The sequence below is a fragment of the Leptonotus elevatus genome, chromosome 14 (assembly GCF_054856555.1).
Source record: "Leptonotus elevatus isolate MCC_2025b chromosome 14, RoL_Lele_1.0, whole genome shotgun sequence".
Taxonomy (NCBI): Eukaryota; Metazoa; Chordata; class Actinopteri; order Syngnathiformes; family Syngnathidae; genus Leptonotus; species Leptonotus elevatus.
Window position 1 is genome coordinate 18,796,597 of NC_141252.1, and position 230,357 is coordinate 19,026,953.

The window sequence follows — 230,357 nt, forward strand, 5'->3', positions numbered from 1 at the left end:
ATTTTCAATCTAAAATGTTGCTCCGCCTGTTGCCGTTTTGGCTCATTACCTCTCCTCAAACTGCATGCAATTTAAAGGGTCAGCGAATCAGAACCGTGTCAGACCCATAGCGAACCATTCCAATAGACAAAAAAACAAACAAACTATAAAACGACATAACCCAACCTTGGCACGGAATGTTTTTATTCTAATGGACTTAAGTTGATTGTTCTCGTTAGTTGGTGTTTGTTAGCCTGACTGATGTATACCACATATATTATATTAGGGATAGATCGATTATCGGCCGGGCCGATTATTGATGCCAATATTTAGCATGTTGAAAAATATCAGCATCTGCCTTTTTAAGAATCTGAAGGCCGATAAAGCTGACATTTTTGACAAATTTAGGGTTTTCATCAGGATTTGTGAGATATTCACAGTTTATGTCGCAAAGAATTTTCAAACATATTCAGACCATTTTTCACTGTCTGCAAAGATCTTTTGAAACCTTTTACGAACCTTGACGAAAACTCCAAATGAGCTACATTCGCATGCATTTGTCACTGTGAGATAAACTTTTTATTTAAATTAATTTAAATTTCCTTTGAATAAGAAGTGATGCTGACACTGAGAACTCACTACACTCAATTTTTGTTATGATTTTTAAACAAAGCTGTCAATTATTTATATGTTTAAAATTAAAAGAAAAAGTTGTTGTTGTTTTTTGTTAGTTTTTTTTATTCTGCCGCTAATATTTTTTTCTTTTACTGCAAATGAATATCGGCTTGAAATATCGGTTAACGGTCTCCTTGACTACTAATAATCAGTATCGGCATCAGCCTTAAAAAAATACATATTGGTCTATCACTATATTATATATAATGTTTTGAAGTTTTAAAAAGGCTGGCTTGACTCGGCAAGTATAGAGAGCTAAGTCAAGCAAGTACTGTGCAGTGTAAAAGACACAATAGTTGACAAAGCTGATGTGACAATGAAAGCACTATATAAATAAAGCTGACTTGACTTTTGAGCTATTGTTTTATTTTGTTTATTTTTATCTAACAAAAAATAAAAACAACATACAGTACATGAAATATGGATGGCTAAAAAAGAGTTCTAATCAAGTATATGTTCCCTTCAAGATGATCTGACTTTGTGTCCCATAACTATTTGTCATTCAGACATGGATGCAGCGCATCACCGTCACTGGCCCGGGGTGCTGAAGGTGATCGCAGGTTGCCACATTTCGCTCTTCCAGATGCCTCTGCCGGAAGACGCTGTGCAGTTGGGTGGCTCAATGAGCCTCCATGGCAATCACATGACTCTAGCCTGCTTCCACGGGCCAAACTTCCGCTCCAAGTCGTGGGCGCTCTTCCACCTGGAAGAGCCCAATATTGCCTTCTGGACAGAGGCGCAGAAAATACTGGAAGATGGTGAGAGGAAGTTTTCATTGCAGCGACTTCTTCGTCCTGCCCGGACGGCACTCAAATCATATTTCTAAAACAGGTTCCAAGGATGATTCCACGTACATTGTGCAGACACTGGACTTCCATCTGGGTCATAACACAATGGTGACCAAACCATGTGGTGCGCTAGAAAGCCCGATGGCCACCATTACCAAGATAACCCGGCGGCGGCACGAAAACCCTCCACATGGAGTCGCCACGGTTAAAGAATGGTTTAACTATGTCACTGCCATGAGGAATGAAGGTGAATCTGGTTGTTCTTTTGCTAATTATCTCTCATATAATCTGATTACAATCATAAAATAAGATTATATTCAGTAACTGAATTTTAACGGGGTTGAATTGTTGGAACACTAATTTTACTAATGAAATGAATGCTGTCATGTAACTTTTTAGAATGTTTTTACTTTGCACAGTGCTGATGGTAATGATGCCACCCTAAAAGAGCGACTTTCAGTCTTTCTTAAAGCATACTATCTTTAATGCAAAATAGCTGAGATAGTGTTAAGAACAGTTTGACCTTAAGCTCAAAGGAGTTGCGACTTTCTTTTTATCGCTCACTTCAGAGTTGAACTTGCTACGGAATGTGGAAGCCAACAATCCAGAGAGTGGAGCCGCTGCCAAGAGCTCCAGTCTGCTGAGCAGCTTCCGCAGCAACTCCAGCTACAACCACGAGACTGAGACCATCTTTGCCCTTCCCAGAATGCAACTGGACTTCAAGTCCATCCATGTACAAGATCCCGATGAGCCTTCTCTCTCAGGTGGGATGCATTTTCAAGAAGACACCAAAACGCAAATGGCCCGGCGTCGGTTGGGTTTATTGTTTGATTTCATTCTTGATTGTATTATTTATTATTATTATTATTATGAAATCTTTTTTATTTATGTAATATTTATTTAAATTACATTTATTTAAATTTAATTTAAATAAATAAAATATATTATTTTTTATAATATGCATAATAATAATAATAATTATTATTATTATTATATAGTATTTTTTGATATACCAGTAATGAGAAATGTCCTCTTTTAATATTAATAGTAGTTTGATACACCTACTTGACTGTTAAGGATTTGAAAGTGTTGCCGGATTGTGGCAGATTATTTCTATTGCTGTTATAAAAAAATATATATAATCCAAATTGTGAGCAGCTCCAATTCTGGAACGGAGCTCCCGTTTCAAGCCCTCAGGTCACAATTGCCTGATTGCTGAGAAAGCTCCATTTGACTAAATGGATCTCGTCTTCCCAGATTCCAACAGCAAACCGAAGGTGGAGTGCAGCGTGGTGACAGAATTCACAGACCACATCTGTGTGACCATGGACGCCGAGCTCATCATGTTTCTTCACGACATGGTGTCTGCCTACCTGAAAGAGAAAGAGAAAGGTTTGTGCCCGTTTTGTTTCGTCAGTCAAATCCGCAGTAGCCACGAGTCAACAACTAAATGAAACGTTCCAGTGCTAATTGCCAATTGAAGGTTTCTTCTCTCCAGTAAAATGAGTCATTAAAGAACAATATGCAGCACCGCACATCTGCCTGCCTGTGTGTGTGTGCATTTGCGTGTGCGTGCGGGATGAGACGCAGTTAAGGGGGCTGCCAAGTGTTATTTTCTCACACAGCAGAACAGAGGAACATAGTCTACATTTTTGATTAGTTTGTATTTGTCACCAGGGATCAAATTCTGATCACTGTTAATTAACAGCAGTTAATTGTGACCATTGGTCATACAACTGCATTGTTCTCGTGATTCTGTAGCTGAAACCAAAAAAGTGTGCTGTATAACCTTTGCTTTGTGTCCATCCAGGCAAAAGTTAGACAGAACTTAAGTGTTTTATATTCAGGGAATAGAAAGAGAACATTTAGGTTAGGAGAGCGTGCAAAACACCACTCGTACATGTCTTCATCTTCACTGTGTCCTTAGCCCTTTTCGCCCCACGGATGTTTGCGGCTCGGCCAGGCCAGAAGAGCCCCACGGCCGTGCACGATGATGGATCCGCCGACAAGGACAAAGACGAAAGCATCAACTACACCACAGTGGACTGGCGGGAGTTCATGTGCAACACCTGGCACTTGGAGCCAACTCTCAGGTCAGACGGGATTCATCTCCTATATACGCTTTCTCACTCCTCTCTTTCTCTCGCTCTTGCTCTCATTCACAAATATATTTGTATTAGATGTTACACCAATCTGATCGACCGCCTCAACATCGGAGGATATTTCACATTTTATGCAAAATAGGTGATAGACTGTAATGTCATAATTTGCGTGATCGATCAGTGACACCATTGACCGACGAGGGATGGGAATTGATACGATTTTTACCATTCCATTTTCGATTATTTGGGGGGGGGGGGGGGTGCCAATAAACATAGATTAGCATCCACTTTTTTATGTCTTAGTTGTATCTGTAAACAAGAGACGTGTTTAAAAGTAGCATGGCCTTACAGACCCAACAGTGAAGTTTTAAGAGGTCCACATTCGAGGACTCCTCTCAATGGGGTGCCATGGCGTCCCCAGAAAAAAAAAAGAAAGAAAGTAAAAAGATTTGAAAATAACCACACACAAAAAAAAAGTTTAATCATCTTCTGTAGAAATTTTAAAAAATACAATCGATAGATTATTTTGTGACAATAATGTCCAACTCCAGTAACATTTCAACACTCATATGATTCTGGGGTTGTTCTGTACTGCCATAGTGTATACTGTTGTGAGCCCATAAGCTAATCTTTTAGCCTTGTCACGTTTGGTGTGAGCAGAAAACCTTAGTGCTGAGAGGCCAGATGTTCCGCCTCGGCCCCGTGCCCTTGACCTTCCAATCACAAAGTGATAGCGTTTATGCTGTTTGTTTGTTTTTTAACTAAAAGATTACAAAACCATTTTACCACCGGGACTTGTACAAAACAGTCAGCTTCCAAAAAGGAGCAGAATGTGGAGCCAGGAAGTTGGCGTAGCTGTTAAGTGTATGACTTGTTTACAGCTGTTGAACCAAGATAGCAATAGTATTTAGCATTAGCCAAATGTTTGTCAGCATTTTTGCATATTTTGGGTGTTTAAATTATTTTTCCCCAATGGGCTTCAGTTATATGTGGATTTTCACTATTGCGGTGGTTTACTCTTGAATATATATAGAAATTGTTTAAATAGATATGTTGCGCCATCTTCTGATCAAATCGGTGATTGAGTATCAATTTTTGCCGGGAAGCAATTTTGCAATTGCCGAACTCTGGGCAAGAGAATAATATGCTTTCCAGAACTGCAAAGCCTAGCTGTCAAATGTCTTTCTTAATTAGACCTGAAGCGAAGTAGAAAAAGGAAAAATTGCAACAATGGTCCACTGTGTTGTGTGACGTCCCGATGGGAGGCACCAGACCAACAATGCAGATAACCTGAATGCTAGAAGTATTTCTATCTATATAAGAGTTCACTTTATGGAATGAGCGACTAAAATATTTAACTTTTTCATTTTATTCCAATTTTTGGGGACATGCCTGTACTGTGAGCAACGGAGATGCTATAGATTACTCCCAAAACTCAAATGGTCAACCTGAATTGAAATACTCTTTCAGACAGAGATGATCAGCAGTTGGTGCTTGTGTGTGGTCAAGGCAGACCGTTCAATTGCATCCATTATGTGTATTGTAACTATCAAAGGGACCAAAGGATGTTGTTTTCTGCATGCGGAAAAAACCAAAAACTCCTGTTTTATTGCATGGGGTCTTCGGTTTATGAGTTACGTCAATGACACAATAGCAAAGTCATAACTAGACAAAGTGCAATTTCTGCAGAAATTGCATGGGAATGCTGAAAAGCTAATTGCTAAGATTTGAATGCATGTGCTTATGAAGTAAATTGAAGGATGAATTGTGTGAAAATTACACACATGAATAAAAAGAAAACTTGAACTGCAATCTGTCTACGGTGCGATTTAATTATTTCAGATCATGGCTAATGGCGCATTTATTTAAAAAAGTGTCATCTGATGCTGAAAGCTAACATGTATTTAACCATTTTGGTGAAATTATGGTGGTAGGCAATTGCTCTAACCACTGAGCTAACTTGACTTGTTCATAATCATGGCTAATGGCGTATTTATATTGAATTTTTTTGTACAAAGCTGAAAGCTGCAAATACAAGCTGAATGCTAATACCTGAATGCTTATGAAGTAAATTGAAAGATAAATTGTGTGAAAATTACTCATCGTTTATTGTAGTTGAAAGATAAATGGGGGAAAAAAAGAATTTGAGCTGCAACCAATCTCTACTTCAGCGTTTCCACAATTACAGTGTCTAATGTCAAGTGCATTATAACTGTCTAAAATCTATGATTATTTGTAGTATTATAGTAAATATTTGTATCAATGTAAACACGTCCTGCAGGCTCATCTCCTGGACGGGACGCAAGATCGATCCAGTGGGAGTGGACTACATCTTGCAAAAACTGGGTTTCCACCACGCCAGGACTACCATTCCCAAGTGGCTCCAGAGGGGTGTGATGGACCCGCTGGACAAGGTGCTGTCGGTGCTCATCAAGAAGCTGGGCACCGCCCTGCAAGATGAGAAGGACAAGAAAAACAGAGAGAAGGAGGAGCACTAGACTGGGCGCCAACACTGGATGTTTGTTTCCCGCTCTTTTCCAACTCGCCCGCTCCACCTCGTGGATTTCAGTTTACACTCACCGCGCTGACTGAGGCTTTTTTGGGGGGGGTAAATCGGTTGTGGACACGGTTTGGGGAATGAGCAGCAATTAGTATCGCGTATTTTGGTTGCTTGAATGGTTCCAACCCTGCCTCTTTTACATGTTGTAAATGACCTCATTTGAACCTTTTTTCAAGGCTTTCCAGTATTTAATGAGAAATGATTTCTTAAAACATTGCCTTTTCTTTGTTTCCCATGGAACACATGGTAAATGATGCTTTATTTTATGTATGTTATGTTGTATTTAATAGTTTGGATATTTGTTTTCCCCTGATGTGAACAAATGAGCACTGGGAGATTCTGCCATGTTCTGTCAGGAATCTGTTATGATGATTATTATTTATGGTTATGTGAAATTGAAATCTTGTAACATGAATTAGCTTGAGGGGTCAAGCTTGTTTTTCTTTTGTCGGTGTATATAATTAAATTTCGTAAATGTGTTGGTTTCCTAACTTAATAAAATAATGCCACTGGATTTTATATCAATGTCCTGCATTTTATCTTTGAAAGGCTTTGTATTCATTTGAATTACAAGTGTCTTGTTGTGAAAGCGTCACAGCCTGTTTAAGCAAAATGTCTCCTGTGATTTGAAGCAGCCTGTCATCACCCAAAAAGTTGAAACTCATTTGACTTCTGTGCTTTAAAACATGCGGACGAAAACCCAAGATTGAAGTTAATAGAACAAAATGAGAACATTTGACAGCTATACTGTCATGTTTAGTTACTTTGACAGTGCACTGACGAGCCACAACATTTCGACTGCTTGTGACACCCAATAGTAAAGCTGTATTGAATATTCCACCTTTGCCAGGAATACTCACAAGAGGCAATAAACAATGTTATTTTTTTAGGTTGTTATTTTGAGCAGTTTGAATTTCACTCATCATACTTGAGAGCTTTGTGTCATATTTTTGACACTAATGTAACGAAGTGATGCACTGAATTAGACAGCAATCACATGAATCATGTCGCACGTCATTTACAAAGTCCATCCATCTATGCGTTATCTGAACCGCTTAACGAGACTCAGTAACGAGTCAATAAAAACAGAAAATTATGACTTTTGCAATACTCAGATTGGAACTCATTGTAGGCTACTTGTTTCATATTGTGTTAAAACTTAACTGCCCACCTTCCCAAATAACATGGATATTTAACATCTATAGCAGTCAATAGCAGTGAAATTGTTTAAATGAAATTTACAAAAGAGGAGAACTGGAAGACTATGGGACTCGCAAAATATTTTTATCAACCCGATAGAGTCCAACTATGTTTTTATTCCTGAAAATTAACATCCTCCTTCAAAAGAAACTTGATTTTTTTTTTTCAGATTATCAAAATAGACCGGCATTAAAGTAACTATGACTAGCGGGCAGTAGTAATGGACAAATGAAGCTTCGTGAAGCACTTGTGGATATTTTTGAGTTCTCTAGATGGTGCTCTTAGTTTATATATGAAGGCTAGTGCAATAAAAATTGAATCAATGTCCATTGCGTCTTGAAACCAAGAGTGTCTTCGAGAGGAGTCAAAAATATAAGTGCTTCACGAAGCTTCAATCCATTTCCATTGCACTCGCCTTCATATTTAAACCAAGAGCAACCATCTATCCATCCATCCATTTTCTTAACCGCTAGTCCTCACAAGGGACGCGGGGGGCGCTGGAGCCTATCCCAGCTGGCTTCGGGCAGTAGGCGGGGTACACCCTGAACTGGTTGCCAGCCAATCACAGGGCACACAGAGATGAACAACCATCCACACTTACAATCACACCTATGGACAACTTGGAGAGTTCAATTTACCTGACATGCATGTCTTTGGAATGTGGGAGGAAACCGGAGTACCCGGAGAAAACCCACGCAAGCACGGGGAGAACATGCAAACTCCACCCAGGAAGGCCAAAGCCCGGGCTCGATCTCACGTCCTCTGCACTGGGAGGCGGACGTGCTAACCAGGAACCATCTAGTGGAGTAAAAAAATAATAATTGCACGTGCTTCATGAAGTTTTATTTTTCCATCAATCTTAATTGGTTAACCTGACCGCGAGTGCCAAAGCACGCAATCTTTTTCTTTCAATCATGTCATCCAACAGCAAAGTTATCAAATTTGCTTTTACTAACCACTGAGAAATTGCCTTAGCCACATCTTCATAAAAACAACAACAAACATAAAGCAACCTGTAGATTCTGTAAGAAGACAATTTTGGACACCACGGTCGTACCTCGTTCGACACAAAAAGAGGTAAGCAGCCGCCCTCCGGTATTCTTTCTTTAAGAGGCAAATTTCTCTAATTTTGTGATCGTAAATATAGTATTTTTACGTCTCAATGTTTACTCTTGATCTCATCTGGACTTGGACTTGAGCTCAGACCTTGTGAACTCGACTTAACTTGACTTGGATTCAGTAAAGGTGGACTTGAGAGGGAGAGTGAAAGCACAAAAATACAAAAAGTACTACTTTAAATATTCATCAATGAATTTAGAAAGAAACAGTACACTCTGGACTTAATACAGAAAATAAAATTCTGAAATGTGAAAATGCAGTTTTAGTAAGTAGTTTATCCTTTTCTTTTATTAGTTTAATTAATGTCTTGTTTGTTTTTTAAACGGTCAGCTCAGCTCGTAAGGGCACAGAACATCTATTAACAATGCTTATCTAATCATTTCTTCTAGACAACTACTAGTTTCATGTTTTTGTTTGGGGGTGCATGTACCCCTGGGGGTACGGGAGATATAAAAAAAAATATTCAAAAGTATATGCAAATATTTCAGAAAAATATTATTTCATAAAATTGATTTTATATTCACTAGGGTATTCAATTTCAGTGTCCTAAAATCCCTGCATCTCCCCCTTACCAGAAAATGGTTCGACCCAACTTGTCATATGCCACCTAGAATCACCTGTCAGTCACTTGAAAACTTTATTTAAAATTCACTTAATACTATTTCTTTTTGAGAGCTTTACTTTTAGCACAAAGGAAGACACTTAATGTTGATCACTTTTATGTGCAGAAAATGTAATTGTTCTTTCTTCTTCTTCTTTTTAAAGTTATATCTTTTTAATTCCAAATAGTTAAACAGATCACATAAATACATGGCACAGCACTCGGTTTTAAGTCTTTTTGTTTTGTTTTCAATCAGAAATGCTTCGCGCTGGTTAGGGGGTACTTGGCTAGAAAAAAATGTTTCACAGGGGGTACACTGAAAAAAGGTTGAGAACCACTGCTCTAACTTTGTGGACTATGTAAACGTTGGGTGTAATTCCACTGTTGGCCACGAGATGTCGGCACACAATTGTTTGACACAAAATTTGAAAGAAGATTCAAAGCAGGAGGCTAACAATATTTGACAATGCTGTAAATCATGTTACTCCTCTACCATCTGTAATTTGTCTTTCTTCCACCGACATACAGCATTGCAACACTCCTGTTTAGTTGCGTGATGTCAAAGGAAATGTCCTCGTGAGGGTTGTGCCAAATTCCCAAATAGGCGAAAAGAGGCTTGCGTTGGCACCCAAATTATGATGTGACAGCTTTTATGCTCGAGTGCAGCTTCCGTCAGCAAATATAGGGCCCGAAGTTTGAAACCGTCACAGTCGCTATTGCTAGTCTCCTTTTGTTATTTTGATAAATTCAGCCAGACTTGCGCTTGAGTTAAATGCATCTTGAGGCAAAAAATGAACTTTAGTATGTCTGCCATCATTCTCCCTGCCCAGTGACCCACAATTATTCAGATTTATGTAAACAAGATGGGAGCTTTTTCTTTGACTATTTGCATGAGATGCCGTTTGCCTTGACAGTCTTGTTTCGGATTCAGGCTGTACAGATAGAAAACAAACATTGGGGCTTTATTTTATAATGGGGATTTTTCACCTTTTACTGATATTGTATATTTTGCAGTGAAGATTGAGAGAGAGAGAGAGAAAAATGGATGGAAACCATTTCGCCTACTGAGTTTGAAAATGGAATATTAGTAAAAGTAAAAGCCCAACTTTTATAAGGTCTTGTAGCTTTTATCGATACAAGCTGTTGACAATGACAAATGCAGTCTGCATGACTGCCCACGCTGCATCAGCCCGCCTGTCACTCAACATAAAGGAACTTTTCCGAGCTCTTGTGAGGGTAAAGATCAAGACCAGAACACACCATCTGCTAAAAGCAAACATCTTCCAAGTATTCTCTCCACCAAAGTGTTGTAACTGGCTCCTTGGATGGATTCAGGGGCGATCCCTGGGATTTGGGGCCCCATGAAACAAAAAGAAAAAAATCACTTTAATGCCACAAATAGAAAATAGAAGTCAGTCTTTTTTCTGCCCTTTATGGCACCTCCAGTTAAAATTATTATATTATCAAATACATCACTATTCATATTGTTTGTTTTTCGGGGTGCTAAGATTATTGTTAGTAAGATGTACTGAAGTAACAAAAATGTGTAACTAAAATGAACATTGAAAAATATTTTTAACAAAATAAAATGAAAAAAATGAGAAAAACATAATTAAAACTACATTTTACATTCATAAAAGTAACTAAAATATTACGCTTGTGGAATATGAATTAAGCAGCAAAATCCACCTGATTGTATCCATCTCAGGGGGCGGCCATTTTGCCTCTTGCTGTCAACTGAAAATGACATCACAGTTGCTCAGGTAACGACCAATCACGGCTCATCTTCAGAAAACAGGTGAGCCATAATGAGCTCATTCTTAATTAGCATGATTAAAGCTGCTCTCTATAACAATTTGCCCCAAAATATCTTTACAATAGCCTTTTAATTTGAGCATTTATGACGGAAACATCTTCTAAATAGTAGATTAACACTTTAGCTGTTCACAATGGGTACTCCTGCAAGCTTCTGGCTGGATTTGGGTTCGAATTTCCCGCCCTCTGCTGCAGATGTGACGTCATGAACACGTTTATGTGAAGACGGGTGTGTGCAGTTTCATTTTTCGTCAACAGGTGGCAGTAGCAATTCGAAATTTATTTTTTTTGCGTTCAAGGGACATATTATGGATTATACTATTATGCACTTAATGTCACGTGGCGTGCCAAATTAGGACCCATACAAATATCCAGTACATAAACTCCTATCAGTTAATGCACCACCGGAAGCGAAACCTCCAAACTGAGGCAGACATGTTGACCACGGTAAATAAGGTAACAAACATCTCTCAAACGATCTGGTCGGATGTCTCTGATGTTTCCACGGCCAAGCGGCACATTTGCATGGTTTGAGGAACTGCTTTGAAGTGCTGCATTGGAAATTAATTTAAGTCACTTTTCGCCATTTGAGCTCAGTGACATACTTTTGGAGCATTCAAATGGAAGGAATTACAATCTCTGCAGTCGCACTGTTTCTGAAAATGTCAAGAAGTGATGCATTATGAGGACGATCAAAATACAGCAAGTCCGAGTCAATCAATATCAGCTTTGAAAACTGCACACAGTCTTTATGTTTCTCCATTTCACGTAACTTTAGCCACGCTTGGCATTGAATTTTATTTTATTTTTTTAAGAATTCGATTACGTTGTGGCTGTGCTGTTTTATAATACTGGGCTCAGAGTCTAATTGGAAAAAAGATTAACAGTTGCTATCTTTAAGACTATTTGTTATAGAAGCTAATCCCGTCATAGATTTGAGTTTGTATAGCTTAAATGTGAAAATAAGAAAGTTTATCAAATTAGTTATGCATGTCCAGAAGGAATTTCTTTTTCTCTAAACAACAACCTGCAGTGGTTCAATTTTCCAGCAGAAGTGAAGCGTCTGCCACGAAAATGATTTCCTTGAAAAATGTCTGCAAAGCCGCAAATCAAATTAGGCATCGTACCTTACCAGCATGAATAAACCTGCCAAGCCTCTTGTGCAAACTCTTGTATCCAAATGTACACATTGAGAAATCCAAATCATCTGAGACACCTTTCCAAAGTGCAATCAGAGGGTTATTGATTTGTTTTGTACCTTTTAGTCATCAAGGCAAGATCTGAGGGCTTCCATATCATATCCTTTAGGGTGACCATATTTTCATTTGCATAAAAGAGAACACCCGCCCCGGCCTCGGAGATACTTAAATAAATGATGCTCAAAGATGCCATACATTAAAACTATTTCGTATGCCTCCTCTGTAGGAGAAAATAATAAAACAAAAAAACTAACTTTTTTGAAGTCTTATTTGACAAATGAATATATTGTAAGCTAAACTTTTTTGCTCCTGCGATCAATTGGGAGCCGGATCGAACACACCATACGGTTTGGCAGCGCAGAGCTCTACCGGTGAGCTGAAGTTCTGAGCCACTGACACTGCTCGAGAACTTATTTGAACACTCAGGAAGTGACGTATGTAAAATACTGAACTTTTTGCTTTAAAAAAAAAAATTTTTAAAACAAAAAAGATAACAACACACGCACACAAAACCTGCCTGCCTTTTTTCCCTGCACCCTTGATATCGACTACAGAGCAGTTCGCGGTCTGCCGGTCGCATTAACATGGTGCACAATGCCTCACATTTGTTGCGCAATGAAAACTGGACATGAATTTGTATTAAAAAGTTAAATAAAAAAAATTAGGGGTGTCAGGCGATTACAATTTTTAATCGTAAATAATTGCATGACTTCAATAGTTAACTCGCGATTTATCTGTTCTAAATATACAATAAAATATACAATAAAATTTAGTATCTAAGTTTTCATACTCTTGTTAACATAAGTGTAAAAAAACAAACAAAGTTCAACTAATGGAAATATGGCTGCATCTTTTAGCAGTAATTTCTTAATAATTCATAAAATTTTGTTAAAATTAAAAAGATGTACTGTACGGTAAAAAACGAGTGTGATATTGATTTGTGTTGATGTCATTTTTCTGCCACAATATTGCATAATTGCATTTGTAAGACATTCCCAGTGCATTTTTCATTTCTGGCTTCATGACTAGACGAGGTTCCCATTATGATTGCTTGAGAAACGCTTGCCTGCTTACAGAGCACTCCTAAACATAAAAAGGATGGTACAATGTTGTTCAATATTTAAAGGTGCATTCCAGGATCTTTTGTCGCTGTGTCTTCCGGGTGGATCATTTTAGCGATTGTTTCTCGATCCCGTCAATCAATCTGCCGTAACGATGTCATGCGTGCTCGTTAATAGCTGCGTATGCACACGTAGAATGTTCGTAGCATGTAGCCGCTGAGCTTAGGACTCAGACATTCATCGTTGTAGCTCCACCGATCTCACCTCATATTTTGAAAATGGCTGAGAGCCACAAGAGGACATCCGTCTATGAAGTGAGGCCAGCTGCAGCGACTGATGAAGATTAAGATGATCCCACACGTTTTCAGCATTTGATAGGCGTTTCCCCCGACGAGCAGGAGAGCTGGTAGGATGGTCTTTTGCATGCGCAGTTTTTAGAAAGTGACAATTTGGCTTCTACTTTTTGAGAAGAACCTGGAATCCACCTTTAATCACAATTTTAAGCTATGAACATGAGCAGCAGCTTAACAGCATCGTCCTCTTGTCTCCATCTTCAGCCAATTCTGTCGTTTATGTCACCATAGGCAGTATTTAGCATTAGCATCTTTCTCCCCCTTTGCCTGCATTCCTAAATGTGTTTCTTCTTTAAAATGATCCCCTCAAGGGATAATTGCACTTAGTCTTGGACACGACACAGAGAAGCAGATCACGCTCGTGGGGAGATGTCAACGTCAAGCTTTTAAGCTAGCTGAAATGCTAAAGACACCTCAGCTAACAGACAAGCGTCTCTCCACAACTATTCTGAGCAACACTTGCTTTTGCTTTCATTTTTATGAGCTGAACTCAAAGACCAAAGACATTCTATGTACACAAAAGGACAATTTATCTCATTTATTGCATCCGCAAGCATAAAAATGAATTTCATGACTGATATCATAGCTATGTAAAGACAAGCTATTTGAATTTTATCCGAATGATTTTTACAATATGCTTTTAGACAGATATTTTGAAACGTGAATAGAACTTGATAAAAAGAATAACAAGACTACAAGAAAGTCTGAGGAATCTCACTGTGTTCATGTCTACTGGGCATTTCTGTCTGATGAGTTTCCAAAGTGTTGTGAGCACGCAATTCCACATAATTACAAGCTGAAACACTTTTCAGCAACATTCTTGATGCCCAAGCAATTTTGGCAGTCCTACAAAGGTTTCCCAAGGGCCGTGGGTTTTTCCAAATAACATCCTTTCTTTGTCCGGCCTATTTCTCCGATAACTGAACTCACTTGAAGAGCAATATAAGTTTGGAACCATCTTGTCAATCCTCATAAGCTCATGAGAAATGCGCTCTTTGCTTGTCTCAGCTCCATTCTAATTGAAGTGCTCTCTTCTCTCCTCACTGTTTACTCCTCTGAAGACAATCATGAGGAGTAAGAGTTGGATCTTAATTGTCTTGAGTCAATGCATTTTGGACAAAGGATTTGCTTGTTTTGTTCTTCGTTCAATTCATCTCAAAGTGAAAAAGATTCGAGATTCCAGTGAGACGAAGAAATGAGGACCGCCGCAACGTTTCCCTCTGGGAGGGCCACTGTAAGTTCCATCATTACTTCATTGGAATGCTTGTAGACAAAACAAAACAGTCTGAAAAATATTGTTGAAAGGGTCAACTGCAACTTGGAGATGGTCATAGACATTCAGGAAGTTTCAGAGTTTATTGGCAACTAGGGGTGTCAGGTGATTACATTTTTTTTTAACCATAATTAACTGCATGACTCCAATAGTTAACTCACAATTAATCACAAATCTTATATCTGTTCTAAATGTACAATAAAAAAATGTATTTTATGTTTTCATACTCTTGTTAACATAAAAGTGGAAAAATAAAATAGTAGAATAATGGCTGCATGTTTTAGTCATTGATACAGTAATTTCATAATAATTCATAAAATTGAGTTAAAATTAAAAAGATGTACTGCACTGTAAAAACCCCCCAAAAAAACGCATGTGATATTGATTTGTGTTAAGGTAATTTTTCTGCCACTAGATGGCATATTTGCATTTGTAAGACGTTAGTGACAGCTCAGTGCATTTTTCTTTTCATATAAAGAGCGACCTAATCTTTAACATAAAATAATATAATACAACTTGACCCCAGTCTGCACACATACAAGCATTATTATTAAATGTATTACAACAAAATAATGACTGCGTTGTGACTAGAATTCCAGGCTTTCCCAGTAAGGGATGGTCATTAATCACGTGCTAAGAAAAAAAATGGTGGCGTTAAAGAAACTTTAAATTAACTCAAAATTAATGCACCAATTTTGACACCCCTATGGACTATATGCCACGGAGGAGGCGGGACTTCCGACTTCCGTTTTTTCACCCATCAACTTTGTTTTCGTTTCTGGTTTGCGACGTGTGGGCGGCATCCTAGTACTTGCGCTTCCGCCTTTGTGCCCCTCGGTTGCGCGTCAACGGGTGGGAGGCTGCGAGTGTGTAGTGTCTGTCTCAGTGTCCAAAGCATTTCAGGTAACCCTTCCGCCAATGAGCAGGAGCGCGCGGTTGGGGGTCGCAGGGGTGGGGGTGCGAGTGTTGAAATGCGGCCAGCAGTGGCTAGAAACGGCGCTGATGTGTAAAACCCGGAAGTCGGAAGTCCGTGGCATCTACCCCATACAGGTGAAAGACTTGCAAGACACGTAGGGGAGACCGGGGCTAGTTGTATCACGGGTAAGTTGTCACATGGCATTTTTATTGTCCACCAGAGGGCGCAACAAAAAGGTGGAATATTAGTTTTCCTCATATAAATAGTCAGAGGTTGTGAGAAGAGAATAGCACTTTGTGAGCTGAGTGGCAGTTATCTGTTTTACACAACCCAAAGTAAAAATGTTCAACTTCATATATTTTGAAACAGGCGTCGTACATAGACAAATTCTAGCAGCAAATCATGTGTACTCGTTAGAGGAGAGATTCAGGAATCTTGTCAGGCCTCAGTCACTGCTCAGTTTTAAGATACCTTTAAACTAGAGCAAGTATTAGCCAACATGGTAGTTTGGGGCAACATGTCTCAATAATTTTGGGGTTTGTTGTCACATATGCAAAGAATGGGCCAATGAAAAATGCACCTCTGGCAACTCTGATTACGTATGCCAGAATTGTTCTTCAGATGAAGAGTGAGGAAATTAGTTTGCTAGGTTTTGTTTCATTGTTTAAAAATGTTTTTTTAATTTCTTGGAATTACAATATGCCCACGTCAGGACTGGTATAAGTTTCATGATGAACCATCCATCAGTCCATTAACCGAAATGCTTTATTTTTTTAAACTCAATTTAATCTCAAATTTCCAGTTTAAGGGAAGCTAAACTGGCATTTGAGGCGGAGAGCTACAACCAACATGCCAGCAGTTCCTAAGGACTTTAATCTATTTTATAATATTTTATGTTAGTTTGCGCAATGACTATGATGAATTTAAAAATAATAATAATAAATGATTTCTCTGGCTGTAAAACCCCCCAAAACAAAACAAAAACAGGAGAACAAGGATAATTGTGTCCTTTTTTTATTAGTTGGAAAATCCAGTGTGACATCTTACCCCATATAGTGTGACAATTTACCCATTGTTGGGGCAACATGTCACATGTTCACTCCTTCTGTTTGATGACTTGTAACTCTGCACTGACACAAGGTATGAAAATGACATGAATACAACAAATATACCTGAGACTTTGGTCTTTCATCTGGTGTACATTTTGTTCATATATAATGTATTGATTCCAAGAAATATATAAAAGTATAAAAAGTGATACAACTAGCCCCGGTCTCCCTACACAATCACAAACAGTTGTGCCACTGTTTGTGTCCGGCAACAGTACAAGCTTCAGAGCAGGGACGTATACGACGTACTGGGCCTGAAATTCAGCTCAAGAAATTTGAGGCCCCAATGTGTGTCCGGCCTTCGGTCTGACATTTTTTGAGGCCCCAAATACTAACCAATGAGTAGGTCTAATCATTTTTGTAATCTATTGTACAGTGCATGAAACAACTCTACAGTATGGCAGCCTGACACAAATCTCTCTACCGGTCTGCTTATTGCTGCTTCCTTTTTGCTCCATTCACTTCTTTTCCTCCAATAACAACATCAAACAACAGCTGCGGTGCTTCTATTGCATTCAGTTGATTATTAGATTGTGTAATTGTACTTGATGTTTTGACTGGACATTGTAGTGTAGCAAAACATGAGGTTTATTTGTACTCAGCATTCCTTTTATTTTTTCACGTTATGTTATGATTGTTGCTTCCAGTTGACATATCTCAGCGGTGCCTCGTGAAACTTGTAATGTATGTGAAAGTGAAGTTTAGGTTCACCTGAATTGAACCTGATCAGATATTAAGCAGTGTAATTTCCTGTCAGAATATTTTAATTTCAAAGCTTTCCACCTCATGTCACACTGCGCAGTAGCTTTTGATTATTGTAACCATCTCAGATGAATACAAAGCGCTTAGCCAGAACGTTAAAAAAACATCACAAGCCTGCAATCATTTAAAGTGCCATCTCTCAGAGACTTGGAGTCAGAGTCTATTTATAACTTCTATCACTCCTGACAGGCAGGTTATTGGAGGCAGCATCATCTTGTGTAGTGTAAACCTGTTGTGTTCCAAGCCAAATGAATCGTGATGCGTTTAACTGCAACATGCCATCCCTCAGATCAGATTTGAGGGTTGACTAGTGTAATATCAAATAAGAAACGGAGTAACTGAGATGTTGTAAACAGTAGTGATGGGAAAATGAAGCTTCATGAAGCACTTGTAATATTTTTTGACGCCTCTAGATGCCACTCTTGGTTGATAAATGCAGTGGAAATGTAATCAATTTCCTTTGCACTCGCCTTTTATATTTAAACCAAGAGCACCATCTAGGGGAGTCAAAAAATATCACAAGTGCTTCATGAAGCTTCATTTTCCCATCACTAGTAAACAGGCTGTTGGTGAAGGCGCACACAACAACAAGCAAGAATGTGTCAACAGAAACTGGTAATCGAATGACAACAGGCTAATGAAACAATGAGGCAAACCTGGATAAGGCGCGAGTGGATGGAGTGGTTGAAACCTGCGGAATAGGACTGATGAGATCAAGTGGTCGCTATATGACACAGACTGAATGACCAAACAAAAAAGGCACTAACATGAAGCCCAGAAAAGCGAGCCGGAATTAAATAACAATATAGGAAGGCAGTGTAAAACCAGAAGACTTAAAAGAAACTAAAACCAGCTACACAGCACTTATAAGTGCATTAGCAGCCACCCTGATTTCAAATGCCATTGCACTTATACCCCATAATGGGCCGTGTTTATTCACCCTTTTCAGAGCCATAATCATTTCCGTCTGAACATTTTGTTCACTTCTTTTCCAGGTCCAAACTTCAGATGACATTCTTCAACCAAAGTTAGTCTCAAAGTGTGGTATGGGGCTCCCATGTGGTATAGCTGAAAATAAATAAATAAACAAACATACAAACAAACATCAGTTGTGTTTTAAGTTCAATATTTTCTTTTAATCTTTATTTTTTTTTACAATTTGAAATGTACTTCTTAGGAATAGAAAAAAAATACTCACCTTATTTTTATGAACACTTACGCCTACTAACTTTATTTATTTTTACTGTTATGACGGTACGTGGTAGCCTACCTATTTTTGAAGTGGTACCACACCATGTAACTGTTTGAGGACAACTAGTGTCTCAAATGTAATCGTTGAGAACATTACTCTTGGAATTTATGAGCAGCAGTTAACTTTTGTTTGTAAAACCCTTTTGGGAAAAAAGGATACGTTTCAACGAGACGACAGCGTGTTGGAAGAAACGTACAGTACGTCACGTGTGACGCAGCGTGCGGAGAAATGCAATGCAGACAGAGAAGCGGCAGTCTGCGAGCAGGTGGCGTTGAACCCAACAACGAATTGTGGCTTCGGAGGAGCACGGTTGGAGCTCGGATGTGATTTGTGCTTGGGACGATGTGGTTGAAGAGGACGCCGCTTGGCGAAGCTGCCGCTCGGCCGCGGCAGACGTGACTGAAGAAAGTCCGCTGAAGTGAGCAGGAGGATCGAGCGGCTCTGGGAGATGAACTTGCATCCCCGGTCGATCGAGCGACCCGCCAGCCTTTTGCTTCACTGCACTTCGGTAAGTCAACTTTTAACATGTATTTTTTTTGTTGTTGTAATATCATTGGTGAACTCCATTTTACCTTCCTGCCAAGACGCGTTATGCGGGCGCGGGGGCTTGCTGCTGTCATCAGACTGCATGTTATTTTTTGAAATAACAAGACAAAACACAGTCAATTACTATTACATTCGGTAGATAATCTTAGTTTGATTACAAATGAATATTCCGAAATATTTCAAACTTAAAATGATGCCATGTCCACTTCTGTCTGACCTGCAGGAATATTGCGAGCATGCATGCAGACTCACCCAAGTTATGTTTTTCAAAGAGATTCCCATCTTTTAGATGTTCACATTTCTCTCCCCTTTCTCTTCAAAAAGAGTTGTTTTCAAGAAAAGCGGATAGGTCGGCTTTCAGGTGAATTAAATATGCAGTTTAATTCTGTTCTCTGAGCTCACTTATCAAGCTTTCATTTCCCAGCAACTGATGATTTGATGCAAATGAAGCTGTAGGTATCTTTCATTCCAGATGGTATTTATTAGGGATGTTTGATACTCAAATATTTAGTACTCACCGATACCAAGTGCCGATACATGTATACTCATTGATACATAAAATAAAAAAATAAAAAACAATGACATATTTTTTTAATGACATACAGCAAATTTCCTTAAAATTGAATGAAATTAATGGCAATTATGTTTTTTCAATTTTCTCGTAAAAGTCATTTTGCATAGAGCACACAGTAAAATGAAAAAAAAAAGAAGATAAATAAAATTAAACAAATAATCCAGTGTCCAGGGATAAAAAGTCCCAATCAAAATATGTGGTTGTACAACTTATTTTTAAAGATGCATGACACAAGAGTGTTAAAATAACCATTATTTTTTTTACTCACACATGCTTTATTTTATTTTTTATAACGAACAGGAGGCCCTATTGTGGCACAATGGCTCTAGCCCCTATTTTCCTGTAGAGTCAAATAATGATTACGGTTTCGGGACAGAAACTTAAGGTTTCTCCTTGAGCTTGACGTCAGGTGCGTGCACTCTCTTGCTCCGCGGTAGCGCTGGGAAGGCGGAAGTGTTTGGGAGTGTGTGGACGAGACCATGGAAAAATACAAGTGTGTGCAACAGCGGTGTCAAAATAATAATAAACAAGACAGCAGTGCAACCCTCCGCCTCCCGGCGGCTCCTTTTGTTCAGCCATCGGGCCGAAAGTTTCGCGACATGCAGCGGGAGTTGTCCCCGAAGGTGACCCTGCATGCGTCTCCCGACCATGGTCAGGATAGCGATCAGGAAAGAATGACACCTGTCAAGTGTGACAAAAAGTGCAAAACTGAAGTCGCACAAGCGTCACGGGAGGACGTGGATCAATATTGGAGCAGCGTTAATATTGGAGCAGGTGGAAAGACCTAAGAGGATGAAACGGGACCCACAGCTTGCTTTCTTATTGCTAAAAAGGTAAGACCTCGACACGACTTATGATAAGCAATGCACAATAAAACTACCACTAACTAACGTCTCGGCACGCTGGGTGCGTGCACATCGCTGGCTTCCATTCAGTTTTTCACCAGAGGGGTCGCATATCTGAAAAAAATCGGTAACTTGCCTTCAGCTCCTTTAAGGAATAGAGTGAAGTGCAAAGAATTCCATTCAATACAAAAGTGTTTCAAGTCATTTAATAATATCTAACATGTTACAAATTCCTCAAGCTGTTTAGTGTGTGATGTTTAATTATATCTTAATCCATGCTTTTAATTTGGGAGGCTGCTCTGTATAGGAATTAGTATACATAAAACTCAAAAAGAAACGAAAAAGCCACATTATAAATATACTGTAGTGTGTATAAGAGAAAGAGCTATAAATAGCGTCTGCAAGGGCCGTGACGTCACCGTTCTATAGCACCGCAGCTCCGATGACATTAATAGGCAATTAAGAGCGCACAGACGTGTGTGTTTTTATAATCAGGAACCCGGCTGCTGCCAGCGGGATCGAGCGGATTCGCCTCCGATGGGCACCAGGGGTTGATATTCGGATTCACGGCATGCCAGTGGGTTAATTCTGTGGGTGCTGTCCCCCCTGGCTGGGCGTGGGCGGGTCTGCCCCTCTGTTGGCTGCTGGGTGGCGGCTGCGTCTTGGCCGTTCCCTGGGTCTCTTGGGGGGTGCTGCGTTGCGGGGCTTTCCCTGGTGTCTGGGGCGGCGCCGTTCCGGCGTGGTCCGTCGCTCTGGGCCCGGCGACGCGGTTCGAGGCCTGTGGGCCGCCGGGGTGCCCGGTGGTTCCCTCTCCCCTCCCCCTTCCTCCCCCTTGCTGCCTCTCCCTCCTCGCCTCTCCCCGCCCATCCTCCGCCTCCCTGTCCCTTTTCCCTCGTCACCCTTCCTCCTCCTCTCCCCCTCTCTCTGCGGCCCTGCCGCTGCCCCCTGCCCTTCTTGTCGTCTCCTTCCCCCCTCCCTTCCCCCTCCCCGGTACGCCTTCCTTCCCCTCCCCTGGGCCGGGGGCTCCATCCATGGCCCGGGTCTCGGTGCTCCAGGGGCCGGCGGGGGTGGCTGGGGCTTGATGTCGTGCCCGTCCCGCTCCGGTGGGCGTCCTGGCACCTCGGGCGGGACCCAGTATCCGGGGGGCGAGCCCTATCGCCCCGCCGGGCTGGTCCCATATGCCCGCCGGGGTCCCGGTGGGGTGGGCGGGGGCTTGGTTCGGCGGGTGCGCCTCCTGCCCCCGCCCGGTTGGGGAGGGCCCCGCTGGTCGCTCCTCTTAACTCACTACACTAGGTTTGCACAATACACTTTTATAGACATATAGGACACATAACACACTTTGGGGGGTGGGGTAGGGTGGAAACACCGTCATTTTCCGGATTTTCCAACTCCCCTCCAATTTTAATGCACCACACAACTGGGGGGGGGGGGCTTGTGGGGGTGCCATCGGTTGGGGACCGCGGTATAGAGCAGTGCTGCGGTCCCCTGTCCGTGTCCCCGCACCCCCCCCCCCCCACCCCCTATCTATTTTTTTTAATGCACCACATACACTCAGTAACATGCTTGGGAGGCGGGTGGATCGGAGCGTGGGAATATCATTTCCCTCGGCTCCGGTTCACCTGCTCCTAATTTTAATGCACCCCACACACACACACTTGTATATACACTGGGTGGGGTCACATTCACGGTTTAGGGGTAGAGTTCGCCAGTCGGCGAGCTGGCGGACTCAGTAACAGGGGTTAACTTCCACAAAGAACGCTGGGGTGACGACCGGGGCCTTCCCCCGCTGGGCCTGGGGTTCGGGGGTGTCGGCCGTCCTCCAGTGCTCCCATCTCCCCTTCTGCCCCCGGTGTTCCGTCCCTCCACGCGGCGGGGGGTGGGGTGGGCGCGGCTGCCCTCTCCGCTCCGCTGTCCGACCCCTCGTCGGCGCCGGTGCCTGGGTGCGGGTGGTCCCCGGGGGCTGGGGGTCGGGGGTCGTGGGGGGTGCGGGGGTTGGGGGCCGGTGGGGTGCCTGGCGGGCCTGCGGTGCCCCGTCCTGCTGCGTTGGGTCGGGGGCGCGGGCCGTGTTGGGGTGGGGGGCGCTCCTGCTCCTGGGTTTGCTCTCCGGCCGGTGGCCCTGGCGGGGCCCGGGGGTCGTCCTTTGGCGCTGCCGCGGCCTGGGGGGCCCTGAGGTGTTGCACTTGCTCTGTCCTGGCGGTGGTCGACGGCTCCCCTCTTTGGTGGAGATTTTCATGCATGCCAGATCCACCACACCAGCATCTACCGAAACTCAGACACAATCTGCTTCCTCCTCAGGTCATTGAATCGGTGGAGGCTGGTGTCTGTGGATCTCACTCGGCTTCGTCTGTCCTTCCTTCCTTCCCTCAGTCTCTCCTTCGGTCTCTTGAGGTCTCCCTGATTTTTAATTTTTTGGGGGATTTGTTGGAATTTAGATGTTTCTTGGGTTGGGGAAGAATTCTGGTAGGTGGCCCGGTGGGTGGTGTCTGGTCGGTGCTGGACTTCACCTTCCTTGGTTTTCTTTGGTCCCCTCGGGTCTCCTGACGGCGGTGTTCGGTTTCGGTGAACGGTATGGGATTTTTTCTAATAGGTTTTTGGTGAGCTAACAAATACACGCACGCACGCACGCACGCACACACGCACGCACGCACATACACATACTCACCCACATACAATTTTATATATATATATATATTTATATATATATATATGTATGTATATATATATGTATATATATATATATATATATATATATATATATATATATATATATATATATATATATATATAAATAAATAAATAAATAAATAAATAAATAAATAAAGAGCAATGATGATGACATTTCCGAATGAACAATACTGAGCTCTTTATAAAAAAAAAAAAAAGAAAAAGAAAAAAGGAAAAAAAAAAAAAAGAGCGCACAAACGTTAACGAGGCAGTTCAACGCGGCGAAGTTATGTGAGCTACAAACATATATGAACCACAGATATAGGTGATATTACTCACAACAAGAGTACTTACTTATTGTCAGTAATGCACGCCGAAATGGCGCTGCATGCCGGAAGTAATGAAATGAACAAGTGTTACCTCATAAGGAGACACACAGGAAACGAATGAAACAGAACAAGACTTTCGTTCCCCTGACAAAAGCGGGGGTCAATACCAGTATCGATTCCGTCGCGAGTAGCGATACCACGGAATTGGCCTGGTATCGGCCCGATACCTGGTATCGGTACTTGCCCATCCCTAGTATTTATGGTAATTAAATCCACAAATAAAATGAAACAGACTTACATTTACTCTCCAGTCAACCATCTAGCAAATGTAGGGATGGAAAATAATATTAGTAAATTATCAAATTAATAATAGACAAAATATTAACATCCATCGTTTTTTTTTTTACTGCTGAAAAGGGGGTGGGGGAGACACCCTTGGCCACCACGTGCCTCCGCCATTGCCTCTGACTACTGTAGGCTACTTGCGTGTAAGTGACGTGAGTGCGTCCAGCCCAGCAGAGCCAACTTAATTGGAATCAATCCACCTGTGGTTTATTCAATTTATTCTGCAGCAATCCACCAATCTTTTAAGCTCGTATCTCGCTGAGCGGCAGGCTTCGTTCAATGTTGCAAAATGTTGCAATGACACTTGCCACACACTCCCAAACCGTTTTTCTTGTCACAGAGAAATTTTGAACATGTTCAAAATTTTATGATGCAGAACATTGGTAGCGTCGAGGAAGTGGTGATTGCACTCTTTAAAACATCTTGATACATTATGTAAATTTATACTTGTCATCTTCTGTGACCTAATAAAGAAATACTGAACATGGAGACACGCAAAACCGCCATTGCACGCTATATTGCTCAGGCGTTGCCTCCATTTCCGCTCCAGTCGCCAATGCTGTGACTGCCTTGTTAAGTTCAGAAAGCGTCTGATGCTATATGAGATCTTTCCTGGGAAGGATGCAGCCGAGTGAGACGCACTCTGAAAACACATCAGCCAAGAAATGACATATTCTGCCATTGGTTTGTCAGTCCTCTTTGAAGGAACCTGAACTTGTGCACTTAATCGATGCTTATTCGCCTTTTCTGACTTGGGACACATCCACTGAACGTAAACTGTGAATGAATACAGAAACAACAAAGAGTCATGATTCATTGACAGTGCAGGCCAGGCTGCCTGCAAACCCTGGAACAGGTTTTTTTGTTTTGTTTTTTTCACTTTTCCTGAATCTTGTGAACGTCATTGAAATATGTGCAAAAGATAAAGCACACTTTACATGCTTCATGTAACTGATGCAGGGTAGAATGGAGGGAGACCATCACTGTGGAAATTTGGCATATTCCAAGGCTATACAATGCTAGCATACAGCTAGCCGGCCCCCTTCATTACCCTACAAAACCTGAACTATGAAATATATGAGACAACATTCTGATTCTTTGTAAATAGAGTATTTATTGGTCATTTTAAACAAACAAAAATATATTTTTTTAAATCAACTTCTGCATACGACTTTTGATTTGTGTCATATTTGATACATACGGTCACAATGCTTTAAATTAATACATTTATATCTGTAAAATATCATAATAAACAAACATATCAATATTTCCAAAAATCTCAAAGAACATTTCCCACTATTAATAAGTATAGTTGTCTCTCCTTTCTCAATTGGGGCAATCTTGCAAGGTCGCTGGAAGTCATCAGCTGGGTGATACTGCCCTCTAATGGATTATCCGTGCAATGCATGTGTCAAATCATATACGTCAGGGTTTTAATGGGAAAAAATATATTCATGAAATAGACGGCTCAAAATGTCTTGCATGCCATTTAATATGATACGTTTGGCATTATAAAATCTTAAAATCTGGTAGGCATATACACAATTCCGACAACATTTACTTGATTTGGATGTAAAAATACCCTCAAATTAAATCTGAAAGTCTGCAGTTAAAGCACATTTTGTTCGTTTCATTTCATTTCACATCCATTGTGGTGTGCTCATGTCCCATGAATGAAGAGATGAAGAACTTACTTTATGCATGAGCTGAGCTCATTCATCTATAAAGATCCAATAATACACATAATACTCACTCCTCTATCACCATTGAATAGGAATTATAAAACATCTCAGTCCATGTGCACCTTTTAAGACTTATTTTAAAACTCAAGTTTTCATTTAGGAGAGTAATGATTAGATCAGTGTTTTCCAACCTTTGTGGAGCCAATATATATACATATATATTTATTTATATATATATAAAACAAGAGAAAGAAATAAAAACTACTCAAAGACATTAAAAATCATATAAAATAAAATCATAACCTATATAAATGTTCGAAAAAAAAGAGTAGAAAGAAGTAATCACTTTTTAACTATATAACTTTTTAACTATATAACTCAAACATTCTCAAACAATAAGACTAATTTTAAACATAATTCAAAACACAGTCATGTACGTTCACATAAAGTCACATAAAAATACAACAAAACAAAGCAAAAAATCCCTGCACGGACACCAAAGCACCTTAATATTTTACATTTTGTCTGTGGCACTATAGGCATTAATGATTTTAGATTTTAGATTTTTCTTAAACCGCGATAAGAAAGTACATAGCTTCAGCTCATCATCAAGACTATTCCACAATTTCACATCCAAAACTGAGACACATCTGTATTTTACATTATTCCTCACTTTATGTATTCCAAACATAATTAAACCCCTTAATTTGGAGATCCCTTTTCTTAGTTTACTTTTTTTTTTTTTTTATACAAAGAAGTAAGATAATATTTACTACACGAAAAAGTTTCCCCTTGTTATGAAGTTCACAATATCCATAAATTTCAAGATACCCGATTCGAAATGATTGACACATGCTTTAGTCACACCTTGACTCTGAAAGGCTATTTTTGTTGCAGTGAGTTTTTGTAACAAGTAGAGACAAAAGTTAGAACCAGAGAAGGACAATTTTTCAACAGATCTTTTTAATAATATTTTACTGTCAGGTCATACGGACAGTTTTAATATATCTAAAAACGGCAAACTCTCCTTTAATGCAATAATATATAAAAAAAGTGTACGCTTGCCACTTATGCTTTTGTTTTGAAAATAAAACTGGATGGAACCATTTTCAGGGCAAGCAATGTTGTAATAATGATTGCCATGATCATTTTAGTGGCAGTTAATAGTGTTTCACTTTTTCATCACCACCAACCACAACCGATTTTAAACAGCCGGCACAGCTGTTTCCAAAGTGAACAAGACACCAAGGACACTCCAAACTCACATCATTACAAATGGGATTAACTATGGACCAATGCAATACAATTATCAGGCGATCACACCCAGGCTTTTTCCTTTCAAAATAAATAACAAGTGACATGCATGTCATATAGAATTAGCAAACCCTGCGGTCACACGCCTGAGTTTGTCTTTTGGCAGTGACTGCAGAAGGATTATTATTATCTCAGCGGACTGCAAACAGTATTGCTTTTGTAATCTGAACAAAAATAATCCTGGATATTTTCCTGGACCAATGTGAATAATTGGAAAGAATGCAAGAACACTTATCGTAGCTAAACTTAATAGTCAGATGGAAATGGAACATTAAGGTTCTTTCTATCCTGAAATATGGATTACATGTTGCTGCCATCAGCAGTGACAGGCTCTCTTATAAAAACAGTGATTTAATGACCTTAGTACAGGAATTACATATGTACCTGAATCATGCAAAAATATGTGTACTATTCATGAGGAAAATATCATTGTAGAATAAGTCGATTTAATGCTGGCTCACTTTATTCATATAAATAAGTATCAGCATTTAAACTATTGACAGGAACCTTGAGAAATGAAAACGGGGTCTCCGAAATGAAGACTCCAGTTTTAATCTAATAAATAATCCCTTGAGGAAGATCAAAGATACATTCATAATCAGATGACTGCAAAACCAGGGACTAATTAAAACCATATTTTGATGCTGTTTAAAACATTTAACTGTCAGGAGATTGTGTCATAAACCCCTGATTCAAGTTTCAATGTCAGATATTCCGATTTTCTTTTTCTTTATATGTTTGCTTAGCAAATAAAGAAAATGGCTCCTCTGCATTATTGATACCCATGGTGTTTCATTAGCTTTTTTAAATTTCCACCCAAGGCAGGAAATGTATGCATTTTAATGTCCCCTTCAGTTCCCATTGAAAGAGGGAGATCATATATATTTTTTTACCACCATGTCCTTTTTGTAGCTGATACTACCTGCCCAAAAAGTTAGTATTTTTTTAGACTAGTATTTTTTATATCAATAGATGTGTAAATCTGAGTGGATGTGATGTGTTGAAATCATTGTCATATGTCACTTGTTCTTAAAAAAAAAAGATCCTGGTTTGATATAACAGACATTATATACATCTCTACAAGGATTTTCATTTCATTTCAGTATGTTTGAGTGCAACAAAGGACCACATTATCCACAAGATCACCCTCTGCAGTTGCCTGTAGATCAATGGTGTTAAATTGACGGCCTGCGGGCCGGATCAGGTTTGCAAAGGGGTTTAATCCAGCCCACGAGAATATCTTGTAAAGTAAAAAAAATGAGTTCGGCCAAAATCAAAACATATGAATTTGTAATTTCACAAGCGATCCTCAGATGAGCAACTTGTACACAGAATTGACTTGGATGTCATTATTTTAACGTTTACGCACAATATAAAGTTATTATTTATTTATTTATGTAAATAAATAAATAAATAAATGAATAAATATAAATATAGACCAACATAAATCAAACCTTAACGTGCTGAATAAGACAAACATTCAGCTACTGGTAACACAAACACATATTACATGGATTAATGTCCTATAACTTAATTAACTGTGCCACACAATGCATTGTGGGGACAATATATATGCAAAACAGATAGATATGACACGCCCGGAACTCATATGGGCAAAGTGTTGCTGCGTTCCATTTGCTTATATTTACAGTTGAGCCCCGCTGTTTAGCGCTGGCCTGCAAATCTGTGTTTAACTGATACCAATAGTTTTTAAGTTATATACTATGATTATACTGGTCCGGCCCACTTGGTAAAATATTTTCATCCATTTGGCCCCTGGGCTAATATGAGTTTGACACCCCTGCTGTAGATTATAGCAATTGAAACATATATTCATAGCCTATAGAAGTATGTTAGCGGAGAGGGAATTTATTAAAATTGTGCACTTTGTGACAAGTTTTTGCAATTTGGTATGGTGTTTGTTAAATTTGTGGGCGCAAGGTTTTCAAAAAAACACTGCATCCAAGTTGGGGTTGTCCCCTGGTGGCCGATATGTACAAATTTAAAAATGGCCGCCAATGAAGATTAGAATGTTGGCATATGTTGGCACCAGATCCTTGTGCAACGCTTTTTCTATGGCCTTTGTGTGAGGAATCCATTTATGAACTTATTTGTCAATTTAAAGGTCATTTTCAAGGACAAAGGCTATTTTCATTGTTAACATTTCTTCAAGCTGTGCACGAGTGGTTAATTCGGACATTCATTCGAGTGGGCGTGGCAAATTAAAAATCTGCAGACTCATTTCAGATGGTGTGATGTCACCCCTGTGTTGTCTATATGGTAACTGTGGTACCCGTGAGTGCACTTTCTATGAGAGTTACAGATTCACCCTGTGGGAACGCAAATCGACGCATATTAAAAGAGAATGCATGTGTTTGGAGTCCATACACATGAAATCAAACCTGATCTTCTGCTCTTTTGACCATACTCTGAATCTTTTCATGGCACGCTGCAAACCTTCTCTGGTGATTTCACGCATTGCAAACACAAATGCGCGTGGTGATCATGGAACACTGACACTGATCCAGAGACATTGATTTATTTCCATTCCATTCATTGTTATGTTTGTAGTTTGCAGTAATGTTAAACTAACCAAAGCATCATATTGCAAAGTGGCTGTGAAATTTGATGTTGGTGATACACTTTTGCAACATAGTTTTGATACCGTCCCTGTGGTACTATTGTGCATGTTACTGGCAGGTGAGTTCATTCTGTGTTTGGCCTGATGGCAAGAAGAAATGATGATCGATGTGACATCAGCTCTGTCAGTGAGCTCGTTCTGTCTCGAGGCGTTGCTTGTGTGTTTGTGTTTGTTTGACAGTTGTGTAGCTTTTCAAGGTTATCAGTGCCTGGAAAGTTTTCTGTTGCCAGAGCCAATGTGAACTTAAAGGGAGAATGTTTTGAAGGAAAGAGAAAGGCGCCTGGTTTCTTGACATAGGTAGAGAATGTGAGAACTCTACTCTAAATGCATTTATTTGTTTCGGATGATAATCTTGTTTTAATCAATGTAACTGTAGTATGTACCACATTTGAGAGGCCAATATATATTAGGGCCCGACGATTAATCGGCCGCCGATTATAATTGTCCGATTATTGCTTTTCAAACATTGGCCCTTAAAACATTATCGAAGAAACCAGAAGTTTCCAACGCTTGTGTAGCAGTAGCAACTAGCAAGAGTGTAGCGTATGTTATTCTGGTTATTCTGTTGTACTTTGAGCTGTTAAATGGCACCTCAGTTGGAGTTAACTGCAAAACTAAACACACAAAGTTAAGAATTACATCCACTGTATATTTAAATACAAAACATGCTTTGTTTTTAAAACATTGATAGCCTAGCGCTATTGCTAAACGCGAAGAGAGGATCCCATTCAACTGCTAACAGGAAGTTAGCATCGACTGTTTTTCCTTCAAATAACGAATATCCACACACAAATTCTGTGGGAACACATACCCACAGGTAAGATAACACTACGCAAAGGCACAAATTATTTCCAATGTGTGAAAAACTAGTTATTTTAATATAATTCAATCACAACTTTCTTTTGTACTCACTTTAAGTGTGAATGCCATGGATGCACGGCAAAACTGCCTCCAAGAGGGCAAAAGGTACAGAAATTGTCGGTATTTGTTCTTACTGTTTTTTCAGTTGCTATTATTTTAGTTTATTCTATTCTTATTTCACTTTCTTATTGTTTTATTTTGTCATTGTCCTTTCAACTTATATTTAAAGTTGATATTTCAAGGATTCAAAGACTTTCTTTCCTCAAACATCCAAGGATTTTTGTGTGTGTGTCTTAACTCACATATCCACATGACATGACACGAAATACAATCCCTGAGGTTCCAGGTTAGCCCAGTAAGTCCCAAGACTTGTGAAAATAATATAAGATAAATATATAATAGAAATGGTTAATGCTTTACACAGTTGTAAACAAGTAAGAATGGTTTTATTATTGACACATAAATCTATACAATAACCTTGTATACTTCATGAATTTTTTTGATAAGTTCATAATTTATGGACTTCTCATTCCAAGCAAAGAATCTTAACAGCGAAAATTTGTAATTTTATGCATTGTATATATTTTAAAATAATCGGCAGATTAATCAGTAATCTTTTTTTTTTGTGCCAAAAATCGGTATCGGCCTAAAAAAATGCATATCGGTCGGGCCCTAATATACTGTATATTTTATGTGTCTTCTAAAACACAATTTTGACCAGTCAACATGATAAATATGATAGGCTGACTCTAGATGTGAACGGCATTGACAGCAATCCAAATACTGTACATGCACAGCTGAGTGCAGTGAATGTGACTGATCTAAAAAGTATCTTCCAGAGTAACTCCTTGAATTAGCAGTCTCACATTTAATCATTGATAAGATGGCTGCCTAAAAAGAATGTTTAAGTTAGAAGCGCCACGCAGACTCCTCCACACGCTGGAGGCTGTAGTAAGTCTAGCGCCTTTTAAAGGTGAAACATCATCCTGCATGTTTTGGTTCCGTTAAGTGTTCCACGTTCCGCTGGCGACGGCCAGATGGCAGCACTGCTGCTGTCTTAGAGTTTGTCTACCACTCACACCAACTACAGTCAATGTAATGGTAGCGATGGTGAGTTTTGAATCATTTGATTTTATTTGATCTATTGTCCGCATGTGTGGTGTGATGCGTTGCTAAGCAACACTTACACAATGGCTGCCTCACTCGCTTTTCTACTAATGCTATGGCTAATGCTTTGGCTCGGTATTTTGTGCCAGTGCAGTTACACCTAAAAATAAAAATAATTATCCCCTTAGGAAAAAAAGAAAAAGCAAGTACTGTATTTACTCGCGTTCGGCAGTTGACTAGGTGATGGTTGGGGTGTATTCAATGACCATTCACACAGTAGGACATCTCAAAGCATAGAAATACTTGTTCAGTGCACTAACCTTGTCAGCAAGCTGAATTCTCGCAGTATTTGTTCGCAAATACTATGAGAATCCATCTTGTACTGTTCCCGCTGATCCGTTTGCAACCAACCTTTATTACGCTGGACCAATCAGGTGTTGTTTAGTGCGGGACATGCAGCTGTGACGAAACCAGGAATCGCCGACGCGGGGGGAAACAAACAAACCTAACATAGATGAATGGACACTGCAATTAATTCTGTTCTTGTTGAATGTTGAACAGAGAGAGAGAGTGTGTTTTTTTCTAAGATGAGACCGAAGAAGACATTTTCAGCCGTTGCCGTGATTGGTCAAAGCAAACGTGCACAAGATGCCACATCGTCCAATCAGCTTGAAGTATTGTACAGAATGTACTTCCTTTCCCGAGCAAATCACCGTGGAGCAGTCCCAGATTGATATTGTGGAGAAATCCCTTGAGGGAATCACAATTATCAATCTGGCTATTGCCAGGTTATCAATGCATCATACAGCAATGACTAGTACATGAGCACATTGCAGAGGGTACGTGAAAACATTTGATAGTTTATTTGAAAATCAGAGTTGCATGTAAGCTGAAGTTGCTGGGGCAGCGGATACAAACTTTTTTTTAGGATTAACTACATTGCCACATACGACGGCGTATTAGGGCCATGTATAAATATATTTTGAGGGCGGGGGCAATACTCAGAGAAAAAACTTGCAAATTTGCCACTTTATAAATAAAAGGGCAAATTTGCCCTTTTATAAAGTCGCAAATTTGCGACTTTATATAGGGGCAGATTTGGGAGAAAAAAACCTCCATAATTTACGAGAAATACACGTAGCGTCTGACTCTAAAATTTGAAGATTTGTTGGTGGTCAATGGAACACTGTTTATAAAATGAAAAGGCAGGATGGAGACGGATTAATTCTTAAATTAAAACTTTACTCGTCATTCACCGCAGCCAAAGAGCGACAACCCTTCCTGATCCACTATCAGATGACTAACACTAACCAATCAGAAGCTAGGGGAATCTAGCATCTAGCATACCATAGGTAAATGCAAGTGAATGATGGAGAGCAGCAGATTTGAAACATCAACTTAGATACTTGTACAAAAAAATACTAAAATGTATCCATCCATCCATCCATTTTCTTAACCGCTTATTCCTCACAAGGGTCGCGGGGGCGCTGGAGCTTATCCCAGCTGGCTTCGGGCAGTAGGCAGGGTACACCCTGAACTGGTTGTACTAAAATGTATGAATGTGTAAATAATAATTCTGGTAACATAAATGTACAAGTAAATATACATTTTAACAAATTAACTTAATTGCTTGATCGTCCGGGTGTGGACCTTCGCAAAGCAAAGGCGTCTTTGTTGCTGACAGTACCCAACGCTTGATATGATATGGTTAATCTCTGCTAAAGCAATTACTATCTCCTTATTTGGAAACCCGACCGAAAAGTATTGGCACAAACAGTCGAGTAGTACGCTACGTGTATTTCTCGTAAGTTGAGTTTTTTTCCCGCAAATCTGCCACTATATGAACTCGCAAATTTGTCACTTTATAAAGTGGCAAATTTGCGAGTTAATAAAGTGGCAAATTTGCGAGTTAATAAAGTGGTAAATTTGCACGTTTTTTTCTCTGAATATTGCCCCTGCCCTCTAAAAAATATATATATTTATACGTGGCCCTAATATGCCGTTGTAGCCAAAACACGGATCAAGCAAAAACGCTTGTATAATGATGAGTGCTTTGATTGTTTAGGAGCGGCAAAAACTAAGTTAAAAAAACACACTCTAAATATGTTTAGAACTACAAATGAACTCTCTTCTGTTTTTTGTTTTTTTAAATTTTGCCTTTGAAATAGGCCAACGCTTCTCAAAATAACTTTAATGACTTACATGCTTTGTCTACCAGAAAATGTCACTAAATTCGTTGCTAGACGCTTTTGACACAGAAAGGCGGCAAGAGGCTTTGAAAAGTTGCCAAATTTAGCAAGAAAGTTGTCAAATTGGCAACACTGGGCTAATGAGCAAAGTTAGCTAGCACACGCTTGCCTAGTCATCACATCAACAACATGCGGTATGCCTAAACAAGTTCATGATGAAATGAAGATCCTTGATGTTTTGACTTTCTGGAGTAGTATAAATGAATGTAACCTACCCTAACAGGTTGGATCAATGAGCTTTTGAATGGTAATATTTATGGCACTTCATCCTCTCAAGGAACAGTCTTTTATGCCAATGTATGAAAACAATTCCTGTAAATACACCCACGGTTGTGAGTTGAGGGTCCATTTACTGTATATGTACATCTATGGTACAATTCCAAAACTCAGTAAAACGTTTTTTAATGTACCTTAGTTACTTTTGTAATTTTATTGTAGCAAAGTTTGCTACATTTCTCTCGTGGGTAGTGTTGACATTCTGCTGTTTCAATTTAATTATAACTGTTTGATTTTAGTTATAACTGTTTACATTTAGTCATAACTGCTTTAATTTCCTCAGCAAAGCTTGATGAGTGTAATAATGTGACGGAACATCTTCCTTCCTTTTCCCATGTCTATTAGCCATCTGTTTTGGGGGAGAAAATGTGTTAAAAAGTATTCCTTTGTAAAATTGTGTTTGCTTTAAGGGAGCCAGGTTGTCTGGCATACTGTATTGATAATTTTTTAACAGTAGCCATAGTGGAGGGAAGCTTGAATTAATGTAGAACATTTTTAGCTTAGTTCACTGAATTTTCCGACTGCCCACCAACTGCCAGTAAAGGTCTGTCTAAAAAATAGCAACAGCCCACATGTAAATGTGTAAGCTAATTTTTACAAAGAAAATGCTGCCTAAACAGTACAAACCTAAAATGTAAATTCTGACTTTAATGCACTCACAAAACTATCAAATAAACTCCAACATTGCCTGCAGTTTGTCTTGGAAACAGGAATGAGGTGGAAGTGGGGCATGAGCCAAAGAGGTGATCTGACTGTCCTCTTGACTGACAGCAAGTAAAAAAAAAACAGGCATCAGTACACACAGGACAACCCTTCTGCTTTGTGCTCCATGGTTTCAGGCGTTACGTCAGCGGAAAAAATCTAATTTGGATTTCATTTTTTAGTAACCAGTAGGGGAAATGCATCAGAGTAAAAGCATGCATTTTACTTTGGTAATCGAGTGGAGTAAAAGTGAGAGAAGACAGAAATGGCAATAACAAAGTTAAGTACAGATGGCTGCCTGTATGTGAAATAATTTCCCAAGAAGTATTTGTACTCCATCAAATGATTTGTCCAGAGTGACTCTAAAGAGGACACACTGAAATGTAATTGATTGATTGTGTAAAAAAAACAAAAAAACGCCTCCTTGAATTAGTGGTGGGCGGATTGATCCAACTATCGATATTATCAATACCAAGTCAGTGTAGATATCGGATCGATACTGGCACTATAATATCAATCTAGTATTTGTATGTTGTTTTATGTTTTATATTTGCTGCATGATAATTTCTAACATCTTGTTTATTTAGGTTGAAAAAAAAATCCACAAAAAAGTGCTATTAAGGCAGAATTTCTTTCTTTTTTTGTAGTTTCTGAACAGTACATGATAAAGAATGTGTTTACATTTGTTTTCCTATGATCACCTTGTGCAATTTTGTTAAATAAAGTAAAAAATATATATTTTGTTATGGTTGTAATGTTTCTGGGAAAAAAACATTGATAAAGTAATTTCTATTTATCAACAAACTTTGTCCTAATTTTGTCCTTTGTTTAGAAAGGGAACAACACAAAAACACTTTAAGGTTGAAAGTCTAACATGTACAAATACATGTAAACATTGTCTAAAGCACCATGAAGCTGAATGTTATTGATATCTCTGTTTCAAAGACAACCAGTAACTCATTTTGAGTTTGTCAAAACAAAACAGTCACGTTTTAAAAATGCAACAAAAAAACTGCGAGGGTAACTTTTTGGGGAGACACAGTAAAGAAAGCCCACACTGGCGACTGCCATGTCGCCATGATGGATCTTCTGTCAACACAAGGTTGCGCGCATTATGACGTCACAAATATGCGACACTGCCATAGGAGAGGGGAGGGGTTGCGGACTTGTGCACAACTTGAGCCACAACCATAACAGATGGACCAACGAGGCATGTCTATTATTATCAGCGGATTTCTTTATTATCTGGTTTATCTGTATGACGTCTAATTGGTCGATAATTGCCGATAATTATTGGCCACCGATATTATCGTGCATCCCTAATATATACCATCATTTTCTAAAAGTATCGCTATCGATATCGGTATCAGCCATACTGGCCCTGTATTTACTTGGTATATCGATACCAAAATTTGCAGTATCGAACACCACTACCTTGAATGTTAAATCAAGTATTAAGTTAACGTTTTGATGTCAGGAACAGATTGAATAACTTCTATAATATTTCTGATGTATGGGAAGTTATTGGAGGTTAGCTAGACAAGAGAGATGAGAAACCACACCGTTGCATTGCCCGTCATGTGACTTTCATCACTGCCTAACTTAAAATAAGTCTATTTATGAGAGACAAAGACAAGACGCACAGTTGGGACATTAAAATTTCAGGGCTCAAGTTGTGGGAGGTATGAAATGGTGCACTCTTTTATTCACTGATATATTTAGCTACGATTGTGGTCTTATGATCCAGAAGCTATCATTTATGCCGTCTATCGTGACAAACCAACTCACCCAAAGCTAGACATGCGACCACTGACTAAATTCAAAAAGAGGCTTAAACATTCATTGTGCACTTAATTACTCTACAAAATGTCAATGCACTTCTCATTTCCAACAGCCGAAATCCGGAATTGCTTTGCTCTACAATGAGGAGACCAACAATTCCTATGACGTCTGCCTGAAACTGAGCAAAGAGGAATTAACCGTACAAAAGCTGGATGTGGTTTGCACCAGAGGAAGCGAATCCCAAGTAAATGTAAGTGCCCCTGCATGGGGGCTTCAGATGTATTTTCATTCATGCCGCATAAACTCATCATCACTTGTCACATTCACACATCGTTTTGCCAATAAGAAACTCACACTTTCTAAAGCACAGAACTGTAGTTCTCCGAAGACAAGAAACTGGCGGTCTGGGCTTGAGCATCAAAGTAAGCGCTTTGATTATAAAAACATTGAAGAAGAAATGAAAAGTGCTTTGTCTAGCAAAGGTGACTGTTTGAGGTCGCCGATTTCATCTGTCTCTCTCCTGCTTTCAGGGTGGTGCCGAGAATAATGTGCCGGTGGTTATTTCCAAGATTTCTAAAGATCAAGTAGGTAAGAATGTAGTTTATCCCACTTGAAAGTGCACCTCTTAAAGTCTTTGATCAAGGTAACAAGAACATTTTCACAACTTGAGAAAATATTATTGCACTTGGTTGACCTTGCAAGGATAATTTATTTTCAATTACAATGCAAAGATAAGTCTTGGCACGTAGTGTACATGAAAATAAAAGAAATGTAAGCCTTTATAAATAAGTATGTACTGGGGGTGTCAGGCAATTACATTTTTTAACCGTTATTAATTGCATGACTTCAATAGTTAACTCACAATTAATCGCAAATGTTATATCTGTTCTATATGTTCAATAAAGCATTTTTCCTACTCTTGTTAACATAAAAGTGGAAAAAAATTTAAACTTATAGAAATATGACCGCATCTTTTAGTCATTGACACAGTAATTCATAATACTGAGTTAAAATTAAAAATATGTACTGTACTGTAACAAACAAGTGTGATATTGATTTGTGTTAAGGTCGTTTTTCTGCCACTAAATGGCATTATTGCATTTGTAAGACTTTTGTGACAGCTCAGTGCATTTTTCTTGTCATATTAAGAGCTATCTAATCTTTAACATGAAGTAACTTGTGAAATTGTGCACATTTTAAAAATTGTAAAATACAACTTGACCGCAGTCTCCACAAATATGGACAATATTATTAAATATATTCATGCTAAATTTTGACGTGGACGTGTCTGTTTCGATGCGACTGGAATTCCCCAAGTACATGCTTTCCAAGTAAGTGGCGGTCAGTAATCACGCGTTTAAAAAATCAGTGTCGTTAAAATAATTTTAAATTATTTCAAAATTAGCGCACTAATTTTAACACCCCTAGTATGTACACATGATAAAGATATACATGTTTCGTATATTTTATCCAGTGGAATAAAGACAAGGCTCAGCATTGATCGCACCCAATGCAATGAATAAACACTAGTTAATTAATTTAAAGTCATTGCCATATACTGACCTTGGTATGTCTTTTACTTTTGCATACACGTCCCTGATATGTCACCAAAAGAGGTACTAAGATAAGAGATAAGATAAGAGATTGCAATTATTTGTATTTAAATAGATTGTGCTTTTAGTATACTGCACTTAAAACTATGACCATCAATGGGTCATTTGAATTGCAAAAGATTTACAGCAATTTCTTCTAAACAATAATAATGTACAAATTAGAATGTGATGTGATGTCTCTTATACAGTGCCATTACAGTTTATAAGCGTGTATAATAGTGACGGACGGTTATGATCCTGTGACACATTAGTTAATTATTTTTTGTCTATGCAAACTATTGATTCTAAATCACAATAAATCAAAATTCAACCATTGTCCTGGAATCACACGTGCCCATGTTTGGTCTTAGATATTTTACCCAAGGTTAAGTGTTTCATGGTCACCCCGTGTCTCTTAAAAATACTTCCTGATTATTTTCAGATTTCAGATTTCATGCTTCATGTTCTTTTTCTAACCATTAAAGCTACCCAAGATGAGCCAGGTGGAGACACTGATTGCTATTTCCACTACATTAGGGCATATGAAATGAACAATTAGTTTCTAATGTTTTCATTAACCTCTAATGCTTCTCTGTTGATGATCGCAGCCGATCAGACAGGAAAGCTGTTCGTTGGTGATGCTGTGTTGGAGGTGAGTACATCAGTGGGATTAAGGGGTCACTACCAAGGGATTTGCGTCCTATTTTTGACACTCTTCTATTTTGCAGCGTGGCATTTTATTTTGGAACTGTAAAATATCCCTTTTTTATAGTTGACTCAATTTTTTTTGTGCCAAAACAAAGTCCAAATAATCAAGTTCTGATCAGCTCTAACTCAAACTCACAATGAAAGAACATAATACTGTTAATATTCAATGTGAGAACACACAAGAGGAACTCAAGAAACCAACTGGCACCTGAAGCGAGGGAGGGTGTGAGTATATACAGAGGAGAAATGATAATTGAATACACGTATGAAGTACATTCTACAAAATAAGGCAGACTTAACATAACTGCCTGGAGCTTATGGCCCAAATACATACTCATGACCACATGGACCACACCAACCGAGCCCAAGACATTATCGAGACTGAGTCAAGACCAAGACTGTATACATATTTCAAAGAAAAATCACCCGACAAATAAAGACTACTAGACCAGTATCTATTATCTGAGTACCGGTATAAGTATGTATACTGTACATTTTACAATATGTAGGCTATAATATGGCAAACCCATATTCATTCAGTGCTATTGACTTTGTACTAGTTAGCAGCAGAGTGTAGCTTTCAGGCTCATTGCTGAACCAAGCGATCTACTTTCTGCAGCCGAAGTGGAAGCACCAACAGAGGATGCTGCTGTAGACTAGAAATATGTCCCGTTAGTCACGTCTAAAGCTCAATCCATTTACTGGTGTAATGAATAACGTTTCCATCACATAAGAACTAATACCAAACGTGGTCATTGTTTTTCTTTTACTGTTACCGTGCTTTTGACAATGCTACGCAAGATAACTTTGGCTGTAATATTGGCCACGATCATCAATACGCTCTACAATGAGATTGCGAACGTTCACAGAGGCAGAGTGCGCTCTGCTCATATTAATTTCCAAACACATCACTGTGTTTTAGCAAGACCACTACTTGTGTTTTCTTTATAACTCGATTCATTAGTAATCAACCTGCTAACCCACACAGCTAGCTAACGTCAACATTAGCTAGCCAACATCCACCACATTAAGAAAAGCCAGACCAAGCGGCACTTAAACTGCAAACGTACACACCAAAAATTCATAACGTACCTATTTTTACCAGTACTTTTACGTCTACTTACTGTAAGTACAGTAAGTAAGCCGCTGCCTCTGATCATCATTAACATTGAAGATGCATTGGTTATTATTGCTTACGTCAAGACTGAGACGTCAAACTATTGTATGGATTTGCGTACTAAGAAATAGGTAGTTTCAAAATCACTACTGAAATACCCTTCTACTTTCTTTTGGTTTCTTTAGGTCAATGGCATAAACGTGGAGCATTGTACTCATGAGCAAGTTGTGAGTATATAATGGAATGTGTCCTTACAACATCTCTCTGCCACAATATGGACAATAACAGTTGTATGATTATGCCATTGCAGGGCTCCAGACTAATTTATTTATTTATTTATTATTATTATAATTTTTTTATTTGCAGTGCAAGTATTATCAGCAAATTTCGCACGCTGTGCATGTTCGCGGGCAGGGGCGTCACTAGGTTTCATGATTTTCAGTAATAAGGAAGTTCAATATATATATATATTTTTATATATTTAAAACCCCCCACAACCAATTAATTTAGGGAGGGCTTAAGAACATTTTAGGTAGGCTTGAGCCCCATAAAATTGGTCTAACGACGCCATTGTTTGTGGGTATCGACAAAATAATTTGCAGTCTGTCTATTCAGCTCTCACTCCAAATAAATGTGAGAGTAAATGGTGTTTGTCTATATACAGTACGTGCTCTGCAACTGACTGCCAACCAGTCCAGGATATGCCCCCCTCTGGCACACAAGCGAGGTTTAGTGGGGAGAAAAGACTTATGCAATGTCTGACATTGAACCCTATTTGTTTCATGTATTCATGATGTAAAATGAAAAAAACTTAAAGAATGTAAGGAGCTACTACATCTAATTTATGGTACAATGTGTGCGTTTCACCTATTCTAAATTATGCTGCTGGGGTGTTAAATGCTGTGTGGGTGTATTGTACATAGATTTGTTCTGACCTTAGCGATTCAAGGAGATATGGGTTGGGTCCCTGGTTCTATCCAACGGAAATGGGAAATGTTACGTTTATGCAATCTATTGGTTTGTAATGGCACAGGTTAAAATGCATTGGAATGTGTTTCAGTGGAACAAATCACATGAGTCTCCTTAGTAAAAAATAAATAAAATCTCTTGTCAATTTTGGAAGAAGTTGCTATGCAATATATTTAAAAGAATAACAAGCATTGTAATATTAATTCTGTTAAAAACAAGCTTCTCTTTAAGTTTGAAGATCCTGGTTTCAAGGTATTTTGTTAAAACCAAAAATTGATAAGATCTAGGAAAGGTTTACTCATGAACAATATGTCTGATCTCGACTCTCTAGAAATCCAAGATCCGTGTGTGCTCAGTTGAGGTCAAGTATTCTCCTTTTAGCCGTTGAAACTGGTTGATTTATTAATATGCCTAAAGATAAGAGATTGTGTGAATTTATGGCTTGAATGTTGGGGAAAGGGAATTTCACTGCACATACATCAATATTAATGTGGACATATGTACATATTAAATCTATAAAAGTTTGTATTGCTTTTATTGCACTGATTTTAAGTGTTTGTTTGTGAATTTGTTTCTCCATCTTTTTAATATTTCTCTTTCATTCCTGTCAGGTTCACATCTTGCGCACCGCCGGAGATGAAGTCATCATCACTGTGCGGTATCTGCGAGAAGTTCCATCCTTTCTTAAACTGCCTCTAGGTAAGAGCCCTGAATTGTATATGTTTTTAAAGGTTACAATAACAAACATTTTGGTTTGGAATATTCTGAGGAGTGAGGAGTAAATATTGATGGCCATACTACAAACAAAATCATTACAATAAAATGTAGAACAGTTGAAGTCAACATCAACGTGAAAATTCCATGGTCCGAATGGCATTTTAGTTCTTCAGTTTCAGATGTCCAGCGTGCAAATGCGCTGGAAGGGGGGTCCGAGGTTTAATGCTAATGAATTGACAGACCATTGCAATAGAGCAATTGTGGACAAAAAAAATCATCAGGAATCGTGATACATACCCAAACTTGTAGAAATGCTCACTAATTAGAGATTAAAATGTTGAATCTGTCATTCAATCATAGTCATTTTTTAATACAAAGATATTTTTTGTCTGTTCACAAATAGCAACTGGCTTTCTGAACCACTTATTTTTTATCTGCTGGTGAGCAAAGTATAACACTAATGAGGAGGGCAAATATTCAAACTGTCAGAACAAAAACTTGGTTTAGTCCTTCAACCAACTCTGCAAAACAAATATAAAAACCAGATGCAATAGTTCACATTCTTTGTGGGTCTTTTCCAAGACTTAAATTTACAGCTAGTGCAGGTTTCAGTCAGGGGCGTGCAGAGGGCGGGGCCAACGGGGTGGTGGCCCCAGGTATCCAGCTGCTTTGTCTTGTTTCCCAAAGCATGTAACATGGGGACACTGCATTTCTTTTGACCTCCTTTTCTTCCATTTTGTTTACTGTAGAACTATACCAAAATGTCTTGCTGTTGTCACGCTGAACTCACTCCACTATTATCACTTGTCCTATTTAATGTGCTGTCTGTCATCCCAGCAAATAAATAAATATGTTTCAGTTGGGGTGGAGTGGTGCCATGCACAAGCTTTACACATAGGCTCCAGTTACGCTTTAGGCCAGAGGTGGCAGTCATGAGTAAAATAGTGACAAACTCCATAATACACCTTTAATGTTACCTAACTAATGGTAGCCAATATATATTATAGTTCATAGCTAATGTTATGGCAAGGTGGACATAACTGGTTTTCCACTGGTCAAACCTGTCCAAAAAATACACAATACAATTGGAAATGTTGACTCAAATGTCAGACCACAGGACACTTTTCCACTTCATGTCACTGTGAACCCTGGAATTGTATGGCCTGCTCGACCTGATGTTTGGAAACACTGACACTTGCCCTTTCACTGCTTGGTTTTAAAATTAATGGATATAAACTCTAACTGAACATTGTATTAACAAATTCTGCAGTCTTCATATGATTGTTAGATTTCAACAAATGAATGTTAAAGTCACCACAAACAAAAATCATCTTATCATTACGTTTTTCATATAATTCAGAAATCTTATTATTAAATTGATCAATGCAGGACAATTGTTCTATAAATACAACTAATTAACAACTTGTCACAAATCCAACGTCCAATCCACTTCATCTGTACTGCATCCTCCTTGGCTGACATTGACAGCAATGCTGATGCAACTGGCAAGAGCGTCCGGTTCCTGTTGACGGTTGTCAGTGTCACTGTGAAAAAGTTTGAAACCTGTGATGGTTTTGATGAGAACTGTTTGATTTCATGATGGTGTAAATTTGCGAGTGTAACGGAGTAAATAAGACCCCAATCCACGCAAACAAACACAACCACAGACCCAAGAAACTGAAACTGTCATTATATTAGGCTATGGCTTTGCCCCTCAATTTTTGTTTTGTTTTGTTGAGAGAGCTCAGTATTGTTCATTCTATAATTTTACCGATTCGACGATGTTATCATCATTGCTCTCTGTCTTTTTTTAAATGAATTTTTTAATTATTATTATTATAATTTTTTATTTTGTATGTGCGTGAGTATGTGCATGTGCGTGTGTATGTGTGTGTGCATGTGTGCGTGCGTGTGAGTGTGTACTCATTAATTCACCTAAAACCTATTAAAAATCCCATACCGTTCACTTAAACCGAATACTTCAGAATCCAGCTAGAGTCGTGAGGTTGTCAGGAGACCCGAGGAAGGATCAAAGAAAAGAAAGGAAAGTGAAATCCAGCGCCGACCAGACATCACCTACTACCCACCGGGTTACCAACCAGAGTCTTTCACCAACCCCAGAAACATCTAAATTCCAACAAATTAGGGAGACCTCAAGAGACCAAAGGAGAGATTGAGGAAAGGAAGGAAGGATAGATGAAGCAGAGTGAGATCCACAGCCATCAGCTTCCACCAATTCAACGACCAAAGGAAGAAGCAGATTGTGTTTGAATTTCGATAGATGCTGGTGTGGTGGATCTGGCATGCATGAAAACCTCCACCAAAAAGGGGAGCCGTCGACCCCGGCCAGGACAGAGCAAGCACAACCCCCCAGGGCCCCCCCAGGCCACGGTAGCGCCAAGGCTCAACCCCCGGGCCCCACAGGGGCCACTGGCCGGAGAGCAAACCCAGGAGCGCCCCCCACCCCGACATGGCCCGCGCCCCCAGCAGCAGAACGGGGCACGGCAGGCCCGCCAGGCACCCCACAGCCCCCACTCTCCTCTTTTATCAGTATACGAAAGTAACTTATATATTTTTGAGAGTTTTTTTGTTGTTGTCGGAGAAAACTTGGTAATATCTTTAGCTAAAACAGGCGGTTGGAGCGTACCCGGAAGTGTTGGAATTTGTTTCTTTATCATACTTTTAACTTGCAGATAATGTCAGTTTTTTATTTTTTATTTTTGGAGCAAGGATGTACATAATATAAACATATTATCTGAGAAAAGATGGTGGAGATGTGTAATTCCTTTCTGCTCCCACACACCTAAATAAAGGTTGTTAAGTTGAAAGTCGAGGTTATGCCATGGGGAGAAAGCCTGCAGGGCTCCACTTGGGCTATTGTAATTTCTAGTGCCTTCCACCAGGCAATGAGGGTGGTGGAAATCATTGGGTTTTTAAAACAATTGTGTCACTTAATCGATGTAAATCTAAATGTCTGAGGTTATTACAATCCTTCTGTTCTAGTTCCAGCCAACAGTTAATATCTCTGTTGGGTTGTGCCCATAGAATGATATATTGTATCTCCTCTCCTTATTTCTCCCAAAAATCCTATTTCCAATTTTAAAGCAACACCAAGGAGATTTCATTTTTTGTTGATTATTGCGGCACCATGTGGACAAAAGTGGTAGTGTATTGCCTGTAAGAAGACCAAATTTCCTTCCCACGAGGACCAGCACATAGCGTCGTCTTTGAGCTCACGCCAGCGAGTGAAAGCTGGGCCAATGCTGATCCTTGACTGTCCTTTTATCTGGGTAGCCTCCCATCTTTTTTGTCTCCTCAGACAAAACCTTTCGGTTGTTTTGCAGCTTCTACCATGACAGCCGCATTCGCATAGATGTTTGAATCGTCTTTGTAACGAATGCGGAAAGGGGCAAGTGACGTTTTGAAGGCTGCAAAGTTCCTAAGTATTGCTTTTAGTGATTTTTTTAGCCTCTTCAATAGAAAGACAAGGCAACAAACAATGGTCCTCATTAAAAAAAAACTCTTACACACAAACTTTGGCTTAAATCGTGCCTACGAACATTTGACGCACATATCTGTGATTTGTTCTTACTTGAATTTCTTCTCTCATACTCAATATTTAGAACCTCTTCAAACAATGCATATGCATAAATAATATAGAATTAGCATTTGAGAAAACGTTAACTTAAACATCTACAAAAAACATATTAATAAGGGAAACCGCAAATTTGCAAATTAGTTGACTAAAATGGCCTAAAAAGATCTCACTGCCATTTCTATTAACTGAGTTACACTCAATCATTGCAAGATATTAAGCGTTCCAAACAGAAAGAAATAGAGAATTAACTGTCAGTGATGGATGAATATATCATCACTTTCACCCTTCTTCCATTCATATACACCAGAGATGGCAGTTTCCTATTTTAGCAGCCAATCACTCCCACTGGAGTGAGGTCATGTGGGCCTTATTCTCCTCCTCCAGTTTCCTTCTTTTGTCTTTGGTCCAATATTCTTTTCTTTCACTTTAATATCAAATCACTTTTTCATCACCTGAGTGACGATGCAGTGGCAACGTCTGTGATCTTTAGTTTTGTCAGATCTCGCTTACTTCGCCGACTCTCCGTTCAATGGGTTAAAGCTCCCCTTTATTTCTACCTGCTGTAACGCGGCCAAAGTTGAGGAATTGACGGGAGCGCTTCAAGTCGGCTTCAAGAAGGATTTGTTTAGGTTCTCACCGCCCCGGTTTTAGAGCGTCAGCCTGGTCTTGCTTCAAACCCTTATTGAGTAACCAATAAAATCTAAACACGCTCTTTTTACAGCGGCTCCTCCTCTTATGATCGGTTGCACTTGTTAAGACCTAAATAAGTTTAGCTGGTTTGATTAAACAAGCTCGGGCTTGTTATCCTAATCTAAAATAATTTTAAAGGTTCAGGGATTCGCAGTTACTGATGGTAAGGTATAGTTATTCGTTCGTTAAAAGACCTAAGTGGTTGTTAGAAGTATGACTGAAATAGAACTTAAAGTTAGAGAAAGGTTAGAAGTAATAAGCTGAATTGGGTTACTTTGCTTGCTCTTACTGTTTACTTAATTTACCTAAAAATAATAGTAAAAGGAGTATTAATACCTCAGCGTATCTCTTACTACACTAATCCACAAAATAATTGTAATAATCATGTTTGAATTAAATTCAAGAACTAAGTAACACATTACTTATTAGTGAAAATATCTAAAATATAGATAAAATCTTATATTTTAGAAACTTAGATGATATAGAGTTATGTCTATCAAAGCCAAATGAACTCCAACTGACTAAGAAATATATTAAGTTACGCAAGTAATTCTTAATTCAAGCGCTAGGTTCCTGTATAAATGGGTCGAAATACTTTAGCCTAGGTAATCCTAACTCCAGATAGAGTCTTCAATTGACACTGTTAATAGTCATCCCTCTAACTATAAACAGTCAAATTAATCAAAATAACCTATACCTTCAGCAGCGGAATAATATAAAGATTGGTTAGAATTTTCAGAAGTTTATTACAATTTAATAATAATACAGGTAATCAAACAAATGAGATGGATAAATAACAATATAGTGCTTAATTAAAGTTCAGAAATAAAAAATAAAATACAATTACAGTCAAAAGTTTCAAAACTAAAAGTAAAATAAATTCCAAATCATAATAATCAGAAATAAAAATACAGTAAAATAAAAGTCAAAAGTTGTTTTTCTTTTTCAGAAAAAAATAAAATAAATTAACAAACAAAAGATTCAGAAACAAAAGTAAAATAAAACAACATTACAATCAAAAGATTTTAAAAAAAGTAAAATAAATTCAAAATCAAAAGAATCAAAATTGAAAATAAAGTAAAACAAAAATCTGAATTAAATATAAAGTAAAACAAAAATCAAAATGTTTTTAGTAAAAAATAATAAAATAAAATAAAACAAATTAATAAATCAAAAGATTCAGAAACAAAAGTGGAATAAAACAAAATTAAAATGAAAAGATTCAAAAATAAAAGTAAAATTTATTCAAAATCAAAATATTCTAAATTAAAAATAAGATATAAAGTCAAACAGCAGTACTCCCAAAGTTGAAAAATAATAAAAATAATTGTATCTGTTAGAAAGTAAAACCCAGATAAATGACAGAAATGTTGGAGAAGGACCCCTTTTTAGTAATAAATAGTCAAACAGACTTAAGTAGTTTTGGCCCAATAGGAGAAATAGGTTCAAAATAATGACTTTTCCTTAGCTATCCTAGACTTACTCCTATCTACTCAAGTCTAATTTGGAATTTCCAAAATAAGGCATAGTTCAGCTAACTTTTCCACACTTAAAAACAGCCACGAAAAACAGCCAATATTACCATGCCTTTTCTTACCTTACGAGTAGCATAAGCCATCTCCCCAAAGGTTGTTGGAAAACCCCCCAAAATTAGCCCGTCTCCACCTTATATACCCGAGATCCTCCTACTAAGGGAGTTAGTATGAGGGTTTCACCCACAGATGGCGCCCTTTTTCCATCTTACGCGTCGCAAGATATTTTTATAGCTAGCGCAGCTGCAAGCAATCCCACGCTTTAGGTCAAGCTAACCGGTTACCTCCTTCCATTCCCATCCTGTAGCGGATGTTAACCATTACAATATACGGGGGTCCTTCTCAAGATTTCTCATAGCCACCAACTTCCAAAGCTAGGCTACATCCAAATATTCCGACCAAAATATATAAAATTTCTGTGCTTTTGTAAGTGCTTATATGTCGTTACATCTGATTACAATCATGTTATCACTAACGAACAGACCTTGCGTAATTGACAGGTCCGTAGGCCTAACGTTAATATGAGTAGACATTGTTTTGTTTTTTGTTCTTTCCATTCCTCTCACATCAAAGGTTCCCAAGTCTAGCTCTGCAAATCTACACACATACGCTACTGAGCAACCTCTACGATCAAATCAACATCCTGCCTTATAACATCTGCCACAATTAGCCTTCCCAGAGGCCTCACTGTGTCACTCCCTACTTGTTGACTCAAAACAACTTCCCTCCTGGGTCACGCTGACCTCTCACGGCTACTCAATGCGGCGCCTTTCCTTTCCTTTCCAAGCAGATATGTGTCAAATATGTATAATTTTAATACTAAAACTGGATTATCATTCTTATTATTATATAAATGAATTCATACAACATAAATATATTATATTATATAAATGAATTTTAAATAGGGGTTAAATCTACCACAGGCATGGCGATCTATAAGCAAATCTAGCAAATTTAGTTATTGATTTCGAGGCCAATTAAGGTATTGTAGTTATCTATAACCATGATTTAGTTAACGCTAATTTTCAACCTACATCCTTCTTACATCACCATCCCCCCGTAACATGATTCATTAAAACATCTACTTGTGACACTCACCATAATAACACCCTTCTTTAAATGGTGGCACAATGTTTTGACCTTTCAAGCAACCTAATTAGGTCACATAATCATGCATGTTACCCAACAGTTTGTCATTGACATTCCAATGGAAATGCTTTGGAAAAGTGTTGTTTATCTTGCTTGCACCTGTGACACGATATCCTGAATTTTTGCAGTTGTGAAATTTCTTCTTTTTATTTTTGGGGCCATCTCTCATTAGCAGGGGGTGAGAGGGAGACAGTCTTGACAGCCACCGCGTGGGTTGGGACTTCAGGCTGGCGTGGCCGCTTTACGCCTCGTCAGCTGTGAGTCCGCGCATGTCACAGAGAGAATGCAAACCCAGAGAGAGCCAACGTGTGGACAGGGGCTTCGCGCTGGTGTCACACATAAAACTATAGGAAATAATTCTGCTGCTGTCTGTTTCGTAGTGGAAATTTTCCCTTCCCTGCTACTTGCTTTGGTTTAACACGTTTTTTTTTTTTTTTTTAATCAGAACACACAGATCACAAAATATTACTCCAGGGTAGACTATAAAGTTTTGCTATTGGTCCATCAATTTTCTGAATGGTTTAGGGTCTGAATATATTAAGCAAAGGCTAATGGAATATTTCAAATGTAGCTTGTAGCAGATGTGCGTGATGTCTTGCATGCTGTGATCATGACGTCTCTGATCAACTGTTGAAAGGAGACTGAATCTCTCCTCTTTCATCTATAACCGCTTCAATTATCAAAGCGTATGTAAGAATGGAAAAAAGATTTGTTATGACTGTATTGTTAATGTTTTATGTTATGTTTTGTGTTTCCATAAAACACTTTGTGACGGCTACGTCCGTTTGGAAGCGCTATATAAATAAAGATGACTTGACTTGACAATATGACTGAGATCTGCAGACTGAAGTCAATTAGTGGAGCTCAGAGTTAAAAGCAAACATGGTGAAGCAGCATTTACTTAGTATGGTGCATACTAGGGGTGTCAGGCAATCAAAATGTTTAATCATAATTAATTGCATGACTTCAATAGTTAACTCACAATTCATCGCACATTTTATCTGTTCTAAATGTACAATAAAATGTACAATAAAATATTTAAAAAATGTTTAAGTTATAGAACTATGGCTGCATCTTTTAGTCACTGATACAGTATTTTTTTTTAAATAATTCCTAAAAGTGAGTTAAAATTAAAAAGATGTACTGTACTGAAACAAGTGTAATATTGATTTGTGTTGAGGTCCTTTTTCTGCCACTAGATGGCATAATTGCATTTGTAAGATGTTGGTGACAGTCCAGTGTATTTTTCTTTTCATATAATCGCTATCTAATCTTTAACATGAAGTAACTTGTGAAATTCTGCACATTTTTAAAATTGTAAGATACAACTTCACTCCAGACTCCACAAATATATGCATTATTATTAAATGAATTACTGCTACATTCTGACGTGGACCTGTCTGCTCCATTGCACCTGGAATTCCCCAGTAAAGGCTTCCCAAGTAAGGGGCGGTCATTAATCGCGTGTTTAAAAAAAAAAGAGTGGCGTTAAAGGAACTTTAAATGAACTCAAAATTAAAGCACTAATTTTGACACCCCTAGTGCATACACATGGACTTAATGTTGTATGTTAAATGCTGTACTTTTAATTATGTGAAGCACATTGATGTGTATGAAATGCCCCACAGTATATAGATAAAGCTGTCTTGCCTGAACAGTCTTTCAACAGTTTGTGTAGCAGACTGTTCACTGCTCATTATCTGTCACTGCAAATCTGAAAGTTGCTCCTCTGTTCTCTGCCTCATAATATAATAGATTATTTTCAGGTGAATAATTAGTGATGTACCTCTACCGCTTTGTTTGAATTCTCAAACTGAAGGTTGATTGATAAACCTTCAGTTGGTTAATTATGTCAGCATTGGTCAGCTTTGTTCTTATTTTGGTCCCAAGAACAATCAATCAATATTTGTGTAGCACTTTTCATACATAAACTGCAACTCAAAGTGTTTTGCATGAATCAACCCCTTCCATAACACACTCACACACACATTTATACTAGTTCAAAATGACCTAGTAACCCTGAGGCTGGGAAAAGAGCATCCAGGTGAGGAAAGACCATCTCAAAGAGCCATCTGCACCTTGACCAGACCATGTCCGCGTAGCTGTAGATGTTCACTCCGTGCAGCAAAGAGGGCACACATATAAGATGAACAATAAAGGACTTCAAATTGAACCTTGAGGCACACCACATCTTACGTCATAGACTTTCGAGAATAATGTGGCTTAACGTCTCTGACTGAGGGAGGATAAAAAAACAAACGTTTGTAGCCTATAAGCAACCTGATTCCATAAGAGGACAACGAGATATTTTAGTTTCACAACTGTTAGTAATGCTTGTTCCATCTTGAACTGTTTAACACAGTTTTTGCCTGTGTATTTCACACAAAATAACAAAAAGAAAACAAATTGTTTTTCTTGACTTTTCCAACAACTGACATCCATGCACACTAGCTTGAGCTGCCTTGCGGTGATAGATAACTGCGACTGCATCGTGCACAGTAGAAATAACTTCCTTTGTGGCGTTTAAGACGTTAACTTGATTACAATAGAATCAACATTTTGGTGTGCTTTTAGTGAATTAAGACGAAAATGATTATATTTGCTTGAAATTGAAAACTTTTAATGAGTTTATGTGAGACATTGGGGGTGAGGCTTGGAAATGTCAAGGGCCCAGGCAATTGCCTGATTTGACCTAATTTACCTAAAAGCCCACCCCTGGTGGCAAGCAAAAGACAAATGCAAAATACATAGCTGGCTGTCTGCTCGGCTAGCTGTTACTGAACTCTTGGTGGGGCATAAAACCGTGTCTATAAAACACAACTGAAGTCAATAAATGAACAGGGGTCTTGCACTTCTTGCATGTCACATTCAGTGTGATGATTGCATATAATGGCAGAATCCATGATGAATGGTCTGGCATTGAATTTGCGGGATGGTGACAAATGTTTCGATGACCCTGTGATGGAATTGAACGTTTGACTTGAGGAACATTGTGATGAAGGCGTCTCCTCTTCTCAGGTTCTCCTGGGCCGTCTGGTGATCACAGTGGTGAATCCTCCTCCCTCTTCGACTGCAGCTCACAGTTAAATGGCGGCACAGTAAGACAGGAGCCTGTCATTTCCTATGTGCAATATTTCTCACATTCTGTATTTCTAGTGTCCAAATATTTCCACAAATGTTATTTACAGTTACCAGACCTGCAGGTTAGCAGGTGGTTATTATACTACAGCACAATGGCACTCTTACACTATGGTAAAGATCCTTTTACTGACAACAGAAACATCTTATACCCCATAATAGGGCTGTGCAATTAATAAAAATTATTATTATTATTATTACCAAAATAATCGTGATTAATATTTTCTTCATAATCGAGCAGCCCTACCCCATAATGGCCACGTCAGTTAGCTGATCTCAACCAATAGTCCTTGAAGGCTTTTCAGATTGAATTTACTTTCTTGAATAACCAAAATTAATTTGTAAGTGCTTTGAGTGTGCGAAAGCAAAAAGAAAAAGCACCAAATAAACCTAACGCAGTATTATTATTATTATTATTATATATTCCTTAATTTGTAGATGTTTTATTTTCTGAGCTCAATGGTGGTGTAACATGGTTACTTTGTGTGTGTGTGTGTGTGTGGGTTTGTGTGGCTTTTCGACTCAATTTTGTGTCATGTATGTAATAAATATCCCATATCCGTATCATAGGCAAAGAAAGTGGATGAGGACAAATTATGCAAATTCTGGTTGTTTTTCTCTCTCTAAAGCCAATACTTCTGAGTTAAAAGATAAAACCGCAGCCTCTAAACTTCATATTAATATCATGAGTAGTATGAAAGCTGTTAAGATTACAGTATCTCTTTGGCCTTCAGACATTTCAATGCAATCACCAGTGGGAGATACATATGCTAATCTTTATGCAAGGGCCTTTGTCAATGTTAGGGCGTAGTGGTGGTTGCGGAACCAAACGCAGGGAAGCAGGGCAAGGAGGCAGAGGTGATGTAAAAAAAAAAAAGAAGAAGAATTTAATTATACAAAACAAAAGCGAACTCCAAATGGCAAGTGAAACAAAACGTGGGGAGGACAACAAGGCAAAAAACTGGCAGCATGACGAGAGGAAAACGACAATGAATCGACGGAGACAGGAGACTAAATACACGCACACACTAATGACACAACAAGACACACCTGGGGCAAAACACAAGTGGCTGAGAGCACTAATTAGTTGACACGATGAAGGGCAGGATTACACTTAACAAGACCAAGGGAGACACACAAGGAAAAACACAGCCGGGGCGGGGACTTGAGGCTGCCGTGGAGCCGGGGCAGGGACTTGAAGCTGCCGTGAAGCCGGGGCGGGAACTAGAGGCTGCCGTGGAGCCGGGGCAGGGACTTGAGGCTGCCTTTGAGCCGGGACGGGGACTAGAGGCTGCCGTGGAGCAGGGACGGAGACTAGAGCCTGCCGTGGAGCCGGGACGGGGACCACATCAGCCTGCCGCCATTGGGGTGGGGCACGAAGAACCCGAGACACGAGGTCTCGGCAGGAACAGACACGCGCGTTTTGGGACACGCAGTGTGGTTGTGAGTCCTTGCGTGATGCTTTGGGGCGCGCGTTGTGGCTCAAGTCCAGGGCTCAACGAAGGAAGCCACGTGGTCGCTCTCAGCGTGTTCGGCGACCACGTCTCTTGTGATGGTTAGGAGAAGTTCATGGGGCAGGAAGAGCGAAGAAGAAGGGGAAGTTCCTTCGCGCACTGGCTTTTAAGCTTGTGCCCCGGGGGAGGTCCCGCCTCTTCCGTGCGCTTGAAGCAAACTTTGTCAACTGAGACCAAGCTTTTGGGATAGCATTTGATAATTTTTTGATCAGAATTGACAAGCCAGATGCTTCATTTATCCTTCTGAACACATTTCAAACATTACCGCGATCATAAAGTTATTGAATCCGCTAAGCTTACTAATTAGGTAAACTTAGGTAGCTACAGATGTTACACACATCATTAATTTGAGATAGACATACAAGTTGTTTACAAGGATAAACAACAGAAGTCACTTGATGTCATAGAGTCCATTTATGTCCCGAATTATGTGGACTTCAAATTAATTACGAGCCTCAGGATTCTTGAGGATAATACCGATAGTGGCCGCTGAAGGGCACTGTTGTACCGTATAACTTCCAAGGGGCGTTGTTTCCAAAAACATATGGCTGATTCCTGTAGATAGACCAGACCATAAAAGTGGTCTGGGGACTGATAAGCAGTCTTATCGCTAGTTTGCTTGCTAAACAGGCTTTTAGGTCTCGGTAGGCGCTGAGGTATGTGTTTCCTGTGGGTTGTAAAAACGAAATCCAGTCCTTGCTGGAGGGAAATTCAAATACTTTTTCCTTTTTGAACTGTCTCTGGTTGTTTTAATAACTACCATCGCCTTAGGCCACCTCTTCATGTCAGAAGCTGCATCAAAGCCTTCTGTATGCTCTTGCATAAAAGAAACATTAAAAAACGTGTAAATACGTTTTGGGGAGTGAAGGACAAAGTATTAAAAAATACATGTTTACACATTTTTGGGGTTGAATGAGTTAACAACGATAAGTTGACTTTTCACTGCCCTGGTGTATCGTTCTCAGTAATCTGTCAGTCCATAGCTGTGGCTCGCTATGTTAGCAGGTGCTACCTTAGTTTCAACATCACTTCTGGTTGGCGTGGCTCAGTGGTAGAGTGGTTGTCTTGCAACCCTAAGTGTGAGTTCAATCCCAGCCTAGCCATGTCAAAATATCTTTGAGCAAAACACTGAACCCCTGATGCTGCGTCATTAGTAGGCGAATGAGTCGTCAAAATGTTAAGCGATTTGAGGGCCTAGTAAGATGAAAACGCGTCATATAAATGAAGTACCGTTTATTGTTGTACACCTCCGGGTTATTTTTATTGTATTATTTATTTTATTTTTGCATATTTTGTAGTTCCCTGATGATTATGTTGAGCTCTTTTAAATTCAGGGATGGCAGGCAATGTTGTTGTTTTGTGATGAGCACTACTTGTACCCATTATGATAGTGACTGACGTTTGTAGGCATTGTGGGATTTTATGGAAGTAGATAATCTTTAGCTTCTGGAATAATTCCTCGGTTTGATGTTAATGCATCATTCATTTGATCCCTTAGCTTCTATCTCATTAGATAAAGTGCTGTTCGCCATTAAGTGTGCATGATTTGCATATAAATGCCACATATTTCTTGTCATCAAAGCATTTTCAAATTTATTGTGCATTGGAACTTTTGAACTTTTTTGCACTAGCGGCAATCTCACATTTACTTTTGGAAGCATTTGGTGTTTTGTGTCAGCGTGTTTGTCTGATATCAATTCTAATAAGAAGATGGTGTTACCATAAATTATCGAGAAAAAAAACTAATTTTTTGTTGCTTAAGAAAATTCTACTGGGATGAGGGGAAAATTTTTAATTTGTCATATTGTCTAGCCATTTACCAGTACTAGGGATTTTTAAAAGGTGTACAGGTATTTAATGTCGAATGTTACAAATTTATATATACATGCAGTAATGTGACAGTTCTGACATAATTCCTGGAAGGACCGCTTAGTATGTTCCAGATGTGTGTTTTTGGCATCTGTTTTTGGCTTCTGGGTAGGCCTGTCACCATAAAAAAAAAATTCAGGGCAGTAATTTTCCTCAAAAACTATCACAATTAAATGATAATATAAATTTTTTATGCCACTGATATTGTGATGATGTTACAGCAAAAATAATTAAAGTACATTTTAAGAGCAATTATCTGGAACAATAAAAAAATTCGGACAAAAAACCTTGAAAAAGTGACTCAGGGCCTGATTAAAAAAAAGCACTTCAACAAATATTAACTCGGTGCATACAGCCACTTACTATCTGTATTGGCAGAATAAAATAAAATGTATTTTTTTGTCCTTTAGAATGTCCTCATTCATTTGGTTATTTGAGGATGGAATAGCTGTTTGTTACAAGCAATTTATTTGTACTGCCTATTTAGTCTGCAGTTAGGTTAAAAGTCAAAGAACAATCACAGGATATACTGTATGTTAACAGCATTCCTGTATTAATATAATCATTGATATTGCTTGCTGTGTATTTTTGAAATAAATTGAATTTAGTTAATTAATTACACTGTATTAATCAATTAGAAATATATTTTTCTATATATACACCAATCGTGTATAGCGACAGTTGCCATTCATTAAACAGAATAAGTCATATAGCTCCCTGCAAATATATCAGCTTTGTGTTCAATTAAACAAGTCCAGGTTTCACACTGAGTATGAATATTCATGACTAAATTGAGACAAGACCATTATATCATCATTCATACTTTTTATTTTTATTTGGCGGTTATTCATGAGATTTCTTTAATGTACGATATGTACCTTGGCTCTACAAAGGTTGTTTTCCAACTGATCTAATATTTACTCATGTAATTAAAAGCTCATTGTATTAAATATGTCTTATATGATGTACATACACTGTTGTGCTTTTATGAATAATTACAAGCTTGCTGTAGTCTCTCCATTGCAAGATCTCTGGTAGTACAAAAAGGGCACCGAATAGGACAGCTGTCAGTGGTGGTTGCTAATGCGGGATCGAACTCACACCGTGACCACGTCTCCGGTTTAAGAGCGCTACCAGTGAAGTTCTGGGCCGCCGTTACAGTACAGCACCTTATTTGAACTTCCATGGTGTTGGTGAAAGTCAGATGGATGAACGAGATGTCATATTGCTTGCGTAAGGCCTCGGGGACGACCCAAGACAGGCTAGAGAGACTATGTATTTCGGCTGGCCCAGGAACGCCTTGGATCCCGTCGGAGGAGCTGGTTGAAGTGGCTGGGGAGAAGGAAGTCTGGGCTTCCCTCCTAAAGCTGTTGCCTCCGCATCCCGACCCCAGATAAGCAGAAGCAAACAGTTTTCTACGGCACTCCCGCATTATAACAAAACATTCAAGGCTTGTAGCTGTCCTCACCCCCATCGCTTGCCTTCTTTTCCTGGTCCACTTGTATTCACGCCAAACAGGTCGTAGATTAAATTAAATACGGCAGTAACAACACGGCGCACACCGACTCCAATTTGTCGTGCAAAGCGTCAGTCAAATTCAACACATGCTCATTGGACCCGTGAAAAACAATGACTGGTCTGACTAAGCTCCATTATACTTGGAATACAATGCACACAGGATCTGGCATACACCTGAGTATTTTCACCACACGTGCACCTGCGCGCTGCTTATGTGCACCCCTGACTATAGCGCTTCTTGGCTACCATTAGCGCTACTGTACACTTCTTTGCCTCATTAACTCATTCACTCAAGATGGCAAGAAGTACCGGTATTTTTCAAGTAAGACTCCCTAGGCATGTTTTTACAATATTTGTGGTCATTTAGTTTTTAAAATGCTATTAACACACTTCAAATAACACAAACACACTCAAAAACATGTAATGTATTGAGAGACAACAACAAAAAATATTGTTCAAACAGTGTAACAATGTAAATGTTTACAGTAAACCTATTTTCCCCCTCAAACTAGCAAATTTAACTTATCGTCTCATAATACACATCAATAATCATGCCCAACCAAATTCACTTTCATTTAATAATTTATTTATATTTATATGATATGATATTATTATATCCCTATCCCACCAAGTTGTCAGTACATTTGCGTTCGTGGCTATGACTGTGTTCTAGACTCACTAAAATCAAGGCATTGCAATTGCACAAATTAATATTAGAATCAATTCATTGTCCTCAAGGCAAGATAGCGGTTGGCATTGTGTTAGTCAGCTGCCTTTCCGATAATCAAAGAATTCTGCATTTCTGTTTGTATAGTATAAAAAGTGCATTACTAAGTAATAAATCTTACCTTTTAAACAAACACTGTTGATGAGATTGGATCTGCCTATTTTTGAAAGTCCATCTTTTCCTTGACGAATGTTTATTCTTCTCGCCCTGATTCAGAATTGTTGCCATTAAACAGTGAGATGAGACTTTGTCCCTCCCACCTGTATTGTTGCAACCAAATAACACACAAGTCACCGTTTTTAACGATGGCTATTAAATGTATCTATTCAAAGCACACAGTAAGCACCTGTACAAAACAATGTATATACATTATACATTTCTTGACTTGTAACTTTTTGTACGCAATTCATAGTTTAAAAGCACAAGTTCTATAAAGCGCCGTTGCCAGGGCTTAAAGAACCTCATTGTTTATGTATTTCTTCCAGGCTTCATCACCTCCTTCACTCTCAGCTATTGAACCAAAGTATGAGAAGCGCTGGCTGGATGCCATTTCCATGCCCTTGCTGATGGCCAGAGTCTTCAGATGCAAATCTGGCACGGATAAATTAAGGTAAGGGTAATCCAGCGTGATATAAATCACCTTTGACGGGCATAGTTGAGCCAGTGCTGTTGTTGGCTTGGCAAGCACTTTTGTTAATGCCAATATCTATGCACAGACATAAACAGCTTAAAAGGTCAGCACAGCTGAGGCTCCGACTTAGAAGGTGTGACAGAGAACATGCACTTGACTTTAATGCTCTTCCCTCTATGTATATTCTTTTAAGTTAATTTTAACTGCTCCAAGCATCTATCCTATTGTTTGGGAGTACAATCGCCGAGTCAAAAAGACACGCAAGAATGATATGCAATTCCACCCCATAACTTGCTGAATATGTACTATGCTTGTCATTTTATATTTTGGAATTTTCTTTTTCTTTCTCTAAAATTATGATATCTCTCCAAATCAGTCTTCTATCAGGGGTCTAAAACTCCAGACAACTTAGCTCCTTGGAACATTGGGACACACTAATGCCTCCTTATCTTATGTCTTTATCTTTATCATGACACCACTTATCATTTACAGAACACCAAGTTTCCTACCTTTAGACATACTGTTGTTAAAACCAAGCAAAAATATTATGCAAGCACCCAGGACACTTGAGAGTTAATTCAATCCACGTGAAGCACTGTGCGTAACCCACTGCTCTGCCCCATCGAATGCTTCTGTCAACTCTCCCACAGTTAACAAGTCTCTTGATCATAAAACAGAGTTTTACCGGCTGTCTTTTCGGGCTTGTGTGGATGATTCACTCCTGTACAATCTCTTGCATTGCAGTAGTACCTTTATGAAGCCTCTTTGTCCCACTCTAGTCTAGACTTGTTAGCGATTACAAATTTGCTTTTTCCTGCCCACCAAGGTGTTTTTTTAGGTTCCGGGCAGGAGTGCTGATTTAAAATTAGGTCGCTTTTGCAATAACATGCAACATACTCCACAATCTGGAAGATTTAGAAGTTGCAGTGTCCTGTTCCCTAGAACAAAAATTCTGTGTCCCCCAGTGTGCACAATTGCCGTTAATGTAACTATTGAAAGAAATCGACAGAAAGAAACAAAATGTCTTATCCTGGATCTCTTTTGAGAGGGAGCATGTGTGCCTAATTAAATGACCAGCACGAGTAGAAATTGCTTGTTAGCGTAACCTTGGAATGCAGATGGACCCGTGAGAATACATGTATAAGATCTTCAAATATCTTACCAAGCTTCAACCTTTGAATCAAATATCTTTGAGGTGAGGTTGGCCTCGAGGTGTAAGGAAACAACGATGGTCCTTGAAAAGATTAGCATGGAACAGCTGTAGCAGCAATTTTTTCATAAAAAGAGCAAACAACTCCCTACTCAATTTACTTGCATCTTTATGATATAGCTTTCATAACCTTCAAGTTTGGCTCTGACCATGTTCACTATTTTATATGATACTGTTGTAGCAATTATTGCTAGACCTCTTCCATTTTTTTTGCTGTTGGAATGTTGTATTCCCATTTCAAAAAGCAAGGTAACTGAAACCAGAGAAAAAGCGATAACTCTAGCCTGTTTCATAAAAAGGTCATTTAAGCTCTCGTCAGTTACTGTAGTAACAGTGTCTATGAACCTAACGTGGTCGGTAGCAGGTTTTTCACAATGAACCTTGAGTTTTTCCCTGTACCCGCCTTCTTTCAGCCACCCACAACCTTTCTTTTCTTCATTAATTTAGTCCGCTGCGGTGACTTTTTGCGTAACGCCTATAGTCTAGAGCGTAAAGTTTACTTTTGTCACGAACATGGCATGTCCTTTTGACAATGACCCTATTGATGAAGGTGCCGCATTATTGCACAGGGAATTAAATATTCGTCGTGAGATTTCTATCAGACCGCGCATAGATATGCTGGCATTTATGGCCAGTTATCTTTTTGAGCGGTACCGTTTCACATCACAGTCCCATCACCTACATGCACAACTTAATTTGTCCTTACATTTGCAACATTACCAGCCGTACGTTGTCATGCGCTCACATCGCAGCATATATATATATTTTTTTCTTATAACCGTTTGAATAATGTTTTTTTCCCAACTTCTTTTATTACATTTTTGAGTGAATACAATAGTATCAGAAACATTTACAAAGTTCACATTTTCTTATGAAAAAAAACCCAGTGGTCATCACATTAATATAACAAATCAAGAAATGTATGAGGAGCAACCACAAATAAAGAAAAAAAGGGAAAAACAACAACAACAACAATAATCAAACACTAACACCAACAGGCAGATCAGTTAAGTCAAAATAATCAATACAGAAAGCAATTGGCATCTCAAATCAAAGTAGTAGCAATAGCAATGACCCCACCGCCATCACAGAAAATAATAAAATATTTTTTTTTAATATACAAAGCATCTCAGTCAGATCGCAGTTGCAAATCAGACTTCTTGACAAATGCCAGAAATGGACCCCATAAGCTCCCAAACTCAATAGAGCGGCCGATTAAGGACAGTCAGATTTTCTCTAACTTAAGAAAGTAAAGGATCTCTCTGATCCAGCGGGTATGACAAGGCGGCGACTGAGATTTCCAGTTAATTACAATTAATCTCCTGACTAGCAGAGTGGCCAAAGCTCGCACATCCTTTTTAGATTTAGGCAAGGAAGGCAAATGGGGGCAACCCGAAACAATGCACTCAAAGCATTTGGTTACATTTTTTTACCAACCACAACCGATAAAGTATAAAAAATATGCATCTAATATTTGTTTAAGGACAGACAAAACCAGAGTCTATGAATTAAGTTTGCAGGGGACCGTTGGCATCTATCACAGGTTGGGGTTACGTTGTCATAAATCTTAGTGTAATAGATAGGGTGTACAATTTTACATTGAATAAGACTGTGCCTTGCACAGATAGAGGATTGATGTACCCGTCTTAAAATCTCTGACCACTAACCTCAGCAATTGTCAGACCCAGGTCCTTCTCCCAGAGTGACTTAATTATGCTCAGCGACTCTAAACGCAAACAAAAAAAATCATATTATAGATACGCGAAATAGAGCCTTTAAAAGTAGGAAAAACCCATCCAAAGCAGTTGTCAGGAGGTAAATGAAGAAAATTAGGAAAAGTATTGCAGACAAAGCTGCGGACTTGTAAGTGTCTAAAAAAATTATGTTTTGGGAGTGATAATTTGTCTGAAAGTTGCTGAAAAGAAGCAAAAATATTATTAATGTACAAATCTCTGAAAGTACTAATACCAAAGCGTGTCCACTCAAGGAAAGTATTATCTAAAAGGGAGGAAGAAAAAACATGGTTAGCTGCCACTGGAGCATGGATGGAAGTAGTCTGTAAGCCAAAGTAGCGCTTAAACTGAACCCAAATTCTAAGCGTAGCCATGACAAACACATTCTTAGTATAGAGTGCCGTAGAGGAATGGATAGGAGAGTGCATTAAAGCTTTCAAGGTCACTGGGTGTGTGGAGCTCACCTCTATTGCCATCCGTGCCGGAAGAAAATCAACATTCTCATATTGAAGCCAATATTTAAGAACCCTAATGTTAGAGGCCCAGTAATAGAACCTAAAGTTCAGTAGAGCCAGCCCCCCAAGTGGTTTTGGCTTTTGTGGATATTCTTTGCGCATTCTAGGGACCTTCTTGTTCCATATGAAAGATTAAATCAAACTATCTAATTTATGGGAAAATGACTGAGGAAGAAAGAGTGGTACGCACTGAAACAAATAGGAGAACCTTGGGAGTATATTCATCTTAACCGCAGTGACACGAGCAGCTAAAGATAAATTAAGCAGAGACCACCGTTCAAAGTCGTCTTGTATTCGAGTCAACAGGGGAGCAAAATTAGCTTTATAAAGGTCCCCAAATTTAAGTGTAACATGAATTCCAAGATAAACAAAACTGTAAGGCACCTTTAAAGGGAAATCTTTGTAGGGGAAAAGTCTTAGCAGCAGCATTTATAGGAAATATCTCACTTTTGCTTAAATTTAATTTATACCCAGATATTTTGCCAAATGAATTCAATGTGGCAAGGGTTGAATTGAAATGGACAAGTTAGAGACATATAAAAGAAGGTCATCTGCATAAAGAGAAACTTTCAACTGAATACCATATCTGACTATTCCTGTGTTAAGGTGGTTGGACCGAAGGGCTATAGAAAGTGGTTCAATGGCAATGGCAGACAATAACGGACTCAAGGTACAACCTTGTCTCGTAGATCGATGGAGAAGGAAATATTTTGTTTGTCCTAACTGAGGCTTGCGGAGCAGAATAAAGCAATTTAATCCATGTGACAAAATTGTCTTTAAAACTAAATCTTCCCAGGACATAAAAGAGGTAATCCCACTCCACCCTGTCAAACGCCTTTTCGGCATCCAGTGCTATCACTGCTTCATGGGTGTTATAAGAGGAAACATTATAAAGCACGTCGAATAAACACCTCAGATTGGAGAAAGAATGTCTGTTCCGAATAAATCCTGTTTGGTATAATAGAGTGTAAGGTAGATTCTAAGTGTAATGCCAGTAATTTAGACAGCAATTTAAAGTCAACATTCAATAAACTAATTGGACAATATGAAGTGCACACCAATGGGTCCTTGCCTCTTTTTTTTAACAAAAGAGAAATTGATGCTTGATTCAGAGTTTGAGGAAGGTGGCCAGATGCAAATGATTCGGTAAACATATCCAATAATAAGGGGGCAAGTTTAGACCAGAACTTTTTGTAGAACTCACAGCCAAAACAATCTGGCCGTGGACTCCTCCCAGATTGAAGCGATGACACTGCAATATCAAGTTCAACAATAGTTATAGGCGCCTCCATCCTTTCTGCAGCCAAATGATCCAGCAAAGGAATGTCAATTTTTTTTTTAACTTGTCAAAATCAGGATTGCCTAGTTGACCAGATGAATAGAGAGACACATAAAATTCCTTAAACATATTGATTTCTCTGGATTTTGTAGTGGGAATCTCGGAATTTGTTTGGATTTGGGGAATCTGATAAAATGTTGAAGTCTGATGTAATGGATGTGCTAATAATTTACTGGCTTTATCCCCATGCTCAAAGAATTTAAACCTGGTTTGGAGGAGTTCAGTAGTACGGTGCATCATCAAAGCATCAAATTCGGCTTGTAGACAGAGACGTTCTTAATAGAGCTCTGGGGTTTTCCTAGTGGCGTACAACTCATCCACTTCAGATATACGCCGTGTCAAACAAGTCAGCTTCTCCTTTCTATGTTTGTTCTCATATGCTGTGTATGAAATAATCTCACTCATGCTTTCAAGGTCTCCCATAGTACTGAAGCTAACATGTCAGGTGTTTTGTTAACGTCCCCCAAAAAAGTCAATTCGTTGTAAAATAAAGTTAACAAAGTCCTCATTTAGAAGAAAACGTGTATTAAGACGCCATGGCGCACGCATAAAAGTAACATTTTTAAAACAAATATCCATAGAGATGGGAGCATGGTCCAAAATAACAAAGGCATCATATTTACAAGCATGCAGCGATGAGAGTAATCTATCATCGACCAAAAAATAATCGATGCGAGTAAAAGTGTGGTGAACATGAGAGAAAAATAAATATTTCTCTTTTAGATCGGTTAAGAAAGCGCCAGGCATCAGTAACAGCAAATTATTTCATAAAAGACTGGAATATCTTAGCAGACTTAGAGGGAAGACAGGCCCTATGAGAAGAGCGGTCCAGCAGAGGATTAAGCCAACAATTGAAGTCACCACCTAATATCAAGTGGTGAGGTGACAGATTAGGAACATTTTGAAAAAGGCGTTTAAAAAAAAACATCATCATCATCACAATTAGGACCATAAATATTAGCCAAAACCACCCGAGTGTTTTGAATTTGGCCAGCAATTATAATAAACCTACCATAAGGGTCGGATAGAGTGCTGAAATGAACAAAGGGCAAAGATTTATGCAGTAAAATAGCCACACCCCGTGATTTGCCTTGAAATGAGGAGTGATAAGTCTGACCTATCCATCCCCTCCTCAATTTAGGATGGTCTTTTAATTTGAGATGAATCTCTTGCAAGAAGATCACCTAGGCACCAAGATGGTGGAGATGGTGCAGTATTTTACTTCGTTTATTTGGGTTACTAAGACCATTAAAATTGAAGCTAATTAATTTAATAGAACATCCGCTAGACGCCATTGACGCGGTCATTGTCAGATAACAGCAATAAGATGCAAAAGAGAAAGCCTGGTTCCAAGATTTAAAAAAAAGAAACTTGACTGATCTGCAACAAGTAAAAAAAACAAGAAAAAAAAACACTTTACCCCCCAAAAACCCACCCTCCCACATAAACTCTACCAGAAGCATCCCCCTCATTGGATGCACGCAATACACCCCCCTAAAGCAAACAACACCTCTTATAGCTAAAGAGCGCCTAAGTAACCCCAAACACCAACTTACCATTACTTAGGCGTTGGAATTGTGACAAAAATTTAAATCTCTGACATCAAACCATAACATATGCACTATTAACTAAAACACAAAAATTAAACATCAATCTTTGTTTTTTTAAAATTATATAATTTATACAAGTAAAGAAAAAAGAAGAAAGAAAAAAGAAGAAAGAAAAAAAAACAGCATCCCACAATGAAATATTTTACAATGGTATGGCACTTGCAGTGATAACAATCTTGGTCTGAGGTGTTCGTCTAGACAAATCGCTGCAGGCTGTTAGTTAAAAACAAACAAGGCAAAAACAAAAAGCGACAAAAAAAAAGAAGCAAACAAGATAAGAATCAACGTAGACGCACTACTCATTTGTAGAATAATAATGAGGCATTCAAAGTGAATGGGAATAGTAGTCCTTAACATTGGCAACGATCTTTGGTAACCATGCCTGCTATATAGAATCAGGATTTACCCCTTTTTTAATAATTTTTCTCACAAAGCTCAGTGCCAATGCTGGATCCTCACATCTATGGTAAAGTGATGCGTAGTCGCTAGGTAAAGAAGACCAAATTTGACGTTCGGGCAGGAATGGAACTCCTTCTTTACCGTAGCGAAAGTGGCTCGTTTTTTAGCCACCGTTGGGGTAAAGTCTGGTTAGCTCGAGATTTTTCTGCCCATATAACTTAAAGGAGACGCTTCCCCTGCGCGACGGAGGATTGGGTTTCGAACTTGGAATGGAGTCACCCAAACCACTAGTGGACGAGAAGGTTCACCATCCTTTGGCCTAGCACATAGGGTGCAATGAGCCCGAACCAGCACCGGTTTATCCTCAAGTCCAAGTAAGTCTTGTAGAAGCTGGACAATAAACTCAGTGGGACGAGGACCCTCCACGCCTTCAGGTAGGCCCACGAGACAAATGTTACTCCATCTAGACCGGCCCTCCAGGTCCTCGCATTTCTTCGATAGAGAATCAACTTCGGTAGTTAGCTTGCTAACGTTAGCCCGGAGATCAGACACCTCCGCGTCATTCGCGTTAGCCGAGCGCTCGAGGTCAGCGATCGTCTTGCCATATGCCGTGAACCTGTTCTCAAAGACTCCAAAGCTGCCAGAATCTCTCTTTTCACAGCCGCCGAGATAGTAGACTCAAACTTACCGAGGATGTCGGTATGCATTTCGTCCATCATCTCTCGCATGCTCGCCAACAGGCTAGCATTAGCATCGGTCTGCTCCGATGAATGCGGCTCAGGCGACGCTCGGTGCTTTCCGCGGCCTGGTTTAGCTGTCAACTTTTCCTCGAGTAGCAATCAAAAAGTGCCCGAAAACAGAAAAATATTACCCAATGTGGGATGCTGCAGTACAAAGGCTGCGTAGAAAAAGAGATTGAGAAAAAATGTAGTGATAAAGTATCAAATAGTCACATTTCAATGGAGCCACTGCCAACACGTCTTGCCCAACAGCGCGCCCCTCTGAATAATGTTTTTATATTTCAACTTAAGTCAAGTGCGCTTCTTCCCCGCAAGATAGCACCTAAATGAATAGAATTAATGAACCACCATTCAAGAGGTTTCCCTTGTAATATTGTATTATTGTGATCGCAAATGGCTACATTTAAATTTCTGCATTGACCCGAGCAGCAACGTTCTCCCACGCCGCCTTCCTCTATGGGGAGTTGCTGCGATGTTGCACTTTTTTTCTAAATACATGTTCAAATTCGCCATATTATGGCATTAAGATTTTAATTTGAGAGGGGTAAAAAAAATAAAACGCGGAAGCAGAGGGCGGCGCCACGCTCTGCTTCCCCGTTGCCATGGTGACTCCACGAATTGGGGCTCCATTGATGTGGTCTTTTTAGTGTAGTGGTAACTTCAGGTGAATCTGCTCTGCGTTGATAAAACTACCTCAAATCAGCTGCCCTGGAACCAAAAACGCAGTTTCCTCTCTCAGTGTATGTCAATTCGCTGTTTAGGGTTAGTCTCGGTGTTTGTTGAACGTGCTTTGTGAAATGAACCCCTGGAGTTCCAGACGCTGTGATTGGATTAAAAGTTTTTGAAAAGCCAAACAAGAACTCCCAGACCCCAGGGTTCTAACACCTTATCACACCTCCCATTGAGATCTGAAGCTTTTTCTCAGACAAAATGGCTCCCAGACCTCATAATTAGATTTGCTGAAATCAGATGGTCTTCAAACACATTCCATGGAAGTACATGTGACAAGAGTTACCCCAAGCGGTCACAATCGGAATTACCCCCATGGACATTGCACCACTTAAAGCACGCTTATAATTCTATTCAATTCTACACAACATTGACAAAATTGACTCCGTATGTGTGCTGAATGACACCAAGTGATTTATGTTATGTTTTCTTTGTGTATAAATGTGAAACTTATGTGTCTACCGCAAATGAAGATGGATGTAACTTCTAAAGCTGTTTAGTTCAGCTGAATAGAGTATATGCCACGGAGGAGGCGGGACTTCCGACTTCCGGGTTTTCACCCATCATCTTTATTTCCGTTTCCGGTTTGCGACGTGTGGGCCGTGTCCCAGTACTTGCACTTCCGCCTTTGTGCCCGGCGGTTGCGCGTTCCCGTTGACGGGTGTGAGTGTGTAGTGTGTCTGTCTCAGTTGTCCGAAGCATTTCAGATAGCTGAAATGCCCTGCTCATCGCCGGGAGCGCACGGTTGGGGGGCGCAGGGGTGGGGGTGCGAGTGTTGGAACGCGGCTTGCAGTGGCCGGAAACGGCTCTGATGTGTAAAACCCTGAAGTCTGAAGTGCATGGCATCTACCCCATTGGGAAGTTTAGCAAACTGAGTAATTGCATGTTGTTATGGTTCGCTTTTAAAACGTGCTAAGAATTAGATGTAGTTTATGGAGACACCTGACTTGTCGAGCAATGTGAAACGCGTATAAAGAAAGCAAGGTAAGCCTCGTAGCGTTCCTAAAGAAACAATATGCGATCGAGAGACAGTAACCCTCCCCCACGCCGTGCTCTCGTCATTCACCAGACACATTCAAGAGTTTTGATCGTCTGTCCTGTCAGCTGAGATATGTAATAGAAAATAGATTTTCTATCTATTGATTGATATGTGTATGTAATTTGTGGGCGAGTGTCCACATCTCTTGTGATTTTCCTTGCTGTGGGATCAATAAATTCATCATATTTTATTTCCTGTTGTATTGAGATGCAAAAGATTGCTAGATATTAAAAACTGGGAGTCAAACCAACATTTTGTAATGCATCACTTTTCGATGATTCGCCATCTGATGTAAAGTGACAGAAGTAACAACCTGTCTTTGCATCTCTCTAACAGTACTGCTTTCAGTCTTCTCCAGCGCTGCTCTTTTGTTCTGACCCCTGTGTTTCACCAGGTCGAACTGTTTTGAAGTCTCAGCCTTGAATGCAGCCAGGCCCAATATTCTTCAATTTTGCAGTGCAGCAGAAACCACAGACTGGCTCCAAGCAATATCGACAAAGATCAGTGACTTGACCCTGGAGAATGTAAGTATTTTTATACATTGAAGAACCTTTATCTCTTATTTTCTCTATAAAAAATTAAAATGAACAGACAAACCCAAGGTATGAGAATTAGTACAAGAGGTGATCTTCAGTAATAAAGATGATTTACATTAACAATCTCGCCGTTGACAGAAAGTTGTCAAAGGTGATTTATTTATTTTTCATCATATAGCTGACAACCAAGCCATTTGACGTCGTTTTGCTAAGTCTTCCCTCTATCTGTCTTCACCATATTTCGATTTGGCCAGCTAAATATGACAAGTCGGGAAACACCGTGACAGAGCACGTCTTGTGTTGTAGTCCCGTTGCCGCCACAATGGCAGGTACATTGATGACGGTGCCGATGGTCATGCGTAGGGATGTAACGATATCCAAACATTACGATACGATATCACGATACGAAGGTCACGATACGATAATTATCATGACATTGTGGGGAGGTTGGCGATATAAAAAAAAAGGTCACAATATTGTAAAAAAAAAAAGCTAAAAAAAGCACAACATTGTGCTTTTGTACATAACAGCAATGCATATAAACAACTTACAATTTCTAATAAGACTTAATATTAAGACACTTACTTGTTAATGCACGGATACATTGAGTTCATCTACATGTTGACTCTGACTGTTCAGAAGCCTATTATGTTCCCCTTCATCTGACTATTAACATAGATTTTAAACATAGAGGGCCAAAACATTCCCTTTTTTTCCTTTTCTTTTTTTTCCCTTTTTTTCTGGAGAGCTCAGTATTGTTCATTCGGTAATTTTACCGATTTGACATGTCATCATCATTGCTCTCCTTTTTTTTTTATTATTAATTTTTATTTTGTATGTGGATGAGTGTGTGCGTGTGTGTGTGCATTCATTAGTTCACCTAAAACCTATTAAAAATCCCATACCGTTCACTTAAACCGAATACTTCAGAATCCAGCTTGAGTCGTGAGGTTGTCAGGAGACCAGAGGAAGGATCAAAGAAAAGAAAGGAAAGTGAAATCAAGCACCGACCAGACATTACCTACTACCCACCGGGTTACCAACCAGGGTCTTTCACCAACCCCAGAAACATCTAAATACATGTTACTCCCCAAAATGTTTCTTGGATCCGCCAATCACATGAAGTGTTACACCCAACTCCCTACTTCTCAGCTTTTCCATATGTCAATTGTATTAAAAAAACAGATTAATATGTTTTTGGGTTTGAATGAGTTAAGAGTCTACTGAAGGCCCATGCCTGAAAATTCAATTACACGCTGAACCTGAGATTTGTTGATATTTGTTAAAAATATTTTTTAGTTAGCAGAAATGAAGTCAGCCATTAGCTCTTGAATGTCCACTTATGAGTGACAGCATCTATGAATGGAGGTAACTACTGTACATGTGTGTCTTCCATTTTCATCGAATAACATTTTTACCTTTTAGATGGAATCAATAGCAGTGTTGTATTTCACCAGGATTAATGGCTCCAAAAACACTCTCGTCATTTCTTTTTTGTTTTTTTCCTCTCTTGAGAAAGCTCAGTATTGTTCATTCGGTAATCTTGTCTTGTTTTTGACTCTTGTCATTTCTAAACCCCGATCATGCATCTTACTTTGTGTTCTGGTCCATGCCAATAGCTATTGTTTGATAATGTCATCTGTAAGTGAATGTGTGTTGTTGTTTTTTTGTCATTTAATTAATCGGCAATAATCTTCCTTTGGCCTTCTATAAGCAGCCCCTCAGTTTATATAAAAATAAATAATGTTTTCCACACGATTGCGGTCTATAGGCTGCGAAAACCTGGTTGGAACAGTACTCATTGATGACACTGATAAGCACTCAGTGAGTTACAATGGCAGCTCAGCCCCTGTGCTGCCATAATGGAGAGTCTTTGTACCTAATTAATGGCTGTTAAATAGTCATTCAACATGCACACTCCTAGCTGATTTCCTCTTATTTGACTTTGATTATCACACTGATGTGATGACGCATTGATGTAAGAATGTGGACATATGTGGTCACATGCTGATTGCGCAGCTGCCTTTTTATTAAACAGGCAATTAATTCACGCCCTTGTCACCTAATTGTGACAGTGGAATGTGATTGCTAAACGGCCAATCAGGATGTAATTGTGTGGAGGCTTTGGAGGAGCTGATCTTTTGTTTGAATGACCTTCTATTTTGAAAAAGCCAGGAGTTTTCCCTCGGTCCCTCACGCGTTACTTCTGTGGGTGACATCGGGCATGATGGAAGCTGCCTGCTGTTGTTGTTCTCTAATGTTCTTTTGAAAAGTCTTAAGAGAAAGCAGTTGTGATGGCTGTGTGCGGTGCATTAAAATTTGCCTTTACATGTCTACACTCTGCTGATCAGGGATGTGGACAGACATTTTGAGGGGCAGGGTGTCAACTAAGAAAAAGAGCACTTCTTGTAAGTTAATCATAAATAAACAATAGGACCACTTTGACTTATTTATTAGAGTACCCTTAAACTCACTGAACTGTTGAATGTTCAACAGATTTCTACAACTAATTTGGCCACACAAGGAATTTTTTTCCTAAAGTATTCACTGGGTTTATCAAAAAGGTTAGCAAGAAAAAAGAAGCTGTGACACCGTGGGCCCTAATTTCATAGAGAAGCGCACATGCTCAGCATAAAAGCTGCTCATCTTCATTTTCCTGCAGTGGAAGTCTGGGGGTATTTGATCGACTGAGACCGTTTTCTATAACACGCTGCTGGCACACCTGACAATTTGGTGACAGAAAGTAGACTAGAATTTAGACTAGCTAAAAGCTGAGGCACAGGTGGTCTAACGCAATTTTGTTCGATTTGATTGAAGCCCACGGAGACAGATCCTGCACTCCTCTGATAAGTGTGGCGGATGTCATCATATTTTATTCATAAATATGACAATAGCATGCATCAAACTATTAAAATACATCTAACGGCATTCCCACATAGTGTCCCAGCCTTAGCTAAACCAAACACATCCACTAGTGACATATCTCATATGTACACATTGGCATGACAAGCTAACTTTTTCAAGTGTAAAATCATCATAAACAAAAGCAGCTACATGTCTCTGCTTCTGTGATCGCAGCCTTGCACACTGTTGGAGAAGAGACAGGGCATGGGTGGGGGAGCAGCTTACAGTGTCATCTCTCGACCAGCTATTTTCAGTTTTGTTTTTACAAATGTGCCAAAACAGAAATGTAAATGTGTAGAAAAAAAGAAAAAAATCATTAAGAAAAAGAAAAAAAAAGAAGTATCACTTGTTTTTTAGGAAGAAAAACGGCAGGGGCTAAACCTCATTTGGTGTCTATTGTGTGCCTGTACCTATTGCTTATGATGATTAGATTTAAACATTGCGCTATTGTTTGTTGAAAAAAATCTTTTTATCCTTGTGGAATTTTTTGGGTGCATTGTATAAACAAACTTATACATAATTGGTTGCAATTTACGGTGCATTGAGTATTAAGGTTCTGTGAGAATTTGGCAAGACAAAACTACAATGAAATTATGTACTCTAATAATCATAATAAATAATAATAATTGGGGATGGACCAATACCATTTTTTTCCAGACTGAGTCCAAGTACAAGGCATTGCAACTATTGATACTCGATCATACCATTACATCTTGCCATGTTGATGAAAATGTGTTTAATTATAATTAAATGTTAAAAAAAATACAAACCTTTATTGAATATTGCTGTCGTCGGGCTGAAACCTCTTATAAGAACATATAAAATTTCATTTTCAGAGTTCATAAGTCTCATTAAAAATGTATATACAGAGTTCCGTATAACAGCTTTCAATGTGAGTACATTATTCTGCACAAACATCTGACTGGCCCTTGTCCACCGAGGGACCTTCAACAGGAGCCTCAGAGAATCATTGTATGCAACTTGCAGCTTTCTCAATTTAAACTGTATATACCAGCGTCATAGGGGGGCAGTGTAGAGTGGTGTGCAATAGGCATTAAACAAAGCTATTTTCACTTTCGTACCAGCATATCAGCCTGTGCATACAATTTACAATACTGCTTTTGAATGTCATCATTATCAGAAAGATCACTCCTAATGATGTGACCAAGATATTTTACTTTCTCCACCACAGAAAGTACTCCACCAGATGGATCAAACACAGTAGTTTTGTCTTATGTTGCTCTCTTAGACCTCACAACCATTACTATACTTTTTTTAATTGGTCACCATATTCCGAACACACCTTAAGTAACTGCTGAAGGCTTGCAGAATAAGGTGACATGATGACTAGATCATCTGCATATAATAGGTGGTTTAAAAGCCTTTCCGTCACCATACAGCCAGTCTTACAATGTTTTAACCTTTGAGACAGATCGTCCATATACAGGTTAAAAAGCATGGGTGACCCTGTCTTACCCCATTAGTCACATTGAAAGAATCCGATATTACAGTTCCCCATTTAACCTGCACTGTTTGATGCGAGTGCCAGAACTGTAAAACACAGAATAGGTAAAGAGGAACTCCTCGTAGCAATTTTGCAAAAAGCTTACCATGATTAATGCGGTCAAATGTCTTTGAGGCATCTAAGGAGCACAGGAACATAGTGGAGTTCTGGTCCCTGTATTTACTCACTGCCTCCTTCAGGGCATAGATACACATATTAGTTCCACGTTTCCTTTTAAAGCCAAGCTGCTCATCAGCGATGACAACGTGTTGTTAAAATCTCTCCAGCATAATTATATCCAAAACCTTAGATATTACATTGGCCAATGCAATAGGTCTACAGTTGTCCATACTGGATATCTTCCCTGTTTTATCCTTGACTACAGGTACAAGAAAAACAGACAGCATAGAGCTGGGCAGACCAGTACCATGCATTAACATTGCGGTGAAACATAAGGCAATTATATTCCCAAGGCTAATTTCTGTTAAATATTGATAGTACTGCAAATCACACTCTGTGAGCTTAGACCATTCCACTTTTTTTTAAATCTCATGTATGGTTGTTGTCATTAAGTGTTAGAGCAGGTAGATTCTCTACATAAATGATAAACAAATTGTTATTGTAGGCAACTTTAGGCAATGGTGGAGTGCTCACTCTCACAGATTTAAACTGGTTTGTGAACAATATTTGAGAGAAATGGTAATATTGGGTATGTGGAAGAAGTTTTAGATCTTTAAGTTCATCTCATACAATGTGGGAGCAAAAACAAAAGTGATGCATTTATATTTTTGTTGAGTGTACAAAAAGGCAAATCTCAGGCAGTCCAGTAAGTGTGATGTTTCTCTCTTTGTAATGTTAAGTGAACTATACTCACTGACTTAGCAACTGCAGGCTTTGTTCTGTAAAAAAAAAAAAAAAAGATTTAATAAATTAATAAGACAACACTTGTGAGATTACTTGTGAATCATTTCAATTCCCTAATTAGAAACAATGGGGATACATTTGGCATCATCTGTGCCATTTATTATGACTAAATGTAAGTGTCACAAACGTGGCTGTTCTGTTCTGGTAATAACAAAAAACTAAATAGAAAGAAAGAAAGAAAGAAAGAAAGAAAGAAAGAAAGAAAGAAAGAAAGAAAGAAAGAAATAGCAACAGGCAAAATATCATCTTTAAAATGTATTTTTTTAAATACTGTATGTTGGTTTCTTTGACATTTGCGACGTTTCTTATAATCTTTAAGAGCCTATAATATGTAAAACATATCAAGAGGAGCACATTATAAATCATCATTATTACTTTATTGCATGTTTCCCATCTGTTGTGTTTAATGAGAGCTCCACTCAGGTATGTTAAAAAAATATTTTGAAATATAGTTCAGTATTGTTTTATGGGTTTGTAATGTTCATCATAGCTTTAATTAAGAATGTCAAATGCGGATTTCTCTCTCTCACAAATGATCATTCTCTTTTTGTGACAGATTAAGCTGGCTAACAAGTACAGCTCTTCAGATGATCAGGTATGCAACCGCTGGCCTACCACAAATGAATAGTGAAATTGTTGCATTCACATTGGATGGTAAACAGGCATAAGCTTGCTCACTTTTGGTGAAAACTCGTTATTTACTCATGTTAAACGTAGCACTTGTACATACATGTTGTTTGTTGCATATATATATATATATATATATATATATATATATATATATATATATACATATATATATATATATATAGTGTTATCTTGCACTAACAAAGTTTGCTCTCAATAATGCTGTATAAAATAGTGTCCCAGTTTGTCAACAAGCACTGACAATATGAAATAAATAGAATGTCCAATTTTCAACTTCTCCCCCCAAAATTATTGCTTCTTTGAGGTAGCTATAATTGTGGGGATACTGAACAGTACTTAGTACTTCAGTAATTTATCTTTCAATTTACTTCATAAGCACATGCATTCAACTCTTAGCTTTCAGATAATAGCATTCAGCTTTTCAGTATTCCCACGCAATTTCTGCATAAATTGCACTTTGTCTAGTTATTTCCTATTTACATCAAGTGGTATGTTTGGTTTGATATACCCTAACATAGTTTGTGTTTCAACAGCTCGTGTGTAAAACGTCAAATTATAGCAAGATTACATGTAACATGAAACACAAATATATTTTAAAGCATTTATATTATTAGCCTATATATTTGAAAGCCTTTCTATTTAATTTCCATTCAGAAATGTCTCCAAGAAGCCCACAAAGGTGGAGATTATCCTGTTTAGACAAACCAAAATAAACAATTAACTTACAAATACATAAAGCATGAAACAAACAAAATTGTGCAGGTTTAGCAATTGTAAAATTTAAGTGATGTAGAATTTGTGCCACTCGCACTGTTGCACTATTGGCAGGAACCAAGATAAATGAACACCCAAATAGAAAATGCTGAGCCAAACGTTCCATCCCGTTTATAACATAATTTAGAAATAACAATTCTCTATCAACCAATCAACAGCTGTGTGTCCTGATTTTACAATATCATAAGCAATTGTTTAAAAAGGCCTCCTCTTAATAATTGTCTAATGCTCTAAGGTTGAGTAAATAAGTAGTTTGTTCTCCTCTTCATCGACAGATTGTTCACATGGGCTGGGCTTGTGCAAAATCCGAGGGCCGGGATGCTTTTCCAAAAACAACTTTCAAGTTCCTGGCACTGAGAGGGCAATATTTTCATATCTACAGAAGTCCACCGGTAATCAATATTTAATCATTTTTGCTTTTTTGATAAACACTTCGCGAACAGTTAATATGGAACTGAAGTGCATGCTTACATTTTTATACTACCTTTATAAGGTCTGAAATTTTCAACTAACAGTAAGTAAGATATGCATGCATTTGTTTTGCATTTCCATAACATGTAAAGTGTGAAAAAAAAAATACAACCTGTGCCATCACACTGCTACTTGTTAAGGTGTGTGCTGGAGCTGTTTTAATCTGCTGCTTAGTGATCTGTGATTGGCTCTGACTGCGCTGCTTGACTGCACCACAATGATCACAGAGAATGCATACATGGCTAGGACAGTTCAATGCTGTTGAGAGGATTTACCATTTACTGTATTTTTCTGTACTGTACACTCAGTTGACACCGTACTATTAACCTAAATGTTGATTTTTTTCATTTTTTAACTTAGCGATGCTTTGGTGGTAGTTGTTTAGAATTGCATATCTATTGCTTATTTTTAATCCTCTGTGTAGCACTACTTGCTTTGTAGTGTGTTACACAAGACTATCACAGTTAAGTTTGTGGCTTACTTTGTGAGACTTTCATGTCTGACTTTGGTTTGTTGGTTTGTAGTAGGTTGGTGGTACATTTTCAGTTGATGTAAGGCCTGCCAATGAGTTCCAACTCACATTATTTCCACAAATTTAAACAGGACATTAGTCTACAATTAGTAGTTTTCTTCTTGTGCGTAATGACATTTGGATTAGGAGGTCACATTTTGTCAATACAAAGAGCAGTACTTCATCAATTACGAACCAGATGCCCAAGCCACCTCAACTGGCTCCTCTCAACACGGAGGAGTAGCGGCTCGACCCTGAGTCCCTCCCGGATGATCGAGCTTCTCACGCTATCTCTAAGGGAGAGCCCGGACACCCTGCGGAGGAAAATCATTTTGGCTGCTTGTATCCGGGATCTTGTTCGTTCGGTTATGACTCACGGCTCGTGACCATAGGTGAGGGTGGAAACGTAGATTGACCGGTAAATCGAGAGCTTCGCCTTTTGGCTCAGCTCCTCCTTCATCACAACAGACCGATACAGAGACCGCATCACTGACGTAGCACCGATCCGCCTGTCGATCTCCTGCTCCATTCTCACTCGTGAACAAGACCCCAAGATACTTGAACTCCTCCACTTGGGGTAGGACCTCATCCCTGACCCGGAGAGGGCGCGCCACCCTTTTCCGACTGAGGACCATGGTCTCAGATTTGGAAGTGCTGATCCTCATCCCAACCGCTTCACACTCGGCTGCAAACCGAGTGAGAGTTGGAGATCGCAGCTTGATGAAGCCAACAGCACCACATCATCTGTAAAAAGCAGAGATACAATACTGAGGCCACCAAACCGGAACCCCTCAACGCTTCGGCTGCGCCTAGAAATTCTATCCATAAAAGTTATGAACAGAATCGGTGACAAAAGGGCAGCCTTGGCGGAGTCCAACCCTCACTGGGAACGAATCCGACTTACTGCCGGCAATGCGGACCAAACTCTGACAACAGCCGTACAGGGACAGAACAGCCCGTATCAGGGGGCTCGGTACCCCGTATCCCCAAAGCACCCCCCACAGGACTCCCCGAGGGACACGGTCGAACGCCTTCTCCAAATCCACAAAACACATGTAGACTGGTTGGACGAACTCCCATGCATCTCCCATGACCTCGAGGATCCTGCCGAGGGTGTAGAGCTGGTCTACTGTTCCACGGCCGGGACGAAAACCACACTCAGGTCTCACTGTCATTACCCACGTGAGTGTTGAATTCCCCCAGCAGAAGGAGGGAGTCCATAGGGGGAGCGCTCTCCAGCACACCCTTTAGGGACTGTTTGGTGCATATGCGCAGACAACAGTCAGGAGCCGTCCCCCCACCTGAAGGCGGAGGGAGGTTACCCTCTCGTTCACCGGGGTAAACCCCAACGTACAGGCGCGAAGCTGGAGGGCAATAAGTATGCTCTGCGCCTCTTACCGTGGGCAACTCCAAAGTGGAAGAAAGTCCAATCCCTCTCGAGAGGATTGGTACCAGAGCCCAAGCTGTGTGTGGAGGAGAGTCCAACTATATCTAGTCAGAATTGCTCTGCCTCACACACCAGCTCGGGCTCCTTCCCCGCAAGAGAGGCGACATTCCATGTCCCAAGAGCTAGCAGCTGTAGTCGAGGATTGGACCGCCAAGGTCCCCGCCCTTGGCTGCCGCCCAGCCCATTATGCACACGACCCCTTTGACCTCTCCCACCGGTGGTGAGCCCATGGGAAGGGGGACCCACGTTTCCTCTTCGGGCTGTGCCCAGCTGGGCCCCATGGGTGCAGGGACGGCCACCAGGCGCTCGTCAACGAGCCCCACCTCTAGGCCTGGCTACAGAGTGGGGCCCTCGTGATCTGCGTCTGGGCAAGGGAAAAGTCTGTCCATTTATATTACTCGTCATAAAGGATCAATGAGCCGTGCTTTGTCTGGCCCCTCACCTAGGACCTGTTTGCGATGGGTGACCCTGCCAGGGGCATAAGGCCCCAGACAACATAGCTCCTAGGATCAGTGGGACACACAAACTCCTCCACCACAAAAAAGAGTCGGCTCACGGAGGAGAATAACATAATATAATAATTATAATTGTTCATTACACAGTAAAACATCCAAAATCATTACCGACTGATAGCCAGTAATTGTAAAGATAGGATGGAACCGCTTTGCTTGCTTCAGTATTAATGAGCTGTTACTAGGGTAAAGAAAAATAATTTCCCATAACTTGAGACATTTTTCCATGTGCAGATGTCAAAGAAAATGTTGCTGTTGATGCCACTAGAATTATTAAATTAAATTATGGGGGGTGGCATGGCTCAGTGGTCATCTCACCACCCTGAGGTTATGGATTCGATCCCAGGCCATTGTGACCATCTCAATGTATCTTTGAGCAAGATACTGAACCCCCAGTTGCTCCTGATGCTTATCCATTAGTAGGTGAATGAGTAGTCAATAGGTAAAACAATTTCAAGGCCTTGTAAGGTGGAAAAGCGCAATATAAGTGAAGTACCTTTTACCATTAAATACAGTATCCAATGCAAGGAAACACAACATATCTTATTTTATAGAGTATTTTATTTACTATACGAATTTATAGTACTTGTAAATTTGATGTACTTTGTAATCATGCAAAGTGGCTTTCTTTCTGACTGGTAGTCATGTGACAATAACAATAGTTAAGCCATTAGCAGCTCACCACATAGTTACTTTATTTAACAAATAGAAGCTGCTAAAAAGGGCCAAACGCTTTTGTTAACGCTCTTATGTTCGTATTTTCTCACACTCATTTTTTTTTCTCAGCTCAGTGCTGCTGAATGGGGTCAAGCAGAAACGACATACAACCTCTATGAGGTGCTTTTCAAGGTTCACAAGGTATGTTTTTTGATGTGAAACATTATTGAAAAGCAAAACAAAAAACTCGAAAGTCACATTCGGATTAAGTACTGTAATACAGTTTTCCTTCATAGTAGTGTAAAATAATGTAAGTGCTCCTAGAATTGACTTTTTCTTTCATTTTTTGGTTGCGGTTATTGCCCAGACTTACTTATATACCATATATTACTAAATATTTCTATAATAACTTTACAACAAAGGAATTTTACCTCTATTTCTTCAAGTCCAAATTATCAGTAATCAATTACAAATGGTCAGAATTTTGGTTTCTCATTGGTAAAGTAATTGGCAAATTGGCTATCATAAGCCAACACTAGTAAAAACTAAATGTGTCTTAACCTTAATGTTGATGATTAAGTATTGGAAGGTGGAGCAAGAGGTTGGATGGAAGGTCATATTAGTTGAACATTTAAAACCTTGCATTCTTAAGTTAATTTGACTCAGCTCACAAACTACACTGCTCTCCCAAGTGGCTATCAATTTTTGTTTATATAGGCTTTATTTGTTTAATAAACAAATAAAGGTATATTGATAAAGACACAAAAAAGCCAAAGACATGCAAGAAAAAAACTTGTGGAATTAATCTTTTAGATGATGACTGAACTATGTTCTCTTTCTGTCTCTTTTTGTATGACTTTAGGTAACATCCAGTAATTTTCTAAAAATGAAAAAATTATGGTCGATTGTTCAATTTTAACCCATCTATTGTGTTCTCAGCAGTGGTTCAAATAATAACATCTGGCCCAAACTGAAAGTTTTTAATTGTTGTGTTTCCAGCTGTGGATGACAGAAGACTGCTGGCTTCAGGCAAGACTTCACTTGGGTCTGGAGCCTTCACTTGAGCAGCAGGACAATGAATCTCTGTGCTTCAGCATTCTAATCGGCCATGGACAGAGCCACACCTTCAGAATGGAGCTGGCCTCTGACCTGGCTGTCTGGGAGAAGTCCTTCCAAAGAGCTGTCTTCTTGGAAGTGCAGCGAATCCGAGTGAGTACCGGATTTTAACTACTTCTGTCAATCAAGGGGGCTGTGAATCAGCCTGTCACGACAAGTGACATATGACAGTGATATATCTTCTCAGAAACCAATGTGATAGATGATCTGTGGTGTTTTTTATGCCATTAATATAGGGCTTTATTCTGGTAGACTGGTGACCGTGCGCTCACTATGAAAACAGGCGCAAATCCATTTTGGTATATAGTAGATATTAGTTTCGCCAGGTATGTCTATTGGTGCAAGTGGTGCAACGTGATTTTGATGGATTTAATTGAGGCGCAGGCAGATTCGGCACTCCACAGACGTGTGTGGTTGATGTCATCTATTTAATTCATAAAGACCACAACATGGGACAATCCCTCTGAATCAATTCATTGAACTAATTATTCATAATTCATCTTAACAGCACCGCCCTGACAACATGACACAACTGTTGCGTGGCTGGGGGGGTGTCACACACTAATGCACGTCTGTGAGTCTCCACTTGCCCACATCACATGTGCGGCCGACTTCCTCATCCACAAGGGGAGGTCTTGCAGTTTGCCTGCCAATTTCATGCACTGATCCCAACAAGTCAAATTCTGTTTTTGCAATGTCAAGCTTGCGTGCACTCCAACCGCCCTGATTTTATTGCAAAAGAGGAATGCCGCTACGATTGGCTGGGAAAAGGCTCCGTTTAGTGCTGTCACTATCGAATATTTTTTAGAATCGATTAATCTATCAATTAATCAATCGATGAATAGACTAATCAGATACATTTTTGCCTGATTACGGTTTATTAACCAGTGATTGGTATTTATTTCGTACTTTGTGTTCGTATAGTGATTTTAAAAAAAGCTACCTGTGCAAATTCTACAAAAAAAATAAGTAAAGAAAACTCCACCCATGCACACAGTTATACTGTGCTTTGTGCTTGACTTGAGAATGAAAATAGGGCCCCTAATTATATTGAAGGATAATGAGTACAACACAAATCTTAATAAAATGGTCAATTTAAGTTTCTTTATGGGGAAAATAGTGTTTGAATTTTTGTCTCAAAATGAAAAAACAAGCAAGTTCACACTATTGAAAAATGTCCCTGCAGGACCATATTGTGCTTAATATTTCAGTCAGATGGTTGTGGGTTTGAATCCTGGCTTAGACTTCTTTGTGAGGCCTTTACCTGTTCTCCGGTTTCATGATTTGTTATGGTTTCCCACAGTCCTGAAATATGCACATACGGTCAGTTGAAGAATAATGGAATAATGGTTTTATTCTGACAACAATTAAGTGCATACAGTTGAACCTCCAAAATCAATCAAAATAACGTTTGTGAGGCTTGGCAAATTCAAAGTAAAAAAAAAAAAATGCCAATTAGAATGTTCAACACATGCACTCAATTCACTTTGCAGAGTACATTCTTTCCTTTTGTTATTATTACTGTTGACTGTCATGTTCTACAAAATAAACAAACTGACTGCATGCCTCGATTTGCTACTTAACTGTTAACTGTCGTTTATTGTTTTGTATGATGGCTTTTCCCCTTATATGGATTATGGACTGTGATTGGTTGGTGACCTGTCCAGCGTCAATCGCAATGAGGACAAGTATGGATGGATGCATTATGGCATAACTACTAGTTGGGATTCGTTTTCCCATGTTAGAGACCACTACATAACGATTATGTTGTTTTACGAAAAAAGAACTTCCCACCCCTAATTCTCACTGCGCCTTTTGATAAATGGCATGAGGTTGACGAGCACCAACTCATCCCATTTGACTGTGAGGCTAATTTCAAACAGTTTAAATTGCCGTTGAGACCTAACAATTTTATCTGACAATCTGTCACAGTCATGGAATGGGAGCTCTTAGCCAGCAGAGGTCAGCGGAATGGTTCATTTCAGTCTAATAAGCTACCGAGAGCAGAAAGTATTTAGCAGCTTATTACCCGTCCCGAATTACTTGCAACAGACACTCACATAAATGTTTTATAGCATGTCCCTCTCGTGCTTATACTTAGGTCAGACTCTGCTAAGGAGATTTTCAGTAAGAAATATTTCATGCTGGTAATTCCCACTGAAGAATCCTTTCCAATTAGTGATGTGCTCATGCTTACCATGAGTCTAATTTGGGGTGACAGCATGAACCTAAAGGCTGCCATGCCTTTCTTATCCCTTTCACAGCTGGAAGCGCTTTTATAAATGGGACCTGTGACATGTCCCAGGTCATATTCACTGCACTCAAATACACTCAAGAAATAACTAGGGATATGTGACACAAATGGAAAATCTCTATTTTCTGGGTATTCCAAATGAGTGTGTGAAGAACATTGGGATGAAGTCTTGTGACACACAAAGAAACATTATACAAAAGTACTTAGAATTTTTATTTAATACATTTTTTTAGGGAAGTGGGGTGCTTTTTTGTGTTACATGATGTGCAGAAAAATCCATTATTTAGACTGTCACCTAACATTCGGATGGGTGTTAAACAACGCCGGTCCTTGAGGGCTCGAGAAGCCGATAACGTAATATCAGCCCCATAATGTAATAACAACCCGTAAGGTAATATATTTGCCCTTAAACATTTTTTTTATTATTATTAATCAATAACTGAACAATAACGTAATTAGGGGGTGTCAAAATTAGTGTTAATTATGAGTTAATTTAAAGTCCTTTAATTCCACAGATTTTTTAACGCGCAATTAATGACCGCCCCTTACTTGGAAAGCCGGTACTGGGGGAATTCCAGTCGAAACGCAGCAGACATCCACGTCAAAATTTTGCAGTAATACATTTAATAATATATTTGTGGAGACTGGGGTCAAGTTGTGTTTTACAATTTTAGAAATTTGCTGAATTTTCACAAATTACTACATGTTAAAGATTAGATAGCTCTTAAGATGAAAAGAAAAATGCACTCACCAACATCTTACAAATGCAATTATGCCATCGAGTGGCAGAAAAACTTCCCACTCATTTGTTTTACAGTATATATTTTTTATTTTAACTCAATTTTATGAATTATTATAAAATTACCGTATCAATGATTAAAAGATGCAGCCATGCTTCGATTAGTTTAACATTCTTATGCTAACAGTATGAAGACTGAGAAAAAATATTTTATTGTACATTTTATTGTACATTTAGAAGAGATATACATTTTTTGATTAATCGCGAGTTTACTCTTGAAGTCATGTTACAAATTTTAATTGCCTGACACCCCTAAACATAATAAAAGTCCTGAACCTATAGCGTTTACTTACACAGGAAGCTATATGCCATTATAAGCCATGATCCAAGAAGTAAGTTTAAAAAATATATATATTTATATATATATCTGCAAGTGAGTTACAGTACATACACGCCAGGCATTTCATGTATGTTTCATACACCATTGTCTTGTAAATGTGCTTCCACTATATTTTGAGAGCAGCAGACGGGACTAGAGATAAGGCTAACCATCAAGGTCAATTGATACATACTGTACATTGATAGACAAAGAATTTTACAATTACTGTATATCCAAAAATAAGAAGTTTAATAAAGTAACATTACATTATGGGCTCAGTTATTTCATTTGCAAAGATGTTTTTGTTTGCCAGGCCAAAAACATAATAATCACCTAATAATGTAATAACTTATTACATTATTGGCCAAAAGTTATTATTTTATAGGTTCAGAACTTGTATTGGTCAATTATTAAAGTTATGGGCCTATATTACTTTTTTTTTTTTAAAGGACACATTTATTACGTTATGGGTCGTTATTACGTTTTGGGCTGTTATTACGTTATCGGCTTCTACAGGGTCTCTATCCTGCATGTTTTAGATGACTCCAACACACTTGATTAAAATGATTGCCTCATAACGATAACTATCATTTTAACACATTCACTCCCAGCCATTTTTACTGAAGCTCTCCCCTTTGCAAAGACTGGCCTAGTTTCATCATCTATATTTCTTCTGTATGATTTGCGAGTATCAGAATGTTAATCACTGTCTTATCTTCTTTCCCACCAGACAAAAAGATACATGTGCAGCAACCATGGGAATACACTGTGCTTCACCATAGATTTAGATTCAGGCTTTACATGTTTGGACGAATCCTCAAATGTAAGTAAGGACTGATTTGATGTTATTCCGGTTCTGTGTGAATTATTCATCATCACATGTATTATATACAAAACAATCCGCTCTGTGACATTATATGTTCAGATTCCAAAATTAATATCCCCATAAGCAATCATGGAACTTGAATGTATCTGTTTAAACTTGTAACTTGTAAATTGTAACTGTTGAAATTTGTAAACAAACAACTGTACAGACAGTCAAAGATTTGACATCCTTGACAGCAATATATGTGCAAAATTCCTAATTCCTAAATTAACCACAAAACAATAAAACACCCTGGATTGGCTGGCAACCAGTTCAGGGTGTACCCCGTCTACTGCCCGAAGCCAGCTGGGATAGGCTCCAGCAACCCTGCGTCTTTGTGAGGACTAAGCGGTTAAGAAAATGGATGGATGGACAATAAAACACTATTTAGGAAAAAAAAAGTGTTTTAAAGGAACATAATCACATCACATATATCATTATTAAACTAAATTAGTAGGCTACTAGCTGCTAATGCTAGTAGTTGATTCAAGTGCCTGGACTTTCCCTTTCTTCTGTCTCCATCTTTACTCATTGCTCCTTCTTCACATTAATCCTCGAGGCTCTCGGTGCTCAACTCCTGGCCCAGTGTCGTATTTTTTCCGACTGGTGTGGCAATGAAATATAACTAATTCCACTGGGACATCCTGGAGTCTTACAGCTTTGAATGCAAGTTTTCTTTTGTACATTCTTCTCAACACGTTGACGCTGCTTCTTCTTTTGAGTATGTGCAGCAAAAACAAAAACAACAACAAAGAAAAACAAAACATGCTAGAGGGAGTTTATCCAATATGAATGCAAGCTAAACTTGACTCTAGTGAGGTTCGCAAGTTTTGCTGACATTGGCTTGAGGTTAAACATGATGATGATCAGAAGTGGCAAATCCAGGTCAAGAACCCTGCCGCAGTTTGGCTTTAGCCCCTAGTGCTAGCTAACTAGCAACGGAGGCTAAAGCCAAATTGTGGCAGGATTTTTACTTTCTGGACCTGTATTTGGCACCTGTGATGATGACGAAGATTCATTCTCATGGAGTTTTTATGAGACTTTTTATCATCATATGTCCCATATGATTGAATATTGAATGATTAGTTTCCAGTATCTATAAAATGAGGTGTTCAAATTTGGAGGTTGTACTGTATCTATCTTATTACAGTTTCACCGACAATTCCTCGTCCTTGAACAGCCAGTTCACTCCATACAAAAGTTATTGGTGCTTATTGTTGGAATGCATGTGCTGAATTTTGTTAATCCTTTTGTTCTCTTATAGATGCTACTATGGAGATATAAATTCTCCCAACTTAAAGGCTCCTCAGATGATGGAAAACACAGGGTAAAACTTCTTTTCAAGAATGCTGAAAGCAAGCAAATAGACATGAAGGTATTAACATGGTTTGCATGCGGAAAGGTGTACGCATGGAACGATAACATTTGAGCAGTAAAGTGTTGGAATATTGTAGTTTAGCTTTGGATGTTATTTTATTTACAAACTGATCCATATCTCTGTCCTTGACCTTTTTCTAGGAACTGGAGTGTGCTAATCTAACTGCGGTCCTGCACTGTATACACTCTTTTATTGCTGCCAAAGTGGCCTCCATGGACCCTCTCTTTACATGCAATCAAAGCTTGGCTGGAAATGACATGAACATATCAAAGGACATGGCTGAATCATAGTAGTTTGTGCACAATTTCAACACTCTGTAAGAACATCTCCCTTGGCATTGCTATTCTTCATCGACACCGGGAAAAGAAAATGCAAAACGTTCAAAACGTTTTCTTTTGTTAACAACTATGGGCCAAATCCACTAAGAATGCAGTGCATCCGCTGACAACGTCATAAATTGTGCGCTTCATTTGCATGCACATGTTTGTGCTATTCACCAAGGGTATTGCTCTAATTCTATGCCGGCGCAAACACGCCCACAAGGTTTGACAGCTGAGTGCAGTTTGCACCTGATTTACCACACATGGTAATGCTGGATTTGCGCCAAGAATACCAGCTTAATGGACCATTAGCAAAAGCCCCGCCCCCTCATTTGATACTTCTGGGTCCGACATCCTTCTGGATATTTACAATGGAAATGAATGTGTCAGTTAATGTTTTTGGAGCAATACAAGCGCGATATCGTCCCGATTGAGGCAAAAGGGTCTACAGTATGCAATGGAAGGATATATTCATAATATTAAAATATGCAAAAAAAGCGGTCTTCACAACTATCGGGGCTAAAGCATATAGGTTTCAAGATAAGTGTGAGGTAAACAACAACGGTGTCTCAGTGTGGAAATTGTAATCCCACAAAATAATTCTGTTTTGCATAAGGCTGCCATGGACAGACTTCCACTGATAGCGCCAAGTTTTCACCATCTTCCAGTAGACATTATTTGTGTCACTCAAATAACGTGTGGCAATTAGCGCTAGTGTTAGTTAGTGAATTAGATGCTGTTTATCAATGAGTCTCATATGCATATGGGTGGCCAATTTATCTGCCAAATATATGCATATGACCTCATTTAAATACACGCAAAACCACCGGCACATTGGGGCGCAATTTGGTTGGCACTGCAGTAAGGAATGAATTTTCCCATCTGCACGTGCTTTGTGCAGTAGACACTCACGGATTGCTCCATTTATACAGATTAGCGCCACGCAAAAGCCACGCAAACCTTGAGTGGACTCGGCCCTATGTCCTTCTGTCTCTTTATTGATTTATTTGTTTATTTTACTATACATTATGCACACATATCTGACTAGAGCCACACCAATGATGTCGTTTATTATACTGTATTGACGGAAAAAAAAAAGTCTATTTGGTAACATCCATCCATTTTCTTAACCGCTTGTCCTCATAAGGGTCACGGGGGGCCCTGGAGCCTATCCCAACTGGCTTCGGGCACACCCTGAACTGGTTGCCAGCCAATCGCAGGGCACACAGAGACGAACAACCATCCACACTCACAATCACACCTATGGACAATTTGGAGTGTTCAATTAACCTGACATACATGTCTTTGGAATGTCGGAGGAACCCGGAGTACCCGGAGAAAATCCACGCAAGCATGGGGAGAACATGCAAACTCCACCCAGAAAGGCCGAAACCCGGACTCGATCTCACGTCCTCTGCACTGGGAAGCGAACGTGCTAACCAGTCAACCACCGTGCCGCCCTATTTGGTAACAAAAATGGAAAAAAAATAAATCACAAGGGACAAAGTGTTCTGTGTTTGTGGGCGTCATCTACATTTATGTTTCTATGTTGCGGATATGCCGTGCCCCGTTCTGCTGCGTTAGGCTGGGGGCGCGGGCCGTGTTGGGGTGGGTGCTCCTGGCTCCTGGCTCCTGGGTTTGCTCTCCGGCCGGTGGCCCCTGCGGGGCCTGGGGGTAGTGCCTTTGCGCTGCCGTGGCCTAGGGGGTCCTGGAGGGTTTTGCTCTGTCCTGGCCGGGGTCAACGGCTCCCCTCTTTGGTGAAGGTTTTCATGCATGCCAGACCCACCACCCCAGCATCTATTGAAATTCAAACAAAATCTGCTTCTTCCTCTGGTCATTGAATCGGTAGAGGCTGATGTCTGTGGATCTTACTCTGCTTCATCTATCCTTCCTTCCTTTCCTCAGTCTCTCCTTTGGTCTCTTAAGGTCTCCCTAATTTGTTGGAATTTAGATGTTTCTGGGGTTGGTGAAAGACTCTGGTTAGTAACCCGGTGGGTAGTTGGTGATGTCTGGTCGGTGCTGGATTTCACTTTCCTTTCATTTCTTTGATCCTTCCTCGGGTCTCCTGACAACCTCACGACTTTAGCTGGATTCTGAAGTATTCGGTTTAGGTGAACGGTATGGGATTTTTAATAGGTTTTAGGTGAATTAATGAGTACACACGCACGCACACATGCACTCACATACCCGCACAAGCACATACTCACGCAGATACAAAATATATATATATTTTTTTTTAATTAAAAAAAAAAAGGGAGAGAGAGAGCAATGATGATGACATGTCGAATCGGTAAAATTACCGAATGAACAATACTGAGCTCTCTCAAGAACAAAAACAAACTGGTGCCGTGGCCACGAAGACTGTGTGTGTGTGTATGTTTTTTAAGCGGCACATCAAAGGGCGTTATAAGTACGTAGAGCTGGGTTATTATATGATCAAGAATCTTGGTATTACGGTGACCAGCTGTGAGCACTTGATCAGATGTGGCAGAAAGAAATGTGTATGATAGTAGCCAATCAGAGTGGACATTTACTTTCGCTACTTTGTTTTGCAAATTGAAGTAAAAAGAAAGTAATAATAACAAACTACTACTAAACTATGACCGAACATGCAGCTAAATGCCCATCTGTTGTGCGACCATAACTTGGCGTTATCTGCCGAAGTGGAGTAAATGAAACGTTTGCGCAAGCCATGCCCTCAAAAATGCATAACAAAAGAAACATGCTGACATATTTGTTAGGAAAGGCCACAAAACAACTGTTCATGACATTAGCAATAACCTCAATGGGCAGGAGTGAAGATCATGAACATACAAGTACAGGTGCTACTCTTGAAGTTGCAAACATACGACAAGTACCTGGAAAAAACTTGGGGAGAAAGATCTTTTCAAGGGTAAGATGGAAAGAAAGAATCTACATCCCTCAAAAAGAAGTCCAGTGATGTTATTAAACCCCAGTTGAGGATAACCATAAAACTAGACACACAAAACGAAGAAAATTACACATAGTAAGCGCGCGAATGCAAAACACATTTAGTTTAGCTTTTCTACCGAACGCAGTTAGCTCGAGGCTAATGCACAGGGGAATACGTCATTAACCCGCTAACACTAATTAGCACGCTATTCGCGACACTTTCATCAGTCGAAGAACAGCTATTCCATCAAAAACACAGCAGGAATATACACAGACAAACATCCCAACAATACTTACAGGCATATGCTCTTCCTACGCTACGCTACATATCTATGTAACTACAAGAATGTATCAACAAGCGCAGACCCACACTGCCGCCCACTGGTCAAATGTGCGGAATATAAACAGTGCTTGAAACTAAGGCGCAATACAGTCTCACTGTTCCAATTCTTATGGAGTGGAGTGTGAATACAACTGGGCCTTACCTAAGGAAGAAAAAGTGAAGTAATTTAACCAGGCCACTGAGTAAACAGCTGGCTGCAGACACAAGCGGCTTCATGAAGTTGCATCAGCAGAGTTCAAGGGGGAATTTCAAGTACAATGCTCAACTGTCAGCAGGTCATGATGGTCACGCTCGACTCCACTGGAGCCTGAACGCAAACTGCAGTATTGGTGATAAGATGCATCCAGGGCCACTTGAAGGGCTCGTGTTACGCACACAGAGAGCAACACGATGCAAGTTTTAAACCAACACCACGTCACTTTTAAATGGGCTTGGATGCCTGCGACTGTACAGAGCTGATAATATTTTCACAAAGATAACAAGGTACCAACAGCTGTTTTTAGTCAGATTTATCCTCGACCTTCAGGACTTATAAATTTGACAGGACAGAAGAGACACTTAAGGGCTATGAAAGTCTGAACATTTGACACTTTCAAAGTTATTTGTACGTTTTTATAGTCCTGACATAAAATGGTAAGGAAAAAAAGGCAATCTTTGGGAAGAAAAAAGGACCATGAACCAATCAAACAATACAAATGTTTTTATGATGTCCTCAAAATGAAAAGTTTTAGCGTAGAACTTGAACTGGATGTCAGAATAAGGCTACGTCCTTCTGATCGGTTAGACTAAAACCATTAAGTTCCACTCCAACCATGTAAATAACTTAAGCAGGGTACACACGTATCGACAATCGGATCAAGCATTTTCTCAGGCTTCTGATCAAAGTCAACAAAGATTAAGGCATGGTAAGAATTTTTCAGAGCTATTGCAGTGGTTTTCAAACTTATTGTTCAGATATTGTTCAGTTATTGTAAGCAATGCAAGAAATGGTGTAACATTATGCAGTTTCATCATAAACATTACTCTGAGAGTAGTTTTCATGTTTTCTAAGAATATAATACAACTGCAAAACTTTGATCCAATCTGAGTCTGGATTCATACTGACAACCACTGTGAGGCGGATGAACCCCCCCCAACTTATTTCCCTCAAATAGAATGTGTTGGTACTGTGTACTCACGCTACTGGCCTATTACAAGCAAAGGCTGAAACAGTTTATTCTGATTTCTAACGATTCAGTGTGAGACATTTATACCTTTTAAATAATAACAGACTGGTTCTTAAGTAATGCCTCTGATTAAAAATAAATAAACAATGAAATAAATAAATAAGGGTTTTGACAGTATTTACCAGAACTTGAGTCACAAATTATTTTTAAAATCCATCCATCCATTTCCTTAACTGCTTATCCTCACTAATCCTTCATGGAAAAAAATAAATAAATAATTGAATTGTGTTTTCTATTAAATGATTGAAGAACATAAGAAAACAGAATCAGGTCGCCTGATGTTTGAGAAGCCATGCAGATGCATACAAGGCATAAATAATTTGTTATTGGACACTTTGACAATGTCAAGTGTTATCCTTATCAGTATAGTTGCTTCCACAATATATCGGTATGTTTCCAAATGTGATATGTTTGCGTCTTGTCAGATTAAAGAGAACATCGTGATTTAAGATGCTCAACCCCAACCAAAGAAGACGAGATTGAATCTCTGAGTCACTCTAGTCTAGTGTGGGATTGTTTATTTAAGCTTAGGATTCGGATTCAGCCACGCGCATGGGGAGGTTATGAAGTATACACACCAAACTTAAACTAAAGCGGAACAGCAAAAGGGCAGCAAGTTTTATTGTTGACTTAAACCCACACAGAATGGCTTGTTATACGAGGTTATATTTTGCCGTGGTCGTCATTTTCTGCATTATTTCAACAATTACGTCAACGGATAAAGTCAACTTGCTCAACAGTAAGTCTTTTTTTTTTGTACCAGTACATTCATATCCTTTATTGTTTATTTATTGTGATGAATTATTATTTTTATTTATCTTTCAGCAGCACACTAACTGAACATAGCATGGCACCCATTTTTTGCTTGTGGTTTGTTTACTGCATTGAAATGTGATCCTGCTGTGGTCAAAAATGGGCACAAGTTGATTAGAAAATATACACACCTCTCATAAATGCTCTGTTTGTGTTTTGTGAAGTAGTTCCTGGAGGCTTTGCTTTGTAACCACATTTTTGGGGGGTGTTTGTAGGTGCATGTTTTAAATTATGCTTTATACCTTTTTAATTAAATAAATACTGTTACTTCCTTTTTTTTCCAGATAAATTCTACTTATGCAAATGTATGTACCTGGAGGGCTAGCCTGCTAGCTCCTCCATGCTAACAAGCAGTCCGGATAATTTTGACAGCTCACGTTTCGTGGTAGATGTTTTTTCAAATAAATGAATAAGTCTTCCAATAAATACAATACAAAACCATTCATTCCACTTTTAATCAATGGGATTTCCAAACCATCATCTTAAATAACTAATTTATCATTCCAGACGGGTACATTTCCAAACCAAATCAAAATTCCACTGTACAAAACTGACAGCAAATACCATTTTACAAACTATAGAACAGTTTCATTACTTTCACAATTCTCAATTATTTTTTTTTTTAGAAAAACGGGTCAACAATAGATTAGATTAATTTTTAATAAAGTGCAATTTACTCTTAGAAAGTCAACATAAAGTCAGAGGTAATAAATCAACACACCATGCAATAACAGTATCAAGCAAAGAGACAATAAAAACATCTAGTTGAGATATTCATTGATTAAAAAAAACATTCAACACTATTCATCTTAACATATTATTATATCAAATTGGTATTGAATTGACAAACATTGCAAATCATTCTCGAATATTACTTGCGGTGTCCTCCAGGGGTCAGTATTGTCGCCCAAAGTATTCACTATAACAAATCAATGACAATTATAATGTGCTAGAAATAATGAATGAGGTACTTTTTGCAGATGGCACAATCATTTCTATTCAGGTGATGATCGAAGTCACTTTCAGCAAACAATAGACAAAGAGTTGAACATGCTTCATATGTGGTTTGATCTGAGCAAACGATCATTAAATGTAGACCAGTGGTTCTTAACCTTGTTGGAGGTACTGAAACCCAACAGTTTCCTATACACATTCACTGTTAATTGAAAAATAAAATGTGATTTTTATTTATATTATTTAATTTTTTCAAATTCAAGACATATTAGTGAACAAAGTGAACAGGGAACGCAGGCTTTTCGTTGAAGATGGATGGATAAATTATTATTATATTGCTAAGGTAAAGCTAGGTGTAGGATCTAAACAAGTTTGACTTCTATTTACTCCTTTTCGGACTAGCGATTAATGTTGTTTTCATTTAGAATATTTTATATTGTAGCTTTTTTTCTCTTCACAACAACTGCATGTTCGATATAAACTTTCAGGTTCAAACTTTACATTTTGAAACTGACCACTTTTTAAGACATGTTCATGTGTCATTTAATCGTTGGCCAATAAAAAAATAACTTGCGTGGAACAAACAGTGGCGGTCCATTGAGTTATAATGTGAGCAGTTGTCCATTTAACTCTGGGAAAGCTTGTGCAGGCATGACAGGCGTCCTTGTTTTTTATATTGTTTGTTTGTGCTGTTTGCAAACATGAAATGTTGTGACCCTTTGCCCTAACTAGTTTAGCCTTAAGGTAGTCACACAGCTCAAAGGAACATTTCATTAGCTATCGATTCATATCATATGGTTGCATCTTCAAAAAAAAACATTAGCAGTCATTCATTCACATGCCATAATACTGCCTTCACCATGTTTATTGCATGATGTGGTATGCTTTGGATTATGACCTATTCCTTTTATTGTCTCATTATTTCATCTGTCTAAAGAGACTGAATCAGAACATGGGAGGTTTTTTTACATGTCTCCTGACAAATTAATTTACTATACAAAAATAAGTTTTGCCTTCCCTACAGCGACATCCATTCAAAAATTGATAATGTCATCGTATCAAGAACATCTTCAAACGCTTGATGAAAAGGCCTCTCAAACCAGACAAAGGTAACAACAAGCCAAATGAATCCTATCGTGTTTCACAATTTCTATGTGAAAACAATACCTGCCCCTTTGAGAATGACACATTTCATTTTCTTTTCATTTGTATGCATAGACGAAGTTCACCCGCGTCCTCGGTTCGTGGTTTTACATTTCGTCGACAAACTGAGACGGAGACCTTCGAGATCGGTCGTGCTGCTGAGCTTTTTCAATCAACTCTGGAAGGCCTTCACAAAAAACTGAAGATGAGGTATCAAAGGGATAGCACAGCAACAGGTAGGCTCACTTTTCATAGTAAAAAGACACTTGAGGTGCGACAATATTTCATCTTTGGACTTCCTCTGTGCTGATTTTTCTGCAAAGGTTTGATTTCGTGGGAGCATGTGGAGCTGATGGCAGAGCTGTCAGGATGTCCACCTCCAACACATGCAGCTATCTGCCAATATAGTTATCTCAGCAAGTATCGCTCCATAAATGGCATGTGCAACAACAGGTACTCTACATTGCTTTGACCCACAAAATTTTGACCAATTACGCATTAACTCCCAGCCATTTTCACTGAAGCAACCCCCTTCGCTCCCGGCTGTTTTACTAAATTTTGACTGATTCTGCAAGGCTCAACGAATATTGTGTTCTATTGCTATAAAAACATGGAACCTACCAAAAGAAAGATTAGAATCTCTTCTTTCATCAGGAAAAAAGTTTATTTCTTATTTTATGTTTCCTTTTGGAGCAATTAGCATTAGAATATAGTTAAGTTACATCGATTTTCACATTCCTGTTGAAAACACTGTCAAAAAGAACTTGTTGCAACTTGGCCGTGGCTGATCTTTTATGCTCTGCTGCCACCTTCCGGATGTTTTTTGTAATAGCTACCACTGCTTTAAGCCACCGCTTCATGTCAGAAACTGCATCAAAGCCTTTTGTATGCTCTTGCATAAAAACAAAAAAACATTTAAACAAACCCGTATATATATATTTTCGGGAGTGAAGGACAAAGTATTCAAAAACATATTTACACGTGTTTGGGTTTGAACGAGGCAGATTGGGCATACTTGCTGTTGTGCATCACAAATCAATCTTCACGTTTGTTTGTTTTTTGCCAGGCACAATCATCTGTGGGGAGCAGCCTACATCCCTTTGGTAAGGTGGCTTCCACCTCAATATGAAGACGGAGTGCGACAACCCAAAGGCTGGAACACAGGAAGGCTCTATAATGGATTTGAGCTTCCCATGGTAATCTGAAGAAAAAAAATACTTTAATTTTTAGTATTTCAATCAAATAGAATTTTATTAATGTAGCACTTTTCATACATTAAAATGTAACTCAAATTCTAATTGTGCGTAACCTGCAGTTTCAAAGCAGCATCATTTTGTGTGACAGGTCCTGATTGTTTGAATAGGTCTGTGCATTCAAAGGCATCTAGTATATTTATCTTGAAAAAATTTTGTTGCACGAGTGAATAGCTATTATTTCTTTCTCGTTGAATGTCAGTTTTAATGTGTACACTCATCACGCAGTCCAATTGTCATTTCTCCAGTAGCATTTTTACTATGTTCAAGTCTTAACTGGCATAGAAGATCATTCATTAATTTTTGCAAGTTACTTATGGTTGAATGCTTTGCATTTTATTTTGCATGTTGTTATTAATATTTTTAAATTACATGATGTGTTTATAGCTGCTCTCCACTAGGTGAAATGAGACATTTGGAACAAGGAACTTTCTGGAACATAACATAAGATCATTCTTATTCTTATTATTTACCATTTAATCTAGTTATTAAATTTGCAACAATTTGCACCAACAAAGAATACACTCTTGTCTAACAGTAATGGAAGAGTGAGGCCAGTCCCTTCCTTTTTGCTGTAGCCTGAAAACATTTGGCTTTTCACAACAAACAGATGGACATGAGACATGAGAGCAACATTTCAGCTTTTAGTTCAATGAAGGTTTGGTTCAATGCAGAGGTCAAAGCTTTGGTTTGGACCTGCGGTGGTATCTGTTTTTCTAGCACCTCTTTAAATTCTTTGATGTTAATAGAACATGTTAGTTCATAGAAAAAGACAGCTGACTGAATCTGGGAAGAGGAACATGAACGTCAATATTGAATGCGCTTCAGAATTGACCACATCAATACAAAAAAAGAGGGCTAAATGTAGCCCTTTTTGCCAACCAAACGTGGTGCTGTTGCACCTTCAGGTTTAAGGCCGAAGAAGCATGGCTTAACACTGGCTCTGTCTTACTGTATGTTCATCTTTGATATAAAAATGTTATATTTTAGCCTCACTGTTTCAATCGTACATACATACATAGCATAGCATTAATCTCTGTTCTCAATGTGAAATTTGACCAGCCAAAGGAAGTCAGCAAAAAGATCATGGAGAGCTCGATCAAGTGTGGAGATGATGCCTACTCTCATATGCTTGTGGAGTGGGGCCAATACATTGACCACGACATAACCTTGACCCCTCAAAGCCCCGGGAAACCTGGAGATGACTGCCTCAACTCCTGTAAAAATGTGCATCCCTGCTTCCCAATCCAGGTAAACTGCAAGACTACAAACATTCTCCCGCACTTGCCTTCCAAATAATTACTGACTAAAGTTGTAGCAATTTTCAGTAGATGTTTTTGCCAAACTGTGGCAGGGTTTTTACTTTCTGGACCTGGATTTGCCATCTCTGCTGTTTGCACTCTTGTCTAAAAAGTGAGATTAATCTGAACAGGTTTTGATTATTAGCTCTGACATGAGACTAATTGAAGGGAATTTAAATTGCATACAAGCAAGTCATATTTTTATGTATATATGGATTGTTTAATTTAAAGGATCATGAAAAGGTCCAATGTCTTGGAATGGAGTGAAATCACAAAGCGTGGAGTTTATAATTCACCATTTCAACTACAGTAATTGTTATGCAAGTCAGATAGCAGCTCAACGAGGCAATTGTTTAATTTGAAAGGATGAGAGATTTAAGGTTACGTCAAATAAGGGATCCTATATTAACACGCAACTTGATCGACACAGATGCTTTTAGTTAACCATTGAATTATTTAGCCTTTTCAAATTATCGCTGTAATGAAAGAAACATGATGTATTTATTACACAGTTCTTTACAACCTATTTGATTATTTTTTTTAAACTGACGTGCTTAGTAAAATAAACAAATTCATCTTTGGTAGTATTGATTTTTAAAATGGTTATTTTAGAACCTAATGTAAATACTGATTCCATATTGTACTCAGTGTAAATCACATTGACTATTTGGGGGAATGACTAAAAACAGCATTAGCCTCATAATCTGGAACACGGTATAGCTACTGTGTATCATGTTTCATCATATACTTTATTGCCTCTCTTGTTCAGCATTAAATTTGAGTTCCTGATATCACTGAGTGTATACTGAAGAAGGCAAATATTAAGTTAAATGCAATTTTCTGGCTATCCTAACTTGTAAACGCATGCTGACAAGATCACATCATTTAAAGTTGATTTCCACTGTAGGGTTTTAATCTGTTGACATAATTCATACTTCATTATTAGCCTCCAAAAGTCCCTTACAAGGGTGAATACTGAATAGTTAACTTATTATTGTCACTGCCCAAACTCAGAGGTGGGCACATCAATACATTTTGAGTGTGTCCGTCATTTGTAAATCATCAACATTTGGGACACAGCACATTCATCAATCTGTCAATATTTCAAGCCAAATCGCATTGTAATCGGCAATCCGTCATTTGTCATTCCTCAGCGAAATGCACGTCCGTCAAAGTTTCCGTCATTTGTCAGCAAATTAGGTAGTCCGTCATTGACGGATTGAGGATTAGATTGACAAAAACCCACTCCTGGCAATGCTTGGTCCATCAACTTTTCAGTTTGCTATCATTCATCAATCGTCACCAAAACGGCCAGCCGTCATTGATGGGCCTTCTGTCAATATTGACGGAATGCCTGCTTCTGTCTGAATTGTTGCTTTTGTTTGCAGTTAATTTTCCCAAATAGAGAAAAGGTACAGATGCTGCACTTTCCTAAAAAGAAAAGAACAGTTTTGAGTTGTAGATGGTTCATCAAGTCAACTCCATTAACATTTCTTTCTATAAGATGTTCTACGCAGCCCCATTAGTCTAAATACGGTATTCTGGTCAATAATGCGTTAGAGGAATATGAGTTCAGCATCAAAATCCAGCAGCTTTTATCCATATCAGAAGGCGGCCATTTTGCCACTTGCTGTTGAGTGAAAATGACATCACAGTTGCTGAGGTCTCAGGTAACAAGCAATCACAGCTCAGTTTCAGAAAACAGGTGAGCTGCAATTGGTCATTGCTTGAACAACTGTGACGTCATCTTCAGTCGTCAACAAGTGGCAAAATGGCTGCCCCCTGAGAAAAGAAGATTAGAGTCTGTTCATCAGGAAAAAAAGTATATTTGTATCTGTTTCCATTTTGCAACAATTAGGATCAGAAAATAGCTAAGTTTCATCATTATTCACAATCACAAACCTGTTGAAAACACTGGGAAAAAGAGCTTGTGGCAACATGGCCCTGGCTGATCTCTTATACTCTGCTGCCACCTGCTGGCCATTTTTTTAAATAACTACCATTGCTTTAAGCGACCTCTTCATGTCAGAAGCTGTATCAAAGCATTCTGTATGCTCTTGCATAAAATAAAATAAACATTAAAAACGTATAAGTACGGTTTTGGGAGTGCAGGACAAAGTATTATACGTTTTTGGGTTTGAATAAGTTAAGATACATATTGGAAAGTGTTTTTTGGCATACTGTTACCCTCCTAGTGACATATGCATGTGGTTTCACCGTTAAAACCCGCCACCATAGGTACGAAGAGGATGAAACAAGTTTGATATGCCAGGTGCAGTGGTTCATTCGCCTAACTTCTGCATCACAGTGAGAAATGCAAACTCTAGCATTGAACCCAACACATTCCCGCTGAAAATCAAAAGTCCGAACTACTCCAATGTTACCGCCCACCTCCCAAAAAACATATCCTATAATTTCATTCTTTTGTACAGGCACATGACAACGACTCAGGTACACCAAGCTGCATGCCTTTCAACCGTTCTTTACCAGCCTGTTTCAACGGCTTTGGGCCTGACATCTCGCAAGCCTTGCAGCAACAGCAGATGAATGCCATCACATCCTTCATTGACGCTTCAGTCGTGTATGGCTCGAGTCCAAAAGTCAACAACTTTCTGCGAGACCTCTGCGGGTTCAATGGGAAACTCGCTGTTAATGAGTACTTAAAGGACCCCAAAGGAAGACCCTTCCTACCTTTTGAAGAATCTCTGCAATCAGTCTGTCTCCATGGGGAGGAAAATTTGGCATGTTTCCGTGCTGGAGACAGTCGCGTCAACGAGGGTCTGCCTCTGACCAGTTTGCATATGCTGTGGCTGAGGCAACACAATCTGATAGCAGAGACACTTCAACTCCTCAATGGTCACTGGAACGCCGAGACCATATATGAAGAAACACGCAAGATCATTGGGGCTCAGCACCAGGTACAGTCAATTAATGCACATATTGCAAAATATTGGTGTTGAGAATTAACTGTCCTGACATGGCGTCATTTTGACACTGGTTTTCATTCATTAACTGCTAAATTTGAGTGTATTTTAACACTAGCACTACTAGAATTCTAAAACAACTAGATCTCCCAGAGCAGGCGTTTTGACTGTTTGCGCTCTTGCACTCACGTAATCGCCTAATATGGTTATTACTTGCTATTTTGAGTAACTAATAAAGCCCCTCTCTTGCTTTTCTGTGGGAAATGGGTGTATTGATTTTGATTATCAGGCTTGTACTGCCAAAAATGTCATGACTCCATCACATCTAGGAGCCCACTTTTTACTATAAGCTTTTACTCTACCTTGAGCTGCGTCGCCACTTCCAGTGGAGCGGTACACGGCTTCTTTTAGCGGGGGTGGGCTGGTCTTGTTTGGACTTGCTGTCTGAAACTGCCGAGCGAGCCAGCAACCACTCATCGTGATTCGTCAGACTCTCTGTCAGCTTCTCAGAATGTAGCTGTGTAAAGTCTCCTCTCTAGTATAGTTTTTTTTTTCAACATGGTGATCTCGCTTGTATCCAAAGTCAAATGCCTCCGCGCTGAATGGTAGTTGCTACGGAAGCCCAACGGTGCCAACCATGGAAGCCCAGCAGCAACCCCCTCGGGTCTCAGGCTCAGCAACGCGAAAGATGTACAATGAAATGAATAGAGCAGTCAAATTGACGGTCGTGGAGTTAAAGTAGTAATTACTGCTAAATATTTTTCGATTTTTAATACAATAAAATGGCAGGGCAGTAATGATATACAAACCCAATTCCCAAAAAGTTGGGACACTATACAAATTGTGAATAAAAACTGAATGCAATAATGTGGAAGTGCCAAGTTTCAATATTTTATTCAGAATAGAACATAGATGACAGGTCAAAAGTTTAAACTGAGAAAATGGATAATTTTAAGGGAAAAATATGTTTGCCAATAAATCTAAAAAAAGTTGGGACAGGTAGCAATAAGAGGCTGGAAAAGTCAATTGCACAGCTAGAAGACCAGTTACCCCTAATGAGGTCCATTGGCAACTTGATTGGAGTATAAAAAGAGCTTCTCGGAGTGGCAGTGTCTCTTAAAAGCGAAGATGGGTAGTGAACCACCAATTCCTCCAATGTTGCGCAGAAAGATAGTGGAGAAATATCAGAAACGTGTTTACTAGCGAAAAATTGCAAAAAGGTTGACGTAATCATCATCTACAGTGCATAACATCATCCAAAGATTCTGAGAATCTGGAACAATCTCTGTGTGTAAGGGTCAAGGCCGAAAAATCATACTGGATGCCCATGATATTTGGGCCTTTAAACGGCACTGCACCGCAAACAGGAATGTTTACTGTAAGGGAAATCACAGAAAGGGCTCAGCAATACTTCCAGAAAACATTGTGGGTGAACACAATCCACTGTGCCAGCCGCCGTTGCCAGATGAAACTCTACAGTACAAAGAAGAAGCTATTTCTAAAGGAGACCAAGAAGCGCAGGCGTTTCTCTGGGCCAGGCGTTATTTAAAATGGAGTGTGGCAAAGTAGAAACCTGTGTTGTGGTCAGACAAATCACAATGCGAAGTTCTTTGTCGAAAACTGGGGCGCTATATCATATTGACTAAAGAGGACAAGGACAACCCAAGTTGTTATCAGCACTCAGTTTGTAAGCCTTCATCTGTGATCGTATAGGGTTGCATGAGTGCGTGTGGCATGGGCAGCTTCCACATCTGGAAAGGCCTTGTCAATGCAGAAAGGTATATTCAGATTCGAGAACAACATATGCTCCCATCCAGGCATCATCACTTTCAGAGAGGATCTTGCATTTCTTAACACGATAATGCCAGACCACAGGCAGCACCAATTACAACATCATGGCTGCGTAGGAAAAAGATCCGAGGTATTGAAATGGCCAACCTGCAGTCGACTTCTTTCACTTATAGAGCACATTTGGCGCATCATAAAGGGGAAGGTGCAACAAAGAAAGCCCAATACAGTTGAACAGTTAGAGAGACAAGAATGGGACAGCATTCCTATTTCTAAACTTGAGAAACTTGTTGTTTTGTGGAAAACACTACGTTACCTTTATATTTTTTTGCAGGATCGTGAGTGGTCGGCGGCAACAATGAATACACAGAGACTTGATATACTTTTGCTAGAATAACTGTGTCTTTTATTCCCCGCATATAGCAATCAACATTTATACTGTGCTAGGATAATCGTACGTTTTATCCCCCGCAAACAGTAATCAACACCTGCGCTGTGCTAGAATGATTATACCTTTCATTCCCCGCAAACAGCAACAATCACAACTCGATTTGCTAGAATGATTATACCTTACATTCCCCGCAAACAGCAACAATCACGACTCGATTTGCTAGAATAATTGTACACTTTATTCCCCGCAAACAGCAATCAATACACTACAACGTTAAGCAGCATAATATGATCATCATCAGCGCTTACCTTGACACTAGACCGGGGAGCCCACGGTCCGGGTGAAGCAAGCTGCAACAACGGCTGGGCAATCGTACGTGTTCCACAGCTGACTCCGTCCGGACCGTGTGCCGCTCCGTTTTTTATTCGTTAGCAAAAAGTTGTGAGCGTGAGAAACCGGGCTGTCCAATCCCTCTCCCAGACACTCTCGAAAACATGTTTGCGAAGCAGGGAAGGCTGTAGTATAAACAAGGAAGTTCCCAGGCTGATCCCGCCCTTTATTTACAAATTGTTGGGCACCTGGATTTGTACAACAGTTCAGGACAACAACATATCCTTATATAAGAGGTTTCATGAGGACATATCAAACCATGGTTATTTTTCCCTTCACTTGTCTCCAGACGTTTGCAGGCTGTTGTAAGAAGAAGAGGGGATGCCTCACAGTGGTGAAAGTGGCCGTGTCCCAACTTTTTTGAGATTTGTTGACACTGGAATTTAAAATGAACATAGTTTTCCCTTAAAATGATACATTTTCTCAGTTTAAACTTTTGACCTGTTCTCTATGTTCTATCCTGAATCAAATATAAAAAAATGTCACTTCCACATAATTGCATTCAGTTTTTATTCACAATTTGTATAGTGTCCCAACTTTTTGGGAATTGGGTTTGTACATACAGAGAGAGGAAAAGTCAAAAGGCCAGGAACATCATTGATCTATGTAAACAGAGTAACAACAAATAAAATAAAAATTTGGATTAAGGAATACTTGACTCATTGAGCCATTTTCAGCAGTAAAAAGTTATTATTTTGTCCAGAATGAATTTGATAACTTCATTATTTTTCATGTACAATTAATGCTTTTAAAAACACATTTTGCCACTTGCTGTCCACTGAAGATGACATCTCCTGTGCTTAAGAAATAGGTAACACAGCTCACCTGTTTTCTGGGTTTGGTCAGCAAACTGAGCCATGATTGGTCGTTACCTGTTTCCTCAGCACAGGTGATGTCATCTTTAGTTGACAGCAAGTGGAAAAAATAGTTTTTAAAGGTATTAATTCTACATGAAAAATAATGAAGTTATCAAATTAATTCTGGACAAAATATTAACTTTTTACTGCTGAAAATAAGTATCACTTTAATGACAAAATGAAGACATCACAGTACTCACACAAGTGCAAGAAAACAGACACTTGATTAATTTGTCCTTTTAAAAATCTAATCGTTGAAAACGTGTTAAATTGTGAAATCGAGGTGCATAGAAATGAATACACTCTTGTCTTCTTCTGGATTATTAAAAGCGGTTGTTCTTAAATTCTGTTATTCCAAACGATATTGTGAGTTGTAATTTTGCACAAGTGGCAGAATGCGTGATGAATTTTTAGGCCATACGATGTAATGCACAGTTTCCATTAAAGCAACACTAAGGAACTTTCAGTTTATGTTGATTATGGCAGCGCCATATGGCCAAAAACGGTAATATTATGCTTGAAGGAAGACCACATTTCCCATTAATGTATTGTGTCGTTTTTGAGCTCATACCAGCGAGTGAAAGCCTGGCCAATGTTGATCCTTGACTATCAGCGAGCGAAAACCTGGCCAATGTTGATCATTGACTGTCTTTTTATCCAGGTAGCTTCCCTTTTTCCAGAGGTGGCAAATCCAGGTCCAAGTCAAGTCATCTTGAAAGTAAAAACCCTGCCACAGTTTGGCTTTAGCCCCAGGTACTAGCTAGTTAGCTCCCGCGCTAGTTCCCATGGTACTTGTTTACCTGCTAGGGAGCTAGCTAGCTAGCAGGGGCTAAAGCCAAACTGTGGCAGGGTTTTTACTTTCTAGACCTGGATTTGCCACCTCTGCCTTTTTTCTTCTTCTTTTTTTTCCTCCTTTCTGTTGTTTTGCAGCTTTTGTCAGGATAGCAGTAATCATGCATCGACATTCAAATTGACATCTGTCGTAACGAATGGGGAAAGGGGGAAGTGACGTATGCCATAAAGCAGTCAGCACATTTGTAATTTTTGGTGTGGCAGTGTTCCTACCATCCTCCTCACAGTTACTTAGTGCCAGTAAAAATAATACAGACATGGCAAAGGTACAATTCAACTAGTTTTAATTCGATGTTTCATCAGAAGAGAGACGAAAATATTTTATTAAGGTTGAGAAGTTCTTTAGTGGCGGCATGGTGGGGACTGGTTAGCATGTTCGCCTCCCAGTGCAGAGGACGTGAGATCGAGTCCGGGCTTCGGCCTTCCTGGGTGGAGTTTTAATGTTCTGCCCGTGCTTGTGTGGGTTTTCTCCAAGTACTCCGGTTTCCTCCCACATTCCAAAGACACGCATGTCAGGTTAATTGAACACTCCAAATTGTCCATAGGTGTGATTGTGAGTGTGGATGGTTGTTCGTCTCTGTGTGCCCTGTGATTGGCTGGCAACCAGTTCAGGGTGTACCCCACCTATTGCCCAAAGCCAGCTGGGATAGGCTTCAGCGCCCCCGTGGCCCTTGGGGAGGACAAGCGGTTAAGAAAATGGATGGAAGGTCCTTAGTGCTTCTTTAAGCCTCCGGAATGAAACTGAAGAGTGGTGTAATGCATGATGATGTTTTCACGCTTTCATGAAGTCTGTTGTAAGACAAGGCAATTGTGAGCAGATGAGTTGTCATGGTGAAGCAGCCACAATTAGTTCTTGTTTGGGTTTTGAATTGCATCTTTTGTGACACCAGTTCTGTCAAACTGTAATACTAATGAATAATAAAGAAGATGAAGATTTTCACTCTCACACACTTTTGAATTTGTGGAACTGAAATAAGTTGAGTAAGTATTTGATTTTTGTTGTTGTTGCTGGTCTGGCAGAGTCGAGTCTAAATATCCTGTGGCGAGGGCAGATCAGCCTCAGTCCTCACGACCTCTGCAAGGCCTTTGCGGTTCAAAACAGAGCAAGAAGTAATATGATTAAGTGGATGTGGTCCTGGAGATGATGTGGTTATTCTGAAAGATTAGGGTTAGGTTTAAGGTTACAAGCCCCAAAGGGAGGATCTACAATAATCAATAAAATGGTGACAAGGAAGGTGACGAGTGGAGCTGTGGTGTTATTGATTAGGCTCATCTACCAACATTTTCAAGTCTAAAGCTTTAAATGCAAGGTGGTTAAATTAGGGATTTTTCTAATCAGCTTGATGCCGCCAATACATTTACTGAGTCTTGTCACATGTGACCAATGAAACTGTCCAAGGTCACGCTCATAGGGAATCGTCATATCAGTCATTTGCATAGTTCAGTGGGAGACTCGGATGATGTTGAATGATCAGACATCTTCTACCAAAAATGTCCGCATGCGAGCAAAGAGCAACTCTTGCTCAAGTTTGCCAATGGATCCCGACAAATGTGGAGTCATGTCAAAGAATCAACTATTACCTCGAAAGGTTTTCACTGCCGCGTGATGAAGAGAACTGCACAAGCTTGTGTATGCTTATGCACATTCCTAGCAACATACAGTTACGTTTGGCCGGAGGTGATTCTAGGGTCTGTTGGGACCGCCACTAATGTATGTACCAGTGGTGGGGGACCAATGGTGTAAAGTGACTTTAACACTATAAAGCCTGAACCATGAAATGTATCGGCGAAAATTCACATTCTTTGTAAATAGAGTATTTATTGGTCCTTTTGAACAAACAATAATTTTTTTCTTTTTAAATCAACTTCCACATATGAGTCATATTTGATACATTCGGTCACAATGATTTAAATTTTAAAACAACTCATAAATATTGGTCAGATTCTTTAGTTGGGTCAAAAAAAGTGGTCATTTTGTATAAAACAACCCAGAAAGTTGGGTCAAATTGACCCATAAAAATTGACCCATAAAGTGGATCGGGCCATTTTTTATCCATAATTGGGTGACCCAACTGTTTTTAGAGTGTAGGGATGTAACAATAATGGCAATATCATGATATTGCGATATTAAAACTGCCACAATATCGTCATTGTCATGTCACAATATTAAAAGCAGCACATCTGTTAAAAAGGCCAGGTTGATTTCCATTTGTGCAGTTCTAGCACCCTCTGATGGCTAGTTTTTTAGTGCAGTTTAATTTTCACAAATTAGTTTTGTCCCTGCTATGTTTGAAATACACGCTAATTGTCAGATCAAGGGGAACTTGTGTAGCAAGTGCCTCAATATTAAGTGTTATTAGAGTTGTTATGTACAAAAGCACAATATTGTGTTTTTTATAGTATGAGCTCATTTCTATTTTTTTTCACAATATTGTGACCTTTTTTTATATCGCCAACCTCCCCACAATATTGTGATAATTATCGTATCGTGACCTTCATATCGTGATAATATCGTATCATGATGTTTGGATATCGTTACATCCCTAGGCTATACTGCCCTCAAGTGGATTATCTGTGCAATGCATGTGTCAGATCATATATGTCAGGGTTTAAATGAGGGGAAAAAAATATACTCATGAAATAGAGGGCTCAAAATGTCTTGTATTTAATATGATACGTTTGGCATACGTTTGGCATTATAGGGTTAAAAACATAACAACCCAAAAAATTATGAATGACCTGTAGACATTTGCACTAATCCCAAAAGATAAAGTGGTTGTTTCGATTGTACATGGTTCAAAATGGTGAGTGATCCCTCAGCAAACCTGAAAATATTTCTTGCGAATGTTTGTCGCATACAGCATCTCTTTTCCACTTATTTTCAGTCCCTTTCTGTAAGGGATTTCTACCCAATTGTAGTGGTACTTAAATAATTTTCTTCTAAACGTCTATGTCCAATGTTGTGGCAGCTGTAGCTGTATTAGTATGTGTAAGGATTTTGGCTTTTTGAGTTGGAGGGTTGCGGTTCGAGTCCCGCTGCGGACAAATGTAAAAATGGCAACAAGCTGTGTGAGAGATGCTTGTTTGTTTCCTGGCAACTGCCGAGGTCCCACCTCCCCTCCCACCCACCGTGGAGAACAGCAGCACTCTTTGCAGGCCCCTTTCACTCTTACATACGCATAGTGTACATGCGTGTAATATAATCTGGCTCAATGTGTGGTGTACAATACAAATAAACAGTAGAGAGATGAATTGTTTAGTACAACTCAACAAGTGAGCGGATGTGTGTCAACAAGTTGCTAATGTCAAAACCCATTCTAATTATTTCACAAAATCTGTGCTCAGTCTTACTACTGAACTGCTCTCACTTTAGTTTTCTGTTTATTCTGTAAATGAAGTAAATATAATCAGGATAAAGTTGAGGTACCTGAGGACAGATTTAATTCTCTGCTCTGCACATGCTTACTCTATATGTCTATACGGGGGCTAATAGTAAATCTACGGTGGCCCTGAAGTGCAAAACGCAAAGACAAAAAAGTGACCACGACTGCAAATAATAAAAAAACATACCGAATAAAAAACACAAAAACAATAGTGAAACACGACAGCAATTTTTTTTAAATCACAAAAACAAAAAAGTACTCGCAAACACAGAAACGTAATCGCAAACACAAATAAAAAAAACACAAAAAATGAAACAAAACAACAAAACGTAATCGCAAACAAAACAAAAAACACAAACATAAAATATGAAACAAAACAACAAAAAGTAATTGCAAACACAAATCAAAAAACACAAACACAAAATATGAAACAAAAAACAAAGTAATCGCAAACACACAAAAAAAAACAACACAAAAAGGTAAGCGCGCAAACACAAAACTCCAAAACACATGAACAAATAATGACACACAACAACATTTCGCTAACGTAAGTGGTGTTAACGTGGAAGGAGGGCAGGGGGGATCCGAGGAATGTGATTAGACGAAAGTACTACCCTACTAACAGCACAGTTAAGCGCAGTTTACATGTGCTTAAAATATTTAGAAATAATATATAATACATGTAATAGTAGCGTGAGCCATTTAATTTAGTGAGATAGTTGGAGAGAAAACGAACATCATCTGGCACAAATGTACTAGAAATCCTAAAATGGTATGGGATTTATAGGGTGGCTGAATGGCGGAAGTTCAGTGTAGTGGTAAAGCATACAGCTTTCTGACCAATGTTCATTTTGCGAGTGGGTTTGAGCCTCGCTTTTGGTAACCAAATGTTCTCTTTTTATTTACCTTAACCACACATTTTAAAACAACTCTTCGTTTTACAAATTACTTATTATCCAAATATAAAAATCATATACAGTTTTTTACGATTGCTTAAGCACGAAATTCAAAACAGGGCTGGGATTTTTAAAACCCTACACACAATTAGCACAACCATGCACACGAGATGCAGAACATCTCAGATCCTGTGCAAAAGGAATCCCTCTTGTCAAAACTCTAAACACATGTATAAAAACCATCTTATGTTACCATATGATATACACACCATAAGGTTGATCTCTGTTTAAACTAGTTACACACTGCAATGTTTTACTTAATCAACTTTTAGCAGTTACTGTAAGCGAAGTACACAAAGAAAGTGCAAATACACAATATGGTATATTAGTGAAACACAAGATCAATGCTACACACTATTGAAAATAGAATTAATTTATCTTCATATAACCAAAATCAGTCTAGATAGACAAATCACAACAAAATGTCTCCCAACACTGTAAGCCCAGAAAATAGACAAATAAAAATACTGTACTCTTAAAATAAAAAATAAATAAAAATAAATTCAATAAATCGCCAAGTTCAGGGGTAGGCAACCCTTTTTTTTGGGATTTTTTTTTTAAACTCATTGTCTTGTTGGAAGGCCTCCCTCAGCATCAACCAATGTTTGATGACATTATCAAATAGTTTTGGATGACAAAGTTGCATTTGACAAATTTGGTCCTCTTCTTCTTTGAGGACATCTTCTATTTCAGTTCTTCCTCAACCTCTATCTCCTGCTTGTCTTCCAAAGATTCCCCCTCTCACCCTCACTTTTCTTCCTCTGACTTCTTCCATTTTGTTTGAAAACAGGTGAACTTACCTGCTGCATTTTTATACTGCTCAAATTTGATCGGTTTGTCTACAATAAAGCACGTGTTGAAACAGCTAATGTGCATATGTTTAATCAACTGGCTTATGCGTGTGGTGATTTGTCAGTCAGTGCTTTGGAATTGCCCGGAAGTGACATTATGACATATCTCTGTGTCTAATGCATAAAAATGTGTTCAGTATTTCGCAAATCAGAGTATTGTTCTGAAAAAAATGTGAGGCTGACTTTGTGTTTATAGTGGTGAAAATCTGGTCAAATGTTTTTCTCCTTCAGTGTTGATAATTATGGAATTCTTTTGTTTTTAGTGTTTATGTAATCGTAAAAAAACTGTAAGTGCCAGGAAGGATTTTGTCAAAAGCGAGGCTCAAACCCACTCGCAAAATGAACATTGGTCAGAAACCCATATGCTTTACCACTACACTGAACTTCCGCTGTTCCAACCACCATGTAAATGCTATGCCATCTGAGGATTTCTAGTACATTTGCCAGACGACGTTTGTTTTCTCCAACTATCTCATTAAATTAAATGGCTAACGCTACTATAAGACTGTTAAAAAAAACAAAAACGTTTTTTTTTGTTTCATATTTTGTGTTTGTGTTTTTGTGATTATGTTTTGTTGTTTAGTTGTTTTGTTTCGTATTTTGTGTTTTTTTTTTATTTGTGTTTGCGATTACTTTTTTGTTTCATTTTTTGTGTTTGTGTTTTTTGATTTGGGTTTGTGATTAAGTTTTTGTGTTTGCGATTACCTTTTTGTTTTTGTGATTTTTTATTTTTTATTTGCTGTCGTGTTTCATTTTTGTTTTTGTGTTTTTTATCCGGTTTGTGTTTTTTAGTTTGCAGTTGTGTTCACTTTTTTGTTTTTGCGTTTTGCACTTCAGGGCCACTGTAAAAATCCTACTGAATTAGCATTCATATCACACAATTTTTTATTATTATTATTTGTTGTAATAATTTCAGAGCAGGGTACCAATGGTACACTCTCATTGGGCTTTAAGTGTGATATTTGACATTGTTTCTTCTTTTTCTTAGATTATAACTATGAGAGATTATCTTCCAAAAATAATTGGTAAGGAGTTTTTTGACAATTACATCGGACCATATGGAAGATATGACCCAACTGTGGACCCGTCTGCCGCAAATGTTTTTGCCACGGCGGCATTCCGGTTTGGACATGCGACTATCTCGGCGGTCGTCAGGCGACTCAATGAGAGCTACCAGGAAGATGAATCTTTCCCCAGCTTAAAGCTGCACGACACCTTCTTCAGTCCATGGAGAATCATCAAAGAAGGTAAGAGTAATTTCTCCATAAAATTGGTCACAGTTATGTTGCTTTTCATTTATGCAATTGTCACCATCACCACCACCACCATAAGATATGTGCCCTAATGGATCACTTAGCCATGGCAATTGTAATTGTAATTGTAATGAATGGCCATGCAGAAAATGTGGTTATTTGGCAGAACAAACAACTATGTTTTTCTGCATACAGTATCATTTGTAGTTATACTTAAAGGAGAATATTATCAGTTGACAACAGTTATTTGAGCACATAAAGGTGAAATGCTTTGGAGTCAACTCTAAAATGAATCCGAAATATTTCTGTTGACATAGATATAACCTTAAAAAACAAAACAAAACAACACAAATGCTACCCCCCCCCCCCAAGTTTTTGAGGAAAAAACAACAAAATGTTTTTATGAAAATCACCTAACCAATTCTGTCATATATTGTCCATGGATAGTTTCTTCCTGTATCTGTTTAAGGAGATGCAAAAACTCCCCACTATAGTTACTGTTCATAAGTTTGTTGCTTTTTCATATATCTTCACAGGTTAGAGAAAGTTGCTTATTTTTTATTTATATTTTTAGGTGGGATTGACCCAATCTTGAGAGGTGCTATTGGAACGGAAGCTGCAGCCGTCCATTCTGACAAACTGTTGGCAGATGAGTTGACAGGGAGGCTAATTGTTTTAGCTATCTCACAAGACATGGACCTGGCTTCGTTGAACTTGCAGCGAGGACGAGATCATGGTCTCCCAGGTTGGTCTCATTCTTCAGTCTCGTGGACCATCAATAATTGTAACCTGTAATATTGTCTGCTCATGTTGCTCGAAATTATCATTGCATTTCTACATACACACAAGACACAACTGTGGATGATGATGGCTTCAGGAAATCTTGTGATAATAATGTGAATGTTCAAAACATTCACATTATTATGGTTGTTAAGACAATTAGGTTGACACACTCCAAGACTGCTCATTTGATGCACATTTGTCAAGAGTTTATATTCTTGTCAGTACTGTTCGAAAAATAAAGCTTTATGATCTTGTGATATTCTTTTATTCCTCTAGAACAGGGGTGGGCCCACTCGGCCCTCGAGGGCTGGAGTCCTGCAGGTTTTGGATGCTTCCCTTCTCCAACACAGCTGATATATGATCAGCCAGAAGAGCTTGGTAACGATCCTGTTGATTGGAATCAGCTGCGTTGCAGCAGGGAAACCTCCAAAACCTGCAGGACGCCGGCGCTTGAGGACCGAGTTTGCCCACCAGTGCTCTTGGTTTAAAAGATAAAGGCTAGTACAATGGAAAAGGATTACATTTCCACTGCATCATTAAACCAAGAGCACTATGTAGAGGAGTAACGTTTTTTTTTTATCGCAATTGGTTCATGAAGCTTCATTTTCCCTCACTTGTCTGTCATTGTGTCTAATCACAAAAATTTCAATTTTCCTTAGAACTTGTCGAATCCTGTGAGAGGCTGCTCCTAAGACCAAATACCAAAGAAAGAAATTTACTGTGGGGTATAATTGTGGTTAATACATACCATAATGTTATAACATATGATATTTCTGATACCATTTAATGTGAACCCTAGATGCTGTGATCCATATTAAGGGTGGCATATGATACCATCCTGCTTTTAGCCATTATGTTATTCTAACTTAAGTGCATAATAAGTTTTCACACATCCATATATGTTTCCAATTGTTAAAGTATGTTTGTATTTTCAAAGGTAAATAACTCTTTGAGGTGAGTCGTTCAAACAAAAGCGTGTAACTTGAATACGTGAACTTGACTTAATGTGCTAAGTTTAAAAGTAGAAGCCCAATGTTGTAGCCACAAAGCCTTATTAATACGGCACACATATAGTTACTTTTGTTATATACAGAATATTACATGGCTGCTGGAGTAAATCAAATCTTTTACAAACACTCTGTCATCCTACAAGGTAAAAAAAAAATGCTATCAAGTAACCTTAATCTGAACAAAGGTGTGGTGATTTAGCAGGAGAACGCACCAGATCAGTCTGCTATCTACTGCTAATTGCAAGGTGGAACTGTCACCTGTGTGGCCAGAAGTCATCTGTTATGTTGGATCTTTTTATGTTTATAATTTATGGACAATTTTAACTTTGTTGCTTCATTTGATTACACATACAATGGTGTATTCAAATAATTTAGTGAATCATGGTGAATTTTCAACAAAAACTCTTATGTTAATGGTCTATTTTATTTTATTACAATAAATGATGACAATGATTTACAATGCAATCACATAATAACTAGTGCTGTCAGGCGATTAAAAATGTTAATCTAGTTAATTACAGGATTTTTTATTAATTATTCTAATTAATCTATTTTAATCTCATATCTGATAAAGGTCCCCAAATAAAGAATTTGAATTCCAGGACATTACAAAATTGTAGAGCATGACTAATCAATTGAATACACCAAGAAGAGAAGAGTGCTTCAAAAGTGCTTCATAAATGAAATTCTAAAGAAAATGTTTAAGCACATCAACAAATCAATAAACCCATACATTATTTTAAATGATAATCTAAACTTCAATTTTGTTCCCTCCACAAGCTGTGGTATGTATGTATGTATGTATGTATGGCATGAGATGAACTGATAATAAATAGCTGTGGTGGTTTTTGAGCTAAACTAACAAACTGGTAATCAGGAAAAGTTAGAGGTTAGAAGGAGAGGTTAACTAAAATATAAAGCTGCAATATCTGGGTTATAACAACTCAAACCCAAAAGAGGAACTGGGGCTACAGTATCAACTCTTTAAATCAAAAACCCACCGCAAGCTAGGTTACAGGATCTAACAACAGACAACTAACGCAATGTGTCCTTGAGCCAGATGCTCAAACAAGCTTGTTTACATTGAGAGTCTTAAATGATGAGTCAGGCTGCTGCTTTTTCCTTTTTACAAAAAGTACAACTCACTGTGTTCTTGTTAATAGTCCCGGCTTTGTTCTTTTTATAAATAAACTTGCGTTTAACCACTAGCACTACCAGAATTTTAAGACAACTAGATCTCCCAGAGCGAAGGCGGAAGGGTGGTAGACATTTATTGATTTCGATTATCAGGCTTGTACTACCAAAAATGTCATGACTCCATCACTTCTAGCAGCCTTTTTTTTTTTTTTTTTTTAACTATAAGCCTTTACTATACCTTGAAATGATCGGTCTCGTGGAGGTCTTTGGGCGGCCGTATCTCCCGAACCATACGTCTTACCGGGGTACCTAAGGGCATCCCCGGACTCGTCTCGACGACAGATTTCCAACGATGTTGGTGCCATCGCTCCACAACATTGCGTTCCGCCATGGTGATCTAGCTTGTAGCCTCCGTGATGAATGGCAGTTGCGGCAGCGGCAGCAACTACGGAAGCCCAGCAGCGCAACCCCGGGGTGAAAAGAATAGAACCGTCAAACTAACGGCTCTGGGAGATATAGGTCCAAATAAGGTTTGCCTCGCTTTCCTGGCTGTGCTGCACTCGCGTCCATGTCTGCTGTTGTCAATGCTCGTAGTGGGTAGTAGTGCTACCCTGTAGTGGCGCGCCTCTACCGCCTACGGGTACCTCGATGGGCCAAATTGCGCATTAACTTGCCACTCGCGATCAATTGCGTTATTTTTTTTAACGCACTAATTTGCGTGTAATTAATTAATCTAGATTAAAGCGTTAAAGTGACAGCCTTAATAATAACACATGAGCACAGAAAAGACGGGAGCTACTGGAAAGGAGGGGATGCAAGATGAGTTATCTCAGGCAATAAAAAGTCGACTTCTTGCTCTTATGAGAGATGGAGGGACGAGCCGGCGCTGAATATTTTTGCTCAACCATATACTGAAAGACAAGTTCAGTGTAGTGGAATTTCATTTGAATACAATATCACCTGCAAACATACCAGAACCAGGGCGAAGGAATTCCATTTTTCCTGTCGAGGCCGCAGGAAAGTTCTCGGGCCTCATCTAGGAATTCTTTACAGAGTTTACATAGCGTTGGGGATGAAAACTGCTCTTTTGTGCCAGGAAAAAACAATTGATTGTATGGTATGCTTAAATATAAAATACAAGAAAAATAAATATAAGAAGGTAAGTTGGAGCTGCTGCAACCAGCTTTTGAATCTTTGATCATCCAAGGGACTCGTTGGTGGATGAATTTGATGTGGAAGAACATGACCCAATAACACCAGACCACCCATGAGTCAGGTCGTTGACTACATCTGTCAGTGTAGTGTACAAGCATGCAGAGTCCGGGTTAATGAAGTCCTCCCATTAGTTAGTTGATTCAATTATGTGTTAATTATGTGTGTGGCTGGTGCCTTGGCTCAGGCGGTATGGTTAGGATTTTAAATATCAGTCCCCGACCCATACCAGCCCACATGGCCAACTGGAAGTATTCTTGTGTTATATTGAACCACCACTAGATTCCGATGCTGTACCATGTGTAGGTGAATGAGGAGACTATATTAGTACATTGACGATAAAATTGATGAACGAAAGCTCATTTACCATTTATTTTACAGGGTACAATGATTGGAGAGATTTTTGTGGACTGAAGCGCATCAGGACACTCAAAGATTTTCAACAGGTTGTAAGTGATGCCAGTGTTGCTGAGAGGATACTTCAACTGTACAAACACCCTGACAACATTGACGTATGGCTCGGAGGACTTGTTGAGACGTTTCTACCAGGCTCAAGGACTGGTCCTTTGTTTGCATGCCTGATTGCAAAGCAGATGAAAGCACTTCGTGACGGCGACAGGTGAGAGCTGTACTGGAAATTTGCAATACATTTTGCACCATCCAATATTTAAATGCATGGTCCAAAGTTTCAAAACTGACGCTCGAGGAAACAGAAAACCAGGAACGAGTGTGAAAGCACACAAATCAGGAACGCGCGTTCGCTCAGCTGAATTGAATGCATATATGTTTCTTGGGAGTCCCAAGATGGCAGCCCCGTGGCTTCAAAATTCTCTGGCTGCATGATGTCACTCGCGCGGCAGCACAGACGGACTTACATACAAATGTTATATAATCCAGGTGTTTAAAAACCACGGTTTATCGTAAAACCGGTGAATAGCTGCACCCCTTTTCCTTGGCAGGGTCCTCAAGGGTGCTTGGGAGTTCGCCCAACCAACATGTGCAGGTTTATTTGTATCTGTTGTTCATGTTTTAGAGATTTTTGTTCCATGTCAATCATTTACAGTCTATTTGACACAATGTCATATCATTCCACAATTGAATTTGTTTCAACACTTAACAGGGAAGGTATTGCTCTAAATACTGAGTTTTCAAAGTTACCATTTATTTTTTTCAAGGTTTTGGTGGGAGGCAGACGGCATGTTCAGCCAACAGCAGAAGGATGAACTTCTAAAAGTTTCACTGTCTAAGATCATCTGTGACAATACTGATATCACCGAGGTCCCACCAGATGCCTTCGTATTTGGGAAGTACCCCTCAGGTTACGTCTCTTGTAACAATTTACCTGCAATGAATTTGGAGGCGTGGAAAGAGGAAGAAAGCGAAGGTATGCAGTATGCACTACATCTGACTGCTGCTTATTATCAAGCGAATGAACTGTTAGCATTCTATTAGTTTTTATGAGAAATAGCACCTGACTGATTTTTAGGTCGCTAAACTGTTGTATGTTAGCATCACAATGTTAGCATTTGTGACTAGAATAGTTACCTACTACGACGGCATATTAGGGCCACGTAAACATTTTTTTTCAAAGCGGGCGTAATATTCAGAGAGAGAAAAAACCTTGCAAATTTGCCACTTAATGAACTCACAAATGTGTGAGTTTATAAAGTGGCAAACTTGCAACTTGATAATGTGGCAAATTTGCGAGTTTTTTAAGTGGCAAATTTGTGACAAAACAGTGTCCCATTAAGCACCAACGAATCCTCACATTAGACTATAGCAACACAGTCATGCAGTCGTTCCTGATTACAGGACAAGATGTAAAATTGTAATTGATCTTAGTGCTTTTTCAGTTTATATTACTATCTAGATGGTATGCCTTCATACCAACTGCTATGATGTTAGCATTTTAGGTGTTCTCATTCAAAATCATACCTGAAACTGTTATCATGTTGGTTTTTTAGCAAGCAATCGTCAACCTAGCTCAATACTCCCTAGTTAAAAGCTTACAGCTGAGCAACAGGCAGCAGATCCATTTAAAATATAAAATGTTTTAGTTAAAATTGTGTCAATCAACCATGCCATTTCTAGTGTACTGTGTATTAACATGATAATTTATCCTCCACCCCCAGATTCAAGACGTTGTGGCTCTCCCGGACAGATAGACAATGGTGATTACGTACTGTTCTTGTTAGCTGGCAAATTGGTGGCCTTGTATTCCTGTTACCACGGCTTTAAATTAACGGGTGATGCCTTGATCACTTGTGAAGGAAATCAGTGGAGCGACAAACTTCCACATTGTGAAGATTCGTGCGATATTTAGTGAAATGTAAGTGCTGAATATCACATACTGTATTTTCAATAGCTTTCTAGCAAGTTATTTTCACACCAGACATGACAAAAGCAAATCTCTGTCCTTGGAAACTATGTCTATGTTGAACTCTGACTGGAGCGTTACTATGGAGGACTAAAACTGCCAAAATTCAAAATAAATAAATGACTCAATAAATAAATAAATGAATAAAATAATGAGGCCTGTCCTCCAAACTTTGTGGATACTTATGTTGCGCGTCCTTGTAAGAAGGGCGGCGGTGTTACCCTTATTTCCGAATCTGTACTTAATCTTATTTCGCGCTCTGGTATTGCCTTTAAACATTTGAAGTTCTCGTTATGCGATCTACAACCTTACTACCGTTTTATCTCGTGGTTATTTATCGTCCCTCTGGACCTTACTCTGGCTTTCTCGATGAATTTTCTGAACTTGTGACTGACTGGGTAACTTACACATATTACTAATTATGGGTGACTTTAATATTCATATGAATTCTCCGTTAGCATTTCAGACAATAATTTATACTTTTGGTTTTACGCAGATAATAAATGTAGCGACCCATAAAAATGGTAATACCTTAGATTTGGTATTAACTCGGAGTTTAATAACCTCAAATATAATGGTGTTGCTGTATAGTACGGCTATATCTGACCATTACTTTATTACGTTTTGGCTCATTGCCAACGTCACAACCATAACCAAAGATACAGTTCTTCAACTACTTCTGCGCTACCCCCGGCAACTGCGTCCTTTCCTTCTTATACTGGTTTAATAGATAATCTTACTAAAAATTTTAATGCTGTTTTGTTAAATGCTGTTGCGCCATTAAGAATTAAAACTTGTCCTAAAAGGCTTACTCCGTGGTTTACAGATGTAACTAAAACACAATCATGTAGACAGCTTGATCGCAAATGGCGTGCAACAAAACTTGAGGTCTTTCGTCAAGCATGGTGCGATTGCTTGCATAAATATAAAGAAGTTCTTGCTTTAGCAGAAACTAATTATCTCTCTAAATACTTATTTGCTACAGTAGCAATGTTAACACAATAGCAGTTCCCCCATATTGCCAGGTCGAAATGTTATTCAAATGAGGGGAAGTCTCGCCGGCTTGCATTGGAGAGCTCCAGCAATGGACTATCAAGTCGTAAATTGTGGTGACAGTGGACAAGATAGTCATCCATTGCTGGAGCTCTCAACACAAGCCGGCGAGACTTCCTTGTTCGCCGAGCCGCTCACTCGACCAATGAAAGGCAGTTTACAACGGCGGAGTCCAACCCAAGACACACTTAGGACCGCCCCCTCATTTGAATAACATTTTGTCCTGGCAGTATGGACCAAAACTGCCAAAATTCTAAATAAATAAATGACTAACTAAATAAATTAATAATGACTAACTAACTAAATAAATGAAAATAAAAACGGATATAATATATATATATATATATATATATATTTTATATTTTATATATATATATATATATTTATTTATTTATTTATTTAGTCATTTATTTATTTTGAATTTTGGCAGTTTTGGTCCTCCATACGTTAAACCCATCTACTGGTACAAATAAAGAAGTATAAAGTGCTAAACTACTGTACATCCCACATCTTGACTTATCCTTGAAAGCTTACAAAATAATTACACGAACCAGCTTGGCTAGCAGTAACTATGTCTTTTCATTTCCTCAAGAAATTCCTTTGAAGGTGGAGAGACAATGGAGCAGGCAATGCTGCGATCCTCCTTTGGTTCCAAGAAGAAGAAGAAGACATGTTTAAGTGACTTTCTATGACTACATTTGGTGTGTAGTTTTTAATTTAATTTAATTAGTTTTTTGTGTGTCTTGTTTGCAGTATAACTAGCCAGCAGGAAAGTTAGGCAAAGAAAGCAAAATAAAATATTATCTGTGGAAAAAATACTGCTGTTATCCACAGTATGTCATATTTGTTTGCTGAGCAGATGCAGCCTTAATGTTTGTTTCTCACAACTAGTAATATTCCATGTTTTCCATTTTCGACATTTGTTGTGTGTGCAGTGCAGTTGGATATTGTAGAGATGTTCATTTTAGGATGAAATATAAGATTCACGGAGCATGCCAGATGGTAATGATAAAACATGTTTAATGGATAAAATGATTGTCTGACAAGTGTCTGTAGCTTGTTAAGGCCCACAACTGACATATGCCAAAGAAATGTTTTGAGTTTGCTGCATTGACATTGGACAATGTGAGATTTGCTCTCACAGGACACCAACTCCCTGAGTCCACGTGTACCAAATGTGTCTTGCATGTCGGGAAAAGTAAATAAACATGCTTATTCTGTTACTTTCATTCTGTACGGAATTGTGATTTGAACGTCTGTATCACGTCTCTGTCTCACAGTCAAGAGGTCTAGTTTACAATCTTGTTGATTATCTATGTGTGGAGTTTGCTTCTCCTCTCTGTTGTTGTGCTGTTTATGTTTGTTTGTTTTACAGCTATAGTCACAGTCAGCTGGGATAGACTCCAGTTGAGTTACCCTTGGGGACAGGTGGTATGCAATGGAAGGATGTTGTGGAATGGGGAAGGGGAATTTATTGCAAACAGCCTGTTACATTTAAGTCGTTCTCTTCAATCTTGGTTATTTGTTGCAAGGACAAAATATTCTGCAAGCTAAGGTAATATCTAATAATAAACATTCATGTGTTTTCTACATTGCTCTTTGCTGGGTACTGGAGCTGGCTTTGTGGGAAAATTGAACCCTTTACTGGTGGCCAGTCAATCACAAGGCACATATAGTGGAGGGGAAAAAAATTAGAATCACAATCACTGTGTCAGTCGGTGGGAATTGTGACCCACACACACTGCCTGCACCAGAGTCAGGCAACACCAGGTGTCACTAAACTCTTGGGAACAGATCAATTTTGTAAGTACTGAAAAAGACTACCAGTTTGAAATTGCTATTAAAAAAAAGTTCAAATTCCCTTTAATACGTTATTATTTACAAATAAATGATATCCATCTATGATATTGATCTCATTTGTGAAGACACTGATCATGTAAAAAAATAAAATAATCACAATGCTTGTATAGATTTATAATGTTCTAACAAAGGTTTGTAACAGACAAATATATCAATAACATTTTCAAATTATTACTTTGGCACATTGCGAGGAAATCACAATGTCCCACCACTGTTGAGCTATTTTTAGACCAAGCCCACTCATGTTGATGACTTCTATTAGGGCCGTGCCCAAAAAAATCGATTCTCATAAGAATCGCGATTCTCATTTAGTACGATTCAGAATCGAATTTTAATGTCCCAAATAAAATTTTATTTGAATTATTTTATACTGTCTTGCCCTTGTTTGTATGTGCCTTTATTGGGAGCAGTGTTCATGTTGTACACGATTTGGCCACTTAGGGTCAGTGTGGTTCTGTGCGTTCTGATACAATGTTAAGTTGTAGCCACATTAGAGAGTAGAAGGAGAAAGTCATGATCAAGTTATGCCAATAAAAGTAGTATTTTTGCAGCGTAGGGAGTGCATATGCCGATGAGTAATGTTAAGATGTTTCTCTGTATACATTCCTGAAGTATTTTGTATGAATAGCCGTTCTTTTGAGTGATTAAAGTGCAGCAAGTAGCGTGCTAATTAGCATTTGCGAGTCAGACTAGAGTAGAACATGACCATTCTTTGCACATCTATTAATTGAAGCAGAAATCATTGTCAATCAAATCATTTAGAATCAAAAATCATTCTGAATCAAAAATCGATTCTGAATCGTATCGCAGACCCAAAAATCGGAATCGAATTGAATCGTTAAACAGTCGAAGATTCTCAACCCTAACTTTTATCCTAAACCTCAACTTTAACAGCAAATATGTTGGAAGCATTCTTGTTTGTTTGTGTTTTTTTGCTGTTGTGGGGTCAATATACAATAAATTCATAGATCTATATTCCAATCGAATATTCCAATAGATATGAAATCATCTAGCAGTTTGTCAAGGAAATTATTGAAATCATTTTTATTCATGATTGAGGGTTGATTGATTTTACAAGTACAGTTGTTGATTTAATAATGCAGTAGTAGTTCAGATTACACTGGAAAAAACATTTTAGTACAAATATGATTAAAAACAAACAATAACTGGAGGCTTTGACCTGGCATTATCAAGTACAATCTGTTATATACCCTTTTATGTGAAGGCATTCTCCCACTGTTCTTCTTTTTAGTAACAATCACAATGCACCTTTGTTTTCTTCACACCCATCTTCAGGTACACATTGAAAGTTGCATCCACTAAAATATAGAGATACACAATTAGACAGTGTTAAGGCATCTTGCAGCATGGCACATGTTGTTTCATACCTCAGATTCAGGAAGTGTCAGAGTCATTCCATCAGAAAAACGTTTAAAGATTTCTAATGGAGAAAAATAAAAAGTTGTTGTTAAAGTTGAGAATACAATTTGTGAGAATCTGATGCACAATATATCACATGCATTGACAGGAATCCAAATGTACTTACCAACATGATGAGCTCTCATTTTAATATATATGTACATGTCACACCTGCTTTAAGTAGCAGGGTTGGCCAAACTACACTCAACAAAAATATAAACGCAACACTTTGTTTTCGCTCCCATTTTTTATGAGATCAACTCAAAGATCTATAACTTTATCCTTATACACAATAATCACAACTTCTCTCAAATATTGTTCACAAACCAGTCTAAATCTGTGATAGTGAGCACTTCTCTTTTGCCGAAATAATCCACCTCACATGTGTGACATATCAAGATGCTGATTAGACACCATAATTGGTGCACAGGTGTGCCTTAGACTGCCCACAATAAAAGGCCATTCTGTACTTTTGTGGGCGGAAAACCAGAAATAACTGGCCAAAAATTTGCTAGCTAATTCTTGTAAAATCTCATTTAATTACTGTGAAAATCTATTACAATATATTACTGTATTTTTTTTAACTGTATATAAATTACAGTTAACTTACTGTATGTACTTTTTTTTCTTCTTTTTTTTAAAGAAAACAGCCATTCACTGAAATGTAGTTTACAACAGTTTCTTGTATTCTAATTTACAGGAATTTACTGTATAATACTGGAACTCCTGTATACCTAAATAATACAATATGTCGTAAAATACATCCATCCATTTTCTTAATCGCTTATACCTCAAAAAGGTCGCTGGAGCCTATCCTAGCTGACTTCAGGTTAGTAGGCGGGCATACACCCTGAACTGGTTGCAAGCAAATCGCAGGTCACACAGAGATGAACAACCATCCAAACTCACAATCACTCCTAGGGACAATTCACAGCGCTCAATTAACTGGCCATGCATGTTTTTGGAATGTGGGAGGAGACCGGAGCACACAGAGAAAACCCACGCAGGCACGGGGAGAACATGCAAACTCCACCCTGGCAGGCCAACCCCAGACACAATCTCACGCCCTCAGCACTGGGAGGTGGACGTGCTAATCAGTTAGCCACCGTGCCGTCCTCGTTGTAAAATCATTCCTCGTTCTGCAGCAGAGTGCATAATGTTAGCTGTCATGTTGCCTGTTTATCTGAGAAATGCCATGTGAAGATGATGCAGACTGTTCTCGCGCTAAAATCCACATATATACATGCCAAAACATAGTTGCTGTACAAATTGACAGTATTTGACCACTATTTATACAGAATATTACTGTACTTTGTTTTTACCCATAATATAGTTAACTACTGTAAAATTAAAAAACAAGAAAATGCTGTAATTTTTTACTGTAGATTTTACAGAAATTTGTTACAGTGTACAGTTTCTGAGTCCGCAGACCGCCCCCGGACCCCCCTCCCCCAATAAAACTGCACCTTTCAGAGTGGCCTTTTATTGTGGGCAGTACTAGGCACACCTGTGCACTAATCATGGTGTCTAATCAGCATCTTGATATGGCACACCTGTGAGGTAGGATGGATTATCTCGGCAAAGGAGAAGTGATATTGTGTATGTGGAAGAAGTTTTAGATCTTTGAGGTTATCTCATAAAAAATGGGAGCAAAAGCAAGTGTTGTGGTTTATATTTTTGTTGAGTGTATATATATATATATATATATATATAAAAGTGTGACTTATAGCCTGAAAAGTACGATAGCTGTGTCTACCAAAACTTATCAGAATTATGATTGTAAGGGTAAAATATTTGTATGTAGCACACGCATTGGCTCTTGTGAGAGTGACCAGAACTAAGTAACTTCCACAGAAAGGTTAATTGCTGGATAGTAAAACATTAGATGACATCAACATAAACAATTCCAAATTATAATGCATGTAGTATTTAAGTTAAATAAACATTTAAGCTACCAGTATGTTGTTTTTACTGTCTATTTAGAACACTAACATACATTTTGGATAGGTTTGATCCTTAGTTTTCTATAAGAACGTTACACATTTAAGCAATCATATTTTTTAACAAAATGGAGGGAAAGACGATGCTGCAGTTGAAAAGCGTGTAATGACCTCCAAAAGGAATGAAAAAACACGACATTTCAGGAAAACTTGAGGGAGATTGTAGAACTGTAAAATGTTTGTTCAGATAAAGGCCTCTTAAGGAAAGCATCTGTCAGGCAAACGCTTCATGTTAAAGGAACAAACCTCACGTAGAGGATACAAAATTTATTCACTGCAAATTGTATGGACCATTTAGGAAAATGAACAAAAACAGCATACAGCATGTGTAACAGAATCCACCCACTTTTCATACAGACAAGGCGAAGCGCTAGAGTGATGAAGTTCTCCATTGTTACATTTCCAGAGGAAGTCCCATAGCGCACAGCCAACACCTTCAACATGTAATCACTGACCATTATTCCTGAGAACACGCACAAAAGAAAAGTCATTGAATATTAAGACTCATAATGGAAACATGAGGGGCATATTCTTCTGTTAGCGCTGAAGTCAATTTCTTATGTGCCTGGCTTGTGCATTTTCAAGGTTTGCCGAGTCGTGAGAGGCGTGATTTGGTGAAGTCTGAGGGTGGCCCGGATTTCCAGATCGTGGCGTTTAATTGAATCAAAACGTGCAATATGATGTTTCATCATTTACTCATTCAAACCCAAAAAACGTATAAGTACGTTGTTTAATACTTTTTCCTTCACTCCCAAAAACATATTTATACATGGTGTTTTTTTTGTTTTGTTTTGGTTTTGTTTGTTTGTTTGTTTGTTTGTTTGTTTTGGGGGGGGGGGGTATGCTAGAACATACAGAAGGCTTTGATGCAGCTTCTGACCTGAAGAGGTCACTTAAAGCAATTACAAAAATGGCCAGCAGGTGGCAGCACAGTATAAGAGATCAGTCAGGGCCATGTTGCAACAAGCTCTTTTTCCCAGTGTTGTCAACAGGTTTGTGAATAATGATGAAACTTAGCTATATTCTAATGCTAATTGCTACAAAGCGGAAACAGATACAAATAGCAATAGAATACAATATTCTGTGGGCCTTTCAAAATCCAGTAAAACAGCCGGGAAGGGCGAAGGGGGATGCTTCAGGGAAAATGGCTGGGAGTGAAAGAGTTAAAAGGCGCTAGACTTACTGTAGCCTCCTGAGCATGGAAGTGAAAAGATTCTTAAGTCTGTGGGAGAATGTGCCCTCTGCCAGATTTGACAGTGAACACCCACATTTCAGGGACGCTTTGCCCAAAGTGTGTACACTCCATGAAGGTAGGTAAGTGACTTGTGCAGCACAGCAAAAAAAAATGCACAGCAGCGCGCCTTTTCTGACTTATGCACATGGGAGAATATGCCCTTAATTAAATGAATAACGACAGGCAGGTCATCGATAAATCCATTTTATCAATGAAATACTCTACTTACTATACCTAAAGTAACAACCGCGTTCCTCAGCTCACTGAGTGAAAGTGTTCCATTTGTTGACACATCAGTACTCAGGAAAACATCCTGGAGAAAGAGACATGCAGCTAAAGTTAAATTGATTAATAACTACTTAACTGTACATTATAGTGAAATAAATGGTCTATAATGATGAACATTTTACTTATATTTACCTTGAACGTGACAACCTTCTTCCATAAACTATAAAGTTCCCCAGCATTCAGTTTGCTGTTGGCAGTTGTCTTGTCAAATTAACATCAAGGTGGAAGCATAGCACATGTTGAATAATACAACTTAATTTCTGGAATGCACTTTACAATTAGAAGCCACGTGCAGCCATCTTTTTTTCACCGTCATGCCATTTTGGGCAAGTTACTTCCAAAAGGAAAGACATAAACTATTACTAGTTGCCATCATCCCACCATTCATTTTCATCTACCGCTTGGATGAAACCCATCCCAGCCAATTTTGGCCAAGAGGCTGGGTACATTTGGGTCAATTACCAGTCAATCAATTGTCATTCACATCTATCGGTAGTTTAGTCTAACCTGAAATGCATGATTTTGGAATGTGGGTTAGCAAACTCTCCACAGAGAGGCCTGAGCCCATTCAAATCTCATTTATTTTTGTCAAGTTTGCCAAATGCTGTTCACTTGCTGTATTTTCAAATACAAATGTACTCCCTTACCTCCAAAATCAACGGTGGTGCTCCCGGGAGAGGAGCTACATTACATAATTTACATTAAAAGATGCTCACAACAGAATTTTAATAAACCAAATACCTTTACGAGCTACTCCAACAGTATACGTGGCGATGACGTCATTGACTATTGAGGAACAAAACTGCCAAAATTAAAAATAATTAAGTAAATAAATGACTAAAAGTGAAAATAAAAACAGATATAAAAAAATCTTTCAGGTGACTATATATATATATATATATATATATATATATATATATATATATATATAGTTGCGACTTGAGTTGCTCGACAACAAGTCTTGGTGACAGTGGACAAGATAGTTGTCCATTGCTGGAGCTCTCTTTGCAAGACTTCCTTGTTTGCTGACCCGCTCACTCGATCGTTGAAAGGCAGTTTGCAACAGCGGAGCCCAACCCAAGTCACGCTTAGGACCGCCCCCTCATTTGAATAACATTTCGACCTGACCGAGCGTCTGCAGCATGAAATAAATAAATGTGAGCAGAGCGTTTTTATTTATTATTGATTGATATTTAATTAAATACATTAATTAATTAAATGATAAAAATGTTATTCATATATTTATTTTTGTATTTATTTAGACACTTATTTTTATTTTTTGAATCTTGTTTTTTATTTTTTTATTTTTTAAACTTTTATTTATATAGATTTTGTTGTTTTTATTTCCATTTATATTTATTTTTTGTATTTAATTTTTTAATTATATTCTTTATATCCGTTTTTATTTTCACTTTAAGTCATGTATTTATTTATTTATTAATGTATTTATCCATTTAATATTTTTTTATTTTGGCAGTTTGGGTCCTCCATTATTGCCAGGACACAAGCCGCCAAAATGTCGACTTTGGGCCCTATTCTTTTTAAGTGGGTTTGTGGTTTTAGGGTTGGGTCACATCACATCAACAATGCACTCCGCTAAAGTCTCCGCCACACCAGAAATTTCAGTGCATTATGACACCGAATGTGGAAGTGCTGCGTGCATATACTCCATATTCTGTAGTCCATAGTATAGATTAGTGGAAAAAATATTTAATTTACCAAATTGTGACATAGGAAGTTTTGGCCAAATGACAACTTTTTACTATTATGTCATTGTTATTATTATTATTATTATTATGGTCCCAATGATGTTGCCTGACTTATGGGTTTAGTGGCCTTTGATAGACTGATGACCAGTCCTCGGTGTAGTCGGCTTTGCACCAGCTGGGATAGGTTTTATCTCGCCCGTGACCCTCAATAGGATAATGGACAAAGGTGGATGGATCACATTAATGTGAACTGGAATGTATGACACACTTTTGAGTTACTTTAACTAAACAGCTGTAGAATCATCAAGTAATAAATTGGTTTGCAACAATTTTCAATGCCCTCATTTTATCAATTCTAGCAGGTCCATAAATACATTCCTTGATCATCATCTCCAGTATATCCGGTTCTGAACCAAAATAATAATAATCATTGGGCTGGTGTACCCCATGACGTGGGGAGTAAATATGTATGTATGTATGTATTTATTTATTTATTGTGCTGCCTGATTTAGAAAACAAACTACAAAGGATACGCTTATCATAACAACCATGCTGCGGCATGCATCCATACTGAAGCCCCCAGTTTTCAAGTCTCCTACAAAAAAACATCAACAAAAAAACAGCACATCAGAACCTGAATTCCTTTGATAGCATTTGTGAAAATTATCCTACTGTTACCTTTCAAGACTTTATCATTGAGGAGCTCCTGAAGCAGTTCGGCATCCACTTCCTCATACTGAAATGAAATAAGATTATGTAATTAACTTTCTGAGATAAAAAAAATCTGATGCAAATGTCGGTGGGGGTAGCTATATATATATATATATATATATATATATTACATTTTCAGGAACTGTTCAAATATCAGTGGAAAGTCAATTCCAAGATCCGAGATTTGAACCCTTGAAAAATGTAGGAAGTTTGACCTCAATAGATGAAATCACCTGCAACTTTGAAGATCACATTAAGCTTACAATTCATCTTCTGGGGCATCATCACACATAGTTTGGTTCTTTTATTGTTGCTACAATGTTACAATTGAATAATGTTGTGTGAATAAAAAGATTGTTTGCCATTTGGTGTGGTCTGTGACAAGTTTATTGATAATTTATCATGGACGATATGCCTCAAATGCGTTTGGTCACGTAAAAAAAAATGAAAATGTGATTATGGTTCAATTGGGGTTTTTGTTTGCTGAACTCTTTCCCTGCTGAACAGTTTTTTTGCCTACTTGCCGGCAAACCCCAAATCCTGGCAATCCTTCTACATCTCGGATCCCAAAATCAAACCAGTGGTACATGCAACTTTGCAGACCAGATAACCACATTGTACAAATGATTGCTTCCAATTGGGTTGAGTGGTCATAACGGCCCCATGTTTGCCTCATTAGAGAAATTTCATTACCTCTGTCAAGATCGTTCCTCTTTAGTTGATTTTTCATATCTTTGTTTATTTTAACCATTTACTTTCTCACTTGCTCCTATTTCCTATCACAGTAGTTAGAGTTTTGCCTTTTAAGTTCCCAAGTAGATTAGAAAATAAACAAGCACATAATCAAAACCTGATTGTGTACTGTGTGTGTTTTAACAATTTATACTAACTTCTACGGTGAAAAAACAAACAAAAAAATTATTAAAATGTAGCATCCTTCATTTTAATGACTGATTTAACGAGGTTATCATCAGTTATACTGATAAAATTATCTAAAAACTGATGTGGCGCTCCAAAAAGTTAATCTAATTATTAAACTAACTTGAGTCTCTTCCAATCCGTTAAATGAAACGCTTATCCTCACAAAGGTCACATTTAACAATTAACTGTCTTGATTTATGCAACACTCCATTTAAACATTATTGGCTTTGGTTAGTGCCATTTAGCACACTATGGTGCCAAATTGGTGTGTATTGCATGAGGATCGAATGCACGTCACGCTTTTAACAAAAGTCTATCGGTGATCTGTGCGCCAAACCACTACGCCAAAGGATAAGAGAGACCATTGAATACCTTTTCTTCATCAAAACCTGTACACTCTTTATCCTGATGGCTTGCCACTGATGATTGTAAAACAAATGCAGTTCAAAAAGTTATGATCACTACTTCTTTCAGAGTTGCAATTATGTTCACACGAAAGGCAATGGTGTGCCAACTGTAAATAACAATCAAAATGAATCATCACGCCAACAAGTGACTCATTCAGCAGAGCAATGCCAACACACCTGTCAAAAGTGGGCGGACTTTTTCTGCTTAAATACATAGGCCTTTATCTGTAATCAACATTTACTTCACACCTGTCAGTTCAAGTAAAAATGTGTGTTGCTCCACTAGAACGTACCTTGTCAAATAATTGCCGGAACAAGATTCTCCTATCATCGTCAGTTTCAGTGGTCTGCGAAAAAATTTACCAATTAAATCTACATGAAAGATTTGATTTTTGTTTCAAATAATTTTGTAATGCAACCTCTACCTCTGAATCTTTACGTCCAAAGGTATGACCGCCAGAAGTCTCACTGTGGGGAGATATTTTGTAAAGGTTAAAACATTTTGTAGGAACTTTATTTGTATGTACACCGCCATCGTTTTTTACATCACAATGCATTCAGTACGTAGTGAATGGCGGCTGGCTCTCTGCCAAGCAATGCGAAACGGGTATAAAGAAAGCGAGATAAGTCCCGTAGCGTTCCGAAAGAAACAACACACGATGGGGAGAGTCACCCTCCCCACGCCGTGCTCTCAAGACCTCTCCCAATCGTAAGTTGTTTCTTTAGGAACGCTTCACATTGCTCGGCAGAGAGCCAGCCACCATTCTACATCACTATGCACTGAATGCATTGCGACGTAAACAACAATTGCGGCATACGTACAATTAAAGTTTCTACAAATGTATTAAACTGGAAAAAAAAATTTTTTAAATGAATCTCATAGTTATGTCAGAAAAAAACAAATAAATCATATGGAGCAAACTTGTCATTACAGTCAGGTTCCGTTTAAAAGCTAGATTGGAATGTAAGCACATACTGTATTTTAGGCGCAACTACTGAGAGACTTACTGGATATGGGCCTCTGCCTTGGAGATGATGGTCAGGATGAAGGAGGCGGTCTCATTGGGCTTGAAAGTTGCTGGTACAATCAGGTATTCCCCGGGCCGCAACATGACCAGCTCCATCACCTCACGAGCGTTTATGTAGTTTTTAGTCTGCACAACCGGTTTGTTGGTCCTGAAGAACGATGCTGGAAACATCTCCCTCTGTGCTTTCAACTGAAATTCAGTTTAACGCACATGACATTTATAGTAAATCTCCGTCGCAACGTAAAATGGATGATACTGATGGAAGTATACTCACTTCTTGTGGTAACTGCGATTTGAAGAAAATTAGTTCATGTTGGGGACAAAAAAAGACAGTTATTTATCACTATTTTTCTGTGAAATGAAATAAAATACGAATATATAGAAATGCTGTCTGACTTTCAATTTGTTTAAATAATCTTTAAATAAATAATCTAATAAAAAATTTAATCTAATTATTTCAAATAAATAATCAGAATCCCATGCACATAAACCCAGCTAATTTCTTTACAATTGCTACATCCGTGGCATTGCATTAGGCAGCCAGCTCAGAGATAACCTTGCCAGCAAGATGAATTCTCGCGGTATTTGTGTGTTCACAAACTCCGGAGAATACATCTTGTACCGCTCCCGCTGATACGTTTGCAGCCGATCTTTTTTCGATTGGACCAATCAGGTGTTGTTTATGCAGGGCGAAACCAATAAGCGTTGATGGCGGTGGGAAACAAACAAACCTAACAGACGAATGGATGCTGCAATTACTTATGTTCTCGCAGAATTACTCAGTTTCCTTGTTGAATACAAAGAAAGACAAGATTTTCATCCGTTGCCTTGATTGTTCAAAACAAAATGTGCAAAGATGCTGCATCGTCCAATCAGCTCGAAGTATTGTACAGCAAGCCCCGCCTTTCCCGAACGGGTCTGCCTAGTGAAGTACCAGATTGATAATGTGATGAACTCCCTCGAGTGAATCACAATTATCAATCTGGCTGGCGAGATTAGTCAGAGATGCCTTCATTAATTGACCATGTGTATTTTGCATGATGCGGGTATTGTATACAACAGGGATCAGTGCCCAGGGCCAAACTTTTTCCAAACACACACGCACATTGGGTCTATTTCTACATCTCATTGACAACATTTCCTAGCCCCTTACCCTAACCTTAAAGGTATTAGAGAGGATTTTATTAGAAATTAAGTCGTCTGGTTCACTTAAAAATCGCTTTATCAACCTGTAACAGACTTGTACTTATAGTTAACACACACACATATATATATATATATATATATATATATATATATATATATATATATATATATATATATATATATTCAGGACGTGGCGGGGAATGTTACAATATAGCCAATTAATAAAGTGCTTCATTATTGATTGGCTCCTGGCTTGTCAATCACACTTCTTGTGTATGTGCCCCGACCGAGTACGTAGCTTGCGTAGCTCTCTAGCGTAACAGTGTTTACCACTTAGCGGCTTAGCTTCTTGCTACTATAGCTAGCTCCTCGCGTGTGTGTTCAAAGTTAACCAACAATGGTAGAGAAGGATACAGGACCACCGAGCCATAAAAGAAAGAGGTTGCTGAACAAGGACTGAAAGAGCAAAGCCAAACAAAAGGCATTTTGGGCGAGTCTTTTCAGCGATGGCGTGCGTAGCCTATGTCGTGTAGTTTATGTAGGAACAGTGGCGTAGTACAACCACTGGTTGTAAACAAATACAGAGAAGGCGTTTCCTGCGTAAAAAGCAGGGAGGAGGGGGGGGGGGGGGTTTACACATGCGCACTATTGAGAAAACCACAACCAGCCGTTGGGCTACTCGTTCGCCGTAGAATCCTCTCTAATACCTTTAACCATCACAACTGATTGCCTAATCCTTACCCTAATCCCAACCAAAATCCAATTCAAACCTAAACTCTAAAGCCAAGTATTGATCCTCAAAAACAGGTCTGAACTTGTAGGGCCCACCAAAATATCTCCACGAGGACAAGTCCGTCCCCAAAATGGTAGTTAAACCGGGGGAAAACTGAGTATAGGCCTCAATAAAGTAGCGAAGACAAAGCCACAGTGCACACAGACACAACAAAACAAAACAGCTAAAAGCTAATTTTTGAGCAGATTTTGAGGCACATTTTGGTTGAATTTACAACTAAACAATATTTTAATTATTGCATTTTTTGAGGGCACACTGTAGCATTTCTTATACCAATAAGTCAACGAAACTGAGCTATTTTATTAATTTATAATTTTTTGAATTATATATTAGGAACTATTTTGTTCATTTGACATTTTGGCTTGTTAGCACTATTTCAATATAATGATGACAGCATTAGCATTAAACATGCTGCTATTGACCTCAAATACTGAGAATCCAATGTGGAGAGTTTTGACCAGGGCTCTGTTTCTTTTGTCCGGCTTTTGCATGAGGGACACCAGCATGTTTTTTCCCCCTTGTTTGGAATCACATTCACTGTGCACTTGGTCAATCCGGACTCGATACTGTGGATTAGTCCAGAAGCTCTGCTCTGTAATGTAAACAAACAATTTGTCAGTTTGTCCAATAGCCTTCTGATGTTTTTGATTACTAAAAACCAGAGCTAGGCAAAACCATCGTTACATCAGCCCGTCATTGATGGATGTCCACTTTTCGGCGAGTGCTTTATGACGTGAAGCCTCGTAAAAATACACGGACTGAGAAAGAACCGTCTGTGCTGACTCGGATTTACAGACGTAAACATACTTCAGTCGATGAAGTATGTTTCATGTTTCAGTTCATGTATTTTTTTTTCCCGAGGCTTTGCGTCATAAAACATTTGTCGAAAGGTGGGCATCCATCAATAATGAGCGGATAATTGTATAATGATGGTTTTGCCCACTTATACTAACGTGCCTATTCTATTGCATCAATTTCCTGTTTTTTGTAAAATTCTGAACATGTACGACGGCATATTAGGGCCACGTATAAATATATATTTTTTAGAGGGCAGGACAACATTCAGAGAAAAAAACTCGCAAATTTGCCACTTTATAAAATCGCAAATTTGCGAGTTTATAAAGTAGCAAATTTGGCACTTTATAGTGGCAGATTTGCAAGAAAAAAGCTCAGAAACTTACGGGAAATACTTGTAGCGTAGCTAAAGTCTAATCATGTAAGGATTCGTTGGTGGTTAATGGGACACTTTATAAAATGAAAAAGCAGGATGGAGCTATAGCTACAACACTTCCTGATCCCCTATTAGCTGACTAACACTAACCAATTAGAAGCTAGCATACTTCAGGTAAATGCAAGTCAATGACTGAGAACAGCAGATTTGACATAAATGTACAAGTAAATATTTATTTTAACAAATTAACTTAAATGCTTGATCCTCAGGGTGTGGACCTTCGCAAAGTGAGGCGTCTTTGTCGCTGGCCAGTGGCCGAACCCAACGCTTCAAAGTGTGTACGCTTTACATGATATGGTTAATCTCTGCTAAAGCAATTACTATCTCCTTATTTGGAAACCCGACCGAAAAGTATTGGCACAAACAGTCGAGTGGTACGCTACGTGTACTTTTCTTAGTACTTTACTTAGTACTTTACTTAGTACTTTACTTAGTACTTTACTTAGTACTTTACTTAGTACTTTACTTAGTTTTTTTCTCGCAAATCTGCCACTTTATAAAGTCGCAAATTTGGGAGTTTGTTTCTTGGAGTACTGCCCTGGCCCTCTAAAAAATGGATTTATACGTGGCCCTAATACGCTGTCATAGTACCAGAATACTATAAATTTCATTGTAGCCTAAAACAGTTCCGCAACAAAGACAAGTTAGGATAAAACCTATAGATATGTAGTTGTAGGTAGGTTGTTAGCTAGTTACTGAATTAAGTCCAGCTATTCCAAAAGTACCAAGCTACCATTCATGCATCCTCCAGCTGTTTTCCCAGCAAGCCATCTGCCCTCATAGAAGGACGTCTTCCAATGGCAGGATGAGTTTTCATCAAGGAAGTCAGGACACAAACAGCAGATGTCGAGATCATCATAAAATCGACAAAATTCTTCCAGGCTCATCCTGTGGAAATCATTGTTTAGTGAGAATCATCGATGAGTATTATCACTTTCATTTTGCGGTGCTTACCAAAACTCCCCATTGTCAACCACAGAAAGACACAGAGCTCGATCTTGTGGGCTCACAGTTTCCCACAAAGGTGACCTGGCAATTTGGAGAAGAAGCATCACTCTTCAACAGATAATCTCCAGCACACATTTACGAAATACCAGGGTCATAATGGTAACATGGGAAATGGTATTTCAACCTGTGTAGCGCTTCACACCAACTTTGCATTGACCTACTGATGGTGCAACATTAGGAGCAACTGGGGCTTCTGTAAATAATATTTTTGATTTGTAACACGCTTTACCTCTACAAGATCTGTATCTTGCTCAAGGATAGTCACATAGTCACAGGGGGCAGGGATCAAACCCACAATCTAGGGCTTGGGAAACAACCACTGAGCCACGTCAAATCATACAGGTCTGCTCTCTGTTTCATATAAGGAAGAATTATATGTTCTTATAGTCCCATGTAGAGCCTATTATCAAATATACCAAATTCCTGATCAATACACTTTTGGGATCCTTTATGTTATTGCACCGGTATAGGATCCTTAAACATGAAGCAAAGCACACTGCAGTCAGTTGGTTGGCCTACACAGAATTAGATAGAAAATGAAATGAGGACACAAACCACACCTTTCCTCATACACTGGTCACTTCCTGTAATAATGTCAAGTTTATTACGGAACAAGATTTGGAATGTCGTGCATTAACTCATTCACTCCTAGCTTTTTCACTTCGCTCCCGGCTGTTTTACTGGGTTGTGAATGATTTTATAAGGCCCACAGAATATTGTGTTCTATTGCTATAAAAACATGGAACCTCCCAAAAGAAAGATGAGAGTCTCCTCTTTCATCAGGAAAAAAATATATCTATCTGTTTCCATTTTGCAGCAATTAGCATTAGAATATAGCTAAGTTTCATCATTATTCACAAATCTGTTTAAAACTGTGGGGAAAACAGCTTTTTGCAACATGGCCCTGGTGGATCTCTTATACTCTGCTCCCACCTGCTGGCCATTTTTGTAATAACTATCATTGCCTCAACCATTCTCTTCAGTTGAGAGACTGTATCAAAGCCTTCTGTATGCTTTAGAATAGAGAGAAAAAAAACGTATAAATGAGTTTTTGGGACACAGGAAATATTTAAAATAGAACGTATTTATACGTTTTTTGGAGCAAATTAGTTAATGTTCCTATTCTGGTGAATTAATTTAGTGTTGGAATTTTGAAAACATTTGAAATTCCAAGCAGAATTTGCCTTTTTAAAAACATTCAGTCAAATGTTTTTCGAGCATATGGCTCAATATGTGTATGGCAGCTATAATACATGTTTATTGGTTGTTATCTGTTACACATTATCATCACTTCCTACTTTCTTATTTACATTTCCAGTGAAAATAAAGCATTCACAAAATAAAACTTTATATACATCAACTCTGAGTTTGGCTGAAACTAATCCTTTTGACCTTTACAATATGTGCTGCAGTAGATGAGGATTATACAGCTAATGAAAGAGCTTCTGACATTTTTAAGTATAATTAAGAATATTTAGTCATTTGTTTTACCGCTCTTTTGTATGGCTACGAACCGATCCTGATCGTATTTGATTGACCTACCGATCACTCCAGTCTCCATTCCACTCCCCCTTGCCCCAGGGGTTTAACAAACGCACCAGATGTACTGGTTGGCCGCGACTCATCATCTGTTCCATAAAGACAACAGAGAACACCAGATGAGTTTACATCCTCTAAACACACTCTACTCCTACCCCTGAATGAAACACTTACGTAGTGCTGTCACTATCAAATATTTTTTAGAATGGATTAATCTATCGATTATTTAATTGATTAATCAACCAATTGGATTATTTTATTTTGCATTCAACTGTATTACAAAAGCATTTTAATCTGATTACTGTTTATTAACCAGTGATTGATGTTTATTTCGTACGTCGTATTCGTAAAGTGATTAAAATATTTTGACTGGTTTGGTCATTGATTTCCAAAGTAAAAACAGATGTTTGCAAATGTCTTATTTTGATTAAACAGAGAAGATAATCAGTCTTCCTTCATGAAGGACTACAGAAATCATTGAAAAATTACTGTTGGTATGCTGAAATCAGACAATTTGGACAATTTAAAAAAATGGCTCCAAATGATTACTTGATTATTAAAATAGTTGTCGATTAATTTGATAATTGATTACTCATCGATTAATTGCTTAATTTTGACAGCTCTACACTATTGAAACAAACTACCAAAAAAAATTTTTACACTACAACTTTCATGTTCATTATAACAGAAGTCGCAATCGTTCACCTGTTTGACCCCTGTGACTGTGTAGGCGTGGCCTTGGACCAATCCATTTGGCAAAACAGTGTTGGCTGATGTCTCCTGCAAGTCACAGCAAGCATGTTTTAGGTAATCACATAACAAACACCGTGACAGAACAGGAAAAAAAAGCATGTTATTTGGCTCCTTACTTCCTCATTTTTGACAAGATGTGAAGTGACAGAGCTTGCCTCCGTGGGCACTTACAACAATACTTTAATCTTACTCTAAGCTTTTCTTTTATGTGCAAGCTTGTTCTCACAGCGTGAATGAAACTGACTTGTACAATCTTGAAATGCCCTGATATAAAGAATCTGAATATAAATGCCATCCAAAGTTTGTACTCAACATAGTGAACTTTTGGCCATGCTTTGCATGGTAACTCACCGAGAGCCTGTTTGCCATGGGTGACCCTGCCAGACAGCTAAGCTACTAGGATCACTTGGGAACCCAAAATTCTCCACTACTGTAAGGTGATGGCTCAAGGAGGGGTCAAGGTGCTTTCATGAAATGATAATAATATCCTTGAATAGGGATCCTGGCGTCACGTGACTTTCTCTAAACACGCCCCCCCCCTGTGGCAGGAAAAGTAGCGGCGCAGCATTAATGGACTCGAACAGTGAGGAAGGCTAAGAGCTAGCATTTATCCGTCAACTTTCTGCCCATGAGCATTGACAGACACTTTGATGAAAAGGACATGATATACATGCGCAAGGTGGACATTGCTGATGAAGTGTCAGGAGTGCTTTTTTTTTTTTTACTTGGCGACCCTGGAATTACCTCCTTTGTTGCCGGTGAGTGCTTTCAAATCTGATCATACAAAGGCTTGACAAGTTTGTACAATCCGGATTTATTTTCCCTTTATGTGTGGTCAAAATGCCATCAAAATGACGCAAGTGTTGCAGTGTTATTTAATATGTATGTACGTTAGCAACTTAGCAGCAGCTAAATCTGCCATTTATGCTGTAAAAAGTCTTCTTTATGGTGTTGGTCAGTTATTAAATCCAACTGTGTGATATCTATTAAACCGTAGCAGCAAAAATTAACAAAACAGATTTTGCGTGTGGTAACAGTTAGCATCTGCTGATTTAGCCACCATGTACAAGGTGCAACATTGGCTTACGCATTGGTTCCTTTTTTGGTAGCCTGGAGTATGCTCAATCCTTTTTTCTTTCTTTTTTTGCCTCTTCTTGTTGTGGCACCTGGTCCACAACAACTGTCAATCATTGTTAAAGTGTGGCGTTTGTTGTTTACTCAAAGTGGCAGACGCGTTTTCTATGCTGCCAAAATGGTTACGGCCATTTTGGGATGCGTGACGTCAACATCAGGATCTCTATTGTCTCGCGTGGTAGAGTTGTGCTTACCCCTTGAGGAGTGCCACATCCCATCAGTGACATGGATTGTCCAGCTCTGCACATTAGCTCCCAAAGGTCTTGGGGAGGATCTGACAGGTTGACGCAAATGTGAGCGCCACCTGTGAAGTCCACCAACGCCTCGTTGGGTGTTCCAGAAGTCATGTCTGAATAGGAGCCGCACACTCTGACACAAGTACATGGGAATTACATGCAAAGACTACAAAACTAACCAGATTTTTTTTTTTAATAGAAATTATTTCCAGAGACATGTCCATACTTAGCATAAGCTTTCTCCAACAAAGCAGGCCAAAATTCTGTTGGGTCTTTGGAGCGGACAAAAAGGAGGTTGCCATTGATTGTCGGGAGCTTGTCATCAATGATAACATCTACCCATCTGCCAAATCTCCAGAACTGAAATGTGAGAGATGAAGTCATCAATACAGTAGCCTACTACTGTTTAGTTTTCAGCAATGTCATGTTTAAATCACAGTTTATTGTATTTTCCTTTACAGAGGTCTTTGTTACAGACGTTAGCAAGACTGGGTATAAACAACTTTGTGTTCTGTTGCCGCCGTAAAAACAGAACTATGTTTCAAACCAAGGGCCTTCTGTCTTGAGTGTGGGGGTGTGTGTGCGTGTGTGTGTATATATATATATATATATATATATATATATATATATATATATATATATATATATATATATATATATATATATATATATATATACATATATATGTGTATATATATATATATATATATTCTATTAAATTAATGGTCTATGAATAAAAAGACGCATTGAACTGCTTTTATGAACCCCGTTACTGAAACACATACACACTATGACAGCATGTAATGAAAATCCAAAAGACGACCAAAATTAAAATTCCTTCCTTTTCACTGAATTGAAATGTCATGTCTCTGTGTGTTTACCCGAAAGTGAAACAGTCCACAGTAGTCCTGAACAAAGTTTTGCTCAAGGGGAACAACATGCTTGAAGATAGTGCTTTGGAATGTCAGTGCACCCAGGGAAGCAAGAAACCAGCAGTTTCCTATGAGAACACATATTTAGTGAGTGGTTAGGAAGGTGAAGGTGGGGATAAACACAATGAAAAACTATTTTTGAACGGCTATGAATTAGGTCATTTTCTTACCAACTAAGCCTTGACCGAAGTCAAACCTCGAAATTCCATCAACAACAAATGATGGATTGGGAACCAGTTTCTGAAATAGACATGGTGAATGAATTGTGTTACAACACTATGTTGGACCATTCATGAATGAAATTAAGAGTTGTGACTATGCATTTGCATTTAAGCAATCTGTGTGTAGTACCTGCAGGCTACACTTGTAATGAACTGTTCAATTTTTGAGGGTCCACTTTATTTTGATTATACTAACTTTAAATGAGCTGTTTTGGGATGCGTATGACCACAGGAATTTGTCATTTAAAAAAAGAAAAGAAAATAAGCTTACCCCTGGTCTGTGCCATTGTACTTTATTTAAGTCAGAGGGCGACAGTAGGCCATTGCCAATGGATCTTATGTCTGGGGGGAACATATCATCGATGTATCGTAGTTGTCGGTTGACACAGTACTCCTTCAAACGTTGATAGTCTTGATTGAAGAAGGCTTCGGGGTTGTTGACGGTCCCATAACCATCTTTGTTATGACGTGCATTCAAGAGGCTCATACACACGCCTGCAGAAGGCATTTCTGTCGGGACTTAGCTCTGTTAAGGAATGGGAGTTTTAAATAATTATGCCAAACTTGCCTTCCTTACCGTTATTACTATTTATTAGACGAGCATGACATCAACTCCCCACCAAGTAACTGTGGAGTTGAAGAGAAGATACAAGCTGATAGATGCGGTCACAGTTAAAAAGTCAAGGCTTTTTGTACTCATCTGGGCATTGGTGGAGCATGCCTGACGTACAAAAGGCTTTAACATTAATATTTTAAACTCCACAATGCATCTTTAATAAGCTGCATAGAAATGAGCCAGATTCGATTAAAAGGCTTCTCTGCCTGTTCATTTTGTTCACCAGTAAACCCTAATACCTATGTCTTGAATTTGAAAATAAATAATATGCATATATATATATATATATATAAAATGTCTAATATGCAGCGCAAGTATTGGGACACGGTTGATATGACGCAACAGTTACCGGAAACAGCGTAGTTGTGTGATTTACGGAAGTCGGAAGTGCGTGGCATCTACCCCATTAAATATGTAAACACTTTAGCTTACAAAGACAACTGAGAACGATTGAACACAAATGCCCCCCCAAAAGAAAATCATATTCTACAAGCTGCAAGTAATGAACCTTCATTATATTAGTGTATCTTACGCCCATTCAGCCTGTTCGCTATTTTTTTTTTTTATTAATGTTATAACTTGCCTTCCAAGATGACATAATGTCTGTTTTTGGTCAAGTAGTTAGTAGAATAAATTAACGGCTAAAATATGTGACTTGTATGTATGGTTTTTTTCTACCTAATTATGCATTTTTGGCCTAGTGCGACTTAGAGTCCGGAAAATAAAGTATGTTCAACTTTCCATTATATTCTGTAAAACAACAGTTAGCATTTCAAAAGTATAAGGGATTATTTTATTTTTTTATTGTGTCAAGACAAAATATTTACATAGATGACCCTTCTTCAGTTCTGTAATAACTCAGGTATACTGAAAGTAGATTTCTCATTACAACAATGTAGGAGCATGGTGAATCACAAAGATCACATTTTAAGCATGGAGGTTGGTAAAACTTGAATCCTGAGTCATTGACACAAGTTTTGCACATCAGTGTGTTCTTTTTATGCCTTTGAAAAAAGCACACACATTAAACTGTCAATAACACATTATGCCAAGATGAATCATGTTAACAAAGTGATTGAGCCGGTTTTACAGCTCCAAGATCATTGAGCAGATCTTAGGGTTATGTCAGGTAAATAAACAATGTTGGTCTCAAATTTGACATTTGGATGCATATTTGTCACTCATGATGACAACACCCCTTGCTAACCATTTTATAGTTGTGAAATACATCCAAGTACTGTATATGGTGGTTTTTGCTGCAAAGTAGTATGGGTGCTGAGGCTAGCTCAAAGTTGCTCAATTTAACAATTTGCTTCTTCGCACTTTTAGGCAACTGACATTCATTGCATGCATTACATTTGCTTCAGATTGTAACTTTACACATACCATACATACTGTATTTGTATACAAAGTAATATGCAATATTAACAATGATGACACGGTCGATGAAAGTCGAGTGCATCAACAAAGAACCGAATAACATTTTAAAATTAAGGTAAAAAAAAAAGAAGCATATTATATATCACATACTAAAATCCTAGAATACTAGAGTATTAACTGAACTCACCAGGGCAGACAGGTTGTGTGTGTTGTGTCCAAGTGGATCAGTATGTGTGAGAAGGCTTGGTTTGTTGTATAATAGCAGCACATCCCTGAGGCTGTACAGCAGTGAATATGTTAATGAGCCACCTACGTCACCATAAAAAAAAAAAAAAACTATAAAAAATGCAATCGGCTTTTATTTGATAGCATGTTGTTGCATGGTAAAATATGCTAACTGACCTGGCTTGTTGAAGGTTTCGCAATAGTTTGGTCCTTAAACATAGAGCCACACAAACATACATAAAATCAATTAGGTACAGCAAATTATGCGAATGACACAGAAACACCACAATATTTTTTATACTGTAAATTCTACAAACAATATGTCATAACATATTTATTGTGTCAACATTATAAAATCAATTTCAATGGTCAAATTTTGCACTCACTGGAGGTCAATTCCTGGCCAGTGACCAGGCCATGGTCAGTCCCAAGCCTGGGCAAAAAAAAAAAAGGATGCGACACTGCGTTGGGACGGGCATCCTGATGTAAAAACAATGTTTAACAAATCATGCCAGTGATTCGCTGTGGCGAGCCCTGATAGGGCAAACTGAGAGTCGCAACAACTGCTCACATTGGGCCTCATTCACTAATAAATACATAGAAATGTTTGTATACGCACACAAGTTGAGCGTGTATGCAAAGTCATCGTTGGATTCATGACACGTGCATACCAGCCAGGTTTCTTTGCAGCATTGCGCGTTTGTTGAGGAAGAATTCACCTGTGGTGCTATAATTTGCAAAAGACCTGCCCAAATTTCCCTATACAAGCTCATCCGTCTGATGGATTCTCAGCAAATCTGTGGAGGACTTACTCAAAGGTGTAAGAGATAGCATACTTCTTCTTTTTTTTTAACTATAGACTTGCCAAATGTCAAATGTCTGTTTACGAATATGCTGTGGGCCACTTAAAACTGATATTGGGCCACAATTAGCCCCCCGGGCCATAGTTTAGACACCTCCATTTTAGATTAGCCAGGAAATGTGAGTGGTTCGATGGATTTTCTGAGTGCGTAATCAGCATACTCACAATCTGCTCATTGAGTAGGAATGTATCACACATTTAGTCCATTCACGGTTATTTAGGATGTTAGTCAACTCATTAGCAAATGGTCAATTTAAGTTATTATCAGTTAACTTTTATTGTTACTGTTTTTATTAGAGATGGGCGAGTACCAATGCCAGGTATCAGTATTGGGCCAATACCAGGCCTTATTTCAAGGTATCGGAGCTCGCAAAGGAAGACAATACCAGTATCTGTCCTGATAAGGGTTGCGTGGATGTGGGTGAATCCAAATGCGAGGTGAAACAGGGAGGCTGGAATTGTGAACAAAGAGAGAATCTTTATTGAAACAAAAGGGGACAGGGGAGTTGACGAGGACTGGAGAAGACGAGGGCAGATGGGCCGCCATGACTGAACTGGGTGAGAGATGACTGGCTGCCATTACTGGACTGAACAAGTGGAGACTGGTTGCCTGTGACCAGGGCTGGCTTGACTGTGGGCAACTCGGCGGCACTTGGGAAACTTGGCGGAACTTGGGAAGCTTGGCGGAACTTTGTACAACATGGAGACAGGAAGGAGGCGTGGCCAACTTTGTAGAATCTGAGTGTTGAAGGAAACTAGGACTACTGGACTGAGATGAAGATGACATGGGAATGCTACGTAGGGACATATAGGTCTTTCTTTAAAATGATCTGCCATTGTTTTTTTTGAGCGAGAAATTTTATACACCAAAAGTACTAATGGTATCAGTACTTGGTATCATATTGGTATCAGTCTAAAAACAGTGGTATTGAACATCCCTAGTTTTAGTTTTAGTTTAGTTTCAATATTTTGTGCATCTTGGGTAAAAGCTGTGTGTTTGCCGTTTTTTAAACTGAATGAAATGAGTGCCTGAGGCTCACTGTGTTTTCTTATAAAATTAGTGTCATATCAAGTACTTATAATATAGACATGTTTCATGTATACCTTGAATTTATTACAAATTCCGGAGTTTGTTGTCTTAAGTATACATGGAAATGTACAACCACTGGGGAGAAAGAGCGAGAGAAAACCGTGTTACTAAAAACATTCATACTTGATAATAATAATAATAATAATAATAATAATAAAACGCAGTTAAAATGTTTATCCCAAATTTGTAGTGTTTTACCTCTGACTTTTGAAGATACATCGTGTTTCCATCAGACAATTTTTGGAAGATTTCTGTTAAAAGATGCAGAGAACATGTCACTTTGACTTGAATGTGCAGGACTCTCCTTGTGTGTGTACTTCACACACTGTTCATGCATTCCAGGCGAAGGATCAGACAGATGAAGCTCTCCAGAGTCATGTGTCCGGACGAAGCACCATAACGCAGAGCCATCAAATTTAGCATGTCGTCTCCCACTTTCATCCCTAAACACAAAACACCTTTGTTAGATTTGTTTTCCCAGATAGGGAGTAAACAAAGCAAGTGTTTGGGAGCAGTTGTAACATAAATATGTCCTAATCCTTTTTGGATTACATCAGAGTGTGAGTTGAATTAGTAAAAAATGGGGTGAAAAACAGCAACTCTATGTAAATAAATTAGGGCTGTCAAAATTAAAGCATTAATTCTGGAGATGAATTTAGATTCTTTAAATGTGCATTGTGCAATTCAAAAAGGCAACTCTGTCAGCAAAGTGGGAGTGAGCCTCGTCGTGCGGAGGCTTTTTGGGTACAAGAGGTCAGATATAGTGCAAAAAATACAATTGTTTCCAAATTGTGCAGGACAACTGTTGCAGTTAAGGTTAAGAGGATGAGCAAGCATGCGAGGAGGACATGGAAAGAAACAGCTTGTGTTGTTTGGCGTGAACAAAAAAAAGTTTATTACTGGAGCACTCATGATTAGACGCACTCCTTATGAAAAAAAAACAGACAGTGGTTGGATAATACTGAAGCGGTCGCGTATTGTTTGGCCAAGATAAACGATCCGCGGTGATTATTTTACCGTGAGTCGTGACCGTTAACTTGCCTCATAGTTGACGTGACTTTGTTATGCTAACTGGCCGCTAAGCTAACGTGCTCTCAACTAGTGATGGGAAAATGAAGCTTCATGAAGCACTTGTGATATTTTTTGACTCCCCTAGATGGTGCTCTTGGTTTAAATATAAAGGCTAGTGCAAAGGAAATTGATTACATTTCCACTGCATCTTTCAACCAAGAGTGGCATCTAGAGGCGTCAAAAAATATTACAAGTGCTTCATGAAGCTTCATTTTCCCATCACGACTCTCAACGAGACGGCGTGTGCGTTGCTGTTGTGCAGCAGCATAAACATGCACATTTGCGTTGTTCACACCCGCTAGGTTTGTTTTTGCGATTGGTTGAGAGATTAGTATCTGAATGTTTTATTCTTGCAAGATGTTGCACAATGTTTTGTGGACTACCTGAAGCCCTGATCGCATTCCTAAGCTCACTCAGTGACAGTTTTCCAGTTTGTGAAACATCAGTCTGGTAGAAAATGTCCTGAGGAAAGCCAGAAAAACAAATACTATGACCAGAAAAATCCTCCTTGGATATACAAAGTCTGTCAGAAAGGTTTCAGGACTTGTGTCCCAAAAGATGGAATGTATTTCAAATCCAAACTATAAACTACAAGTGTTGTTCCCAGCCTTCTGTGACATGCCTGTGTGCACTCCTGGAAAATGTTTGCAGGATTCACCACAATTCAATCATCACAGCCATTTTGATGTGATCCCCATCTTCTAAATGGCTCCCCTTGATGACCTCTTGAATTTGGAATGAAGAAAAAAAATCACAGGATACAGAGTAGCTGAGTTGGGAGGTTGGACGGCCTGGCGATGTCCTTCGGGGACAGGAATTGTCTGATGCTCAGCGCTCTCTGGCCAAAATGCTCACCTCTTGTCACTCACTGAACAAACTAAATGCTGCAGGATGTTTTTGTAGACGGTCAACACTGAAGAAGAGACAAACTTGTAGTTTGTAGTTTATGATTGAAATATATATTTTTGGGACACAAGTCAAAGAGATTTTCTGACCTCATTTAGTATCTTTCAAAATAGGTGCATAAAAGGAGGTACCTGTCTGGAATTGAATTACGTTACCTTGTATGTGACCACTTTCTTCCACAGTCGAACAAATTCCTCACTGTTCAGTCTCCCAGTGATGGATGTCTTTGTATGTCCACAAATTAAAGAATGAAAGCAATTTATCAGTCCTATCAATCAAGAGAGCTGTAAATAACCTCAATCATACACACGAAACATTCCAATAGGATACATCCATCAGTGCGACCATACTGTGACAAGCATCAATGCTGAAACCTCCAAATTTCAAGTCCCCTACACAAAAAGAATTCAAAGCAAAACTGTGAAGAAAAGTACAATTCATTACCCCCCCCCCCCCCCCCAAAAAAAAATATCCCTAAAACCTTTGAGGATGTTCTCGTTAAGAAGTATCTGGAGCTGCTCAGCATCCACTTCTTCATACTATAAAGATGATGAAAACAATTGCAGAAATTAGTCAAAACCTACTTCTGCTTTTCGCATCCGATGGCTTGGATGCTGAATCACACAAATTTAGTCCATAATATCAACTGCCGGACACAGTGATCACACAGTAATCAATTGATACAGTGAACAGTGAGTGATGGTAAAATAATAATAATATTAATGATAATAACAATAATAATAATAATAAAAAACATCGAAAATGAGAATTGTATTTGCGCAATTATTAATACTCATTTATATCACTAGGGATGAGCAAGTACCAACAATACCAGGTATTGGTTATTGGTGACGATACCAGCCTTATTTTAAGGTATCGGTACTCGTGACGGTGGCCAATACCAGTATCGGCCGCACTCTAGTGGCCGTTTTACAATCAGGAACTAGAAATGAGAAATTAGAGGAATAGAAAATTGCAATTAATTTCATGCAATTTAGAAAAAAATACTATATTATGATTTAAAGGTCTTTCTTTAAAATTATCTGTCTTTTGAGGGGGGGGATTTATGTATTAGTGGTATCGATATCAGTGACTACTCAAGAGTTGAGTATCATATCGGTCTGAAAAAAGTGGTATGGAATATCCCTAATTATCACCTTCAACTTCAGTTGACAACTGAGTGGAGAGTACAGAGGTAGTGATGGAAAAATTAAGTTTCATGAAACTTTTTAAAAACTTTTTTTTTACTACACTGCTTCATGAAGCTTCATATTCCCATCACTAGGCTAAGGGAGTGGGATTATCCAGTAGGGGGGGAGGGGGGGTACACCATATGTATTTAATATTTATTTAGATATAATATTTACATTAAAGCGTTAACTCTGGAGATTAATTTAAATTATTTAAAGTGTTAAAAAAAATCTGTTTTATGTACTTCTTTTTACGGCCTATAACCTGCAGCCAAACTTAACCACGTGATATGGAACATAGGTAGTTTGACTTTCCGTTTTACTTAAGGCTTATTGGAGAAATCCCAAGTAATTTGTGTACTTTACAAAGCCAAATTCAAATAACACATTAGTTGTACATCTTTGGCGTATCATCTCAGTGGGAAGTTCTGAGAATTTTTTTCTATGAGAAAAAGATGGTCTTGTAAAGCTGAGTCCATTTTGATCATTTTGTTTTAACTGTTCTGTATTTTACAGAATAATTCTATTCAAGGATCAAAGAAAGCTATTAAAAGAGTCTTTGATTCTAAATATACTTTCTATTTGATGATTTTACATTAATTCCAAAATTTTACTCAAGTAAATCTGTAACAAGCTTTGAAGAAAAAAGTGGAAGCAAAAGTAGAAGCAGAAGTAGAAAATTTTGAAAATGGTGTGGTTAATTACTTAAAACATTTTAATTGCTTGACAGCAGTAATATTCAGTAATATTTTTAGCTACTGTATATAATATTTATTGAAATATTTAGTATTTCACTCAGTGAATGAGAGTGTGACTCCACCACGTAACTCGTTATAGGAATACACACAAATAAACTACAGCCAACTATTTTAAACTTTTACCATTTACTGTAATTTCCATAATTTATAGACCGCATCCATTAGATTGAAAAAAAAACAAAAAAACATCTGTAATTAAATATATAAAGCATTCATATATATATATAACTTTGTTCTTAGCGGAGCAGTTTTGATAAACAACGTCATTGGGGAGCGACTTGGGGAGCTGCTCATGCATTCCTTACACACAGGATGAGAGACTACACACCCTACTTTTATACACAGCCTGGCATGGGCCGATAATGACTCAAATTGTACTCGCACGAAATAAGCAATGTTTTCTGATGATGTGAATGCAAAAGCCACAAGTTTTATGTACCTTGTCGGAGAACTGTCGAAAAAACAATTTCTTGTGTTCATGGTCTTGTATATTTGGGACCTTTATGACCTGGGGATAAAAAATGTAGCAGGACATTTAATGGGAATTGTTCAAGCATAAAATACAATACTTGACAAACTAGCATTTATGATCAATTATGGTTAATAATTAAACACTGAATATCCTGAAATTTGGGCTACCTTTTTATGTGGCTCATAGTTGTGCTCCTGTGAATTTTCACTGTGAAGAGAGACGAGAAGTTACACAGAATCAAACACATATGAATATATGTGATTGACCTTTCCTTTCAAATTTGTGGACTCCCAACGATGTGAAAAGTAAAGCAAGCAGAAGACGAGTGAGTGTGCATACTAGCCGAAGATCTCCATTTTGGAGTAGATGGTCAGGATGAAGGAGGCTGTCTCGTTAGGATTGAAGGTGGAAGGCACGATGACGTATTCAGCAGGTTTCAGCAAGATGAACTCCATGACCTCACGTCCATTCAAATGCATTTTACTTTGGACAACAGCTGCCTGACTACTGAAGAATGCAGCTGGGAACTTTCCCCTGTGTTGCTTGTACTGAAAATAGTCATTTTTGAACTTCATGAACCGCACATGTTTATAATAATGCATATTTATGAGAGGAGTGGAATACTCACGTTTTCAGTCACCTTATAGGGAAGCATGGATATCCATTCATGTTGACAGCAACGACAACAAACAATATTTGTTATTAAAATTAATATTATCGCTTGACTTACAAAGCAAACCTAAACTTTAACCTGAGCGATCTCTAAAGCTGTGGAATTTTAGTTTACAGTTGCTAATAGAGAGCCACCATGGCAGTGGAAAATGGTGGTCTGGCTGTACAAGCTCTTCACACTAAACAAATACAGTAGTAATTATTAGTAGTTTATTATGTTGCAGTTTCTCTTTGTACTCGCAAAGTCTAAGTCATGCGTCGCGCTTACTGTAGAAATTAATATTAACTAATTTGCTCCCAAAAATGTATAAAAATGCTGTTTTTTAAATACTGCCATGGTCCCCCAAATTTTTTTTGTGTGTGTTTTTTATGCCAGAGCATACGGAAGGCTTTGATGCAGCCTCTGATCTGAAGAGGTCACTTAAAGCAATGGTAGTTATTACAAAAAACGGCCAGAAGGTGGCAGCAGAGTATAAGAGATCGGCCAGGGCCATGTTGCAAAAAGCTCTTTTTGCCAGTGTTTTCAACGGGTTTGTGAATAATGATTAAACTATATTCTAATACTAATTGCTGCAAAACAGAAACAGATTTTTTTTTTTTATCCCTGATGAAAGAAAAGACTCTAATTTTTCTTTTGGTAGGTTCCACATTTTATAGCAATAGAACAGAATATTCTGTGGACCTTGCAAAATCAGTCAAAATCCAATAAAAAAGCCGGGAGCGAAGGGTGTTGCTTCAGGAAAAATGGCTGGGAGTGAATGAGTTAATTTAAGTCACCGCCTATGGGCATAATAACGATTGAAGTTGGAAAAAAACAGATTTTTTTTCTCTACAGTACTTTTAAACAAAATTATTTTTTAGTATTATTCTGGAGCTCGATTGCTGACTCTGAACGTTTCCGTATATGAATGAATGAATCAGGCAATTAAATCAATAAATTAAAGAAGGTGGCTGAAACGCACCCTATTCCTAATTAAAAGGCACACAACATGCATATCTGGACATTATGGAACACATTGAACAAAGAGGAATTACATATAATAGTTGCAACCTGAACCGTGAGGAATTCTGGGATGCCGTCAACTTCGGCAGAGGCACAAAAAAGAAAGAAGGGGAAAGAAAGATTTGCATTTTGGAAATACAATCACTATTTTATTTGTTTCAGCTAAAGATGAAAATATTAAGATTCATCAACTCGCTCTCATCACTTCACTGACTTTAGAGTCCGAATAAGAGGTAGCTCTCTTGTTATTTCAGCAGCTTAATTAAACCTCGACCATGGCGTCACCCCCTGGTGGTTGGCTGACTACTTGTTGACAAAGTGCTTGATTAGATGCGCAGCAAAGTCCAAATTTTAAATGCAAAATTCACTGACGATAAGGGTCATTTAATCTTAGCAGACAAAATGGTGATCACGATTAAAATTTGATTAATTGTGAAGCCCTAATTTATATTGAGTGAAGTCTAGAAAGACAGTCATTATCTTGTTTATTTATCTTTAATAAAAACAAGTAGCCTGTTTGTGGTATGTGAAATCCAGAAAGACTGTTTTTTTTGTATAGTAAAATATTTATATATATATATTAGGATAATATAATCGCTCTTGAGTTTGTTTTGATTTAAACTTTATTCTTTAAAAAAAAAAATCCTGTTAAAAAGGCACTTCCAATAAAGTATTGACAAAACCAGTGTCATTTTATGTGAAGCGTGGTTGTCATCAGATGGTGAATGTATTTATTATCTTCTTATTATTCAAGGCAACTGCTGCATCACTGCTAAACTATAAAATAAACTATGGGTATTTGTCGATTGGAGTGTAATAGAAACAATAAATGCCAATGTTGTCGGTACCTCAAATATATTGAACCCGATGTGAAAATTCTTGACCAAGCGTCTGTATCTTTTGTCCGCCTTTTGAATGAGAGATACCACTACATTATTTTGTCCAGTTTTCGTAGAATTCTCATCAGTGATCTTGATCCGGTATTGTGGATTAGTCCAGAAACTCTCTAAAGGGGCGTAAGAAAGCAAAATGTCATCTTGCATTCATTAAGTGATGTGCAATTGTGTCTTGCTGATGATGATAATGTAGACTTGTCATGATTCCAAAGTCTCCACTTAAAATGTTGTAAGGCGTTATTGTCTGTACTGGTAAATACAAAGTGAATGTTAAGTTATTGTAATTGATTATTATTGAAATATCCTGGCATCACCTCTACTATTCATGCAGCCTCCCGCAGTGGTTCCTGCAACCCATCTGCCTTCATAGGATGAGATCGTCCACTGGTCAACACTGCTCCCATCGAGAAAGTTGGGAAAGGGCGAACATATATCCAGATCCGCAAAGAATTTACAAAAATCTTCAAGGGTCATCCTGTTTGTGAGGAACAAAAATTGCCTTCAATATGAAAATACTGTCTCTTAAGAAATAAAATTACAAAAGTACTCTTTGACTATTAAAAAGTATACCATATGTGGATGTATAATATATGAGTACCGGTACTCTGAATTTTACTTTAGAAAGGCTGTTCTTTGCCTTGCTATAACTTGACACTCCTTTAAATTTGTAAAGGTTGTCCACATGACCAGCTTTGGGCTAAACAGGGATTTGTTTGAAAAGTAAGAGCTTACCAAAACTCTCCATCGTCACGGGCTGAAAGGGTCATTTGGTGATCGGTATCGCTCACTGTGTGCCACAAATAAGACCTGAGGGCAGATGGTCAAGTGCGGGTGTCAAGGTAATAGAACCTTCATACACTAAAACACATAGGTAAACAGACATGGAGTCAAAACCATTTTTTGACTTCACCACCACCTTCCCAAACCTTTAGTTTTTACTTGTATGGTCTTAGTTACTAAAACCAGCCATCTTGTGTTTCATACATTAGCTATTTATTGTTTTTTTAGGAAATATTTGAAATACCATTTTTTGGTAATGTCAAGCGTGGTGTGTAATTGTGAGGACCACAAACTAGATCATCTCAACTTCAATTTGGGTTAACCCGCTGTAACTGAACATACAGTGAATATTTCTTACCGATCACTCCAATCTCCATTCCATTCCACTTTGCCCCAAGGGTTCCAAAGTCGCACCAACCTTACAATTTGACCAGAACTAATCATCTGTTCAGGAAATAGTGACATTCTTAATAAATGACACAAAAAAAAAGTGACAAAATGCACATTTCTTTCTTTAATTGTCACCTCTTTGACACCTGTTACAGTGTAGGCATGGCCTTGGACCAATCCATTTTTGGAAACATAATTGTCTGGGTTTTCCTAAAAAGCAGAAAGAAGGTAGGCGAATAGCTGATACATTCATGATTCCGGAAGCTTTCTGTGTGCCACACAAACTGACCAATTGTGAATCTTATGAGGCTTAAATATTGAAAGGACAGGACGTTGTTCGATATGACGTTTAATGCTTACCCCTTGCCGTGTACCACAACCCATGAGGGTTTTTGAATTTCCAGCTCTGCACATCAACTCCCACAGGTTAGCTGGAGCTTGGGACAATTGGATACACATATGAAGCCCACCTGTGAAGTCCATCATAGCTTCCGAAGGAGTTCCAGCTCTCATGTCTGCATAGGAACCACATACCCTGATAGAGTACGTCAAATATTATTCCCTTGGCTATTAAACAGAAGAGAAACATCGATCTAATCTAATCTTTGTTGTTATAAAAGGAACAATGCAAGTGTCTTGTACTTGGCATAGGCTTTTTCCAACAAAGCAGGCCAGAACTCATTTTGTTTTTCGGAATGAACAAAGATTAGTCTGCCATCGATGGTTGGTAGTTTGTCGTCGATGACGATATCCACCCATGTTCCAAATCTCCAGAACTAGGTTTTGAAAACAGAAAATAGATAGATTGTGTTTTAAAGCACTATTGTGTGTCAAATGTGAGCTAAAATACAGTACAGTACAGTATTTGCAGTCGTTTGCAATTGGCTGTCAATCCCAAATGGATGGTAAATCCTAAATTTTCGCAAAACTTCAATTAAAGTTTCAAGTCTACTTTTGGAGCCGCATTGCTTTGTTTGAGATATTTTATGTCTGACAATCATGTGTTCAATGTTATTCTTGTAAACCTATTGTATACACAATGGATATTTGGAATGATTACGCCCCATTTGGGTATGGCAGGCTCATTGAAGTCACGTATTACGTACACATAAGTGGGTGTTTAAACTGACATGCAACGTGGAAGCCAAATGTTTTTTGCTGCACACATAGACGAGGTAGTCAGACAGTTTTGTGGTCACTTTCGACATTTACAAACATAAGAAGTCAGAAGGTATTTTTTTTTGGTATCTTTTGTAAATGTGAATCCGTTTTGGAAATCTTTGGGATCACAATAAACACCATTTGGAACCAGTGACTGATGGACTGTTGGAAAGTGCCTCTGAAAACCTTTACCACAATTTGGACATGACGTCTACACATAAATCGCACATTCGTTGATTTTTAATCAATTGCACGAGGGTAAATTACTGTGTCTCGATGTTAGTGGATCTAAACGTAGTCTACAAAGTAATTAACCGGCAGTAAACAAAATAAAAGAAGAAGTAGTTTTTACCCTTTTCCATGAAATTACTTAGTAATTGCACCTCTTGAAGCCTGATTAGTGAACTTTATAGGAAACAATGTATTCTGTCAAACCATCAAAACTTGATGCTCATTCATATTACTTTACTAATGAATAGAGAACAGTATTTATTCACCCTGAAGTGGAACATTCCACAGTAGTCCTCGTCGAATGTTTGCTGAAGGGGAACAACTTTCTCGAGGATGTCGTTCCGGAATGTCAGGGCCCCGATTGATGCAAGAAACCAACAGTTTCCTGATGCAAAACGTGACATTCATCATTAAAAAGACAGCGAGGCACAGTAGTAAAATATTGCTAATGATGAGATTCTCCTACCAAGCATTCCTTGGCCAAAATCAAATCTGGATACCCCACTTATTATGAAGAATGGATTATGAGAAATTTTCTGAAACACACACAGCCTTAAATGTTAGATGAAAATATATGTTAAATATTGAATTTTAGGAAAAAGAAGAGAGTAGTAGTAGAGAGAAAGTATTTACTGGCACACAAAGTCTTTAATCATCTACTCACATCGACAATGTGAGGCAGAGAAGACATAAGTCAACAGTTGAGCTTTACAGAATAAAATTTGATCATCCTAGTAATTCTGCACTGTGTATGTCGTGCTATAAACACAAGTAAAGTAAATGTAAAATGTTCCAGATGAATTAAATTGACTGGATGTGGTGGCGGCCGTGGCTAAGGGTGTAGAGACGGTCGTTTAGTAACCAGAAGGCCGGCTTTTCGATCCCTGCTCTTCCCAAGTCATATGTTGTTGTGTCCTTGGGCAAGGCACTTCACACACATTGCCTTTAGTGCTACTCACACTAGTGTATGGAAGGTGTGAATGTTTTTATTAAAACTGCCATCCACTTGCCGAGTAACTCATTTACATCCAAAAACGTATAAATATGTTCTATTTTAAATATTGCCATGGTCCCAAAAACATATTTTTTAATGCTAGAGCATACTGAAGGCTTTGATGCGGCCTCTGACCTGAAGAGGTTGCTTAAAGCAATGGTAGTTATTACAAAAAACGGTCAGCAGGTGGCAGCAGAGCATAAGAGATCAACCAGGGCCATGTTGCAACAAGCTCTTTTCCCCAGTGTTTTGAACAGGTTTGTAAATAATGATGAAACTTAGCTATATTTTAATGCTAATTGCTGCAAAATGGAAACAGATACAAATATACTTTTTTTCCTAATGAAAGAAGAGACTCTTATCTCTCTTTTGGTAAATTCCATGTTTTTATAGCAATAGAACACAATATTGCTTAATTACTTACAAAATCAGTCAAAATCCAGTAAAACCGCCGGGAACGAAGGGGGTTGCTTCAATGAAAATGGCTGTGAGTGAATGAGTTAAGTGTATGTCAGAACACAGACTAAGCATAATATCAAAGGAAAGTACAGATCTGGGGGCGAGTACAGAAATATTTTGACTATCTATCGCACAAGAACCTGTATAAATGGCAATACAACTCTATTCTATTTTCTATTCTACTGCTTGGAAGGTGTTTATGAGCATGGCTTGACTCCATCATCTCTAAATGGAATAAGTTTGGAATCACCAAGACTCGTTCTAAAGCTGGCCACCGACTGAGCAATTTAGAAAGAAGGGCTTTAGTCAGGGAGGTGACCAAGAACCTGTGATCAAGAATCTTCCAGGTGGACAATCACGTTTGTTCAAAGGCACCTGAAGGACTTTCCAACCTTAGACTCGAGGCAAAATTCTCTCTGATAAGACAAAGATTAAACTTACAAGGGGATGTTTTTCAACAGCAATAACTGGAAGACTAGTCGACATTGAGATACTGTACTGCACTGTACTTTGAAATCACTCACCGCTGGTCTGAGCCACACCACTCTGTCCAAGTCAGAAGGACGAAGTGAACCCTCGCCAATGGAGTTCCTGTCAGGAGGAAACTTATCATCTATGTACCTTACTTTTTGAACTAAACAGTACTGTTTTAGCTGTAGGAAGTTTTGGCTCAACAAACTCTGGTCAAAACTCCCATAACCATCTTGTTTGTGACGAGCCTCCATTATGTTGAGGCACACACCTGGAGCAGGCATTGCTGAAGTGATGAATATCTGGAGTAGGAGATACAGAGCAAGGTTCTCAGTGGCGATTTTTTGCATGCAACGCTGCAGTGACAGTTACATTTCAAATGTCTAGCCAGAAAAGATGGTTATTTTCAATTTCATTCATGTTCACTACCGTTTTTGTCTATTTAAATAGCCATTACAAGTCACTCGTTAAACACTCACTGCACTAACCTGTGTGCCGTAGAATTAGTTATTTTCCTTACCTCGGTTTGACAGAGAACGTATTCTACAGAGAGCGACTGAATCAGCAGGTAAGAGAAGCGAATGTCGGATAATGATAAGGTTCTTAACGCTCTTTGCTCTTCCTTGCATTGGCCAACTGACTGGCAAGGTGGACTGCTGCTGTGCATGCAAATGATCTTTGAACGCCTCCCCAAATCACCTGTCATATTAAAGAGTGTTTCAGTGTTTACCACCTTGTGAAGTCTGTGAATTTGTGTTTGTAGAACAACCCCAGCCATCATAAGTACTTTGTAAGAAAAATAGGATATATAAAAATGATATTTGAGCCAAGTCTTGGGGTTTCTCTTTCACACACATGTACCACTGAATAGAGATCATTGTGTGTGACTGAATGATTCACTTCAAAGTATGAGGTCAACCATCATAAACCCATATACACAAGTTAAAGGCAAGATTTATGGCAGCATAATCAATAAATGGGCACAAAAAAATATTATATGCATAATGATACCAGATGATACCAGATATCATTTACAACAATGTTTGAACAACCGCTCAACGAAGAGTTGAGAACAGCAAACAACATTCATGTATTGTGATCATGTCTACTGTTTTGTTTGCATAATGATTCATCCAAAGTTCCTCAAAGGCTTCATCTTTCTTATAAAAGTACATTATTGCGCATTAGAGTCCATGCATTTGTCTATTAAATGAATCATAGCATTTTATTCCTATCCAGGTGTTGCGTTTTATCCTCCTTTCCACAATATTCCTACAATTTGAAAGACATCATGTGGGTGGGTATGCGTTTGCTATTTTGTATGAGTTGGCCTGTGACACAATTACAAAGTGCAAACAAAGAAAGTCCAAAGCTCAACCTTGTGAAAATGCAAAACAGTTGTATTTAATTTATTAGCCCTGATAAGGGAAAGCGTGACTCAAGGTGGAGTACTTCCAATAGAGCATGCTGTGAATCTGCCATTGAAATACATATTTTGTGTGTACTGTTAAGTCACACATCACTGCTCTCAAGAAACAACAGCGTGTCGTTGTTGTCATTTGCTAACAGGTGAACACATTTGACTTTTTCTTTGTTTGTTTTAAACCTGACACAGAAACTTATTTTGGAACTGGAATAAGCGGTTCAGGAAATGGATGGATAGATGGATAAAAATGATTCTAGAACATATTATTATTGTGCTGGATATGCTATCAGCAAAAGGTAAAAAAAAAAAAAAAAAAAAAGCATGAAGAATGTTTCTCTCTTTTCACTGACCTTGCTAGTAGGCGTGTCTGGCTGGAATTCCTGCCATTGTAGTTGACCATCCGCTGAGTTTAAACAAACACAGGAACTGGTGTGATTCAGTGTTCGGACCACCGAAACCCAGCGTCAGCAGTAAACTTGCAGTGAAGAAAATATTTTGTTAACGTGCTACTGTCATACTCAAATGGTACCTTTGTTATATAGATGCTTAACCTTGTTGGAGGTACTGAAAACCATCAGTTTCCAATGCACATAAACCGAACCCTTCTTTATTGAAAAATAAAATGCTTTTTTTCTCTCAAATTCAAGGGGGGAACTGAACTTCAAAATGAACAGGGAGAGTAGCCTTTTCATGAAATCTGTCTCTCTTTACTTTGAATTCAGCTAGCCTTGCATTCCCCATCTCCACACTGAAAAAAAAATCACTGTGAGTTCACTATAAATAATTGGATACGTTTTGCACGACTTTCACAGGAAGGATTACAGCAATATACTGTGAATTCGGAAGTGTAAATTTAACTCCCATAGTGTTAAATTGAACACTTACCCTGAGTTTATATTATAGTTCTCACCAGTTCTGAGTTAAATGTACACTTCCAAAAGTGTAAAAATTTAACTCTTTGGTAGAGTGGAATTACAACATACATAGTGTTATTATTTGACACATAAAAGTGAACTTTTCAGACTTTAAAATGTTATCTACGTTCACATATCAGTGTTATTTTTCACATTGTCAGTGTTATTTCTTAATACCTACAAGTTTTTGTGTTAATTTCCCACAGTTTTGTTGTTACTTTTAACCACAAAGTATTATTTTCATTCCGTTTTCGGTGTTAAATTCTCACAGTTTTAGTGTTACTTCTTGACAAGCTTTTTATGTCTAACCCAAATGGAGACAGTGGGACTTGAACCGAGTACCTAGCATTTGGTGGGCAACACCAACAAGTATGCCACAAGATAGTACATGTTCATTGCTGCAAAATTCTTTCTTACCGCACGACTCAGAATGAATACGAATTGACGGTACGGCAAAATATCCACTTTGTTTTTAGTTTTACAGAAAAATAATTGAACATAAATGACACTACTCATTAAAATCCAGAAACTGTTTGTTTTATGTCTCACACACTTTTTCTATGTTAACTCGTGAACAAAATAATTCAAGAACTGTATAATTTCATCCTTACCATATAAAACTGAATAATCCAGACCCAGAGTTGGCTTTAAAATTCAGGATAAAACGCAGCTGCCTTGTAGTAGAAAAGAGCCTGGATGTATAAGGTAACTCAGCCCGAAGTCAATAAATTTGACTCGCTGAAATTACACCAAGTCAAGTCAAGTCATCTTTATTCATATAGCGCTTTCAACCCGTAGAGCTTTTTCTTCACTGTGCGTGTTCAAACCAACACTCACATTAACACCCAATAACTCAAAAATAATTAACACTAGATTTTTTACTTATTTTAACACTACATAATTTGCTGTGTGTAGCAATTTGCTATCATTTTAAAATACATTATTGTAAAAGCACAACTATATACTGTAACTTTACAGCGGCAATGGCAAAACATTTACTGTGATATTACAGTACATTACTGGGGAATTACAACCCTTTGGTGTGCACTGCAAATTTGTTTTACAAAGCCTCACATTCATACACCAGTGGTCGGCTATCAGGTGCACTGGGAGCAAATTAGGGTTCACTGTCTTGCTTCAAGGACACGCCAACATGGTCACAAGGGCTGAGGATCGAACCCACAACCTCTCAGTTGGGAGACAACCACTCTACCACTGAGCCAAAATTTAATAAAAATAAATAAATATAAATGGAAATAAAAACAACTATATATATATATATATATATATATATATATATATATATATATATCCCTAAATAAATAAAAGTAAAAATAAATACAAAAATGTGTATATATATAAATGTCTAAATAAATACAAAAATAAATATATAATAGAATAAAATTCCTTGTTCGCCGACCAGCTCACTGTAGACAGTTTGCAACAGCAGAGCCCAACCCAAGACACGCTGAGGACCGCCCCCTCATTTGAATAACATTTCGACCTGACGTCTGCAGCATGAAATAAATAAATGTGAGAGCAGAACGTTTTTTATTTATTGATTGATATTTAATTCTATTCATATATTTATTTTTGTATTTATTCTGACATTTATTTTTTACATTTATTTTTATTTTTAGAATCTCCTTCTTTATTTCTTTATTATTTATTTAGGGATATATATATATATATATATATATATATATATATATATATATATATATATATATATATATATATATTTCCATTTATGTTTATTTTTTGGTATTTAATTTTGGAATCGTATTTTTTATATCCTTTTTCATTTTGACTTTTATTGATTAATTTATTGATTAATTTTTTTTTTTTTTAATTTGGGCAGTTTTGGTCCTCCATATTATCCATCCCCACTTTCCAATTGTCATGTCACATCATCCCTGAGGTTATATGACCCCTGCGTGTTCATGTATTGTAAGGCACTACAATAAAGGGGGTCAACTTAAAAGTCTCAAGTCTACAGGGGCCGGAGACATCTGGAGAAGCAGTCAAAACACAACTGCGGACTGCACCATTGTTTTTCAGCTCAAAACGGAACTTCTCAGCAGAAGAGAAAGAAAGGGCCCTTAACTGCTGCTAAACATGGTTTCCGCCTTTAGTTGTCCCAAACAGGATACAGTGGCAGGAACGTTACTTTCAGAGCCACTCCACTTTGCTCCATTTCATGTGAAAACTCGCAAGGGGTATTGTGAAGCGCAACTATGCCACTGATCTTTCTGTTACTGCTTTTCATCACCAACTTTGGAGGATTGAATGGACATGAAACAATGTGCACATCCAATGCCTGCTTCACTGTCCACATGGAGAAGGTGAGCTATGACAAGGCCAGTCAGAGCTGCTTCCACAATGGAGGCTACCTGATGACAGTAAGAGACAAAGAAGAAGAAGACATTCTGCACTCTCTCCTGTCATTGATTCAGAAAGACAAGCAGCAACAATTTTGGATTGGATTAAAGCTGCACAGAGGGGACTGCGTGTTGGCCGACAAGCCCCTCAGAGGCTTCAAGTGGATGTCTGGGGAGAAAGACTCCCGATACTCCAACTGGAATAAAGAGCCTGTGGACACATGCACAGAGAGATGCGTACGGGCTAGTTACGGCCAGCTGAAATGGACTGCTGGCGCTTGCAAAGGTCCTTTGCTTTATGTGTGTGAGTTTTACTTTCAAGGAATGTGCAGTGCTCTGCATGCGTCGGGCTCGGGCCACATATCATACACGCCGCCTTTCTCTGAGGATCCACTCCAAAATCAGATGAAATCCTTGCCGCTCGGAACGTATGCGAAAGTCACGTGCAGTGACCAGCAGTCATACTTTTCTGTGTGCATCCGGGGGGATGACAAATATCAGTGGACTGTGCCAGGTCCATTTTGCCAACATGGAACATGTGCACGCAACAAAGGCGGATGCCAACATATCTGCCAGCAGGACTCGGATCAGGTGAAATGTCTCTGTAACCACGGTTACGTTCTGGAGGACGACGGACTCTCGTGTAAGATACGAGATGTGTGCAGCGTGGACACCTGTGAGTATGAGTGCGTCGTGGGAGAGTCCGGACACATCTGCAAGTGTCCCGACGGGTTCGAATTGGCAGCAAACCAGCGCAACTGTTCTGACCTGGATGAGTGCCAACAGTCACACTCATGCGGCCATGTTTGTGTTAACACGGCAGGCAGTTACATGTGCGCATGCCAGGATGGCTTTGAAATGATCGACGGCGACTGTCATGATCTGGATGAATGTCTGCATTACAAATGTACCCATGGCTGTTTAAACACTGCTGGATCATTCTCTTGCGACTGTAAAGAAGGCTATACGTTATCCGAGGACGGCTATTCATGCGTGGACGTCAACGAATGTGCTACTGAGCGCTGTCACTTCAAATGTGTCAATACTGAAGGAAGTTTCATCTGTGTATGCCCAGAGGGCTTTCATGTGCATGCCAATGGAGCAAATTGCACTCCAGATGTGACAAATGTAGCATTAAATGTTGGTCAGGAAACACAAGTAAACATCAATGAGATGGTATCCATGACGACAGCCGGGCCCCCGGGACCGCCCACACCCGCGGATACTCTTCTCCCACAAATGGTGACCATCACCCCAAGCAATGCATCCCTGCTTGCAAGTGCCATGGCGGTCAACTCCAGAGTGCTCATCTGCGTACTCGGCTCAGTCATCCCTTTGCTGCTTATAGTCGCCGTCACGTTAACAATTGCCATCGTGCGATGGCGTCGATCGCGCAAGGAAGCAAAGAAAAGTGCAACAGACAGTTATTGTTGGGTTTCCTCTGGTTTCGATCCGCGCTTGGAAAAGCTCTATGAATCCATCTTGACTGATGACCTATGACCCGATGGAGACGATTGCCTTCATTGTGTGTACAGTGTAATTTATTTTCAAGTGTATTTATGTAATTTATGTTTATGTAATTCTACTTTTCAATTGTAAACATGACACCCACGCAGCCCTTGTCTCTCTTGCTTTCTTTCTCATTGCTTTCACGCCAACGCACACACAAATTGGTTTTTGAAAGGCCATGTAAACGCACGCAAAAAAACAGGATATGCCTCTTATTTGGGTTTTAAAAATATAAAAATAAATACCCCTGGGTTACCCCTTTTCTAAGTGATCGGATCGGGGCCTAACACTTTTAGAGTGATGAGTTGGCCTACTACTTTATTAGTGGTCTGTGTGTAGTAGGTGGTTTCTGGTCGGTGCTGGATTTCACTTTTCTCTCTTTTCTTTGATCACTCCTCGGGTCTTCTGACAACTTCACGGGATTCTGAAGTATTCGGTTTAGGTGAAGGGTATGGGATTTTTAATAGGTTTCAGGTGAAACAAACTCACACGCACACACATGTACGCAGGCACACACACACACACACACACACACGCACATTCTCATGCACAAACAAAAAGAGAGCGCAATGAAGATGACATACTAAATGAACAATACTGGACTCTCCAAAAAAAATAAAAAATTAAGGTCTATAAAAACTAAAAAAAACTGTGTTTACTTGAAAAAAACAAGTAAAGTTTTATTTACTAAGACATTCTAAGTACATTTTACAAGGAGAGTTTTGAATACATTTTACCAGTTGATTAAAAAAAAAAAGCTACTCAAGATTTGAGGAACGAATCCACAACCTCCAGGTTGGGAGACAACCACCTGAGCCATGCCGCTCCTGCTGTGTGTTAGTATATTGATGGTATAAGGCGGAATACCACCAAGACCAGTTTTTGATCTTATTTTGGACACACCAGCAATGCAGTACAGTGGCAAACAGCAAGAGTGGCATGGCTCAGGTGGTAGAGTGGCTGTCTCCCAAGCTGAAGGTCACGAGTTTGTTCCTCGATGCTTGAATAACTTTTGTTAATAAAAAAGTATTTTTTATTATTTTTTTACAGCATGTAAGTGTCATGATGAACATAAATTATGTATTTTATTGACTAGAAATGACATCTACTAATAATGGTGTCCGTGCGTCGCGGTTTTGATCGGAATATGTACACGGGAGAAACAAATAAACATGTTATCCCAAATGTTTCAGAAAACGGAATTTTGACCTTAACCCGAATATTGACTGCATTCAAATGTGGTCACGGTACACTGTAAAAAATACAAGAAAAAAAAAAAGACTTGAAAAAAACCTAGTAAAGTAAATTTTACAAGGAGAGTATTGAGTACATTTTACTAATTTATTTTAAATAAGTTACTCAGGCATTGAGGAACAAACTCGTGACTTTTAGCTGGGGACACAGCCACTCTACCACCTGAGCCATGCCACTCTTGTTTGCCTGTATTGCTAAAATGAGACCAAAAGCACTTTGAGGTACGAAGATTCCACCTGACACCAGCAATAGTTTTCTGATTGGTCAGAGGTACATTGCTCATGCCCAGCAGGAGTAACATTTTTTTTTTTTAATAAACTAGTAAAATGTACTCAATAGATATCCTGACGTCACGTGACTTTCCCCACTGCGGCAGGTATTGGCGCAGCGTTAATGGACTACAATGGCGTGGAGGGCAAAATCTAGTGTTTATGCAATAACTTTTCGCCTAAGAGCATTGACAGTCACTTTGATGAAAAGGACATGACATACATGCACAAGGTGGACATTTTGGATTGCCGATGAAGTGTCAGGAGGGTTTGTTTGTTTTTTCTGATCATAAAAATTACAAGTTTGTACAATCCGTATTTATTTCCACTTTATGTGTAGTCAAAATGCCATTGAAGTTGACAGTTTCACGCAAGTCTTGGCAGTGTTATTTATGTACGTTAGCAATTTAGCAGCTGCTAAATTGGCCACGGCCGCCGTCATTTATGCTGTAAAAAGTCTTCTTTCTGGTGTTGGTCAGTTATTAAATTCAACTGTGTAATATCTATTAAACTGTAGCAGCACAAATGAACAAAACAGATTATTTGTGTGGCATCTGCTGATTTAGCCACCATGTACAAAGTGCAACTTTGGCTACGCATTGGTTCCTCTTTTGGTAGCCTGGAGCATGCTCAATCCTTTTTTTTGCCTCTTCTTGTTGTGGCAGCTGGTCCACAACAGCTGTCAATCATTGTTAAAGTGTGGTGTTTGCCGTTTACTCAAAGTGGGAGATGCGTTTTCTATGCTGCCAAAGTTTTGGGATGCGTGACGTTAACGTCAGGATCTCTATACTCTCCTTGTAAAATTTTGCGACAATAAAATGTACTGGATTTTTCCAGTACATGTTTTATTATTATTATTATTTATTTATTTTATTATTATTATTATTATTTGCAGTAGATGACTGCACAATATTATGATGAGATCCACAATTTAATGATAATCACAATAACAATATAGCCATCCATCTATTTATGTCCTCAATAGGGTGACGTGTGTGCTGGAGCCTGTCTGAGATAACTTTTCAGGCAAGAGGTGGGGCACATCCTGAACTGGTTGCCAGCCAATCACAGGGCATATACAAACAAAGAACCTTATATTTACATGAACACCAATGGTCTAGCGTGTTTCAGCAAGCATGCATGTTTTTGGAATGTGGTAGGAAGCCAGAGTAGGCTACTCAAAGAAAACAAAGCAAACACGGAGAGAAATGAAATCTATTACTGTAGTTTATTTTAATATTACTATTTATAGTAGTACAGTCATGTCTGATTTTGTTTAACTATGTGTGCAAAATAAGTCTGGGACAAAAAATATTTAATTTTTGTTCTGAACGTAAATGTGTGACGTCTTCTGTGCTTCGCATTGGAAAAACACAGTAGTTAAGCCTTTATCTGGTTTCCTTCCTGTCTTTGCTTTCCTTCCGCAATAGCCTGCAGAGTTGTGAGCTTTCCGTGAGCCAGCCAACATTTGAAGATGAAATACAGCGCGGCAACATGGCCTGCTTGACTCTCCAGGTGCTTGTGACATTGTCTTTTCTTTGGATGTCCTCTTTCAACACATGTTTTTGTGCGCTGCATGCTGGCACCTGTAGGCCTTTCTGTATTGGGAGCAGCTGCTTGGTTATCAACCGAGACAATGTGGATTTTACCACAGCAGAAGAAAGATGTCAAGCCAGGAAAGGAGCGCTAATGACACTTCAGTCAGCACAAGATAAGAGATTACTTGATATTGTGACCAAAGAACTTGGCGGGAACTTTTGGCTTGGACTTTATTTACCAACTGATGCCTGCAGCAACCTCTCCGTTCATATGAGAGGCTATGAGTGGACCACTGGTAAAGGGCACGGCCACTTTGTTCCCTCTTACATCGCCTGGAAAGATGGCGTTAGCGTCTGCTCTCCTAGCTGCGTCTCACTTTCAAAGGAGCAAAACCTCAGCGAGCGGCCTTGCTCAGATCAAATTGATGGATTCCTGTGCAGAACCTCCCACAAAGATGCATGCGAGGCACAGGGATTATCAGATGTCACATTTTTCCCCAGTTCCAGGGGATGCTCAGATGCTCCATGTGAGCAAGACTGCACTGCTGTCAAAGATGGCTTCAAATGCTCGTGTTTCCCGGGATATGCACCGGACAGCAAGGATCCCCGGAGGTGTCAAATCCACTGCGTGCGGGAGACGTGCCCCGCCCTCTGTGAGAAAAACACGGACAGTGCTTGCTTCTGTCCTGAGGGCTTCATCTTAAATGACAAAATCTGCGAAGACATTAATGAGTGCACGATGAACGAATGTGATCAAAAGTGCAAAAACACATTTGGAAGTTTTGTCTGTTCTTGTAAAGAAGGTTATGTACTAAGACATCAGGTGAGATGTGTAAAAGCAGTTGATGAACATTTTGTTATCACCACTCCTTCTGTCAGAGGTTATATTAAGCCTGACAATGACACGATGAAAGCTTCCTCTCTTTCCGCAGGCACTTTTATATGGCTGTGGATTTTAGCTGCTTTGGCTGTGGTTGCGTTTATTTGTGTTGGAAGATTTTACCTGATTAAGCGCCAGAAGCGCAGAGAGCAAAATCCCAACCAAAGATCAAGTGCTCCAAAAGAAACTACTTAATCTTGATACATCATAAAGAAGAACACCGGTCTTTAATATATATATGCAGGACCTGTGACTTTTTATTCATTGGGGTTCATTCACTGTAGTTATTATTTAGCAAACCAAACTGTGTGTTACTGTTTAAAATAAAATGGAAATATTTTTCCAGTGCATAAGGTAGCATGCACAAATTTCAAATGTACTACATTTTTACAATGCTATACATTAGGGGTGTGCAAAAAAAAATCGAATCTCATAAGAATCGTGATTCCCATTTAGTATGATTCAGAATCGATTTTAAATGTCCCAAAGTCAATTTTATTTAAATCATTTTATACTGTCTTGCCCTTGCTTGTGTGTCTTTTTCATGTTGTACCTGGTTTGGCCACTAAGGGGCAGTGTGGTTCTGCGCGTTCTGATACACTGCTAAGTTGTGGCCACATTAGACAGTAGAAGGAAAAAGTCACGATCAAGTTATGCCAATAAAAGTTGTTTTCTGCAGCATAAAAAGAGCATATGCCGGTGAGTAATGTTAACATGTTTTTCTGTAAACATTCCTGAAGCGTTTTTTTGTATGACCAGCCGTTCTTCTGAGTGATTAAAGTGCCACGAGTAGCAAGCTAGTTAGCATTAGCGAGTCAGACCGGAGTAGATCATGACAATTCTTTACACATCTATAAATAGTAGCAGAAATCATTGTCAATCAAATCATTTTGAATCAAAAATCGTTCTTAATCAATAAACAATTCTGAATCGAATCGCAGACCCAAAAATCTGGATCGAATCAAATTGTGAGACAGTCAAATATTCCCACCCCTACTATACATTATTTAACAAAGTACTTTGCTCCATCCTTCCTGTGTGGAGTTCAAATGCTCTGCCTGTCGTGCGTGGGCTTTCTCCAGCTTCCTACCACATTCCAAAAATGTGCATGGAAGGCTAATCAAACACTTAAAATTTTCCAAAGGTGTGAATGTGAGTGTAGATGGTTGCATGTCCTGCTCACCGATGACCCTTGTAAGGGCAAGTGGCAAAGAAAATAGATGGATGAATAAGAACAATGAACCTGTACAAACATACATAAATGGAGACGGGGCACCACCAGTGATTTTGGGATTCGGGGAAGTGGAGGGGAATTCTTGTGCTCTCTTGTGCATGTTTTCTCTGTGCAAAACACATTTGGAGAAGAACGGACGAACCTAGAGTAAGTTTTATTCATAAAACAATCATTTGCAATGTTTATATTAGACAATATTTTACCTCCGTAATTTGCTGTAGTTCAGATGCTGCTGTATTTTCCAATAATGCATAAGGTCCATCAATGAAGCCTACGATCCTCATTGGTTTCTTGGAGCCAAATGTGCAAGTAGGACTATGAAGACTTCCGCATTAGACAGAAAACATGCATTTCAATCCATTGAAACTACTACTACCAAACGTTTATAGACCGTCAGTATTTGGTTATTTAATAGTTAATTGGAACTAAACCAAAACAAGAACGTTGAGAACGTTGTATTCTGGTTATGTGATAAAAGCTTAGGTGTCGCGCTCCCTGAACGTTGAGGGAAAGAAATGCTTCAATGATTTGTACATTTGTATTATTCCTAAATATTTTAAGCACAGTTTGCATGTGCTTAAAATATTTAGGAATAATAGACATTGCAGTTTTATAGTAACATTAGCCGTTTAATTTAGCGAGATGGTTGGAGAGTAGAGAAAACGAGCATCATCTAAGCACTACTAAGAATCCACAAAACAGTACGGCATTTGTAGGGTGGCTGGCATAGCTGACGTTCAGTGAAGCGGTAAAGCATGCAGCCTTCATACCAGTGGAGTGGGTTTGATTCTCACTCAAGGCAAAATCCTTTCTGTCACTTTAAGCTGATTTATTACCAAGATAATTTTTTTTATTGTTGTACAATAAGTAATTTGAAAAACTAAGAGCTGTTTTAAAGTTTGTGGGGAAGGTAAATAAAAACAGTTTAGAGAAACGTTTACAGCAGTGGTTCTCAAATGGGGGTACAAGTATCCCTGGGGGTACGTGAAGGCACTTCAGGGGGTACATGAGATTTTAAAATATATTTTTAAAGTATATGTAAATATTTATTTTAAAATATCAGTTCATAAAATGAATTTTATATTCAATAGGTAATTGAATTTCAGTGTCCTAAAAAACCCAGCATTTCCCCCATACCAGAATGGTTTGACCCAACTTGTCATATACCACCTAGAATCACCTGTCAATCACTTGAAAACTTTATTTAAAATGCAGTTAATTATTTCTTTTTGAGAACAGAGCTTTACTATGATCCCAAAAGATGACACTTTATCTTGATAATAATCTGCATGTGCACAAATCTTTATTTATAATAAAAAATATATATATATTTTATTTTTAGTAATATAATTTTATTTCCAAATAGTTCAAGAGACCACATAAATGCAAATACAGTTCCAAAGTTTAATAATAAATCAGACATTGACGGCACAGCACTCACAACACATTTTTTTTTCTTCATTCAGAAAAGCTTTTCTGCTAGTTAGGGGGTACTTAGCTGAAAAATATACATAAATGGACATCACTGAAAAAGGTTGAGAACCACTGGTTTAGAGAACGGTTAAGAAACCAATATGTAACCAACATGTAACATCCAGAGACGTAAAAAAAACTTTCCTTTGCAACCATGGAGCGCCCATCCATCAATCCATCCATGCATTTTCTTAACTGCCCATTCCTCACAAGGGTCGCGGACTCGCGGGGGTGCCGGAGCCTATCCTAGCTGGCTTGGGGCAGTAGACGGGGTACACCCTGACCCTGAACTGATTGCCAGCCAATCGCAGTGGAGCGCCCATATTGCAGCCAAACGTAACCTTGAGCAAACGTTTCAAGACCGTTTTGGGAACCAAAACTTGTTTTGTAGGTGGGGTGGGGAGGCCTAATTGAACAATAAACAGAGGCTCTGGGTCTTCAGTGTATTACTACACCAGAATATGATAGGTAAGTTTGAAAATGTTTCAGATATGCCAAGATCATCAACCTTCATGTCGTGTTTGGGTAAAAAATGATCGATTTACAACTTATAAGACTCCTGAATATTGTGTTGTACTGAATGCTTCAAGGCTTCATTATGACCTCCACGCCTTGCACTTGATCATGAACTATATGATCAACAACAAGTATGTATGGTGCAGGGATTTTTTTCTTTCCGAGTGCAAAGGGGAGCTTGACCAATATGTATAAGGGGTGCTACTTTGTAAGAAAATGACAGATTTTTGTGCTTTTCGTTAGTTTATAAAGGGATTCTCTTTCTTTTTTTCAGTAAAAGCATTATGCATTGTGTTCAAAATAAAAGTTCTTTCAACTGTATTTGGTCAAAGAATAATCAACAAAATAGTTCATCCTAATCCAAGTGCCCACAAGGCAATTATAATCATGTCTCACGTGCAAACCTGAGAAATACCATACTGGACAGTGCACTTGCCAATAATCAGAAAATGCACCCAAAATTGAACATTACTTCTTCTATATCGTCACTGCCATGTGAAAAACACGTATGTTCATTTTTGTCATTCATTTTTACATTTTTATGTTTTTGGGATGAAAATGAATGCAGACATCCCAAAAAAACACAACAATAAATGTTTGCGTATTACATTTAGAATATTTGTTCATGTCAAAATATTGTGGTCATTTTTCTCCCATTTTAAATTATGCAAGTAATGAACTGATTAGAAATAGTGGAGGATGAGTGTGCGCAGTGGATCCAAAAATGTTGAACACATCCTCATAACATTAAATGTCAAAAGATTTGTAACGAATATTGCCCGTCACCCTCCATTTTTTTCATTTGTGTGTGCCTTTTTAAACATTTTCCCCTGGGGAATGTGTGTGTGCGTGTCTTAACTCTGTTGCTTTCAGTTCAAAAAGACTCTTTGAGTTTCCCTCCAGCAGGGACTGGACTTCGTTTTATAACCCCCAGGAAACGTATAGCACAGCTCCGACAGACCTGAAATCCTGTCTGATAAGCAGTCCCCAGACCATCTTTTATGATCTGGCCTATCCACAGGAATTAGCCATGTGTTTTTTGGAAACAATGCCCCTGGAAAGTTATATGGTACAACATTGCCCCCCAGCGGTCACTATCGGTTATCCTCAAGAATCCTGCCGCTACACTTGTAGCCCTTACTATCGCAAAAAAACCAATTCTTGTTAACTGGAAAAATAAACAAACTATGAATATCGACCAATGGTCTAACCTCCTCATAAATCACATTTTAATGGGAAAAATGGTGGGTCGTAGGGGAAGCGGGGGCTGTGGACCGGTGGGGTGCCTGGCGGGCCTGCAGTGCCCCGTCCTGCTGCGTTGGGTTGGGGGCGCGGGCCGTGTTGGGGTGGGGGGGGTGCTCCTGGCTCCTGGGTTTGCTCTCCGGCCGGTGGCCCCGGCGGGGCCCGGGGGTCGTCCTTTGGCGCTGCCGCGGCCTGGGGGGCCCTGAGGTGTTGCGCTTGCTCTGTCCTGGCAGGGGTCGACGGCTCCCCTCTTTGGTGGAGATTTTCATGCATGCCAGATCCACCACACCAGCATCTATCGAAACTCAGACACAATCTGCTTCCTCCTCAGGTCATTGAATCGGTGGAGGCTGGTGTCTGTGGATCTCACTCTGCTTCGTCTGTCCTTCCTTCCTTTCCTCAGTCTCTCCTTTGGTCTCTTAAGGTCTCCCTGATTTGTTGGAATTTAGATGTTTCTGGGGTTGGTGAAGGACTCTGGTTGGTGGCCCGGTGGGTGGTGTATGGTCGGTGCTGGATTTCACTTTCCTTTCTTTTCTTTGGTCCTTCCTCGGGTCTCCTGACGGCGGTGTTCGGTTTAGGTGAACGGTATGGGATTTTTTAATAGGTTTTTGGTGAACTAATGAATACACACACACTCACACGCACGCACACACGCACATACACATACTCACCCACATACAAAATAATAATAAAAATAAATAAAAAACAAGGAGAGCAATGATGATGACATGATGACAATGAACAATACTGAGCTCTTTAAAAAAAAAAAAAGGAAAAAAAAAGAGAATCCTGCCGCTCCTAATTAATCTGAAGTCTACATAATTCGGGACATACACAGACTCTATGTACTTGATTTACATCAAGTAACTCCTGTTGTTTATCTTTGAACACAACCTGTATGTCTATCTCAAATCAATGATGTGTGTAATTTCTGTAGTCACCTAAATTTAGCTAATTAGTAAGCTTAGCGGATTCAATAACTTTATGATCGCGGTAATGTTTGTAATGTGTTCAGAATGATAAATGAAGCATCTGGTTGGTCAATTCTGATCCAAAAAAATGATGAAATACTATCCCAAAAGCTTGGTCTCAGTCGACCAAGTCTGCTTCATGCGCACGGAAGGGGCGGGGCTACGGCCCGACCTCCCCTGGTGACACAGCTTGTAAAAGCTAGCGCGCGAAGGAACTTCTCCCTCTTTTCCTGGAACTCTTTTCTTGAACTGCTCAAGGACTCTCCCGTTCCTGCAACTTCTCCACCCTCTCTCCACCTCACGTCTGGCCCCATGAACTTTTCCTGATCATTACGAGAAACGTGGTCGCTGAGGGTGACCACACGGCTTCTTCCTTTGAGACACAACGCGCGTCCCAAAGCGTGCATCAAGCAAGGACCTGCCACGACCTCCACGCCGCGCGTGCATCACCGACCAGCAGTCAGAGACTCCCGGGCAGCATTCTAGCTGGACGTGCGCCAGCCAAGGACCGGCCGCTGCCTCCACGCCGCGTGTGCACCTGACCAGCAGCCGGAGACCTAATGCAGCATTCCAGCATTCAACCGAGGATCGACGCTCGAGTCTCTCTCTCTCTCTCTCTCTCTCTCTCTCTCTCTCTCTCTCTCTCTCTCTCTCTCTCTCTCTCTCTCTCTCTCTCTCTCTCTCTCTCTCTCTCTCTCTCTCTCTCTCTCTCTCCCGTGTGACTGAACCAGTTGTGTTCAGTGTGAGCTGCGCCTGCATTGCAATCTGACCATATACTACTGGTGCAACGCTTTTATTCAAACATAAAAGAATTGATAGGTCAAACGTTTCCATCTTTATCCCCCATCTACCTTTTTCATCTACCTTTTTTTTAAAATCTTAGTTAGTTAGGTTGCAAGGTTTCTTTTTATCTTTGATTCACATTTTTATTCCGTTTCATTAATAGGTTAGGCTGTGACTGATATATGTGTGTTTACTAAATAAATTTGTTGTCTAGAAATTCAATTTCTGCCGAATAATTTGTGTTTACTGAGTGGATTAATAATTCTCTTATGAAAGCAAAGAACTCCATGATTAACTAAAGTAACAACTTCAGATTATGAATACTTGATAATCTGATTTTTATCGTTTATTTTGCTCCTACAAACAAGCAAAGTCAACGTGGTGCCCCAGAGGTTGCTGAGGAAATTACAACTCCCCTCAGTACCGTCTAAATTTCTCATTAAGCCATTACGGCAACCCAATAAATGGCTACAGAGTTAACACTTCAAATTTGGCGGGGAACATTTTTTGTTAAAAATAACTTTTTAATTAAGCGATTAATCATGATTAATCAAAATTCTAAGATCTGATTAATTTGATTTAAAAAATTAATCTTTTGACAGCTCTAGTTAATATTAATGTCTCAATTGTGCTGCTATTGGCTAGCTTAACTAATGTATGTGGCGTGTATGCATGTGTGTATCTGCACAGAAAGAAAGGCATAAGATTGTTTTTTCAGCAAACAAAAGCTCCATTTGAAGTGTATTTTTATATATATATATATATTTGTATAAAGATAAGATAAAGGCAGAGACAAACAGTGCTAAAGTCAATTTGTTTTGTGAAAATGTTTTATATTGTGTCTGCACTTCACCCATACACAGACTTGTACATGCAATATTATTATTTTTGCAGATTCAAGCGCATTTCTTTTTTTTTATGTGTATGTTAATGTATATTTTATTTTTATAACAAAGTACAGACAAGCAAAAAATAGTCAGAAAACAAACAAGTCCAAGGTCCATTTGTGTTCTCACTGTAAACTGTGGGGAGATGGTTTACTCCGGAAACATGCATACTGTCACTGTGTATCGAGAGGAGCTGTTGTATCAAAAAGAGTGCCCTTCCCCATAAATTAGAGTTAGGATATATTTATATTTTACTATTATAGTCACTTTCTCCTTTGCATAACGTTTATTAGATTTGGTTTAATCATTGACTTCCCATGCATTTTTTGGAGCAGGAAGTACCCCAAAACCACAAGAAACTACCCCTACAAACAAACCTATTTGTTGTTTCACTAAAGCAAAGGTATGCAGGTCCTTTATGAGGGCTTTCATGTTAACCGCTAATTTGAGACATCATTAACAGTTAAAAACAGTGGTAAATAAAAATGTGTTCGTGATTATTGATATATGTATTTATTTAGGAACAGTTCAAAAAGACTCGTCAAATATGCCAGAAAACACTCAAGTAAGAGTGAGATAGATGAACATGGCAGAAAGATTTTTTTGTTATTTATTTGGCCTAAAATGACTCTTTTGAGAGTAAAGTTTGCTGACCCCTGGGTTAGAGCATCTGTCTCATAGTTTAGAGGTCATGCACGGCTGCCGTGTGGCATTTGCATATTCTCCCTGTGCTAGCATTGGTGTTCTTTGGCTTCTCGTGTTCAACCCCCATATTACAAAAATATGCATGTCAGGTTCATTTCGGATTCTTAATTGTCCATAGGTGTGAATGTGAATCCGAGTGGTTGTTTTCTGTGTTAAATTTTCTGGCAACCCCTCAAGGTCTACTCTGCCGTCTCGCCCCAAGTCAGCTAGAATAGGCTCCAGTCCCTGATGAGAATAAGCGATATACAAAATGGATGGATGGATGGATAGACTCAACTCAACTCAACTCAACTCCATTTTATTTATATAGCGCTTTCACAACTGTAGCTGTAACAAAGCGCTTTACAGAACACCACCGTGGAAAAAGCCTCACCAGCCGCCACTGGATGTCACTATCTGCTGTTTCTTCAAACACATTTCACAAGTTATGAAGATTAGTAAACCTCTACAATCTAAACATTTTCGTAAAGCACATGAATGTGAACACACTATTAAGTATGGGTGTAAAGTGCATATAGAACTGTAGTACTACGTATATTTTATAGTACTAGCCTTTACTATACCACCACAATATGACAAAGAAGTCCAGTATTTTAGCATGTCTCCTTAAACACAAATAACTGTTTTTATTGGAAAGTTTAGGTCAAGGATGGGCAACATAAATGATGGAAGGGGGTTACCATTTTTCATCAGTGCTATTCTGGGACCACATAGGACCCCACATGGGAACTTCCTAACCAGATGCAAGGTTGGAAATATATTGTTTTTATTCTTTGCGGAGCAGTTTTGAGAATCAATGACTTCATTTGATGAGAAAATTTCAAATTTGTGGAGCATTCTTTTCCTGGTTAATCCTAGGGAATTTAAGCAAGGGTTTTTATTAAACACTAAAAATATGATAATATGATGAACACAAGAAATTGGTTTTCTTTTGAATAAAATCGACTGTTTTGTCTGAAGTTCACATTGTGTATAGCAGCAAACTTTGTTTTCCCGTCTAGAAGTAAAGCTATTGGTACATTGATTTAAAAAAATACTCTGCTTTAATGTAATTTTATAAAATATGAGTTAGAACTCGTACAAATCTTACTTCAACCAAAAAATCTGAGTAAAAAATGCCTCGGAGTTTGAACTCATTTTCGGAGTTCGGACACCCAAGAAAAGCAAGCTAAGCCGAACGTACCTTGAAAACGGGTAGCCGAGTGACGCAGAGCAAAGCCAAGCAATGCCGAATGCTCACGTTGCAGTAGTTGAGACGATGCACTGCTCATTTCCAGTCAGATCGTGAATACTCCCGGAGGTGCTCCATACTCATGAGTGCATTTAGATTTTCCCACGACAATTTTATTCGCCATGGGCCCAAAGAAAGACAACAGTGCCAGTGGCAGCAAAGAAAAACGTACATTGCTACGAACCACAGTGGAATTAGGAAAGAGATTATCGCGCCGTTGTAACTACTGTCACTACTTCTGTAAATACTGGCACGAGGACCCCCCCCCCCCTTAGCTGTTCAACAACGTACTTGACATTAAACAACGCACGCAAGGACCGCTTAGTAGTCTAACAATATGCCCAATGTAAAATACACAAACTCAGCACTAAACTAAAGCTAGCATCAACATAGCATTTATCATCCACTGAAGCCATTACACCACAAGGTTTGGTAAGGTAAGGTATTTTTATTGTTTAAATTCTGTACGGTACTGTAAATGTAAAAAAAAACATGAATAGAAATTAAAATAGTAATTTTCTGTTTTTGGACTTTAGGAACAGATTAATTGCATTAAAAAAAATTCCTATAGGAAAAAATGTTTCGGAGGTTGAACAATTCGGACTTTGAACATTTCACAGGTACAAATTATGTTCAAACTCTGAGGTACCACTGTATTTAAAATTATTTATTTTGCAGTACATAGCTATAGAAGTACCACAAACCTTAATCATTTTCAACTGAACTTTTAATAATTTAAGCTTTTAACTTTTTTTCTGCTAAACTACTTCAGAGTGAAACAACGAATCACACTACAACAAAATATAAAAATATGTAAAGGAAAAAAGAGGGGAAAACTGCATCCATATATATTTTCATAACATCTCTCCATCCATTTACTACTACTTATCCTTAGCAGGGAAGCCCAGACTTCCCTCTCCTCAGTCACTTCATTTCACTCTTCCATGGGGGACCCAGTTAAGGTGTTCCCAGGAGGGGCCACTCAGAGTGTGGCCGGGGGACAAATGTGGGCCGGCATTTGCCCAAACCTAGTTAAAAAAAACAACACAGTCACTGAGGCTATTCAGATGCTTTATTTCCTCGAGCGGTAACAAAATGGACATTCGCTCAAGAGCCGCTATCGGCCACAACTCACATGCAGTCAGTCACTCAGCACACTGACACCTCACTTGAGCAAGCGTTCCAGTTTCTATACCCATCTTGCTCTTTTATCTGAGTTGTTCCTTGATCTGCTTGTCTGTGATCATCAGACATCACAGACATACTCACAACAAAGAAAAAGAGCAGCAACTATTTGCAAGGAGTGCTGCAAAGCATGCTGGGAAGTGTGTGGCCTCACAATCACTACATTACAGTGTGGATGTTACACAGCAGTTAAGAACAAAAAGCAACCAGGGTTAAATGTATCTCATGCATATGACCCAGAGAGCGAGTGTGATTGTGTTCTGCGTAATAAAATGTAGAGGAAACTTTGAACAGCACCCAGAACTGCCTTTATCCAGTTTCCTAAAGCAGATAAGACCATATTTAAACACTAACTTCAGCTTATAATCAATGACCCAACTTCACCACCAGAATACGTAACAACTCAAGGCCATAGATCAGTGGACAGAAATTCAAGAAATTAAGAGAAATCATGACCCAGGGAAACTGTAACAGTGTCTTGCTTTTCAGTATGATACCAACTGAGATTGAATGAGATAAACCTTATTAGTCCCGAAATTGGGACATTGGGCAAAATGCATTGTTGATCAAACGTGCTCACTTGGCTAGCACTTGGCAGTAGCTACGGTTGAATGTGTTTATTTGAACTTGGTCAGCTAACAGGAAACATTCACTTTATTTTTATTTTAAAAAACAACAACAACACAAATTGCTTGTTCACATAAGTTGCAAATGGCACATTTTGATATAATAAATTGATTAATGAATGAATAAATAAATACATCAATTAATAAATAGCAGCAGATCAAACAGGTTTTTTTTGGTGCTGTTTTTATTATTATGTTTGAAAAAAACCCGTTATTTAAGTTTGCAACAAACAAGAAAAGCGCAATCTGCACTTACCATTTACATTAAACAATTACGAACATATAACGCTAGGGGGATAAATGAAAAATTGTATACAATAAGGTATAGATTTTTTATTTATTTTTACTGTATTCAATCATTTCAATTTACAATCAAAGATCAGGTACATCAAACAAGTACCTTTCAAACATGAACATCAAACACAATAAAAAACGCTGGGGGATGAGTAAATAAAAAATACATGTCAAATAAAATTATACAAATATAATGTATAGAAAAACAGTTGATTCAATACCAGCAGTTACGTTTGACTTGACTACATCTGTACTTGAAGTGTATGATGAAATCATGATTGCAACATATTTTCTGCCCTAATTACCGTTTTACAGGCAATATCCTTCCGCCGGAAAATTTCAATACTTTGCGTTATAAAATATATGATGGACGAGTAGTGGCTCAGAAACCAAAAACAAAACAAACAAACAAATATATATAAATAAAAAAAACATGATTCACCCCAAATAAATTGACGCCACGGGACAAATTTGGCAAGCTGTTCCTGCAAGACAAAACACGGTTAAAATATCGCTGCGTAAATACGGACGTGACTCACCTATCTTTGGCCAATCAGAAAGTAGGCGTCTACTCAAAGGAGAGTATCATTGGGTTGAAGTTTGTTCGCCCTCATGTTGCTCATATAAATAATAACAACCGCAAAATAGGTCTAGCATGTGCCTGCAATCCACGTTGCCACGCCAGCCGCTCTGTGCTTAAACCGAGAAACGACAACGGCAGCATGTCGGTCGACAGTGTGTTCCGGACCCGCTCGCTCGGCGTGGCCGCCGAGGGTCTTCCTGATCAGTACGCAGACGGCAAAGCAGCCAAAGTCTGGCAGCTCTACATCGGCAACACGCAGAGCAGGACGCAGGAGTACAAAAGCTGGGTGGTGTCACTGCTGAGAAAACACGGGGTCCGGAGAGTGCTGGATGTAGCCTGCGGAACAGGGTAAAGTCACACCGAGGAGAGGCACCAACGGCTTGCTGCCACTGCCACTCCAATCAATTATACGACCACATTGCATACTACATTTCGACATTTATTCATAAGCAAACATGACATACCTCTTCAATACATTTGACATATATTTCATGACTACAGTTTATTTTGTAGATCGGCTTTGCGTATATTTAAATGAGACATGTTTTAGAAAAAATGGACCGTGAAAATACTGTGCAAGTACCCTAGCTTCAAACGTGTACCCTTCACATGATGATGAAATAGGCATGCATTATCAATTGGCAATCAGTAAAATATGATGGTTGGAAAACCTACTAGATTAAACGTGCCTGTTCAGATCAAACAGTCTGTTGATGAGTTGTGGAGGGTGCGTTTTAACCCATCGAGCCGGTCAACTGAGGATCGAATCTGGTTGAGGATGGAGAATAATGTAAGTGCAGAGTTGCATCACCCGTTTGTTCAGTTCCCGTCTCTTTGTGGCAGTATGAGGCGTAAGGAACGTGGCAAATATTCACTTCTATGACTGACACTTGTAAAGGAAATCACTTTAGTAGGTGATGAAGTGGCTTGAAACAGCTGCAGGTAGTTTTGACTGGTTCACAGTTGTGTTATTTACCTCTTGTGATAGTGTATCGGCTGAGACAAGGCCACAGGTTCACACCAACTGCTCTACATTAGGCTATTTTTCCACTACATTTCTGGCGACCATGGCAGCCCCATTTGCACAAAATGTAGTGCAGAGAGGGATTTTGGCAATTTTTTTCCAATTTTCTCATGTTCTATCCCGTACGGTATCCGTGATGGATCATGGGTGGGCTACTTAGTCCAGGAGGCTCAAATGTGTACTACGGTTTATGTGACCATCGTTGTCTCACAACACTATTTGGTCCATGGTGCCGGAAACAGGGCTGCCATTTTGTAAAATGATAATTTTATCTATGACATTTTATTTGCTGTGCTGAACAAAATCAACGTGTGTTATAGACACTGTCACAAGCATTCCCACATATGTTATTGTGTTTTTATTTCCCCCACTTTTTTGCCGTGAAACAACTCCCACATAATACTACCGATTTACACCGTTCAAGTTCCAACTTGCTTCAGAAATTCACGTCGGTATATATCGTCTGATTCCACATTACTTACAGTATTAGCACAACTTAATGTTAAATATCAACTTTTCCCCATTCGTTTTCATTGGGACTGACATTGGACTTTTTCTAAGTACCACTTTCCACGGCCATTTCCATACATACAACTGATCATCATTGCCAGGTGTCTGATCCTGCTCAGTGGCGCAGTTGGTGAAGTGCATTGTCCAGTAACCAGGAGGTTGGTTCGAATCCCACCTCCAACTGTACATTGCAAATATATCTATGGCCGTTATGCTAAGTGATATACATGTATACCATTACCAACTGACTATCATATCAGACGACACTTTTCAAAAATAATTACGCCATTAGCCATGAATTAGAACAAGTCAAGTCAGCTCAGTGCATAGAGCAATTACTTGACACCACAGAGAAGCTGGGTTCAAGTCCCGCTTGGACCACATTTTAGTACATTCGATGTTTCGATACCAACTGACTATCAGATCAGTAAATGGATTATAATTTCTCTGAAATGACTAAATCCCAACCTTTGACAAATTGCAGTTAAAAAAATATTTTATTCATTTGTCATTTAACTGCAATTAAACATTTGTATTTTCACATAATTAATCTTTCAATTTACTTCATAAGCACATTCATCTTGTCATTCAGCTTTTCAGCATTCCCACGCAATTTCTGCAGAAATTGCACATTGTCTAGTTATCACAAGTTTCTGTCTGATTTCTTGTTTCTAGAAGAAGAATGTCAGCACTGCACATCCTTTGCATAAGCAAAGTTAAACATTCTTAAACTTGTTGTCTTACAGCAAAGTAGCTTGTTTATCCAATATTTGCATTGAAATCAGTATATCCCCAGTCAACAGACATGGTGTGCCTGTTGCAAAGCCATGTGAGGGTGATGTAAACATGATCAGAGTGGAATGGCGTTACAACTGACTTCACTATTTTTAGCAGCCCTAAAGAAGCCCAAAATGTTTTCTGTCACATATACTGTAACTCAATGACTCATCAACAGAGATAATAGGTTCTTTAAATATTTGAAATTGTCAGTAGGTGTGAATGTGCCTCCCTGGTGGCCAACTCAGACTCAAGGCTGGGAGGGGCTTGCAGCTCAATTTGCACTGTAGATAGTAGACTCGGATCAATATTGTTTCCAGTCAACCAGTGTTAACATGAATTAGATTATATAATTTGTTTGTCTGATTTTCACAGAACATTCCCATTGCCATACTTAGTAGCTGTTAATCATTGCATTGCACTACTTTTTCAGGTCGTTATCCACTGCGTGTTACCCAATCTGGCTTGTTTTGTTCAACGAAGACACCAAATGGACCCTTTGAGGTCATGTGCACGTTGTCTCAAGATATGTCAGATTACAACCAACAACGTCAACCCTGAATTGGAAAACAATTGAAAGTACAAATGTAAAACAACATATTGTTAAATTTATGTCTCTGACAGTACCGATCAAAATTAAGAATTAGCTTTTGAAAGACAGATTATTATTTTGTTGCTTGACTTTTATTTGACTGAACTAGTTCAGAGTAATGAGTGAATAGACTAAAATATACACTCTTTATTGTCATTCTATGGTCAGATACTGTACAACAGAATTGGTGTGGCATTCCAGGTTTGTGTACTCTCAAGAATGGGGGAAAAAGTGAATAGAAAAGCTATACCAAACAATACAAAATGATACAGTGCTGCAGGATTGTGCAAAAACCCGTTTACATGACGGTTTGTGCAGCAAAAGTTTTTCATGAGCCAAGTTTAGCCCTCACCCAACCTGTAAAATAAAAAAACTAAAACTGACTCACTTTCTACCCACTTTCCCCCCGCAATTACTTCTAGTCATATAATTAGGTAGACAGGTATAAACTTGTCAAAGCAGTTCTCGTAACATTGCTGCCTTGCCTGCCCACACACAGCAGGATGAACCAATTTCAGTTGACTAAACCACCCCACCAGATTATCTTGAAATTAATCAACACATGCTGATAGTACAACACAGTTGTTTACATAACTGTTTTTTCCCCGCAGCGTGGACTCCATAATGTTAGTGGAGGAGGGCTTCAATGTGGTGAGTGTGGATGCCAGTGACAAAATGCTCAAGTATGCGCTGAAATCCAGATGGGAGAGAAGAAAAGAAACAGCGTTCGACCAATGGGGTGCGATATTTTTGCATACTTTAATGTGTGTGTGTGTATTCATAGTTGTGTTCTCGTGTGACATCAACAAGCTGAAACAAATTCCACATTGAGTGTCATTTCATATGGAGGACCAAAACTGCCAAAATTAAAAATAAATAAATGAATTAATAAATGGCTAAAAATGAAACTAAAAACAGATATAACAAAATAATTCAAAAATTACATACAAAAATTACATATAAAATAAAAACAACAAAACAAATATAAATACTAAATATATATATATATATATATATATATATATATATATATATATATATATATATATATATATATATATTTAGTATTTATATGTTTTTATTTCCATTTATATTAATTTTTTTATTTAATTTTTGAATTATATTTTTATTTTTGTTTTTATTTTCACTTTTAGTCATATATTTATTCATTTATTTTTAAGTTTGGCAGTTTTGGTCCTCCATAGTTACATTATTATTTTTTTAGTGCTTAACAAATTGATTAGACCATTGTATTATAACATGTATTTATATTTTGTTATAATGTGTGTATTTTGTGGGGTTGGCAGTGATTGAAGAAGCCAACTGGCTGACGCTCCCAGAAGACATCCAGAAACCAGTAGGAGACGGCTTTGACGCGGTTATTTGCCTTGGCAACTCCTTCGCCCATTTACCAGATTTTAAAGGTACATGTGGTCGGTCCAATTCTTTTTGGCTTTGTTTTCAGTTACACTTTTTGTAGAATAAAATTTCTCATCTTGATTTCTCCAGTGGTGTTGATTGGTTGTAATTTAATGTTTAAATGCTGTCACATTACGCCAACATAACCAATGGACCAACACCATGATTGAATTTCATCTGATGTCACTTCTCAGTCATGACATTTTTGTTGTGTTGCTCTTAGGGGACCAAAGTGACCAAAAGTTGGCTCTTCAGAACATCGCAAGCATGGTCAAACCCGGTGGAATCCTCATCATCGACCACCGCAATTATGACTACATCCTGGAGACTGGACGAGCACCACAAGGCAAAAATGTTTACTACAAGGTATGAAGGAGAAAATAATTGAGTGTATTTGTTACCGAATGCAATGGAACCTCTAAGGCACGTTGCACTCTAAATGACGCAGCTGAACGTGACTGCTAGTGTTAATTTTATCAGCCATTTTTAAATTGAGTCTCAATTTTAGTCAAATTTCAGTCATGCTTGTTAGTTTTTAATACAGTTAGTCAACCTCATCCCGTTTTTATTTAGTCAATTTTTAGTTGACTATAAATCTAGCATTTTAGTCTTTATTTTATTCCAAGAAAACATAATTGTATTCGTCTAGTTTTAGTCAACAAGAACTGTCAACGTTTTAGTCAGGGCAATCATTTTACCCCTGTATATTTTTTTTCCAGCAGATTATGTTGAACATTTTGGATCTAAAACTATTTCACATAAAATTTTCTCTCATCACTGATGAAAAACATCTTCACACACAATTACAGTAGTTAGTATCCATGCTATGAGCTAGTAAATTAGCCAGCATTAGTTAGCGGTCGGATTAACATTATTGAGGAACGTTATAGCCGTAGATCAATGTTAAGTTATAACTATAATTTACTTCTTCTTTTTTTTTTACTTTTCACCGTTAATCCACCTCCTGTCCGGCCCATATGATTGTGCATGTTGCACTCGCTAGCTGCAGATTTGAAAGGGTGTGTGTCACTGTGTGTCACATGACAGTGTCACAGACGTGACAGATTAGCAGAGACAATAATTTTTTTTTAAATCTCGTTTTGGTTCAGGAACTAAAATGTCCATACATTTTAGTCCATGTATTATTAAGAAGTGAAGTACATTTTTGTCTCATCTTAATTAGTTGACGAAAATGCATACCGATTTAGTCCCATTTATTGTTTATTAATGAGGGTTTTAGTGTAGTTTAGTCCGGTGAAAAATGTCTGTTGACGAAATTATATTTGTTTAGTTTTCGTTGACGAAATTAATACTAGTAACTGCTTCGCGAAACATTTGCGATTGTGACTCACACCGTGCACTAAGTGAGCATTATAAAAACTGCAAGCCTGTATGGTGTTTAAAGGTTCCACACGCAGTAGTCCTGTGCTGTACTGTAATATTTTTTATTAAACCGCCAAAACATGTCAAAAGAGCAAACATATGATGGTGGTTTAAAAGTTCCTCGGTGGCAGGCCCCAGGATTGGATGAGATATTCTTGGAGTTTCTAAAGACTTTGAATGTTTGGTCTGTATTGGCTGACATGTGGACTCTGCATTGCTCTGCTGTGGTGAAGAAGCAGCTGAACCGAAAGGAGAAGCTTTCGATTTATCGGTCGAGCTACGTTCCCACTCTCACCTCTGGTCACAGGCTATGGATTGTACACCAAAAAACATCACAGCCACGGAAATTAGTTAGGATTGATGGGATGTACAATTGCAAGATTTCAGTCTAAGTAGATTTAAGTAGATTTCTTTTAATTTAATAAATAATAAAAATGATTACAAATTAAAATGATTAACTATTTAATGAATAATTTAATTTAATGAATTTATTTAAATTAATTATTATAGTCTATATAATTTAAATAATTATATATTTAAATTTATTAAATTAAATTAATTAGTTATTAAAATAATAATAATTAAATTTATAAATGCAAGTACCGGTTATCAAGATTTCAGTCTAAGTACATTTAAGTACATAAAAATAATAATAATAATAATAAAATAAAATTATTATTTTTGTTATAAAAGAAAACCGTAATTAAATTAATAAATGTAATAGATTTTTTTCAAAGTAAATTTATATTTAAGTCTAAGTAATCAAGATTTCAGTCTAAGTAGAAAACAAGTCAGTTTGCTGAGGATTTTCTTGCCGTGTAATCAAGCTCTATTTGTTATTCGTTATCATTGTACGGTGTTTTCTCAGGGCAGAACATTGGAGCACGTCTGCCACAAAGTCGAGATGTCCTGTTCAAATCTCGACTCCTGTATGGATTTTGCATATTCCCCGTGCTTGCACTCTGGCTTCCACCCATACTTTTTCATTTTATGTGGACCATCCATGTTTAATTGTCTTTGTTTATATCGCGCCTACTTTCCTAGTCTTTATTCCAAACACCCTTGAGATAGTACAGGATGGTTTGCATATAAATGCTAAATCAACAGTCACATGCTAAACTCTAATCCTCTTCACACATGGGTATAATGCCAGAGTCTGCTCCCATGCACCAACCGCATGGCCATAACAACAAAAGCGACTACTTTTTGTTTGTTTGATAACTCCTAAGTAGACAATGATTGAGTGAAGAAGCTTCAGCGTTCATCCATGTTAAGTTGGATTGAATGCACCGTGGAATTGTTTTGTTTTATTTTGTCTTGCAGAGCGATCTAACTCAGGACATTTCCACTTCGGTGCTGTGGGTGAATAATAAGCCCCACATGATCACTCTGGACTACACCATCCAAGTTCCTCAGGCCAGCCCTCAGAGCCTGCCTGAGGTCAGGTACGTTTTGTGGGATTGAAAACACTGACATGAGCAGTAACATTTTGCTTTGCCTTTTCTAAGTACAATTACTCTCATTTAGATGTTACATTAGATGAAGTTGTCAAGGGTGTTGCCTGGTCCAAATGGAGGCAGTGTTTGTACCATTCACAAGTATGCATATGCTGCCCCCAGGCATGGGGCGATTACCGGTTTGACAGATTAGGACTGCTTTAAAAAGTCAAGGTTTCGATAGCCGCTAATACTACCTGTCACCGGTAATCAGCTCTTTTTCTCTTTTTTGAGGGGACTTCCGAGCACGGCGCAATATGATTGGATGCTTGCCGAGTTCAGTACATGAGCTGCTTTGTTGAAGTTAATTGCCTCCAATTAACTTTTTCTTCCTCCTTTGTGAGCACATGGACGAGGAGACAAAAAGAAACATTGACGTGTTTTGCTCTGATGAATGTGCATTTTCTTAAAAACGGAAAAATTGTGCCTACGGGTACTACTTAGCCACAAGAACAACATGAGTAACCCATGGGTCTGTTTTAAAAATAGCTCATCACTGATCTGCCACTGATGGAACACTGTAACTTAGTTATTTGGTTATTTATTTAGTTATTTATTTATTTAGTTATTTATTTATTTATTCGTGTACATGTTTCTTCTGGACCAAATATACTATAGTTTGTTCAAAAATAAAATAGATTGTGTCCCACAGGGGAAACAATGTTGTTTTTATCTATCCAAATATTTCAAAAAAGGTCCTTTCAGTGCTGCAATTGTAATACTGCAATGTTTGTTGTTGTTTTATTCTCTTTTATCATGCCCAAAGAATCTAATCACCCTGTGCGTAGCCATGCCCCCCCACTGCCTCAAGCAATTGCCTTATTTATCTTTTATACACATTTAATTGTTATCTATAGTTTTGGTTTTCTTAAATCATATTTCATTAAAATATTAAATAAAAATGCAGGAACTCTGTTCATATTGCGATAGTGACATCTAGTGGTCACTGATTACACAGCGGGACTTAAAGGCTCTTGCATTAACAACACTGGGAATTGCATTTCTTAGAAAAGGGTGTGCACCATTTGTTTACCTATATGTCAAAATGGTTCATGATAATGATATTAATTCCACAAATCTGAATTTGTGTATCTATATTGTTGTCTCAATTTTAGATTTTGTTTTTACATTATAAAGTGAGAGACTAAACAAGAAAACACCTTTAGTAGTACAATAATAAAAATGAAACAGTATCTGAACAATACATTGTACATTATACAATACATGTCTCTGCCGTGGCCAGTCAGAATTAACAGATTGTGTGTGCTGTTGGGAGCAGGTATAAAAGTTTTGGAGACGGTCACGTTTATAAAAGAGGGTTTTGCTATTTCAGTAGCGCTGATTTTTCTGCCATGGGAAGTTTAGTAGAGCATTGCAAGTGCAAAAAAAGTTTGAAAGGATAGAATTGGAAGTGTTGGTGGAGGAATCAAACATTATAACTGAGTTTCAGAAAATAAATGGACCTTTTCTGATAAATTTTGGGGAAGCTAGCAATCTCACCCTGAGTGTTTGCCAATATTATGTAAACGGTATGTTCCCGGGTATTTTTAAATATCTGCTTAATGTGTGTTCCCAGTAAATTCCGTCTTTCCTACTACCCTCACTGCCTGGAAAACTTCAAAATGATCCTGCAAGAAGCCTTCAACGGCAAAGTGGAGCACAACGTCTACGGAGATTTCATGGCATACGTCCCCGGTCAAACTCAGGCGCCGTGCTACTTCATCCACGTTTGCAAGAAGACTGCATAGGCAGACATATGCGCAAATGTCAGCGTTTTCATTTAAACCACATGGATTCACCCTCATTCTTGTATATTTCATCTGAAAATTTAAATATTACAAATTTGATCTGATGATTATAGATTTCTGATTGAAACAATTAACACGTTTGCTCAATAGCTACTAAAATCCAAAAAGTGGATAATTTCAATCAGAGGTGGCAAATCCAGGTCCAGAAAGCAAAAACCCTGCCACAGTTTGTCTTTAGCCCCTGATGCTAGCTAGCTAGCTCCCTAGCAGGTAAACGAGCACCATGAGAGCTAGCTAGCATCAAAGGCTAAAGACAAACTGTGGCAGAGTTTTTACTTTCTGGACCTGGATTTGCCACCTCTGATTGAAATATTCTGGTAATGTTTCTGGGTTGATTTTTACAAGTACAGATATTTCTTTTTTGTTTACCACGTCTTTCAACACAATTCATGTAATGGCCTTTTTTTGGCAGGGGAAAAAAAATCTAAAGAGAAAAAAAAAATCTCATTTATACTTTTTCACTTTTTAGGTAATGCTTTTGAGAACCGACCTGACATCTTTTCAACGAAATCTCCCTGCAGTGTTATGCAGGGTATCATTTAGATTACACGGAGTCCTCGCAGTTCCCATTTGTGAAGGTGTTTATAGCTTCAAGACTTTAACTTGAAGGCCAAATGATCAAACCGAGTGACTGTTTAACAGTTTCAACTGTTGCTAAATAACTTTTAGCAAGAACTTACCCCCTATCATGTTAACTTTTAGCTTCCGACGAGAGAAAGGTCTATTTTAATTTTGTTGAATATTTTTTGGTTTGTGCGTCTTTAACTCTCTCTTTGTGATTAAATTTTATGCTAAACCAGAAAATAGTACCACTAGTGTGTGACTTGCAGTAATGTGAGCTGTAGCGTCACAGTACGTTTGAACACTCAATCATCTTAAAATATGCTGTCAACCAAAGATTTGACATTTACTTTCCTCAGTCTTTGAATTACAATTTGCACAGTAATTTTAATGTATTGACAATAAATAATTGTTTTGCTTTTGTCGATCATAACCATGCAAAATCTAATGCATGGAGCGAGTAGGCCTGCTGTAGATGAGAACAGCAGGGTAAATCAGTGCCTCGTGTTAAAATGTACTGTAGTGATTTGCTGAAGAACAATGGCCTGAAATCCATTGAATGAAGGCATTTCGACACAAAAGTCTTATGTTGCTGGTTCTTAAAAGAAGTTCAATTAAGATGTTGCTTCAAATTAAACATTGTGCTGGTGTGTGTTTTGTTTTTTAATTTGCCTTTCAAGTTGTGGAAGAGTCATTTAACATAGAAGCTTGTACTTCCAAAATTGTCACTTTTCAGGAGACTCCAATAGCAAGTTTTTTCAACCATTAGCATTACATCATCAAAGAGAGCAAGCCATTTCAACACTTCAGATTAGGAAATATTAAATAATTTGTAATAATGAAACCAACACATGTAGACTGACCAAAAGTATAGATTTTTGAAAAGCAATTTGCCAAATTGTGACTTACAAGGTTTGGACCCGGTTTCTGCCTACTACTACAACTGTTTAGTTATGTTTGTGAAAAGTAATAATATTTGAAGCGTTTCTTCAGAAGCTGCATCTTATGCAGAGAAGAGAAAATTACTGTCATTCTATACTTGAGTAAAAGTACAGTTGTGTAAAAAAAAAAACAACGTTGGTAAAAATACTCACTCAAAAAATTACTCAAGTAAAAGTAAAAAAGTACAGGCTCTGAAATGTACTTGACGAGTAGTAATAAAAAGTATTTTTAATAGATGTTTCCTGCTACGTCAATTTGAAAGATATTAGCAAACGGAGCAAATATTACCCTCATATTTATGCGTTGTTCTAATCTAGCCAATTGCACGTCATGTGATCGCGTGCCGTAGAGCCAATCACAGGCTGGGATGCCGTGTGAAATGCTTCATATGATTGGCGGAGCCAGTATACATTGACGGCTGATTTTTCTTCCAGGTCAAGTATTTAAATTGTTTTCATGCATTTAAAAACAAAAGTAACGACCTTGTTTTGAAAATGTATCAAGTAAAAAGTACAGATACTCATGTTAAAATGGAACGGATAAAAGTACAAAGTAGTCTAGAAATAAATACTATACTATTTTATGCTAGATTTTGTGTTATGATTATATAGGGGCATAGTTGTGGAATCATGTAATATTATATGAAGTTACCTACCTTGTATTGGAATGGGCCACTGAATTCACATGAAAATGATGTCAAGTGAATGTACTATGATATAAATAAAAATCCAAGAATTCATACTTAGACTACCGTAATTGCATTTTTTAAAATGTATTATGCATGTAATACCTCATGGTGGGATTAAACTGTCGCTGCTGTAAATATTGTCTTTTGCATGCCACACTGAGAACCTGATCACACATCCATGTAAGAACAGATGTCAAGAGTAATGTGACGTCCAAACAATCCTGTCCAAGAAAAAAAAATCCACTCCAATCATTGTTTTATGTTTTTATTTGCAAATCTGTATTACTAGTCATAACTATTTGACAACATCCATTTTATAGCACTCTGTATATGTATTCCGTCCACCTATTATCACTGGAGTAGAAAAGAAACAATGTAGAATACAGTATAGCCACAAGAGGGCGGTATAGCATAACATGTACGCTCTACGGCTGATAAAGAAGCAAACATGTTCAACCCAACTATTTGCAGTTTCCCAGGTGGGCAAAAACGGTGCCAAACGTATACTCGCTGGGGCGACCCGTGATCCCTGACTGACAGGGACTGAGCCCCAAGTCAAAACAACAAATAGTAAAATGATATCACAGCATGTTTTGAAATGTGAAATTTACTGTATATAAGACCCATACACAGTACATTTCAAATTGACATTTTAGAAACCCTTTCACCTTTCCCTCAAGACCCTAAGGTACTGTATTTAAATAGAGTACACTAATCTGGCCACTGAACACATCATCTTCCAGCAATTCTTCTCAAGAGTGTCTTGCTTATCTCATTTTAGGCCTCTGAGGTATCCTGTCAGAGTTTAATACTAGACAGCCACGCAGTGAGCTAATATGCAAAACAGATGTGACAAATTTTTGCCAGATGTGGCTACTTTGCTTTACTTGTGAGTCAAAGTGGTAAAGTGTGGTTTTACGGCAAGGGTCGCTTTCACAGTACATCAGTGGCCAAATCAAACAAAAAGAGAATGTGCTCAGTTCAAAGAGATTGGTTAATATGGTGGAGGTTTATCCTCAAATGCTTTATAAAGATGGTCGTAATGAAAAATGTGTTGTGCTCTAAAATATTTCCGGGAAGCTGATTTTTAACATATTTTTGTCTTTTTGTAGCAGAAATCCCAGATGTATGTTAGTGATACAAAAAAATGAAATGAAATGCACACATCAAGTTAGCGCAATGTAACCTAAAGCGCACACAAAAATACAAGCAAGACAAATTTAAGTAAAACGCACCATCTAGATTTGGAAAAAAAAACTTGGTCTACTTCTCTTCTGGCTCCGATTGATGATCGATTGCACGGTGAAGCTGCGCTGTTCTCAGCATGCATCACGCCTTGCCATGCTGAATGTTTGCTGCAAGAAAGAACTCAATCCTTACCGTTTGTGTTACCTGCAGTTTGTTGAAAGTGTGCTTTTAATTACTTTATATTTATGTTCCACTATGTTTTTATGAAACCCTGATAGGTAGTGAAATCCTAAGAATAACCAGTTGTGTGAAATATTACATGTGAGCTCTGCTCTTTGCTAATTGCTCAGAGAAACCTTTTTTTTCCTTCTTTTTTTCCCCCCAAGCCGGTAGAATCTCTATTTTCTTTGTGTGACTCATTAGTGTTGCAGGATGATCAGATGGGCAGCGCCCAGTGCCAATAAGGAGGATGAAAGTATATGTGATAAAAGTAGTAAACAGTAGTAGTGGGAATCTTTGATACGAGTGTGTGTGTGTGTGTGGGGGGGGGGGGGGGGGGCTGCGTGTGTATGTGTGTGTATATATACATACTTTCTTCATATAGTTTGGAGACTATTAGAAATCCCTAGGCCAAGTTTATGGTCTATTACCATTTACTGTCATTAGCATATAATAAATAGTTGGTCACACCAAACAGCTGCTATGGGATTTTCCTGCCCACAACCCAGCCTTTGCCAAGTCATTATTTGGACGGAGAGCATGTCAGATTTTCAACGCAGTGTCTTGTGTTACTTGGAGGCACACAGTGTGATTCACATACTGCACCCGTTTCTTCCTACATGAAGGGTTTACAAACCAGGAGGCCCCGAAAGACAATCAAGAAATGGACAACATCCCTCGCTGAGGGGCGGGAAGCACAACAACAAAAACGGATGTGTAAGACAACAATTGGGGATTTTCAGGGTATACGCTCACCCAAAAAGACAGAAAGTCACATTGTGCAAAATTGTACAAAACAAACCCGCCTTGCATGAGCTCTTAGACTAATAGATATCAGGACAGGTCTCATGTTACCTTGCTCACACAATTATGAAAGGCCTTTCCCAGTTTGGTAATTTTGGCGACTTTTCATGCACAATCCACTTCCTCTGTGTACAATCAGCAGCGTAAATTGCTTGAGGCTACATATGACACACGGACATTGTGCCAAATCAGTGTAATATTCTTTATTTTAATCAAATATTTAAATGACCAAGTCAAACAGTGTGATTGTGTAGCATAATTGCTGGCGTCGGGCCAAAACCTTGTACAGTACCTCTGAAATTGTCACTTTTCAAACCACCCCAACAATGTCATGCATCATCAAAGAGAGCAACACTTTACATTGGTCATCAATAATTCGTAAAAATGACACCCACACTGACCAAGAGTATTTACAATTATGTGGATGTTTCAACTACAGTTTTTCTTTTTGTGTAACACTCCACTGCGTGCAAGGAGACGCAACAGGATTTGCACAACAGATTACTTTCACTGCGATTGCCTCTTCGCGTGCAGACGCTACACTTTCTTGCTGGCCGTTTTTTCCGGGGAATAGCAAGTATATACTGCAGTGTGTGTTGCCATCAAGTCTACTATCAGGATCATGCTACGGTTACGTTACGGTGGTGTTACGTCTGGCTTCCTCATGTCCTTCAGTTCCTATACCGGGTGGTAGATGTTCTGATCCATCTTATCCACTCCATTCATGGTGGCATCGTAGTCCAGAACCAGTGTCTTCTCCGTGATCAGACTGTACCCACTCCTCCGATGAATATGCATTGGACTCGGGGTACTCTCCATCGTCCGATTGAATGTCCGCTTGTGCAGAAATGCTCGGTTGTGCTCCGCGTTTTCCGGCGTTAGCATCGCTAGCCGGTGAGGCTTTATGACGTGATTATAGCCGCGCGTCAAGCTCGGAGTCACCATCATCATCATCGTCGACATCAATGCGCTTTTTAGTATTGATCGATGCATTCCGTCTTTGAAAAAAATGCTCAAGCATGAGCTGCTTGCAACCGGTCGCCATTGTTGCTTCATCAGCCATTGTCCCCTCAACACTCTAACTCGCCTCACGTCTTCTACTGACGCCCATCCAATCTTGTCCAAAGAGAGTCATCGCTGCCATCTAGGGGCCAAAACGAGTCATTATACTAACTAGATCTGCTTGATACTTTCAGCACGGCTGCCCAAGGCTTTCCTCCACCCGTTTCCAAAAAGAAAACAAAAAAACATAGTGAACGTCTTTTAACGTCTTTGGCGCCCCTCCGTGGGTTTTTACTAAACGTTATTTAACGTTTTTGGCAGTAAAAGAGTTAAATGGGACCGGGGGGGGGGGGGCGCAATTATTATGAATACCTTACGGAACTGTGGTTCTCAACCACTGTCCTCAAGTACCCCTATGCAGCCTGTTTTCCATGTCTCCCATAGCCAACACAGGTGATTCAAACGATCAGCTAATCAGCAAGCTCTGCATGAAGCCTGATAACGATTGTCAGGTGTGTTGTTTGAGAGAGACATGGAAAACAGGGTGCATAGGGGTACTCGAGGACCGGGGCTCAGAAACAGTGCTACAGACAGCAGTGACTTGCCCCATATATTTGGATAAATTCACGTAACACTGCCATGCATCCATTAATTGAATGGCGCGCGCTGACAAGTATTTTCATAGACAGCATTACAGTACATAAACATACAGTAGACAGCAACGCCGTCGTGAGTACGTTGACACCACAGCCATATTGGAGAGGCAAAGTGAAACTTTTTGTAAAGATGTCTCGTTCACTTTCTGCTTGGAGATGTATCAACAAGCCACAACTCATCGGATTAATAAGGGACCATTACCTTTGATTGTAATGATTCCATTCTAACTCAATTTATTTGCCGATTGGATGGCGAATACAATTGCCACATCCAATATGGCGCTGACCTATCGCTTCGAACGGGCCACTTGTTTCAACGGTGTCTGCAGCAGAATTAAAAGGGAAAGCAAAATCCAACCTCATTTTAGATGCCCAAACGATATGTTGCTCCCGTGGTTTGTTTTTTCAAGTGGCCGACACTAATGTAGTATGTCCCTCCTCACTTGCCGTACGCTGGTCGTGTACGCCAGCGTCCTCGGAACTCCTTATTTACAACTACGTACATGTTATACAGACATGTCTTGCAACAGTACACAATACCAAACCAAAAAACTTGCAGCTTCACTTTGAAAAATGTACATTACTCTCGCAACGCCAACTTTGACGTAGTCGTCGCGTATAAGCCAGCGCACCTAACATTATTTTCAGTAAGGCTGTGATGGCTGTTGCTCACACCAGTGTTTCTTCATATTTTTTAATGTCTTAGTGATATACAACTCAACATTAGTATTTTAAAGCACAAAATTAGCTACTATGAAAAATCCATCCATCCCTCCATTTTCGTAACCGCTTATTCTTCACAAGGGTTGCAGTGGTGCTGGAGACTATCCCAGCTGGCTTCGGGCAGGAGGCGGGGTACCCCCTGGACTGAAAAATATAACAATAAGATATAATAATAAAAAATAAATATTTTTAGGGATCCATGCCTCAAATGGGGGGCGGGGGGCACAATCATCTTGGTCACGGGAATGGGACTTAGCACACAGCTGCCACCATTTGCAGTGGCTCTGATTGACCCCCAATAAAGTTCAGCTTGTGTAGTAGGCTTTTCCAGCCCCAAAGCATGATGCTGTCTGGAACAGGCAGGAAGTGTCCATCCAATAAAGTTGGGAGCATGGATGGAATTGTCCTTTGGTTCCAGTGAAAGGAACTCTGAGTGCTTCAGCATGCCAAAAGATTTTGGATACCATGATATTGGTGAGAGAGTTTGTTGTGGATGAATTTTAGTGGTCTGTGCACTGTGAGCTTGATTTTGAACTCAACCCAATGGAACACCTTTGTGATGAATTACAATGGAGACTGAAAGCCAAGCCATCTTATTCAACATCATCAGTTTACAAAGCACTTCTGGGACAATGGTCAAAACAAAACCTCCCATAAACTTACTCTGAAACCTTGTGGGATGCTTTCCAAAAAAAGTTGAAGTTGCAAAGGGTGGACCGACTTGATATTGATACCCATCAATTAAGAATTGAATGTCACTTAAATGTATATGCAAGTCAAGGCAAGTGCGTGAAGTGAATACTTTTGGAAATATAATGTATGTTTACATTATTTAATGATTCGAATGGACTGAAGAATGTTCACATTATACTTGTATGCCAACTTCTTTTCATATTTCCTTTCCACTGTCCAATGACTCCAGTAAAAATCCATTGTAAGGTTATTTCCCATTTGCTTAGCTAAATCCAGGTTGGCACTTTATATTGGACCAGTGTATCTAAACAATAATTAGAAATGACTAATATTGCTTACAACATGATTTTCCTCCAGGATGTATTTTGGTGAAAATTACTTGATGTGACCACACCTTCGTTTAGACAAACACACCCATGGAAAGTCACACTAATGCAAACGCAGCATACAGAGGGTACGTGTGTAACTCAGAAATCTTTGACTGGTTGGCACATTCATGACAGCTGGCCTTTTTTAGTTTGTTTTAGTTTTACACCCTGTTTTAGTTTGGATATTTTGTCAGTTAATCTCAAAAAGTGTTTGGATGTGCGGTCTCCGTCCGTCCTTGACTGGTCCTCTAAGATCGTTTGGGAGGGGGCTGCTAGCGCCACACAGAAATAACAGTCAGGCCCTCCAAGTTAAACAGCTAGCAGGTCATAACGTATGAAAGCTTCTCTTCCTTGAGGTTCGTCCGCCTCACACAAAAAAAGTGACTAAATTTGTTAAGGAAACGGCACACACTAAACAAACCGGTAATGACAAGTTTGCTTCATATTATTTTTTTTGGTTGTTACTAAAACAACAATGAGATTAATTTTTCAAAAATCATTTCCTGTTTTAATACATTTTGTAGAAACTTTATTTGCACGTGTGCTGCCATTGTTTACATTGCAACACATTCTGCGTAGTGAGTAGAATGGCCACTTGATCTCTGACGAGCAATGCAAAACGGGTATAAAGTAAGCGGGGTAAGCCTTGTAGCTATGAGAACCAAAACTGCCAAAATAAAAAATAAATAAATGACTTAATAAATAAATGGCTAAATGACTAAAAGTGAAAATAAAAATGGATATAAAAAATATAATTCAATACAAAAAATAAATATAAATGGAAATAAAAACAACTATATATATATATATATATATATACACAAAAATATATTTTTTATTAAGTATAAATATATTATATTATTATCTTATATACAATATAAATGTATTGATTGATATTTAATTCTCTCTCTCTCTCTCTCTCTCTCTCTATATATATATATATATATGTATATAGTGAGAATCTACAAAGTAACCAGCCATGAGAATAAAGTGAATGCATTGAATAAGAAAGTGTGTCCAAAATTGACACACTTTCTTTCTTATTCAATGCATTCACTTTATTCTCATGGCTGGTTACTTTGCAGATTCTCACTGAAGTCATCCAAACTACGTATGAACTGATGTGGAGTTATGTACTTAACAAAAAAAAGGTGAAATAACTGAAAACATGTTTTATATTATAGATTTTTCAAAATAGCCATCCTTTGCTCTAGTTACTTTTTTGCATACTTTTGGCATTCTTACGTCTGGGAACTCCTTAAAGACTGTTAGAAAACTCGTTCAGGTGACTACCTTTTGAAGCTCAGTGAGTGCCAAGAATGTGCAAAAAAGTAATCAGAGAAAAGGGTGGCAATTTATTTATGTATTTATTTGATTATTTTCAGCTTTGTTTGTTAAGTACATAACTCCAAATGTGTTTGACAGTTGTCAATAGTTGTCGTCATAGTTTTGATGCCTTCAGTGAGAATATACAATGTACATAGTCATGAAAATAAAGCATATTTTTGAATGAGGTGTGTCCAAACTTTTGGCCTGTACTTTATTTATATAAATACTGTATTTATGTTGTTGTTGTTTTTATTTCAATTTATATAGTTTTTTTTGTACTTAATTTTTGAATTATATTTTTTATATCCATTTTTATTTTCACTTTTAGTCATTTATCCATCCATTTTCTTAACCGCTTGTCCTCACAAGGGGGGTGCTGGAGCCTATCCCAGCTGGCTTCAAGCAGTAGGCGGGGTACACCCTGAACTGGTTGCCAGCCAATCGCAGGGCACACAGAGACGAACAACCATCCACACTGACAATCACACCTATGGACAATTTGGAGTGTTCAATTAACCTGCCATGCATGTCTTTGAAATGTGGGAGGAAACCGGAGTACCCGGAGAAAACCCACGCAAGCACGGGGAGAACATGCAAACCCCACCCAGGAAGGCCGAAGCCTGGACTCAATTTCACATCCTCTGCACTGGGAGGCGGACATGCTTATTTAGTCGTTTATTTATTTAAAATGTTGGCAGTTTTGCTCCTCCATACTACGCTTTCCTAAAGAAACACTACGAGGCTTACCTTGCTTTCTTCCCAAATATATATATATATATATATACATATATATATATATATATATATATTTCACCTGTCATTATATATAGCTTATGAGGCCACGGACATACTGATCTGACCCACTTGAGATCAAATTTGAGTGAAAGTAGCCCCTGAATTAAAATGAGTTTGACACCCCTGAGCTATACTGTATAGAGATGTAAGAGAACAAAGTCAATTTCATGTTAAAAAGCAAAAATTGGGATGTTTTGGTGAAAGTTTTCATAATTGTAGTATTGCTAAAACAACAAATGTAATAGTGATTTAAGATTTTTGAACAGAACTGTTAACTGGCTTTATCATTTGACTGAAATTCATCAAAAATATTTCTGCACCAGTCATACGTGGGCAAATGTTGAAAGCTTTTGTCAGGTATCATTCAAAAGAATGAACGCTAAAGTGTTTACAGTACATCATCAGTTTTGCCGTGTGTCTGCAATTTTCTAAAGCAGCTGAGAGGATCGCATTGTAAATGAAGGTGTCTGACTGAGCTTGTCTGAGTCAGGATAGCAATGGTTCTGTGTGTTTCACAGTCAAGGCTTCAACACAATGGGAGTGTTTTATCACAGACGAGCAGCCTCCAACTGCTTGGAAAATACAGCATTAGGTTGGAGGGAGAGACGCAGGTCGCCTTGTTATGGAAGCTTGATCCAACGGATCCTGTTGGGATCAACCTGGTCGACTTGACTGTATTTGAATTCCAAAACATCTTTATCATCACATTTTGTCTGCCTTTAGGATGTTTATTTCCTTATTTTTGAAAGTTGATGTGTGGATTCTGTCGGGTGGGAACCAGTTGCAGAGAGAAAGTCCTGTCAATATGTTGAAATGTGTAGGAGACAGAGGTGAGACGGAGGAGGGGATCTCTGAGCCTTTCCAGCCATTTGAGGACCTTGTGATGCAAAACCAGTCCTCGGCAACAGACAGTTCCCATGGCAACAGCGATCTGCCAAAGTTCTTTGTTGACAAATGACAGCTCTCCTTTCCTCAGCACTTACTTGGCGCTGTGTATATATATGTGTGTGCGTGAGTGTGTGTACGCGGGTGTTTTATTTGGCAAGAGCCCATATGCTATTCACATGTGGTTTTCTCATGCTCACGCACATGCTGTCACACACACACTAGTGGTTTGTCTTACGGTTCCTTAATGGCAATTTGTCCATGAATTGACCGACTAATTGATACAAATGTATTCTAGTTTTAGAATAAAATACAGATAGCTATTTCCAAAATGTTGACTCTTTCCTCTAACAAAATGACACTCCCAAAAAATTGAAGTGCTTGTTAAACTAATGTTTTAAGCGCAATCTAATAGTGTCAATCAAGGCTGAGCATTATTGTTATTATTATTATGAGTTCTGTGACCTCATTTGTAAGTTGAAATGTGCTTAAATCAAGGTTACTTTTCCTTGGAAATTAATGCATATGCAATTAATCTGTTCCAGCCCCCAAATTACATTTAATGATATACTGTATACATTTCTTGTTTTCTTCTTTTTTTTAACCAAATTGTGAGACATGAGGTTTTGGCCCGATGCCAGCGATATGGTATTTCTATTTTTTATTCCTCCCACTTTTTTGACGCACTTTTCCTTCCACATAATTTATCAAATTCACATCATTCAACATACAGTGGTACCTCGGAGTTTGAACACAATTCGTTCCTGTGAAGTGTTCAAAGTCCGAATTGTTCAACCTCCAAAAAATTTTTTCCCATAGGAAATAATATCAATACAATTGATCCGTTCCCAAGCTCTCAAAACAGAACATTCCTATTTTAATTTCTATTTATGTAAAAAACATGTACAGTATTTTAAACAATAAAAAATACCTTACCTTTTTTGTTGTGGTGTGATGCCATCAGTGGATGAAAAATGCTATGTTAACTCTTGCTTTAGTTCAGTGCTGAGTTAGTGTATTTTACATTGGGCATATTGTTAGACTACTAAGGGGTCCTTGTGCGTTGTTTAGCGTCAGGCACGTTGTTGAAAAGCTGGGGTGGGGGGGGGGGGGAGTTGTTGGTCCTTGTCCAGTATTTACGGAAGTAGTCACAGTAGTAACAATGGTGCGATAATCTCCTTCCTAAATCCACTGTGGTTCGTAGCACTGTATGTTTTTCTTTTCTGCCACTGGAATTGCTGTTCTTTGGGCCCATGGCGAAGAAAATTGTTGTGGAAAAATCAAAATGCACTTGCGAATGTACGGGCACCTCCGGGAGTATTCACCCGCTGTGACTGGAAATGAGCAGCGCTTCGTCTCCACTACCGCAACGTGAGCATTTGGCATTGCTCGGCTTCACTCGGCTACCCGATCAAGGTACGTTCGGCTTAGCTTGCTTTGCTTGGGTGTTCAAACTCCGAGGCATTTTGTAGTCCGATTTTTGAGCCGAAGTTCGATTTGTACAAGTTCCGAGACGTTCGAACTCCGAGGTTCCACTGTATTTCATGCGGGCTTTCTGTTTTTTCCTTTCATTCCAAAAATTCACAGTTTTTCCATAATTCAACAATTTTCGCCTAAAAATTCCCCATTCATTCCAATTTATGCAGTTCATTTCCAGTGGCACATTCAAAATAACAGATGCACTTTCACAGTTAACTATATGCTGCGTTCCAGCACTCCTCTTAAGTGCAAGACCGGCCAGCCCTTGCAGTAAATGTGGAAATTGGATGGATGTTCAATTCTTCAATAAACATTTGAGAAAGAAATCGTAGCGGAGGAGGGAATGAAGGGGGCGTTGGTTTGCAGAGTGAGAAACCTGGGACCTTCTGCTTACAGGGTGAACGCGCTAACAACTACATCCGTTCAGTTAGGTTCAACAGTGAAGAATTTTACTTGTAATTTACAGCCACCAGAATTTAAGACGGCCTTGCAAATGTGAAGGATAATTGATTGCTTTGAATTCCGTTGGACAGAACGTTTACTGATAAAGGCTACTTTTATCACTATCCTGCGAGCATGGAGGTCTCAGAGAAAGTGGGCGTGCATTTAGTCCGCAGAGGCTATGCGGGGGTGGGGCCGCACGCAATGACATCATAGAGTGAGCACCCGCTTGTTTTCTTGGGTTGGGAGAGGCTAGTGCTTGGAGAGCAGAATGACCTAGAATTTCTCATAAAGGGGCAAATGGAGGAAAACACCACTTCGGTGATGTTATTGGTGAGGAATTAGCAGTTTAACATTGCTAAAAGCTCAAAAAGTTGCATTTTCACATTACTGTACCTTTAAGTCATTCTTCTTCAATTCAAATTGTGAATGATTTTCAACATGTTAAACTTTGCACATACCAAAAACTCCCATTTTGTTTACCCCCCAAAAATCCCACATTAGGACACGTTGAGCCACATTGAGCTACAGCTGTATGAAAGTGCTTGACTAACATTACTTGACCGATTCAAAGTATTCCAACTTCAATGTCACTCATTCATTCATTTCACTCAAGCCATCTCATTTATTAATCCCATTCACAAAATTTTCTAAAGCCCTAAATTCCGAATATAAATCTAATAATAGTTTAATAGTGCGGTGACATGGAAGACAAAGAAATGGTGCTCTGAGGTCGGAGCAGAAAAAGATGGAGTCAGGCTGAGAGGCAGGATACAAACAGTCCTGCGGCAAAAGTGTCATGAATAGATGATCTACCATCCTCACCTTACATCACCGCTGTCAACATGTTCACACCAGAGCTGTGACTTTAGCACCACACACACACACCCACACCCACGCACACACACGCACGCACGGCCACACACGCACACACACACACACGCACGCACGGCCACACACGCACACACGCACACTGTAAAATATGTTTCACAATGGCTTAGCGGCTTTCAAGCAATCTGCATTAATGTCATTCAGGACCTGCACAGTTTCAGCAATAATCCAGTAATTAGGGCACACATGCCGAGCACTATTACTGGATCAAAGGAACATTTCACTGTCCAATGTCAGTGAGCCCCCATTGCACCAATAGATAAGAGTATTTTTAACAGTCACAATAACAGCTTTCAGAATTGCAGCCTTCTTGGACGGGGAATTTGCATGAGACGTAGGGATACATGTCTCATGCTTATATGAAGATTGCTGAGAAATGACATAACTCTGGCGGCACTCATTGTACTGTATCTGAAAGCTTCCCAAGGATTAACATGCTTTGATAGACAATAGAAAAGAGGCGATTTTGGTTTTCTCCAGTTTTTACTGATTTTCACACATATCACAGAACATTACCTAAAGATATGAGAGCACATGCACTCTTATCTTGTTTTTCTTACACTTTTTTTCCTTCAAAAACAGATTTGTCAAATACTTTCCTTAAAAAACACACACACTGATAACCACAGGATTTTTCATGGTGCAGAAAATGGAGGGAAAACAATTGGTTGGTACTTCACTCGTCAATTTGTAAGAGTCACACAAACTAGTCATTAGTGTGCTGTTGTTTGAACAGTAGATGAGAGAGAGGCAGGTAGCGAGGAAGAAAAGCTCACTGTAACAAACACGTCCCATACACTACCTGTCAGACTAATTGGGAGCTTGAATTGTTTTGGAAAGTAAGATCTCCTTCTGGTATCTATTATTTATGTTTCTTAAAAAATAAAAAATAAAATAAAAACTTTGTGTAACAGAAAAAAAAAGACGAAAGAGAAAAATCCAATAATCCAGAAATCACGCGATGAATTGAACGCATTGCTAGATGTATATCCTTCCGATTATCTGAAGCTTACACTGTCAGTGTCAAACAAAACAGGTCGAACGAGGTAACTGAATCAAAGCAGAGAAACATGATGTGCCCTGTACTGGATATTAATAGTGGCGATGGAGCGTTCTGTGATAATACTGCATGTGTAGTATGTATTTCTCCTTCAATGTGCTAATAATGCAATAACAGAAAGTTCCAAATGGTGAAGCTTGCAATCATTTTGTTAAACTTGACTGATGCAAGGTGGTTCAATATTATGGGCCAATCGAATCAAGAAGGAGACAGGCCCTGCCAGTAAATGAGAACATATAAAAGTCACTTAACAAGCAGCCTGTGTGCCCCATTGTGGCCATTATCAAAACGGAAATTTTGAGTCTTCTTCTAGTGAACAGATGTTCTGACAAAACTGCTACTACGGGAGCATCCATGCTACTATCGCTAATTCTTGGTACGATGGTTTTACCAAAATATGACTTTAATATTGATTAATTATTTCCATTATTTTTACCAGTATTTCTAGCATAACTTTTACTACTTTGGGCTCATCATCATCAAATTATGGTTAACGGAAAGTGCTTTGATGCGTAGAGATCAGACAGCTGTCTTGGACATAGATAAATGGTAAACTTCTTTACTTATAAAACGTGTATGCTTTCGGTCATTATTCGTGTTCACTGTGAATTGCTGTGCTTTAAGTTTTGCGTAATTTGTCTGAATGTGAGAGGAAGGCCCTACACACTTCTGAACAGAGGTGGCAAATCCAGGTCCAGAAAGTAAAAATCCTGCCACAGTTTGGCTTTGCCCAGGTGCTAGCTAGCTCCCATGGTGCTCGTTTACCTGCTAAGGAGCTAGCTAGCTAGCATCAATGGCTAAAGCCAAACTCTGGCTTTAGGGTTTTTACTTTCTGGACCTGGATTCTGAATTCTTCTTGTCACATTATCAAAAACACCATCAGGTGCCATACATACATCATATATACAATACAGAAGGGGTCACCAACATGATGCCTGTGGGCACCTGGCAGGCCCCAAGGACCACATTAGTAGCCCATAGATCTGGTGCATTGTCTAAGAAAAGGGAAGAGATTTATAGAAATAATGTGTTGCGCATTGGTATTTATCTGTATTCTAAATATTATGAGAAATCATAAACATGATCAGAATGAAATAAATGTCATTAATTATTGATAATAACTGGGGCTGTCACTAACAAAACTTTGTAGAAATGATTATCATATCAAATATTCCATTGATGACTCGGACAATTGCTCACAATTTTTATCTAAACCAATTTTTGTAATTGACTTTGTCGAATAGCAATCAACCCCACTACCCCCCGCCCCCTCCAGCCTTAATAATTACAATGTTATATCAGAAGTGTGTATCAAACTAATCAGCAAACAGGAAGTAGCTCTCAGACCCAAAAAGGTTGGTGACCAATTGTCAATTGAACAAATATTATTACGCAAGGCATACTGCATGAAAAAAACTGTAATTCCAAAATGGCAGAAGCCATATTTTTTTAAAACTTCTTAAATAAAATTGAATGTTCACACTTCAATCACACACTGAGGGTTTCATTTTGGATCAATTGTGGTGTTGTATAAAGGCAAATCATAAAAACCTTGTCATTGTCCAAATATACTTCTTATTAATTGTATCTACTTTAGATTATTTCCTAAAATGTTAACTTTCTGAAATTCCAAACAAACCCTTGCCATCTGATTAAAATGTGACATTACAATAATTAATTATGTTGATAAGGTATGATAGGTAAAAACGTGCGACAAAAGAATGTACGTTTGAGAAGACAAAGCTAAGACAAATGGACTGTAAGATCGTCATGAGATTCCAATGCTGTATTTCAGGTTAAATGTTTTGGGGACAAAACAAGAAAGAATTCAGCTAAAACATCCTTAAGAAAAAAAGATACAAATTAGGTTTCTGTAAGCTGTAGCAGGTTTTCTTCAAGGCTGGCTCAAGTTTGTGTATGGTCGTTGCTGAGTTATCCACAACATGCATTCTAAATATGATTTTTTTTTATTTATTTTTTTATTTTGAGCGTATATTTAGTAATAGTCTTGCCCACATTTGGAAAAAATGTCACAGCATTCAACAAAATGCCAGTGTCAAGTCTTTAAGGAACAATTACATGAACACACAAAATACACGAACCGTCAAAACTCTAAGGCACTTATACGTGTATTCTCTATGATATGGCGTGGACACTATGATGTCTCTCTTGCAGGTCAAAAATAACAGAATACTGCACATAAATTTATGTAACCAAGAAAAAATAAGAGTAAAGTCAAGTTTTGGAATGCTACATGTTATTCTGAGCACAATCATTAACACACACACTCTTGTTTAGGGTCCTGAAGTAAGACCATTGCACCATAGCATGGCTGCCTTTTTTTTTGTGCTATCTTATGGATCTCGAAAATGGTCTTGGAGACAGTGCAAGATCCTGTAATTGTAACATTACAACACAATGTCACAATCCTTCAGTCTTTCTTTTATCATCCAATTTCAGTTAGCTTGGCATTATGGGTAAAGTTATACTAAAGAAGTTGTTGGTCATTACTGCGTTGATGTATATTCTCCAAGGGCCCTACTTTCGGTATAACTATTCACGTGGGAGTTTTCTTCCTTCTGGTATTTTTAGAGACTGAGAACAGGTAAAATTGAGTGCCGTTATGGGATGGAATGTAGCAGCGCCACTTTGTATTAAAATCAGAGTGGTCAGAACGCACGCCGGGCTTGACATTGCAGGAACAGACTTGCTGGGATCTGTGCGTGACATTGGCAGGTAAAACTGCAACATCTCCCTTTGCTGCATGTGTCGTGGAAATTTGGAGACGGACTTGTACCCGTGACCGTGCACCTGTGTGTGACCTCCTTAAGAGTTCTGCCACACGGTCAGGGCGGTGCTATGAAGATAATAATGATTCTAATTCATTCAATGATGTGTCTGCCTGCGCCTCGATCAAAAGCACCAAAATCGCGATAAACCACTTACGCCACTAGATAGACCTGGTTTTACAGGGTCTAAAATCTCGTCTACTTTTTGACACCAAATTGACGCAGCAGCTCAGTACGTCGGAATGCTCCGAGAAGCATAGCATGTCTACCAAATTTACAGACATGCTAAAACTTGACTTGCTCCGGCATGAAAATTAAGATGCGCACTAGTGGTGCAACGGATCACAAAAATCGGATCACGGATCGGATCGTTTTTTGGATCAGCAAAAAAAAAGAAAAAAAAAAAAAAAAAAGATAAATAGTACTTTGTCTTCATTTATTTTGTAAAATGCTTTTCCCCATTAAAAACAAATCTACTCACAATGTCAAATATGGCCATTTCGGATTTGGGAACACAACTTTAAGTGCAAATGAGGCAAACACATTCTTATTTTATAGACCATAGTGTAAAATAGTAAGGTATTAAATGGCTTGAAGTTGTGTTCCTAAAATCTAAACGGCTATATTGAGTTATATGAGTTGAATTTTTAAAGTTTTTTTTAATTGGCAAAAGTGTTTTATAAAAGAAAAGAAAACAATGTTCTATTTATAGTTATTTATTTATTTATTTTTAATAATGAAAATACCTCAAAGTGCAATTTAAGGCACATTCCCTTTTCACTTTAAACAAGGAGAGTGAATTACAAAATAGCCAGTTGGTCCAGAATATTGAAAAAGTAGTAAAGAAAGCAAGCCAGGTAACAGCTGTCACTCGTTACTGTTGCCAGCCCTTTTTTTGCGTTTTGAACTTCAGGGCCACCGTACCAGCAAGGCAATCGTCGTACCAAACAATGACGGTGTAACTAACTAGTGGTTTCTTATCGTTCTAAGTTAGTGATTAAATATACTTTCGGGATGGCATTATGATATTGGTAGTAAATATGTAATTTCAATCAAAACTTCGGTAATGTAAGCCGAAACGTCGACAAGGGAAGTCAAGCTAGCAGTCATGCCGCCACAAAGACCGACTTCAAAGTAAAAGCCCATTAAGGGTTGCATTGGCGTCAATGTGTTATTTGGAACGTTTTATTTTTAATTTAGCCTTAGCGTAGGCGGCGGTTTGAATAAGTTCCCAGCTTCTTTGACATGTCTGAAATGCCGGTGTCAATGAAAAGATTCAAGAGAGAAGAAGAAGAGGGAGAAAAAAATCCTTTATCATTAATTTGAGGACTAATTTCACCCCAAATTGTCTAAATGCTCCCATACGTGCAACTTACGTGATCCACAAGGATTTTTAACTTCCTCTGCTGCTATTATAGTGAATGTCGACTGATCATGTAGCTTTCGAGTGAATGCGCACCCCCCACCCCCACCAACCAATTCGCGGATCGTGCGTAATCCGAACCGTGGGGCCTGATCCGAACCGACCACGGATCACGATGATCCGTTTCACCACTAATGCGCCCATTTTTAGGCTAAGCACAGTCTACTATCTGTTACCAAATTGCCAGATACGCCGGGGCGCAGCAGCTGTCTCCGCCGGAATACTCAGAGAGGCGCAATGCGGTCCCAAACATGGTAGACGAGACGTGCCTCGGCATGAGAATTGAGATGTGCTCCATTTTTACACCGAGCGCACGTACACCTGTCTACGAAAATAGAGCCCCAAGACTTGCATGTAAGAAAATTGTCATTGTCTGTGACCCCTACGCCGCCAACAGTGAACCTTGAGAAGATCTCCTTCAGAATTCGAGCCCCATTCATGAGGTGTGACGCCGTGCGCCTCCTCTTCTACTTCAGCCTCCCCCTGCTCTTCAACACGAGACGTCAACGTCCTGGAGTGAGCGTGACCCTTCATGGTCCTTGTCTGACTTTTCTGTATTGAAGTAGCTCGAACCCAATCAGTAGAAGGTCCCGCCTGTCTCCTTTCAACAACCCCTTCCTCCTCCTCTTCATCAATTTCATCTTCCTCCTCTGCGTCCTCATCCTCATCGTCGGGCCCTTCTATGACAGTCAGTCCTATCTTAGGACTGCTAGCTATTTGAAAGAAGGAGGACGAGTGCGGTGTGGACAGTTCTGCATCATACATGGAGAATGGGAGGTGCAGGTAGTGTCCCGCAGCTGCCGCTGCAGCGTAGATGCAGCAGCATGTCTGGGTGCAGTCATTGCGAAGGTCGCTTTGTCCTGCACGGACCATTCGGAACCGCTTACGAAAGGGTGGTCCGGCTTGGGGTGCTAAGCAGATGGGCGTGGGTACGGACCTGTTGAGTGCTTGCTGTGTGGGGTTCGAGGTCGGGGGTAAGACGGTGGTAAAAACTGGGTTGGGAGAGAAGCACCATTCAGTGCTCTGGAGCAGGATGTCAGCTCGTAGACGCCGGAGGAGGTTGTTAACAAGGACGGAGCGTCGCAAGAAAACCTCAGGGTCATCAATGAAGCGCATCTTGTCCAGAGAAAGGCGCAGCACGTGGGCCCGCTCCTCCATAACGGGGGCCACCTGAGGGACAGTTGGCAACATGAGTAAAAAAAAATAAAAATATTCTGATTCAGTCAGAAAAACAATTTAACGCTTCAGTTGATAGTTCTACGTATCTACGTCATTTATGAGTATTTGTTAGCCAAATGTCCTGATTGTACAGTTTCAAATTAAGACAAAAACATCTGTAAAAATATGGAGGTTGAACTGTCATCCTTTCATGACTTCTGCTGATCATCAGGCCGACCACATTCTTGTGGCTCACATTTCATCCATCCATCTTCTACCGCTTATCCGGGGTCAGGTCGCGGGGGCAGCAGCTTTAGCAGTGAAGCCCAGACATCCCTCTCCCCAGCCACTTCATCTAGCTCCTCCGTCGGGATCCCAAGGCATTGCCAGGCCAGCCGAGAGACATAGTCTCTCCAGCGTGTCCTGGGTCGTCCCCGGAGCCTCCTGGCGGTGGGAAATCCCCGGAACACTTCTTCAGGGAGGCTTCCAGGAGGCATCCGAACCAGATGCCCAATCAACCTCAGTTGTCTCCTCGCAACGCGGAGGAGCAGACTCTGAGTCTTTCCCGGATGACCGAGCTTCTCATCTCTAAGGGAGAGCCCGGATAACCTGTGGAGGAAACTCTTTCGGCTGCTAGTATCCGGGATCTTGTTCTTTCGGTCACGACCCACAACTCGTGACTATAGGTGAGGTTAGGAATGTAGATTGACCGGTAAATCGAGAGCTTTGCCTTTTGGCTTAGCTCTTTCTTCGCCACAACAGACCGATACAGAGTCCGCATCACTGCAGACTCTGCACCGATCCGGCTCTCATTCCAACCCAGCTAACATAACATCAACATTTTATCGGAGTTCAATCTCTATAGCTTCCTGCAGATTTCACAATCTTTCAAAGAAGAAAACAGCAAAGAAACACAACATGTTCTTTTGATAATTGAACCAATAAATGAAGCATCAAATGTGCTGTTCAATACTTACGGTCTGGCAGTATGTCCTGAAACTAAATGCAGCTTCATCATCATCATCAACAAACTTCCTCTTGAAGTATGCAATTCTTGACATTGACACATGGTCAGGAAGTCGTCGAAAGGGAGGCTCTACACAAAACAGAATTGTTATCATATACCTATCAGTTACAGTCAGTTAAGCTTTTGATGGCAAATAACTATCCAATATACAGTACAAAAACATTAAATCAACATATTGCTAGTAAGCTTGTACTACACTGGAAGTTGAGGCACAATAGTAGAGGTGGGCAGTAACACCACATCATCAGTAATCCATCATTACTGACGGACAGTGCGTTCCTGATGGGCTCCTGTTTTGCTGGCGGACTGACAACTGACGGAAACTTTGAAACACTGACGGAATAAGCAACAGAAGCAATTTTCAGCCGTCACCCGAACTGTCACTAACCTAGACAGCAAAGATGGTGGGAAGTTTGAGGAGAAGAATCCGGAGAAGAAGCAGTAAATGGTATATGAAGTTCTATTTTTTTTTTGTGTAAAGTGGTCCAAAAACTATTTCTAAATGAATAAAATGGTGTGCTTACCCTTTTACTGACGGCCCTAAGATAGCAATGACAAAATGTAATTCAGCGACGAGACGACGAAGTGCGGATAAAATAATGATGACGGACTGAGGGGCCAACCGCTGGCAAATGACAAATGTTCACTGACACGCCCACCACTGCACTGACATTAAAGAATATTAAACACGTATTATTAGAAATTTATTCCTGCAGCCTTTCCTGTGCCTCTACATTATTATTTGCTTTTTCAATTCTAAATTCGAAAACTAACTTTGGTATAAAAAAAATGCGACATTTGAATTTTTTCATTGACAAAAAGCAACATTATAAATCCTACTCATAGGGGCAAGTTGGCATTGCAAATGGTAAGAAAAACAAAAGGGACAATATAAAGAAGATTGACGTGACGCGTTTACCCTGTTTCAGTTGATGTTCCGTGTGGTCAAGCGCGTTGCTGTTTGACAGGCAGGTCTTACTGCAGCGCTCCGTTTTCCATATTGGTTGGTATTTTGGCAAGGGAGGTTCTCCCTCTGGCTCCAAGAAAGGATTCATGGACAAGACGAGGGTCATCTCTTTCACCGATTGGGCTCTAGAAAAACAGCAACATTTATTCAGTTATCAAGCTGATAGCAACCCTGTTCATTGTATCAAATAGATCAATGCATTCTTTAGTGTTGATAAAGTACGCTAAACTTTACTTAAGATGATTTATACATGTTGTTGAATGTTACGATGCACTTCCATGTAGGATGGCTCCGTTTGGAGTAGGGATAGGCCGATAATCGGCCCAATAATTTGGCATTTTGACAAATATCGGCATCTGCCTTTTTACAAATCTGAAGGCCGATAAAGCTGGTTCCCCACTGAGTGGTGAATGCTTGCGAATGCAAACGTAGCAAATTTATTAAATTAATTATTATTAAAAAATAAATAAATGAAGTAATTGTCATGGTCTGTGTTTTGGTTTCGTTTATGGGTCATGTTTTCCCCGTGTGTTTCCCTTTGTCAATATCTCGTCAAGTTTGATCATGTCCTCCTGTGCTTGTTATCCCGCTCCCTGGTGTTACCCAATCGGCTCCCCAAGCCACGTGTGTCTTGTCCAGGTGTCTCTTGTTGTCTCGTTACTAGGTGTATTTAGTTCCCTGCTTTCTTTCAGTCCTTGTTGAGTCATTGTCGCTGTCACACCCATGCCATGTCCTGTCGTCATCATTTCCTTGCTTAGGTTGGTTTATTGCTTTGACTTGTGTTTTTGGATATTGTTGATTTTGTTGTTTTCGTCAAGTACCTTGTTTGCGGTTTTCTTAATTAAATCCCCTTTTTGACTGCGTCCTTGCCTGGCTGCTTTTGCTCCCTGCATTTGGGTCCTCCACCAAACTCCACCCTCCTGACAGAAATTGTCTTCTTTATATGTTTATAAATTAAAAGAAAAAGTTTTGTTTTATTTTATTTTGATATTTTCTTTTTTAACTACAGATGAATATTGGCTTGAAATATCAGTTATCGGTGTCCTGGACTACTAATAATTGGTATCAGCCTTGAAAAAAACATATCGGTCTATCACTAGTTTGAAGCGCATGTGGTTTTGAGCATCAAGCCAGCTCTGTAGCACCCATGCTACAGTAACAAGTGGAGCACAAATTACAGAATTACCACCCTCACACTACCGGTCCCTTTGTCATTATTTGGTGAGAGAATTAGCAAAATGCTTGACAGCAAGTTGTACGGCGAAATGGATCCCACACTTTGAATTGTAAAGGAAAGCTGTGAGAAGCGTAAGTGAGACTTGTGAGTGAAACATAAAATGTCTGCTTGAAATATTTATGTTGCCGTGACAGTCTTGCTTACGATTCGAATGAAGTGTGAAAATAAAGCATGATTGGGGTTTTGTCATTTGCCACTGGAGATGTCCAACAAACGCACATCTTTTCATACTAGCTAATGTTTTTTTAACTTTACAATTTGATGAGAGAGGCATGAGCGTGATAGCGTTCCAAAAAGAGTGACTTGTGTTGATTCCCTTTTATGTTGGGAAAAGAAGAAGTGAATTGAAAGTGAAGTTGGAGACAGTAATGTCCTTTTGATCATTGTGAATGTCTGTCATTTGATTTACGGATGAGTCCTCCCCTTCATGTACAATGCAAAGCCAGCTGTTCCAAACAGCAGCGGCTGGACTTTCTTGTCACTAGCTCTGTAGCTTCATTTTGATTTCCTCTCCAGATACTCTCAAGTACAACCCTCCATGACAGACCCAAGCTGAGGTGACACCATCCTCACTCCTGCTGGGGTAGCAGATTAAAGTGTCCGCTTCAATAAGCTCTCCACTTGGCATGAATGAACAGATTTAAGTGTGTAGATTAGTGTTTATTCTTTTTACTTTTTGTTTTGTTCTATATTTAGGTTTGGAAAAAATGTTTGCTCCTCTTAATTTATACTCAATTTTCCTTTAATTTTTTTGGGATTTGTATATTGACTGGTAACATTTCATGATGAGCTTTATACATTATTTTAAGGCGGTTAAACTCCATCAATTTTTTACATTTTAAAGTTTTTAGTAGTTAGTTTTAGTTTTTAGTATAAATAATGGATTAGTGTGGTCTCTGTATCCACAACCGAAAATGACACAAATAGCACGTTTCTGTAGAAGAAAGATGGGTTTAACTCAATTTTATGAATTATTAGGAAATTACTGTATCAATGACTAAAAGGTGCAGCCATACTTATATTAGTTTAAAAAAAAAATCAACTTTAATGTTAACAAGAGTATGAAAGTTATAAAAAAAATATTTTATTGTACACTTTATTGTACATTTAGAACAGATGTAAAATTTGCGATTAATCGTGAGTTGATTATTGAAGTCATGCAATTAATTACGTAAAAAAAAAAAAAATTGCCTGACACCCCAATTTCAGGTAACTGTTTATTGTGGTCACAAAAACATGCAGTTGTTTTGTACGTTTTGAAGCACTGTTGGATTTCACACGTGTTTACAGAATGAAGAAATCACCAGCTAAGTATTCCTAAAGCGCTACATATGCTCATTTTGGAGAAGTATTCGACTGCTAGAGTGCATTATAAGCCGATTAATAGGACAGGTGCAAAAAATTATGCTCAGTAAGGACAATGGAAAATTACAGAACTCTACATTTTACTAACTAAAAACTGTTATTAGCGTCAAACCATACATTTTATTGCAGAAGACCCCCATACAAGGACCTCCCCTAGGGCCAATTATGTCATTGCCATTGAGTGCCGCAGTCATGGCTAATTAGCATCTTTAGCCCTGTGTGTTTCCCTCCAGAGCTGCTTCTTTCCCCGCAGCTATTTTCTTCTCCATCACCTCCCCTCACTGCCGCTGTTGCCACGTTTGCTCGGGCACAAAGAAACAAACATGCCATCACTCCCTCTGCCCTCCGTAGGGACCTCTATCTTGACATCCCCATCCCTCTTTCACTATCTCTTTCATCCCCCTCGCCTCTCGCTTTCACTCCATCTGTCTTACATCCTTTCAACGGCGGTCACAACTGACAGCTTACCAAACAACGTGGGGGTACAACAACAACAAAGAGAATGCAGACTGAGCAGCTTCCTTGCATGTTCTGTGCAGCAAGATGTGTTATTCAAGGAACATGTGGAGGGTAGCGAGTCAGCGACAGAGGGAGTGTGAGCAATTGTTCATGGTTGTGTGCCAGAGAGGAAAAAGAAATGGATGCTTGATGAGGAGAATTGCAGAATGAGCAGAGAAGAGTCTCAGAGGCCAGTAGCATACGTCTCCGGCTTGCTTTCTGTCTGCGTCTCACAGGAATGTGATATGAGCGAGACTACAGGCTGGATGTGTAGATGTGTGAGCTTGTATTTCCTGTGTCTTACTGAGAGAGAAAAAAAAGAACTTGTGAGTGAAAGCATATGTGATGTGTGAGTATATGAGACACTGCGTCTCACCTATGTTCAGTCAGAGCTCCTCCTGGCTTCATCCCTCTTATCTCTCCTCTCACAGGTCCCCTACATCTGTCAGAGTCGATATCGCATTCTTTCACTACACACTTTGATGATGAGAAGTTAATTGCAGTGCCAGGGCACGAGACAAACTACGGGAGAGAGTCTGATTGAGAATGATAGAGACAAAGGGATGGTTTGGGTGGGGATGGATGGAGAGAATGAGTCAGGAAGGGAAAGATAAGTGCCGTGGGGAGCCTTGTCATGAGTGGAGACAAGTCACCCGCAGTGATGATTTCTGCTCTTGTGATTGACTTCTTCCCTCCAGCACTGAGACACAGAGCACACACAGTCGAGTGGAACATTTGGATGGGGAGTCAACCAAGGTCAACCGAGATGCTCAGTCACACACAAAGTCTCATTCTGCTTTCAAATCATCTGAATTTGCGTATGCTTAATATTTGCATGATACATATTCCTGTCAGCTAGAGAAAAACACAGATGAATTTGAGATATTTTAGATTTATATTGGGTCATTTGTGGTTTTGGATGTACATTCAAACCTTGAGGATGGATTGTCATGGCCCAATCCAATACATTTACTAAAATTAATAATAATAATAATAATAATAATTAGGGGTGTGAATTGTCTAGTACCTGGCGATTCGATCTGTATCACGTTTCATAGGTCACAGTTCAATTTGATACCGATTAATTCAGATAAGAATCCAGGGTTTTTCTTGTGTACAAATATCAGAGGCGGTCACCTCTCCCTAATTTGCTTTCCACCTCCAGCCTGAGCCACAGCGCTCCAGCTGTGTTGATTGATCTCGGCAGGAACGCATTTTAACTGCAGTTGCAGTGTTGCACCATTATGGAGGCGCTATTTCAACAGCAGTGCACCGGAAAGACCTGAAGCAACAACCGAAGAACAAACAGTTTCCTTGGTGGCGCGCTCCAGCCATCGCCAAAATCATAAAAGCACAGTATATACAATAAACATAATAGTGTTTTACAACAACCCTGAACTATATTTGCAATTTAATATGTACTAGTGGATGATTTTTTAATGATTGTAGTTTAAAAAAAAGGCAAAAATTAATGGCAACTTTGTATTCCTATAATTTTTCATTTCTAGTTCCTGATCGTAAAATGGTGGCTGCAGGAGGGCGGCCCATATTGGTATGAGTCACCGCCGCGAGTACCGATACCTTAAAATAAGACTGGGATTGGCACCAATACGATACCTGGTATTGGTAGTCACCCATCATAGTCAGGGTGATACCACTTCTGCCTCAATTTGAGCCAGGAAAAACCCTGACTGAGGTCCTGTCCACACAAAAGCCAGTTTCAATGTATCCTCACAAGTTTCTTACCGTTTAGGCCATTCATGCACACGATGGCGCGGTTTCCTGGCTTGAAACCGATCACTTTTGAAACCGAGCTCCAGAAGCATTGTCGCAAATTGATGACGTATGCGCCAATTCTCGTGTGACTGCGCGCAAACTGCCAGTCTGTCAACAACAATGGCGGATAGCCGTGTCGTAGTCGTTTTGGGCAGCCTCCTTAGCTTGCTTATGCTTTTGCAGCAAAATATTTTGCTTTTTTATTCCCACGTTCAACAAGCGGTGTTGTACTTGAATCACCCGCCATTATCACTTCTCCTGGGTTCGTCTTTTTCATGTTGTACTGATACATGCAAAGCCATGTTTGTTCTGTAGATTGCAATAAAGTTAGAAAAAAAAAGTGTTCGTCTTCTTCGCTGATTCTTCTTCTACGCTTTCTGTTAAATCCCTGCGGCTGCACTACAGCGCCGCACCAGACTTGGCATATACATTACAGCCGTTAAATGTCCTCAACGTCTTCTTTTGGACACACGCAAGTCTTCTGTACGTACGAGATTTGTTTGAGTAACCTGACTTCCCGGGCTTCCCTGCTCCAGCTGCTGCCCCTGGACCAGAAGCCTGGATGTTAGAAAATGGATGGATGGATTAAGTTTAGAAATAACGTGCCATTTATTGTAAAATTAAAAAGAGAATCAAAACTAATTTCTTGTAAAAACACACACGGGCGAGGGCATTTCCTCTCCAGCATAAGGCAACAAGAACTTTTCAAGTATTGTGATGTAGCCGAACTACGATGATCTCTGGTATGCAATATAGAGGCCAAGAATTCGGTGTCTAACAAGCTGCCTGCAGCCCCTAGAAAATCATCTTGATTTCATCAGTCCACAAAGTGTTGCAGTATTTCTCTTTAGGACAAAAACAATCACACTGGGCTGGAATAGCAGCTCACAGGTGCCAAAAGTTGGTCAACTTCATGGAACACAGATGTGAGGCAGTTCTCTAAGTATTCACATGAATGTTTTGTAGTTGATACAGTGTTTGCATTTATATAGAAAATGCTGGCAATTTTCTTTCTGTAAAGGAATGATACATTTAAAATAGAATGTGCAGCATTGCATGAAGTGCATAGAAATATAGAGTGTGTTTGGAAATACGCTCTGAAGTCCGTGCACTACACTGCGAGTGCTTATGTTCGGTGAGACAAAATACGCTCCATTCCAATTCATTTCCAATGCACCACTATCTGTGTTTTGTTTACAACTCGGCTCAGGAGTCATCAACTCTCTAACCACCACAGCTTGCTAACGTGAACGTTAGCCAGCCTAACAACCACCACGCAAAGAAAAGCCCCAGACCGAGCGCCACCAAACCGCAAACTTCTGGAAAAAAAGTTAATAACTTACCAACTTGAGAATTATCCACGGCACACATATGGTGAACAACAATGTTTATTAAAGCCCCCGTCAGGCCACAATCCTCGCATCTGGCTAGTACCATTTCCGTCTCCTGTTGCACTGTGGGCCCTACTTGGAGCACGTAGTGCTTGTACTGGCACTCAGTTTTTGGTGCGTTCTGAATTTCCCAATGGCAAATTCGAGCAACGCGTACAGCTAGGGGTCGGTGTGAACCAGTGCGTGCTTAGTGTGTATTTCCGAAAATCAATTATGCAGTTTTGAGCTTTACTCACTCTTAAACAAACTTATTCTGAACTAGGGCTGTCGTAATTAACACATTAATAATGCAAATTAGAGATAGACAGATATGTTTTTTTCAGGGCAGATACCGATACCGATATTACTAGACAAGGAGACCGATAACCGATATTTGGAGCTGATATTCAATTTCAGTAAAAGGGAGAAAATACTGGCGCCAACAATTTTTAAAATAGAAACTCAGACTCTTAACTTTCTTTGAATTCTTAAAGCATGTGAAAAAAAATTTAGATTTGCAAAATGATTTCTTTTAAATCTTAGACAATCGTCACCTTTGTTTTAAAATTCAAAATTTCAGGGTGATCCCAGGGTTATCAGTATGTCTTAAAAACTAAATGAAAACCTAATTTACAAGTAAATAGCATAGCTCTATATAGTCTTCTACAGTAAATACATTTAGCCAAAGTTTCAAAATAACTAAAATATTACTTTCATTCAAAATGCCAAATATCGGCCTGGCCGATAATCGGTCTATCCCTAATGCAAATTCCCTGTAAGGCCACAATTTTTTTCCTAATGTGCGATTAACAAATGGCCCTTTTTTGGCCTGCCTCATAGTTAGGGAATTCCCATCACAACACAGCAGATGCGTCCACGTATGATTTACTTATTGAAACCCACCACTGCAGCTAATGAACACAGCATGTTTAAAGAATAGAAACCTAAATTGGAGGAGCCATTGGATTGACAAGCACGCACAGCGCTGTTTCCTGCTTTGGAAGGGCGTGCACTCAGTAGGCTAATAGCCTGGGATGCTAGTTAGCAGTTAGCACCAGACTAGTATGCTACACCTCTTTAAAAAGGCAGGGGAGTGAGGCTGGAGAGACACGCTGATGGATGTGCCGAGCACTTTATGCAACTGACTGAAGAGGCAGCTCTACTATCTTTTTTTCTTCTTTTTACAACTGAAGGGAATATTAATGAGGGAGTTTCCACTCAACAACTTGTTGACAGACACGGGCCTCTCTACAAAGCATCTTAACAACTGTCCTTTTGCAAGCCAAAGGGATGATACTATTCATGGTTTGGGGCGTGCCTCCAACTTTAAGCATAAATGGGTAGGTTTGCCACGCAGTTCTAACAAGGCTTGTTGCATGAACTGATGATTCCTACTCGGATGAGCGGCAACAGGGCAGTCCAGTTGGGATTGATTCAATGCCCTGAGAATAAAATGAGCCGGATAAATAAGAATATTCACAAGCAAGAACGCTAAGCAAATTGGTCACGATAAGACAAAGTTGCAATCATAAATCCATTTCCATCAGGTAAACATATCAGTTGACTTTCATGTTAACAAGAAGACTATTAAAAATGTATTATTAAATCTATTATTTCATTGTATATTTAAATCAACACAAATTATGTCCAACTGCTGTTAATCACAAGTTGACTAGGCTGGTGTTAGTGGATCTTACTCTGCTTCAGCTATCCTGTGTTGATATTGTGTGACTACATTGTTATGTCAAAGATTGACCAGCAGAGGGACTAGGGTCACAAAAATAAGGATAGCGTTAGAACAAAAGAGCAGGAAGTGAATGTATGTGGTATGACGAGAGGGAAATAAAAAAGAAGCTATCCTGTGTTGATATTGTGTGACTACATTGTTATGTCAAAGGTTGACCAGCAGAGGGACTAGGGTCACAAAAATAAGGATAGCGTTAGAACAAAAGAGCAGGAAGTGAATGTATGTGGTATGACGAGAGGGAAATAAAAAAGAAGCACGAGCGCAAGCTGGTGGTTACAAACAAAACTAGTTGTCATCATTTCAAAGATGAACAAGACATGGTACCAGGAGTAAAAGACCATCGTGTACGACTGTGTTGGCTTTGATGGAGTCTTTGAGGCCACCGGAGGGACTTAAACTGGTGGGGAACGTGGACAGCAATTGGCGGTCTTTTAAGCAGCAGTGTGAACTGTACATGGCGGCCATTGTTCTGGACTCTGGACTGACAGTGGCTGGCCCCCAAGCCATTGAAGTCTTCAACATGTTCAACTATGAGGATGCGGATGACAGGAATAAATATGACAACGTCATCAAAAAGTTCCATGCTCATTGCACGCCGCAGAAAAACACGGTACGTGTTCCGTTCATGGATGCAACGGCCGCAAGAGTCTTTTGATTGCTTTGTGACAGACTTGAAACTTAAAGCACAGTCCTGTGATTTTGGCGACTTGAAAGACTCCATGACCTGCGACCAAATTGTCTACAGGATAAGTGATAAGCGGACAAGGGAGAGGCTGCTAAGAGAAGCTAAGCTAACTCTGGATGAGGCAGAGAGAATGTGCCATGCTAATGAGCTAGCGCAGCAGCATGCAAAGTAGTTTGACGACGTGAGTGCCACTACAGTACATGACAATGCAAATGTTGCTGTAGTTAAAACCAAAACGAAAAAGAATGAGCCACAAAAGAGAAACGCTGACGATAAAGCATACTCCTGTAAATGTTGTGGTGGAAGACATGAGCCACGACAATGTCCAGCATAAGGCAAAAAATGCTCAAAGGGTAATGGAAAAAAATCATTTTGTAGAGGCAACTAAGGACAAAGAGTTACAAATGGTGATAGAATACATTCAAAATGGCTGGCCCAAAGGATCTTGTCCAAAGTACTATCATGTCAGATCAGAACTATGTGTGGCCAATGGACTGTTACTTGGAGACAATAGAATTGTGATTCCACAAAGCCAGAGATGTGATGTTCTCCAAAGGTTACATGAAGGACACCTTGGGAGTTGAAAAGTGCAAAAAAAGAGCTTGAGACACTGTCTACTGGCATGGCATCAATCAAGACATTGAAGACATGATAGGAAAGTGTGAAACATGCAAAAAATACCAGAGTGAACAGGCAAGGGAACCTATGATAATTCAATGTCTACCCATTGCACCTTGGAAGAAAGTTGGAACAGATTTGTTTCATTGTAATGGAAAGGACTATTTGCTGTTGATGACTATTATTCAAATTTCCCTGAGATTGCCCTGCTCACAAATACAACTACCAACAATGTCATCACTCATGTCAAATCAATATTTGCCAGACATGGTATACCAGAAACTATGGTTAAAGACAATGGTCTTTGTTATAATTGCAGGGAATGGCTGCAATTTACAAAACAATATGGTTTCCAAAATGTAACATCCAGTCCTCAGCATGCTCAGGCAAATAGCAAGGCTGAGAAAGGAGTTCATATCGTCAAGCAAGTTCTGAAGAAGGCAACAGACAGCAAGTCTGATCCCTACTTTTCTCTGCTGAGCTACAGGACTGCTCTTCTGGACTGCAGATTATCTCCAGCAGAACTGTTGATGAATCGCAAACTACGCACAACACTACCCTGCTATCCAAAGGTCATGCAGAATGAGGAGATAAAAACAAAAATGGAGAATCTTAAATGGAAACAGAAACAGTGCTATGGCAAGTCAACCAAAACCCTTGAACCACTTAAAAAAGATGATGTGAGAATTCTTGACAACAATGTTTGGGACAGAAAGGCTACTGTTCTTCATGAAGTTGGACCAAGATCTTATGAAGTGAGGACGGGGCAAAGTCAAGTGCTCAGGAGGAACCATCGCAACCTTCTGAAGACGAAGGAGTCCTTCCAAGGGACACCTTGTGATCATGTGAATGATGCTTTGTCAAGTTCAGTCACTTTGCACGACTTTAAGAGGGAGGAACATGTGCAGGCGGAGACAAGTGACGTGTCCACAGGATTACCTGCATTGAGAAGGTCTCAGCGTCAGATCAAAAAACCTGTTAGACTTGATCTGTGACTCAATGGATGTGATGTTTGAGGTTCAAATGTTATGTTAAAAGAAAATAAAATAATTTTTGATGTTTTGATAACAAAGTTGTAGTGTAGGTGTAATGTGTGTTTGTAGCCTCAAAGTAAAGCGGATGTGTTGATATTGTGTGACTACATTGTTATGTCAAAGGTTGACCAGCAGAGGGACCTAGGGTCACAAGAATAAGGATAGCGTTAGAACAAAATAAGTGAATGTATGTGGTATGACGAGAAGGGAATAAAAAAGAAGCACGAGCGCAAGCTGGTGGTTACTAAAAAAAAACTAGTTGTCATCATTTCAAAGATGAACAAGACATATCCTTCCTTTCTTTAGTCTTTCCTATGGTCTCTTGAGGTCTCTCTAATCTGTTGGAATTTAGATGTTTCTGGGGTTGGTGAAAGATTCTGGTATTGTAACTCTGTAGGTGGTGTCTGGTTGGCGCTGGATTTCACTTTATTTCATCTTTCTTTTCCTTGATCCTTCCTCTGGTCTCCTGACAACTTCACGACTCTGACGGGACTCTGAAGTATCCGTTTAGGTGAAGGGTTTGGGATTTTTGACAGTTTTCATGTGAATTAAAGAGCACAAACTTACACACACTGTTCTGAACACAATCAATTAATATTGTTTTACTCTGTTGGTGTACTGATGATCATTCAATATAAGGGAGTTTTATTTTTTTACTCTAATCTTGCAGTTTTTAATGTTCATTTCCTCAGTTAGAGGTTTACTGGGCATTTATCTGTTGCATGAATTGGCCATTGTCTAGTATTTAATGAAAACCATCCAAACATTGGTGAACATTTTATTTGTTAGAAGATCTGATGGAGTATAAAACACGCCTGTAATAAACGTTGAGATCTGTAAAGTATTTTCTTCTGCAGCCTCAGAAATGCTAATGGATTCAGCATGTGGGTGTGTGTGTTCAGAGTTGACTCCCTCTTCTCTTCTTTTTGCTAAGTGTTTCCGAGCCTTAGGGGAACAGATAGCAGTGAAAACAGTTCGTCGTCTGTGGTTTTCACATCAAAATAGTTCCAAGTAAGCCCAAGAGGGTCATACCACAGAAACACAGGCACGCACGGACACACAATGCTATGTGTCATGACATATTAGTTGCTTGCATAGGCATACAAACTGTGAAAAGGGAAAATGCAGAGGATCTATGATAGAGATTTCTTCATTCGAATTTGCATTATTATCAATTATACAAGCACCGATTCAGAAATCCAAAACAGAATATGGATAAAAAGATGCAAATCCATCCATAATCACCTTCATTTATTTGTGACTATAAAAAAAACATGGCTTTCGTTTTAACTGTTGTACTTTTACACACTTGTGTAATTACTGACCTGTTATTCAGTGTCAATGGTGATTTATGCAAGAATATCTCGTATTTTCAAACAAGTCAAACAGCATTAGCGGGGTTTACATAGAGCCATACATTCCGATTAGAATGAATCCAAATGACCAAACTAAATGAAAATGCTCTATACAAACATCTCAATCGGAATGAAAAGACTGAATCCAAATGGAATTTCATTCAGAATCACAGGGGTGGTATATTCCTTTTGTCAATCCGAATGAGCGTCATGTAAACAGCTCAATCGAAAAGGACATGCTGTGCCCGGTATGTGCATGCTCTGTCTTGACTTAATGTGTCTCAATGTCGTCCTTTCCGCACTTTAAAACGGCAGCGCCACCTAGCCATGAGCTAGTCTGCGAGGAGAGAAATTATTTTAAAGTGGCAGTGTGTAATATTTGACCACTAGATGTCGCTATATCACTGAATGTGGGCCGAAGTGAATGCATTTCGAAGCATGCATACTATGGTAGCTCGGAGAGACCACACTTCGCAAGCCTACCATGAATTTAATTTTGCGTGAGCTACATTAGCATGCAATTGTCGGTCAGTGATATACAGGTAACTTTTCTTTTTTTTAATTTATTTAAAATACATTTCCACTTTACTGTATAAAAATTGATGCTGACACTGGTAACTCCCTATCCTTTTTATTCAAAAAAACAAAAACTTTTTAACTCATTCAAAGCCAAAAACTTATAAATACCGTATGTTTTTTTACTACTTTGTCCACTCCTAAAAATGTATTTTTAACTGTGTAGTTGAAACATCCACACAATTGTAAATAGTACCACAGTTGCACACATTTGTAAATAGTTTGCCAAATTGTTTTGTCAAATTGTTACACTGTTGAATGTAAATAAACGTATTTTGCTATGAAAAAACAAGTTTTCATTGTTGGTGGTAGTGTTTTACAAAAGTAAAGCACTGTTTAGATGTTTGTGGCATCATTCTTGGAAAAAAAAAGGTGTCAAATTCACTAGAGTGCATGAAATAATATCGTTTCACTAAAAGCTTGATTTCTCCGTATTTTGGTCCAAAACAGAGCATTTGGGTGAAACTAACCTATTGTTGATTACTGAAGAACGGAATAAGGTAGAAACAAACTTTTTTTTCTGATGAAAGATGAGAGTTCAATCTCATTTGGTAGTATCTGTGTTTCTATAGTCCAAACACAAAATTTTCTGTGGACCTTGAAAGATCAGTCAAAATGCTTAAATCAGCTGGCACCCACACATCCTCTTTTCTGAAAATGCTTGGCAGTCAAAGAGTTAATTAAAAGACAAAGTAATATTAAAACAAATTTAAACTACTATTTTCTATTTTACTGCAAATGAATATCGGCTTGAAATATCAGTTATCGGCCTCCTTGACTACTAATAATCGGCATCGGCCCTGAAAAAAAACATATCAGTCTATCACTAATCTGGTGATAACGCACTGCAAGTGAGCTAAAGTATTACTGATAAGAGGCCCCAGCATGAAGGGGAAAAAATGTTATACGCTCAAGAAAGTGTCGACCAATCACTAGGGTCTCCTCATTACACATAAACCAGAATGTGTGTGTGCGCGAGTGGTCTTGTTTTTGTTACATATTATATTGGGGCCAATATATCGGGATTTCACAGAGTTGTGGGGCCCACCCGTCCTTGTGGGGCCATTTTGCTGGGCCTCACAAGTTAAGACCTCTTTTTGAGGGTCAAGACTTGGTTTTAGAGTTTAGGTTTGAAGTAGTTATGGTTGAGGTTAGGGTAAGGAATGGGGATAGGCAATCATTTTTGATGGTTGGGGTTAGGGGAAGGGGCTAGGAAATGCATTGTCAATGAGATGGCCCCACAAAGATAGTAAAACAACTTGTGTGTGTGTGTGTGCGTGTGTGCGTGCATGTGTGTTGGACCAAATCTAAGTGACACATCTCTGCAGTGAGAAAATAAGTGAGCGTAACCTGTAAGAGCTGCCTGCGGTTGCACTGACAGGCGCCTGACAGCAAGCATCCGAGCTCTGTGATCTCACGGCAGACACTTTCAAATCTCACTGGAGGAGACTGAGTTTGATGCCATCTACCTCCATTCCCCCATAGAATGACAAACACTTAAAGTTGCTTCCAGATGACACGATGGCCTGAGAAACAACTCCCATCTAAAGGATTGGAAATTCTTCAGACAGTGTTTAAATAATCAATTGGGCGGCAATTGGTAGCTCATCTGTAAGGACTTGGACTTTGGAACCAGACGGTCACCGCCTCTTAACTATTGTCAAGGTGCCCTATAGCAAGGGACAAACTATACCACCCACCTGCAGCAGCTCAAAAATGTGTGACACCGGCAGCCCTGCAACTTTTTTGACACATCTTGTACGTGATACTTGTTTGGCCACGCCTTGGCAGCTCCATCCGACATTTTCAAGTGACAAAGTCGAGTTGCTCTACTGCACGGCAGCACTTTAGTGTCACAGCCAAAAGATAATCAGAGCTGCTTCGAGATGACACATACTCAAATAATTGATCAGGTTGTTGACATGGGGTTGTATTTACGTCTAGCAATATGCCTGCTGCATGCGCCATATGCATACATCTAGTACACTAATTGACAAGTGTAATTTGACAGCTTGGTGATGAAGTGCTCCATTCGTGAGGGAAAAAAATCTATCTTTGTACAGCAGACTCTGGGCTAATAATGGCAGCTAGCTCTTCCATACCGCTTAACCTCACGAGGGTTGTGGGTGTGCTGGTATGGAGGACCAAAACTGCCAAAATTAAAAATAAATAAATGAATGAATACATAAATAAATTAATAAAAATTAAAATAAAAATGGATATAAAAAATGTAATAATAATAAATAAAAAAAATTATATATATATATATATATATATATATATATATATATATATATATATATATGTGTGTGTGAAAATAAATACAAAAATAAAAGCGAGACTCAAAAAATCAATAAACCAGGCTTACTCAACTGTGCTTATTTGGCCGGCAAAATTGCTACTGTGGTTCTGACGTCACGTCATCTCATTTATCTATCGGGAGAATTTCTAGAAATGAAAATTGTGTGCTACTAACAGTTTTAATTTAATTAAGTTTACAAAAAAGTTGATTATCTAAAAATGAAAAGCATTTTGTCGCTCATTATTAAATAAAATGTGTTTTTTGTCTTCTGTATTTATCATTTATAATATAGACATCATTTTGTTCTTTAGGCGATCTTACCCAAATACTCAAATTTCCAATAGAATTTTCAGTGGGATATCCGAACAGCTAAATATTTGATAGCTGCAGCCCTAACACTATTAAAACTATTCCATAATAGGAAAGATCTCAGCTGCAGCTGTTCTTGTATGGCAGCAGCATTTGAAAAATGACCCTGTAGCAAAAGTGACTCTCCTGTTTATGTTTACATTTGCACTTTAGAATTAGATTGTACATGTTCTTGCAGTCTGCTCAATAAAAGGAAAACTGGAACATTTATATAATTTTTTTATGTTACAATTTTTAATATTATATTTTATATTATATTATATAATTTGACGTTCCTTCTTCTGTATGGCTGAACAGTGATTCCGAACGAAATACTTTTAAAACTAGACTAAGTGCAATTTCTGGAGCAATTGCGTGGGAATGCTGAAAGCTGAATGCTAATAGCTAAATGCTAAGATTTGAATGCATGTGGAATGCTTATGAAGTAAATTCAGAGATAAATTATGAAATGATGACCTCCTGGTTACTGGTCAATGCACTTTACCAACTGTGCCATCGAGCAGTATCAGACACCTAGTGATGATGTTAAATGTGGGCGTGGAAAGTTCAATGTCTGTCCCATTGAAAATGAATGGGGAAACGTTGATAGTTAACGTTAAATTGTATGAATACTGTAAGTAATGTAAGTAAAGTAATGTGGAATCAGACGATATATACCCCGGGAGGTGTGAATATTTCAAGCAAGTTGAAATTTAAACAGTGTAAATCTGAAGTATTATGTGGGAGTTGTTAGACGGCAAAAAAAGTGTGGAGAATAAAAATCACAAATATGAATATCAAATATGACATTAGTTGACAAAGACTTAAATATATATTTTTGTTTAGGAAATTCCTATTAAAACATGCATTACAGTGCTAAATAATAAGAGCATGACAAGTGCATTTGTTCATGTCCATTTATCATTTGTACTGTAAAATATGTACACCTGCTCTTTCTGTTTTTTTGTTGGCAAGTACAAAACACAAAGGACTTGGGTCTGTGCAGTCCAAGTGGTGTTAATGTTATGCTTGGCCCTATGTGTGCCGAAAGGCTGTCCTTTAAATATGCATCAACTCTCTTTCAGTGTGTGCTAAGGGCCATGTTTTGAAATGCTGCTCCAGATGTGAGTCTCAGTGTCCTGCTGAGAGAGATGAATAGCTTGGGGTGCTGCTGGCTACCTACAGGTTCACTTCCTTAATGAGTAGAAGAATCTGCTGAGAGCAAGATATGATTGATAACATCACAAGAGAACAAGAGGGAGGAAAACGCAGCAAGAGCTTGTGATAAAAACGGAGGGCCGGTGGGCTCTGGCAGGCAGCGGAGACAAGACATGTGGCACTGGCCTTTCACAGCTCCCTGCCTGTAAGCCACCAAGCTGCAAAGGCAGGGCACTTCCTCCTGTTGGAACCTTCTTTCATTTGTGAACTTCAATTAATGTGAGTAGGCGGGTCATGATACTCGATAATTCACAGCTTGTTGTTTGTCCGAGGGAAATAAACATCAAAGGAGAAAATTTTGCAACAGTGAATGTTAATTGTATGATTGGAGGTGAATTGCAGCTTAGACCACACCTGCTCAACATAATTTTTTTCACTCTTTTGACACTCATTTACGACGGGCGTATAAGTGCCACATATAAATATAAATATAAATATAAATATATATATATATCCATCCATCCATTTTATTAACCGCTTGTCCTCACAAGGGTCGCGGGGGCACTGGAGCCTATCCCAGCTGGCATTGGGCAGTGGGCGGGGTACACCCTGAACTGGTTGCCAGCCAATCCAGGGCTATATATATATATATATATGGGGGGCAATATTCCAAGAAAAAAACTCGCAAATTTGCCACTTTTTAAAGTGAGTTTATAAAGTGGCAAATTTGCGAGTTTATAAAGTGGCAAATTTGCGAGTTTATTAAGAGGCAAATTTGCGAGTTTATTAAGTGGCAAATTTGCGAGTTTATAAAGTGGCAAATGTATGACTTCATAAAGTGACAGATTTGCGAAAAAAAACTCAGAAACTTACGAGAAATACACGTTTGTGCCAATACTTTTCTGTCAGGTTTTCAAATAAGGAGATAGTAATTGCTTTAGCAGAGATTAACCATATCATGTCAAGCATTCACTCTTTGAAGCACTGGGTACGGCCAGCGACAAAGATGCCTCGCTTTGCAAAGGTCCACACCCTGAGGATCAAGCATTTAAGTTAATTTGTTAAATTGTATATTTACCTGTACATTTATGTTTTCAGAATTATTATTTACACATTCATACATTTTGGTATTTTTGTGTACAAGTAGCTAAGTTGATGTTGAATCTGCTGCTCTCCGTCATTCACTTGCATTTACCTAAAATATGCTAGCTTCTGATTGGTTAGTGTTAGTCAGGTGATAGGGGATCCGGAAGTGTTGTCGTTTTAGCTGCTGTGTATGATTAGTAAAGTTTAAATTAAGAATGACCGTCTCCATCCTATCATTTCATTTTATAAACAGTGTCCCATTAACCAAAAACAAATCCTCTCATTAGACCAGGGGGGATAGGCAAGTTCGGTCCTAGAGAGCTGCAGTCCTGCATGTTTTCGGTGTCTCCTGCCTCCAACCCAGGTATTTCAAATCATCAGCTTATAATTACGTTCTGCAGAAGCCTCTCAGCTGTGTTCGAGGAGGGAGACATCAAAAACATGCAGGTTTTCGGCTCTCTAGGACCGAACTTGCCTACCCCTACATTAGACTATAGCTACGCTACGTGTACTTGTCGTAAGTTTCTGAGTTTTTTCTCCGTAGATTTGCAAGTTTTTTTCTCACAAATTTGCCACTTTCTAAACTAGCAAATTTGCCACTTTAGAAAGTGGCAAATTTGCACGTTTATTCTCGGAATATAAAAAAATTATACGTGGGCCTAATACGTCGTTGTTCTTATTTCATGGAGTACAACGTTACTTATATAACATTAAGAAACAAAGCAGACAAATATTTACAGAAAAACATTTATCAAACGTTCAATATGTATGAGATGATAAGCAATGATCTCGAGCATGAACCATTGTTGTTCGAACGTCTTGGTAAAGTTGTTCAACCATAATAAAGTTGTTCCAGCGTATTGGGTGTGCAGACTTTTACAGCATGCATTAATCTCTGACAATAAATGCGAAGTACGTGGAGTGAAATAGTAACTGTCGTACTGGTTGAGGGCAATTTGTAGTATCTTCAGAAAATGTCACTTAATTGTTGGGAGCAAAATGATTGAGCAAAATGGGTCTGAGCAGCCCTACACAAGTCACAAAGACGGAACCAAAATGTTTTCCAAAAATAACTTGCATCAGCTTTATAATTACAATGGGAAAAAAATCCAGGATCCTTCTGCAAAATAATGAAGTGACGCTGGAGAGTTGCCATGACTGGGCCTGCTTATTGTCAGCCTCTTTCATGCACTTAAGCGGGCAGTCTTTCATGTCACAGTACTCATCAACTGACCTGATTCACACTGCTGCTGATCATTAATCAGTAAAGCTTACAGGTCCATCCAGAAGTGCATGGACACAGTTCAGCACGCTAAAAGTAACAATCTCAGTCAGATCAGCTTTGTTCTTTATCTTTATTTTTTATTTATTTTTTTGCATCGATTTTACGTAATTCTTCAAAGAAAAAATAATTAGACCAGTCTAAACCACGGGAATTGCGTTGATTTGAGAGTCTTCAAGTAAACATGAGGGAAACTTTACATTTGAAGATATATTCAACTGTAATGACAGCTTGGCGATTGACGTTAAAGATCCTTAAATAGTAGCCTCAATTATTTTGGCTTACCTGAGTTGAATTCCCTTGGTATTTGCCTCCACGTTTGCTTTTTAAATTAAGACAAAATCCCAGCGTAGCAATAAAAACACTAAAGTAAAAATAAAAAATAAAGTGTAAGCGTTGTTTCAAGTGTAAACTGTGCGCAGTAACGACAATGCCCAGGCGCGCGTTTCCACATGTAAACAGCCAAGAGGATCATCCAAACGCACCAAAATATGTTTTCCCTTTCTTCAATTAGAGAAGAAAAAAAGCTGTCGTTAATGAGAGATTCCGTCCATGGAGCTTTCCCGAGAAGACGTGAATAAGGCGCGGGTGTTGCTGTCGTCTTTTGAAAAGGTGGCGAAGAAGCGAAGAAGAGCAAAACAACAGCAGCGTCGCAGTGGCAGTTGCATCCCTTCAAGTCAACTGCTGCTACTGTGAGGCGTTCGCGGACTGCTCGTAATTTGCCATACTGGTCAACTGGCCGAGACCAAATGACAGGAATAATGCTGACTTGTGTTTTGTTTTCATTTGGTTTGCTGTTGTTTTTATCATATATTTACAAAATCCAAGCTTAAACCCATAGTTCAAAATAACTTGTGCGCATTAGTTCTGCCTTGCTGTAATGTCTATTATTATTAATAGGAGGTAAAGTGAAATTTAATTTATTGTATTGTAAATTGTAGTCCTTACTACAGTATTGATCTAATTCGGATCTGATTTTTTTCGCGTGTGTACACGCAAAAGTATTGTAACAGATTTTTTTTAGGAGTATGGTTGCAAGGATGTGGCGGACAAAGAAAGGGGAGGGAGCAAGCTCCCTCATCTGTTCTGCATTTCCCCCCTGATTCCGCAAGCAGCCACTGAATCTTATTTTCCAGCATTTCTTCCCTCAAGCGCTTTGTTCTGTGTTCAGCTGTGGAATGTGCAGCACCCCACCGCTCCAAAAAAAAAGGTGAAGACCTGGCATGATTGGAACAGAAAAAAGTCCACGTGGTCGCAAACTTGTCTCATATGATCAAAGATTTTGATAAGCACGTGTAGATCAAAATAAGATAACATATTCCCAGCATTCACATTCAACTGCTTACACTCATTTGTAAAGATCAATACTATTTTATGATACTGCGTGATAAAAAAAAGTCACAATGATCAAGAAGAATGTGTCTCCGACCTCAAATGTCCATCACAGCCCAAACTTTCACAAAAACTGGGAATTTGCCAACCTTTTCAAGAAATTAATTTTATGTAATTATTTCCATTTGTAAATCAACTGATTACATGATTAAATTGTAATCATCCCAAAACGAAAAAAATAAAAATAAATGACGAAAAGTGAAAATAAATAGATGTATAAAATATAATTCAAATATTAAATACAAAAAAATAAGCATAAATGGAAATAAAAACAAAAAATAATAATATATATATCATAAATAAATAAAGTTTATTATTATTATTTATTTATATTTGTATTTATTTATGTATATATGCATATATATGTGTGCATCAACCTAACCGTTTATATATATATATATATACCTGTCATTTGGTCTCGGCCATATATATTATATGTACTCTACGACTACATGTACTATATGTACTCTACGACTACATAACTCTAAGAACATTTCGGGGTGTTAGGTTGATTCACAGGACTAAATTTCATTAAAATGAAATAAACCTTAAATCAGATTTTTCTGTATTTTAGGATTTCAATTGCAAAAGTTGTTGACTAATAATGTATTCAGTTGAAACGGCAAATACTATCAAAAGAATCACTTGAAATAGCTGCTCCACCTGTCGGTTGCTTGGTGGTGATGCAGTGTCCATTGTCATGGCCAAAATGAAATGCCAGGTTTCAATTCTCCCATTTTGAAATTGCCCTGCAAGTGGTTCCTGTTGCATGCAGAAGCAGATTTACAAAAATGTCAGACGTCCTACCGCTGAGCACAAAAATACGTGAAACTGCTCTCACTCAGGTTTTTCTCCTCAATTTTATCATAAATAATTCTAACATTTTTTTTAAATATACAAATTACACAGATGAAGTACATTTATAGGTACAAGTACATTAAGACACCAGATGACAAGTTGCTGTGTTAAGAAACAATAAGGCTCCGATGCCCTTCTGCAGCACAGCTAATTCGAGTGAATGAGTGGCAAAGCAATCAAAAGCAAACATGGTTTGAAATTGTGTCAAACATCAACACTGCAAAATTCAAGTCAGGTAACTCTTTTCTCTTTGTGTCTTCTTTCCATTATGCAGAAGCAATGATTGCAATAGCAGACATTTCATGGACATGATTTCCATTGAGTCATTACAGGGAAGTTTGGTTTTAGCAATAATAACAAATATTTACTCAGATGTAAATATATTTGAAATCACAAAAAATTGTTGTTGTTGAATAAGTTACAGCAAATGACTGCTATTGGGTCCATTTTACATGTAAATAAATGGTCAGTGCCAAGTCATTTTTGATAGGAGTAACCTCAGAAAAGCCATCAAAAGGTACCGCTACAAAGTTTAAACTATTCTCCACAAACACCAAATAAATAAATCAAATACATGATATATCAAGATGATCAAATAAATTACCACAGCACTGCATAACAGAGTGAGTAAGTAAATGATTCATTAATAAGTGCTGTAATATATTTTCTTGCCCTTTATAATTGATACAAAAATAAAAATAAAACATTTAGTTCACAGAAAGGACACAGCAAATAATCAAGAAGTGGGTTAATATTTTCAGAATAATGCTATAAAAAAAAACACACCAAAAATAAAATTTCAACTGGCCGTCTCACGCACACACACACACTATGTACGTAAACACTCCACCAAGAAAGCTTTCATCACAAGCGCAAGAATTATAAAGATTATTTAGTACTTTGTGGTCGTCTGTATATGAATTGTGAAAATGGTCAGTGGCCATTTAGATTTTTTCACCCCACACAGTTTGATGGTTCCCCACACTACCATTTGAACGGCGAGTGTTGTAATCTGCTAGTCGCTAGTGGATGATTTGGCTTCTTTTACAGAAAAGGACTCGGCCATAAGGCAAGGGCTCGTTTGTGAGCTGCTAAGCAGCCGCATAGCACCACAGTTGGCATCATGACGAATAAGAGTTGTTGGCGTCAGTGGCAGAATGCTTTCAAAGTGTCTTCATTTGCATGGACCATCCATCCAACACTTCATTTGTCTCATCTGCTCAATCATGGACCCAAAACTCAGGATCATAAATGTAGGTATGACATAATCACTATATTCAACATGTTTGAGGGTCTGTCGTGTTTGGTAATGTGTCTGCTGCATGCGTCACATACACAGATATGCACACGAATGGAATTCCAATACAATCCATTTAATGTCTTTGAGGGACTTTTCTTGCAACTTGCACCACACCTTGTCGACCGTCTGTCGTCATGGCAATACAAAGTTGTCCATGTGTTGCACAATCCACAGTCCAGAGGGGGCAGTGGCTCATTTGCATGAGATCAAATCAGTGAGGCTCAAAAAAGAGGATACAAATTATGCTGTAATTATTGATCCTTGGAGGATTTTGAAGAAGGTCACCAACATTATGAAGACATCCAGGATTATTATTTTTTGAATACATGATGTCGGCGGAAAATGTTGTTACTTATGAAAGGACTGCAACAAAGTTGACATGGGTTGGCAGTGTAGGCTTTAAAAATCCTAAATTGGAATATTGTGAATGAAAACATTAACAGTAAAGAGCTTGCACAATACAGTGGAACCTTCTCAAGTTACTGTCCATAAAAGTTTCACTTGAATTTCCTTTAAAAAATTGACAAGAAGACTCCAGAATATCTATCGGTTTAGTGAGCATCGTAAATAATACCTCCATTAGTGTGCTTTGCTTTTGCTTCTTTGGCTTTGTGTGTGTGTGTGTGAAATGGAATGTAAGGCTCCACATTTCCAGAAGGTGGCGGTAACACAACCTGTTTGTCAACAGCAGTTGATATTGACAAGAAAGAAGAATTTTCCCAGATAGCTGCATTTGTAAATAGTTCAAGCACTGATCTGTATATATTACTAGACAGCCGATAGCCCATACACGCCCGTGCAAGCCGTTGAAGCCACAGGGCGGCCATCTTACTCCTCCCATCTCGCTAGCAGACTACTTTATAAACTGTACGTACGTATACGTACAGATTAGACATGTACAGCTAGTAGGCTCGTAGTATAGGGCCGGGGGGCAGGGGTGGGGGATGGTTGGCGGGGCGGTTACTATTTTTTAACAAGTGGACGGTATGTGCTGCTTTGAAGAACCTCTTTTTGTTTTGTTGCTCAGTTCCTTAGACCCCAATATTAGATTTGGCACAGGCATCTTTTGTTGAATTAAAGTTATAATTCTTTAATTAAAAAAAAAATACAAGTTTCCTCCTTTAAACATCGTTAAGCATATAATTTCTACACATATTTAAGACAAGTTGTAAAATGTGTGAAGCCCTTTTGTTTATGTTTAACAAATTTAAAACATCATAACTCACGCTGTTTATACTAAGTACTGTCTCTGATGTTCTCCAATTTTGATACTGTAAATGTATAGATAGTTCCCACGAAGTAAGCCGGTGGACGTGTCCAGCTCCCTTTCACCATATTGTCTGAATTGTCCCCATCGCGGCTCGAAATGAAGCCTAGACAATAGTATAAACGACGGCTAAATTGACGGCAATGAGCACGAAAAAGTCCATGTTGTACCGGGAAAGCCTGCAGGCAAACAAACGGCAGCGGTACGATGCAAAAATTGGACTGATTGCTGGTATCCCTATACATTGAAGAAGGAAAATCACCCCAGCCACCAGTTACGTACATGGACACCGTGAACTACAAATGCGAAGAGTGCGTAAACCTTTGAACAACTAAAGGCATATAAATCAATGGAGGCAATCAACCAGCTGTGTTGTGGATGGGTGCACGAAGTGCAACGCATGACTGTGAACTTCAATGTGTTGATAGTGATGGCAAAGCTACGTCGTAGCTAGCTTAGCTGAGCATATATGCACTTATTGAAACTACAGTTGTGCTCATTAAAGTACGCTGGCATAATGCTTTTGCATGTGTATGATAACAGAAATGCCCTTTTTTTAAGTGTTTGTGTGAAGTAGTTTATTGTAAGGGGGCACGGGGTACTGTTTACTACTGAGGGATCTAGCATGCAGGCGCTAGACTGGACAGGAACAGACAATGTGCACAATGTAAACATGCTTAGTAGAAGAAGAAACGTTAAATTAATTAACCTGTAATGAAGTGATCTGAGCAGATCTTGGAACTATTTCGTGGGTTCATCTTTCTGTTGATACTGGCTAACCACAGTCTGCGACGTGATCACTTTCATGTGCTCGGATCTTTGAATGGAATAGAATCCCAATGTACAAGTTCCGTCAGCTTTCTTAGTACAACCATGTACCCAACACAAAACAACCATATTGGTTATGAAAATAAACACTTGTTTGCTGAAATTCACAAGCGCGCAGCGCCGCCGCACCGTGCCTTCTGCTAGGAAAACCAAAACATATGGTTGACTCACGACGCGGTGACGTCACACGGGAACTAGGAGGAGGAATATGGCGGCCTCGCGACTTCAAAAGTCTAGGCCTATCGGCTATCCAGTAATATATACAGATCAGTGAGTTCAAACTATGGGCTGTGTTAGAGTGTCCACCCTCAGGTAGTTGCAATAAATGTAGTGCCCTCATTCTGTTTGGCGATTCGGACAGCCAGCTCACTACTTGCCTTACCCACCATATCATGACGCAACAGCAAATAAATCTCCCAGTATTTATTGTAAATAAAAATGTTTTAAAACTATATTTTAGTTCCTTTGTTAGATATACTGCACATATTTTCTACTAAAACAAATTATTTCCGTA

The 230,357-nt window shown here is 38.8% G+C and overlaps 9 protein-coding genes and 1 pseudogene across 13 annotated transcripts in view; 7 read left to right on the plus strand and 3 right to left on the minus strand.

Moving 5' to 3' along the window:
- Positions 1–6,623, plus strand: part of bltp1 (bridge-like lipid transfer protein family member 1) — a 100,332-nt gene extending 93,709 nt beyond the window's left edge. The window contains exons 86-91 of the mRNA XM_086094372.1: positions 1,161–1,412; positions 1,486–1,689; positions 2,012–2,206; positions 2,700–2,834; positions 3,370–3,535; positions 5,826–6,623. Of these exons, the coding sequence (XP_085950498.1) occupies positions 1,161–1,412; positions 1,486–1,689; positions 2,012–2,206; positions 2,700–2,834; positions 3,370–3,535; positions 5,826–6,042 (1,169 nt within the window). The 3' untranslated portion in view covers positions 6,043–6,623. The remainder of the gene's footprint in view (positions 1–1,160; positions 1,413–1,485; positions 1,690–2,011; positions 2,207–2,699; positions 2,835–3,369; positions 3,536–5,825) is intronic.
- Positions 6,624–18,939: 12,316 nt separating this feature from the next.
- Positions 18,940–86,912, plus strand: sntg2 (syntrophin, gamma 2). Of its 2 annotated transcripts, none has more exons than XM_086094010.1 (17): positions 18,940–19,272; positions 36,794–36,931; positions 37,047–37,103; positions 37,212–37,269; positions 38,882–38,925; positions 40,284–40,325; positions 41,679–41,766; positions 51,772–51,851; positions 58,005–58,129; positions 67,859–67,988; positions 73,889–73,927; positions 75,030–75,146; positions 78,482–78,553; positions 79,352–79,561; positions 83,571–83,663; positions 84,970–85,080; positions 85,224–86,912. In XM_086094010.1, the coding sequence occupies exons 1-17, from the start codon at positions 19,213–19,215 to the stop codon at positions 85,371–85,373; spliced, it is 1,614 nt and encodes a 537-aa protein (XP_085950136.1). In that variant the 5' UTR covers positions 18,940–19,212; the 3' UTR covers positions 85,374–86,912. The 2 variants fall into 2 exon arrangements, with proteins under 2 accessions (XP_085950136.1, XP_085950137.1); XM_086094011.1 differs by having other exon boundaries at positions 84,970–85,032.
- Positions 86,742–118,444, plus strand: tpo (thyroid peroxidase). 3 transcript variants are annotated; one of them, XM_086094005.1, is made up of 13 exons: positions 86,742–86,870; positions 92,677–92,761; positions 92,871–93,031; positions 93,119–93,248; positions 93,862–93,991; positions 95,111–95,299; positions 97,782–98,267; positions 108,730–108,988; positions 109,569–109,739; positions 113,518–113,755; positions 114,312–114,520; positions 115,269–115,465; positions 117,159–118,442. In XM_086094005.1, the coding sequence occupies exons 2-12, from the start codon at positions 92,700–92,702 to the stop codon at positions 115,457–115,459; spliced, it is 2,226 nt and encodes a 741-aa protein (XP_085950131.1). In that variant the 5' UTR covers positions 86,742–86,870; positions 92,677–92,699; the 3' UTR covers positions 115,460–115,465; positions 117,159–118,442. The 3 variants fall into 3 exon arrangements, with proteins under 3 accessions (XP_085950131.1, XP_085950132.1, XP_085950130.1); XM_086094006.1 differs by lacking the exon at positions 86,742–86,870 and having other exon boundaries at positions 90,747–92,761; positions 115,269–115,307; positions 115,407–115,465; positions 117,159–118,444; XM_086094004.1 differs by lacking the exon at positions 86,742–86,870 and having other exon boundaries at positions 90,747–92,761.
- On the plus strand, positions 110,419–116,518 carry LOC147163232 (uncharacterized; annotated as a pseudogene).
- A 1,011-nt stretch (positions 118,445–119,455) lies between the features above and the next one.
- Positions 119,456–139,405, minus strand: LOC147163233 (calpain-1 catalytic subunit-like). 2 transcript variants are annotated; one of them, XM_086094007.1, is made up of 22 exons: positions 139,320–139,405; positions 137,408–137,662; positions 137,086–137,155; positions 136,865–136,983; positions 136,210–136,343; positions 135,942–136,116; positions 134,566–134,640; positions 133,864–133,949; positions 132,268–132,342; positions 132,047–132,201; positions 130,505–130,674; positions 128,418–128,429; positions 128,124–128,332; positions 127,541–127,583; positions 127,409–127,462; positions 125,755–125,812; positions 125,610–125,671; positions 123,500–123,568; positions 123,314–123,392; positions 122,192–122,308; positions 119,815–119,867; positions 119,456–119,745 (listed from the first exon to the last, which is right to left on the minus strand). In XM_086094007.1, the coding sequence occupies exons 2-22, from the start codon at positions 137,642–137,644 to the stop codon at positions 119,719–119,721; spliced, it is 2,079 nt and encodes a 692-aa protein (XP_085950133.1). In that variant the 5' UTR covers positions 137,645–137,662; positions 139,320–139,405; the 3' UTR covers positions 119,456–119,718. The 2 variants fall into 2 exon arrangements, with proteins under 2 accessions (XP_085950133.1, XP_085950134.1); XM_086094008.1 differs by lacking the exon at positions 139,320–139,405 and having other exon boundaries at positions 137,408–137,681.
- LOC147163234 (thrombomodulin-like) lies at positions 135,335–163,621 on the plus strand. The gene is made up of 2 exons (XM_086094012.1): positions 135,335–135,371; positions 161,947–163,621. Exon 2 carries the CDS (start codon positions 162,011–162,013, stop codon positions 163,127–163,129), a length of 1,119 nt encoding a protein of 372 aa, XP_085950138.1. The 5' UTR covers positions 135,335–135,371; positions 161,947–162,010; the 3' UTR covers positions 163,130–163,621.
- LOC147163235 (calpain-14-like) lies at positions 141,050–153,047 on the minus strand. Its single transcript, XM_086094009.1, has 21 exons — positions 152,817–153,047; positions 151,306–151,375; positions 151,106–151,224; positions 150,090–150,223; positions 149,808–149,982; positions 149,583–149,657; positions 149,416–149,501; positions 149,010–149,084; positions 148,587–148,752; positions 148,230–148,385; positions 146,335–146,346; positions 146,046–146,254; positions 145,874–145,913; positions 145,674–145,742; positions 143,768–143,825; positions 143,617–143,678; positions 143,442–143,510; positions 142,764–142,842; positions 141,636–141,752; positions 141,508–141,560; positions 141,050–141,384 (listed from the first exon to the last, which is right to left on the minus strand). The coding sequence occupies exons 1-21, from the start codon at positions 153,045–153,047 to the stop codon at positions 141,358–141,360; spliced, it is 2,082 nt and encodes a 693-aa protein (XP_085950135.1). The 3' UTR covers positions 141,050–141,357.
- On the plus strand, positions 157,311–159,009 carry cd93 (CD93 molecule). Its single transcript, XM_086095154.1, has one exon. The coding sequence runs from the start codon at positions 157,341–157,343 to the stop codon at positions 158,982–158,984; it is 1,644 nt and encodes a 547-aa protein (XP_085951280.1). The 5' UTR covers positions 157,311–157,340; the 3' UTR covers positions 158,985–159,009.
- An 11,072-nt stretch (positions 163,622–174,693) lies between the features above and the next one.
- On the plus strand, positions 174,694–184,884 carry gnmt (glycine N-methyltransferase). The gene is made up of 6 exons (XM_086095365.1): positions 174,694–175,012; positions 178,179–178,306; positions 178,875–178,991; positions 179,210–179,352; positions 181,693–181,814; positions 183,442–184,884. The coding sequence occupies exons 1-6, from the start codon at positions 174,804–174,806 to the stop codon at positions 183,611–183,613; spliced, it is 891 nt and encodes a 296-aa protein (XP_085951491.1). The 5' UTR covers positions 174,694–174,803; the 3' UTR covers positions 183,614–184,884.
- A 12,928-nt stretch (positions 184,885–197,812) lies between these two features.
- Positions 197,813–224,887, minus strand: sertad4 (SERTA domain containing 4). Its single transcript, XM_086095711.1, has 4 exons — positions 224,484–224,887; positions 205,714–205,886; positions 204,745–204,863; positions 197,813–203,779 (listed from the first exon to the last, which is right to left on the minus strand). The coding sequence occupies exons 2-4, from the start codon at positions 205,865–205,867 to the stop codon at positions 202,976–202,978; spliced, it is 1,077 nt and encodes a 358-aa protein (XP_085951837.1). The 5' UTR covers positions 205,868–205,886; positions 224,484–224,887; the 3' UTR covers positions 197,813–202,975.
- Positions 224,888–230,357: the final 5,470 nt, after the last annotated feature.

Excerpts from the sequence above, each read along its gene's own strand:
- sntg2 (XM_086094010.1), top strand. The coding sequence starts at position 19,213 with ATGAACTTGCATCCCCGGTCGATCGAGCGACCCGCCAGCCTTTTGCTT. Across the intron at positions 41,767-51,771 it reads CTTTCTTAAACTGCCTCTAG|GTTCTCCTGGGCCGTCTGGT; the intron begins GTAAGAGCCCTG and ends TCCTCTTCTCAG. Across the intron at positions 79,562-83,570 it reads TGGAAGTGCAGCGAATCCGA|ACAAAAAGATACATGTGCAG; the intron begins GTGAGTACCGGA and ends CTTTCCCACCAG.
- tpo (XM_086094004.1), top strand. The coding sequence starts at position 92,622 with ATGTCTCCTGACAAATTAATTTACTATACAAAAATAAGTTTTGCCTTC. Across the intron at positions 95,300-97,781 it reads ATCCCTGCTTCCCAATCCAG|GCACATGACAACGACTCAGG; the intron begins GTAAACTGCAAG and ends TCTTTTGTACAG. Across the intron at positions 113,756-114,311 it reads GCACTTCGTGACGGCGACAG|GTTTTGGTGGGAGGCAGACG; the intron begins GTGAGAGCTGTA and ends ATTTTTTTCAAG.
- LOC147163233 (XM_086094007.1), bottom strand. The coding sequence starts at position 137,644 with ATGCCTTCTGCAGGCGTGTGTATGAGCCTCTTGAATGCACGTCATAAC. Across the intron at positions 133,950-134,565 it reads CAGTCACAGGGGTCAAACAG|ATGATGAGTCGCGGCCAACC; the intron begins GTGAACGATTGC and ends TTTATGGAACAG. Across the intron at positions 127,463-127,540 it reads TTGGACGTAAAGATTCAGAG|ACCACTGAAACTGACGATGA; the intron begins GTAGAGGTTGCA and ends ATTTTTTCGCAG.
- LOC147163235 (XM_086094009.1), bottom strand. The coding sequence starts at position 153,047 with ATGCCTGCTCCAGGTGTGTGCCTCAACATAATGGAGGCTCGTCACAAA. Across the intron at positions 149,983-150,089 it reads TTGGAAAAAGCCTATGCCAA|GGTATGTGGTTCCTATGCAG; the intron begins GTACAAGACACT and ends GTACTCTATCAG. Across the intron at positions 149,502-149,582 it reads CTGTAACAGGTGTCAAAGAG|ATGATTAGTTCTGGTCAAAT; the intron begins GTGACAATTAAA and ends TTTCCTGAACAG.
- cd93 (XM_086095154.1), top strand. The coding sequence starts at position 157,341 with ATGCCACTGATCTTTCTGTTACTGCTTTTCATCACCAACTTTGGAGGA.
- LOC147163234 (XM_086094012.1), top strand. The coding sequence starts at position 162,011 with ATGGCCTGCTTGACTCTCCAGGTGCTTGTGACATTGTCTTTTCTTTGG.
- gnmt (XM_086095365.1), top strand. The coding sequence starts at position 174,804 with ATGTCGGTCGACAGTGTGTTCCGGACCCGCTCGCTCGGCGTGGCCGCC. Across the intron at positions 178,992-179,209 it reads CCATTTACCAGATTTTAAAG|GGGACCAAAGTGACCAAAAG; the intron begins GTACATGTGGTC and ends TGTTGCTCTTAG. Across the intron at positions 181,815-183,441 it reads CAGAGCCTGCCTGAGGTCAG|TAAATTCCGTCTTTCCTACT; the intron begins GTACGTTTTGTG and ends GTGTGTTCCCAG.
- sertad4 (XM_086095711.1), bottom strand. The coding sequence starts at position 205,867 with ATGACCCTCGTCTTGTCCATGAATCCTTTCTTGGAGCCAGAGGGAGAA. Across the intron at positions 204,864-205,713 it reads GGAACATCAACTGAAACAGG|AGCCTCCCTTTCGACGACTT; the intron begins GTAAACGCGTCA and ends TGTTTTGTGTAG. Across the intron at positions 203,780-204,744 it reads TCAGGACATACTGCCAGACC|GTGGCCCCCGTTATGGAGGA; the intron begins GTAAGTATTGAA and ends ACTGTCCCTCAG.